Source organism: Rhinolophus sinicus, linkage group LG16, assembly GCF_036562045.2.
Source record: "Rhinolophus sinicus isolate RSC01 linkage group LG16, ASM3656204v1, whole genome shotgun sequence".
In the NCBI taxonomy this organism is placed as follows: domain Eukaryota; kingdom Metazoa; phylum Chordata; class Mammalia; order Chiroptera; family Rhinolophidae; genus Rhinolophus; species Rhinolophus sinicus.
In genome coordinates, this window is record NC_133765.1 from 24,352,041 (window position 1) to 24,640,398 (window position 288,358).

Here is a 288,358-nt window from a genome sequence, read left to right on the forward strand (position 1 = left end):
ATGTGGCAGAAATGACTTTATGCTAATTCCCAGCCTAGGCCTCAAGAGGCAAGCATGCTTCTGTTTGCTCTCTTGGAAAGTGCCACCATGGCCATGTAAACAAGCCTGAGCTAGCCTGCTTGGAGGCTGAGAGACACATGGCCCCGTCTCTCCCACTGCCCTAGCCAACAGCCAGCCAAGTGTCAGAAGCCAAGTTGTCCGGCTGGCCATCAGCTGACCACAGACACATGGAAAGTTCACCGAGACCAGAAGAACCTCCCAGCTAAACCCAGCCCATATTGTTGACCCACAGAATCACAAGCTAAATAAATGTCTGTTTCAAACCATCTGGGGTGGTTTGTTACACAGCATTACTTGTGGTAACAGCTAACGGATACAAAGGGTGAGACGTGATTCACCTGCCTTGAATTTTCTGGGGAAAAACCAGGCAGCTGTCATGAGAATCTGTCCCCATCTGGGTATGGGTCACTGGTGGGGGGGGGGCGGTTGGAAGGACAGTCTTCAGGAAGCAAACATGTCTTTCTTTCAAATTAAAAGAAACTCCCCCAAACACAGAAACAAAACCAATCCAGATTCACACATGTCTCTGTTTATATATATTTTCTCTAGATAGACACAACTCTTTAGTAAACAGTTACGAGAGATGTTGGCAACACTGAGAAAAGGCGCGCACTCCATAGAGAAAACGACTCCCACGCATTTGATTCCAGTACATGAGGACGCACACAGCACACAGAGACCTGAACAAGCATAGGAAGCTGAATAAATATGAGTTATTCCAAACCACAACCAATGATGTTTCTCTGGAACACCACGAGAGAAGGCAGAGAAGAGATCTTGTGCTGTACTCTGTGACTAGTCTGTCAGAAAAATAAAGGAGAATCAGAAGTCGAGGGCTGGGCCTTGCTAACGTAATGTCTTCTGTAGTGAACAGCTGAGGGACAAAACACACCTCCACAGGGGCCTTTCATACCCTTTTTTCCCATCTCGGGAAGCTGGGGGACCACAGTGAGAAGATGAATTCTCTTCGGAACCCAGGGCCACCTGGGCTTTGTCCGTCCTGCCCAAGAGGCCCCACTAGGGGGAAAGTGGGGACTGAGATGCAGCCGGCGGTGCTGTGACCCAGGGAAGGGCCTTCCCGGGCACGCAGGGCAGGGATTTCTCCGGTCCTGGTTTGCTCAGGGCGGAGGACGAACACAGCCCCTCTGCGAATTCATCAGTGTGCTTTACGTGTTTCCTGCCCTCTCCCAAATCCTGCCCGCCATTCTGGGGAAGAGCATTCCTCCCTGACTCATTGTGTCTCCCAATTCTGGTGCAGTCTCAGAACAGAGGAGATGGCAGGACTGCTCTCCTGGGAGGACAGGTGGGCAGGGTGAACTAGCTCATTCAGGATGTTTGTGGATCGGTGACCCTTTGTGTGACGTGGAGGGGACAGTTTCCAGACCTAGCCATGACCTGGGAGCAAGTTCACCAGCAGATACTACCCAAGGAAAACACACACACACATCGACGCTGGCTGAAATCTGTCTTCCTCTTTCTCCTCCTTTGTCCTGAGTGAGCAAGGCCACGTGGGGAAAAGCTGGTGTCCCTGACCAACACACACCTTCCAAGCTCCTGGAGCACAGAGGTGAGGTCTGACCCAGGGAGAGGAAGGGGACGTGGAGTCTGCCCTGCCCGGGGCTCTGGCCCAGACCCAGAAGAGCCTCGGACGATCCCACACCTACAGACACTTCTGGATTCCACCGCCCTGGCAGAAAGACGTCTTTCTTGAAAAAAAAGAAGTCTCTTCTGGGGTCAGGCGGAGGAGGAAAATGAGAGAATACAACAAACAGATTCCCAAACCTCAAGGGGAGATGTGTGCAGGACGCCCGTGTGCCATTTCTAAATGGGGGGCAGCCTCAGAACACAGGCGGCTTAGGTAGAGACAGCGGGTTGGGACATTCATTGGCTCAGCCAGTGGGTCCCAAATGGGGACATTTGGCAATATCTGGGGACATTCTGGGTTGTCACAACTGGGGTAGGGGGGTCTGCTACTGGCATCCAGTAGGTAAAGGCCGGGGATTTTGCTCAACACCCCCCAGTGCACAAGACAGCTCCCGTCAGAAAAGAATGACCCAGCAGCTCAAATGTCAGTCCTGCCGAGGTGCAGGATGCCTGCTCCAAGCCAGCCTCCCAGCCACGTTCTGCAGCACCCCAAACGCCCCTTTCAGAGGATTGAGGTGGCCCCACAGACCTCTCCTACGCCAATTTCCAAAAGCTTCCCTCCCCAAGTCTCATCCAACAAGTCAGTTTGGAGGGATCGGGGAGAGAAGACGACAGAGACCCTTCTGGAGACCTGGAACAAAGATGTTCTCTCCATCCATCAGCTACTCCCGCAAGGGAGGAATCCCAGATGTGGGCAATCTTTGGTCAAACAAGAAAACGTAAGGCTGAATTCAGGGGGCAACCCCTCGACCCCACCTGCCTGGCAGCCAATGTCGGGGCAGTTTCTCTTAGCACAGAAGTCCACGTTCATGAACAGACACAGGACCTCGCTCCCGGGGCAGCCGGGAGGCAAACAGGGCAGGACAGGCAGGTGGCAGCTCCGCTGACGCTGCCTGGGGGAGGCGGCCCTCACTTGTTCTCAATCAGTGTCTGCACCTTGTACACGAGGTCCCGGGCCAGCTTCAGGACCTGCTTGGTGTTGTGTCGCTCGGCCATTTCTGAAAGAGCAGAAGGCAATATCTTGTGAGCTTCCTGCTGTGTCCATCCTCAGGACACACTTCCAGCCCCTGCAGGGGCTTTTGGGGGGTCCTTCTCATAATCATCTGGCATCATCCCCAGAGTGGCTCTGGAAGCAGAGACCTTGGGAGGCCAGTATCTCTGGACCTCGGTTTCCCCATCTGTAAAATGGGGACTGTAACAGTACCTACTGTGGACCTCAGTTTCCTCATCTGTAAAATGGGAACTGTAACAGTACCTGTGAGATCAAATGAGATGATGTTGGTTCAGTGTGTGCTTCAAAATGGTAGGTCTTCCCACCCCCTTCCTACACATACAATGACTGGGAGCTTCTGAAGAAAGCAATGCCGGATATTTAATCAATGCTTAAAAGTATGAAAGGAAGGAGTCAAAAGAAGGAGAGGGGAGGGGAAGGGAGAAATCAAAATAATGATTTTATCAAGAGCTACACAAAATGATCAGATGGTTAAAGCTGAATAATCCTAAACTTAGACATTTATCATTGAGAAATCATTTAGTAGAAGAAAAAAAAATGCAGTAAGACCATGGTTCCCGAACTGGGGGCCAAGGTACCCCAGAGTGCCACTGTGAACTCACAACAATTGTGAGGGAAACACAGGGGAACCCCACATTTCTTGAACACTACAATAAACTGCTCGTGTGAATGAATTCACAAGTGGCACTACATTCCCACCAACAACTTTATAGCTTTGCAAAGCTATGTTTTCAGAAAGCGGTTGCTGTGATAAAAAGCAAGTAACAGGCGAAAATCACTGTGGAACAGGAAATGAAGGTCGTGGTTTCCGACCTGTATAGGAAGCTGTGCAAAGCCCAACAGGCGCACACACCCCCTTAGTACTTGTGTTTCAGAATGAAACAAAAATATTGTTTTCTTTTGACTTATGTGTATTATTTTTTCAAATGGCTGCTAAGTTGTTAGGGTATAAATACTTATTAAGTGGTTTGCACCCAGGTCCTTGCTAAGTGGCACTTTTGGCCTAGGGTGCCACGAACTGAGAAAGTTTGAGAAACCCCTACACAAAGGTGAGATTGCTTTGGGTTCTCAATCACACACTCGAACTGAAGACAGCTTAGATGCCTAACAACAGGGGATGGATGGTTCAGGAAGTGTTGGACAGTCACCTGAGGTAAATTCTGTAGTTTTCAAAAGTGATTATAGGGAAGACAGTTTTTAAAACAATAAGTGGAAGAAAATAAACCACCTAGATACAGCTGGATTCTGTGATGGTTAATAACATAAAAATATACATGACTGTAGAAAAGACTGGATGGAAAAAATATTTTTTTAATGAACCCATTAAAAGCAATGTGGTTTTCTGGATTGGATCCCAAAGCAGAAAAAGGACATGAATTAAAAAACAGGTGAAATCAAATAGTCTGTACTTCAGTTAATAGTAATGTGCCGATGTCAATTTCTTTGTTGTGGCAATATACTAGGATCGGTAACATATCAACAGTAGGAGAAGCTGGGTGAAGAGGGTATCGGGAAGTCAGTACTACCTTTGCATCTTTCCTGTAAATCTACAATTATTCTAAAATAAAAAGCTTATCAAAAAACAAACGAGGGGTTGGCCCGGTGGCTCAGGCGGTTAGAGCTCCATGCTCCTAACTCCAAAGGCTGCCGGTTCGATTCCCACATGGGCCAGTGGGCTCTCAACCACAAGGTTGCCAGTTTGACTCCCGCAAGGGATGGTGGGCTGTGCCCCCTGCAACTAACAACGGCAACTGGACCTGGAGCTGAGCTGCGCCCTCCACAACTAAGACTGAAAGGACAACAACTTGAAGCTGAACGGCACCCTCCACAACTAAGATTGAAAGGATAACAACTTGACTTGGCAAAAAGGCCTGGAAGTACACACTGTTCCCCAATAAAGTCCTATTCCTCTTACCCCCAAAAATCTAAAACAAAAACAAAAACAAGAACAAAAAACAAAACAAAAAAACAAAAAACAATCGAATAAAGTTTCCAGGGTGAGGTAGTAGGTGGCCTTTTTTTCTTCTTTTGCTTTTCCGAAAACCTTCTTTACTTTAGAAAACATTTTAAATAGTAATACTAGTAGGAATAGCTTCCGGCTCTGGGCCCCTCACCTGGGCCAGGTACCATGCGATGGGTTTGTTCATGTCTCATTTAATTCTCCTGACATCTCTGTGCGGTGGTGTAATGGGCACCATTTTGGCAGAGCTGAGATCAGAGTCCATATCTGATTTCCAAGGCCATGCCTTTTTCATGCCACTTCAATTGCCTTCCTGGGCCTGTTTTTCCTATACACGTCAACCCTCGGAAGTAGACACTGTTGCCCCATTTCACAGGTGAGGAAGTGGATATTCAGAGAGAGGGGAAGTGACTTGTCCATGGGCACAGCTGGTTAATTGCAGAGCCAGGGTTTTACCCCCCCCCCACCGCCCCGAGCCTGATTTTGACACCCATGCTCCTTCTGCCAGATCCCTGAGAAAAATGCATCCTCTGCGTTACAAGATGTCAGTTCGTCCCTTTGGAAATAGATGCAAGAAGTGGGCAGAACCCCGCCCCCTGCACCCCCTTCACTGTGTCAATATCAGTAAAGCTCCATCCCTCCTGAGGCCCCAGGAAGGGCCCCCCAGAAGCCCGCACCCCTCAGATGAGCCCCGATCACGTGGGTACCATTAAAGAACTTGATGATGTCTGTGAAATCCATGTTGTTCTCCAGGATGATGTCGCGGTAGACCTCCACCAGAGCCAGGGCGATGAACAGCACATAGTGGGCGGACGACACATGCTTGGCGGCCCAGATGGTCTCCCAGACGGAGAAGACATCATCATAGACAAGTTCTGCCGAGACAGTAACAAGCACACGCGTGGGGAGAGAGTCAGCTGCAGAGCTCACAGTGTCGGCCGCCCTCTGGGGAAATCCCGACAGCTGTGCTCTGCACTTCTGTCCTGGTGCCACGGACAGAGCTCAGGCCAGGGGGCAGGAGACCTGGACTCTGTCATTTGATCATCACAAGCCTCAGTTTCCCCATCTATAGAACAGGGTATGCAAACCAGGTGGGTTGTAAGTGTCTAGCGCTGACATTCTGCAAACGGAGGAACTGAGCATGTGCAGGTTTGATTGACACTGACCTGTCCCTACTCTGCCCCTTGTCACTGTCCCCTCTCTCCCCGCGCACTCCATGTCCTTTAGCACCCATGGGAGGTATCACCCCTTCCCCCTGCACACAGGCAGAGCTGGCTGCTGCGTCTGGGTCTAGTAAAGAGATAGACTAGAGCCCTGGTGAAGAGCAAGGCTTTCGATGGCCACTGAACTCAGGCTGAATCCTGGCTCCATCACTAACGAGCAAGGTGACCCTGGGTTAGTTCCTTCCCTCCACGAGCTTCTTTCCTCATCTCTAAGTGGGGCGATGCCAAGAGTAGTAAAAGACCAACGAGGTGATACATAGAAATGGCTCAGCACCGTACCTGGCACTTAATGAGTACCCCTTTAGGTGTCAGATATCATTATTCTCAGCATCACCCCGAATTTGCACAATAGCAATGTACTGTGTTATACATGATATCTACATCACATGTGCAACATGCTCCATTTACTTCAGAGTTCTCCATCTCTGACAGGCGGCATCACAGAAGGGAGGGAACTGGCCTTAGGAGGCAGACAGACGGGGGCTCGATCCTGGCTTGACTCTTCCTAGCTCTGAATTTAATTCTTCTCAGCCTTAGTTTCCTCATCTGTGAAATGGGGACTGCAACAATACCTACTGCATAATGTCATCGCAAGGTCAGGTAGGTGAACTCAATAAATGGGTGCTGTTCTTTTCCACTGGCTTTGCTCCGTGGTCTCTTTTCCCCTGAGGTTCTGCGACAAAGAGTCTGGGAACGAGGCCCCAGCGTGAAGTCTGTACCTCGTTTGAAATCCAGCAGGAACCAGCGGTAGCAGAAGTAAAAGTGCGTGTAGTCCCCATTCTGATGCATCAGCTCAAAGAGCTCGGAGTCCAGGATCTGTCAGAGGAAGGAAACATGGACATCAGCCTCCTGGGAAAAGGCCAGACCAGAGGGGGCAGCTGAATAAACGATGGCACATCTCCACACCAGACGCCATGCAGCCCTTAACAACCACATGGAGTTAAAAAACGGGCAAAAGATTTGAAGCGGAGATCAGCCTAGCTCACCCTAAGCCAGTCACTTCTCCAAAGACGTGCACGTGGCCAATATTTACATGAGAAATACTCGTTATTATGCAAAGAAATGGTCATGAGTCATTAGGAAGATGCAAATCAAGACTATAACGAGATACCACTTCACATCCACGAGGATGGCTATAAAAATGACAGACAACAAAGTATTGGCAGCAAGGATGTAGAGAAATTGGAACCCTCGTATGTTGCTGGTGGGAATGTAAAATGGTGCAGCTGCAATTCTACTCGTAGATATATCCCCAAGAGAAATGAAGACACGTCCTCATAAAAACTTACACATAAATGTGCATAGCAGCACTATTCATAATAGCCAAAAAATGGAAACAACCCAGATGTTCATCAACCCATGAATGGATAAACAAAATACGGTCTATCCACACAACGGAATATTATTCAGCCATAAAAAGGAATGATGTACTGACACATGCTACAGAGCCTGGATGAACCGTGAAAACATTATACTAAGTGAAAGAAGCCTGACACGAAAGCAACATATTGTATGATTCCATTTATAAGAAATGTCCAGAACAGGCAAATCTATAGAGACAGAAAGTATTATAGATTAGTGGTTGCCAGGTGCTAGGGAAAGGGACTGACGTTACTGGGTACGGGGTTTCTTTTGGGGATGATGAAAATGTTCTAAAATTAGACAGTGATGGTGGTTTCACAACCGTGAACACTGTGAAAACCACTGAAATGTACATTTAAAAAGGGTGAATTTTATGGAATGTGAATGACATCTCAATAAAGCGGCGTGTGTGTGTGTGTATGTGTGTGTGTTGTGTGTGTGCAATATGCCCAAACACTGCTCTGAGGAAAAGGATTAATACAATCAAACATCCATGTTTCCTTCATTGTTGTGGCCACAGTGTGTGGACCAAGTAAATACTCAGTCCAGGGGACATGATTTGCGTTGTTGAGTTCAGGCTGAGCTGAATTGAGTTTTTTAGTTCCATTCAGAGATTGAGTCCAATTGAGTTTTGAGTTGAGTTGAACTGAACGAAGGCAGATGGAGTCACTGAGTTGAGTTACACTAGGGCTGGACTATTAAGCCTACGGGGGTCAGTGGGCTGAGCTGGAATGAGTTGCATGATTGAGCGGGGCTGGATCATACCTGGATGAGGGACCTCATGTTGGCGAAGTGTGTGTCCATGGCGCCTCCATGGGGGAAGTTCTGGTTCATTCTCTTCATGAGCTCTGTGAAGCAGCTGAAAGCGAGGGCCTCTGGGGACAGAGCACAAGAGAAACAGTCAGCTCCGCCATTGCCCAAGGAACCAGGGGTCCCCACGTGATGGGCGGAGGCACTGAGATGGTTCACCAGGCCACAGACAAATGAGACACACGTGGACAGTGGGCCAGTGCATCCCACGCCAAGACATGCTCTTTGATCTTAAATTCATTACCTACTTCCCACCTTCGAGGGGGCGAAACACCCTTTTAGGAAAGGATGGTGACAGCAAACCCTCTGTTTTAAAGATCCTTATTTGCTATAGGAAAAAGTTGACAATGGGTCGTTGGTCCCCAACTTTTTTTTTGAAATTCTACGGGGTTCATGAAATTCTCCAGTCTGGGAACCACTGCATTAAAATGGTAAACATCAACATTAAAAGGGTGTTTACAGGTATTATGCAAAGAAATGGTCAAATAACTTTGTGAAATGCTGCTTAGAGAGTTACTACAAATATTAAGAAAGGAAAGGCTCTGAGAAGTCCTGCAATAAAGTAATCTGTTTCGTATTGTTTAACCCAATGTTTAGAAAATGAAAACTGTACATTTTTTTTCTCTCCACACCTAGCAATGTTGGGGAAAACTCTGAGGTTTCCCAAGGCATAGTAGGATCTCATTTATTTTTTTCAAGACTTTATTTTTAAGAAAAGTTTATCGATTTACAGAAAAATTAAGAGAATAGTTTCCATATACCCCACACCCAGTTTTTCCTGATTATTAATGTATTATATAAATACGGCACATTGGTTTACAGTCCATAGTTTTTAACTACTGAACCCTTTTTCTGTTCCAAGAACCCATCCAAGGTAACGCATTACATAGAGTTGTCATGTCTCCTTAGGTGCCACCTGGCTTTGAGGGTTTCTTAGGCTTTCCTTGTGTTTGATGACCTTGACTGTTTTCGAAGAGTGTTTGTCAGGTATTCTACAGACTGTTCCTCTACTGAAATCTGCCTGATGTTTTTCTTATGATGACACTGGGATTATGGGTCACTGGAGAAAGACCGCACAAGTCACGAGCCATTCTAATCCCATCATGTCAAGTGTATATATTGTCAAATGATTTATGGTTGCTGATGTTGATTTTGGTCACTGGCCCGAGGCAGAGCTTGTCAGATTTTTCCACTGTATAGTTTCTCTCTCACTCCCCTGCCTTCTAGATTGAACTTTTTGGAAGGAAGTCACTATGCACAGCCCATGTCTAAAGAATAGGGAGTTCCGCTCCCCATTTTTTTAACACATATCATACAAGTCACCCTTTTAAATGTACAAGCCAGTGCTTTTAGTGCACTCACAGAAAAGACAGTCTGTATACATCGGCCGTCATTCCCCATCTCCCTCTCCCCCAGGGCACGTCAACTGCTGTCTCTCCAGATCTCCCTATTCTGGATATTTGATGTAAACAAAATCATGCGAGGTGTGATCAAAAACCACGGTGAATGTTTCAATTTAAAAAATGTATTACAGTAAAAGACACATTGCCATTAATCCCCCTCAAAGTACTTCCCCTCACTTCGACCACACTTATCCCTTTGTTCTTGCCACTTTCTGAAGCAGTTCTGGAAGTCCCCTTTTGAGTCTTTAGTTGTGCTGTCATGGCTGCCTCGATGTCCTGAATCGATTCAAAACATTTACCTTTCATCGTCATTTTGGCTTTGGGGAAGAGCCAGAGGTCGCACAGTGCCGGATACGCCGAATAGGTGGATGAGGACACACCACAATGTTTTCATTTGACACAAACTACAGAAGCGATGTGTGACACAGAGCGTTGTCATGACAGAGGATAAAACCATTTGCCCACTTCATGTTAATACGTTGTTCGTGATCCATGATTTACGTCATATTTTTCAAAACACACCTTCTTTCAACCAAAGCTCACACCCGACTGACTGCATGGAACAATTTGACACTTGTCACACACTGTTACTAAGGTTCGATGTGCTGCTTCCCATGTTGAAAATCCCTGCTTTTCTGCTGGATGGCACTTGGCAGCAGCAAACAATACATCAAACTGTATTGTTTGATCACACGTCCTTCATACAATATGTGGTCTTTTGTGTCTGGCTTCTTTCACTTAGCGTAGTGTTTTCAAGGTTCGTTCACATTGTAGCATGTATGAGATCATTCTCTTTCCTGCCAAATAATATTCCATTTTACAGCTATACCACAATTTGTTCCATTCATCTGTTGATGAACATTTGGGTTGTTTCCACTTTTGGGCTATTAAGAATAAGCCTGCTGTGCACATTCTTGTACAAGTATTTGTAGGAACATATGTTTTCATTTTTGTTGGGGATATACTGATGAATGGGATTCCTGGGTCATAGGGTAAGTCTATGTTTAACATTATAAGGAACTGCCAAACTGTTTTCCTAAGTGGCTGCATGAGCTATTTTACAATCCCACTCGCAATGTATGAGGCTTCCGATTTCCGCACATCCTCAGTAACACTTGCTATTTTCCATTGTTTGTATTCCAGCCATCTGAGTGGAACTCATTACAGTTTTGATTTGTATTTCCCTGGTGAGTAAAGATTTTGAGCATCTTATAATGTGCTTATTGTCCACTTGTACATTTTTTATTCTATTGAGAAATGTCTATTCAAATCCTTTGCCCATTTTTAATTGGGTTATTGATCTTTTTATTGTTGAGTTGTAAAAGTTCTTTATGTATTTTGGATACAAGTCCCATACTATATATGTGATTTGAAATATTTCCTTCCATTCTCTGGGTTCTCTTCATTTTTTTGATGGTATCCTTTGAAGCACAGTTTTTAATTTTGATGAAGTCCAACTTATCTATTTTTTTATTTTTTATTTTGTTGCTTTATGTTTTTGGTGTCATACCTAAGAAATCCAAGGTTTCACAAAGATTTACGCCTATGTCTTCTTCTAATAATTTTACGCCTATTATTTCTTCTAATAATTGTATAGTTTTAGCTCTTACTTTTCAGTTTATGATCCATTTTGAGTTAGTATTTTTGTATGTAGTGTGGGACAGGAGTCCAACTTCAATCTTTTGCATGGGATAGGCAGTTGTTTCAGCATCGTATGTTGAAGACTATTCTTTCCTCACTGAGTTGAAATGTCTTGGCACGCTGTCACAAATCAATTGACTGGAAATGTAAAGGCTTACTTCTGGAGTCCCCATTCTATCCCATTGATCTATGTGTCTATCCCATGGAAGTACCACACTGTCTTGATGACTGTAACTAACTCTGTAGTGGTTTTTGAAATTGGAAAGTGTGTGTCCTCTAATCTTTTCTTCTTTTTCAAAATTGATGTCACTAGTCTTGGTCCCTTGAATTCCCGTATGAATTTCAGGGTCAGCTTGTCAACTTTTGCTCTCCCCCCAAAAAAAATAGGAAAAAAAAAGGCAGCTTAGATTTTGATCTATCATGAAATTGCAAGAAATCCAGATCAATTTGGAGAGTACTGCCATCTTCACAACACTAGGTCTTCCAATCCATGAACATGAGATATTTCCATTTATTTAATTTCTTTCAACAATGTTTTGTAGTGTTTGGAGTAACAAATCTTGTACTTCTTAAGTTCAATTTTTTCATAAGTATTTTCTTCTTTTAGATACTATTGCAAATGGAATTGCTTTCCCAATTTCATTTTTGGATTATTCATTGCAATTGTATAGAAATCCAACTGACTTTTGTACATAGATTTGGTATCCTGCAGCTTTGCTGAACTCATTTATTAGTTCTAATATATACTTTTGCTTCCTTAGGATTTTCTATATGCAATATTGCCTCATATGCAAATAGAGATGGTTTTGATTCCTTTCCGGTCTCAGGCCTTTATTTCCTTTTCTTCCCCAATTGTCTGGCCTTGAACCTTTTGTGACAAAAGTGGACGTCCCTGTCTTAGTCCTGACCTTAGGGGGAAAGCATTCAGTCTGCTACCACTGAGTCTGAACTAGCTGTAGGTTTTCCATAGATGCCTTTGAACATGGTGAGGAAGTTTCCTTCTATTTCTAGTTTGAGTGTTTTTACCATGAAAGGGGGTTGAATTTTGTCAAATGCCATTTCTTTGACAATTGAGACGATCACGTGGTTTTTGTCCTTTCATCTATTAATGTGGTGAATTACATTCATTGATCTTCATACATTGAACCAGCCTTGCATTCCTGGGATAAATCCCATTTGGTCGTGGTATATAATCTTTTTTATAAATCTTGCTAGATTCAGTTTATTAGTATTTTGTTAAAGATTTTGCCTTTATAGTCATAAAGGATATTGGTCTATAGTTTTCTTTTTTGTGTGATATCTTTGTCTGCTATTGGTATCAGGGCACCAGTGGGTCCTCGTGTAAGAACTGGCCTCATAGAATGAGTTTGGAAGTGTTCTCTCCTAGTCTATTTTTTGGAAGAGCTTGGGAAGAATTGGTATTTATTCTTCTTTAAGCGTTTGGTAGAATTCACCAGTGAAGGCATCTGGGCCTGGGTTTTTATTTGTTCTTATTCGTGTTTGTATAATCAGTGGCTAGCAAAGGCTTGACTGGGTGTTGGGCACCTGGAAATCAGTGTTGGCTAACGTGGACCAATAGGACTTTTTACTTTACTGGGGCTTTGACGTGTTCACCAGACAGGTATTCTGAGCACCTGTACTGACCCATTCCATGGAGTCACAGAGTGAAATTAAGCCACCTCCTCTGCAGTGGGAAGGACACTGCACCCCCAGCCCTGGGGCGGGGAGAACACACTCACCATCATCCAGAATGACCAGTAATGGAGCCAGAAGGTCACACATGCCTTGGACATAGCCAATCTCAATGTGCTGCCAGATGTAGCTAGGAGACAAACACAGAGGCTCAGTGAGGACACCCGCAAACTGCTTCTCCAACCCACTCTTCCTTTCTCTCCTCCCTGGCCCAGTCTCCCATCCCTCACCTGGACCACTCCTCAACCTCCTGCCTGCATCCCCATCCTCAGTCTCACTCTCTTCAAACATCTTATGCTCAGCCACCAGGATGACCTTCCTGAAGTCCAGCTCAAGGAGGCCACTGCTTGCTCAAAAACCTTCACAGGCTCCCACTGCGTGATAGGACAATATCCGAACTCCTTAACTGGGTATACAAGGCATTCAGAGATTCTCCCAATCCATCTTTACAGTCTCACACATCACTTCCCAGTACTTCTTCCTCTCCAGTCACATGTGTACAAATAAAGCACACTGTTTGATCCTAGCAGTTCCCTCTGCTGGAATTCCCATCTACCTCTTAATAATAACAGCTAATGTTTACTGAACACTTACTGTTCATTCAGTCCACTATATATGTACTGCCTCATTTAAGTTTCAAAATAATCATATGAAAAAAAACTATTATTGTCCCATCTCAGAGATGAGAAAACGGAGGCACAGAGAGATAAGTGCATGCACAAAGTCATACACCTAATAATAAATGACAGAGGCAGGATTTGAACAGAAGTGACCCCCACCCCAGAGTATGTGCTCCTAACTTGTATGTCAAACGGTTTCTTCAGTTTCTCCTAATTTTGCCAAAGTCCATCTTGAATGTTACCACCTCTGTAAAGATTTCCATGATTTTCCCCAAAGCCATAACCAGGTGAAAGTCAGTGTATCCTTCTTTCCCCCCGAGTACATTTTCATTTTAATGTAACATACTGCATTAAAGTTAATTATATGTGTATCTCCTAGACTAAATTTTGAGAGGCAGTGATTGCTTGGGAGACTGTAAGACAGAATATTTAAGAGATGGTGCTTATTAATAAGAATGAGTTAGACTAGAGGTTGGTAAACCTTTTTTGAGAGGTCCAGATAATAATTATTTTTAGCTTTGTAGGCTGTATTTTCTCAGTCTCAACTACTCAACTCCCCAGAAGCAATCACAGAGAATATGCAAACAAATGGGCATGGCTGGATTCTAATAAAACTTTATTTACAAGAACAAGTGATGGGCTGGAATTGGCCCACGGACCACGGTAGTAGTTTGCAAACCCAAGTTAGAGTAGCATGGAAAGAAGTCCAAGATGTGTTACTGAGTGTAAAAAGCAAGTTGTGGAAAAAGAGTTTGTAGTATAATCCCATGTAGGTAAAAAATTATTTAAACTTTATAACATGTATGCTATTATATTATCTATTATCTATTATATCTATAGCTTTGGAGGAACATTCACAAATACCAGGGGTGCCAAAAAAACGTATACCCATGACTTGTATTCATCTTTTGTTATCGGTATATATTGAGTATTACAATTTTAATACAGTTTTTTCCTTTCTTAAATGTGTATACAATTTTTAGCACCCTCTGTAGATTAGAAATAGTTACTTTTTCTGGCTGAGTGGCATGATGACTGGATAAGGAAGGAGTTTCTCTTTAACCTTAAAAATTTCGGATTTCCTTGGCTGAATTAGGTTTTTAATAATCATGGGTCACTTTCATATTTTAAGAAACAAAAGTAGCAATTTTTAATAAAAAGTAATAAGTTGCCCAGATCTTGGCTTAATGAAATAGAGCACAGATTCCAGAGCCCGAGAGACCCACTCAGCCAGTGCCCAGCTGGGGGCCTTGGAGCAATGTGGTAACCCTCTCAGCTTCCATTCCCTTGCCTATAAAATGGGATAACGCTTATCTCATAGGCTTGTTGTGAGGACTAGGTGAGAGGGTGTTATTAAAGGGCTCAGGGTACAGCCTGGCACACAGTAGGTGCTTCTTAATAAATGCCCTCTATTATTAGCATTACTGCGATTGTTATATTATTGTCAGTGTTGGCTGGGAAAAGATCCCAGCTACAGATGCTGTGGTTCCAGCTGCGCTCCCTGCAGCCGACACCTCTGCCATCCCTGCCCAATCCCCTGGTCCCCGTAGGCCCACCCCCTGGTCCCTGCCCCTCCAGCCACCTGCACATGATGTTACGCAGCTTTTCCAGGTTGGTGGGCGTGAAGTACCAGTAGTTGCGGTCACACCTCTGCACGTCCTTCTCGATGCGGTGAAGGTTCACCGTGTACAGGTCCAGCAGCTCCGGCTGCCGGCCCCCAGGGGGCGGAGAAAAGAACAGTTATATCCTGGCTGCTCACGGAGGCATTCTTTCAGAGGTTCCCCCCATCTCCTCCTAACCATCTCCTGTTGCCACCAAAAAGAACATCCTCTACCTGGACCCCCCGGGGGTTTGATTTGGTTTTTGTTGTTTTCTGAGAAAGCCCCTTTCTCTTTATATGATGAAAATTCTTTTCAATCCTGATGAAATGGTTCAATGATACGGCAAGAAAATAAAGAACGCTTAAAAGCCAAAATTAACCAAGAAAGACAAGATAATACCAAAGCTGGCTTCTGCCTTGAGGGACGATACCAAACTGGGAAAAACTTAAGCTTAAATTGAACGATGCTGGGGCCTCCCACCCCCAAGGTTAAGGATACTAAGAGATGTTCCCGCATTAAGGCAGGAGCCCAAAAAGCCGTACCCCTAGTAAGGGAAAACTGGAAAAAAACTACTAACATCCTATGATCTCAAGGACAATTGCCTGTCTTGAACACAGGTGTCAAATTAAGTGTAAAAGATACTTCCCAGATAATTAACAGCCTCAAATCGGGTTTATAACATATACAGGTTGATAACTTAAATTCCCACTACCTGGGTGGTCTGTAAGAGCAGAGAATCTAATTTCAAGTGACCTCAGATTGGTTAGGCCCCTGGGTACTAGGGAGAAACTAAAGAAAACCCTCTCCTGAGGAACCTACCTTCTACCTAGGCCTCAAATAATACAACAGATAAAGTCCCAAGAAATATGAGCTCCTGTTAAAAACAAGTCACAAAACACACAGAGGAAGAAGGCACCATGAGTGACACGCAGCGTAAATACCAGACAGCAGAACCAGTTCCACGAGGACTTCGGGTGTTAGAATACTCAGGAGCCAAGTATAAAGGAAGTTTATTTACTAGTTTTAAAGAGATCAAAGAAGAGATTACTAAGAAGAGAGCAAGAGACTATAAAATAACCACGCAGATCATTTTATAGCAGATTTGAAGAAAAGCCAAGTAAAACTTCATGAAACGTATGAAAAACTCACTAGAGACATGTGACAGAAAATTAGACACCACTAAAGAGAAAATAAACAGACTGAAAAGGGACCTAAAGAAACTATCCAGGATTCAACACAGAGGCACGAAAAGATAACAAGGTGAAAGAGAAGTACTATCCATAGAGGACAGTGTGAGAAAGTCTCACAAACGTTTAATCAGAGCTACCGAAGGAGAGAACAGTTGGGAAGTAGCAACAATTGAATGAATAATACATGAAAAATTTGCAGAACTGACTAAATACACCGATTTGCAGATACATAAAGCCCAACAAACCTCTACCCTGAAAACGGAAAAAGATATCCACACGTAGACACATGACACACAACACCATAAGGAGAATCTTAAAAGCACCTAGAGAGAAAAGCAGATTACCTTTACAGGAATGATAATTAGATGCCTGACTTCTCAACAGCAACAGTGGAATTCAGAAGTCAATAGAAGAATATTTTCAAAGTACTGTGAGAAAATAACTGCAACCTAGAGATGCAAATTCAGTGAAAATATCCTTCAAGAACGAACGCAAAATGAAGCCCTTTCAAGACAGACACAAAATAAGAGAGACCTTGCTAAAGGGAATTCTAAGGAATGTAGTCCACACAGAGAAGACAGTGATCTCAGATCAGAGGCCTGAGGTGTAAGAAGGTATGAAAAACTTAAAAACGTGGAAGCTACTGAAATACATGTTCTGCCTAAACAAGGGAGTAAACTAAAAAAAGATAAAGACACTGGATATAGGAAATATGAGGGAAGCAAAATTAACCTGGAAATGATGACGGAGAAGGATCTAGAACGACAGCTCTCCATCAGGTACGGGGACTGCGAAAGCCAGAGGCTCTTAGAATTCTTCAGTCAAACAAAACAACTACAAAACCGGATCTATCTGAATGTTTTCCAGAAGAGAGTCAGAAAACTGGCAAAGAGTTTGTGTGGGGGGTGAATTAACAACATATAAGAAAAAGAAAGCAGAGACTAGAAAACGAAAACATTTAAGAAAATCACAATTTTCTTGCAGGAGCGAAAACATAAATACAGCTGACTAAATGGTGTATACATTATATTATAATAATGTAAACAACTGAATAGTTATTTAATTAATATAATAAACACACTATTTTAACTGTATTGGATGGATGGGGATGAGACGGTGTCTCATCTGAGAAGAGGATGTGGGGAAGGAAGGGGCCAAATCCTCTTCTTCCATAGTGGGAGTCAACAGATAATGCCTACAACTGAAGAAAAACTAAAAACCGACCAAGAAGTAGCAATACAAGCATTTACAGAGACAGGGTAAATGCCAGGTAACCTGGGCAGAATAAGTCACGACTATTGCTTCTGGGGGGGCGCTAAGTGGGGGCAGGTGGAATAGATAACTCTGGCTTTTGGTATCCAGCCTGTCTGAGAGTGTCACTCTTTCAACTACAGGCATGTATATCTCTGATAGAGATAAATTCTTTAAAGGAAAACTGACACACGGTGCCTGACTCCGAAGACCTCCCTTTCAGTTGATGTCCTCTGGCTTGGACTTTCTGGCCAGCAAGCGAACATGAGTATTTAAAAGATGTCGGACCTGAGTCTTAACCAAGATGCTCACCCTCTTGCTGCTGCTGATGGAGTGTGTGCCAGGCACGGAGAACTGGGCTCACTCTTTCTGCAAACAACTCAGGAAGGAAGGTACCAGATAGACAAGGAAACTGAGGCTCAGAAAAACAAAGTGACGCCCCTGTGCTGGAATGTGAAGCCGAAACGATTTGACTGACTGCAAAGTCCGTGTCCTTTAAGTATACATGTATTATCTCGTCCCCCACCTGGTGTCCACAGTGAACCCTTTGTGTGACGGGGGAAATGCAATGAACCAGAGGTCGTTCTGGATCACTGAGGTTTGTGGGGTACTTCCGCCCTCCCACAGCTGTGGAAAATTGAGTGGAAGAGAATCCTAGAGACTTACAGAGTAGGTGACACCGCTGGAAGACACAGGGGATGTCTCGTTGTTGGCGGAAGTGCTTACAGCCAGGGACGCCAAGGCGGGGAAGAGACTTTCCATCTCAGGCTCCTCCGAGAGGTTATCCTCGCTGTCCGCCTGGCTGTGCTTCTCCACCTCACCGCCCCCCCAGCCCTCCATCACAGAGCCCTCCTTCTCAGGTAGAGCCACGTCCATGCTGCCGGTGATGGACATGAACTCGTCCATGCTCTCGTTGACGAGGAGGTCGCTCTCCAGGCTGTCCTGCACGGCCAGCTCCTCCCGGGGAGCTTCGTCCCGCGAAGTGGTGGCCTCGCTGCTCTGCCCATCATCCACGCTGCTGTCCCCAGGTCGAGGCACCAGGGAAGCGTTCCGATGGGCGTCCATGACACTGTCCTCCGTACTCAGGCTGGGCTCCGAGTGCTCCGAGAGGCCTGAGGAGAAGTTGTGGGAGGAAGGATGGCCGGAGTCCGGGGAGCAGGTGCCATTCACCAGGTTCCCATTGGGGATCTTGGGCTGTTTCTCCTCCAACCTGCCTTCTGTCTCCACCTGCTCCACCTCGTCCACAGACTCGAACACCTGAAGACAAAATGCACAAAGACAGATGGACTAGGGTGGACACGAGGTGCGGCTTCCAGGAATAACCTAGATATTCATTAACAGGGGATTGATTCAAATATGGAACATACAAGCGGTGGAATATTATACTGTCAGTAAAAAGAGTGAGGCAGAACCAGGTGTCATATATGCGCCCATTTGTGAAGAACAAAAAAGTGAACTGCATGCATGGAAATGCATCAAATAATCCAGAAAGAAACGAAGAAGCATTGACTCTGTGGAGGGATTACTAGGGAATTGAAATTGGAGGAAAATACCTATCATCAGAAAAACTTCTGTGCACGTCATTTTTTAAAGTAAAATATTAGTTAACAACATAAGGAACAGGTTGAACAAAGCATATTATATCCATGTAGTTGATGATTATGGGTCCATTTTCTAAAGTAGTTAGATGCACAGTTGACTCTTGAACAATGCAGCAGTTAGGGGCGCCGACTATCAACGCAGTCAAAAATCCAAGCATAACTCTGACTCCTCAAAAACTTAACTACAAGTAGCCTACTGCTAACGGGAAGCCTTACCGATAACATAAACAGTTGCTTAACGTATTTTGTACATTAGATGCATTATATACTGTATTCCTACAATAAAGTAAGCTAGAGAAAATGTTAAGAAAACTGTAAGGAAGGGAAAATAGGTTTACAGTATTGTACGTATTTATTGAAAGAGAGCTATGTGTAAGTGGACCCGCGCATTTCACACCCATGTTGTTCAAAAGTCAACGATACATCAAATACTATGGAAAAAAATCTCCAGAATATGTCTCAAAGATTATTTGTGGTTCTTTGTGTCTTTAGGCTATATCCCATCAAGGACAGACCATATAAAACAGTATAAGCCCATGTCACTGGAAAACTTCTTGTCACCAACTTCATTTACTGTTAGTTTCAAGTGTTTTTGCTTTTTAAATTTCTTTTTAATTGCTTTAAATTTTATAAAACAATTTACCTATCCCCAAAGTAGAAACTAGAAAACTAGCTATATTCAGGGAGATGTACCTTCTTTCCCTGCCCACACCTTCCACAGGTTACCTTTTTGATTAGTTTCTGGTTTATCCTTCCATTGTTTTTGAAAAGAGAAGCAAATACATGCACACATTAATATTTCTGCTTTTTACACAAAAAGTGACATAGTATGCACATTTTTTGCACTTTGCTTTTTTCTTTAATAGTGAATAAGATTGAATTAACATCCCTTCTCACTAAATGAAATGTAAAGTTGTTGAACAATACATATATAATGGCATTTACGTAGAAATTTTAAGACTACCAAACATTGCAGAATATTGTATACATACTGTCTACATATTTCTGTGTGAGTAAAGGCATACAGAAGGGTCTGGAAGATACACAGCAAACTGGTAATAGCAGTGTTATTTCTAGGGAGGACAAGAGGGGATTAAGGACGGTCAAAGCCAAATTTAGCTTTCTCTGCAGTATTTGAATGTTGTTTTACAGGGAGAATACATTCATATATTACTCGTGTAACTAGATACTCAACTTTTATAGCTAGTATAAAAAGCTAAAACAAATAAACCGTAGGTGACCTTAGATGATGGACAGCCAATGCCATTACCCCAGGCTGGGTGGAGGGGGTGGGTGGGGAGGGGGCGGGGCGTCCGGAAGGTCACCTGTGTGCTGCTGCTGGAGTCGCTCTGCAGACGGATGTTCTGGCGGCCGGAACTGCAGCTCTGGGAGGACTGAGAGAAAAAGAGGCAGGAGGGAGCATGGGTGAGGCTGCCTCATTCCGGCTCAGGGACCCTGCACTGAGCTCAGGAGGGGCTGCTGGGCTGGGCGTCAGGAAGTCTATAGTTTTCTCCTTATTCCTGACTCCAGAAAGTCCCCTGTCAGGGCCTCAGCTTCCTGTATGTAAAATGAAAGTGGGGGTCGTCTCTCTCCCCGCTCCCTGGAGCCTCTTCAGAGGCCACACCAGCTGCTGGGCTTCCACCTCCCACCCCTGCAACTGGAAGACCCCCACCTTTAACTGCCATGTATGTAAGACTTCTGGGTAATATTTCAGAGAACTCGGTGTCTAAATGGCCCAATTTTTAACTTCCCTCTCTGTATACATGCTTTTTGCCCATTAACTTCTAGTCTTGCCTGTTCTGAGGCTAGCTTGGCCATGTGACCTGCTTCAGCCAATGGGGTGTTAGCAAAATCGCCAGGGCAGAGGCGTAAAAGGTGGCTGTGTCTATCTCTCTATGACCTGCATTGTCTCTGATAACATATCCAGTTAGCCTGCAGGAGGATGAGAGCCGAGTCACCCCAGGCATGTGAGAGAGTTCAGGGCAGGTCACCAAACCTTTTAGTTGACCAGTTACTGACAGGAGGTACAAGACTGAGCCACCCAGCCCTGCTCAGAACAGAACTGCCCTGCTGGCCACAGACTGACGGGTACAAATAAATGTGTATTGTCGCAAGTCACTGACTCCTGGGGGTTGTTCCCTATGCAGTATTAGTGTGGCAACTGGTGACTGATACGTCACTAGTAAAGAGAATTAACTTGCTTCTCAGCTCCTGCTTTGGGCTGCTACACTGGAGATGCTATGAGGACAGACATGTCTGACTTAGTCACTTCAGCACTCTTGACATTCCAGAATATTCTTGATAAGTACCTGGTACATGGCAGGTACTCAATAAGGATTTGTTGATACATGAAAGCCTAGCACTGTGCTAGGTGCTTTATACACACTATCTTGTTTGGGCTCCACACAAACCTCTCCTATAAATGATTATTCCCATTTTATAGATGAAGAAGCTGAGGCCCAGAAGTAAGGGTGCTTGCCGGTGGCCCCAGAGCTAGAAAATGGTGGGGCTGGAGTTCAAACTCAGGTCTGTCAGACTCCAAAGTCACCTTCTACCCACAAACTAGGGGTGAGACTCTGTCCCAAGGCCCCAGGCACCCACCCCTCACCATTCCTACAACAGCCGGAGGGAGCAGATCCTGGCCCTCCCCGCCCCCACCCTGGCTCCCTGAGGTGAGCCGCCCATCACCTCATTGCTGATGGTGGAGTCCCGGTGTATCATCCGGTGCAGGTGGCTGTCCAGGCTGGCCCCTGACGAGCATTTGGCTAGGGCAGCCGCATGGGACTCCCGTTCCCTTTGCCGCACGATTGCCTCGCAGCCCAGCCATTCGGCCATGGTCTGTGCGTAGCAGGCATGAATCTGCTCGTCCACCTGCCAGGGCAGATACAAGGTCACTCGAAATGCTGGAACTCCCCGGGGAGAGCCAGCCCCACCAGGAAGATGGTGGCTCTGACTTGAGACCCTGAGCCCTGGAAGCACTCACCCAACATTCATGGAGTAACATCCAACAGACATTAACTGACCACCTGCTATGTGCTAGGCACTGGCTAGGCCCTGAGGATACACAGCAGTGAGCAACACTACCTTTTTTTCTCCTTCCTTCCTTTTTTCCTTCCTTCCTTCCTTCCTTCCTTCCTATATTCATTCATTCATTCATTTATTCATATACACATTCGAATATTTGTTGAGCCCCTACTGTGCCAGGCAGTGTACTAAGCCTTGGGAATACTGAAGAGAGAAAACTGTTTTCTTTCCTTCTTTACTACATTCACTCTCTCCTTCCTCATTCATCCATTCACTTACTCAATTTGGTAAGTACCTACTATGTGCTAGGCACCAAGCTAGTCATATGAGATACAAGAGGAGCAAGGTGCTCCCTTCGTCCATTCATCCTCTCACTCGATGTAATTACTAAGGGCTTCCCATGTGCCCAGGATGGGGCGTGGTGGTGATGATACAAAGATGAATAAAACTGACCCTTTCCTTTATTTATAGCCGTGGCCTTATAGAAGTGCCACCGATTTCAAGCTTTTACCTCACGGGATTTCAGCAGAGAGGAGGGGAGCTTATGTTGTTTCTGTTACACAGCCCAGGAAACTGAGGTTCTACATCTGCCAGACCTCTGGGCACAGGTGGGGCAGACGAGCTGATTGAAGGGTATGGAGGGGCAGGAAGAGGAAGAGAGAGGGGAGGGAGCCTTCCCTGTACCGGGGTTGGGAGGGGCAGGGAATCCTTTAGCTCTTCAGGGCTTCCGGAGAGGCTCTGGGTCCACTCTGCCCAAGGGCCTGTCCTGAGTGGCTTCCAACCGCCAACCACCTGAAGACTCATCCACACCCACCTTCCCATTTCCACTGCCATGCCAGGCGAGGCTTCCATGGCCTACACCTGGACGACCCCAGGTAGCAGCCTCCTTCCAGGTGCCCACTTGTCACAGCCTGGCCCCTCCAAGTCACCATCCTAGTTTCCTCTCCAGCCCCACCTCTCACTGCTGCCCCCACAGCCCTTGGCCTCTATGTTCCAGCTGCCCACCCCCACCACGCCCGTCTGCCTTTCCCCACATACACCCCACCTCACACAAGTGTCTCTTCGAGGGATTTGTTCTCGCTGTCCCCTCTTCCTAAAGTCCCTTCCTCACCCTCCTTGCCTGAAAAGCAATTCCTTCAAAGAATTCAGGAAGCTTTCTGCCTGGCATAGGTGCCTCCTGCGTGATCTTACAGCCCCTGGGCTTCCCACCATGTGACTGCACGTGCCCCACTCAGAGGGCAAGGACCTCATCTGACACACCTCTGGGTCCCCAGTCCTGAGCACAGGACCTGACACACTGGATTTCTCGGTTACTGTCTGCCCAGGAATGGGGTGAAGCACACACAGGCCTCAGGCTGGTACCAAGATGATTTAGACAGTTCGCTGGCACAGGCTGCCCTGCTCAGGTGGACCCACAGTGTGAGAAAATTTCCATCTTCCACTATTTCAACTTTTCTGGGTAGGAGGCGGGCCAGTCTGGTGCCACTGTGTCTTTAACGTGTCCCTACCACTTTGTAATAATCTCCCTTTTTAACAAAGAGAGAGCAGGCCTCAGGCCGGCTACCACATCTGGACAGAACTGAATTCTATCATTTTGTCATATTCTGTTTATTTTTGCAGTGTCCTTCTATTTATGGCAAGTCATATTGGTTTTCCATTGATGGTAGGGACATAAAACATCTTTTTAAATAAGTTATGTAAACTTTTAAGCGGGTCAATGTAAAGACAAATATTTAGTTAATAGCCTAGATGGTACGTGGATCAGGAGTGTAATTACCACCGGATTTTGAAAATTTAGTACGAATAAAAGAATGTAAAATATCTCATGGGTAATTTTTATATTGATACATGCTGAAATGGTAACATATTGGATATACTGGATTAAGTAAAATATATTATTAAAATTAATTTTCCTTTGATGAAATGACGCATACGTGCACATACATGAACAAAGAAGCAAATCTTGTAAGGTCTGTAGTTTCGCTAGTGGAATTGTGCTGTTGTTTGCGTCCTGGTTTGCTAATGAACTACAGTTCTACAAGATGCTTCTATTGGGGAAAGCCAGGCAATGGTTACACAAAATCTCTGTGTTATTTTTGTAACTTCTTGTGAACTTATAATTCTTTCAAAATAAAAAGTTTAAAAATATTAATTGCATCTGTTTTTTTTTTCACTTTTAAAAATGTAACTACTATGACATTTAAAATTACATATGTGCTACAGTGTGATATTAGCAGAATATGACTAATTATAGTGTGGTATATATGCTAATGGAACAGAATAGAGAATCCAGAAATAGAAGACCCAACTAATATGTCCAACTGATGTGTAACAAAGGTGCAGAATTGGGACGACACACACACACAATGGAGGAAAGATAGTCTTTTGACAAATGGTGCTGGAGCAATTGGACATCCACAGGTGAAAAATGAACCTTGACCTAAACAACACATGTATACAAAAAAAATGTATACCAAAAAAATTGTATACAAAAAAAGAGAAATAAAGGACTCAAAATGGATCACAGACTTAAATGTAAAAAGGGAAACTATAAAATTTTAAGAAAAAATAAACATAGGAGAAAATCTTAGGATACAGGTAAAAAGTTCTTAGACTTGACACCAAATGTACAATCCAGAGAGGAAAAATTGATAAATCGAACCTCATCAAAAATTTGAAAATTTGTTCTGCAAAAGACCCAGTTCAGAAGACGAAAAGACAAGGTATAGACTAGGAGAAAATACTGGCAAATCACATATCTAACAAAAGAATATCTACAGTATTTAAAGAACTCTCAAACTCAACAGTGAAAAACCAAACAATTCAATTAGAAAACAGACAGAAGACATTAGCTGTCATTTCACCAAAGATACAAAGATGATAAGGAAGCATTTGCAGAGACGCTCAATTTCACTAGCCATTTGAGAAACGCACATTAAACCCACAATGAAATAGCATTTACACACCCTGAGCGGCTAACATAAAAAATCATGACAGCACTAAAGCCTGGTCCAGATACAGGTGTGGCTCACTCGTATATTGTTGGTGGGAATATAAAACGGTACGGCCACTGCAACTTGGAAGTTCCTTGCAAAACTAAGCATTTGTGAGTTTCTTATAAAGCTAACCGCATGACCTAGCAATTGCACTCTTGAACATTTATCCCAGAAAAATGATCATTTGTGCTCACAAGAAAACCTGTACACGGACGTTCATTTCCACTTTATTTATAACAGCCAAAAAACGAAACAACCCACACGTCCATCCGCAGGCAGACAGTTAACACACACTGTGGGGCACCCATACCCTGAAATACTCCTCAGCCATAAAAATAAATCAACAACTTGGACGGATCGCCAGAGAATTATGCTGAGTGAAAAAAGTCAACCCCAAAAGGTGACATACTGTACGATTCCATTTATATACTATTCTCGAAATGACAAAATTATAGGAATGGAAAATAGATCAGGGTTAGGGGCAAGGGTGAGTGCGAGGGAAACTGGTGTGGCTACAAAAGGATAAATTGAGGACCCTTGTAACACTAAACATGTCCAGTATGTTGACTGTGGTGGTGACACAGAAACCTACATGTGTGATAAAATCGTAGAGAACTAAATACACACACACACACACACACACACACACACACACACACTGCATCCACAGCAACACTATGGTTGTGATATTGTACCATAGTTTTACAAGATGTTACCATCGGGGGAAACTGGATAAAGGATACACGACATCTCTCTGCATCTTTTCTTACAACTGCATATAAATCTAGAATTATCTCAAAATAAGAAGTTTGTTTTTAAAAAGGACATCTGTGGCTTGTGCTGTATTTCTGTTGGACAGCCTCAAGCCGCCTGACTCCCCACATCTCCCTGCCCCATCTTGGTCCCACATGGGACCAGGGCTGCCCAGCCCCACAGTATGTGGCTCCTTTTGTTGCCAAGGACCCCATGGCCCATCAGGGGTAACCGACCTCCTTCCTTTCTGCTTCCGTCATCCCGAACTGGTAGTGGCCCAGGAGGAAGGGCCACACAGCCTTGCGGATCTCCGGCTGGATACCCCCATAGTAGATGAGACGCAGCAGCTCCTGCTTCTCGTAACTCTGTGGGAGGGGGAGAGGAAAGGGTTTGGTCAACAGAAAAGCACGAGTGGACTCTGTGACCCAGCAGTACTGCTTCTCGGACCTGCCCTCAAAGATCATGGTGCGAACGAGCAAAGCCATTTGTACCCAGATATCCATTGTGGCATCAAGACAGCAAAACCCTGGGAACCCCCCAGATGCCCACCAGTGGGGGAGCAGTGCACCTCTACATGGAAATACCACACAGAGAGTAAACAGGGCAGGGAGTGCATCCTTGGGAACCTACACAGAAAGATACTCAATGAGTGTTGTTAAGTGGAGACAAAAACAAAACAAAACAAGATGCGGAACATGTCTGGTGAGAACCCATTTTTGTGAAAAGAAAAAAAAGAAAGGCTGGTATATAATGAACTTACATTTCTACTTAATTTTCAGCCAATTTTGTGTACTGTGCTTATTTGGGAATATCATATTGGAGTTATTAATTTTGACTCAGCTCTAAGAAAATTGTTTTAAAGCAAATTAATCTACAATGAACGTTTGCAGCTGGTCCTTCACAGACCCATCCCTTTTGTGCACACTCAGATGACTCTAACAACTGTTTGCTCTATTGTGGAGACTTGTCCTCTTTCTTTTTGAAAACTCATTTTCAGGCAAAGGCTTTGCAGTTACAATTAGCTGGGGGGCCAGAAGGGTGTGTGTGTGTGTGTGTGTGTGTGTGTGTGTGTGTGTGTGTGTGTGTGTGAAAAGTGTGTGTAAAAACTGCGTGGAAAACTCTGAAGGGCACTGGGATGCTGTTTCTTCTCACCTCTTTATTTCACATTCCAAAATTAAAAGCATATTTCACATCTTAATGCTAGTCTTAGATATACCCAACCACAATGGCAAAACCAGCCATTCTTTTGTCCCTGTAGGAATTTTTATTCATATTATGTAGACAGCCTTGTCAAAGCTGTTTAAAAATCAGAGAACTAATATTTATGGCTGAGGCTGTTAACTCTTCACCAAAAACCCATGTCCTCTTCTGGAGCCCATAGCTAGACTCCATTTCCCAGTCTCCCTTGCAGTTAGGTGTGGCCAAGTGCCTGGGTTCTGACCAATGGGATGTGAGAGGAAGTGATGTAAGCTATTTCCATGCCAGGGCTTTGAAGAAGCAGGTGAACTCCCCTTATGCTCTCCATTTCCCCTCTGCTGCCTGGAGGTAGATGACCACTAGTCCCTGGAGGATGGTGGGGCCACAAAACTGAAAGATTCTTCTGGAGGGAGGAGAGATGCCCACCCAGCAGGAATGCCCACCCAGGACTGTTAAGTGAGCATACCTCTGTGCTGTCAGATAGTGGGGAGCGTTTGTTACTGCAGCGTGTACCCTAATACCACAATGAAGCCAACATTGGCGAAATAGGTTGTGAAAGGGTTGCAAAACGTTAGATGAAAAATACTCGTTTTGACTAATTGGTTGTTTTTAACCCATTTCCCCTTAGACTGGTGCCTCCCAAATTGGGGGAGATCACTAGAGGCATTTGGGGAACTTCCAAAAACTATACATTCTTGGCTCCACTTCCAGAGATGCTAAATTCTGTAATGCTGGCGTGGAGCCCAGAAGTCTATAAATCTTTTAAATTCTTCATGAGCTGTGCATTCTCATAGATGGCCGGGATTAAGAACATCACAACCTTTTGAGAAAGTAAGCTTCCATTATCTATTTAAATTTTAAATGCACGTCAGTCAATTTTATTTCTAGGAATCTACCCTCGAAATAAAAGCACTAGTAGAGAAAGGTATGTGCTTTGACATAGCGACTGTAGCATTGCGTGAAATAATTTTTGAAAGGTGAGGGGGAGAGGCCAGTTTTCTAGCATTAGGGGAAGATTTGAGTCAATTATGGCCCACCCATCTGTGAGGTGCTACGATGCTAAGATTCAATGTTTCGCCTAGAGATCTGAAAGATATCCTTGATATAAAAGTTGGTCACTTAAAATGCAAATATGTCACCTCATTTTTTAAAAAATAAGAGTTACAGATATATCTATATAGATGTATTTATTGATGTACAGGCAGAGAAAATGCTTATGAAAGGATCTACACCAAACTGATACTATGCATTAATTCAGGGGACAAGAAGTAGAGGAATGTAGCAGGGAAACAATATTTTAAAAATGTGTATTCTATACACCTGCATTCTTCGTTCTTTGAATTGTCACAGAAACTAGGCATTCCTCCTGTAATTTAAAACAACTATTTTTAGCAAAAATGTAAAACCACCCTTCTGCTTGTGCAGGTTGGGGAACCAGTGTGTTCTTCTCACTGAGTCCCCTGGTGTTCCCAGATGGATGCACAAAATAGCACCTTTCCCCAGTGGGGCGGGGGCAGCCCGACTCAGGTGCTCACCAGCCTGGTCTCCCCAGACCCCGAGTGGAAAGATACCCAGCTAAGTGATCCACTAGATTCATCCGGCAAGGAGGAAACAGGTTATCTCCTCTGAATGGCTGCTCTTGGCAGCACTTAAACTAGTGTTTCTCAAAGTGGATTCCGCCTTCCACCAGCCATGGGAGGTACTTTTCAAACAAAGGTTTCTGTGGCCAAATACATTTGAGGGACTGTTCCATATGATTTCCCACATGCCCCAAATTTCTGAGAGGGACAAACCTATTAGCACAGCCAAGGTTCTGAGTAGTCCTGCAGGATACAGAGAGCTGTTGGATCATATTTCCAAAACTACTTGACTATGAAACTTCAAGCATAAACGTATTCCTTCCAGGGACATTTGTATTCTAATAAGATCTTAGAAAGCAATTCCTGGTGAGATACCTACTGGTATAGTTATAGGCCCTAAAACAGAAGTGGGAGAAAGAGTTTCGGACAGTGGTGGGGGTTTCCTTGGTCCAGCTGCCTCCCTCTAACTTGGCTACTCTCATCAGTCTAAGAAGTTTCAACTGGATTGTAAATTCCCTCTGGCTGGGGACCACAGCACCTTGTGCAGGGCTGAGCATACAAATGGTGCCTGATAAATGCTTAGTGATTGATTCATCTCTTACACCATCCAGGCAAGCATATGTATTTCCCATCTTCCTGGGTCTTCACCCCAATGGGCAGAAATGAGCTATGGGTCTTGGAACTCTCAAGAGGAGGAGGGGGCCTTCAATTTGGGTGCACAGAACCCAACGATGTCACGACATCTTTAAGTCCCCACAAGCCGGTGGGTCCATTCCTCAGATGACAAGACGCCCCCCACCCCGAGTCTCTGGCCCACTACAGGCCACGCCAGGCCAAGCCTTACTGTGCTGTCCTGAAGGTACTGCTCCCAGATCCCAACCGTCAGCCCGTTTCCGGCATCGCAGGGCAAGTCTGGAGACACGATCATGTGATTGACCAGGGCTGACAGGTGGGTCCTCACGGTGGACAGGTGTCTGCAGTAGGCAAGCCCTGCCAGGGAAGGGAGGGAGGGAAAGGGTCATCATCCAGCGTCCAACCCTCCTTGCCTCGTCTCACAGAGTCTGCAAAGTGCTGTCCACAATCTCCGTGAACCCTCGTGACCCAGGAAATTCTCATCACCCCCCTTTTCCAGATAGGGAAGGTTTGGCTCAGAGGGGCGAGCTCACTTGCTGGCTTGACTGTTTAACAGCTCTGTGACCTGGGGAGGTCCTATCACTGTTTTCAGCCTTGGTCAGGGTGACATGAGCTCCAATGCTGGAACCATGGCATTAATTCACAGGCTGGAGGCAGAGAAGGGGCAGGGAGAAAGGGGCTACTGACTGTGGCTTCACTGTCTCTCTGGGTGCCTCCAATCCACGCCAAGGCAGAAAGAGAATGGAAGACTCGTGTTCAAACTGCAGCTGAATAAAGCAGGTCCTGGCGAGTTCTAACTGAGAAGATGCTGAGGCCACGTGGTTTACTTTCAAAGACGGCCCTGCACTCTTCAAAGAATGCCTGCCAACCTGCCGCCCTTGACCTGCTCCACCCTGGGCACCTGGAAGGCACAGTGCAGAGCCCGACACACAGGAGGCACTCAGCAAATGCCAGCCTGTTGGTTTGGACTGTGCCCCTTCCTTCTGTCTCTTCCCCTTCCCATCCTTAATGCCCAGAACGGTCCCTGGACCTCCCAGAGCTTGAGGACTCGCCCCCAGCAACCATGGGAATCATCACGATGCTGATGACATGAGAACACATGGCTAACGTTGATCCAGCCCACATGATGTGCCAGGGAGCGGTGCCTGCAGCTCACACAACTTAACTCATTGAATTCTCACCACAACCCTATGAAGCAGATATGCTCATTATTCCCGTGGGGAAACCAAGGCACACACTGGTCTCATCACTTGCCCAAGTCGTTTTGCTAAGAAGTATGGAGTTGGAATTTGAACCCACGTTGCCTGGCTCTAGAACCTGGGCTCTAAACCATCATCAGGGATGAGCCACATTGTGTGATGACATCATTCAAGACACCACCTCAATACCCACCCCTTCCTCCAGGAAGCAATCCTGTTTGGGTTCCGTAAATACTCACCCAAGCCCTGCTCCATGCCAAGCCCTGCATTACGCACTGGGGATGGGTGGGAACAGAACAGGCAAAGCCCTGATCTTGGGGAGCTCACGCTCTCCCTGCCTCTCCCAACACTCGGAGATAATGCCCTACTATTTTGCAGGCCTATTCACGATGTAGTAATGTTAATACTTTTCTAGAATCCCTGGAAATACACACGTTTTCTATCCCCAATCTAAGCTTGTAAGGCTGAGGAAATAAAACCTGCTATGAATCAACATAGCAGAATGGGAAAAACAGAGCCTTTGCAGTCAGGCAGGCCTGAGTTTGAGTCCCAGCTGTTGCTTATGAGCTGTGTGACCTTGGTCAAGTCACTTCACTTCCCTGTGAGTTAGTTTCCTAATCTGTTAAATGGAAATAATCAGAGTACTTGTATTATAAATTTACTTTTTAAGTTTTTGGGAAGGGATCAGGCCACTTTACTCTTCTGTCCACTGGAGAAAGGAACTGGCATTTATTGAGCAGCTATGACACGCAATGCTAGGTGCTACCGTGTTTCCCCGAAAATAAGACCTAGCCGGACCATCAGCTCTAATGCATCTTTTGGAGCAAAAATTAATATAAGACCTGGTCTTATTTTACTGTAATATAAGGATGGGTCTTTATTATAATATAATGTAATGTAATATAATATAATTAATATAATATAATACTGGGTCTTATATTAATTTTTGCTCCAAAAGACGCATTAGAGCTGACAGTCTGGCTAGGTCTTATTTTCGGGGAAATATAGTAGGGGCCTTTATACATGTTTCTCATCTAATCCAGAAAACAAGCCCTCTAAGGTGGGCACTGGGAATGCAACAGTGATTAAACCAAACCCCTGCCACCAAGGAACCCCACTGTTCACTGCCCTCTCTTAGGACCAAGGGATAAAATTTACCCCCAATCTGTAGATAAGGAAATTGAGGCTCAGAGAGGTTAATGTAACTTCACCCAAAATAGACACGAGGAAAGAGGGAGCACAGGTTCACACTTGAGAGCCAGGCTCCCCCCCCCCCCATAGTGCTGGCATGCACTGGGCACTCAATGAATGCTCCCTGGAGACCACCGTGGCAAATAAGGACAATACGCACATCCGTAGAAGGCTCTGGAAAGGATCTGGTACTTCATGTTGTCACAGAGAAGCTTCAGTGGAGCCCTGCAGGTGGAAAATAGGGAGATACTTAGGACAGATCCACACAGAGCCCAGGTGCCCTGGAGAGGAGCACAACTCGTTATCTCCAGGAGCAGATAAAACCAGCCCGTCAGAGGGACTGTGGGACGTTGTTTCTGCCCATGTGGCTTCACTGCCCCTCCTGCTATCAGCTGGGAGCTCTCCCCGCCGCCCGTCAACTCTCTGTTTCTCTGTTTCTGCCCTGGCTGATTCTACCCAGGTTCAGTGATTGGGTCAGAGATGGTTATGTGATCCAACCTGAGCCAATGACAGTCAGCCCTGGGACTTCTGTTGGAACAAGTACGAAACAGATATTCTTTTCTCTGAGTTCCTAAGCCAGTGGGATATGGGGCAGTGGCTGTTGGGATCCATTTTGGCCACCGCATAGAAGGGCCTGCTAGAGAATGAAACCATCACAGTGGCAAGCAGAGGCAAGAGCTGAAGCAAGAAATCCTGTTGTGAGCATCTGGATCCAGCCATGCCTGACGCCACCATGTGTCTGGACTTCTCAGTTCTGTCAACAGATTTTTTTTTTTTAAGATTTCATTGGGCACGGGGAACAGTGTGTACTTCCAGGACTTTTTTCCAAGTCAAGTTGTTGTCCTTTCAATATTAGTTGTGGAGGGCGCCGTTCAGCTTCCAGTTGTTGTCCTTTCAGTCTTAGTTGTGGAGGTCCAGTTGCTGTTTCTAGTTGCAGGGGGCGCTGCCCACCATCCCTTGTGGGAGCAGAGGAATCGAACTGGCAACCTTGTGGTTGAGAGAATGTGCTCTAACCAACTGAGCCATCCGGGAGGCAGCTCAGCTCAAGGTGATGTGTTCAATCTTAGTTGCAGGGGGCGGAGCCCACCATCCCTTGTGGGACTCGAGGAATTGAACCGGCAACCTTGTGGTTGACAGCCCACTGGCCCATGTAGGAATTGAACTGGCAGCCTTCGGAGTCAGGAGCAGTCTAACCGCCTGAGCCACCGGGCCGGCCCCAACAGATTTTCTTTTTGACTTGAGCCAGTGTGAAGTGGGTTTCTGACACTTTCAGAAAGCGTGCTAACTTATAAAGTGACCCAGCTGAACCAAACGAGCCAAACTGGGATTCAGAGTCTGGCTGACTGAAAAGTAGGTGATGCCTCCGAGATTCTCCTTCCATGGGAGTTCTGGGGGGCTTTTTTGGGGGACTGAAAGAGGAGAGTGGAGTAAGGACCCAGCATTGTTGGAAAAAAACAAGGACTGCTGAAGGGAATGCGGTGCATTCTGGCAAAGAACAGAGTAGAGGAAAAACATCCCAGGGCACACCCAGGAAAATCCGGGGAGACCGGGGAGGAGGCGTGGCTGAAGTCCTCCAGCCGTGCACATGGAGGCATTAAACATTAAAGCCACCCTCTCTGTGCTCTCAGGGTGGTGAGGCTCAGGCTTGCTCCGATTACATGAGAACAGCTTCATGATGACAGCTGGGCCCATTGTACTTGGCTCTGCAAGACAGGGAGCTCCCCGCCACCCAGGTATGCAAGCAAATGCAGTGAGGGGGGTACTACCGTGTTTCCCCGAAAATAACACCGGGTCTTATATTAAGGTTTGCTCCAAAAGACGCATGAGGGCTTATGCTCAGGGGATGTCCTCCTGAAAAGTCATGCTAAGGTGTATTTTCCGGTTAGGTCTTATTTTTGGGGAAACACGGTAGGTTAGAACAGCATTCTTCAATGATCCATGGACCCCACCCCATGCAGCACTTGGAATTTCTCCAACACGTGGATTCCTAGGCCAACCAGGACCTCTCGGAAGCAGTCCAGGAACCAGTATGTGTTGCTGCACGCCCCGCCGCCCCCCCCCCCCAGGTGACTCTGATACACATTCAGATGTGAGACTCTCCGGTTACATCAGTGCTTCTCAGACTGAAAAATACAGGCATGATGTTGGGGTGTTGTTAACTGCAGATGCGGCTTCAGGGGGTCTGGGATGAAGGACCAGAACCTGTTCAGGGGCTGACGCTGCTGGTCCACAGACCACACATTGAAATCCAGGGCTTAGATAACTTCAAAAATGTGATGCCAGCCCCCACGCTCCTATCCCTGGAGACTGGACCACCCATTGGAACAGAGGCCCAGCAAGGAAAAAGGGATTCCATTCTCCCAGGCCAGGCCAGGCAGGGTCAGTGGGAAACAAGAGCATTCATATAAATGGGCTGAGTAGTTCTGAAGAGACTAAAGTGCTACGGGCAAGGAAAGAGATGATCTGGGGATTTAACTGCATACAATAAAATAATCAGTGTCATTTATTGAACATTACCATGTGCCAGGTACCACCTGCTGGCTATCTGAGATCCTTAATTGATTTGTCCTTAACAACAGCTATGTAAAGTAAGCGTGAGTGTCCCCATTTGGTGGAGGAGCAAAGTGAGGCACGTGTGGTTGTCATTAAGTCATATTTCTGATTTCTGCCTTCCAGGAGCACGGGAGGACTGCACTTCCTGGTCCCTTGTGGATGGGACCAATACAGTGTGAGTGGAAATGACAGGTGCCGCATTCGGGCAGGAGCGTTTCATTGCTGGTTCAAGCCTCTCCAGAATTACCTTTCCCCCATCACTGTGACTGGCAATATTCAGGATGGTGGCTGCTTCATCAGCTGGGCTCTTTGATGTAGAAGCAGAGTCCCTAGCTGACCCATGATAGATATACGACATGAGTGATAAATCAACCTTTGCTGTAATAAGCCACTGAAATTTTTAGGCCTGTTTGTTACTGCGACATACCTTGTTTATCCTGACTGATACAGGTACGGAAGCTCCAGCAGCTAGGACTTCGCAAGGCTAGGATTTAACCTACACCTGGATGGTTCCATAGCCTACGTTCACGCCTCTGAAGTCAGTGCAGGGCAAGCAGCAGGGATCTATTAACATTTGGTAAATCCTTCTGTTCCCTCCGTCCACAGCTCAAGACCCTCATACCTCTCATGGTGGCAGCCATTGGCGGAGCCACCGTCAGCCGAGCCACTCTGTGAACAGGATGAGCAGGACGATTTGCGGGGACTGGGTTGCCATAGGGATGGCAGGTGGCTCACAGAGACGTCCATCAGGTCCTGGGGGGCTGCGGAGAGTAGAAGGGGCAGAGGAAGAGCCCTGGGTAAGCCTATGTGATCCCAGAAACCTCACCCCAAAGCAAGCAGCCCACTCCCAGGCCAGCACAGGAATAGAGAAAGACCCTGAATGTCACAGGAGGAAACAGTGACCCCAATCATTGTCTGACCCAGGTCCTTGAGCCCATCTGACACAATGAAAGCCACCACCAAGATTTGGGGCCACCAGCAGATAGGCAGAGCTGAAAGACAGATGAAGAGAGAGGAACAGAACAGAGAGAGAGAGAGAGAGAGAGAGAGAGAGACCAGAGCCAAGAGAACAGGCCCAATCCCAGAGCAGGAGGCCAAGCCTCACCATGTTGTCATTCAGCTGTCCTCACAGGAAGCTGACAGGAAGGAAGGGGAGCCTGCGGGGGGCTTCTGGGGAGGGCTGATGGTCTCGAGTCCCCAGTGATAGACTCTCTGACAGTGAAACAGAGGGAGCCTGACTCGTCAGTCCGAGGAGGCAGTGCAAACGTTGAGGGTGGGGGGAGGACCCAGTGGGGTGTCGTCTTTGTCCCCCCACCCAATGAGGGCACCTGCGCTGTCCATGGTCCTGAGCCATACAGCTGCTCCACCAACCAGGTCTCACACAGGTTGGCAACCCCTCAGAATCACGTGGGGGTCTGTTAAAAAGCCATATAAGCCTGTATCCCATCCCTGACCTACTGAATTAAAACCTCCTGTAGATACAGCCCTTGGGTCTGTATTTCAAAAACAATGATACAGCAGCCACATTTGAGAACCAAGAGGGCACGACTGATCTCCTAACTCCTGGACATTGGTGATTCCTGATCAACTGCTCCCAGGATACAGCACTTATAGTTTCCTTTACTGTTTTCTTTCCCAGCTCCATGAAAACCACAGCCTCTGCAATGCTGCAGAACAAACAGACCAGTGACATGGTTGTATGCATTACAATTTCTATAGTTAATTTCCTGGCCTCTTGGCAATTCTAGACAGGTGCAAAATTCTTCTTTTCTCTAAGACAGGGCTTGGTAAATATTTCCTGTAAAGGGCCAGGTAGAAAAATATTTTTGAGTTTGCAAGCCACCTGGTCACTATTATAACCACTCAATGCTGCTGTCCTGGTGCAAATGTAGCCACAAACAAAATGAAACAAATGAGTGTGTTCTGATAAAACTTTATTTATGGGCACTGAGATGTGAGTTTCGTATCATTTTCACCTGTCACAAAATGTTCTTCTTCTGTTGGTTTTCATTTTTTCAGTTATTTAAAAATGTAAAAACCATTCTCAGCTCCTGGGCTGTCCAGAATGAGGCTGGATTTGGCCTTTGGACCATAGTTCACCAAGCCATGCTCTAGGAAATTAAGGGGGTGCATATTTGCCCCACATGCCAGGTGTCCTCAAGGATGATTGATAATACTTGGCTTCTTCCCTCAGGCTCCAAAGGCAGGGGGAGTTGTGGACCTGGCGACCCTTGTCATTAGAGCTCAGTAGTTGACAGGGTCTGCCCCTACCCAGTGACAGAGTAGAAAGCTGCCTAAAGAATGAGATTTTTAGGGGTCACCGAAAATGGCTTGTTATACTAGTCCTCTCCAGGCAGACTCACCAATGAGCTGGCTAAGAAAAACCCGTAAGCCCCTGAAAAATGTTCTAAAATAGTGGTCCTAGTTCTTAGCCACTCTCATGGAAGCATTGATCAGTGGCAAGCACGCCTCTGCCCCCAGCCCCTCCCACCCTGCAGACATCACCAATGGATCCCTTTGCTACGGAACCCACACCACTCCAACCTGCGTCCTGCAGGGTGGAGACTAGATGGCATAAGGGCATCAATTTGTCTTCTACTTCCATCTCTACTGGGACAAAGGTGCAAATGACAACATGGCAGAGGTGGCCAGCACCCAGCCCCCAGGGGCGGGAGGAGGTGCCCAGACATTACTGGGGGGCTGTTGCTTCAAGCCTGGTGTGGGAAAGGTGGCATCCAATCTGGTTTGTGCCCACCGACTGCCCCTGGCTACCACCAGCACAGACTGGCCCACAGGAACCACCGTCCAGGCAGGGCCCACGGAGACAGGGGAAGTGCTGCACGAGGGACCGGGAACAACTTGAGACACAAAACAAAAAGCAACCATGAAATGGAAGGTCTGAGGGTAGGCAAAACACCGAAGCGCCTGAACCAATTCCTCACGCCTTGAACCTTTCCCCTGCCCTCCTCCCACGTAGTGTGTTTGATCAGAGGAAGAAAGAATGCTGATATATTCATAAAGTGCCCACTATGTGCTGGAGGCCATGCTAGGCAGAGGATAGGAGCCTGGAAGGGATGTATTTCTTTTCCCATTTTGCAGAAGAAAAAACGAGGCTCAGAATGACGACACAACTTAAATCATCCAAGGCCCCACCAGGTAGTGTAGTAACTGGCATAGCTGGTCTTTTTCACTGAAGTCCCGTCTCTTTCCACTAACAACAATTACCACTTACTGAGCATAAGTACCAGCATTATCCCCTTTGACAGACTGGGAAACTGAGGTATGGCATAGTGAAGCAGCATGCCCAAGACTCCCAGCTAGTAAGTGGTGGAGCCAGGATTCCACCCAGGGGATTAGACGCCCAGATCCCATTCTTGCTTTCTCAGCTCTTTTCCCCTTGGCTATCATCTCCCCATACCATCCATGCCCTAGACCAGTGGCTCTCAACTGGGGCAATTTTGGGCCCCCGAGGGACATTTGGTGAAGTCTGGAGACATTGTCGGTTGTCCCACCTTGGGAATGAGCTAGATGCTACTAGCATCTAATGGGTAGAGGCCAGGGACGCTGCTCAACATCCTACAATGTACAAGGCACTCCCCGCCCTCCACACACAAATAATTATTCAGCCCCAATGTCAACAGTGCCAAGGTTGAGAAACCCTGTGCTAGGCCAGCACTGTCCAATGGGAATACAATATAAGCCACATGCATAAGTTAAAATTTCCTAGTAGCCACACTGAAAAGGTAAAAAGAAACAGGTGAAATCAATCTCAACAATACACTCATATGGTCTCTTTAACCCAATATATCCACAATGTTATCATTTTAACATATCATCAGTATAAAAGTAGTGATATTTTACATTCTTTTTCTTGTACCAAGTCTTCAAAACCCCAGGTGTGTCTTCCACACTCACAGCACAACTAGTCCTTAGTCCTCAACTTGGACTAGGTGCTTCGGAAGCACACGTGGCGGGCGCTCACCCGCCACACCGGACATGCAGAGGCAGTCACAGCCACAAAGCCGCCTGAAAATGCCCTTCTCCAACGGTGAAATCTAAATGTTTTAGAACTTGTCTTTGCCTCCTCTGTGCACAAGGGGCAGGTAAAAAACCCAGGGGTGAAGACAGGGGTCAGACGATACTGAAAGGGAGTTTAGAACCATGTGTGGCCACACGTTCCCTCCCACAGGGGGACACTTTTCTCTCTTATCACTGAAGGTAGGCATCTGTCTGCACACTTTTTCTTAAAGGGTCAAATAGTAAATATTTCTGGCTTTCTGGGCCATACGGTCTCTGTCACAATGATTCCACCACACTGTTGTGGCATGAAAGCAGCCACAGATAGCACATAAATGAATGGGTGTGGCCCTATTTCAATAAAACTTTATTTACAAAAAACAGGCAGTGGGCCAAAGTGGCCCATAAGAAGGGGTCTGCCGAGTTCTGATTTAGTTGCTTCTCCAGAAAGGATTTCATGTCTCTAACAGATAAAAAGCATAAGGTTTTTTTGTTTTTTTTTTAAACTCTGTGTGACTCAGGCCCCCGAAAAAAATCAACCAAGAATGGGGTCACCATGTCCACATGGGCTCAACCTGACCTAGAAGATGAAGAGAGTGAAACCAGAATGTCCTCATCTCACCAAACAATCTGCATGGAGTGGTGGGTGAGAAGCACATTCTCTGGAGCCAGACCACCTGGGTTCAATTTCCAGCCATGCCAAGGATTCGCTGTGCAACCCTGGGCCAGTTTCTTAACCTTTCTGTGCCTTAGTTTCCTCCTCTGAAAAACAGAGGATGCTGATGCCAATGGTCCCTGCCTGGGAGGGCTGTGGGGGGCTTGACACACAGTGACACTCAATACAGGATATCTACCACTGCTCACTAAACATTTGTCACTTGTCCCGGTAGGTGTTTCTGATGTATCATCACACTGACTTCTCACAATATGATCCTGGGTGGGGGGTGCTCTTACCCCCATTTTACACAAACGGAAATGAGGGCTGGAGCGAACAAGTCACGTGGCCACATTGCTGTGGCCGAGTTGAACGCTGTGATGTTTTCTTTTCTCTAAACCAGCGGTTCTCAACCTGGAGGCAATTTGCCTCCTGAGGACTCTTGGCAATGCCTGGAGACATTTCTGGGGAGGGGGTGGATTTGCTACTTGGCATCTAGTGGAGGGAGACCAGGGACACTGCTCAACATCCCACAATGCACAGGACAGCCCCTGTCACAAAGAACGGTTCCATGTACCCTCTACATGGTCAGTAGTGCCGAGACCGGAAAGCCCATTCTAAATAACCTAACTTAGCGGGGTTTTCTGCAAATCCAGTCAGGACTCAAGTGCACGTAGTTTATTCAGGAGGTATTCCCAAGAAGCACAGGTAGGGAGAGGTGAAGTGAGATGGGAAGGGGAGGCTGAGAGTGAAGCGTTAGTTACGGCTGTGGGCAATTGGCGTTCCATCTCCTGGGAGACTTCGGAGCAATGCACATTTCAGTCTTCTCGCTGCAGGGTGGGGGAGCTGGGGCACTGATACCCCACCTCTCTCAGTCACTGGCTCAGGGCTGCTCAGGGAGCATTCATTCCCTGACACTTCTAATGTGCCCCACCCATGGGCAGGAGGACCCTGGTGGCTGGAGAAACCCCTCAGGCATAGAGACCCTGAGGCTGGCAGTGGGGCTGCGTGCACAGAGGGGTGTGGGTGGGCATAGCTAGCGTCTGTTCCACTGGCACATGCAGAGAGCCACAAGAGGCTAACATTGATATTCCTCAAATAAGGGACATCCAGCACCCAGCCTGGCTCCCAGCAGGAGCCTCCAAGTAATTTGTTGGAGGAAGAGCCCTTGTGGAGAGAGTTTTCTGGAAGGTGGCCACAGGGCATCTGGTCCTCTCTGATGAATCAGCTGTCTGGTGGGGCGGTGTGAGCTGTGGTGCTGAGGCTGGGATGGCTCCAGACCCTGATCTGGGTGGGAACAGATGTAGTAATGAACAGTTCAGGACACTCTGTGGCTCTTAATGATGCCGGAAATGGCCATGAAGAAACATACGGGTGAAAACACACTAAATGTGGTTTTAAGCCACGTAGGACCTTACTGCCAAGCCTGCCCCACACCCTGGATCCGACTCAGCGATGGATGAGAGATGGAGCCTTAAGTGGCCTGGTATGGTTAGTCCATCCTTTCTGGGAGGACATTTGTTTTCGAAAGAACCTCTTTGCTGCCGAGCTGAGGTCACTTAAGCAAAGAGAGGCTCAGCCATTGTCTGTCAAATGGGATCGATTGATGGGGCCACAGAGAGGGTTAAATAAAATGAGGTTAATAGAAAGAACCTGTAACTTAATACCGATTTAACAGACATCCCTACAGTGCTTAATAAATGCAGCCTCCTTCCATGAACTTTTCAGATATGAATTCACTCAATCCTCCTGGTAACGATGATCTAAGAGCAGCAGCCTCCGTTCGCTAAGCGCGTGTTTCCCGGCAGTCACCAGGCGAATTGCTGGACACCTATTGTCATCGGGCGTGCTAGAGCTTAGTGCTTCGTGTCCTCTCTGCTGTTCTGACTACCATTTATTGAGGACCTACTGTGTGCGAGGCCTTATTCTATGGGCTTTACACTGATCACTTCCACTCGGTCATTGAATCCTTACAACAGTATGTCGAAGGACAATAACAACAACAAAACAGCAGCTAACATCTGTGTGTTCTCTCTGTGCCAAATGCCTTATTTCACGTAATCCTCACAAGAGCCCTATGAAATAGCTGTCATCGACATCCCCATTTTACAGGTGATGAAACTGAGGCACAGAGGGTTGAAATGACTTGCCCAAATTCAACCAGGATTCCAGAGCCCATGTCACTGCCCCTACCCACCCCCCCTGCCACCCCCCGGCCAGCCGCAGCGTTATCAGCTAAGTAGAGAGTGGTTATTTGTTCTCACTTGGGGGGAAACCGAGGCCGCCAAGACACACACTTCCTGATTTCAGGTCTCTCTGCCAGTCGCACAATCTACACCTCTTGTCTTCTTGTTCCAAATGCCTGGGTCGTTTCCAGGGGCCCCGGGACCGGGCAGCTTACCGAATTCAGACTGCAGGCTGGGGTAGACGATGCGGAACACGTAATCTGTGGCCTCGTCGTCTTCCTTGTCTGAAGACGTGGACTCGGAGGAACCCTGAGGGCTTCGCTTGCGCAGTTTGGGAAATACTTTGCCCTGAAAGAACATGTCCCAATGCACGGTGCCTGGGATGCACCCGTCCCCCAACCTGAACAGCCCAAGGGGCTTGATGGGGTGTGCCTGAGCCCGGGAAGCCACACAGGGCCCAGGGGCAGGAGTGATCACTCCCCATTGCTGACCCCCACCCACCATCACTCACCTTTCCCCGCTGAGACCAGAGTGGCGGGTCCAGCTGCCCATGAGGGAGCAACCCGTTCTCCAGGCAGGAGAGGAACTGCAGGAGGTGCCCTCCCTTGGGGAAGTGGAAGGGCGGCCTCTGGATCCCGTCCTGGCTGACCAACACCACCGTCCCGCCACTGTCCACTGTCACCACGACCGGCCACAGAAAACCCAGCAGGAAGTCACTACGAGGCACAGGGACGGGGCCCTCCCGGCCAACCTCCCACCCCCAGGTATGCTGAGCCAGACCCATGGACTTGCTCCAGGGCTCTGGGAAAGGCCTGGGCAGAAGGCCAAGGGCAGGTTTTACCTCCCCCGAGTCCCTTTCATCCCACCTGCCATCATCGTTGACTGGGAACTGTAGGACACAGTCAAGAAGAGTGTGGTTTTGTCTCCCTGCAGCCACCCACCAAAGGAAAACAATGCCCCCAAGCACACGCTACAAATCTACCTGACCTATCTCCGTATGGAGGCTTTCAGACCTACACCTTCTCAGGGCAGAAGCTGACTGTGGCTAGCATGTATTGAGCACATACTGTACATAAGTACAGCATCTTAAAGGCACCATCTTATTGTAGTACTCAAAATTTGAGGCATATATATTATTGCCTATTTTACAAATGATAAAACCGAGGCTCAGAGAGGGTATGTAACTTTTCCAGGGTCACACAGCTGGTAAGTGGCAGGGCCTGGAGCTGAACCCAGGTCTATCTCATCAAACAAGGTTCATGTTTTATACCTGGGTGGGTCACAGATCCCTTGCTGTCCAAAACAGGATGGCCCTCTGCTTTTCGTGGGGAACTCTAGTTATTAACCCCAGAGCTGCACAGCCCTGACTTTGGAGTAATTAAGATGTGGGTTCGAGTCCAGGCTCTGGGGCTTACAGGCTGTGTGTCTCTGTGCCAAGCTGCTTCCTCACTTCTGAGCTTGGGATGACGGAGCCCCTATCGCTGGGTTGTTGTGACGATTAAATAACAGACATGTAAATACTTAGAACCACGCTTGGCACATCATAAGCGTTCAGTAAGTATCAGCGACTAACATCCTGGGTTTGATGCTTTTGATGCTGAGCCCTTAGCAGTCGTCATTTGATTCTCTCAGCAACCCCATGAGTAGGTGCTGTTTTTACAGGTGGGAAAACTGAGACTCAGAGAGATGAAGTCAACTGTCTGAGGCTGCACAGAAAATAATGGGGAGGGGCAGGCAGGGAATCCGGGTGGAACGCCCAGCCCCGCGCTCCCCCTGCAGGCCCTACCTTGCTGGTGGCAATGCAGGTAGACAATCTCCTCCAGGCGGATGGTCATGGCATAGTCCCAGTAGACACTGGAAAGCGAGGGAAGGTTAGGTTTGCAGGATGCCTGCCCACCTCATCGTGGTGAAGAGCCCAGAAGGCCAGAAGACCACACCCATGGGCTCCTCTACCCTTCTCACCAGGACCCACTTGTCCCCAACATCTGTATCAGTCTTCCCAGCCTCTAACTCCCTTTCTTCTGGTCCCAGCACCCCAATTTTCCAAGGAATCCCCCTCACTTACCCCCAGACCACGTGGCTGAGGCTGACCCCACACACCAGTGCACTTCAGGACCAGGAATGGCCACCTGACCCAGGCCTGGCCAATCAGCATATTCCACTGTTTTGGCCACAGTGATTGGTTCAGGGATGGTTCCACGACACAAGCAGAACCAATGAGTTTCAATTATAGGCTTTATGTTAGATTTACTGGGAAAGACATGCTCCTTTCCGCTAGGAGAATAGCGGTAAGAATAACAGAAGTCTGGAGATGTAGGGGGCCATGACAAGAAAAAGGCTGCCTGAGAATGGGGTCAACAGTCAGGGACGCAGAGCCAAGAGATGGCAAGAGTCCAGGTCTTCATCATTTGATTCCCTGGATCTAGTCCTGCCTGAGGCCACTGCCCCAAGATTTTTCAGTTCATGGGAGCAAATGCTTAAGTCAGCCTGAGTCTGGTTTTCTATTACCCGTATCTAAGATCCTTGACTAACTCAGACTCTATCTCCAGGCCACCACGTGTCCTCGGGCAGGAGTTAGAAGAGCCACTCCAGAGCCTTGATTTCACAGGTGCCAGCAGTGTGACTTGAGGCTTCTATGAGCCTCAGGTTTCTCCTCCGTGATGGGAAAGGTGGCAGCAGATGGGGGAGTATTTGCCGTTTGTGGGCTTATGAGATCTTTGTTAAGATTTCTCTCTGGGTGGTGTCTTGGCCAGGGCTCTGCCTGATTCCCACACCCTAAGATTCTTCCAGTTGGTTTCTGGATCCTCCCAAGTCCTTGGATTACCCCTGAGGCCAGAGTCGCAGGGAAGCTGAGCCAAGCAGCCGTAACAACCAGAGGGAGCATCAGACAGGCACAGGGCAACGGGGACAGGGGACACATTTCCCCGTGCCAGTGGGAGGGGAGGGACCTGCGCCCTACCTCTTCTCGTAGTCTAGGTCGCCCACAGACCCGTTCATCAGCTGGTTGGGCGTCCACTTCAAGGTCATGACGTCAGCCGTCTGGTGCAGGGACAGGTACCCCGGGACAGCCTCCATGTCATCCCTCTGCAGAGAGAGGAGGACTCAGGCCTGGTCGTAGTGCCAGAGTCACAGCGGAGGTGGGCCCCGGCCCATGTGACTCAAGGACACATGACCAGAACCAAGAGGTTGGGTCATTCCCTCCAAGGCCATGGCCATTTGAAAGACCCTGAAGCTCCTTCCAGGTAGGCACGCTAAGCAAAGTCATTTACGGCCAACCACCCAGGATGGGTTCTACGGATCCAGCTGTGAAAGCCGCCCACCTCCAGCACTTTCCCACTCAGACTTCCCTTCTGAGGTCCTGGGGCATTGCTGCAAGCGGGGGGTGGGGTGTGGGGAGTGGGAGGGGTTATTTAAAACCAGGAAGGGGCTCTGTCCCTCTCAACACCACCCTTTACAAAACAGAAGGCATTTATATGCCATCTTTTTGGCCAGTATTAAGGCAGAAAGACATGGCAGCTGAAATCTACGTCCCCTTCCCGGACATTAAACAGAAGCCCCTTCCCCAATAGCCCCACCATATTCCCGCCCAGCAGCCTGACTCCCTGCCTTCCCAAATTTGCCTGCAGAGCTTCTCACCTGCTCTGTTTAACCCCAAGTGAGGGGTGGTTGAGGGGAGTGTCTCCAAGCCTCACCCATAGAGTAGGCAGTCCCTCTAGCACCTCAACAACACGTGGAGACAGACAACTAACCTTTACTGAGCATTCAGACTGTAGCAAACACGGCTCAGCACCACACACATGGTCTCAACTGAACCACCCAAGCCTGCAACCCCATGAGGGAGCATGAGTGCAGTCTTTCACCAATTCTAAAACGCCGATTTGTTTTTCAAAGTTGAATGTACCTGAAATGGGGCTGCATCTTACAACCAGCAGCATCTCACCATTGTGACGTAGTTGTCATTGCCTGATCTCGTGCAAACTCGGTCACAGCCGTTCATATTGTCACTTCAATTAAGTTCTGTGTGTGGTGGTTACATCATATGAGGGATACAGGTGCTATTTGAAATGTCTTCAGGAAGATTAGACTGTGCATGATTCAGCTTTGAATGGAAACATTACTGTGCAGGTAGGAAGGCTGGGGACCGAGCAAGGGAGCACTGATGTGATATTCACCACTGCAGGGGTGTCCACAATTCCAGATTTGCTTGCAAATCAACAACCAAGTGCAATGGCTGCAAGAAATGCTGTGCCTCCCATGCTCTGGATCAGAGGTCAGAAACTTTTTCAGTAAATGGCCAGATAGGGAACATTGTTGGCTCTGCAAGGCACACAGGCTCAATTGCAACCACTTAACGCTGCCATTGTGGCGTGAAAGCAGCCAATATGTAAACACACGGGCACAGCTATGTTCCAGGAAAACGTTATTTCTGAATACAGGTGAAGGGCTGCATTTGGCCCATGGGCTAGAGTTTGTCGACCATTTTTCTTGATGTAACAGAAAATTGTATTTGGTGGGAAAATAAAGAGATCAATGACTTGAGTCAAAAAGTGAAACAGAAGATTGCACCCTAAAATGTGAAGAAGTTTTAGGATTATCTCAACTAATATATTGCAATTATATTTTCCCTTGCGTGTACTTATATGAGTAATGTATGATAGGAAAGAAAAACGCTATATCCAAATATGTCTCAAAGAGTTCTTTCAAAAAGCGTAAAATAAAATTTTCAAGTGATAAAGCACTGCATCTAATTTAATTGCATGTTTTATTTCCTGATGGTTATATTAAAAAATGATGCCTATTAAATTCATGGCTTCTTAGTTCTGAGGAAATAGGATCTTGTACCCATTGTGACGCAGACAGTGAGGCTCAGAGGGAGAAGTGACTTGCTCCGTGTCACCCAGTGATTGAAACTGTGACCACAGAGCTGCAATAGCTAATAGCTCTCTCTCTTCTCCCCAGCTGAGCCCAAACACCACGCTTATCCAAATGGTCCTGGGGAGGGGACAGCAAAGGAGATATTCCATGACGGTAGGGGCTTCACATGCCTTGCTCACCACCCATCCTGCGACCTGGTCCAGAGCTGGTGCATAGAGGGTGACGGGCAAGTGGCACAGACTCTGGCACTGGCCGGCCTGAAGTCCAATCACAAACCTGCCCCTTACCCTGCCTGTATGGGCCTCCATGTTATTATCTATGCTAGCAGTCCCTGCCGCAAGTGGTTGTGGTGAGGTTTAAAAGAGCTGATACCATTACAAGCCCTTCACACAGGGCCTGACACATAGGAAGTGCTTACTATATATTGACCATGAAGACATGCATCGCGATATCCTGAGCATCTAGTGCACAGCAGGTTCACTATAAATGTTTGCAGAATGAGTGAGCAACAAGAGCACAGATGAAAAGATGGCTGGGTGGTCAGGTGGACGGACAGATAGACTGGAAAATAAATGGACAAATGGATGGATGGAAACACTGGCATATGGATATATGGATGGATGGATGGATGGATGGATGGATGGATGGATGAATGACTAGAAGGAAATACTGGCACATAGATGAATGAATGGATAGGATATTGGCAGATGAATGAATGGATGGGTGAGCGGGTGGACGGCTGGATGAGGAAAGGAGGAGCCACCTGGGACCAGAGGGAGCGCCTCCTCTGTAAGCTGGATCTAAGCCCCCGTGGCAGATCAGGGCCCACGATGAACTCTCACCGGCTGAACCAGAACGTTGTTCTTGCCGTAGAGCAGGGTGGCCCGGGAGTTCTGGTGCAGGGACTCCACATAGTCACGCGCGGAGAGCGAGGGCCGGTCGTCCATGCTGCCACTCGAATGCCTCTTCTGGATCTGGCAGTGTGAGGGGAGGCAAAGGATGAGGCCCGGAGTGACCTCAAGGCCCCACTCCGTTCCCCGCCCCCACACCACGTCCGAAACACAGCCTAACTCCCCATAGGGCCCCACTGTCCACCCCACTCACACAGAGGGCGGGACGCTTGGTGGGTGAGTCCTGCCGCAGGTGCGAGCTGTGGATACGGTGCCTCTGGACGAGCTCGTCGGCCGAGGGGTCGGTCCAGAAGTGATCTGCCGTCTTCATCTTGGTGTACTCCAGGGCACAGGGCCCCACTGCCGAGCAGATGGGAGCTGGCATTCCATAGCCCCCGAAAGACCGCCCTCCCGTCTATTACCAGCTGGGCCACCCATCTCACCACCCCTCCACTCTAGCCAGCTAGGGTGCCCCAGGGTCCTGCTAAGGAGAAGCCAGCACAAGGGCCTGGAAGCCAGAGACAGGGAACAGGTAAGCTTTGATGGGTGGCTGGGGGGAGGCTGGGGGGGGGGGGTGAGAGGGGCTCTAAGGGGGTGCCCCATGAGCCAAGACCAGAGATTCAGAGGAAGCTCAGAGAACTGGATCACTTACCCAACAAGGACGCAAGAATGGGGCCATCCACAGGGTCCATGAGGAGAGCTTCCTTCTCATAGTATTTACTGGCAAGAGAGGAAAGGACATGCAGGCTTGGATGGTGGTCAGCAGAGGGCGCACAAGCCACTGTGGCCTTGTGGTTAAGGGCAGACTGGATTCAATCTTCCTCCTGTCACCCATTTTACCTGTGAGTCTCAGCTGCCCCGTCTGTAAAATGGGCATAATAATCATATATCTCATAGGGCTGGTGGAAGGACTTTTCAGAGAGACAATGGATGTAAGGCGCTTAGCATGGTGCTCTGCACATAACTGCTTAATACGTGGCTATGATAAAGCCTTAATGAGGTGGAAAGCGGCTGAGGCCTGGCTGGTTCTGTCTGCTTCTACTGCATCTTCCATTTCAGACAGGAAGTCATTTAGAGGCACAGATGATGTCTGCCCTTATTATTGAGGCGATAAAATGCTTCTTAGCTATGGTTGTCCCCACAGGCTATATCCTGTGCAGATAACTAATGTGGACAACGCTGGCCTGGCACACTCAAAACCGCCCCCTGGCTTCTGACTCTTCAAATAACATGTGACGCCATCAACACTGCAGTGTTCGTACTGAGCGTTTTCGGTTTTTGTTTGAGTCGTTGTGTAGCGGTTTCCAATTCTTTGCAAACCTCATCCAGTCTAGAGACTACCAAAATTTCAGAGTGGGAAAGGACCTTGTTCTGACCTCTCGAGGGATCTCAGGCCCAGAGAGGGTGAGTGACTGGCTGGAGGCCACACAGCAGGTGGATGCAGGCATGAGCTACACCCAGCTGGCTCAGCTTTTCCCATCCTATAGCTGGGGGTGAAGGACACAGGATCTGGAGTCAGACAGGCTGAGTGGGAGTCCAGTGCGGCCATTCCCTCCCTCGCTGTGTGCCCCAGGACAGGTGACCACCCTCTCTGAGCTTCACTGCAAAATGGGAAGAATGACAACTCATCTGCCCAGGCTGTTGGGAGGAATACATGTTGACCTGCACGTATAGCAACAGCACAGACTCTGACACCAGGAAGTTCTCAATAAATGATGGCAACACTGTTGTAATTTTAGCCCAAAGAAATCTTCTCTCAACCAGAATATTGGCTGAGGCAGACCTGACATGCCCTGGGTGCGCTCAACATCATGTTTACTCATTTTGGTGTCAGACCTGAAGGTAATACTCCAAGACACTTTCCATTCCACCATTCCATTTCCCTTCCCAAAATCAGCAGTTACATGACCACAAACCTTGGAAATGCTGCCTTGAAAAAGAGCAGGGAGGGTTAGAAGGTACCCGAGGGAGTTTTGTTAGGGTGACGAATTTCCTTCGAACAGTTTTGCATCCTGAGTGTGGTGGTGGTTACATGAAACTATGTATGTGTCAACATTTCATAGAACGACATAGCAAGAAGAATGAGTATGTAAAAACTGGTGAAATCCAAAGCAAGTTTGTAGTTAACAGTATTGAAGCAACTTCTTGCTCTGAGACGTGTGCTCTGGTTATATAGGATGTTATCAATGAGGGGAGGCAAGAGCTCTCTGCACTAATGTCGCAGCTTCTATAGAAATCTAAAATGTAAAACAAAAAGTTTAATGATGCAACAGCAGGTTGGCATTGCTGCTCAAATGATGAATAATTCCTTTCGACTGACTTGTTCCGCAGAATTACACAGGTCATACCCTGAAGGTAATAATGTCAGAGGCCCTGGACCCGTAAAGGGCAGGGGGCAGAGACATGCTACAATGTACAAGAAGGTTAGGAGATGAACTGCAGCCCCAGAAACTGGATTTCTTTCCGTTCCTCTCCCGCCTCAAGGCCTTAGCACCTGCTGTTCCTGCTGCTGAGAACACTCTTCCCCACCCCCTTCACCTGGTTGAATGCCTACACACCCTTCAAATGGAAGCTTCACTGTCACGTCTCCCAGGACACTTTCCCTGACCCACCTGTCTCGGAACGCTCATCGCATATTATCACAATCACTATGTGCCTGTTCTCCCTGCTCCAATGTGAGCTTCATGAGGGGAAGGACTGTGCTCTGTACTTTCACACATATTTTCCTAGTAAACAGGCAAAGAATAAAAGATAATTATAATACCCACTGTGTGTGAAAATGTGGTCAAACAGGCCCTTTCATATATCAAAAGATGGGGAGATTCTCAAATATTTCTCTCTCTCTCTCTCTCTCTCTCTCTCTCTCTCTCTGGCTCGGAAGTAGTGCTGGTCAGGAGAAGTCTCATATTGTAGATTCTGCAGTGTCTCCCCACTGCTCTTGGCGTGACATCCAAGCCCTTTAACATGACAGGTAAGACCAACGTATCCCCAACATCTAGGTTATGGCACATAGTAGATGCTCATTAAATACTTACTGGATGAATGAGTGAATGCATGGATGCATGATTGCCAAGAGGATTCATGCTATAAAACCTTTACATCAGGGAACTCTGAGCTAGGAGAGAAAATGTAGAGTATCACTAAGCACTTCCAAGATGCTGGAACTAACGTGCTAACTCCCCTTCTCATCTCTTCTCCAGAGCGGCAGCAATCCCCATCCCATTTACCAAAAGAGAAATCAGCGACACAGAGGAGCTAAGTGATTGTCCTATGGCCACATGGGAGTAGCCTGTGAGCTTAATTCACGGTACAGGGAAGATTACCGAGACCTCAAAATCCTCATATCGTACTCTAAATGTGAAGACCCTGCATTGCTATTAAACACCTGAGTATTCCCAAGGTTCTAAGCTAGGCTAGTTCTGATTCAAATATTCAGAAGACCTTTATGTAATCACTTTCAAATCAAGTGCACATCGAGGGGGAAAAGATAAAGTGGCTTTGCGCAAGAGGGTGCAATTCCCAAGGCTGCCAGCAGGTGGAGGCAGAGCGTACCCAGGGGTCTGTCTGCTCTTTCCAGCTCACCTGCTGTTTTCCACAAGGTAATGAACAATTTTGTCCAGGACCTTCTCAAACAAAGCGGTGCGGATCCATAGGTGTTTGATGGCGAGTGGGGACAGGTTAGGCAGCTTTGGCAGCTTCCGCACATTCTCCTGGAGGCCCTGGATCTGGTTTCGCCTTCAAGACCAGTAAAGGAGGAGAAAAGATATTCGCAAGAGGAAATCTAACAGGACCAATATGCAAATGGCAAAAATGTTCAACCTCCCTAGGAAATGAAGAAATGACAAACTAAAACAACAAGAAACTATATTGCCCCTGACAAATGGGTAAAGAGTTGAAAAAACTAACAATACCCAGTGAACGTGAAGATGTGGTAAAACAATTTCACACACTGTTGAGGGGCAAGCCAGAATCTCATACTGATACCTCTCTCTCTCTCTCTCTCTGTCTCTGTCTCTCAGATTATACAGACCCTTCAGTGGCTCCGCACTGCCCTTCAGGAGCAAGCTTTCAAACACTACAGGCAGGGACGCTCCACGAGCCTCCTCTTTCTTTCCACCTCTCCATCCATTCCCTTTATCACTCTCCTTTCTGCCCCCATAAGCTGGGCAGACGGCGACATCTGCAGATCCCTGAGGCCACTAGACTCACATCTGAGGACTCTCCATGAACTGCTGCTTCCTGCTTGCCCTCGCCACCCCATTCCCAACTGATCCCTTCTTTCTTTGTAGGTCTCAGCCAGGGCATCCCCTCCTGCAGGAAGCCCTCGCGGACCAGCCAGAGCTGGGAAGAAGCCCCTCTTCTGTGGCCCCCTCAGACTCTGCAGCATAACTTCCTGCTCACTTTTCTGTTTTCCCCTCCATACTGTGACCTTGAGGGCATGGACTAAGCGATTTGATTACTATTTTTTTTAATAAAATAACTTCCTGAGGGCCTACCACACGGCAGGCATGGGCCCTCTTCATGTCTATCTGCAGGGCCCAGCCCAGGGCCTGGCATAGAGCAGGGGCTCAGTACGTATGCTCACGGATGAGTGACTGCGTGAACGAATGAATGGCTTTCCCTTACACATGGCACGGGCATCTCTAATTCCTCATTAGCAAGTCATTGCCAATATCACGGAAGGCCTGTGGAAATCCCTCCCTTTAAGACGTTATCAGCAACACCTGGGAATTTAGCAGATGGACTGGAAGGCACCTGGGACCCAGGTGGCAGAGGAGTCGGCTACCATATGGGGATTAGCAATGCCAAGTCCAAAGCCTTGCCCATGTGCAGTTCTGACCAATAGCCCTGCACAGGCAGGGCCTGCGGGTCAAGGAAAGGGCCGTTTCTCATCCAGGGAAGTGGAGTGATCACCCAAGGCAGAGGAGGCAAACACAGGGCAGGCACTCTCTCCCTTCCCTTGCCTGGTGCAGACATGGCTAATCAATCCACGCACTCTTTCCCAAGAAGCCCAATCATAGCTCCAGATCTTTCCTAACAGGGTCCTCTGTGCAGCCACCAGCAGAACCCTATCTACCATCTCCGACCAGGTTCCAGACCGGGGGTTTGGCTGTGTGGTCAGGACTCTGGGAGCGGCTCTGGTGAGAGGCGCTCATGTACACACACACTCAGGTCGTGAGCCTCCCCGTAACACATACAATTGCCCAAAAAGCCCAGCGAGTGAAGCTGCCTCTCCCCTTCAGTGGTTGCCTCTATGTGAGTTTTAACCAGAGGCCCACGTGGACAGAGACCAGATTGATTCTATTAAACGTTGGTCTTCCTACATTTAGGGCAGGACTTGGCTTATAAGAGGCACTTATTCACGTGACACTGTTTCTTTGGCATTTACCATGTGCTAGGCTCTCTCAGACGCTGGGGACCTAATGGGGAATAACACACATGTAGTCACCTGTCTTTATAGAGATCAGAGTCAAGAAGGGGAGAGATACAACAATCAAGTAAACAGTAAACAAATAAATAAAACTAATGACAGATGGTGATAACAATTGGAAAATAAACAGAGTGACACGGAAGAGAAATGGGGTGAGGGTTGAAATTTACACTCAGCTAGGGAAAGGCCTGCATGATGATGAGGAACCAGCCATGAAGACCAGTGGTGTGAAGCAGGGAAACGGTACAGCACGTGCAAAGGCCCTGCAGTGGGAAAGAGTCGGGCGGGTCTGGGGAGCAGAAAGGAGAGTGGAGAGAGTTCTGGGAGGCAGGGGCTCTTGCAGCGCCCACGGAGGGGCCTGGGCTGTCCTCCAGGGGGCGTGCTCTGCACTCACGCGCTCTCAATCAGCTGCTCCAGGTCCTGCACCTTGCGGCTCAGCTCGTCCGCCGGCGGGAAGCTCTTGCCCACCTTCATGAAGAGAGCCGCGATCTTGTTGCTACGCAGGAAGCCGGCCGCCCGCCGCCGCAGCCCATGCAGGACGCACGCCTCCACAGCCGCTGTGGGGACACACGCGTCAGCTGGCCCTGCCCTGCCCACGCTCCCCGGCACCCAGCCCAGCCGGAGCTTCTGTCACACAGCGGCGCCTTGGAGAGCTGGGCTCCCCGGAATCACAAATCTGTGACAGCGTCACAGGCAAAAGCATGTCTTCCTCTCCCCCTTCCTCCCCCTCAAAAGGAAACAAGAGAGCCTAGTGGTTAATCCACACTCGCCACCCAAGGTCACATTGTCTTTGTTCACATCTCTCCCAGGCCCTACCCTGCTGTGTGACTTGGGCAATTACTTGCCCTCCCTGAGCCTCAGTTTCCTCCGAGTGAAAGGGGGACAGTATGAACACAAACCTCATAAGGTTGCTGTCTGGATGAGGTGGAAAACCTTCATGGGAAGCACTTAGCACACGGCTGGGTACACAGCGAGTGCTTTCTGAATGTTACATGTTCCTCCTGTTAATGGGGGAAGGGAGACTGGACAGAAGGACTTTCCACTTTCACTGGGTTAAAGAATCACATCGTCCTCATCACTATTCTGATTCCAGCAACAGCTGACATGATGGGTCTCGTTCAAGCTCGACCACAGGGAAGAAAGGAAAACCATCTCCATTTTTCAGATGTGGAAACATGAGGCTGGAGAGGTGAAGTAACTTATCCAGGGACCCCCCCCCCCCAGCCATGAAGTGACAAAGCTGGGATTCAAACCCAGGTCTGAGCCCAAGGTTTGCTCACAACACTCATGCCTCCACAAAGGACTCGAAGGGAAGAGGATTCAGTCATCCTTTTCCCATTTCTGTGTTTCCACTGGAGGCCCTGCCCAGCTCTGGGTTGTAGCCTGGGCTCTGCCACTCACTTGCTGTGTGACTTCAGACAATTCACTTTCCCTCTCTGGGCCTCAGTGGTCCCTTCTGGAGACAGGCCCTGTGCAGGCCATTCTGAAGGCCCCTATTTCAGTTCTGGTACTTTGGATAGCTCTCTGTTACGCACCTTCTTACCTCCTGTCTCACACAGAAGCCTGGCAGCTCACTCTGCTGTGCAATAGGCACCTAGTCAGTGTTGATGAGTTTATGGGAAGACCTACTCCTTCTTGAGCACCTGCGGTGTGTCAGCCCTGTGTTAGAGGTTGGCCTCACCTAGTCCTTGTTATCAAACCTGGGGAGTGAGCATTCTAGTTCTTGTCACCTCCCGGAAGAGTCGGCCCGCACGCCCAGGGCCAAGAGCCCAGCCAAGGGTATGTTATGTGCAAGAAGAGACACTGAGAAGTTCTGGTTTAACTGTGTGTCTTGGTGTTTTATTAACAATGGCTTGGTTTGGAAAGAATGTCCACATATTGCCTAATCTGCCCATGGAATTAATTTTTTCTGGCTGAGGATCTCTCAAATACCTTCATTTGTGCTTCCATACCCAGTATTTCCATTGTTTATGTTGAAATAAGTTAATCATTCAGGCTTTGTACACGTTGTTTCATTCTTTCTGAAAATGGCTCACAGGAACCACTGATAAACGGTTAGGAACCTCAGATAAATGAAACCTCAAGAAGGTACTTTAGGCCCCATTTAGTACCATCAAATTTCTCTCATCCAAAAACCTTGATCAGAGTTAGAGAATTACTAAGATTTTTACCACTTCCTCTAAGTCTTTAATTGGTAGGAATGTTAGCAAGTCCTGAACTGGACATGCATATTATTTTATTTGCAAAGGAAACTGTTCAGGAGAAAAAGCTTGGGTACATGCATTTAAATATTCACATATATTTAAATAAACACATTTCACTTTTAAAAAATTAGATCTTGCCAAGGTCACCCATCAAAAAAATGGCAGAGGTGGGATTTGAACCCAGGTCAGCCTGGCTGCCAAGGGGTTGAACTGCCAGCAGCAGGGTCTGAGGTCAGGGCGTGTGCTCAGCATGTTGCAGGCCCACGCATGGTGTCCCCAGCCATCTGGACGGAAGCTGGTGGGCTTCTCCACAGAGCCAAGATCGCGAGAGGGGAATTATAGCACGTCCTTCACGATGAGACATTCCAGTCATGACATAAAAAGCTTTTCGGGGAGAAAGATAGAAACACGCCCACTTATATGTGCACACTGATTATGAGCTGAATCCTGACTTCAGGGCCATGGAAAACACACGTCCCTAACCACTGTGAAAGTGCAGTAAAAACCTGGCAGCGCAGTTATTTCCGGAACTTCGTGAGCAGAGCTGGTTCAAGGCGAGAAGCCTGAGTCACGCTCTGAGCCCGGTCCTGCCTCCTTTGCTGAGCCAGCTGGGCTGCGATCCCTCAGGATGTGTTGATAGATCTTAATTCCCTATTTTTTTTAAGTCCCCATCTATCCTCTCCCTTTATTTGGCAACAGCCGTAGGCAGAGGGAGGAAAGGCTGTGGAACCCATTCCTCAGAGGCAAAACCACTGCCGCCTGGGGGAGGGTCACGGATGGGAGCCAGTCCTTCCAGCGTGAACCACATTCACCTCTCCATGGGGTACAGAGGTCACGCTTAGTTTCTTCTTTAGACTTTTCTATATTTCCAAAGTCTCTAATGAAGTCCCCTTGGAATCTGAAAATAACTTCAGTTACGAAGCAAAAAAAAAATGACGCGAACACCTCCGCACATACGCCCCACTGCCCCGAGGGAGCCCACAGAAAAAGAAGCCAGTCCTCCAGGCCCCGGGGCCACAGACTCACCACAGAAGGAGATGATGTGGCTGCTGTCTTCGTGAACAAATTTCCGCGTGACGGCCTCCTCCATGATCTGCTTCACCTGGAAGGGAAGGCAGCTGGAGAGGGCACCCTAATGCAACTCAGGGGACATTCTAACAACTACTTTCCTTGCACACCCTCCTCACTGCATCTTCTGTAGGTCCAAGGCCTATGCCTGGGACAGCACCACACACATTTTTCAGGCTCTTTGCATGGCCGGCTCTCAGGTGTCACACAGAATGTCATCTTCCCTGACCACATTAGCTAAGGCAGGCCTCTCCCCACCTCCCCCATCCCCGACTACAGCTCCCCTGTTATGAAGTACTTACACTATGCCTGTCCTATGTGCTTGTTTACTGTCTGTCTCCCTCCTCTAGAATATACATTCCCCGAGGGCATGGCCTCGCCTGCCTCGTTCACTGCTGCATCCAGGGAGCCTAGAAGAGTGCCTGGTGCACAGTAGGTGCTCAATAAATACTTTCTAAATGACTGAATGCATGAAAGAATAAGTGAAACAGGTATGTAAAAGAATCAGGAGGGTGTCCTGTGAAAACTCAGCCCTGGAGTCTGGCAGACCTGGGTTCCAAACCCCGAGCGGGCACCTACCAGCTGGATGTGTCATCTTCTTTTGGGAAATGGAGGCCCAGCAAGGCGAAGCCACTTGCCCAAAGAAGTGGAGCTGGCCCAGAGTGGAGACGGAATTCCAGCCCGGATCTGACTTCCAGGCTGTGTGCTTTTCCTACCATACTCGACTACCATACTCAACAAATATTTCTCGAGCATCTCTGATGTGCTAGGCATGGGAGACTCGGCCCTGGAAGGGCCACGGTGACCCTGCTCACGGAGGTGACCCTGTGGTGGCCTGAACACCACCCTGCTCTGCTCGATTCTGGACCTCACTCTGCGGGAGTCACTGTGGGGCTTTAGCAAAGTGTGTCTTCTCTGGGACTCAGTTTCCCCACTTGAGGTTGAGGAGGTCAGAATAGATGATCTCAAGGGCCGGACTCAGCTCTACAACAGTGTGGCTGTGATGTGAGCACACAGTGGGGCTGTGAAGGGAGCACACAGTGGGGCTGTGATGTGAGCACACAGTGGGGCTGTGAAGGGAGCACACAGTGGGGCTGTGAAGGGAGCACACAGTGTGGTTGTGATGCGAGCACACAGTGGGGCTGTGATGTGAGCACACAGTGGGGCTGTGATGTGAGCACACAGTGTGGCTGTGATGTGAGCACACAGTGTGGCTGTGATGTGAGCACACAGTGGGGCTGTGATGTGAGCACACAGTGTGATGTGAAGGGAGCAATGTCCTGCATCCCCACCCCCACCCCAACAGGCCCCCACTCCCTTCTGGGCTGCCCTGTGGGCCATTCAGACACAGCCATGCCAGCACATCAGAGCACCCATCTGAGAGCACCCTCAAGCTGTAAATTCCCCTCTCTCCCTTCTGGTTCCTTCTCCTTCCTGGAGGGGAAGACAAACCTCGGAGCATCCCCTGGCCACATTCTCAGGAAAAACATACGGCCGTGCCCGCCCCAGGGCTGGCACAGCAAGTCAGCACTCTCCCTGTGAACAGCTGCTGACCTCTGAGCTCAGCCAGCTGCAAGCTGGGCTTGGCTAGCAGCAATTCTAAGCCTGAAAACTATCCAGCCATGCCTGTGGAATGAGCCCATTTTACAGATGTAAGAACTGAGGAGCAGGGAGGCAGACTGGCCCACCCACGGCCACACAGCCAGGATGCAGCAGAGCTGGAACTCTAACTTATAACAGTGTTTTCCTTCTTGGCTTCAGCTACCATATCCTGGTCCCTCTAACTACTAGCTGTGTTTCCTCAGGCAAGTCACGTCATCTCTCTGAACCTTAGTCTTCTCACTGGGTCAAGGTTCATAGGAGTAGCATCTGCCTCGCGGGCTGTGGAGGACTGGACAAGGTCATGCGCACCACAGGCTGAGCACAGAGCCTGGCGCACAGTGTGCCTGCAATAAATATTAGCTGCGTGCATGCTTCACCTGCCAAGAACCTCACCTGGGCTCCTTTACCATTATTCTGGTCCCGGGTGAAACATGACCTGTTTTGGGAGATTAAATTGCCCTGCTGGGCTTCCTACAATGGCTGCTTTTACAACCCCGATCAGATTTATAATTTCTTTTTCGTCAACATCTGTCCTTCCTGCCGGGCTGTGGGCCCCATAAAGCTGAGCGTTCTGTGTCTCCCTGCTTTATAGCTCTGGTTTTGGCACATCGTAGGTGCTCAATAAAGTTCTTTTTGAGGAATGAATGGCTTAAAGCAGGGGTGTCCAAACTTTTTTCAACGTTTTTCACCAAGGGCCATATGCGGTAAAATACACAAACAGCCGGGCCACTCACTTGAAGTGAAGTACGTATCGCCTCACCGGGTTTATTTAAGGAAACTAAATGTATTTTTGGAATTTGCTGCGGGCCAACTAACAATGGATCGAAGGCCACAGTTTGAACCCCCCCTGGCTTAAAGGATCACGATCAACTTCGGCTTTGGTAGAATATTTTAATGGAAAGAATGTTTTCTTGTCTCCATAACTGTGGGTAAACAGAACAGCAACATTATTATCCTGATTTGTCAGGGGAGGAAGCAAAGGTACAGAGAGATGGCGTAAACGTGCCCAGGCTCAAACAGCTGGTGAGTGGAGTCAGGGCTTAAATCCAAGTTTGCCTGACTCCAGGGGCTGAGCTCTGTCTATAACAGGCCATTAGTCCACATGGTCTCAAAGCATTTGCCCACCCCTCTCCGCTCCCCAGGGACCTAACCCTCTCTTTCCTTTGCTCCCCTGAGGCAGGATACGGTGATGCTGGCCTATAACCCAGGGTCTGAGAACCTGTCAGAAGGGGGCGGCTAAGCATCCAGACCCAGATATCCTTTGAGAACAGAGGGGTGGAGAGAGTGGGTTCAGGCTGAGTAGTGGACGGTGGTGGACTGTCTGGAAGGTATGATGGGAGGGGGTGGAATCCAGGCAGCTGAGTCGAGAGCACTTTCAGAGAAGCATAATTAAGAGCTAAGACTTTGGGGCCAGACAGGCCTGGTTCAAATCCTGACTCAGCCACTTACTAGCTGTAGGACCTTGGGTGAATTCCTTTACCTACCAACGACTAAAAAATCAGTAAAATATGTTGGTTCTGTCATCAAAATACACCCAGAGTCGAACCATTTCTCATTCCCTCCACTGGCCCCTCTCTGAACCCAGTGAGGTCCAAGGCATAAAGCTGGACCTGGTCCAAGTCCTATCTGTCACCCAGTCTTCTCTCTGGTCCAAGTCACATCTCTCCGGGGTCAACACAGCAACCTGTCACTTGTCTGCCTGCATCCACCTCCTAGAGGCTCATCTTAACACAGCCAGAGGATCTGGTTGAAAGATATGTCAAAAGAGCAACCAGACAGAAGATCAATAAGGAAACCGAGGACTTGGAATACATTATAGACCAATTAGACCCAACAGACATACAGAACCCTCCCCACCAGCAGCAGAATACACTTCTTCTCAAGTGTACACGGGACATTCTTTAGGCTAGAGCATGTGTTAGGACACAAAACAGGTCTTAACAAATTTAAAAGGACTCAAATCATACAAGACCTTTTCTGATCACAATGAAATGAAACTAGGAATCAACAGCATAAGTAGAAATTAAACAACACCCTCTTAAAAAACAACAATGGGTCAAACAAGAAATCACAAGAGAAATTAGCAAACGTCATGAGACAAACGTAAATGAAAACACAACATATCAAAATCTACGGGGATCCAATGAGAGCAGTGCTAAGAAGGAAATTTATAGCTTGAAATGCTTATATTAAAAGGAGAAGATCCCAAATCAACAATCTTTATGCCTTAAGGAACTATAAAAAAAGAACTAAACCCAAAGCTTGGGAGAAGGAAGGAAAAAATAAGCATTAGAGCAGAGATAAACAAAATAAAAAATAAAAAAAACAATAGAAAAAAAATGAACAAAATCAAGAGCTGGTTCTTCTAAAAGATCAACAAAATGGACAAACCTTTAAGCTAGACTAAGAAAAGAGAGAAGACTCAAAAAACTAAAATCAGAGTTGAAAGAGGATACATTACCACCAATGACACAGAAATAAGAAGGATTATAAGAGAATGCTATAAAAATTGCATGCCAATTAATTAAATAGCCTAGTAGATAAAATAGATACATTTCTAAAATACACAATCCAACAAAATCTGAACAGACGAGGAAGTAGCAAGGAGACTGAATCCATAATCTAAAACCTCCCACTAGAGAAAAGCTCAGGACCAGATAGCTTCACTGGTGAATTTTGCCAAACAGGTAAAGAATCACACCAATCCTTCCTAAACTCTTAAAACAAAACAAAACAAAAAAAAAAAAACTGAAGAGGAGGGAATACTTTCAAACTGATTCTATGAGCTCAACATTACCTTGAACCCAAAGCCAGACAAGACACTACACAAAAAACTACAGACGAATATCTACAATGAATATTCATGCAAAAATTCTCAACAAAATATTAGCAAACAATATTTAGCAGCATATTAAAAGGACCATAACCAAGTGGGATTTATTGCTAAAATGCAAGGATGGTTCAACATACAAAAATCAATGTAACCCATTGCACTAACATAGTGAAGATAAAAATATTAATACAATATCATCTCAGTTGATCAGAAAAAGGATTTGACAAAACTCAACATCCTTTCATCATGAAAACATTCACCAAACTAGGAACGAAGATTATATGTGAAAAACCCAGAGGTACCATCATATTCAAAGGTGAAAGACTGAAAGCTTTCCTTTAAATTCAGGACAAGACAAAGATGTCTGCTCTCACCTATTTTATTTAGCATTGGAAGTCCTAGCCAGATAAATTAGGCCAGAAAAAGAAATAAAAGGCATGCAAATTGGAAAGGAAGAAGTAAAATGATCTCTGTTTGCAGATGACATGATCTTATATACACAGAGAGTGCCAAAAAAATGTATACACATGTTAAGAAAGGAAAAAACTATTAAATTGTAATAATATATACCGATAACAAAGATGAATACAAGTCACGTTTGACATCTGCAATGACAAGAGGTGCTCAAAGTGGTTACCATCAGCATCCAGACACTTCTGATTATGGCGAACTACTGCTTGAGCAACGTTGACCATCGCTTAAAATATGTATACACTTTTTTGGCACCCCCGGTAGAAAACCCTAAAGATCACACACACACACACACACACACACACACACGTTAGAACTAATAAGCAAAGTCAGTAAAGTTTCAAGGTACAAAATCAACACATGAAAATCAGCTGTGTTTGTAAACACTAACAGTGAACAGTCTGAAGAGGAAGTGTTTAAAAATTCCATATACAATCGCATAAAAAAGTAAAATACTGAGGAATAAATTAATCAAGGAGGTGAAAGACATGTATACTGAAAACTACAAAACATTGCTGAAAGAAATTTAAAAAGACACAAATTAATGGAAAGGCATCCCACGTGTTCATGCATTGGAAGACTATGGTTAAAATGTCAATACGACCCAAAGCAATCTACAGACTTAGTGTAATTCCTATCAAAATCCCAACAGCGTTTGTTTTCTGTTCGTTTTTTTCAGAAATGAAAAATCTATCCTAAAATTCATATGAAATCTCAAAGACCCTGAATAGGCAAAACAATCTCAAAAAGAAGAACAAAAGCTGGAGTTCTCAACCTTCCTGATTTCAAAACTTATTACAAAACTACAATAATCAAAACAGTGTGACACCGGCATAAAGACAGATATATGACAAATGGAACAGAACAGAGAACCCGGGAATAAACTGTCACATTTGTGATCAAGTTATTTCTAAAGACCATTCAATGAGGAAAGGACAGTGTTTTCTGAAAACAGTATTGGGAAAACTGGATATCCAGATACAAAAGAATGAAGTTGGACCCTTACTTTATACCACATACAGAATCAGCTCAAAATGGATCAAAGACCTAAATGAGTGTTTAAAATGATAAAAATCCTAGAAGAAAATATAGGGGGAAAACTTCATAATGTTGGATTTGACAATGATTTCTTGGAAATGACACCAACAGCAAAGGCGACAAAAGTAAAAATAGATGAATTAATTGGTAGATGAACTAATTGGGCTACATCAAAATAAAAAAGTCCTGTGCATCAAAGGGCACATAAACAGAATGAAAAAGACAACTCACGGAATTGGAGACGATATCTGCAAACCTGATAAGGTTTAATGTCCAGAATACACGAAGAATTCTCACAACTCAACAAGAACAAAAAACAACCTGATTAAAAAATGGGCAAAGGACTTGAATAGACAGGCCAATGGCCAACAAGCAAATGAAGACGTCTAACATCACTAATCATTAGGCGAATGCAAGTCAAAACCACAGTGAGGGACCACCTCCCACCCAGCTATTGTCAGAAAACAAAATAACAAGTGTTGGTGGGAATGGGGAAGAGCCTTTGTGCACGCTTAGTGGGGATGTCGAATGGTGCGGCTGCTATGGAAATAGGATGGCAGCTCCTCAAAAAACAAAACAGAGATTTACCATATAATCTAGCGGTTCCACTCTGGGCATCTACCCAACAGAATGGGAAGCAGAGCGCTGAGAGGTATTTGGACAACCACGTTCACGGCAGCAGTACTCACAACAGCCAGTAGGTGGAGGCAGCACACGTGTCCATAGATGAAGGAAAACATAATACAACAAATGGGGGTCTAGTCGTACCATGGAATGGTATTCGGCCTTAAAAAGGAAAGAAATCATAACCCATGCCACCGCGTGGATGAACCTTGAGCACATCACGCTAAGTGAAAGAGCCAGTCACCAAGAGACAAAGACTTACATGAGGTCCCTAAAGTGGTCAGTCAAATTCAGAGAGACAGAGAGTAGAACGGTGGCTGCCAGGGGCTGGGGGCAGGGGAGAAAGGGGAATTCTATTTCATGGAATTATTTTTTAATGGATATAGAGTTTCAGTTTTGCAAGACGAGAAGAGTTCTGGACATCCGCTCCTGAACAATACGCCTGACGTAACACTACGGAACTTAAAAATGGCTAAGAAGGAAAATTTCACGTTCGGTGTATTTTACCACAATTTTAAAAGGTGGGTATGCCATGTGTTAATGTGGTATATATACATGAATGTTTCCCAGTTAGAAAAGGAAAACAGGTAAGTCAGACCACATCCCTCTTTTGCTCAGAACCCTCCTGTGGCCTCGATCTCACCTGGAGGGGCACAGTCCACGGGGCGCTGCGCGGCCTGGACCTCTGCTGACCTGGCCTCCTCCCTCGCTGTTCCCACCACTCACTCCACAAGTCCACACAGCGCTTCTCCTTACTGGGTACCCAATGCAGTGAGCACAGGCCCACCTCACGGCCTTTGCACTGGCTGCTCCCTTCCCTGGAATGCTCTTTCCCCAGAAATCTCCATGGTTCGTTCCACTCTCCATTCAAATGTCACCTTCCTTCCTCACCCTATTTCAAAGAGCAACCCCCACCCCATGCAACACTCAACACACGCCTTTCTGCTTATTTGTCTCCAGAGGGCTTCACTGTCACCTCTAACACGGGATGCAGTTGGGTTATTTGTTCTTCGCATCTCTGACGTCATGGACCTGTATGCTCTGTGACGTCAGGAATTCCATGTCCATCATTCACTGCCCCAGTCTCAAGACCTAGAAGAGCACGTGGCACGCAGCAGGCACTCAAGGAGTATCTGCTGGATGAATGCATACCTCCTAGGGTGAGGTTTAAATGAGGCGATAGAGGTAAAGCACACGGAATGTGCTCAACGAATAGCATTTTAGTAATGACGATGAAGACACCTCTGCTGCCCTGAGACCAGTCACATCTGGTCCGTGCATCCCTCTTCCCTGCTCACCAGACACATTTATGCACGTAAAATCAGGGTAAAAAGAAACAAGAAAATTCACCTTGCAAGGAGGGGGTCTTGGGAACCCTGATTTATAGCTGGTTGGTCAGAAGTACAGGTGACAAGGTGAGGTTTGCAATTGGCATCTGCAGGGGGCGGGAGCCCTTAACCTGACCTGTGGGATCTGAGATGTCTCCAGGTAGATAGTGTCAGAATTGAGTTAAAATGTAGGACACCAGCTGGGGTCGGAAGTTTGCTTGATGTGTTGTAAACCTACACATCTGGTGTCAGATGTACTGTGTGGCAGTAGTGTGAGAATTAAGGAGAAACGCACAGAAGGAGGATTGCCCCAACTCACTGACCCTGCACAAGAAAGGCTGGCACCACCGGGCTGGTTCACTTCGCAGCTCCCGCAGACAGAACGGCCCCTGAGTCACAGAACAGGGACAGTTCTCGGGGTGAGTGCCAACGTGGCTGACCACCCCACACAGGGCCAGCTCCTTCCAGTGGCCACCCCTGTCTTAAGCAGACTATAGCCCTCCTGCCAACATCTTCCTGTTCCTTGGAGGTGGCTCTGCCACCTGCCCATGACCTTCTCCATGGTGAGCACAGAGACCGCCAGGCCCCATATGATCCATCCATGAAAGGAAGCTGAGCTTCCTCAGGACGCAGGGAAAATCCCCCAGCTTAATTTCTGGCTCTGGTACAAACTAATAGGTACTCTCAGGCTGGCCCCACCCCTCAGGGTCTCAGTTTACCTTCCTGGCCTCAAAGACTTGCCCAGCACTCACTTTCGAGGATGCCCCAGCCTCCGTCCATTCCTTTCCCTTGTCACTCGTCCTGCTCTTCTTTTGGATCCTGCAAACTGTCACCTCCCTCAGTGTTATGGGTTAAATTGTGTCCGTCCCCCCCACCATTTCATAGGTTGAAATTCTAACCCCTAGCACCTCAGAATGAGATTGTACACAGAGATGATTAGGTTAAAATGAGATCATCAGAGTGGGCCCCACTCTGATATGACAGGTGTCCTTATGAGAAGAGGACATGTGAACACAGATAGTTATAGAGGGAAGACTCTGTGAAGACAGGGGGAGAAGATGGTCATCTACAAGCCAAGGAGAGAGGCCTGGAACAGATCCTTGCTTCTGTTGGGTTCTGGAGGGTTGAGGGATGGAAAGAGGGCTTTATGGTTTGAGGGTGGGGAAAGGAGGAATTTGGAGCAAGGGACTACAGGACACAGGGATGGGCGGGACAGGGCAGTGGGGGCCATGAGAAGGCCTCTGACCCCTCCCCCCCGGCTCTCTGGGCCTGTTCTGATGATATGGTAGATGCTGTAATGTGCCACTCAGATCCTATCAGGACTGGAGGCCACCACTGCTGGGAGAGTTGCTGTCCCTTAGGGGACAGGGTCACCTCAGCTGCAGAGAGAGCCTCCTCCAAGGACTCACTCCTTCCTAGTGTGGCCACATCCAGTGACTAATGCATGAGGGGTGTAAAGATCCGGCATCTTTGCCCCAACTCAGGACAGCTCTGAAGGGCCATCCCCTCGGAACTCCCGAGGGTGCTGGCTGACCAGGGAGACCACATCACGGCCCAGCTCCTCCCTCTCCTCACTCCTGCAGGCTTCACGCCGCTCCCCCTGGTGTTGGTCCCAAGCGCACACCTCAATAAAGCACCTGCGTGCTGACCTCCGTCTCAGCGTCAGCCTCCAGTCAAGGACGCCAAGCCATAGCGAAGACATGTTTGGGCCGGAAACAACAGAGAGAAGTTGTAAATGGGGCAAGTGGGGTGCATTCAGCTGGGCAGGAGGCAGGGGTCTCCCTAACTAGCCCTCAGACATTGTGTGCAAGGTGCAGAGAGTGAAACGGATGGAGTCAGACCATCTGCCATGGAGGGGCTTCCAGTCCAAGGAGCCACAAGGCAGGACAAGCTAAGAGGTGCCGGGCAAGTGAGACGGGCAGAGCAGAGCTGCCCCAGGCGCGGTCCAATGGGGAGTGGGTTCAAGTACGATGCTCAGGCCTCACCCCAGACCTACTGAATCAGAAACTTGGGGTGTTCATCAAGGCTTCCAGGTGATCTCAAGCATGCTCAGATTGCAGTAGAGGATTTCAGGGGAAGGAAAAGGAGACGGGAGCATGGGGAGGACATGAAAGAAGTTGCTGTCCTGAAATCCTTAAGGAAAAGATGGAGTGGTCACAGCTCCTGTCCAGGGGCCCTCCCCACACAGCTCGCCCCTTCTTCTAACTTCTCCCTCCCACCTGTCATCCTAGGGGAGGTAACAGTTCCTGGTCCCCCTCCGGCCCCAGTTAGCAGTCACGGGGGGGTGCTGCACGCTTCCTTGTGGTTTCCCAGCTTCCTTTCCCTAGCTTAGTCAATAGCCCCTTTATTAAATCCACCTTAATGTACTCGGTTTGGTGGAACCATCTGTTTCCGATTGGCACCCTGACTGTACTCATACATTGTGTGAAGTCCAAGCTCTGCAGAGCAGGTTGTCTGTTTAGCTGTGGATCCTGAATTTCAGCAAGTGCAGCCCCTCTCTCAATCACATGGCCAGTAAATTGGCCCCTCTGGTCCTGTGTGCCGATCTGTGGTGGAGGTGGGAATGCAGCACCAAGCGAGGACCCCTCCCCACCTCCCTGGCTCCCAGCTGTGGGCTAGAACTTCTCCCTAGAAGTTAATAACAGGCCGACAGCCCAAGGCCAGGAGAGGAAATTAAAAAGGCAATGAAGATGACAGCCTCCCCCAGAAGGTCCCTGAGAGCCCTGCAGAAGGCGGCACTGTCTCCATGCAGGACGAAAGGCTGCTGCCCACTCTTGCAGGGGACCCATCCTGGGGGACAGGCCAGACATTGGGTAAAGGAAGGGAGCCAGGCAGCCGCAGAAGGTCTCCAAAATTCAACTCAACCTCCTTACCCGTCAGCCTCCAGACATGGGTTTGACCTTGGTCCACTTTGGAGGCCAATAGATTTGAGGGACTTCGGGGTGGCCTGGGGACAGGGGCAGAGAGGCAAGGTGGCCTCCTAGCTCCTTGCTACCTGTGTGACTTTCTAAGCTTTGGCCCAGGAATCACGGCCCATGAGGTACCAGAGGTGGGGGCTGTGGCTGGTGCGATTCGGACCCTCATAGACCTGCATTTACATCCCAGCTTGGCCACTCACGTCCTGTGTGAGCTCAGCCAAGTTGTGCCCCTGCTGGTGCCTCAGTTTCCTCTTCTTTAAAGTGGACACTAGCACGCTGCAGGGCTGTGTTGAGGATTAAATGTACTGTTATTGTGAAAGGGCAGGCCCAGGCCGGGCTAGCGCATAGGAGGAGTTTCATGATGCTAAAAGCTAATGCTCTCCTCTTTTTTTTTTTCTTTTGTGAGCATATACTATGTTCCAGGGACTGTTTTTAAGCACAACCTTAATGAGGTAGGTTCCCAAATTATTCCCATTTTACAGATGGGGAAATTGAGGCACAGAGAGATTGGATAACTCATGCAAGGTCATGCAGAGGATGCAGGATTCAGACCCAGGGCCTTTGTTCTAACAAAGACTTTGTCTTCTAGCAGAAGGTGTAGGCCATTTTGAACCAAATGCTTTTGCTATTCTCCAGCTTAGAGTAAGAGAGAATGTTTACTGGGCACATACTGTGCACTAAGTGCTTTGTATAGAATATTTAATCATCACAAGAGCATTCTTATCTCCATTTTACAGATGGATAAACTGAGGCTCAGAGAGTTTATGCAGTTTGCCCGAAGGACTCACAGCCAGGCAGGGGCACAACCTGGACTCGGATCCAGATCTGTCGGTGGCCTAACCTAGAGCTCTGTCTCCAGCCCTGCCCATGTCACTCTGCCAACCACATCCTGTGGGGGCCTTTCGGGCGGGGGGAGGAGCTCAAAGGTCAAACTGGCCAGGAAGCTTTTGTCCTTCTCCAGCATCCATTCCCAGGAGTCCTCCAACAGCTGCTCACCTTCCTCCCATGACGGGGAGCTCACTCCTTTTGGAACCAGCTGATGAGCTCTAGGGACAGGATGACAGGAGGCAGCTGGGAGGGGCCATGAGCCCAGAACATGGAGTCACTGACCTGGGGACAAATCCTTGGCCACTCACTATCCGTATGACGCCAGACTGGTTTCCTCACCTGCCAAAAGGGGTGGATGATAACAGCACCCCTACCTCACAGGAGTAAGGCGAGGCTTCAATGAGATTGTGAAGACACTACCTGGCACCTAGTAGCGATTCTACAAATGGTGGTGACTCTAGAGCTGACAGTGAGCAGCCTGGCCCACAGTGGATGTTCCTGAGCCTTATTACGCGATGGGGGCAAACACAGAGGGGCCCTTCAGCTCCATTCACCAACCCCAGCTTCCCATCCACCTGCAAGTCAGGGCCTCGTGGCCTCTGGGTCTGCCCTGGCCCCGCCCCTCCACATCAGACCTCTGAGCACCTGCCCACCCCACCTCCAGCCCCACCCTGCCACCCTTCAGAAACAGCCCCACCCTCCTGCCATCCCTCCCTCCACCTGCAAATATTTAAATAGCATAAAAACAGGATTAATCTCAGAAGGGAGTCAGGCAGGGAAATCCGGGCCAGTCAGCAAAGCCGGAAGTGGGGCTCCTGGGGCTCCCAGGCCGGCCCTGTCCACTCCCCTCCTCATACCTGCCACCTGCCCACACCCAGATATCCTCGTGCTGTCCACCTTGAACCCTGCCAGGTTCCAAATCAACTTGCTGTTCCTCCCTGCCTCCCCACACTGCTGTGTTCACGCCCTCTAAACCCCAAAAGGGAATACACATGGCCCAGGGTCAGGGCTGTCATAAGGTTTATGGAAAATACAGGCAGAGGGCCTCAAACGGGACCCAGCACACAGCTGGCACCACACAAAGGGAGGCACTAGTGAACTGAGTAAGGAGCGTGAGCTGAGAGCCACCAGCCGCAGGTCAAACTCCAGCTTTGCCATGAGCTGGAGGATTCGGGCCTCGGTTTCCTCATCTGTGAAATGAGGGTGACACCTGCACCAGCTCTCAGGGCTGCTCTGTGAAGATTCCATAAACAAAACACGCACAGAGCCCAGAAAAGGGGCAGGGCTCACTGTCTAAAACAGAGCACGCTGCTTTACGCTTTTCCTTAGAACGGATTTCTCACCGCCTGCCTTTCACTATACATCAGTGTGTATCCATTTTGCGTCTGTCTCTCCCACGCAGCTCTTAAGCCCTGAGGACAGGGCACGTGCAGGGCGCTCAATGTTTGATGCTCACGCTGGTGACAGTCACAACACTCACGCTTACTGAGCTTGTTTCCAGGGAAGCCCCTCGGACACCTGATCTTGTTGGAATGTGTGTAAGGCTGGGCTCCTCAAACATCTTCTAGAAACAGGCAAACAGCAATTATTTCAGGCTTTGGGGTAGGGCTGCCAGATAAAATACTGGATGCCCAGTGAAACCCGAATTTCAGATATATAAGGATTGTTTTTTGTTTTGTTTTTTAGTAAAAGTATATACTAAATATTGCATGAAGCATACTGAAGCAGACTTAATACGAAAAGATTGTTGTTTTCTGAAATTCAAACTTAACCAGGCATTCTGAAGTTTTAAGTTGCTAAATCTGGCAAACTTATTTTCACGCCACGTACCATCTATGTCACATAGTCTCTTTGGTTTTTACAACTCTTTAAGAATGTGAAAACCATTCTTAGCTCTGGCGGTACACAAACAGGCTGGATTTGGCCACAGGGCCCCTGGTTTAAAGCACTCAGCACAGTGTCTGTGGCACATAGTGGGCCTAACTAAACGTCACTAGAGCTGCCACCTGCTGCTCGGAGGCCTGCTGCCTCGGTCCTGACTCAGAACGCCCCCACCCCACGTGCGGTCTCAGATGGCTGGTGCCTGGCAGCGCGCGTGGATGAGTAATGCTGAGCCAGCACTGGCCTATGAGATGGAGGGCCCCAGGCACCCTGACTCTTCATCCCCAAGAAACTCGCAGCACAGTGGAGAGGATGGTTAAATTAGGATGCCTGGAGGGACTCAGGAGGGCTTCAAAAACAACTCTCAGCATGTGAGGAAAGTGGGGAGGAGAGGGGGATGACTCAAAGGCCCCTCTACAACCACTGGGGCAGGCGGGGTGAGCTGAGGACGAGCTGAGAATGAGACGTACACGCCTCAGCAGGCCGGCATCTCCAGCCCAGCCTCAGACCACTGGCCCTCAGACACTGGCCCCCTGAAAGGCATCGCCAAGGGCTCACCCCCTTGCTCACGTGGTACATTCTGCCAGCTGCCCCTCCATGCATGCTCCAGCTGGGTCACTGCAACTCAGGCTCCAGGCTTCTGCTTAGGTGTCACCTCCTCCGGGAGCCTTCCTGGACTCTCCCGTCCTCAAGTGGCACTAAGTGGGCCTCTTCCATGTTCTGCTAACACCTGCATTCCCAGCATGTATCACTTGAACAGAAACTTGCTGATTCACTCGACATTTATCAGCATCTCCTGCATGTCTGGCACCAGGTGGCAGCCAGGTAGCATCCCCATCCTCAGGGAGGTCACAGTCCAGCGAGATGGAAAGACAGTAAGTCAGTCATACAAGTGGATGGTATTTACAAAGTGAGACCAGTTCTCTGCAGCGAAAGAGCTGGGTTCTATGAGAACAAATAACAAAGAAACTGGGGGGGTGGGGAGGTCAAGGAGGGCTTCCTGGAGGAGGTAAAGCTCAAGAGCTCAAGCACAAGTAAGAATGAACTCTCTGGGCCTTGGTGTCTCCAATTCTGAAGCACAGGGTAAAAACTCTCCCCTGCCACTGCCCCCTCAGAGCTGCCTAGGAGCTGAAAGGAAGGAACAGATGGAAGCACAACGTGGCAGGGAAAAGACTACATGGAAATAGCTGGCGGCTTCTTATTTTTGAAATTGTTATGGGCGAGGCATGCAAGAGGTGAGAGCTGGGAGGGGCTGGAACAGGGCTGATGAGGGGTGGGGGAAACAGGAATATTTTTGGAAGCTCCAAAGCACAGACACAGACAGACATGATTGGGTGGGGGCGGATGAGGGAGGATGGGATGGTCCCACCTGCAAGCTGTGAGTGTGTCCACGGGGTGACCCAATCTTCCTGTCCTGCCAAATCCTGTTCCTTCCCCTTCCCGCACCCCAAGCTCCCGCTGCACATGCCATTGCGGCTGTGTGACCCACGTGATTCCCACTGCCTGGCCTTTGGTTGCACAGTCCCCTCCACCTGGCATCCCCACCCATTCCTACCTCCATCTCCAGCTCTGGAAAAAGCACCCAATCCTCCAGGACCTGGTGCCCTTCTCTTCTCTTCACTCCTTCCTGATGTGACTGCTTCCCAAAGTTGATGTGACTCCCCTTCTCCCCGTCCCAAGCTCCCACAGTAATACGCACTGCACGGCTATGAATATTATGTTCTGGGGTCAAACTTCCAGAATTCAACCTCGCTCTTGCACTCATGATCTTGGGCAAATCATGTCCCTTCTCTGAGCCTCAGCATTCCCATCAGTAAAATGGGTTCTATTTTAGTATTTGCCTCACAGGCATAAGATAATACATCAAAAGCATTGAACACAATAGCAGCCACATAGCAAGTGCTCTATGCATTTGTTTTATGTAATGACAACCAGTGTTTACTTATAAAGATTTTTTTTTTAGATTCTTTTTTTTTTAATTGGGGAAGGGGAAAAGGACTTTATTGGGGAACAGTGTGCACTTCCAGGACTTATTCCAAGTTAAGTTGTTGTCCTTTCAATCTTAGTTGTGGAGGGCGCAGCTCAGCTCCATATTTATAAAGTGCTCACTGTGTGCTGGCACCCTGCTCAGGGCCATTACTTCCCCTAATCCTCAAGGTAATTAAGTGAGGTGGATACAGTTACCCTCCTCATTTTACTGATGAGGAAACTGAGTCTCTGTGGGGTTAAATGACCTGCCCAAGAGCACACGGCTTGTAAACAGCAGGGCAGAGATTCAAACCCCTGACTGTAACCTGAGCTGAGCCTGGCACACAGTAGGTTCATTTGTTCATTCACCGAACACCTGCATATTCTTCCCACAAGCCAAGTGGGAACTTTACACACATGAGCCCAGTGATTCACAAGCGTGCATACGGTGTCATCAGCGTGGCAGCTGCTGATCTGGGAGGGGCAAAGATCATCCACCTGTGAAGAGGCGGGGATTTGAATCAAGGTCTCCTGCCCGACTGTCCCAGGTCACAGTGGGGACCCCAGCAGCCAGGTGGCCAATGCACCTGCTCCCTTAGCCCAGTGAGTCCCAGTGTCCTAGTCACAGCCCACTCCTGGAGCCAGGTCCAGCAGCCCCTGCCAGCTCCACCTCTGCCACAGCCATCATCTTTCATTGGCTTTCCGCCACCTCCCCAAGCACACTGACACCTAGCTCCTCTCTGTCACATGTTGATTCCCGAAGCAGAATCATGGTAACAACAAGAAACATCCAACCTGAAAGGCTTATTACCAAGTGAAAGAAACCAGTCTGAAAAGGCTACATACTGTGTAGGTCCAACTACATGACATTCTGGAAAAGGCAAAACTATGGAGACAGCATAAAGACCAGTGGTTGCCAAGGGTTAAGGGGAAGGCAGAGCGCAGAGGGTTTTTTCGGGCAGTAAAACTGTTCTGTATGTGACTACGGTGGTGAGTACATGTCATTACACATTTGTAAAAACCCACAGAATGGACACCACCAAGAGTGAGCCCCGATGAAAACTATGGACTTGGGGTGAGAATGGTGTGTCCATGTGGGTTCATCCGCCGTAGCAAATGTCCCACTCTGGTGTAGGACATTGATAATGGCAGAAGCTATGCGTGTGGGGGGCCAGGGGATAGATGGGAAATCCCTGTACTTTCCACTCCATTTTTACTGGGAAGCTGAAACTGCTCCAACAAAATAAAGTCTATTAGAAAAAGAAGAAAAAAACCAAAGTCCTTTCCTCACTCTGCCACTAATGGAGGAAGTCAGCAAGGATGGAGACCTTCCAGCAAACAGGCCTGAGGGCCTCCTTTGATGTGGGCTGTTCTGTGCCCTGGGCCTGTCCTGACCTGCTGGGGCTTCCAGGCTTCACAGAGAAGGGTTCTGACTCGACCTGGTGCAGGCGGGAACTCAGCAACCCCTGGTAAAAGGCCCGGAGCTTCCTCTCCTGCGCGCTCTCGCAAACGCAGCTCCGGGTGCCTTGGCCAACCTTCCGTCCACACACTTCCATCCTGCCCTGCACAGCCACACACACGTAGTAAAGAAGGCAAAGCTACCGGTGTCCTGCTGCAGGGGCAGCCCTGAGGTGGGAGTGAGAGGGGAGGGGAGGGGTCATGCATGATAAAGCAGTGGCCTGTGGACCTTCGGGGTCAGGCAAATCCCCACTCCAGCTCCTCCCTCTAACCTGAACTAAACGTAACTACTGGGCTGGCAGGAGCGGGAAAGGCCTCTCACTCGGCTGCTGCCAGCCTGGCCCCAGTTAATCGTTTACCGGCTGCTATAAATAGGCACCAGGCATTGTTCCCTAACAGGACGAGGACCGGCTGACCTGCCACGACCTGGAAGGAGGGGTGTTCTGGGGCTGAGAATGGGGTGCCCATAAACGGGCCTTCTGTCGCCACTCTGCACAGGTGCCTCAGACACCCCTTGACAAGGAGGTTCCCCCAGTGCCTGATTCTGGGGCATTCACCTGGGGGCACCTGGGCAAAAGGTCCTTCTGGCCAACCCTCCCCAGCACAGTCACCACTGGAGACGATGGGGCCATGAAGACAACCCCCAGCCACCACCCCTCCCCACCCCATTCCCAGAGGAAACAGCCTGTGTTTCACGTTCCCAGCCCACACCGTGGACACCGGCCAGCTTCCTCCCAGCTGTTCTGCCCACTGCGTGTGGCAGCTCCTCTGGCAACTCGCCCCACTTTCACAGACCCACGGGCCTCACGGATGGGGAAAGCGCACACAGACTCTTGAGCGTGGCTGGATTCCCTGGAAGGCTGCCCAGACTTTTGGGGTCCGGGCAGCTGCAGGAAAGTAAGAAATGGAATTCCCAGATGGTTGCTTAAAACACACACACAGAGTGAAGCAGAAAACAGACTAACCATCTCTACCCATCCTTCAGAAGAAAAGCAGTTGAATATCGTGTCTAAGGGCTGGTTAGAATCCTGGCTCCGCCCTTCCCAGCGGTGTGACCTTGGGCAAGTCACTGCACTTCCCTGTGCTTCCATCTACTCCCCTGCAAAACCGGGTAATAACCAGGACCCACCCATCTCAGGCTTTTTTGTTTGTTTGTTTGTTTTTAAGATTAAATATGATAATAGCTATAAAGCACTTAGCACAACGTCTAGAAAATGATAGAATTTTCTGGACATTCTCTATCCCTGTCTTGTCCGACACAGTACCACTAGCCTCGTGCCTATTGAGCACTTGTAAACATGGCTAGTGCAACTGAGGAACTGTATTTTTCATTTAATTTAGTTTTACTTAATTTAAATGGAAGTAGTCACATGTGACTAGCGGCTCCCATTGGACAGTGCAGGTCTGGAATCTAGTGGGTTCCAAATAAATGCTGGCTGTGATTATTATTAGCGGTTATTGTTGTTAGAGGGCTCGCTGGGTGAGACGTTACAGGCATCATTTCACTTCTGTGAATACCATATTTGGGTATTTGGGTTGTGGACCACTTAGAGGTACTGATGATAATTGAGAATACTCTCCACATAAGAAGTACAAAGTGTTTGTATAATTTCAGGGTTTTGTACACCTCCCCCAGAGAAGAAATCTCTGATCCGGCAGACACCTGGCACACAGTAGGTCCCCAGGAAGCACCTGGGATCACAGGCAAGCACAGGGCACAAAAGTGGGTATTTCCACTGTTAGAGGCTGAGCTCCAAAGGCAGGCACACTCACTCCTTCACGATGGATGTCTGTGGCTTGGCTACCTGGTTTCCATCTCCCTGTCTGGTCCTTTCACCTTGACTCTACTCTGGGTCCCCTCCCTGGCTCTCTTAGGGCTGACTCCACACTTCACCCCTCCAGGCTGGACCAATCAGAGCACTCTGTCCCACAGTGACTGGAGCAAAAGAAGCACGTGACCTAGGCTGGTCCAATGAGACCTAATCCAAAGAATTCTGCTAGAACCATGGGCAAGGAGGAGCTCTCTTTCTGTTGCGATGCCAAGCTGGCAGATTGTACCCTGAGAGCTGCTGGGCAATACTCTACTTCCCCACAGAGAGAGGCAAAGCATAAAGCCAACACAGAGAAAGGCAGCACAGAGAGATGGAGAGAGATGGGGTCCTAATGACATCATTTGAACCCCTGGATATAGCTGTACCTGAAGCTGGAATCACTCCAAACTTCTCAAACAATTGAACCAATAAATCCATTTGTCAGTTTCTCTTTTCCTTTTCATCTTATGTTGATAGATTTACTTATTGTTCTAGCTAGTTTTATGAGCAAATTATCATCCAACTTGAAATGGATGGAGCTTGCTAAAATATCCCATTCTGCTGTTGCTCAGCTGTGTGAACTCAGTCCAGTTTCTTAACCTCTCTGAGCTTCTTTCCTCATCACTAAAAAGGAGTTGCTATCTGTACCTACTCCACAGGAAGACTGCTTTGTGAATTAAATGAGATAAAGTAAATCACTTACAGCAGTGTTTGATAAATGATAGTTGCTATAATTCTAATCTAATTAAACATAATTTACTAAATAATGATTAAAGAAGAATTCATTCAGTGCCCAAGTACCACTAAATCTCTTGAACTCTTAGGCCTTCAGTGACCTGATTTTTAAATGGGGACTCACTACAAAAGGACCTGCTACTGTCCTTTATAAACACCCACGATCTGAGTTTCTTCAAGATTTTGCAAAGAAAAGGCACAAAAATCGATTCATCTGCTATCTTCTGGTACTACCAAAAGAAAGAAAAACACACTGCCTCCCACTGGAGTTCAGCACACTTAGCCGCCTCACCCAGGGGGTCCTAGGGACCACGTGGCAGGGCCAGCAGGCTCAAGAGGGTTTCTGATCTCCTTAGGCTGAGACATCACCACCATGAGGCCAAGGAGCCGCCAGACCCAGAGGGAAGATCCAGCCTCCCACCCAGGAGGCTCATGCAGCCAGTCAGGACTCAGCCCTCTGGACTCCCACTCAAGGGCTTGTCCCTCTGCACCCCATAAATGCCTGTGCCCAGCCTACAGCACTGCTCCTGTGGCCACGGCTTCCCCAGCCCAGGGTTTACCCAGGGACAGCGAGATGCCATGCTGAGAGCACCTACAAGCTCAGAGGGGATCAGATGTCCTTCTGAGACTGACTGGGTGAGCCAAGCACAAGGCCTGGTCTCTCCGTAAATACTGCTAAAGGCCTGCCCGGCAGGGATGGCATAACAGCACTGCTGTGTGGTAGATGATGCCCTCACTGTTAGCTACATGAGGAAACTCAAGCCGGAGAGGGTCACGCACCTACTAAATGGCAAGAGGAATTCAGGACTGTCCAGTTCCTAAGGTTGGCCCTTTCCCCAACTCCACACTCTCAGCATAGCTCGTAAGCACGCGTGGGTCACTGATTTGGGCTCCAGAGTAATGAAAAGCAGTACCACTGATGACCCAAAGCTGTATCTCTGATGAGCTCTGTGACCTCACGCAAGTTACTTGCCATCTCTGTGGCTCATTCTCCTTAGCTATAAGGGAGAGTGTTTATCCACTTCATGGGGGGTTGAGATAATTAAACGAGGTCATCCTATATAAAATGCTCAGTAAATGCTGTCCAAAAAAACAAGACTTTATCCCATTAGAATGGCTTTAGGTAAGCCCTTGTTTTCCTTGAGTGGAGTGAAGGCTCCCAAAAAGTCTTATCAGCTACTGAGTTTTAATAACTCTTAAAAACAGACTTGGCAAATTCAGAGGAGAGGAAACATCAGGGAAATCTGGCTCTTGGAGAATGACGTCATCTGACTGAGATGATTCGAGGTTCTTAGAATCCTGGAGCTGTCCAACCTCGTCCACTTAGAAAGCAGGAGAATGAATGAGACAGGGAGAAGGCACCGCTAGGAGGTCACGGGGACTCAGGGCAGAGATGGGACAAAGACTCAGGTGTCCTCATTTCCCATCCTGGGGTCTGCAGCCCCAGGTGGGCCCACTGGGTGACAAAAAGACCCTTTCCTATCTGCCAACCAGCAACAAATGCTACCACCCTCTCCGGAGCCCCTCGTGAGGTTACTGCAGGGGACACCCAGCCAGACCCAGGAGACATAACTAAGCAGTAAAGCCAGCTACCACCCTCACCACATGGAACCAGGGGGCTGAAGCCCAAGCCATCACTACCTGGGAAGTCACATTGTCAGAAACCTGAAAAAAGCATCTAAATGCAGCGACGGATATGGCTGGATTATTCATGAGGAACATTTCTGCCGTCTTAAGCTTGAAAGCACGACACATAAACTGTCTGAGTCAACCCTGCCAGCATGAGAGCCCCAAAATATCCCGCCCAGAATGTCTGAGTTCATTCTCCAAGCATTTTTGGAACCCCCTACTTGGTCCGGCGGGGGTGTGCGGGCTGTGACTTTCAGCCCAAGAACTGAAAGCTCAGAGAACAAGGCAGACGTTTACTCTCTTACCTAATGACTTTGCACACAGCCCCCCCCCCAATGTGTCACCTACATTTATTGCTCACCCTGCAGCCTGAGCAGTCCACAAAATAGATGAGCTCATGGCCTGCCCCCCACCCCCTTGCTCAAATCCCTCCCACAGATCCCATGTCACTCAGAGTAAATGCTGAAGCTCGCGAGAGACGATCGGCCTTCTCTTCCATTCATGTTCACTTCCCTCCAGCCTCACTGGCCTCCTGGTAGCCACTGTGCCCTGTTCAAGGCCTTTGCAGCTGCTGTTCCCTCTGTCAGGCACACCCTTCCTGCAGACGTTTGCGTGGCTCTCTCCTTTGCATCAGGTCTCTACTCCGATGTTACCCCATCAGAGAGACCATCCCTGACTACCTCCTCTGGAGAGCCCTTCCCAGCACTCTCCACCCCCTTTCCTTTCTTTTCCTCATAGCACGTGTCACTTCTAATACACATTTATTGCTTATCTATCTGTCTCCCAAGTAGACTGCATGCTTCACAACAGCACGTAAGCAGGGATGTTGCTCGGCTCACTGCTCAATCTGTAGTTCCTGGAACAGTGTCTGGCACATGGTAGAGGCTCAATAAGTATTTTGGAAGGAAGGAAAAGAGGAAGGAATGGAAGGAGGGAGAGAGGTCAGGAAAGGAGGAGCAGAGGAGGGAAAGGAAAGGAGGAAGGGATAACAGAAGGAAGGAAGTTTCTTCTAAAAACTGGCAGAAAGGGTCCATGCTGGCCCCGGCTATGAACCGAAAGTTCCTGAAGTACAACTCCAAAGAAGACCCTCCTTGCTCATAAACCATCTATAGCTCCCCACTGTCTGATGGAGCGAACACTGCAGCCTGGCGTCCACGGCCCCGCACGAGCTAGAACTAATGGAATTTTCCTGCCTCATCTCCTTCCCTACACACCCCCAACCCCAAGCCATAGTGCCAGGGACTCTGCTGAAGCTCATGGCTCCCTACCACCGCCCTCTGGGAATCTGGGTCCTGAGGCCACCCTGCAGATCCTGCCAGGGGGGATATGAACCCCGGCTTCTCCATGGCTGCCTCTGTGACCTGAACGGGAGCTGCGTAAGGTCCCTGCGCTTCTGGCTCCTCATCCACCAAGGGAAGGAGGTAACGACTCTCCCTCTTAGGGTTCTCCTGAAGAGTGGAGGAGGAGATGCTTGGGGACACTCGGGACAGCGCCCAGCACAGAGGCTTTTCAACCTTGACAGCAGCGCCATTACAGGCTGGCTACTTCTCTGTAGTGCGGGCCAGCCTGCGCTGCAGGAAGCTGAGTAGCATCCGTGCCCTCTTCCCACTAGATGCCAGCAGCAACTCCAGTTGTGACAACCCAAACTGCCTCCAGACATTGCCAAATGTCCCCTGGGGTAGGGCTGCCAGATTTGGCAATACACACTTCAACTAAAAAATGATTCATTACCTGAAATTCTAATTGTGTGACCTGTACATTATTCGGCAACCCTACCTGGGGGGAAAAAAATTAAGAACCTTCATGAAGAACCCCAGGGTTAACGTGAAAGCACCATGGGGTCCTAGTAGCAATGTCAGTTGTTTCTCTGCCCTTCTGCCAACCTTATTAGCATGTCCCACCCACATCCCCCACGCCGTCACCTGCCATCCAGGGGCTGGGAGGCTCTGCTTCCCAGACAGGCCCAGTTCTGCTCAGTGACTATGGCTCCCCAGGACAGCCCTTTTACCGGCTCTAACATTTAGAGCTAAAACAGCTTCCTGTCAGTCTGCCTGCCTCCTTCCTGGGGTCTGTCCTTCTGCCTGCAAGCACCCCCCCCCCCCGGCCCTCCCCTCCAATTAACAGGCCTCCCAGGCCGAGCCTGGAGGCAGGAAAACAAGGCAGTTAGTCACTTTGCTTCCGTTATCAACTCAGAGTCACGTGGCTGGCTCCTTTAATGGCAGTCGTCATGGCAACGGGAAGCCAGTCCCCGCTCTCTGTGGGAACCAAAACAAAATTAAGAGGTGGAGGCAGGGAGGGCAAAGGAGGGGAGGGTGAAGGGAGCCAGGAAGGAGCCAGGATAGAGCTAGTTGCATTTAACTAGGGGAAACCACGCTGAGGCCACCCGGTTTCCAGCTTTCCCTTGGTGGCACTGGGAACGGAAAAAACAAGATGCCTGCCCTGCAAAAGCTCAGACTAACATGGTGGGTGTTTTCACATGGTTTATCCTGACAGTTGAGTAATTTTCATCCCCATTGTGAATAAACTGAAACGCAGACACTTGTGGAGGCAAAGTCGGGTGCTTGTCCAAGATTGTGGTATTTACAAGCAATCAATGTCAGCGCTCCCCTCTTCTTTCCATATTCCTCACGTCCGCCCCACTCCCTCCCCCTGCTTCTATAATAGGATTGGGCGCTCTGTCCCCACTGTTCTCCTTTCTCTCAGCACTCCAGCCCCTTCTGAGTCCTCCCACTCCTCAAGTTCGCGGTGCTCCATCCAGGCACAAAGGCTTTGCCTATGTGGTTCCCTCCGCCAGGAATGCTTTTCCTCTGTTTCTTCACCAAGAAGGCTTACTCATCCTTCACTTACCTTCTTGAACATCACTTCCTCTGGGAAGCCTACCTGAGCACCTGCATGTGGTTACTTCTCCCTGTGATGTGTTCTTGTGGTGCCAAGTGCCTCTCCTTCAGAGCTCAGTGCTCAGCCTGCAATTCCCTTTTCAATTACACTCAGAATGTCTGTCAGGGTCTGTCCTACAGAACTGGAACGTCATCCCCCACAGGGCAGGGCCTCGCTTGTTCACTGCTGTATCCACAGAGCCCAGCTCAATGTCTGGCACACAGACGCCCCTCTCTAAATAAGTGCACGGGCCCTTGAAGCCCGCTCTGGTGAGCCCAAAGCTCCTTCTTCACCAGCTTTACGGTGCTGGGTCACATTGGCTCCCCACGTCAGCACTGGACAGAGCTTCCAGCCCCACAGCGCCTACTGGCCTTTGTGGCTTCAGTGGCTCCGGCAAAGCTTGCAGACCTGCCTGGCTTATCTACAGAAACTGACTGTTAAGCCACCGCTTCCAGAAAGAAGGATGGAAGGCGCCTCTGGGCAGGGCTGTGACAGGCAGGGCTGGGGCTCCTCTGAACCAAGACGGTGGGGAGAAGGAAGACCTGACCCGATCCCAGATTTTTAGGCAAAGAGATTCCCTTCACCATTCCAGGGAAGGCTGGGTCTCTGATATTGGGGGGAGATACTCCCCAAGAGGTGGGCAGAGGAAGGAAAAGAGAGAGATCTGCTTTGGGGGGCACAGACTTGTCGCCATGCCTGTAGGGGCACCTATGCTGAACAAGGGGACTTGGAGACAGAGACTTGAACTTGTTCCCCTCACTGGTCTACGTCCTTGAAACATCACTAACTCCCTCTGGGCCAGTTTTCTCATCTGTACAATGGAAGTTACACCACCCACACATGCCAAGGTTGTAGCACTGTGTAAATGTGGAAGGAGGGCATGTTTGTGACATATGGGGTCCAGAACCTGGCTCTTATGTAAGTCCCCAGCTCTGTCCCTTCTTGGCTGTGTGCTCCTGAGCAACGCACGCTTTCTCTGAGCCTCAGTTTCCTTATCTGTAAAATGGGGACAACCTCACTCACCTCATCAAGTTACTGTGCACACAGCACAGGGCACAGAGTAGCCCCCCCCCCAGGAAATTGAAGCTCTGATTGCTAAAATAATGTGCCCCAAGAAACGGAGAATTTAGAAAAGCTACCACCTTGCGACTGTGAAGTCCTACCTTCTGATTTACAGATCCAGGGTCAATGGGTGCTTGAGGCCCCTTGTCCAAACTTGCAAGACGCTGCCCTGTCGCCCTCAGGCAGCAAGCAGGATGCCAAGAGGTCCCTCCGAGCAGGAGGTGGGCTCATTCTGAGCCCCCCAACTCTGCTGCTCCCAGGAGAGTGGATGCAAGAAGACCACTGGTCACCAGGGGCAAAGTGTCCCCCAGAGCCTGGCCAATAACCCAAGCTAGACTGATATGATGAGACCTCCAAGGACAATGTTTTCTTCTCTAGATGTGGAAACTTGAAAGGGAAAGGGACTTGTCCAGGGCACCAAGGGAACTGGTGGCAGAGCTGGGACCAGGGCCCTAGTTGGAGCCCTCCCCACATGCCTCACTGACACGGTCTTCTGCCTGCAAGACTCCCTCAATGGAACCAGCCAACCATTTCCTTAAAAATACAACCATTCCAGGTGAAACATCAGGAGAGCACATGGTTTGGTTAAACCATGAACAAAAAGAATGCAGGTTTTTAACCTGGGGGGGGTGTCTATATACACCCTCCACTAAACAGTCACCAGAATGTTGTTGGTCTGTAGATTTTGTTAGAAAGGTCTAAGCAGAGCTTTCTTCAGATCCCCACAGGGGTCTATCTCTGTGAGGGCTGAAGCTTTCTGAGGATTCCATGTATCCTCTATTTCTCTTTATTCAGAAAGGCCAGAACGTGCCATCAGCCCTGGAGCTGATTCTTGAAACAACATGGGACATGCCACACACAGAGGCATACACACAGACACACCCCACACTCCCTGAGGGGCTTCTTGGTGCTCAGCGCAGACACCAGATGCTGGCACCCCAAACACACACAGAGGCCCAGGAATCAGCCCAGCCCCCGAGGTCTGTGGCCATTCCAGGTCTCAGGCTGAGGACTCAAGATAGCAGCTCGGCAGCAACGGGGTCCCAGGTTGAGGAACGTGGGTGACAGCTATATACTGTGGACAAGCTATATACTGTCACAGCCTCCCTCATCAACACACAGACTCATGCATCTCACATCACATGCTCGGATACATGTACACACACACACACACACACACAATCTCACTCATTCACACGTTCCTGCATCACACAGATAAACATCAGACAAACACAGCTACACAGACACACAGATACACGTACACACAATATGTAAAGATACACAGATCTCTCCAGACAGAGGCACAGACATTCTCAGATACACACACTTACAGCCACATGTCCTCACCCACACAGGCATGTCCATGCATCTACACACACACACACACACACACACACACACACACACACAGCCCAGGCATCTAAATGCTTCCCCACGCACCCATCACTAGATTCTTCCCCTCTGCAGGAAATCATAGGTTATTAACTCGAAAGGCTAGACCCGGCTCCCCACTGGACGGGGAGAGAGAAGGGGCAGAGGGGCAGCTGAACCCTGTCTGTTTCTCTCACTCCTGTGCTGAGTGGGGTGGGGTGGACCACAAGGGGCCCGAGGGCCAGAAGAGGAGGGGCGTATGCCCACACATGGAGTACCCCGCTGACCAGGGACTCTCGGGGAGCTCCTAGGGTGGCTCCCAGGAATGAGAATTGGGGTGGGGGTAGGTTTTATTTCCCCAAAGGGAATCTTCCCCCTCTCCTGAAGTCGGGTCCTCCTTTTGCAGCCCCGTCCAGCTCCCCCACCCCAAGCCCTGTCAGCCCCCGAGGTGCCTGTCTCATCTTAGTGAGACCCACCCACCTGCTCAAGCAGATGTGCCCCACACCTGGAGGGCCCTCACGCAGCACCTGCCCATGCACACAGCAGAAAAACATCCAGAGGCCCCCACCCCCAAACTCACCTGCCTCCAGCCCTGCGGGAGGTTAAGTACCAACCCAGGTGAGCCCCACATCCGAGATGGCCGCCGCGCCGCCAGGGGCCACCCCTCCTTTGAGCCTCTCCCCGGGGGGCTGCGGCTGCCCCTCCCGCTGAGGGTCGCGCTCTCTGCCCCGTCCCCCTCCCCCACCCCGCCACCTACCTCCTTCTTGACGGTGCGCAGCAGCCTCTGCCGGGTCTCCGCCTCTGTGGGACAAGACGGGAGGGCCGCCGGTTAGCCGAGAGCTAGAGCCAGGGCCCGGGGCTGCCCTCCCGCCGCCCCCGCGCCCAGCGTCCCCTCACCCCCGGGGCCTGAAGCCATGGCTGGGCGCGCGGCGTTCACAGTCCTGAGCGGTGGCGGTTGCGGGTTGCTCGGCTCCCCGGCTGCGGCCGCGGCGGGGCGGGACCGAGCGCCGAGTGACGTCAGGACCCGCCGCGCGCGCGGCCCCGCCCCTCCGGAAAGCGGGCGCTGGGCCTCTCAGGCCCCGCAGCACCCGGAGCCTAAGATCCTCGCAGCCAGTCACGCACCCTCGTTCCAGCACCTGCAGCGCCCAACCTCCCAATGAACTCCCCACTCTCCTGCCCAACGCCCCAGGCCCCACCCCTTATGGGGGCAGAGGAGGACAGCATCATTTACTCAATGTCTGCTTCGTGCCAGGCTCTCTAGGAAGTGGCGGGAGATGGTGGGGCACACTCTCCCAGCCTCAGTTTTCTCATCTTTAAAACGAGTATAATATGATTACCTCATGGGAAACATATGTTTAAATGAGATACTGAATGTAAAACACTTAACAGGCCCAGGGGAAAAAGGGCAGCACCCATGAAAGGTGACTGCCGCTATTTTTAATTTTTTGATTGTTATTGTTATTGCTGGAAGTCTTACAAGATATACTGGCTCTGGAAGCAGGAGAGGCCAGGCTTTAAGTGGCCACCGTCCCCCTGCACGCCGGTCATTAGGAGGAGACTGGGGTCCTCCCAGGAGCCAGTCCCTAATGGGGGACACCTGTTAGCAGGGTTCTCCAGAGCTGGGCAGGCAATGAATGGCCTCTACAGGACCAAGGCTTGGTCCACGAAGTTTCCGACTGCATCTACCCAGAATGCAACTCAGGTCAACAGATATTTATCCAGCACCTACTATGTGCCAGATTACTGTGCGGGGGATACTTGAAGTGAGCAAGACGGACAAAAAGCCCTGCCCTGTGGAGCTTAGGAGACAGACGGCAAAATAAGTAAATCAAATAGTAAATTGGAAAATTCTGGAGAAAAATAAGGGGTCAGACAGGGAGGGCCAGATGGGTGTGGTTTGCATTTTGAGGTAGGGTGGTTGAGAAAGTACCCACTGAGAAGGTGACATTTGAGCAAAGAGGAAAAGGAGTAGGCTGTGGGGGCTTCTGGAAGAGGAGCATTCCAGGCAAAGGGAACAGAAAGTGCAAAGGCCCTGGGGTGGGAATGTGCCTAGTGAGTGTGACAAGTAGCAAGGAGGACGGTGGGGCTGGAATGACATGAGCACGGAGGACAGTGGTCAGCTAAAGTCCTGTAAAACCATGAAGTCCACTTTCAGGATTTGCCATCCTGCCCCCAAGCTCCCCTTAGTATTCGGTCCTCCTTTCAGGACTGAGGACAGCTCAGAGTGTGCCCTCTTCCTGCCGCAGTGGATCCAGAACCCCTTATTTCCATTTGTCAGTGTCAAGGGTCTTCGGCCATAAGCCACAGAGGCCAACTTTGGCTAACTCAGACAAACGGGAATAAACTGGAAGGCTAATAGGCATTCCCGGCGTCCATGGGAGCCTGGGGAACAGGGAAACGGGGTGAAACCAAAGCAGCTCTGGGAACCTGGAAAGGAAGATTCTTAGGAATAATCACCTGGCAAAGACAGCGTGGTTACGGAGCCACCACTCAGGTGAAAGGGGCACCACCTGTTTCAGGTTCCTATTGCAGGGACAGAGCATCCAATTGGTCTGGCTTGGGACACACCCCTGCTCCTTGCTGGGGGAGGGGCTTCTCAATCACAATCCCACCTCGCCACTAGCTTCATTGAGTGTATGGTGAGTTCCCAGGAGCCCAGAGAATGCAGAACAGTTACTTGGTAGCAAAAATAAGAATAATAATATCTGTATCTTATAACCAAATATTGAGGACCTACTATGTGCCAGCCACTGCACTCAGGGCTTTGGGCTTTGCTCTCACTATCTTATTGACCCCAGGACTTTTTGTCATGGAGAAGGCTTTGTCTAAGCTCCCGCAGCAAGTGAGCAGCGGCCAGAATTCTGCCCTCAGGGCCCAAGAGATTGATCCAGTGGTTCTACGTCTGGACTACCCCCCTAAGGTAACTGGGGTACTTTAGAAAAGGTGATCAAGCCTCACTCTGGGGAGCCATTTTTCAAAACCCACATCTTTCCTTTCCCTGCCAAACACTACGGTCTGCCTGGGAAGTTGACCTGTGCTGGTCCTTCCTTGCAAACCTGGAGCTTTTCTTCCAAGATAAAGGCCTTGATGGTGTTTGGTTTAATAGCAAAAGTAAGGTGGGCATGGATGGTACCAGGGCGTGCTTCTGTTTCTGAACCTGGAGTTTGGCACCCTTTGCTGTAGTTGGATCACTTACCTCTAGGGGCACCATCACCTAAGATCAGCTTGGAAAGAGTGAGACCCTCCCTGAGGGTCTGGCGCTGAGGCCAGAGCAGGGAAACTTTCCTGTGTCCCAGAGCCTTTCCCAGGGCCTGACAATTCCATCATCTGATCCATACTGCCTAGGCTACCCCTCTGACCAATGCAGCAGCAGCCAGAACCGGTACGAAAAGCCTTTCTCCTGCAATGTCCCTTCAGCGCCCTCAACTGAGAAAGCTCGGCATCCTGCTCAGTATGAATGAGAAAAGCTTACAAAGTCCAGCTTATTAAGAAGAAGCAAGCATTAAAGATTGAATTTGGAGATGAGAGGCAGTCCATTGATAACTGACAAAAGCATGACCTCACCATTCACAGCATAATAGGACGGCTATAATTTGTTGAGCCCTTAAATGTCTGGCACTGGGCTATCAATTTCCCACATATTATCTCACTCAATTCACCAAACAGACCCATCGTGTAGGTTCCTCCAATTATTTACATTTTATAGTGGAGGCTGACAGAAGTTAAATAGCTTAACCAAACACATGCAGCTAGAACTTGAGAGAGGCTGGATTCAAACCAAGGCTCTGAACCAACTTTCTATTCAGAGAAATCCTAGTTCACTGTGTGGTGCGTGGCCCGTGCAGCAGATACCTTTCATTGCCGTGATGGTTTATTTTGTGTGTCATTGTGACTGGGCCATAGGATGCCCAGATATGTGGTGATACATTGTTCTGGGTGTGTCTCTCAGGGTGTATCTGGGTGAGATTAACATTTGAGTAAAGCAGAGTCTCCTCCCTGGTGTGGGTGGGCCTCATCTAATCAGTTGATGGCCCGAATAGAACAAAGAAGGCTGAGTAACAGCCTGACTGCATGAGCGCATGTCCAGCTTGAGGGTCCATAGGTGGTCACACCCGCACCCTCTTGATGACCTCTTCCAACAAAGTCTCGCCCTGCTTTCCGTGGTCATTTTTACTAGAAGGGGTGCTGGACAATTGCTTATCTGCCAAAGGGGAAAAATATTTTACTGATTAGATTTAATGATTTTCTGTTCGGCCGGTGGGGATGGGTCACCTCTGCATAAAATGCAGAAATGAAAATTTGGGGAACATCCAGAGACCTCATGCTAGGCCAGGCACCTAAATCATTAAAATTGGCTCTCATGGGGCTCTCATGGGGTGACTTACGGACATCAGACATTGCCCAGGTCCCCAGAGGGAGCCAGAGCAGAGAAAAGTCAACATGGGAGACAGAGGATAGACTGTAGCCACAGGTAAGTTTATAAGTCTCCTCTTTGGCGACACCCAGGTATTGGAGCGTGGAGCTTTTCACAGGATGGATGGAGATGCTGTGTGAGCAGACGAAGTGGAGAGTACTAATGCTGGGTTAATGTGAATGTCACTTCACTGGCTGCCGAGCCCTGGGAACACCTGGGTCGCAGTGAGTAGGATCTGTGGCCCCTGAGGTTGTACAGCCATGGAGCAAGGCATGAAGGTGGGAGGTTCCAGGGAGTATTAAGAGGAAGGTGGACAGTTCCCTTTGATGGATGGTCCTGGTCGGTAGCAGGTGGATGGATGAAAAGACCTCACCACAATAAATTTCCAAGTCTAAAATTGAGGCAAAAATAAATCTCACTTCCTCTTATAAATATTTAGATAGTCACTGCTAATCTCACCTTTGCTTTCCTTGATTTCACTTAAATGAGGCTAGATTTTTCCCCCCTGATTTTTCCCAGGTAAGTTTCATTCATGTATTCATTAGCTCAACAAGTCTTTATTGAGAGCACGCCATGTGATAAGTCACATGACATCATTTTTCTCATGGAGTTAACATTCGAGTTAGGGCGAGACAGACAATAGGCAAGCGATCAAATTAATACAATATGAGATTGTGATCAATGCTACGGAGAATGCAAACTGGTTGTGGTGACAGTGAATGCCCATAGGATGGGGACCCCAAGTAGATGAGACGGAGCCAGTCAGGCGGAGGGAAGGGTGTGTGAGGAGGTGACAGCATGGCTGAGACATGCACGAAGAGGGTGGCAGTCAGGCCAAGAGTTGGAGGAAGATCATTCCAGGCACACGGAAGAGTAGGTGCAAAGCCCTGGGGTGGGAATGAGCATGCCTAGACAAAGAGGAGAGAGGGGGTAGTGGGGACTGGAACACAGTAAGCTGCATGCCTCATCCCGGTCCATTACTCCCTAAAGGAAACTAGAAGAGTCTTGATTTCCCTCTCGCACGCTCATCCCACATTCCATCCATCAGCAAGCCGTTTTTTAATTTATTATGGTAGCATTCATATAACATTCACCATTTTAAAGTGGATGATTCAGGGACATTAATTACAGTCACCGTATGTGAAACCATCACCACTATCTACTTCTAGAACATTTTCTCACCTCAAAAGGAAACCCTATACCCATTAAGTAGTTATTTCCCATTTTGCCCTCCCCCTAGCCCCTGGCAACCACTAATCTGCTTTCTGTCTCTATGAGTTTGCCTATCCTGGACATTCCATGTAAATGAATGATACAATGTGTAGCCTTTGTGTCTTCTTTCACATACCGTGATATACTGTGTCTTCCTTCATATACCGTAATATACTGTGGCTTCTCTCATATGCTGTAATATTTTTGATATTCATCCATGTTGTAGCATGTATCAGTACTTCATTCCTTATTATGGCTGTTTAATATTCCACTGTATGGGTAGGCCACATTCGGTTTATCATTCAACTGATGGACATTTGGATTATTTCTACCTTCTGGCTGTTGTGAATACACTGCTGTGCACATTTGTGTAGAGGTTTTTGTGCGGACATATATTTTTACTTGGGTATATATCTCGGGCTGGAATTGCTGGGTGCCACAGACTGAATGTTTGTCCCCCACCCCACCCCAAATTCATATCTTGACACCTAATCCCCCATGTGATGGTATTTGGAGGTGATGCTTTTGGGAGGTAATTAGGTCATGAGGGTGGGGCCCACATGAATGGGATGAGTGCCTTCAAAGAGACACTCCAGAAAGTTCCCTTGCTCCTCTGCCATGTGTGGACACAGCAAGAAGGCTCGTCTATGAAACAGGAAGTGAGTCTTCACCAGACACAGAACCTACTCTCGCCTTGATCTTGGACTTCCAGCCACCAGAACGGCGAGAAATCCATTTCTGTTGTTCCTAAGCCACCCAGTCTAGGGTACTTAGTTACAGGAGCCCAAACTACGACACCGGTCATACGGTAACTCTCTGTTTACCATTCTGAGGGACCTCAATTCTTTGCCACACTGCTGTGCCATGTTGCATTTCTACCCGCAGTGCATGCGGATTTTAATGTTTCCACATCCTTGCCAAAACTTATTATTTTTTAAACTATAGTTATCCAAGTGGGTGAGAAATGGTCTCTCACTGTGATTTCGATTTGCATTTCCTTAATGAGTAATGATGTTGAACAGCTTTTCATATGCTGGTGAGCCATTTGTACAACTTCTTTGAAGAAGTTCTATTCCAGTCCTTTGCTCATCTTTCAATCGGATAGTCTTTTTGTTGGTGAGTTGTATGAATTCTTTCTGTATTCTAGATACTAGACTCTTGTGACATATATGATTTGCACATATTTTCTCCCATTCTGGGTTGTCTTTTCTGTTTTTTTGATAGTGGCCTATTGAGATAGTGTGCAAAAGTTTAAAATTTGTAGGAAGTCAAATTTATGTATTTTGTTGTTGCTTTGTGCATTTAGTGTCATATGCATACGTAGGTTATGACTATTTGCCCCTATGTTTTCTTCCAAGCGTTGTATGGTTATATCTCTTATATTTAGGTCTCCAATCCATTTTGAGTTAATTTGTGTATATGGTGTGAGGTAAAGGTACAACTTCCTTTGCAGTTGCCCCAGGACCATTTGTTCAAGAGACTCTTGTTCCCCCACTGAATAGTCTTGGAAGCCTCTTGAAAACCAATTGATCACAGACGTATGGGCTTATTTATGGACTCTCAATTGTATTCAGCTATATCCTTATTCCAGTAAGTTATTTTGATCACTGTAGAGAAGTGTCAATCTTCCAATTTTGTTTTTCGAGATTGTTTTGGCTATTTGGTGACTCTTGATATTCTATATGAATTTCTAGATCAGCTTTTCCATTTCTGCAAAAATGGCTGTTGGGATTTTCATAGGGATTGCCTTGAATCTGTAGATAGTTTGGGGGAGTATTGCCAAAGTTTATAAACTGCTTTCCCAGTTATCACTTGATCCTCTCCCACTTTGAGCTTGTGAGGTAAACACTGCAAACATAAGACACATAAGGAAATTGAGGTCAATGAGATGGAGAAACAAGCCCAAGGACTGACTGGTGGGAAGTAGCAGATCCAGGGAGGGCATGAAAGGCAGAAGAAATAAACACATGAAGGTGACAACTAGTATGATACATTTGGGGAACTGCATGTTGTTCAGTAAAGACTAGAATATTGGGGTGTAGTATATTGGGGTGGCTGAGGGAGAAGTGGAGTCCCTAGGGGAGGCAGCACCACATAGGGATAAAGACCGTAGTCTTTGAGCAGACATATAGGAGACTGACTTTCAGCTCAGCTACTTACGAGCTGTGTAACCTTGACGATGACCCTTAACCTTCAGAACTTCAGTTCCTTCATTTATAAAATGGGGGCAATATTGTCAATCTAAGCTTGTTACGAGAATGAAAGGGCTACTGAGTGCTATTCCTGGCTCATAGAAAATGCTCAAGAAATAATAGTCTCCAGTTTCCAGACTTCAAAATCTGATTGGCTTATCCCAGCCAATGAATCGATTCTCTCCTGAGTCAGGTGACTCTACCTGCTCCAATCAGCTGTCACCAGAGGGCTAAAGCTATTTGGTATGAACATTGTTATTGGAGGAACTGAGGAAGGCAAGCAAAATGAAGAATATAGAGCTCTGGATCTGTGCCTGTGGGTGAGGCCTAGAGAAGGTGGGAGAGAAAAGTATTTCTTGATGCTCTGTGAGAGCTGCAGGATGTTCCTGCTAAGGTTGTCCTGGTTCCTGTTCTATAACCATTGCCCTCCGAACAGTATTCCGTACCCTCTAAGGCTCAGTTTTCTCATCTCTAAAATGGGAGAGGTGTGAATTCTACTTGTATACCTACAAGGCATGATAAAAAATATAGTGAATGTTTAAATTAAAAAAATTGTCAGAGTAAAAGACACATTGTCATTAATCCTCCTCAAAATACTCCCCCTCACTTCGAATACACTTATCCCAGCATTCTTGCCACTTTCTGAAGCAGTTCTGGAAGTCCTCTTTAGTGAGTGTCTTTAGTTGCGCTGTCGTGGCTGCCTCGATGTCCTGAATCCATTCAAAATGTTTACTTTTCATGGTCATTTTGACTTTGGGGAAGAGCCAGAAGTCACACGTTCCAGATCCAGTGAATAAGGTAGATGAGAACATACCATGATGTTTTTATTTGACAGAAATTGCCATATACCAGGAGCAATGTGTTACACGGGGCATTATCATGATGGAGGATGAAAGCGTTTACCCCTTTCATGTCAATGTGTTGTTCATGATCCATGATTTAGGGCACACTTTAAAACACACCTTCTCTCCACCATAGCTCACATCCACCTGACCACACCGAACAAGCTGAAACTTTTCACATACTGTTACTAAGGTTCGACGTGCCACTTCCCATATGGAAGATCCCTGCCTTTCCGTGGGATGGCATTTGGCAGCAGCATTCACCTTGTTTTTGATCACACCTCACATCTCTCAGTGCAGCTGTGAGGATAAGAATAAAATAGCATTGCATTTATGGAGACTCTTGGTGTAAACGCCATATAAGTATATAGGATTGTTAATTTACTGAAGAAATGACAGAACTGCTTTATCGAGCTGCCGAAGCAGATCTTAGTCAAGGCTCTTGGGGCAGAAAAGACACTCACTCTGAGTCACTTAAGTTGATGAAAAGATAGGAGAGGAAACTTATAGAGAAAAGGTCCAGGGGTCATGGGCCCTGTGTCCTGGGAATCGCTCACTGTCAAAACCTCTGACCCAGCCCCTCCCCCCCACGGCCCTGCTTGTATAGCCAAATAAGACAGACAAATGGCCAATAAGCCTATGAAAAGATGGTCAACATCTCTGATAATTAGGGGAAATGCAAATCAAAATCACACGAAGGATCCCTCATAACCACTAAGATGGCCACACTGTATGTTATGTACGTACGAGGTATTTTTTCTTTTTTCATCCGTTCATCTATTGATGGACATTTAGGTGGCTTCCGCCTCTTGGGTATTGTGAATAATGCTGCAATGAGCATGGGTGTACAATGAGATATTGGTTTCAATTCTTTTGGATATATGCCCACATAGATATCAATGTATATTAATTATATAAATATAATTGGGATTGCTAGACATATGGTAATTCTATTCTTAATTTCTTGAGGAGTCCCCATACTGCTTCCCGTAACAGCTGCCCCATTTCGCATCCCCACAATAACAGCACATATGCCTTCCCATTTCTCCACAGCCTCACCTGTACTTATGATCTGATCCTCAGGATAGACCCCTTCTCCTGGAAGGTCTCATCGTGACTCAGACCGCAGTCTGTCCACTGATCTCCAGTACCCGAGTGGCCACCTCCAAGGGCTCAGCAAAGGCATCCACCCTGGCATCCCAGGCTCCAGTAGTTCCATTATTTTGGTGGGCAATGGCACGGCCCACAGTCACTGACCCTCAGAAGTCTCACGGGGCCTTTCATGATTGACTTCCCAGCACCACTCGAGGGTATTCTTAGTTGTACATGTATCAAGAGCCCATTGGACCATTTGGTGTGGCCATTACTTACGGCTGAGGAATCTTTGAATAGCCAGACGTTACCTTGTAAGAGGGAACCAAGCTCTTCTTTTCCTACCATCTATACTGTTCCTCATTTAACCCATTGTGAGGACTTATCTAGTTCATCAACTCGTTTTACCACCTACAGGGCCAATAGCAGAGAACTTGGATACAGGGTCCAAACTCCCCCATATGGGAGAACTAAGCAGCTTGCTTCAATTCAGCAGGGAGACAAGGTTCAAAACTTTCATCTCTACGATGGGCAGCTCCTCAGGTTGTCCTGCCCCCCTTCTTAGAGGCAAACACTTGACCTGCTTGCACTCTCCCAAAAATACCTCCACTGTGAGCATGTGCCATTTTATAATTTTATTGCATAGTTCCATCTTCCTTAGAAGGGCCTTTGGAGACCACCCAAGACGTAACAGTTTTTTTATAGCTCCACGTAATCTGAGGTCCTTCATCCCGACAGCATGCATGTCTAAGAGGGTGCCTCTAGCCCTGGATTCGGGCAGTGTTCTAGTCCCAAATCCCCGCGGGCATCGGTAGGTGGCTGCATAGAATTCTGCCAGAAATGCCAGCCTGTGTGCGTTGTAGTTGCAGACACATTTGTAGCATTTGAATCCGGGCTCTCAGAATACGGAAGAATTCTTTACTGTTGACTACAGAGGTGGCTTCAGGAGGTTGTAAGAGCTCCCCTTTTGTATGGGCAAAGGATGGGCTTGCCCAGCCCGCAGCTGTGAGCTAGTGATAACAAATTCTCCCTTTATGAATCCCGTGCTTTTTATTTACACTTTCGGGAACCGGTGCGAACCCCTCTTTCTCACCTTCCTCCTTGGGGTTTTACTGTGGCCTTGCTGCTTTTGAACACAACACTGACGTAAGCCCAAGCTTCACTTTTGGCCTGTCAATATTATCTCCTTCAACATATTATAATATATACTGTATTGCTGTCCACAAAATGCACAAAAGCTTCACCCACCACTCCCAAGCCATTTAAAATTATTTAAGTTAATCTTGATACAGTTCCAAACACGGAAAAGTTATAAGCACAGCACAAGGCAGCCCAGTGTATCCTTCACTGAGATTCTACACCTATTAACATTTGCTGCATTAATTTTATCATCTCTATTTCTCTCCCTCCCTTTCACAAAAGACAATTGCACACATTTAATGTACATACAGCTTGATGAGTTCGGACATATGTGTACACCTGTGATACCATCACTACAACCAAGGTACTAAACGTATCCATCATTTCCAAAGTGTTCTTGTGTTCTGTAGTGTCTTGTTTGTGTTTGTTTTCTTGTTTTTTAAGAACATTTCACATGAAGTCTACTCTCAAACTCACAGAAGCAGCGAATCAGGGGCAGGGTAGGGGAAGGAGGATTTAAATCAGGGAGGTCAATGTGATTTTCTGTAGGGTGGTTAGGGCAGGCCTCCTTTGTAGCCTGGTTCCATTAATTTGCGGAGGTGTGCTAATTATTCTCTTATAATTCTTTCCATCTTCCTTCTCTGTGATTATTTATGCATTCTCTTTTCAGGGAGTCTCTGTGATTTCTCCTTTTTGTCTTAATTTGGCTGCTTGGTGTTTTGGCTATTATATTGGTTTCTTAAAGAACCACTGCTTCATTTTATTTATTAGTTCTATGTATTTTTTCACCTTCAATGTCACCATTCGTTTCCATTGGTTGGCTTGGTTTAGTTTGGTGTGTGATTGTTTTCTCATTGCAGGTGTAAATAAATAAATATCTACATAAATGTGTGCATGTGTTTGTGTACCCAATATATTTATGATCATATCGTAAATAAATATATATATCCAAATTGTATTTGGTTATATACTGCTTTTTTTTACCTGTGTATCCCCATTTTTTCCAGCTTAAATACCATTTTTTCCTTCTACTTCCCACCCTCCTTTCTTTGCCAGAAAGACCAGCAGTTTTTTTCTGCACATCATCCCTTCAGAACTTATTTTAATCAGACCTCTGTGGCATTTGGGATTGTTTAGAAGAATTATAAGGTAGTCAGATTTCCCACTGGATTCATTATTAATTAATCATTCACCCATCTATTTATTCTCTCTTGACATATTAATTGACCAGCTATTTTTTGCCAGCTACTATTGTATCCACCGGAGAAAGAGCAGGGAAAGGACAGGCAAAGCCCCTTCTCTCATGCTACTTGCCTTCTGTCAGTGAAAGACCAACGAGAAACAGACATGGAAGTAACTACTCAGTGCCCAGGAATAAATCTTATCACACGACCTGCAAAACCAGGGAGCAGAAGAATTGTATAACTTTTCTGAAAGGTATTAACGAAGACCTACTGGAAAGAGCCGCAGGGACCATAAAGAGGTTGGTACTCACTGAACGAAGCAGTCTGGGGGTAACTAATGCAGGCTCAGGACACAGTTACTAAAAACCTGCTACCCCAAGGACTGGGCTAGACTCACACAGGACACCGAGTCCACAGGTGATGTCTAAGAGCGTCTCATCCAATCCAACACTCCAGAACTTTCTCCTCTGATCCTCTTCTCTCCTCCCACACCCGCTCTCCTGGGTTGCCCTCCACCAGACAGACCATGATCTTAGACAAACCAGATCACTACCCAGAAGGCCCAGGGCTGGTTTCTACAGCGAAATCTGAGCAGTAACCTTGGAGCCTAAGGCATCTTCCTTGGAATAACTTACAAGCCCAAGGATTTTCCTGGAAAATCCTAGTGAAACTCTGCAACTTGGAGGAGCTAAATCAATGTCTAAATTCAACACAATGCCAAGTTAACAGACAACAGAATTTGTTCTATTCTGGAACTCAGTGCAATGATCCTAAAATTCATTCGAAAGAATAGCCAGGAATTTTTGAGTGCTTAGCAGATTTAGGCTTTTGTAGTCCTTTTGTGGAATATGTTCAAGATACAATAAACAAAACATTGTGTTACTGGTGCACCAGTTTAGAATTAGAGCCGAGTGTAGACCCAGGTTTCTATAAGATGATGGTGGAAGTTCAAAGCAGGGGGTAAGCTTAGGATTACTCAAGAAACAGTATCAGATAACTATCTTTCTCTTAATTAAAATGGGTATTCAGTGTGTGCATCAAGGGTTTAAATGCAAAACAAGGGCATTATAAAAACGTTACAAGAACTGGTGATTTAAAAAAATTTAAGTGGCAAGGCCAAAGAATGACAGAAGCCTGGAAGCCATCGATACGAAGACTGATGCAACGAATATCATTTTTTAAAATGACCCCTCATACTTAAAAGCTTACAAATCACTGTGAATCCACTCGTAGGGATCTGCGTAGGAGACGAGGACAGATAAGCCTCAGTTTGAATTGAAGCAGTCACAGCAGCTACAATTTAGTTATATTAGTAATCGCGGGGATTTGGTTCAAGTGGGAAGTGGGAAGGGCACGAGCTGCTGCTGTTCCGAGTGCATGTCATTTGGCAGGTCACCTGGCAGGTTAATGCAGGGGACAGTGATGGGGGAGATAAGGTGGGGCAGGAGAGCGGGCAGAGCACCCCGGCTCCATCCCACTGAGAATGGGAGGATCTGAGATCCTGTCAGGTGCAGCTCAAGGTTGGTCTCATTTGGGCCGGGATGGAGATGGTGCCGGAAGAGGCTGGGCCGGCAGGCTTGAAATTGGGGTGGGTGGGGGCCCAGCATCCTGCAAGGTTTCCAAGCTGGTCTGACCTCCACCGCCTCCCCGCCCCTACTAGGTGACTGCTGCTGCTAAGCAGAGGGCTGTGTCCCCGGAAAGGCCAACCCTCTCAGAAGGGAGCTTCCCCCCCCACCCCCACCAGCCCTGCAAAGCTGTGGGGCTGGGAGGAGAGAGACCACACACCCATCACACACCCATCAGCCTAATTCCCCAGGTGGAAGGAAGGAAGGTAGGTGAGCTGTGGGAGCGGAGTGAGAGGACCAAGACGGGATAGGTGGGCTGAAGACCCATTCAGGTGGCGGTAGGTAGCTCAGGTGTGTGTCCTGGGGGTAGGGGCAGTGCAGGGGACAGGGACTCCTCGCTGTACTAGAGGGATACATACAGAAGAACCCAGCACACAACCGGCTCATACTAGCAAGCCGTGTGACCCCCCCACCCCCGTGTCTTGTGCATCTGTGGGGGATAAAGAATCACTTTCTTGAATTTCTGTGACTATTTTACCAGGTTCCCTGTCTTTTCCTACAAGACAGCTTAGGAGCAATGTCTTGTCGGTGTGATTGCAGAATTTGTGTAGTTAGTATCCTGATGCTTTATTTGAAGTCCTACTTTAAAAACAACAACAATAACAAACTGCCCAGGCAAGTACACGGAGACGTCTAATCTGTCTGTGAAGGCTTCTCCCCTACAGGGCCATCGCCTCCAGGACAGCAATGAGCGGCAGGGCCAGGACTCGGGCCCGGGCCCGGGGCAGAGCACGCAGTGGGGCATCCCCCAAACCTGCTACACCTGGACCCTCTGTGGCACCTGGAGCCGCTGCGGCAGTAAGCGCTGTAATATTCATTGTTTCCTTTGTGCAAAAGATGCTGCCTCTGCGAAAAGAGAATTGGTTGTTGGGCCAGGGTAGCTCAGGTGTAGAGTTCTCTCCTGAGGACAGAGAATGAATCAACGTCCTAAGAAGTCAGTCTCTGCAGATGCTGGCACGGGGGGGCATTAACTTTCTACCTGGATATCCTGTCTACCACTTCCCTTCCATGTTTGGTTTCACAGATGCAAACACTTTTAAACCCAAGCAGACGGGAAGGCTGCTACATTTCTTCTCCTCATAGGCAGTGACTTCAAAAGGGGCAACTTTGTTCGAGTGCTTGAACAGCCTGAATGATGAGGTTGGTGCAAAAGTAACTGCGGTTTAAAAGGTTAAAAACAATTGCAAAATCCGCGATTGTTTTTGCACCAACCTAATATATACTTTTCAACACGGTTTAAATGTGTCACCCCTGCTGTCTGCACGCATTTCTGTCTTCTCTTATCCCATATCCACTTGGCACATTCCTGAAGCAGAGCCCACTGCCATGTGAGGGGTCTCGCTTTTAGGACCCCCACTGGGCCTCCCACTCACATGGCGCCATCCAGGTACATTCAGTCTCCTCTGCAATTGTTGCGCCCCTCGCCTGTTCTTCGCTTACGCCTCAGCCTTCCTCCTCTGTCCTAATTCTCACATCAACTCCTGTGTCACTGACACAAACCGAACATCAGAGCAGAACATAAAGGTCTTCTCCCACTGCATCTCCATTGCCTGGCTGCGGCCCCTCAGCTGAAACCCTAAAGTGCTAGCTTTGCTTCTACTGTGTTTCCCCAAAATAAGACCCAGCCGGACCATCAGCTCCTATGCGTCTCTTATTCTCTTGTGCGGTTCAGTGGAGCGATGGTGGGAGAGGAGACTCTGGTTGGAGTGGAGAGCCCTCTTTTCTGCGTGAGAAACTCCCTCCGTGTGGCGTTCAGATCACCACAAACCCTGGGTCTTCCTCCTGCTTCACTGACCTCCGCTGCTGGCTTGTCTTTGCTGGGTTCTCCTCCCTGCCCTGTTGTTGTACCCCAGACCTAGTCCTTGGACCTCTTCTCTTTGCTACAAGTACTTACTCCCATGGTCATCTCGTCAGTGTCATGGCTTTAACTGTTATCTGGTACGTGGGCAGGTCCGCATATTTATATCTCTGGCCAGACCCCTCTCCTGCCCTACCCAACACCCCACAGATGTCTCCCATTCCTGATTCGCCCTCCCAGACATGTCATACTTAATTTGAAGAAGCCCCATCCTGCCAGTTGCCCAGGCCAGTCTTTAGATTCATCCTCCACTTCTCTCTTTATGTCACACCCGTGGCAGAAACAAGCAGGAAATACTGTTGTCTCTGACTTGCAAGAGATCCAGCATCTGGCAGTTTCTCGCCACCTCTCTTCCTACCTCTGGCCCAGACCACCAGCACCCCCTGCTGGACACTGCAAGTGGCCTCCTAACTGGACTTGCTTTTGCTCTGGTCTCAACCTTCAGTCTGTTTGTTCTCAACACAGAACCAGAGACATTGGTTCCTGGAGCAACTCCGGCCACGTCCCTGTAAGGGTTCCCATTTCCTCAGAGCCAGAAGCAAATCCCTTCAGATGGCCTCCCTCCCCCACCACTCTGACTTCCCTTCCTGCTCCTCTGACCCCGTCGGCCTTGCTCCAGCTGCACTGGCCACCTTCCTCTTCCTGGGACATTTCTACCTGAGGAACTTGGCACTGTCTTGCCTCCACCTATGGCTTGTGTAAGCTTGTTACACTCACTCACCTCCTTCCAGTCTTTGATTCAATGTCAACTTCTCACTGAGGTTCTGCTTTGTCCCCCATTGATTCAGGCAACCAGTCCCCTTCACACCTCGCCTTCCCAATAACTGCCAATTTTCCTTACTTTGCTATTTTCTTCATTCCCCTAGCAATTACCATATGATTGCTAAATACAGGTTATAGTCTGTCACCTGCACGTGAGCTTTTCAAAGGAAGTTCCTTTGCTTAGTGCCCTGCTAGTGCCCGGCACGTGGCAGCCGTACAATCATTTCTGGATGATGAAGGAACAGAGAGACAGCGTGACTGTTTATTTCTATCTCCAAATACATGCAGACTCAGCAACCTGGTCAAATCCAGCCTGGACTCCAGCAACTGCAAGAAGAAAGCCACGTGGCTGAACCAGGACAGCCCAGAGGAGCAGAAGGAACATCTCAGCCTCCAGGTAAAAAGAGGGAAGAAGAAGGATGTGGTGAGGGGCAGGGATGCTTAAAACAGGAGGGGACCCCACAGCAATAAAATTCTAGACAGATAGCCTGGGTGTTCCCAGGAGGTTTGGCAGGATGGGAAGAATGTACAGCTTGCAACGACTCCCTTTCCTGCAACCCGTATTTTACCCTCCTATATGTTAAGGCTTATGGAAAAAGAAATGGAGATCATTATTCATTCGCCAATTCAATGTAATTGCGTTGCCAATTTAAACACTGCACTTGCATACGATAACTCTAAGTAAACTCAGGAATCCTAGGAACATTCTTTTCTTGGGTTCGGAAATGGCTGCACTTAAAGTTTGAGCAGCTCCTTGGATATCTCCGTGTTCACCTACGGTGTTTTGTCCTTACAAGTGAAAGGTTATCATCACTGGACAGGTGAGAGCACAGGCTCAGATGTTGTCATTTGCCAAGGATTGATGAATGCAACTAACCTCAGATCTGTTTCTCCAATTTGCTTTAAAAAAAAATTTTTTTTCCTATTTATTCTGGTAAGAACAGTTAATGCGAGACCTACCCTCTTCACATACTTTTAAGTGTACAATACAGTGTTGTTACCTATAGAAGCAAGGTTGTACAGCAGATCTCCTGGAAGTTCTTTGGCATAACTGAAACTTTGTATCTGTTGATTAGCAATTCCCCATTGCACCATCCTTCACCTCCTGAAAACCACCACTCTAAGCATGGCTTCTAAGAGTTTGATTATTTTAGATTCCTCATGTAAGTGGGACTATGCAGTATTTGTCCTCCTGTGACTGGCTTATTTCACTCAGCATAACGTCCTCAAGGTTCATTGATGTTGTTGCATATGGCAGGATTTCTTTCTTTTTAAAGGCTGGATAACATTCCACTGTATGGATATGCCGCTTGAAACGTTACCCGTTCATCTGTTGATTGTTAGATCGTTTCCATGGTTTGGCTATTTTTAATAGTGCTGCAATGAACATGGAAGAGCTAGTATCTCTTTGGTATCCTAATAGCCATCCTTTTGGACAGATATCCAGATGTGGGATTGCTGGATCATAAGAGAGTTCTATTGTGAGGAATTTCCATACTGTTTTCCATAGAGGCTGCACCAGGTTGCAATCGCACCAGAGTATATAGGGGGTTTACATTTCTCCACATTGTCATTGACACCAGTCATTTTTTTGTGTTTTTGTTTTTTTAATAATAACCATCCTTACAGATGTGAAGTGCTATCTCATTGTGCTTTGATTTGCATTTGATGCTTTGATTTGCGTTTGATGATAGTGACCTTAAACATCTTTTCATATACCTGCTGGCCATTTTTATGTCTTCTTTGAAGAGATGTCTATTCAGGTCCTTTCCCTTTTTTAAATTGCGTTAGTTTTTTTGCTATTGAGTTGTAGGATTTCCTTATATATTTTGGAAATTAACCCCTTATCAGATACATGGTTTGCAACTATCCTCTCCCATTCTGTAAGTTGCTTTTTCACTCTGATTGTTTCTCTTGCTGGGCAGATTTTTAGTTTGATGAAGCCCCACTTGCCTATTTTTGCTTTTCGTGGCGTGTGCTTTTGGTATCATATCCATGAAATGATCACCAAGACAAATGTTATGGAGCTTTTCCCCTGTGTTTACTTCTAGGAGTTTTATAGTTTGGGGTCTTATACTTAAGTCTTTAATCCATTTTGAGTTGATTTTTGTGTGCAGTGTAAGAGAAGGGTTCAATTTCATTCTTTTGCACGTGGATATTCAATTTTCCCAATACCATTTGTTGACGAGACATCCCTTCTCCATTCCGTATCTTTGGCACACTTACTGAAGATTGGTTGACTCTGGGCTCTCTATTCTACTCCACTGGTGTAGCTCTAAACCAGTATCATACTATTTTAACTACTACAGTTTTGTAATGTATTTTGAAATAAGGAAGTGTGATACCTCCAGCTCCGTTCTTTAGGTTTGCTGTGGGTTTTGTTTGTTGTTGTTGTTTGGTTGGTTTTAGCTATTCGGGGTCCTTTGCACTGTCATTCAGTTATTGACCTTGTAAAAAATTTAAATCTGTATAAATATTAGAATGTAAAAAAATATATAGTATGAGAGCCTTTTCCAGTTGCTGTTATTAATAAGAAAAAGAATAGATCAGTGGTTCTGTATTAAAAGCCAGTTGCATGGAATTGTTCAGTCCGCAATTTCTGACGCCCACTAGAGGGCAGTGTGGTGCCAGACGACAAGCCCGTAAAGCTGTCGAGTCGGCACAAGGTGTCTGCTTTGAAGAATCTTGTACTCGAAACTGGACAAATATTAGAGCGAGGAAATAAAGCCACCACTGATATGGCCCGGCGACTCGTCCCAAAATCTTCTGGATAAGAATCCCTTTTCTGGTGACTCATTGTTAAAATAGTGTTGTTTGCATCCTTTTGACATCTTTTCCACCTGAAACCACCTTCACTGTTTGACTTACCGGTAATAGCTGGGATTTAATATTGTCCTTTCTATTCACATTTCCCTGTTTATTGTTCAAATTCGTGGCTTTCACAGAGAAACTCCAGCTCTCGGCCGGATTACAGGCGGTAACGCTAAAACCCCGGAGCGGTTGCGGGGGAGTTTTTCGAGACCTCGTGGTGAACACTCGGCAGCACTTGGAACATGTTCGAGAGTCCACAGCAGGTACGCTGGCTGCCAACAATGCCGTTTTATGGACTTGTTCATTTTAAACTTTTGATAAGATGCATGTTGGTGTTTAAGAATCTATACAGCTTCCTGCCATCCCTGTAAGTGGACGTACCCTTTCACTTTGTCAATAACATTCACTTTTGCAGAAATAAAGACTTATTTTAGAGTCCTGGATATACTCTCCATTTGTCTTTCCTTTTTATAGCCGCTAAGATAGAATCACCCACATCTTCGGTTGTGCCGAGATTTAAAAAAAAGATTTAAACACTATTACACAATGTGCCTTCCACCCCCTAATGCCCCTTTTAGGAAGCCTTATGCTCCAGAGGTTTTGTTTTTACTTTGACCTCTTTATTGTTGTTAAATATTTTAACCTTATATTTTAACTTTCTAAATGTGTGTTTGCATCAGATTTTACCTAAATTGATGTTAGGCATTCTGGGTGGCAGGTATACAAAAATGTTTGTTACTTGTTAATTTCCCTGTTTGCCCTGACTGTGGCTGTCAACATATTGTAGTGTCCAAATCGGTTGGGGGTCCAATCAGCTCCTCTTTTTTCATCACTGACATGTGGCTCAATGTTTCAGGCTCGCAAGGTAAAATGGTCAAGCTGTTTGCAAACCATTTCCGAGTGGTCTCTCAACCCCAGTGGATTGCATATAAGTACAATGTAGACTACACGCCAGACATAGAGAATGGAAATGTCCGTGAAAGTTTGCTTTTTCAACATGAAGCATTACTTGGAAAGTGTCGTATATTTGACGGCAACTCTCTGTTATTACCTCACAGACTACCTAAACCAGTTAAGTAATGTTGTTTGACATTTTCCTGCCATTGTTCTTTCTCTTACATTTTCACTTTATTTTAGCAAAACTCTTACCATTTCTGTAGAATGGTGTGCAGAGATGTCTTGAAGATCTCTTGCCTGACGGATCTGGAACAAAACCCATATGCCATATTTGATTATCATTGATATTCTCTGATGTTTCTTATTTTAGTGCTTAAAAGGAATTTAATATAAGGGTAAATTAAAATACATACCTTTTTTCATGGCACAATGTGTCTCAAAAATGCTGATAATGAAATTTTGAATAATTTATGTTTTACTTTCTTGTTTCTCCAAAACTCCAGCAAAAACAAACAAACAAAAAAAATAGGACTTACTATTTTTTTCTATACATTTCTATATTAATTAACGAAATACATCATTTACAGGAGCTTGTTTAAGTAAAAAGTAGTTTTAATTTCAATATTTAATTCTGACTCTTCACTTTTCTAAATCACATTTTTCTACCTGTGTGTGTCCTTGTGGGAAAGACTGCTCTTGCCACGGTGGTATGTTGGCTAGCCAAGTGACATGCTGATTTGTGATGTGATGGAGATTCGTGTCCTTGGAGGACCCTCTGATCCTTTTGGTTTTCCTGTATCTCAGAAAACGGAATTAGTCAGCAAGCTCAAAGATGACGCGCTTGTGAAGGTCACCGTCGAGTTCTCCAGCGAGCTCACGCCCACCTCACCAGATCGCCTCCGTTATTATAACATCCTATTTAGAAAGTATGTCGGTGAGATTTAGTAGCTTGAGCTTTGGCTGTGTTTTAGTGGGTGTCAGTGGTGTTGAACACAGCCATTTGCTTCTAGCATTTTGTGTTCTTGACAGTCCCCCCGTATTGAGAGAGGGAAGGATCTTTTAGATGCAATGACACTTGAACCCTACCTAGACATGTGCAGGTGGGTTGCACACGGGGTCAATGGATTGTCCCCAGTACTGTTCTCCCTGCCTACCTCCACTTCCCATGTCTGGCACCTACCTAGGGGAAGTAACGAGACATCCACTACACACATCCATGCACAGTGCTGTCTGGAGCAAATACACTTGTTTTCTATTCTACATGCACTGTGGTGAACAAATACTCAAAATTAATAATTTAGTCTGCACATTTCAGTCTGCAAAAGCTGTTTGGATTCATTTCTGGGAAGGAAGGCTATCCTGATGACCGTTCCATGATATTTTGTTTTATTATATATTATGAAAAGGAGACAAAACCGAGGTTGAAGGAACCTTTAATATCCACTTCACCATGTAATTTAATGTCGTATCAGGAACTTCGTGTTAGTATAACCAAAGTCACTGACAGATTGGTTTGCCCTAAATGTATCCTTATGTATTAGTTACCAAGTGCTTGCTAATAGTCACTGTTCTTTCAATAAAAACCTATTCTTTTCATTTCTAGAATTTTGAAGATCATGAAGTTGAAACAAGTTGGTCGCAACTATTACAATGACTTGGAGGGCGAAGAGATCTTGCAACATAAGTTTGTATAAAGTGGAAGGTTTCACCTTCTGCAGATATAATTACAGAAGCTTTTGATAAAGTTACTCTCATTTGCAATAGTCTGATTTATAAGTGATGCTCTTTTAAATGGTACCTGCTGGTGATGAACAATTAAGTTACAATTTAATGTAAATTTAAAATGAAGTGAAATGATTCCCTCTAAAAATCCCAGCATGATAAGAATAAACCTTAAGATATTCAGTTGTTGTGTAAACCTACTAGAAAACCTAAATAATCATTCAAAACTTGGGTAATTTCTCTCTGAAAATATTTTCAGTCACAGCAATTATATCTCCATGTATATATATTCCTTATTGGTACATATTTATATAAGCTTTCATTTATATGTATTTCATATATATGTGATATTCTCACATAAACAAATTTATAATTCAAGCCTGCAGGTGATAATAAAAATGGTTTAACATACAAGTAAGTGATGTATTACTTATAACTGGCACGTCTAGTAAATCTCTGTTTGAAGGTCTTTCAAAAGACCAGTTATTACTCAAAATGAGACATTAAAGCTGACTCCTACATATCAGTTTTAGACCCTGAGTTCAGGCACTGTGACACTTGGTTTTATGTTTAGAGTTTGGACTTTGACACCCACATCTAACTTACTCTATTTGCAGACTGGAAGTCTGGCCTGGTTATATTACTTCTATTCTTCAGTATGAAAACGATATGACTCTCTGTGCTGACGTGAACCATAAACTGCTCCGAATGGAAACTGCTTATGATGTAATAATGCGTATTCGTGAGGAGGCCAAAAGCAAAAATCTTGACGTCGAAAAACAAGTTGCTAAAGAATTAGTTGGATCGATCGTTTTTACAAAGTAAGTCTGCTTTTTGAAAACCTATCCTGTCACGTTGATGACGTATTTTTTCATGTGAGATGTTCCTATAGTTTTCGAATCACTAAATGGTAAAGTTCAGAAGTAGAAATAGCATGAACATTGGCAATCGTCACTGGACATTTCCTCATCTGGTTATGCAGCATGGGAGAGGGATCTGTGTCAATTGTCGATTGTGCTGTTCTTGCGATTCCTAATACTAATTTAGTCATTCGCTCCGAACCCTCACTTGCCCATAATAGAGTATGGCTTCTTCTGAATTTCTTTCCTTTCTCTCTCTTTGCATCTAGTTTTTTTTAAAAATTTGTGCTTAATTATAAACCATTAGCAAATTTCCATTTAAAGGACGTTTTTACTTTGAATCTCTCTCTACCCAAGAAATTTTAAATTGATAAGAAAATGGATTTAAAGTTACTTAGCCAAAATAATCTTAGAAAGAGCCAAGTCAGAGGACTCACACTTCTCAATTTCAAATCTTACTACAAGCCAGAAATTAAGACACTGTGATATGGAATAAGGATAAATATGTAGATAAATGGAATAGAATTGAGAAGCCAGAAGTTAATTCTCTCGTTTACAGTCAAGATGATTTTCAATAAGGTTGTCAAGACAATTCAACTGAGGAAAGAAGAGTCTTTTCAACAAATATTGCCGGGACAGCTGGGTATATACCTCTCCCTTCCTCGTACAATACAGGAAATTAACTGAAATTTAACTCCAAAAATTACTCAAAAGAGACCTAAACATAAGAGCTAAAAGTATACAATTCTTAAAAGAAAATGTGGGAGGAGATCTTCTTCCCTTTGGATTAGGCAAAACCTTATTAGATAAGACACCAAAAGCACAAGTGATGACAAAAGAAACACAGATAAATTGGACTTCACCAAATTAAAACCTTTTGTTCTTCAAGGTACAGCATCAAAAAAGTGAAAAGACAACTGAAAGAATGGAATATTTGCAAATCACATATCTCATCAATAATTTGAACCTTGATATCTAAAGAACATGAACAAAATAACTAAAAGAGTGCCCATTTTTTAGAGTTGGGTTAAAGATCTAAATAGATATTTCTCCAAAGCAAATATACAAATAGCCAATAAGCACATGAAAAGATGCTCAACATCATTAGCCGTGAGGGAAATGCAAGTCAAAACCACAATGAAGTATGACTTCATACCCACTAGGTTGGCTAAGATAAAAAAAGGCAGATACTAACAAGTGTTTGTAAGGATGTTGAAAAACTGGAACCAACTCTCATAACAGTGTTGGTGTGAATGTAAACATGGCCTCTTTGGAAAACAGGTGGCATTTCCAAAGTATGACATATATATATATATATATATATATATATATATATATATATATATATATATATATATGTTATCATATGACCCAGCAATTCCACTTCTAGTTATATACCGAAGAAAAATGAAAACATATGTTCACCAAAATTGTTAATGTCCATAACATCATTATTTATAACTTAAACTGTAAGCAACCCAACTGTTTATCAGATGTAGTATATCTATACAATGGAATATTATTTGGCAATAAAAAGGAATTAAGTACCAATGTATTGCTACAGCATGGATGAACCTCGAAAACATTATGCTATGAAAGAAGCCAGTCAGGATACATCATATATTGTATGATTCACTTCATGTGAATGTGACAAACAGGCAAATGTCAAACATATAGGGACAGAAAGTAGAGCAGTACTTGCCTAAGGCCTGGGGGAGTTGGGTGGAAATAGTGAGTAATGGCTTAGGTTATGAGTTGTGGTCATTTCTTCTTTGGGTGATGAAAATATTCTACAATTGTGTGGATGGTTACACAACTCTGTGAATACACTAGAAAACACTGGACTATGCACATAAACGGATGAATTCCATGTGAATTCATCTTAATAAAATTGATATATCCTGCAATTACTTGTAGGATTTAAACCCCCTTATTTCTTGCCTGGTTCTATGTAATGAGTAAGTCAGGGATAATACCATGTATATTGTGATTATTCCACAGGTTCAACAACAAAACCTACAGGGTGGATGCTATTAATTGGAAGGAAACTCCCGAAACTGAATTTAAAAAATCAGATGGCACTAAAATCACCTTTGTGGAATACTATAAGAGGGTATGAAATTTTATTTAAATACATTTTAAATTTTAATGTCTTCATGCCTACATTATGTAGTTAAACGTATTTCTCTTGAGAAAATGAATGTGGGAAGACTTCAGATGTGAAAACTTTTTTCATGTTAAAAGTTTCCGTCTTGTAGAACTTGGTTCAAAATGAAGACAAAAAATGACCAATTACCATCTGAAATTATGCCAAATATGTGTGAAGTCTCATAATTCATGGATTCCTTAATCTTTGAGTGTTCACACACACACACACAAAAGGTAAACTTTGCTTAGTAAACTAAGCTACATCGGTTGATGAGGTTGGTTTTCTGGCTTTGGCAAATGAGAGAAAGATAATTAAATGAACTGCAGATATTTGTAGCAAATGGGAAGAACTTATAAATGGATGATTAAAAAAAAACCTAGTATTTTTATATCAGAACCCAAAACATAGCTACTTGTTACCATGTAGCGTACATACCGTGTTTCCCCCCAAAATAAGACCTAGCCAGACAATCAGCTCTAATGCGTCTTCTGGAGCAAAAATTAATATAAGACCCGGTCTTGTTTTCCTATAATATAAGACCGGGTCTTATATTAATTTTTGCTCCAAAAGAGGGGTTAGAGCTGATTGTCTGGCTAGGTCTTATTTTCGGGGAAACACAATAGTCCTCTGACATCCCTTCAAGGGGATGGTTCCATTACGAGATTATCCTCTTTTGTGCTCCATGCTTAGTGCTTGTTCATTCAATCCAGAAAGCATTTAGTGATATAGCCGGTATATGAGGTTTGACAATGAAGTTCATGAACTTGTTGCAACCATGTTGCTAATCTTTTTTTTTTTTTATATCAGAGGGATTATTCATTACGAATTTGTACCAACTGGACAAACAGCTAACCTAGTTTACTATTTGGAAGTGCTGAAAAGGCTGCGTGAAAAAGTTAGACAACCTGAAGTTTTCACCAACAATTCACGGCTCTTGCATCACGACAGTGCACCAGCTCACACGGCACTGTCTGTGAGGGAGCTTTTAGCCAGTAAACAAATAACTGTATTGGAACACCCTCCCTACTCACCTGATCTGGCCCCCAATGACTTCTTTCTTTACCCAAAAATAAAGGAAATATTGAAAGGATGACATTTTGATGACATTCAGGACATCAAGGGTAATACGACAGCTCTGATGGCCATTCCAGGAAAAGGTTCCAAAACTGCTTTGAAGGGTGGACTGGGCACTGGTGTCAGTGCACAGCTTCCCAAGGGGAGTACTTGGAAGGTGACCGTAGAGCTATTCAGCAAGGAGGTGTGCAGCACGTTTTCTAGGATGAGTCTGTGATCTTAATTGTCCTACCGCTTACACTGGTAAGACAATTGAGTTCTCTGCTCTCAAAGAACTTGCATTCTCATGGCAGGCAGAGAGCTGGCATACAAGAAGAAAACTATTTTGATAGCTATGAGGGATGTGCAGATATTTAAAACTGGGGGGTATTATGGAGACTATCCGGTGGTTACCTAGACTGGGTGGTCATGGGAAGCTTCTCTGAGATGCTGATATGTGAATGTCAGGAGGGAGCGAGCTGTGTGCACATCAGGAGAAGAGACAAGGTAGTGCAAAGGCACCATTTTCAGGAAGGGCATGATGGATCCAGATCCCCAACAAGGCTTGTGTGTTCTCTAGAAAAGTAATTGCAGAAGTCAAACGTGACTTGTGTTCATCTTTTGTTATCAGTGTATATTGAGTATTCCAATTTTAATAGAGTTTTCCTTTCTTAAAATGTGTGTACATTTTTTTGGCACCCTCTGTATGTAGCTGATCAAGACAACAAAGTATTTCAAGAGAGAGAGGGAGGACATGCCTCGCTGCCTGTAGAATGTGAAGAAGAGCTTAAACTGGAGGGTATACGTATGTCCAAACTCACCAAATTGTGTACATTAACTCGATGCAGGTTTCTGTACACGAATTGTACTCAATAAAGCTGGGGGTGGGTGGGAAATACACACTGGAAAGAGTGTATTTGTTTTCATAGCATAGAGTTTATTGCCAAGAGCAAATGGTGTAATGGTGGAAATTGAAGTCTAGGTGGAAGGCACTGAAGAAAAAATGGAGCAATACTTGTTACAAAAGAAGAGAAATGGTATAATAAATATGTAGATGGAAGAGGATTTTTTATATTAGGGAATAGTATGTTTTTATGACATCATCCAACAGAGAGGGAGAAATGGACACTACCGAATGTAAGAAATAAGGGATAATAACACAATCCCCGAAGTAGACAAGAGGTTGGCATCCAGAGCTTGAGTAGAGGGACTGGCTTTTCTCTGGAGCAGGTCACACCCTCCAGGTGACAAGCAGAGCGTATGTCTAAGAGAAGAAGGTCAGAGGAGGGCAGAGTGTCAGAGGCTTCCTGTCCTCAGCCTCGTATTTCTCAGTGAAGCATGAAGCAAGACCACTGGCTGAGTTAGTGGGGGGAGGAGAGAAGGGGGGTGTAGAGGAGATTTGAGAAGAGGTGAGAAAGGATGAGATGCTGGGTTTTGAATGGGTAGGGAATGTAAATAGAGTGCCCCTTTTAGATGGAGGCACCAACAGTAACTGAAGAGCCAGTCCGCAGGGTTTGAGTGCTGGTTACATGCACAGAACATAAAGTCTGGTTTTACCAGCGTTAGAGACTTGCCAACTGGTATGACGAAGACATAGAGTAGGGAGGGAATTCATGGCATTTATGAGGAAGTGGTGTGACAGGCTATGGAATGCAAGCTGGGGGAAGGAAGGGAGAGGATGTGATGGAGACACGGCCCTCCCCTCTCCTACATCTACACAGGCTGATTCCACTACCTAAGCTTATACTGGCCTGTGAATTCTACAAATTTCATCTCAAAGGTCATTGACTTTGCCTTTCTGGATATCCCAACAACGTTGGGAATGCTCTTGAAAGTTCTCAAGGTGTTTTAGGAAGGTTTAAGGCAGTTACTGTGTTGAGAAATGTACTCTAAGGGTCCCTCGCCCATCTGCCTATAGAGAGTTAAAAAACGGTAGCATGATGGCCAAGATGACAACTGCTCTCCTCGGCCTTGTGTGTTCATAAGAAATAAAAGAGATGTGACCCCTGGCACAGCTAACTTAAGAGACTCTGAGGGGTATTTTTAAGGCATCCTTTAACTTGGGGAAACGACGTCTGCTGCACACTGCAGGACTTCCACTGGTGATCCAAAAATGCATTCTTGTACCACTGTGTGTGATGTTACTAAGGGTTTGCCAATGTTCTTTCTTGCTTCTGTCGAGCAGTACAACGTCCAGGTCACTGTCTTAAACCAGCCACTTTTGATGAGCAAGGGCAAATGGAAAAAGCGCCAACAGGATACGCCCCACGAACCTATATTCCTGGTTCCTGAGCTCTGCCACCTGACAGGTACTGTGGATTTATGCTGTCTCCGCAGCCGACCACCCCCCTTTAAAGCCCCGGATGTTATGAGGTAGAAGTACGGGCGTGTCACAGCGCTCCCTGTGACCACAGCTGTGTTCTCTCCACTGGTTCTTCCTCTTCTAGATACAACAGTTAAGTCTTCTCTGATAAGAATCTATTCTTGCCTGTTCACCTGTATCTTTTGGATTTTTTTAAAAGGTCTAACAGATACAATGCGGAAAGACTACAGGGTGATGAGAGACTTATGTACTCATATGAGGTTGGAGCCAGAAAAAAGGCAGCTTAAATTGAAAGAATTAATGGACAATATGCAACAGTAAGTTCTCTCTCTCTCTTTCTCTCCCTCTCTCTCCCTCTCTCTCTCCTGAAGTTGAGACCTTTGCAGGTCCCTTGGTATGTATCTCAGATTCTTCGATTAAAAAATGACAGTGAGGAAGAAAATGATATTTTGGGGGACAACCCTGTTGCTTTTGTCATTGCAATGTTAACGGAGACCTGGATGGGGGAAGAATGAACCAGAGAAGAAGGGCCTGCACAAATGTGAGAGCACAGACGAGACTATTGCAGTTTTAAGGAGTTTACCTGCAGCAACTCAATACTGAGGACAAGCAATAAGGGACCTTGGATGAGAGGGAAACTGCCCTGTGTTTTGCACATGGTGCTGCTTTTGCTTATTTTCTTTGGATCACGTGGAACTGTTTTAACTTTCAGAGATAAGAATGTGCAAAAGGAGCTTCAACACTGGAATTTCCAATTTGATACCCAATTTTTGTCCTTCTCAGGAAGAATTTTGAAAGAAGTGAGAATTTTCCAAGGGAAAAGGGCGGTAAGACAGTTTCAAAACTGTCATGTCATAGTTGGATCAAATGAATAGTACCGTGTTTCCCTGAAAATAAGACCTACCCAAAAATAAGCCCCAGTTAAGATCGTCAGCCAGATGGACGCATTTAGTATGCTATGACAATGTTTCAGAAGAAGATGACATGACTGTATTTGAATAAATGTAGATTGTTGTACAGGAAAAAATAAGACATCTCTTGAAAATAAGCCCTAATGGAGCAAAAATTACTATAAGACCCGGTCTTATTTTTGGAGAAACACGGTAAGTAACACAAAGAGAAACTAACTCAGTTGTGTCAGTACCTCGGACTGCTCTCTATTCTTAGGTTACTTGTTCTTTCTATATGAGAGAACAAGCAATAAATGCATGTAAAGTGCTTGGCATATAGTAAACTTAATATTATGTCTTTATTAGTATGGTGGACAAATGATCTTCCAAATAGTCCTTAAGAGTCAGATACCTTAAATCAAAGCAATCCAGAGTAACCCGTGGTAGAATCCCAGTATTACTAACCTATATCTCAAGGAAAAATATCTAATTTGGTCAGGACTGAAGTTCAAAATCATAATATTTCAGTAGGAAAGAGCACAAACTTATAGTGGAAAGGATCTTAGATGATTTTTTTTGGTAATGATGTTTTATACCATGTCTCGGAATTCTCTTCCAGTTTGACTCCAATCCACAATTTGCAGAATGGTCAAGAGAAACAAGAAGTGGACCCTTACTCAATGTGAAGTCGCTGGATAATTGGCTGATCCTCTATACAAAGAGAAATTATGGAGCAGCCTTTTCCTTAATGCAGAGTCTACGGAAAGTCACACCCACCATGGGCATAGCTATGCGAGATGCAAAAATGTAAGGAGGACAGAAATCACTTCCGATGTAAAAGTCAGTTGTCAGCAATCAGAAGGTGGAATAACTGAAAATATTAAATTGTAGGACTCGATTGCTTTATCAAAACTCTGAAAGTCTGTAAACACAATAGTCTAATCTACTCCAGTCAACAAATATTAAAACAGGCTCATGTGAGCCATAGTTTGTGGTTCTTGGGATACAAGTTGAGGAAGATACAACAATTAGCAACTTGATGGGAATGGATGGGGTGATATTAAGAACTAGCTCCCAAACGTGTTTCCAAAAATCAAACTTGCTTTAAAAGCAAACTTTCAACAGAAATGCCTATCTTGGCATTGTATCTTGTCTTGCTTTATATCATGTTGCATTGGCTGGATAAAATGTGTCTTGTGTGTTTCACAGTTCATTACCTTTTGAATATAGATGATATATACTTATTTTCTAGGATTGAAGTAAGTGATACAGTCAAATCCTATGTAACCGTCTTAGAAAAACATGATTCATCAAATACACAGATGGTAAGTGTCTGATATCTACACAATCCTTCCTGATGGTTCTACAGCTGCATTTGTATGTGTTTTGGAATTTGGAATGTTGCCATTGGTTTTACTGAACTAGGAAACAAATACAAATGTATCCCTCGACTGTAGCTGAATCAGACTTCTGGGTTTTAGCTACTACTTAATATCACCATATTATGCTAATTCTTTCAGGCTGGAGGACTTGGAATTATTATTTTTTTTAAGTCTCAAACTGAAAAACACCATACAAATGTAAAGTAATACAGGTTATGGTAATCATCACGTGATGTTCATTTCTCTCCCCAGCTTTAACCTGCAAAGTCTATGATCTTTCTCTTCCAGCACATGCTCTTCCCTTTGCTCAGTATTTTCTTGGGACCTTTCCTTTCCTTTCTCCCATCCACTGTCTTTGACCAACGTATCATTAAGTTGTGTCTGAATGACTAAAAACAACTTCTTTTTCCTTCCTTCGTTGGGTTCTTTCCCCTAACTTATCTCACATTCTTCCTTCTTCCTCCAGGATGATCTTCAAAAAGGTCTTTATTTTTTGATCATGAAACCAGGTCTCTCCTATGGTCTTCTCCCTAAAGCCTAGACTTTTTTCTCCTCTTGGTTTCCACTAAGGAACCTTTGAGGCTACTCTGAAGGAAGGATACATTCTGTGAACCACACTCATTCCCAAATGAAACGTCTTATGTTGGAAATCCTGTTGTACTTACATTTTGTGTCTTGCTTCCTGTTTCGTGATTGAGTCCTGTGTCTCCCTCTTCTCTGCTGGTGTAGTTCAGCTCAATCAGGGGACGCCCTGGGAATCAGCAAAACGTTACATTAGGACCAGAGCTGAAGGGGCCTTGGTAGTTGTTTGATTCCCAGCCTGTTCTCCTAAAAGGAATTGCTCTTGCTCATTTAGCATCTGCCTGAAAGCTAAAGATTGCCTTCTTCATGGTGGGAATTGCTTTTAAAATTTTCTTTTATCTCTTGCGTGGGAACTTGTCCCACTTTTACTCATTTATCCTAGCTTCGCTTTTCGGTGCAATATCATCTTTTGCTCAAGGCAGCCCCTTAAATATTTTCAGGTGTGTCAGATGAAGGGGATTGGGACGGGATATCTACAATCCTTCTTCTGTGCACTTGGAATAACTGATAAAATAGAGACAGGAAATTATGTGCAAAATTGCCTTTTAAGTACAAATGGAAACCTCCATAGACCAGGAATAGAGGGGAATTCCTGCATGTAAGCTGGGGTGAAGCTAGGCGGCTGACAAATTTCAAAGGCTGTGTGGTACTGGACATTAGGCCAAAGACAGGATGAGTAAGATAATCCATTGGATGGGATAAGAAGACATCAAACCACACCGGGGGTGCCATAAAAATGTATACGAGTGGACACTTTGGTCAACGTTGCTCAAGCAGTAGTTCGCCATCATCAGAACTGTCTGGACGCTGATGGGAACCACTTTGAGCACCTCTTGTCATTGCAGGAGTCAAATGTGACTTGTATTCATCTTTCGTTATTAGTATATATTGAGTATGACAATTTTAAGTTTTTTCCTTTCTAAAAATGTGTATATAGGTTTTGGCACCTTCTGTATTTATAGTAAGTCTAAAACAAAACGTTAACTTCATCAACATGTGATAAGGATTGGTGGTAACACTACCAATAATTCATAAGTACTCATATAGCTTGGCAATACATTTTCCTCATGGGGTATGAAGACAACAGCTTCTAGACCACCATTTAAACAAGCCATGAATACTAAAGAATGAAATTCCTATAAACATGCGAGTTGGAGGAGTAAGGCAAAAGTAGAGGAAATAAAAGTATATTCCAGCTATGGGATTATTTTTTTATTTTTACAGGAAGGAAAGCCAATCTAGTATTGTATTAATAATTTAAAGCTAAAAAAATAAAAATGAAATAGAGTGATCTCACACATAATATTAATAACCTGTTCCTGAAAATCAGACATTTGCAGTAAAAATGCCAACTGGGAACATAGTCCCCACTCTTTTAAATAGACTCTTACAGTTTTTCTTTTTAAAATCACAATTACACATTAATCCAATCTGAAACCTCTAATTTTTGTTTTCCTGAATATTTAAAAACTTTCATTTCTTCTAACTGTATATTTTAATGTAATTTCAGACTTACGGGAAGAGTTGCAAAGATAGTACACATCTCTTTATAACTGTCACCCAGATTTTATTAAATTTTACCACATCCATATAATCATTCTCTCTCTCCCTCATCCATCTATATCTATATCTATATCTGTATCTATCATCCATCCATCTGCACATAATCATTCTTTCCCTCTCCTTATATATGTAACATATACAGAGGCAAAAAAAATGTACACACATTAAGAGAAACTGTATCAAAATTGTAATACTCAATATATACCAATAACAAAGATGTAAATAACTCAATATATACCAATAACAATATATACCAATAACAAAGATGAATACAAGTCACGTTTGACTTCTGCAATGACAAGAGGTGCTCAAAGTGGTTCCCATCAGCGTCCAGACACTTCTGATGACGGCGAACTATTGCTTGAGTAACGTTGACCAAAGTGTCCACTTGTACACATTTTTTGTGTACACAGTTTGGCACCCCATAAATGTGTGTCCACATGTGAGTATATATTTATGTGCCATTATTCACAGTAGTTATAGTATGTATGTGTACTATAGCTGAGCCATTTGTCTACATACCTAATCCAAATTCTACCAGTCCTCTCCTTTGTAGCAAAACAAATTATTTGTCTGGTCCATCAGGGGTCACCTGAGGCGTCTGCCTGGCACACTCATTTAGTCTCCTTTCAATCTGGAAAATGTCTTCCGTCTTTGTTTGGGTTTTATGGCCTTGACATTTTGGAATTGCACTGGCCAGTGAGTTTACAGAACAATCATCCTCCCTATGGGTTTGCCCACTTCCTCACGATTTGATTCAGGTCATGCATTCTTGCCGAAGACCAGAGAAGTTCATTCCATGTTATTCTCAATTCATGATATCAGGAAGCACACGATGTTGATTTGACTGGTAATTTTCATTTTGATTATGTGATGAAGGTGAGGTCTGGAAGGTTTCACCATTTTGAAGTTACTATTTCTTCCCATTCTGATGGATACATTGATTGTGGGCTGACACTTTCAGACTGCACATTTCCGGTTTCTCATTGAAATTTCACTCACTACTTTTAGCATCCATTTATGAGTCTTGCCCAAAACACTTACTATGGTGCTCACCAAAATGGCAGGGTTTTTTTTTTTTTTTATGCTTTCAACATTCTTTCTGTATTTATTGGTATTCTATTGTAAGGAAGACCTTTTCATACTTTTCTATTTATTTATTTACTTCTATAAACATGGACTCATGGAATATTATTTCATGGATCGTAAGCTTTTATTCCTATTTGAAGCTCACTTTGTCCCTTTCAGTCACTATCCTGCAAATGCAACTGCTACGCTGAATTCTATCACCATAGCTTGGTGTGGCCTGTTTTTAAACTTGACCTGAAAAGAGTTGTATATTTACATAGTATTTTGTGTGTCTTTTCTTCTACTCAACCTTGCGGTTCATCTTTGTTCAGTGTAGCTGTAGTCTTATTTGTTCTCTTGCTTGATACAAGTTTTTAACTTAATTCGTTCTACTGTTGATGAACCTTTGAGATGTTTCTAGTTTTGCTGTTCCTTACAGTACTGTTATGGATACTTCTGTACATGTCTTTTGTGCACATAGGTGTGTATTTCTGTTGGGGATTTACCTGGGATTGGAATTGCCATGTCATTAGATGCTACTGATCAGTTTTCCAAAATAGTTGTACCAATCAGTGTACACATTCTTGTACTTTCATATCTTAACGCTTAGTGTTACAAATCTAATCAGTTTGTTGTGGAGTGGTAGACACGCAATTTCTAACTCAAGTAAGTCTCCTTTGCTTGGCAGGACCTGGTCCTCAATGTCTGTCCTTCTCCTTCTATGAGGTTGTCAGACTTTTCATAGCCTTCCAACCTCTCAGCCATGTTTATGGGGATAAGCAGATACCACAGGGTGATGTAGCTTCAGTTGCGGGGATCACCTCTCTGGGTCCCCACTTCCCTCTTAACCCTTCACATCTTTATTGCCCTGTTAAACTGGCTGAGCCGCCATCAGGCATGGCCTCTATTTTCATCAGCTTGAACAGCTCTTCTCAGGAAGAGACAGTTTCATGCTACTCCAGAAGCTGACATTTTAGGAGACAATATTAGCTGACCACACTCAGGAAACTCGGAGGTCATTAATAAAAAATTAAAATGCAGAAGATTTTTAACTCATTTAAAAGCTCCACTTATTAACCTACTAATCTCGAGAGAGAGAGAGAGAGAGAGAGAGAGAGAGAGAGAGAGAGAGATGTGTGTGTGTGTGTGTGTGTGTATGCATATTCTGTACCCAAAAGACCAGGTGCTTTTTAAAAGCGTATCTGTAAGTTTGTTTTGTCTTTAATTGGTTACAATGGACAGGGAGAAATCTTAGGCAAATAATGAAGGACCAGTATCCTATTGACCATAGTACATTACAGTTAGAAATCATTAAACCACATACACTCAAGAACCAAAGAATTATTTTTAAGTAACAACTAGACTAGAGGATAATGTCAATGAAAATTTGAAAAAAAAAAAAGCACTGATAACTGAGAAACCATGTAAAAGCAGTATGGATCACAATCTGTGAGAAACAGCAAACTGGAAATGAGAGGGGACCTACAACCTTTGATGGATATATCGGGAATGAAGTCTGAATTTTAATGAACTAAGAACAGAGTAAAGCAAACTAAAGAATAATGAAACAAGCAATAAAATCAAAGCAGAAACTAAATAGGGAGCAACCAACAAATCTGAACATAACCCACAAAGCTGAAAATATTAAAATTTGATATTGTCGAGACTGAAGAAAAAAGCCAGAGGAAGACTTAATCACATTAGGAATAAGTGAAGTTCCTTTAGGGAAGAAAGATTAGCAGACCACCATGAGCTAGAGTGTGCCAGTCAATTTGAAAATTTGAAATAGTTTTCATTTTTCTAAAAACTATTAGCTGGTTAGCATGGTGAAATAGCGGGAAAAACACTTCTCTTAATCTAAGCAGATAATGCATTTGCTAAAATTCCACACCCATTCATGTGAAAAGAAAAACTCAATCTAGAATGAGAAAAGAATTTCCCTAATCTGATAAAGAATGTCTGCTAAAAATGTCCTACAAGCATCGTTATGTTAAAAATAATATATGGGTGATTTTCTTATTATAGTTAGAAATAAGCCCAGCGGTACCCTCTCTTCCCAACTGCTCACTGTCCTACTGAAGGTCCTAACAAATGTTTGGGACCTTCCTCTGCTGCTTGTAAATCAGGCCGTTTCCCTAACTCCCAAGCTTGTATGCTCAGGGGTGCAATGGGGTTCATAAGTATTGATCTCAGTAGGTTGTTGGAAGAATAACTGATGCAAGCAAAATGCTTGGCAAGTGCCCCTCACGTCGTAATCATCCCGTAAGCGGTGACTGTCCTGATTATGGTCTGTTTCACTTTACGTTTTTACCCCAACCCTGTCGACTTCATAATAAACTGGAAATTTAATAACTAGGGTGAAAGGCTTTAGTAAGTTTAAGCAATTGATGCATGTCGCCAAATTTCTTCCTCACACTCACCCTCACAATAGTTTCATGTAATGTGATTCTGGACCCTTCACCCTCATCAATGCAGCTATTTGCTAAATAGAGAGACTCTACTTTGTCAGTATCCCACCTAACTAGCTCCTTCAATGTGGTGTCCGATTCTCACATCACTGTGTTATTGCATCTTGGAGAAGTTCATGTTTGCTTTTTTCCCAAGGTCGTTTGTGTGCTGTCCAGTGACAGGAAAGCAATGTATGATGGCATTAAAAAATACCTGTGTGTCAACTGCCCAATTCCAAGCCAGTGTGTGGTGGCGCAGACCTTAGACAAACCCCAGACGCTCATGACCATTGCTACAAAGATTGCCCAGCAGATGAACTGCAAGATGGGAGGAGCCCTCTGGAAAGTGCAAACAGGAGTACGGTGGATTTCGTGGCCTTCTCTTTATTTGTGTGCAGTGCAATTTGTTAAGAGTCTATTTCACTATTTTTTAAATTGAATTGTGAAATTTACTTGTATTCTGTTCTAACTCATTTTACTGCTTTTATTTTTTTTTTTAACTGAAGCTGCAGAATGCAATGTTCATTGGTATCGATTGTTTCCACGATACTGTGAATCGACAGAAGTCAATTGCAGGATTTGTGGCAAGCATGAACGAAGACTTAACGGAGTGAGTGAGCTTTGGCCGACATTGTTCAGTGGGTAGCAATCTAAGGACCAAATGGGAGAGGTGGGCCTGACTCATGTTTGGTGACTTCTTAGCCACCTGCTCTCCTGAACTTCTGGCAAAGTTAGGCTCCCGAAACATTGTGCATGGAGGGCTCCACATTGTTTCCTATTGCTGCCTAAACATTTACGGCCAATATGACATCTCAGACAACATCCACGTGTCCCTGCACAGTTTTGTGAGTCAGATCATGACTCTCAGGCCTTACAAGACAAAGAGGAAATTGTTGCTGAGCCATTTTCACGAGGAGGCGTGGGCTCCTCTTCCAAGAGCACATAGTAATGGCAGAATCCACTTTCTTGTGGTTGGAGGACAGAGGCCCCTGGTTCCTTGCTGGCTGTCAGCTACAGGCCAGACTCAGCTTCTAGAGTTTCGTCCATGTTCCTTTTTGCATGTCTGCCCTCACCATCTTCCAACCAGCCAGGGTACACGGAGTCTTTGACCTGCTTTGAATCTCTCCAACTTCCTCTCCTGCCATCAGCCAGAGAAAACTCTCTGCTTTTTAAGGGCTTCATGAGATCAGATATGGCCCATCTGGAAAAATCTCATCATAAAGTCAACTGTGACATGTAATATAATCATAGAAGTGACATCTCACTACATCCCCAGGTTCCAGGATTTAGGACAGGTAGAATTCTGCCTACCACACGCTCTGATCCGTGAGACTCTGCATGGTGACTATTAACATATGGGACAGCACTTAGGATATACATGGGTGAAGACAGATCCTGTACCTATAGGCCCCTGTTATCATACATTTATATATAATGTATATGCAAAAGGAGGTGTATTTCTATCACCCATGCTTCTCCTTTTCTCCATGGACCCTTTGATTTTCGGTGCGTAGAGTAGAAACCACAGCACACTTTCAATGGATTTGCACCCAGTTCAGTTTATAGGTCCTTGAACATTATGTGTGACCATCACAAATCACTATATTTAACGATGTTTGTGGCCCATTAGGTATAAGTCCAGAGTATTCCTTAAGGAAGATCTGTGTTCACAGATGACATCATTTTTTTCCACTCATACTTTATTTCAATACAGTAGCATTATTTTGCTCTGCTTTTTTTTTTTGGGGGGGGGGATTAGAAAATAATGTTGCGATAATAGGGAGAAATAAGTTTTCATTCATTCAACAGCTATTTTTGAATGCTTGCTCTGTTCAAATGTCGAGAATACAGCAGTGAAAATGCCTGATCTCGTCCCATGGAGTGTGAATTCTAGTGAATAGGCAGACAGACAGATACATCACTCCATGTGAGGTCTTCATAATACTCTCAAGTAGATAAAAAAGTACTACGGAGATAGAAATGTGGAACAAATACATAACTTTACTTGCTATGTTGGGAAGCGATCATAATAGCTATTAAATTTCCAAAGCACACTGCTCCCTCTAAGCAGGTTGTTATGGATGACCCATCGTTTACGGGATCGGCCTGGAAGCAGGAATCACCAGGATTTTCATTTCGGGGTGTTCCCCAGTAGGTGGGACCGACACGGAGTCAGGCACACAGAACGTGTGCACAATTTGTAGAATGTTAATGAATGCTTCATTCTGTACTACTATTTGTGTGCATTCAAAAATTTTTAATGCTCAGATATCAGAAGAGACCAATATTTTGTTCTCTGCAGGGAAATGAAAGAATGGATCCTTAATTGGATCCTCAGCTACCAAGAGTGATTTTGGGGGGTGGGGGGGGTCATGGATTAATTCAGAATCAAAGTGATGAAATTTTCAGAATCCAGTTTTCCAAACTGATGGCTTATTTCTCCAAACAGGTGGTTTTCTCAGTGTATCTTCCAGGAATCGGGGCAGGAGCTTGTGAATGGGCTGAGGGCCTGCTTGCAAGGTCAGTGTCCTGTGAAGGTTGGAGCTCCTGACTCTCTCCCAGTAGATCTCCACCAGTGGAGAGGCTGTCCCCCAGGCGACATGTAGCAATGACTAGACACACTTTTGGCTATTGCAACAGGAATGGAGGTGCTACTGGCATGTAGTCTAGTGGAGAAGGCCAGAGATGCTGCTAAACATCTTACCACACACGGGACACCAATACCACCCCCACCACCACCACAAAGAATTATCTGGCTCAGAATTTCTCCTGTTATTGTTGAGAAACCATGGACTAGACTGAGGGCTTAAGCAGCAAAACTCCTGAAAGCTACAGTGTTGGAAAATGCACCTAAAAGTTGTCAAAATAAGCAGTGGCCAGTTTGTTCCAAGTTACAGTTTATTTACATGTGTTTCTGATTTCCTTCCAGAGGCCCTGAAGCTCTGGTATGAACGTAATTCAATTCTGCCATATTCTATTATTGTGTATCGAGATGGAGTGGGAGATGGTCAACTTCAAGCTTTGATTGACTATGAAATTCCACAGATTGTGTCCTCCTTAGAAAGTATTTTCAAGTCACAAAAGTAGGTATATGTTTTGTGAAGTGCAGATTTTGTAAGCTCTACATTTTAGCCTTTGAAAACAATCTGTGACTATTATGATGTGTACATGATAAGAGCTTGATACAAACAGCAAGCTTCAGTGGATCGAAGGAGAGAAAAACAGGGCCTCCCATCTTTGACTTGGTGTTCCATACCCAAGTCATTAAAACCAAGTCTTAACAGAGTCTGTCAATGGTGTTAAACAAAAACCTTTGAGACGGAAAGTTGTCCTGAAATTAAAAACAGGGTTTATTGAGCCATACGCGAAATAGCCAGGGTAAGGACCAGGTCCTGGGCCATGCAATCTAAACCACCAGTTGCAGGGCGACATGAGAAGACAAACACGTCTGCTGTGCTCAGGTTGGCAGGGCTCTTTTATACAGTGAATTTGGGGAAGCAAGATGTAAGTTGTTTTGAAAAAATTTACATGGGCCATATATAAGTGGGGGTGGGAAAGGGTGAAACAGAGAAAGCTCTGGGATGGGTGACTAGTACATGGGAAGAAATACTGGTTGCTTCTGGATTGGTTGTAGGCAACGGTCCAGAAAGTTCATCCATAAGCAGAAAGTGGTAACATCTGGTGGTCAGCTATCCTTTAGGTAACTGCAGAAATAATTGCCTGGAAGTTGATTCAAAGTTTCAACATGCAGTCAGGAACATGGGCTGTCTTTGGTTGGTTTCCACCTGTGTCTGCGTTAACTGATTAACTTCCCTTGTCTCTTGCTCCCACCCTCTTTCTTGGTGTAGCTTAGGACACCTCAGAATTTCTTCTCTTGTCAATGGTTTGCACTTATCCAACGCCTTTATCCTGGAGTTTTGTGGGTCCCAGGGCTGGGGATGCATCCCAGCTGCCTCGGTTCGTCTCATCTGTTTATCAGTGAAGCCTGGTGCCCGATCTAGAAAATAGCAGTGATGCTGGCCTTGTGAGGAGGGGACTCTTCCCCTAAGATATGGGTGGGTGGCTATGTCTCAACCACGTGGAGCTAAGACAGTAAAACTGAGGTGTATATGAGTAGAGAGCCGCCCTGCACGTTCTCTTTAATGGTTCCTACGTATGTGGTGTTTCAACACTCTGAATGCTTCAGGGATGACACTGACTAATCATAGTGACACTCATCGTAATTTTTTTTTAAGTTTCAAACTAACTTTCATTGTGGTGAAGAAACGAATAAACACCAGGTTTTTTGTCCAGTCTCAAGGACGACTTCAAAATCCACTTCCAGGAACGGTTGTTGATGTAGTGTTGACCAAGAGGGAATGGTGAGCCACGTTTATTTATTGATTTTAAAGATTCCCTTTCATTCAAATAGGAACAGAATTGGTTAAGGTTTGCGTGCTTCAGAGGAGAAAGGAAGAACGGACCTAAGGAATGTTAAACATGATATGAATAGAGACATTGGATTATAGACACTTTTTGGGGGGGGTTTCATTCTCATGGAATTTAAAAAACATACTGTAAATATACTTATCATTCTAAGATGCTTCAGTTGTTAGGAAGAATGGTAGGACTCCTGGTTAACTTTAGGCTTGTCAATTGTGCAAATCAGAAAATTATGTAAAACCACAGAGGGAAGTAAAACATGCCACTCACACCAATAGGGAAAATGAAGCGAAACTAAAGACAGACAGAAACGTTGATCAGTCTACCTTGTTTCCCTGAAAATAAGAGCCAGTGGACAACCAGCTCTAATGCGTCTTTTGGAGCAAAAATTAATAAGACCCGGTATTATATTATATATCATTATATAATATATTATAATATATTATTGTAATATATTATATACTATAGTATATTATTATATTATACTATACTATATTATATATTATATTATATTACCTTATAGTAAAATAAGACCAGGTCTTATATTAATTTTTGCTCCAAAAGACCCATGAGAGTCCGGCTAGGTCTTATTTTCGGGAAAACACGGTAGTAGAAGAAAGGAGTAAAGAAAAAAGCAAAAGTATGATAAGCATAAAGCATAACAAAAGATGCTACACAAAACTAAACTCAATGTGTATAATAAATTGATTAACCTTTCCAGTTACATCATTTCGGGAATTTGAACATACTCAGGTGATTGTCAGGGAGAGGCGGGAAGTATCCATCCCTGGATCTCTGAATGGAGTTACTTATGGCCATATCCAATGGGCCAATTTTACATTTCTGCCTCTAGGCATCAGTGCGTATGCTTTTTAAGTCCAAATCATGTGGGAGTTATTACTGGTGTCAATGATTTCACTGTCCTCTGTAGATTGGCTTTCTCAAATCACTCTTCAGTGAGTGGCCAGCCTTTTAAGTGTAAAGGAGACTCTGTCTGTAGAGTGGATTTCTGTAAATTGAGGTCACTTCAGATACTAGTTTGCTACGTTCTTTTTCTTCTGAAACAAGCTGATAGCCACCTGTTCTATTTTCCAGGTATGACTTTTTTATTATAAGTCAGTCTGTGAAAGATGGTACCGTCACTCCCACTCATTACAATGTCATCCATGACACGGTTCGCTTGAGCCCAGATACAGTGCAGTGTCTGACTTACAGACTATGCCACATGTATTATAATTTACCGGTAAGTATTTTTTGATACCCATTTTCCTTCCGATCTGTGAAATTGGGCAAAATTGAATCTGTCCTTTTTGAACCTTGAATTCGTATCTATGAAAATGTAGGGAACGTAGATATGAAGTTAAAAAAATGTGTTGTTGTTCTCCTTTAAACTAAAGGGTGTCATCCGCGTGCCTGCTCCATGTCACTATGCCCATAAGCTGGCTTACCTCGTGGGCCAGAGTATTCACCAAGTGCCACATCAGTCTTTGTCAAACCGGCTGTTTTACCTTTGACCTACAGAAGAAAGCCTGATGGGACATGGGGAACCACAATTACGTATTTACTTAGTTTTCCTGCGGAAGCTGTCCATCTGAATGGTTTTCCTCATCATTCTTGACTGAACATGGGCATGATTCAAAGTGATATATGCCACTTTCAATACCACCACTGACTTGACGTGAGACTTCTCTTTTCCAGACAGGAGAACTCACAGTCAGGATTTTGTCTTGCATGTTACCTTTGCAATGTGTTAACAATGATTTTATGAGGAAACATGCCCAAATACTCTGCATTCCTAGAAATGCTATTCTGCTCACTGTAAAAGTTATGCATTAGTCACAGGGAGAATACAACTATGAACAGGTCAATTCCACTTAGAAAATATCTACTTTATCTTTGAAACACTTTCATTTCAAAGGACATAAAAAGAACAACATTAAATGGGGATTTATTTGTGTTTAGTATTTTGTATGTAAAAGAGACTGTGTACATGAAGAATAGTTTCTTTGTACTGGGATGGGAATTTGAATGTATTTTTGGTGGGCTGTAAATAAGCTTTGATGGAGCTTGTGATTTAAAAGTTGGAAATTTAAAAACATTGGGGAAAAAACAAACATTAAAGCATTTTGTCACATTTCCCAAAATTAGGGAAATTAAGAGCTCTATTAGCATTTATCTTTAATTTATTCTCTTGTACATATTCCAAGTGTGATGTTGTGTTAGCTACACCACAGTCAGAAGAGAGTCTTGAATAAGTTGTGTTTCAATGAAGCTGTTATGTTTTTCCTTTTGAAAGCAGACACATTTTTTTTCTCCACTTAAAACTATCTTCAAATAGATTGCAGAAAACGATATGTGAAATTTTCTGTTTTCTTATACTTTTAAATAGAGTACTATTGTTTTTCACTTGAGGAGGGGTAGTGGTGGAAGGGGAGTAGATTAGCTTCAATATACCAGAAAGGGTATGTTTAAAAACAATACAATTGCTTTGATTATAAGTTAATCAAGTTAGGTTTGCAATTTGAACCAGTCTTATAAGAAATAAAATTAAAACAAGTCATTTAAAAATATATTGTAATCCAGGTAACATCCTACCTAGCAGTACTACCAATAATGACAAATATAATACAAGAGATGGCCCATAATTAGAAACAAGTTAAAGCAAAATGTTCTTTTCTGAAGCCAGAATTTGATTTATGATAATACATTTCTAGAGATCTACAAAAATAATTTGGAAGGAACAAATTCGAAGTAGTTATTAAAAAGTTTCTGAATGTTTCCTATAAATGCAATACAAATATTTATAACACTATATAATAACCTCTAGATTTGTCAATTTAAAATTCAATAAAGGTATGCATGTTAAAAATCACTGAATTTGGGTCTTGTTATTTTTAAAATATATGCTGGTCTTAGGCTTCTTAATCTACTGATCAGAAAAAAATTGTTGCTTTTCTAGGATAAATGGAAATACTGTTGTGACTAGGGCACTAGCTGATCTTATTAGCCAACTAGCACTTTATAAATTTGGTGAAGGAAGCTGGGATATTTCTAGGAGAAAGCCATACTGCCCCAAAAGCTTACAGATAAAATTTCTATAATGTATAATGCCCAAGTTTCACATTATTGAGTAGGTATGGGGAGGACTAGTTAACGGTCTTTCGGGATTTGACCTAAGTAGCGATACAATCTATAGTCTAAGAAAAACAAACTTCCTGACCCTTAATGAATAAATAATATATAGCAATACTCCCACTGAATACAGTTCAGAAAGTTGGATGAAATATTAGAAAAGAATATTGAATAACATTGAAGCCATGGCAAGGCACAGAAGAAAAAGCACCATTGCCTGGCAAAAGGAAATGTAGAGAGAGAGATGACCTTTGTATTTGGGACTGACTATGGAGCCACACATTCCAGAAGAGGTGACTGAGTGAGAAGTTGAGGATGTATTCTAACAACTTTGTGGGCTTGTGTTGAGGAAAAGCTGGAATCTAGGATCTGCACAGAGGGTAGCTGTGGGTTTGAGTCCTTGAAGGAGACAGCCTAGCGGAAGCTGAAAGCAGACAGACCTCCCAGGATCCGAGACCCATTTGGATTGTGAATCCCCTCACTGTCATCAGCCAGAGGCCAACGGAGTCTCTGCAGGATAACAACTTCTTTGAGGTCAATCGCTTCCTAAGGTTCATCATATACAATGTAGAGCACTCAATAGATGCAAACCAAGTATAAGAAGAAGACAAAGCTGAGGGAAATGAGACAATAGAACTAGAACCATAGGGGTTCAAATTATATGAGTTATCAACACAAGGTATAAAATAATTGTGCTTCCTATATTCCAAGAGGTAAAATTAAAAAGAAAAAAATCTCAACAGCAAATTGTGGAAAAGAACCAATTGGGAATTCTATAACTGAAACACAGCATCTGAAATAACTCAGGATGTGTATAGCAGCACACTTGACACAGCTTAAGAGAGAATCGATGAAATGGAAGATTGGTTAGAAGAACCTATTCAGCATGAAGCAGTGAGATAAAAAAAAGGGAAATACATAAAGTAGCCTAAGAGACAGTGGTAATCTCTTATATTGATTAGTTTCTAGAAAGTTGTTGGAGACTCTTGTTCCACTGTAACAAAAAGAATGTATGGGATAGGCTAAAAAACCACGTATATTTTTCCCTTGCTTTTAAAATATTTTAATGAGCTATACATGTGGTAATATGCATAAATCTTCTATATACAAGTGAACAAATTTTATATAATTATACCTATTTAGCCACCATACCTGGGGCAGAGAATTATTTCCAACATTTGAGAAGGTTCTTTTGGCCCTTTTCCATTCAATACCTCCTCCTTAAAGTAACCATTATTCTACTTCTATCACCATAGATTATTTTGCCAGTTATTAATGGATTAGTAGGTGACACAATCTTTGTGGCTGGTTTCTTTCACTTGTTTTATTTATGATTTCCATGAAATTCTCTATGATGTTGGTTTGCATGTAGATGGTTATTTTTTCTTGCTATGTAGTAGTCCATTGTACATATAGACCATTATTTATTCATTCTCTAATTGATATATAGGCAATTGTGTTATTTCCAATTTTTCTTTATTAATAAATCTTCTAGCAACATTTTTGTAAATGTCTTTTCCTAAAAAACCATATATTTTTTAAAGCCATCATAGAACAGACAAATTCTCATGATTAAATTCATGTTTTTGTATTTTGGGCAGGAAAAACACAGAAGTGATAGTATGTTTTTCATCATAGAAGGTGGCACATAATGTCAATTTGTCATTCCTAGACAATTAGTAATTCATCTGTCTGGTGGATTTCTATAAGATTCCATTTGTTTAATTGTCATATTTAATCTGACTTGGACCTTGCCCAGAACAAAGAGGTACTATTATAAAAATAATTATAAAAATTATTTTTATATTAATTTCTAAGATAAATGGAAATACTGTTGTAACTAGGGCATAATTATAAAAATAATTATAAAAATAATAATTATAAAATATAATTATAAAATATAATTATATTTTAATTATAATTATAAAATAATAATAATAAAATAATTATAGGCAATTGTTTAATTTCTAGTTTCTTAAAGTGGTGGATGACAGTTGGAGTAAACAATAGACTAATAAGAATTTAAAAGGGAAGCTGGGAAATAAGATCCATAGAAGCTTTGAAAAGCTCTGTCTTACTCCTGGGGATCTACAATAGCGTGCACGAGAGGAAGGCTGTGTGTATACTCAGCTGTCACATGTTCCAGAAAGACCTGACAAGGCCCCAGCTTCTCCCCTCTGGCTGCCCCTGATGTTCTCTCCAAAAGTAGGAAGTGGAGAGGGTGCGAGGCTTTCCAGCTGCCTGAATGAATGGTCAAGACATGATTCAACATGTTCCCAGAACCCCTTGGCAAAGCCCGGTGCCTTCTTGGTTCCAGGTGGTTAATGAAATCTCTACCAACAGTTGACCATCCAGTAACTGAGAGGGGACCACAGGGGTCACACAGAATACAGACTTGAGAGAATTAGTTCAGAAAAGTCACTAACAAGACAAGACCAAAAAGAACAAATCCTGGGAAGGAGTGAGACTCTCATTCTCAGAGTTGCCACATTATATTTTCTATGTCCAGTTTAAAACAGCAAAAAGGTAAGAGATGTGAAAGCAAAAGTAAAGTATGGCCCTGTGCAGACAAGAGTTGACGTAGCCGGACTCAGCCAGCTTTCCTTAGAAAGACACGTCTGCTCGACTGGCCCTTCGCTCAAGCCTGGGAACTCAGAATCAGGAGAATGCCCGCTAGTTCCTGATAAGAGTGGCTTGTGCTGCCTGAACTGGTTTTGCAAACACGGTGGTTCTGCTGAATAGCTCTTTCCTTCTGGAATTCTTGAATTTAGGTATGGGCTAGGCAGAGTGTACCTAAATGACCAGCCGATAAAAACCTCTGGTCACTCACACAGGCTCTAATGAATCTCCCTGGCAGACAATATTCACACATGTTGTCACAAGTTATTGCTGGAGAATTAAATGTACCTGTGTGAGTCTTTGGGAGCAGAATTCTTGAAAAGCCTGTGTCTGGTTTTCTCTGGACCTTCATGCATCTTTTCCCTTTGCTTATTTTGGTTAGTGCGCTTTCACTGCAGTAAATCATAGCAATCAGTATGGCTCTGTACTGAGTTCAGTGAGTCCGTATAGAGAATCACAGAACCTGGGGGGCTCTAGCCACCCCCTCTACACAGGCTGGTACGCAAGCAAAAAAGAACCAATGGATGCTGTACCTGAGAAAATCCCAGACAGTGGACTTACTAGACAAAGACTTTGTACCTATTTTAAATGTGTTCAAAGAATTAAAGGAAATCATATTTAAAGAACTAAACAACACTGTGAGATTTGTGTCTCTCCAAGTAGAGACCAACAAGAAAAAACTATAAACTATAAAAGACAACCAAATAGAATTTCTAAAGCCGACAAGTACAGTAACAACCGAAAATTTCAACAGAGGAGCTTTTACAAAACAACAACAACAAAAAAAAACAGCAGAAATGTATTGGTTCACACTTCTGGAAGCTGGAAGTCTAAAGTCAAGCTGTAGGCTGGGCTATGCTCCCTGTGGAAGATCTGGCACATTAGACTTCCTTGCCACCTTCTAGCTTTTGGTATTTTCTGGGAATCCCTGGTTTTCCTTGGCTTGCAGCTGCCATCACTCCAATCTATGCCTCCATCAGCACAAGGCTTTCTCCTCTCTGTGTCCATGTGTCCAAACAGTCGTAGTACGGCCTACCCTAATTCAGTATGACGTTATCTTAACTTGATTACATCTGCAAAGACCACGTCTCCAAATTGGGTAACTTTCATAGGTAATGAGGATTAGAGCGTGAATGTGTATTTGGGGGGTCACAAACCCACAACAGGACTGAACAGCAGATCTGAGCAGGAGGAACACAGAGTCAGCAAATTTGAAGCTAACTGGTGCCCTGTGGCAGTGCCAGGCCCAAGAAAATGGCTCAAATCCTGACCCAACTCTTGGCTCTATGTTTTAATCCATGACCCGAAATACAATGCCTTTCCCTGAATTGAAGACACCCCCCCCCCACCGGGGACTGGGCGGATGCAAACATGTGTCCATCTCCACTCAGTTGCACCCCCCACACACACTTAGTTCTATCGCTGCCTTGCAGTGAGACTTCCGTGTGGTCAGGTGACCACCCTGAGTGACCAGTAGTCTGTTTAACTCCCAACGGGGAAAACCCTGGACATTCCGAACCAACTGCCCACATAACAGTTGCGCAGTTTGCCTTCGATCAAACAAACCCGGATGATGAGCAGTTAACATCACCTGAGAAAGGGGTCTGCTGGGCTGGTGCTTTGGGGGCTTAAAGCCTGAACTTGACAAGCCCCCAGTGTCTCACTGACGATAGATCTGAGCAGCCTGGACTCTGGCTTGGCTGAGAGGGGACAGTGGCTACACTGGCTCTGAATGTCCCTTTCCTGCCCACGTCCACCCTGACCACAGCCCAGTCTCTGTGTACAAACTACAGCTACTACTCTGGACTCCGCTGACTGGTGTTACTTCAGCAGCACCTTCAATGGGGGGATAGAAGGGGACGACTGTAGGAGACTTGGCATTATTTCTGAAATATTTCATAGAAATCAGAGGAAGCCACTTAGGCCTGAAGGTTCTTTGGGGAAAAAAACAGGTTTTGCATTTCTTGTTTTTAATTGATACTTACTTTACAGATCGCAAAGTGCCCCCGTCGTAAGCGTCCAGCTGTATGGCTTCTTATAAACATAAACACATCTGCTGCCAACACCCGGTAGCACACACGCAATGTCCCCAGCACCTGGGCAGCGTCCTGCACAAGGACAGAAGAAGGACACCTGAGTCACCAGGTTACCAGGATGGAGTCACTTACTCCAGGGGTAGTCCTAGCACAGCGATGGCTCCTAATGAGCTCAACGTTAGTGTGGCAGCCCTGTTGAAAGGTGGTGGATCTGGCCAGAAAGCTGGGGGAACCCAACCAGGCCCTTTGGGATTCGCTATGGAAGTGTGGGGGCAGGCAAGGGCGCCCAGAGAAGCTGCTCAGAAGCATCTGGGTTTTCACACAGTGGAAAACCCTGCTCCGCAAAGTGTAGTGCCCAGAATAATCGATGGCTACCGTTGCTAGGGGTGCTTTTCTATATTTGTGTTTCGTTTTATAGAAAAACATTTTTTTTATAAAATAAAAATTTATATTTTTATAAGGATATTTTCATACAAAGTAGCCACAGAGCTCAGCAATTTACTACAGAGTTCTACTTATTGCTGTTATTTTGCAAAAAGGTCACCATTTGAGTTGTAAATAACAAAAGCACCATGTGGCTCAACCCACAGTTCTCTAGAATAGTGATATTGTCTTAATATCTCTACAAGGAATTAATAGAGAATACAGTAAACCAAACATCAGGAACAACTGTCAGCATGTTTATTCAAAATTTTAAACCATGCTAGGCAACTCAGTAACCTACTCAAAGCCAGAGGAGATGAGAGTGTCATCAAAAACATAAGTAGAAGTCAACTAGCAGCCCCAAAATGCTGGTTGACTTTGGCCAAGACAGTTGAAAACATGAAAGTTCCCCTTACATCTCTATTGCCAGATTACATTAATGAAATCAAAACTAGAAAGCAAGACTGTAAAGACTATGATAATTTAGAAGCTATCACTAGATATTTTGTCATTGTATGTTAGCCCCCAAACTAAAGTTACAATGATAAAGGCCAAATGATCTTGAAGTTTGAGCTTGAGTCATTTTATCTGCATAATCCCAAATTTTCTCCACTGCAAAATAAGACTAACAGAACTGTCTTACTTACCTCACAAGGTTAGTAAGAGGCTCAAGAGAGGTAATATATGTTATAACTGTGTGGGAAGTTCAAGGCACTATATAAATGTGAAGTATTATGACCATAACGTGACCATGAATTTTATACAGGATCTGTGAGAGTGATTCTGTTTTTGTTGGAAAAACACTTTAAAAGCAACTGGAAGCAGATAAATATTAATGTAAAAATGCTCCATGTACAATAAAAGGTCTATCTAAAACTAGCACCACAACTTAAAAAACTAAATGTAAAAAATAAAATCTGAACAATGAAAAGCTCAACTTGTACTAAAGGTGGCGCCTTGAAAGAATAGCAGCAGTGAGGCGGCTCCCGTTCTGGGTCCTGCTGGAAGGTTCCCGACACTGTGGCAGCCCCACCCCCTCCGAGGACCTGGCTGAGGCCAGGTCATGGCCTTCATAGGCGTCAACCAGGACCTACCACACAAACCCAGGTGCTAGAATCCCTGGGGAGGCACAGACACAGATGCAGGAGGGCTCCTGGGGGGCTGGGGGTGAGGGGGTGAAGGGACGCTCCTCAGGACCTACAAGTGACCTTGGGCGCTGACATCCCAGGGGTCAGATCCACAGGAAACTGGAGGCTTTTGCTGCACTAACTAGCCTGAGGGTGTTGTCTGTCAGCTGAGCATCTATAAAAGTCTTATAAGGGCGATTGCACCTGGGCATTTGGCAGGGCAGCTTTAGGTGACTGGTTCCCTGGACAGTAAAACTGATACACAGGAAATGGGGGGAGGGGGTCTCTAGGACTCCAGGATGGAAAGGCCAAGTCCCTCCCCACTTGGCCCTGTGAGGAGCAGGAGGTCTGAGGACAGGTGGGAGAGGGGACCCTGCCCCTCCACCCCTCACTCACTACGACCCCACATGTCACCTACACAGTAAAACAGGACTGAGACATGCCTGTGCTTCGACTTAAAAAACATCCTGCAGTGGGAATAAAGAGATAAGTTTTATGGCTCAATGTATTCCAATGGGAAAGGTTACAGAAGACACTGCTGCTGCAAATGTACGGAAACCGATTACGTTTGTTTCATTTATTTACAAATTTGGAAATTAAAGAAACCTTAGCAATTTGTAATCCTATCCCCTTACCATATCCCAAAAGAGCATGACATTTTCTTCGATATTTTTGGGGCTTGTTTGATTTTTACAAATAGAAGAACAACTTACAGAACCTCAGCCTGAGAAATGGTGCCATGAGGTGAGCCAGGCCCTCGGCAGGGCTCCACAGAGGCTGAAGGGTCCCCACGGGTTGGGCAACACCCAGGTGGCTTAGGATCCTGCAGTGTCCCCAACTTGATGCTGGGACCACAAAGTACCCACAGAGATGCAGAGATGGAGGCTCTCCCAGAGCCACAAAATTACCTTAATGAACATAGTTCTACTGTACCTTCAACTGGGTCATTTAAGAGATGTCCTCTGTTGTTTGGCCAGATGCAGACCCCTCTGGCCCACTGCTTGCATGAGAAGGGGCCACAGGACATCGCTCCTCCCCCTTTTCCTGGGAGGCCTCTAGTAGGGGAGGCCAGGCCACCCTACACTGTCTCCTCACACCCAGTGATGAGGGTCCCACGTTAAACCCCCACTAGGGGATGCTCCCTGTGGGTCTTAAGGGGTCGGTAGGCAGAGTGGGTCCTGCAGGGCGAGGTGGTAAATGCATCCAGGGGACTCTCACGAAGAATACGACGTGAACGCCACAGCCTGAAGTTACCCACGTGGTGGCGTACAGGAACCTACTGTCCTCTCCTCCAGGTTAAGGAGGCTGAGGAGGGACGGGCCCAGCAACTGTAGAAGCTTACATGCCTGAGATTTGTCCTCAGGAAAGACGTGCTCAGGACATCTTTCAGTGGCCTGCACTGATTCTTTACTCTCCCCTCGTCTCCCCTGCACGGCCACAGGCAATAGGGGCCACCAGAGAGCTCTCCTCAGTTTGCTTCCTTTTACTAAAAGACAAAAAATAAATAAGTTAGAAAGCTACAGGGAACAGCGCACTTACGCGTTTTCATCCCAAGCACCACAGGTTCAAAGTTCTCCTACTTCGTCTTTCTCCGGAATTGCTTCGTCTGCTCTTTCTCCTGAAGCACTTCTGAAGGAATCTGGAAAACGGGAGGGAAGAGCAGAATCGGGCCTGTGCAGAGCCACTCACTGCAGGAAAAGCCCCGTGTGGGGAGCCCAGGGCAGAGCCAGACTTCACAGGGCGCTCCAGCAGGGTGGGCCCAGCCCTTGGACTCCCCGCCCAGCGCCCTGCATGGACCACTCAGGTTGGTCAACAGGATTGAATGCTGTAGACGGGGTCAGGCGCCAGGGCGATGCTGAGAGAGTGACAGTGGAGGGCGGGGAGGGGAGTATAGACATTGACGATCCCAGGACCCAGCACCTGGATGAGACCAGATCCCTTAGGAAGAGAATCATAAAAAGAGAAGGAGGACCTGGGGAAGGGTCACACACGGGAGCTTATGGATAGGAAAGAGAGAACATGAAAAAGAGATGAAGGAGGTAATTACTTACAAGTGCTCTTAGGCTCACTCTGTGGGCGGCTTCGTCATCCTGACAGCGGTCTTCGTTGGGACAAAGGCGGCAGCCATGTTGAGGTGGCCACGGGGAAGGAAAGGGGAGAGTTAGAGTCCAAGTGAGAGCCCAGGGTCCTGCTGCTCCTGGGTGATGGAGCCGCACCCAGGACCCGTTCTGTCCTCACGTCTACACTCGTTCCCCAGAGCCTCCTGGTCCTGAGGCCCGGGGCCCTGTCCTGGTCCTGCTCAATCCCAGGAGACAGGTCAGTGGTGCTGTGAGATCCAGTGTGTCTCCTAGAATGTGCCGGCCCTGGAGGGTCAGGGGAGGCAGCTGGGCAGAGGCTTAGGTCACATGAAAGCACATTCAACACATCAGCCTCGGCTGGGGTGTGGAGGCGGAAGCGAGCTCTAGAATAGTGGAGTGAAAGCTGTGATGCAGAGGAATTCTTCTTTAACTCATAGCGCCCTTTCCATGAGGAACAAACATGAGGAGAGAAGCAGAAGGTGCTGTACAAGTCCTGAGCGTAAAGCGGCAGGGACTTGACTTCTCAGAAACGAGAAGACCCTGGTCTCCACTTGGCAGAGCCTATGAGCCAGTTATTGTGTCCACCAGATTAAGGCCATCGTAGGTCAATTACGAGAATGAAACCACAGTCTCTTGCCCACAATTCTCAGGAGTGCTGACCAATCAAATGCCAAGCTCTGAGATTTGGCTGGGGTGAGGGGAAGAAAGGGCTGGTCTTGTAGGAACGATGAGTTTTATAGAGCAAAGCAAGGAAAGATGATGACAAACACCACACTCAGACCCCGGACACAGAGAGCCCCGTGTCCATAACACCACTGAGACAACCCATCAGACTTCCACATGCATTTCCTTTTTCTGTCTGATGTCACATCCCCCTTCCTCAACCTTCAAAGCAGCAGGCGACACACACCTGTTCCCATGAACTCTCTCCCATGAATTGACCTGAGTCTTCATCGTCGCTTTCAGTGTCAGAGAAGCTGTGTGTAGTAGAGTCTTCATCGTCACTTTCAGTGTCAGAGAAGCTCTCTGCCAGCCAGTCTTTAGATACAGAGACATGAGCAGTGATGTTACTAGAAAGAGGGCGCCCCCATTCCTCCTACTTGATGTGAGACTGTGGAGAGTCATACAGCATCACCCTGACCTTTCCTTCAGGTTCTCAGCTCTTCCCTGTGCTCCATGGGGTGCAAGTTTTTGAACAAGATGTTGGTCACAGATGCAAACATTTAAATCAGAGAGAGATGCTGAAGGAATCCCCTTTTAATTCCTCCTTGCCCCCGGCCTCCGACGGCTCTTCCCTCCAAACTTATCAACCTGGAATTGCAGCTCTTATGTTCACATTTGAGTGTGCCTGTGTCACTGAGCAATTGGATGTTTTATGTTAATTCACTGAGTTAATTAATGATCAAGTGAAATGAATTATAAACAGCCACACCTGGCCTCTGGCGGCCACAGTGGAGAGCCCAACTCTCGCTCTAAGGATGTGGAAGATGTGCCCTCCCCTTCACTGCCAGCTCCCCCAGAGCGGTCGATGGGTCTGATCTGATCATTCACTTGTAGGAATGGCAAGGACTCGTGTGCATGTGTCAGGTGCAAGGGAGGCTCTGGGGACACTCAAAGTCAGGGGACACCCTGACTCTGCACTAGAGCCTGGAAAGGCAGTGGCAAAGACCCCCTAAGGGGGAGAATGACTTGCACAATAAAAATTACAAAACATCGCTGAAGGAATTGAAGACACAAACAATGGGAACCACACACTGTGTTCATGGGTTGGAAGACATAAAATTGCTAACATTTCCACACAACCCAAAGTGTTCTGCAGACCCAATGCAACACCCTTGAAAATCCTACTCTCATTGTTATAGAAAAAAATAAGAAAATCTTAAAATACATATGGGACCCAGTAGCCAATACTATATGGAGAACGAAAAATAAACACAGAAGTTCCACTCTTCCTGGTGTGAAAACTCATGACAAAGCTATAGTCATCCAAACAGCATGTGGCTGGCATAAAAGCAGACACATCAATCTGTGGAACAGAAGACAAAGTGGTAAATCACACACATCTATGGCCAAATGATCTTCCAGAAGGGTGTCATGACTAAACAATGGGGAAAGGATAGTCTCTTTAACAATCAACAGAATGAAAAGGCTCCTACAAAATAGGAGAAAATATTTACAACACTCAGTGGTTAAAAAAAAAAAAAAAAAAAAAAGAAGAAGAAGAATCCAACTAAAACTTGGGCAAAGGCTTGAGCAGACATTTCTCCACAATAGACATACGAATGGCCAACAGACCTATGAAAAGGGGTCAACAGAATTAACCATCAGGGAAACGCAAATGAAGAGGATGGTGAGGTATCACTGAACACGTTAGGTTGTGTATTATTTGAAGAAAAAAAAGGATAACAAATGTGGGCAAGGATGGGAGAAATTGGATCCTTTCTACACTTAGTGTAAATGTAAAATGGCACAGCCATTATGGAAAACAGAATTGAGCTTCCTCAAAGTATTACAAACAGAACTCCCCTAAGATGCAGTGGTAGCTCTTTTGGGTCACATGCCAAGGGAATGAATTCGGGATCTCGAGGGGATACCTGCACGCCTTTGACCATTGCTGCATTGCTCACAACAGCCCCGATCTGGAAACAGCCCCAGTGTCCAAGGACAGGTGAAGCGTGAAGAAAAGGTGGTGTATGCATTCAATGGAATGTCATTCACCTTAAAAGGGAAGGAAATCCTGCCATTTGCAGCAAACTGAATAAACCTGGAGGACATTATTCTAAGTGAACAAAAGTCCGTCACAAAAAAAGAAATAGTGTACGATTCCATTAGATGACTATCTAAAATAGTCAACCTCCTAGAAGCAGAGAGTGGATGCGTGGTTGCTGAGAATTGGGTGAGGGGGAGAAAATACGGAGTTACTGTGAATGGGTACAGAGTTGGAGTCATGTGAGCTGAAAAAGTTCTAGATCTGCTGTGTAATAACGTGCACGCAGGTAGCAATACTGTACTGTATTCTTAAAAGGCGCTTAGCAGTTAGATTCTGTTTTTTTTTTTTTTTTTACCACAATAAAAAAATTAGTAAAATAAATTAGAAAGCAAAGAAAGGAAAGAAAAATGCAATAAAGAGAGAGTGTGGACTGCGGTGTTAGGGAGAGGAAGAAACAAAGAAAGGACAGGCTAGAAGAGAGGGAGGGAGGGAAGGAGGGAGGGGAGAGAGGGAGGAAGGGGGGGAAGAGGAAGAGAAATGGGGGGAGAATGGGAGAGGGAGGGAGCAAAGGAGAAAGGGTCTGATTGTTACAAAGGAAGATACAGAAACCGTGGAACAGGAGGAAAGCTCCTCTCTCCAGGTTGAAAAGAAGACGTCTACACAGTGTGCAATCCAGCAACATGGCTGCGTCCTTTCTCACCCCCATTCAAGAAGCAGCCAAATAGCATCTTAAGCCTGGGCAAGGCTGGGCTCAGGGAACGGTGTCCTACTGCTTCTCCTGATCTTGAAACCACCACCTGGTCACCCCTGGCCTGGGTGCCCTTCCTGCGTCTTCCTCTGCTCCTCTAAATTGTTGTCATGACAAAGTCTGGCCCAAGGCTCTCAGAGCTGTTCTCGCACCTGGAATCCACTGGACAGCGCGCTGTCAATTCCTGGAGCCCAGCTGTGGGGAGCCTCGTTTTGACATATCAGCGCACACATCTGGGTTCCCTTCAGCACCACGAGGAGACGGTGATCTAGAGATTAAGGATTTCTAGGACAGACGTGTCTCAAGTAGACAGTCTCTGGGATAAACAAGTGACAGTTTATGTTCGAGCAGTCTTTTTTTTTTTTTTTTGCGTGGAGGGGAAACATTGAAATCTACTAGACAAATTCTACTAAAATACATATTTCACACAAGACTCCTAGTACAAAGGAAACTCAACTCATAAGTTGTCTCATTTTATATGCATAACGACTTAAACTACTGCCTTGACCTGATTTCTGACAAAGCCCTTCAGAAGAAAGCATGACCCTATTTCCAAAGGAAGTTACCGGAGGGACATGAGGGGCAGAGCACTCGTCGCTCTGCTGAACTGCTCTTTCCTCACCTCGCGATGCACAGCGTGCCCTTCGTCCTCCTAGGACGGGAGCCCAGTGCCACCCTGATGCTCAGGCCCTCACCGTGACCTCTTGGTTCTGTTCAATGTGCAGTGTTTCTTGCCCGCCCAGAAAACCATAGGTAGGATGAGTGATGGGAGACAGATATTCCACATGAAAATGACTTTGTGTGTTTTTAGCAAGAGTGTGTGAAGGTAAATGTTAGACCTCTGTGGAGAAAGCCACAGTGAATTTCCCTCAGACCTCCCTGGAGTCTCTCCTGGTTCAAATGACTCCAGAACTGGACGTGACATGGGGCTACACCAGGGCCCATCTGCAAAAGGAAGGAGCCCTGCCCAGCGTTCAGCTAAGTTGGGGGAAGGAGTCATTCGTAGGCCTTTAGTGGAAAAGCCTTGAGACTGAGGGAAGTGGCAGCAGTGACACATCATGACCGTTAAAACGCCACAAGCCATACTAAGAGGCAATGATAATAATTAAAGGAAGTTGTCATTGATGCAGTAACAGAGGTTCTGAAATACAGTTTCCCCCTTTAGAACTCAGTGAGCATTGCCCTGAGCGCTGAGGGATTTGTTCTTCCATGTTCATTGTGGTATAGTTGGCATACAATGGATGCACACATGTAAACTTACATTGTCCCATCTCCAGTGTCCACTGAGACCTCCTGAAATGACAGGAGATACCATGAGGAGCAGATCATGCCGGGTCGTGTTTCCACAGCTCTTTGGTTCACTTCATGACATGAGAAAACCAGATGGGAACTCTGGCAAGTCGAGGGAACCCAAAGCAAGAACAGAGCAAAACTGCTCATTTCAAAAGGCATGAACTTTTGCTGGAGGAAGTATCTCACACGGCCATTTTGGTTTGGCAATTACAAAACTCTTTTCCATGGAGGAAAAACTGCTCACAGGCAGCAGCTCACTCCCGTACAATCTGCAACTGATGTCCTTTGATGCCCTTTCGAATCAGGAATCAGGTGGTAAGAGGCTTACACTCCACACTCTCTCCACCAAGAAAATTGTGTCATCTGTAACGTACAGGCTCACTCTCATTTTCATGTCTTAGTTCTACTGAAAAATAAAGCACCATTCCTATCACAGAGGAAGGAAGGCGAACTTACCTTGAGGGTAGATGGGGCCACATCACTTGTGCTGTAGCTGGGAAGCTCCTCGGTCAGGCCTTCAGGGGGCTTTGTGAAGACAGATAATACCCCACCCCCATTTCTTTCTCATGTGCTCTCTTTCCATCTGAAAGTCTCAGTGGGTCAGTCACTGCTGACACTGCTCATGAATTTCTCAGTGAGCTTTTCTTAATACTGACCTGGGGCCTGAGTGTGTGGATGGCGGTGATTAATAAGTAAGAGGCGAGCTGCTGCCGGCCCCTCCTCCTCGCTGGATGAAGGGCGGCCAAGGAGAGGGCGGGAAAGACGTGAGAAGAAGAGTCTCTGTCCTCCCAGCTAAGGGGAGCCCCATCCATGGAACAGTCAGTCTAACAAAGAGGACACAGTCACGGGCACGCTGCTGTCCAAGGTCACATTCGTATGACGGCTCCGCCTGGTCAGAAGTTTGGCTGAATTGCCCCTCCTCCCTCCCTTCGTCCAAGATCTTTCCTTCCTGCAGAATCCACAAGCTCCTAAGTGTAATCAGCTCCTCTGTAAGATCAGGGAACCTGATGAAAAGCCAACTTTACTGGGGAACCGAACTAAATTCTAGGCAAAGTATGCCATCACATTTCTCCACAATTTTGTTTCAGAAGAAAATGTCAAATACACGAGATTTGAAAGTACAGAAATCCCATTATTTAAAATAACCACTATCGTCCCTGTGATACTTCCCTCCCAGCCCTCCTTCCTACACCACGTGTGTGCCCACTGAGTCAGGGTCTGTCCGTCCTCGCACTGGCCACTGACAGTGAGATAGTTTGTTATGGGGGGTCTGGGGGGAGCACTGACGCTCTCGACCCCACTTGCGCGGGAGATTTGCAACGAGGTGATGGGCACGGGCTCCCCACCAGGTTCACTTTGAGGTGTCCTTGGCCGCTGCCCCTTGGGTACGTGCTCACACGGTTTGAGCATTTCTAAGGCTAGTTGTGATTTCGTCTCCCTGATTCTCGAGGCAGAGGCTGAGGAGTGACCGCAGGCCTGAGAGAGGCTGATCTACACGGTCCTAGTGCGGGCGTCACGCCTCTGAGAATCTGGGAGCTAAGCAGGAGCACGTGGACCCTACATGCGCCTTTCACATCAATGACTCTGCCAAAGTCGCTGTGAAATGCACCTGTCGCTGCCCTGGGCTGTGAGACACAGAGGCCCCCTCTCACGATGGGCAGCGTGTGGGAGCTCAGTGGACATGTCCACAGAGCCCGGGACTCCCTTACTCTGTGACAAGTGAACCCACGGCAGAGGGGTGAACGCAGGTCCATGGTCCAGAGCAGCAGCTTTGGGACCCATGCCTGGATTCCCATGTTGGCTTCTCCACAAGAGGTCCAGAGCTTCTGTCGTTCATATCTGCACAATCGCCACGTGAGGAAACAGAACATGAAACAAACCTCCAGACACAGCTGTGGTGAGGGAACAGAGAGGTAATTCTGTAAAGTATACACCGGTGACAGGACTTGCTTTAGAAAGCAGGCCCAGGTATTCTGTTGTGTAAGCGGGTAGATCGCCTGAAGAATCCCAGGCACTCACACACACTCACATTCACAATCACACCACACACACACACCCTACACACCTCACACACAAGCCTCACCACCTACATGTCGTCGTTACTTCCGGGGACTGTAGAACTGGCCAGAGTTCTTTCCTGGGCGTTCAGTTATGTACACTACACCCCCCCCTCACTCCCAGCAGAAATACGGAATCTGGGGGGCTCTCCAGACCAAAGTGGGAAAGAAAGCACCCCCCCTTCTTCCGAAGCTAGATTTTTTTCCTCGCAAGTGACTCCAGAATACATTCATGTTTCATCTGCTGCTGCATCCTCCTGCCATGAGAGAAAAGGACGCACTGTAAGGATCAGACTGACCTGGACACTGTTTGCTCAGGCCTTCTCTTCTCATGGTGACTTTCGGACACCAGGTGGTTGAGTCGGTGATGCAGGAGAAAAGCTCAGAACACCTGTGCAAAAGCTCAAGCTCTTCAGGGACGGTCTGTTAAGCCCCTTTGCACTGCAAATAGAAAACTCTTTTTAGGAGAAGAGTGTTCTCTTGAGGACAGTGCTGCTAGCGCACAGGCTGTCGCTGAGGCCGGCATTGTTGAATGCCGTCTTGACTGAGGTGTCAGCGGTTAGAGACTTACCGGACATCCCCCAACAAGGAAATCGCGTATGTCATCTCCATGTGCATGGTCAGATTTCCCTCTGAATTCGGGGGGAAAGGAAGACATGCAGCCCATCTCGGGGGACTGTCACTTAGACAAAGAAGGGCCAGCATACCTTGGGGATAGTTGGAGCGTCTCCCTGCACCCCTCATTGAGAAGCTTCTCCTCTGCGATGTCACGGGGCTCCGGGGACACAGAGGAACTGTCAGTCCTGGGGCTGCCGCTCAGGACTCACTCAGGGAGCTCTGCCACCCACTGCAGGGAAAGCCCCGAGTGCGGAGCCCAGGGCAGAAGCAGACGCCACAAGGCCCACCAGCCCTGGTGACTGCCAGCCCCGCTCCCTCAATGGAGAGTGAGGGTGTGTGGATGGGGGGATGTCAGAATGGCAGCTGAGCTGCTGCCAGGCCACCCTCTGTGCTGGATGAAGGACGGGAGGCTGAGGAGCGGGAAAGGAAGAGAAATAGAACCCTTGGCACCCTCGCTGCAGAGACTCTAACCTATTTCAAATAATCTAAAAAAGGGTAAACACTGAAATGCATGCTGTGTTTCCGTGAGTTTCATGCTCCTCCACCCATTTTAACTCATCAAATTTCCCTTCTTCTTGAAACGTTCCAAGACCATTTCAGCGTCCATGCAGTCATGTATGCGGCTACTGTCTTCATCGTCTATAATACTGGATTTTTTGCGTTTTTACCCTGATGAGATACACATAATGCTTTTCCTAATTTGTGACTATACAGGTCAGTAGCATTAATTGCATTCACAACGCTGTGGACCCACCTCTACTAATTATACCCAAAACTTTTTCATCATATCCAACATAATCTCTGTCCCCATTAACAAATCACTCCGCCGTCTCCCTATTTACGTGATGCACACCGGTGTACAGATACCTGTGTGATACTCTAGTGGTGACACGTGACATGATGCTCTTGTCGAATCTCATAGACGTCACAGCACAGGGAGTGAATCATAATGGAAACTATGGCCTTTCATTAGTAAAAATATCCACAATATTTCACTACTAATTGTATCACATGAATATAAGATGGCATCAATAGGAAACTGGAGGGGTGGGAGATGCGAACTTTGTGTATTATCTGGACAACCATTATGGTTATCTACACCTGTTCTCAATCACGTCTATTCATCTTTACAAATCTGCAGACGCTGGAGTAGGGAGGGATCTATTCAGCGAATGTAAAAAATCAGCTGCTGTCTAGAGGCCCCATCTACCCCCAAGGTAACATGGCAATTCTTTGTCTGAGCTGGAACATTAGCTAGAGACGTTGTATTCAACATGTATGACATTTTGACTTGTCAATGCATCTTTCTTTACTTCGATAGTGAGGGCACTAGCCAGTGAGGACATTTGAATTTGCACACATGAAATTAAAGAATATGCCTTCACGTTTTTATCATTTTCTCTTAAAAATGGGACACTGAAATTATTCTTGAATTAACTTCAGGAGCATAATTCCACATCACCTTCCCTGGGTTATTTACGGGATGGAGGCTGCGGTGTGGCGGGATATGCACTCTTCTGGACCACTTCCTTCTGATGGCAGTTGACAGATTGGTGCTAATGGCAGCACTACTTTCCTCATCCTGGCTGCTATGTCCTGCAAAATGCGTGACAATATAGAGGGCCTGTCATCTTCCTGGAAGAAGACCATTGGGAAATTGGGAATAATTTATTCCCAGTTGCAACTATTGGTCCCTTTATTCACCAGGTGACCAGATGACCCTCCAGAAGTAAAGACGGACCTAGGAAGTTCTTAGAGCCCGTTGTGCACCTAAAATGCCCAACAGACAGGTTTTGTGGGCAAACACCTTTATTTAGCTGAGACATTATAGAAACGCAGCAAAGCCCAGTGACTGTGCTGGTATGCTGCCACGCAGCAGCCTACCTGTCTGTCTCCTCGTACCTGCCCCTAAAGCAAGGAGAGTCTGTGAGACGGATCCTTTCAGGGACTTTGCTTCACCTTTGTGCTTGCAACTTAGGTCTCCGTTTGGCCCCAGAAAGATGGCTGGTCAGCCAATGACGGGTACGACTTTCCACGTGGAAAGCAACCTAAGACAGGCGGAGCCGCGTGGGGACCAACAGGAGAATCCACGGGGTTCACAGAGGTGGGCACAGCCCCCCACCTTCCCCCAGCTAAGGAGAGCCTCTGCCTCTGTGGCTGCATTCCTTCCCACAACTTTCAAGGGAAGAGATTCAATGGTGTGCTCTCCATCTATTCATATGCATCAAGGTTGTTTTATCCCGTGGGAAGTACATACATCCTGAGACTTATGGTTCAGCTGCCTGCAGGCAGGGTGATTGGCTTGAATCAGTTTCCTATTATAATGTATGGGGTTCACAGATCTTGAGATCGACAAGCTTTATCTCCTTTACTTTCCCACCTAAGTAATAAAAGCTACTGCGTAGGCCTGATTCAGGGCTCAGTCCTTGAGGCTGCAGTCCCTTGGCCCTGCTTGCACTCTATTCATGGCTACTGTCTTTCTTAACCCTGTGCTGCCCTCCTCACTCCCCACAACCCTTGTGGAGCGGGACGTGACACTGGTGGCCTGGGTTCTGATCCCATGTAGACGCTCTGCACGTACCTGGGAAAGTTATGCAGATCACACTGGGCCTCAGTGCCGTTCCAACATGGAGAAATGTGAAGATGGCCTCCTTATTAGTATGTGATGGGGCTAAGAATGTAAAGCCTTAAAAAAATTGATTGGTGCTTCATATTTGCCCTTAGAAGTGTCCAAGCATTGAGTACCTGCAGAATAAGCTAGACACTTGGTGGCTGAATTCCAAGAGGTACTTGAATAGCTCTAGGGCAGGGGAGGGTGCAAGGTTACTTTTTCATCCTTTACAAGGGTGAAGGATGCTTTACAGCCCATGGAGTAAGATTTCCAGGCGGGAATTCCCGCCGTTCTCAGGAATTGTTTTCACTTATCCCGAGATATAAAATGTTTTCTGTTCGCCACGATGAATCGTTTCCACAAAGGGACGGCCGATACTACCAACCACCTGGGATCAAGGAGCCAGTTTTCCGACCAACTTTTCTCGGGCTTCGGGAACAAAAAAGCGAGAAAATTTCCCGAGAACGGGTGGAAAATCCTGCCTGGAAACCCTAGCATGGAAAGTATCTGTCATGTGAAATATTTGGTAGAAATCAGAGGAAGCCACCTGGGCCTGAAGGTTCTTTGGGGAAAAAACAGGTTTTGCATTTCTTGTTTTTAATTGATACTTACTTTACAGATCGCAAAGTGCCCCAGTTGTAAGCGTCCAGCTGTATGGCTTCTTATAAACATAAACACATCTGCTGCCAACACCCGGTAGCACACATGCAATGTCCCCAGCACCTGGGCAGCGTCCTGCACAAGGACAGAAGAAGCACACCTGCGTCACCAGGTTACCAGGATGTAGTCACTTACTCCAGGGGTGGTCCAAGCACAACGATGGCTCCTAATGAGCTCAACGTTAGTGTGGCAGCCCCGTTGAAAGGTGGTGGATCTGGCCAGAAAGCTGGGGGAACCCAACCAGGCCCTTTGGGATTCGCTATGGAAGTGTGGGGGCAGGCAAGGGTGCCCAGAGAAGCTGCTCAGAAGCATCTGGGTTTTCACACAGTGGAAAACCCTGCTCCGCAAAGTGGAGTGCCCAGAATAATCGATGGCTACCGTTGCTAGGGGTGCTTTTCTATATTTGTGTTTCGTTTCATAGAAAAACATTTTAAAAGCAAGTGGAAGCAGATAAATACTAATGTAAAAATGTTCCAAGTGAAATAAAAGATCTATGTAAAACTAGCACTAAATCTATACAATAAAATATGAACTTGATCTAAATGCAGCACCTTGGGAGAGTGGCAGCAGTGAGGCGGCTCCGTTCTGGGTCCTGCTGAAAGGTTCCCGACACTGTGGCAACCCCACCCCCTCTGAGGACCCGGCTGAGGCCAGGTCATGGCCTTCACAGGCGTCAACCAGGACCTGCCACACAAACCCAGGTGCTAGAATCCTGGGGAGGCACAGACACAGATGCAGGAGGGCTCCTGGGGGGCTGGGGGTGAGGGGGTGCAGGGACGCTCCTCAGGACCTACAAGTGACCTTGGGCGCTGACATCCCAGGGGTCAGATCCACAGGAAACTGGAGGCTTTTGCTGCACTAGCCTGAGGGTGTTGTCTGTCAGCTGAGCATCTATAAGTCTTATAGGGGCGATTGCATCTGGGCATTTGGCAGGGCAGCCTTAGGTGACTGGTTCCCTGGACAGTAAAACTGATACACAGGAAATGGGGGGAGGGGGGCTCTAGGACTCCAGGATGGAAAGGCCAAGTCCCTCCCCCCTGGGCCCTGTGAGGAGCAGGAGGTCTGAGGACAGATGGGAGAGGGGACCCTGCCCCTCCACCCCTCACTCACTACGACCCAACATGTCACCTGCACAGTAAAATAGGACTGAGACCTGCCTGTGCCTTCGACTTAAAAACCATCCTGCAGTGGGAATAAAGAGATAAGTTTTATGGCTCAATGTATTCTAATGGAAAAGGTTGCAGAAGACACTGCAGTTGCAAATGTAAGGAAACCGATTACATTTGTTTTATTTATTTACAAATTTGGAAATTAAAGAAACCTTAGCAATTTGTAATCCTATCCCCTTACCATATCCCAAAAGAGCATGACATTTTCTTCGATATTTTTGGGGCTTGTTTGATTTTTATAAATAGAAGAATAACTTACAGAACCTCAGCCTGAGAAATGGTGCCATGAGGTGAGCCAGGCCCTCGGCAGGGCTCCACAGAGGCTGAGGGGTCCCCAGGGGTTGGGCAACACCCAGGTGGCTTAGGATCCTGCAGTGTCCCCAACTTGATGCTGGGACCACAAAGTACCCACAGAGATGCAGAGATGGAGGCTCTCCCAGAGCCACAAAATTACCTTAATGAACATAGTTCTACTGTACCTTTAACTGGGTCATTTAAGAGATGTCCTCTGTTGTTTGGCCAGATGCAGACCCCTCTGGCCCACTGCTTGCATGAGAAGGGGCCACAGGACATCTTCTCCTCCCCCTTTTCCCGGGAGGCCTCTAGTAGGGGAGGCCAGGCCACCCCACACTGTCTCCTCACACCCAGTGATGAGGGTCCCACGTTAAACCCCCACTAGGGGATGCTCCCTGTGGGTCTTAAGGGGTCAGTAGGCAGAGTGGGTCCTGCAGGGCGAGGTGGTAAATGCATCCAGGGGACTCTCACGAAGAATACGACGTGAACGCCACAGCCTGAAGTTACCCACGTGGTGGCCATACAGGAACCTACTGTCCTCTCCTCCAGGTTAAGGAGGCTGAGGAGGGACGGGCCCAGCAACTGTAGAAGCTTATGTGCCTGAGAATCGTCCTCAGGAAAGACGTGCTCAGGACATCTTTCAGTGGCCTGCACTGATTCTTTACTCTCCCCTCGTCTCCCCTGCATGGCCACAGGCAATAGGGGCCACCAGAGAGCTCTCCTCAGTTTGGTTGCTTTTACTAAAATGTTCTTCCCTCCCTACCCCCAAAATAAATAAGGTAGGAGGCATCCGAGAACATGCGCACTTACCTGTCTTTTCATCCCAAGCATCACAGGTTCAAAGTTCTTCTATTTTGTCTTCCTCCTGAATCGCTTCCTCTGCTGCTTCTCTTGAAGCACATGTGACAAAATTTCTGGAAAACTGGAAGGAAGAGCAGAATCGGGCATGTGCAGAGCCACCTAGTAAGGAAACCCCCGTGTGGGGAGCCCAGGGCAGAGCCAGACTTCAAAGGGCGCTCCAGCAGGGTGGGCCCAGCCCTTGTGACAGCCCTGTTCCCTGCGCAGGCCTCTCAGGTAGCTGAACAGGATTGAATGGTGTAGACGGGGGTCAGGGGACAGGGCAATGCTGAGAGATGATAGTGAACGGCTAGAGGGGGCGCATATTATAGACTTTGATCCTCCTGGGGACTCAAGGGCCTGATGAGACAAGATCCTTCTGGGGGACCATAAAAAGAGAGAAGCAGAGGTTGGGGAAGAGTCACAAAGAGGAGCTAACAGATGAGAGAAAGAATAAAAAAGAAAGAGGAAATACATGCCACGTCGATTGTTGCTCTCTCTGTTGAGTCTCTAAACAAAGCAGTCTTCGAGTCACCAGGACGGCAACGACACTGGCGTGGCCATGGGAAAGGAAAAGGGAGAGTCAGAGTCAGAGGGACAAGTCTGGCCCGCTGCTCCTGGCGGGAGACATAAAGCCTGCCCTTAAGACCCATTCGGTCCTCATCGCTACGCCTCTCCCACGGTCCCCATCGCTTCACCTCTGCACGGAAGAGTGGGGCTCATAATCGCAGCCCGGGGACCAGCCCTCAGATTCTGTCAGTGTGACCTGTTAGGTCAGCTATGGGCATGGTCAAAGCGGCAGGGAGCCAAGTCAGACCCCTCTGCCAAGTCAGACCCCTCCTCGCATGACGGAAACTGAGGCCCCTGGCGTTTCCCAGAAAAGGCAGCAGACCGCTGGTGCAATAAACAGCTCTGGATGCAGCCGCTCGCGCCCGATTTGTGCTGGGGGGCCTGCTCATCTGCCACCTCACTCAGCCAACCCCCACCCCAAAAATCGCATCTATGCCTCCCTCGCTCTGCCCTGGGTGCGACTTCACTGGCCCCCGTCTGCGGACCAGTGAACCTCGTCCGGAAGCGCAGAATAAATCACTCACTTTTCTCCACCCGCCTGACTCTCTTAGCCTCATTGTCTTGCCGCAAGCCTTACATGGCCCAGGAGTAATGGCTACGTCATCTTGTGCCTCTAGAAAGGCAGGTAGTGTAGCCACGCCATCCTGTGCATGACACCGCCTTTTCTCCCTCCTTCCTCTTCTCTCTCCTAATAGACTTCACTTCCTTCTCCTTGTCAGCCTCTATCTACTATGTTGTTCTCCAAGACGGGGATGTTGGAGAGTGATCACGGCTATAATGCCACCGCCCCTAATCAATCAATGGATCAATTAACCAATCCATCAAAACCCCAGGTGCACCTGTCACGAGCCTGGGTTTGTGCTGGGCTCTGCAGGAGAGAGTGACAACCACTCCAGAGAACAAGTGACTGTGCTATGCTGGGGTGACCTTAATTATTTGGGAGACATGCCATCCTCACAACAGCACTGTAAGTTCCCGGGCCCCTTAGAGAGGTTGAACATGAATGGAGAGGTAAATCACTTGTCCAAATCCCCAGATCTGTAAGTGAAGCTATGAGACTCGGCAGCAGGTGTGGCCACAGAAATACACGGCATCTCCAGGCTTGGCCCTGAGTCCTGGAAGGACTGGGGGGGCGGGCCCCTGGGCAGGCCTGACAAGGTCACAGGCTGGGACCCACTGGGGTGTAGGGAGAGGGGGTTCTGACAGAAGCGGTGGTCCCCCCTCCCCACTGCTCAGAGTCCCCGTCCTGGGCCTGTCAATCCCAGGAGACCAGGACAAGGGACTGAGAGAGACAGCAGCATGGGAAGTGGGCCGCGGCCCTTCACATAGGCCTCTAGAATTCCCACTGGCCAGGGAGCGTCTCGGGGGGCAGCTGCACACAGACCTCTCTCCTCTCAGGTGGAGGCAAGTGCAGGTTTTATCACGAGTCCCAGGCTTCGGGATGTGGGTGACGAGTGGAGGCGAGACACGTGCACCAGAAGTCTTCCCACGGGCATCTCCAGAAGGCTCATGAGCACTCGCAGGAAGCTGCCAGGAGATACGCTCTCTGCTGCCAACCCCGGGAGCGCCCTTCCCAGCGGGAGGAAACACGGGACAGAACGGGAAGGTGCTGCTACCAGACCTGAAAGTGCAGGCGAAGAGGTTCTGCTTCCCTCCCACCCCCTGCCTCACACTTGAGAAGAACGTTCTCTCGGGTTCCTGCGCCCGACAGAGAGTGAGGTCCCACGGGGTTCCCTCCGTCACAGCTCCCAACCCAAGAACACTCACACTCAATTCCCTAGACAGGCACACCAGACATAACCAAAGGCCTCGGACTGGTCTTCCGGAATTGATCCTAAATAACAAAGCAAGAAAAGCTCAATACAATCTCAGAGCACTTAACGTCCATAGCCAGAATACCTCTTACTATTATGTCATTAAAATATGGAAAAAGAAAGCGAAACAAGACACCGTATTTCCTTTTTCGTTCTGATCTCATACCCCATGTCTTCAGTCTCCAGGCAGCAGGTATAACCTGACTGTACCGGTAACCGTCTCCTATTGGAGCCGACCTAGAAGGTACTTAGCTACCTAGCGAGTCTTCATCTCACTGCTCCAGGCACATATTCTCACCTCCACCCAATCGTTAGGGACACAAACATGAGATAAAGGCTATTAGAGACAGGGCTCACGCCTCCTCCTACTCCACGTGAGGCCACGCTGGCTCCCACAGCGTCCCCTGCTCTTTCCCCCGGTTCTCAGACCCTCCCTGGGCTCCGTGGACTCACAGACCTTGATCACCTGTGTAACCTTCAAACGAGAGACAGCATCCGCTGGATGACTGGACCTGTCGCCTCAGTGTGATAAACCTGAGACCCCACCATGAGGCTCATGCTTTACGTTAGAGGAGGGCGGAGAACAGAGCTGGTGCCAGGCTCGGAGCAGCTGCCTGAGAGAAGGTTCTGGGAAGATGGAGACGTTCTCTGTTTCTGAATACAGTGGCCACTGGCATCTCACTATAGGGCCCTTGCAAGGAGGCTGGTGCGACTGAGAAATTGGATGTTTTATTTTACCTTATTCTAATTCATTGAGTTAATGATTGAGTTAAATTCATTAAAATCAGGCACATCTGGGTTGTGGCTGCCACGCTGGCCAGCGCAGCCCTAGAACAAAGATGAAGAAGACGTACCCTCCCTCCCCTGCTCACTGATGTAGTTTGTTACCTGATCCGATCATTCACCACCTGTAGGTACATCCTGGGCACATGCATACACGTGAGGCACGACATGGGGTCCTGGGGACACTCAAACGGTAAGGGCAACGCCAGGTCCTAGCGGATCCCAGCAGGGAGCCCCTGTGAGCAGGTAAAGAGCAGGGCCGGCACACCTGTGCCAGACATCAGCAGAGCAGAGGGGTGGAAGGGGGGACACCGTCCTGTGCTCAGGGGCCCACCCTTCTCACCGCTGACCTGGACTAGAGCCTGGGCAGGCCCCCAGCTTAGTGTGGGGCTCGACGGGCTGAGACAAGCTGAGGGGGGAACCTTTCCAACCCTCAACTAGAGCCAGGCCCAGGGGTGTGCACATCGGACATTTACTGGGGCCTCAGAGGGGCTGCCCAGGGCTGAGCACTGGGGTCGGGGGGATGAGGAAGACACAGGTGGCGCCCTTGCAATGGTCCCCACGGCCAGGGTTCCTGTCCCCATGAGGGAGAGAGACCGGGTCTGGCCTGAGAACTGCAAGGCTTTCAGAGAAACTGTCCAACTGCTGACCTCCAGGCCATACGGAGAGCAGCAAGGACTGCGTCCACTCTGAGATCAGCCCTGTGTCTCTGCTGAGCTCGCCCTGCACTGTGGCCCATGCCCTTTCCATCCCCTCTGCAGCTAGAATGTTCTTCAGCTGCCCTGGCCACATGGTGGGAGAGCTCAGTGTAAATGTGTTTGCGGGCCAGACAAGTCTTGGCCCACGGAGTGCAGACAAGGATGGGTCTTCAGGTGATTTTCAGCAGCAGGTGAGAAACAGAAAGTGGCCTCCCCGGGCTGCAGGTGGAACAGGCTTGGGAACGTCCTTGTCTCCGGCCTGATCCTGCCGTTCGTCCCTGTTGACTCACCTTCTGGCCAATCCCAGCTGGAACCCAGAATCAGGCCAGCTCCCCACATTAAATTCAGCGTGTTTTTTTCCTCAGCAAATGAGTGATTGCAAAATACGTAGCATGTTCACTGTACCTGAGCCCTCGTGAGATTACAGAGAAAAATACACTGGGGGGTCAGACCACGATGTGTCCCATTTGCAGTGGTCTTCCGTTTCCTTGGTGACTTAAGGAAACCAGATGGCAAACCCTGGGTCAAGTCAAAGTCCCCAAAAGCAAATGCAGGGGACACCTGTGGAAAGGCATGAGTTTTTCCTGGAGGTTGTGTCTCAAGTCCACTTAGGCTGGCAATGATAAAACTCTTAATCCAAAGAAGAAAATGGCTGCTGAGAAAAGGACCCCTACCGGCCGGTGTATAACGGATGCTGTCATTTGTAAATGCCCTCTTGGGTCAGGTACCAGCCAGTAAGAAACACTCACTCAACACTCCCCCCACCAACAAAATGGTAAATATCATCTATAATGGACATGGGCCGATTTTTATATATGAATTTCATTGAAAAGGAAAGAAACTAAGATAGCAGCATTTATCTCAGACAAAAGAACTGGCCTGACCTTGGCATTAGCTGGACTCTTCCTCTGCCCTTCACGGGGAAGCACGTCCACCATGATCCAGGGACACAGAGGAACTGTCAGTCCTGCCACTCAGGACTCACCCATGGAGCTCTGCCGGATGTGGACGTGGGATAACAGAGTGTGGATGTGTTTGGTGAACAAGTATGGGCGGAGCTGCTATTGGGCCATCCTTGCTGGACCAATGGTGGTGAAGACCAGCAGGAAAGAAACGAGAAACAGAGTCCATTGCTTTGTACTGAAGGGAAACCTAAAGCAACGTAAAGTCGTCTACAGGGGGTACTAAAATGCACACTGCACTAGGTTGGACAATTAAGTTCACGAACTTGTTGTGACAATGTTGCTAACCTTTTTTGATATCAGAGGGATTATTCGTTATGAATTTGTACCAACTGGACAAACAGTGAACCGAGTTTACTATTTGGAAGTGCTGAAAAGGCTGCGTGAAAAAGTTAGACGACCTGAACTTTTCACCAACAATTCATGGCTCTTGCATCACGACAATGCACCAGCTCACCCAGCACTGTCTGTGAGGGAGTTTTTAGTCAGTAAACAAATAACTGTTTTGGAACACCCTCCCTACTCACTTGATCTGGCCCCCAATGACTTCTTTCTTTACCCGAAGATAAAGGAAATGCTGAAAGGAAGACATTAGGATGACATTCAGGACATCAAGGGTAATATGACGACAGCTCTGACGGCTATTCCAGAAAAAGAGTTCCAAAATTGTTTTGGAGGGTAGACTAGGCGCTGGTGTCAGTGCCTAGCTTCCCAAGAGGAGTGCTTCAAAGGTGACCATAGTGATATTCAACAACGAGATATGTAGCACTTTTTCTAGGATGAGTTCGCCAACTTAACGGTCAGTCCTCATAATTCAATGGCACAGACCACTGTGTCTCCTTGCCTGTTTGAAGCTCATTTTGATTGCCACTATCTTCTTGACCTCTTCCAAGACCATTTCAGCCTCTGTGGATCTAATTATGCTGCTACTCCATGTATCACCGATTGTATGGGATTTCACGTTTGAGTCAAAGCAAAAAATCTCTAGAGCATGTATCTGAGAAAGTATAGGTGGGAGAGTGCTGGTGTGGGTAAGAGTGTGGCTGAGAGGTGAGGGGGCTCGTGTGTGTGACTGGTGTCCCCTATGGGAGTGAGAAGGTTTAAGACTGAGAAACATGCCCAGTGCTCAGATCTGAGCGTTCCCAGCGACAGCCTGCATGCATCACAATCAGAAAGCGCTCTTGGCTACAGGCAGGGGGACCGCGGTCTCTGGCGCCATCTGCTGGTCGATAGACCCACAAGCCTGAGAAAGGCCTCACCTTCCACAACCCAACTCTCCAGGCCCTAAATTGACTCAAAACCAAGAAGCTCCGCTGCCCACTTTCTTCAGCAGAAAAGTCCCACGGGTGGGCATGTATCCCCTTTAGCTCCTGGACACAAAGATGCCCAAGGTCAGAAACACATATACCACCTCCCACCAGGGGAGCTGCACAGCCCAGACTGTGGCATGGGGACTACTGGGCTCTCGGGACATATTTGCTATACATGAAATACATAGAGCAGGTATGAATAAGTGAGTCATTCATGAATGAACTCATTCAATTAACATTCACTTAGGGAGGGGTTGCTAGAAACCAGGTGCCCAATATTTTAAGGCCTAATAGGGGCAGCTCTCCTGAAATAATTGCCTAACTTCTGGGGCATGCTGCTGTTTCTAGTAGTTTCCTTACGTAGTTTCCATTTTAAGAAATGAGAATATTGGGGAGAGAATGAAAGTCTGGTTTTTTAAGCTTTGAACTAGATTAAAGCAGAAACGTCACATTTTATTTCTCCCTTTCTCTGCTTCTTTTAAAAGAAATGGAGTGAAGACTCAGAGGCATGAAATAATTAAACACCTAATGAATTCAGTGAAATGTAGGGCCTGGCTTAACTAAGTGGCCACCAAGCTAAGCTGTGGAAGACCCAGATCTAGAAGAGGGAGGGGGCCTGCCTCCCCTCCCCCATCGTTGGTAAGCTAGGACTACTTTCCCTGCAACCCCACCCTGAACTGTCCTTCAGCTGGTCTCCATGCCCTCTGGGGACTCTATCCAAACACCCAGAAGTGGGCTGCTGGAGGCCCCTCCCCCAAGGACTGGAACAGGAAAGGTCTCTGGGAAGGCCAAGTAAGAGGAACAGGGGTTGCAGCTGACTGTTCAGAGACCACACCCCTTCATCTGGTAAGAGCCAGATTTCCTCCCGCGGGAACTACTTTGCCACCACAGCCAGTTCTGGCTGCCAATCAAGGTGGTGCCCTTCCCTGACTAAGCTATGGAACACTCTCCTGGGTGTGTGTGTTTTTTTTTTTTTAATCTTGAACCAACTGACTCCAGATTTCATTCTAAGTGGGGTACGTCTCCTGACTCTTCAATCCTTTGAGGTCCCCCGCAAACCTCCAATCACTGCTCATCTGCAGGAGGTTGCCAGGGTCAGTTTGTGAGACCTGGATCCAGACAACACTGTGATGCTGAAAGGTCGGGGTGAAGTCTGCACAAGTAACAGGAAATCTTTCACCACCTGGGCACTTGGCTTTTACTATATGATCTACATGGAGGCAGCCACCCCCATGGTTGGTTGAGGCTCGGGGGTTACACACCCTCCTATCTGCAATATCCCACCAGTACTGCAGGTCAGCCCTGCTCAATGTGGTGGTGGGGGGGGTGAACACAAGGGGTGACTGACTACCAGGAGGCAGCGGTCATTAGAGGTCATGCAGGAGACTGGCTGTCACATCTCCTCTCGGTGGCCTTCTCTGATATGCCAGGCTGCTTATCGTATGTGCCCTGTATAGCTCAGTGGTCTGTACCTGTCTGTCCCCTTTCCCCGGAGTCCGAGCTCATCTCCTGGGCAAAAGGGTCAAGGAGGAAGTTGGACATCTCTGGGTCCCCATCTCCCAGCACAGCCTTTCCCCAAGGCCTCTGAGGGCTGGCGTGGAGGGAGTCACTGAGGGAATGAGCTCGTAGGCAGGGCCTGACCCCAGGGAATGACTGCAGGAGACTCCGCACAGGAGGGAGAGCCCGTTCGTCACGTGGACCTGGGGGTAGGGCCACGGATGCCACTAAGGATCCCGCAGGGCACACTTCCCCCCCCACAAACATAAGGATTATCCATCCTTAGGTGTCAGCAGTTCTGAGGCTGACACCCTGTCTGTGTAGGGGAAATAATCTGAAAGCCTGGCACACGTATTCCTCCCTGCTCCTGTCCCCAATGCCCACCTTGTAGCCCAGCCACTGCCTGGGCCACCCCTGGCTCTGACAAGGTGAGACCTGACAGTGCCTCACCCCAGGAGTCCCATCAGCCCTCCACTGGGGGCCACAGAATTACGGACACTCACCCACCTATCCTACCATGTTTCCTCGAAAATAAGACCTACCTGGACCATCAGCTTTAATGTGTCTTTCGGAGCAAAAATAATATAAGACCCGGTCTTATTTTACTATAATATAAGACTGGGTCTTATATAATATAATATAGTATAAGACTGGGTCTTATATTAATTTTTGCTCCGAAAGACGATTAGAGCTGATGGTCTGGCTAGGTCTTATTTTCGGGGAAACACGGTATGTGTCCTGACCCAATTCTCTGAAGGTTCCAGCCTCGACTTCCACAGCGAGTCACCCTGTCCTTGGTTATGCTGCTGCCTCCCCAGACCCCTCACCCGGGGACTCAGCATCGGCGTGGGGCCCTATGAGCATTCGGCAGAAGGACATGGTAACCACCACGCCTACCCCATCACTGCTGCTCGAGACTTCAGCCCCTTGTGCTGTATTTCCCCCCAGACTGTGACTTAATCCTGGACTCACCCCCCAGCCATCACCGCCAGTGAGGCACGATGTTCCTCAGCACAGCTTCTGGGGGTGCTCCAGGTTACAGAACGCTCTTCTCCCGGCACCTAGTGGAAATCCTGTGCATTTGCCCATTCACGTGGCGAGCGGGCTTTTCCAATTCCCTACCAGTTAAATGTACTAGATTAATACACAGCCTACGTTGTTGTTACTCCTCCCACTGGAAGAGGAGTAACACACACCTCCCCCCTACACACACACACATTTTCAGCCCACAAATGAGCCTGTTTGACTGACAAAATTTCACAAAAACTCAAAGCCCAGCTCAAGAGTTGCTTCCTGTTATATGAGCTAGAAGAGATAAATTATTATGAAGAGATAAATTATTCCCGCCATCTTTTGTTTTTCCATGTGCAATTTAATGCCCATCTCACAGAACACCAGTCACATTTTTTAGAAATATGTCCTTTTGACTTTTTCTCAATCAGATAACTAGTGAGGGCTGGGCTCTGTCTTTACATTTGAATGATGACCAAGGAACCCAGCAAAGAAGTAAACACCAGATGATGACTTTAAAGAGGAAATACAATCTAATCCAATCACTTAGAATAAGCTTGGCGTCTTACATTATTCCCGTTGCTAAAATGCTGAGTCCTTGGGAGTCATCGAGTCATGTGATAAATCATCATTGGACAGGTCCAAAATTAGGTCTTACATATATAAAGGATACTCACACAATACATGTTACTGAGACAAGTGGAGAGCTAACAAGAGAGAGCTTGTGAGCTGGCAGGATGGGACAGGCAAAGAGTAAACAGGAGTGAGCTTGAGAGCTAACAGGAACGAGCTAAACATTAACCGTTGGCTCTGAATCCCCTGGTTGGCACTCCACCTACAAGCTGACGAGCACCTTACATCCATCATAGATGGGAACAGAACAGTGCCCAGAGGAGGCCAACTGCAACGCAACCCCCTTCAAGCTAACAAACACCCATCATAGATGGGAACAGAACGGTTCCTGGAAGAAGCCCCGTGCAAGCTGACAAGCACCCTACATCCATCATAGATGGGAATGGGACAGTTCCCAGAGAAGGCCAATTGTAACAGCAGCCCTCCTGCAAGCTGATAAGCACCCTATATCCTGCACAGAAAAATACAAAACCCCAGCTAAACAGGAACCCACTGCAGCTGTCTACTTGAGACTCTGCCCTCCCCCAGCAACTCATTGGCTGGTGCTTCTCTCTGACTTCTACCCCTCTGTCTGGGCGCAACCATCTTCTCTAGACACTGCCGCGCGGGTATCCTCACTGCCTGACTTTCAATAAACCTTTTCTTGCTTTCCTACTTTTCTGAGTCTCCTGAATTTTTTCACGTTCTGAGAACGACCAGGGGTATCCAAAAGACAAAAACAATACACATGGCACATTTTTAGGGGGGGAATACAGTAAGATTATGTTCAAGTTATTTGTAATTGGGAAACAAAGCTGTCATTTCATAAATTAAGTACAATTTAATTTAATCACTTAAGTTAGCCTGGTCTCTTCCATGATATTTAGGGATTCAACATTCCTCTAGCTCAAGGGCTGGATCTTATCAGCCTACCCCATGAGAAATCATATATAAAGAGACTAAAATTGGGTCTTTTAAAAATATTAATGCAAAAGAGGGCATTTGTTGTGAGAAAGGGGAAATAGTAAGACTATGTTTACATTATTTGAAATCTCCAATCAAGCTGTTAAGATCCCAACACACAGAAGGGGCCCCAAAGAAAAGATTCAGGGTTGATGCAAAAGAAAGTACAGCTCCTCACTGTTACCAGTTTCCACTTGAGAACAGAAGCACCAGGAGGAAAGGTTCCCTGTTCTTCAACTCTGTGGCTGGCGTCCTGATGCTCTGTCAAGTGTCCCCAACCCATGAGGAGAATAGTGGTCATTTGTCACGACTGCAAGTTGTTCCTATGAATTACCAAATTTCTCAGAACCACAGGTAAACCAGTGGAAGTGAATAAAAACTACTGAAAACCTCTTCATGGTATGCATGCACCTGTTACTTTTGATTTTGATGTATATAAATGAGTTTATAGCTACTTTGTAAAATCACGACAACCATACTGAATAATCTATGTCAGTAGTACAAATGAAGCTTAAAGTATATAATGTATAACAGAAGAACCATCCCCACTAACAAATGATGGAAAAATATTTAAAATACACTTGTGAAATTAGTTTAATCTAATTTAATCTAAAGTTGAATGTAAAGTGATAGCAATGTAATCTCATTTTCATATTAAGTATATACTCTCAGGGAGTCACAATTTTCTGTGAACGCCTGTCTTTCCCCTCACTAAAAAAGCATACATATATTCATTCTCAGGATGAAGGACTTTACTTAAGCTACTGTTAACTGGAGATACATCACCCATCAAAACCTCATTCTCTGCTATATCTAAATCAAACTCTGATTAGGTTAAGGAGGAGTGATGGGGGGTGACCAGGGAGAGAGGAAGGGACCCTGCCACTGAGAGGCCCCTCTGTGTCCGTTTCCCACCAGACCTGAGTTACTGGAGGAAGCCTCGGGAGCATGGAGGCGAATCCCTTCCAGAAGAGGTGAGTCTTCTCGTCTGTATTTTGTTCAGACTTCTCAGATGTCTAGAAGGACGTAGGAGGATGAGAGGAACTCAGTCACTAACCAATCCAACAAATGCTGCGTGAGTGAGTGCTGACTGACAAGCAGTCACGGTGGATCCTTTCACTCCAGGAGTAGCAGGCAAACATTCTGGCTGCAGGAAGCACGTAGCTCTGATTTTCCCAGATTACGTGTTTGCTTGCGTGACTTCAGGACATGCGGAAAGCCCCCTGAGCTGCTTTTAACACCGATGTGGCATATCCAGGCTGGGTCTGTCGGCAGCGCTGGAGAATCCCGATGACCATGGACCCTCCTTCCACCCCAGCTCACAGCACAATAAGGATGTGTGACTTTCTTTCCAGGTAGAACTTCCAACCTCTGAAGACAGGGAAGATGTGCTTTACTATTTGTATTCTCATGGCTTTGTTCTAGGGATGACAACAGTTGGGATAATCGCTCTGTGCACGTAAAGGTTATCACTTGTCGGAACTAGCTGTCATGTGACTTGCAAATTCAGTTTCCATGTGCATTTTCCCCAGGGCAGTGAGAATGGCTGAACTCATATAATGGAGCGGATGTGCCATCTGTCAGGCCTCTTGGAAAACCAAAGTACCTGAAGTGTCCATGCATCATCTGCCTCCTCTGCATCAATTCAGTGTGCAAGGAGCTCGGCGAGAAGGTTTATTGTGCTCCATTTGCTCTGTGGTCTCTTAGAAGAAGGATATCAAGCCCAGAAGGCAGCTGGGGAAGCTGCTTTCCAAGATCAAGGAGCTAGAACCCCTGCTAAAAGCTAGTCTATGGATGAACTCGAGGATGCTGAAGGTCCAAAGTAAGGAATCTGTACAATCTGCCCCCTGCCACCAAGAGACCAGGAAAATCACCTGTGCAACTGGCTCTCCATTCCATATGGGAACTACCTGATTCTGGCACCTAAAATCATTACGCTCCTTCAGCATCCTGGAAACAGGTAGAGTCACCTGGTGATCTTTCACGAGAAATACTCGTGTCTATGTCATGGTTTAGACAAGTGATTCTCAAAAGCTCAGAGCACGCATATATGTTGGGGATCTCGTTACAATGCAGATGCTGAACGGGGAGACTTCAGGACTGCAGACACTGCTGGCTGGGGGACCACCATTAGAGTAGCAAAAACTCAGAGCAACTGAATCTGAATTTCTCTCTGGCGGAGATACCCAGAAATCCAATGTTAAAATTGCCCGTGTAATTCTAATGTGCAGGGAAGGTTGGCACCCTTTACCCTAAACGACTTTACCCCAGGGCTCAGAAGAGTTTGGGATTTAGTGCGTGTGGTGGCAGTTCCTGTGAGTGTTCGTGAGTTGCAGACTCTGGTCTCCTTCTATGTACCACGGGCTTGAAGAGTGGCTCTGGCTAAAGATACTATCAGATTCCATCACCTCGGAGGGAAGGAACATTCACGTGAAGAGATTATGGTGAGCCTGGGCGAAGAATTAACGTCATAAACGACGGTGGGTTTCCATGATGTCCCTGACACTCTCGGCTTCCATTCAATGTCTTCTAACACTGTGATGTCTACTCATCCCCTCACCAAGGTCTGATCCTCTCCATGAAATCGGGAGCATGGCGTCACTCTGTCCCCGTCATCTTTGGCACCATCTTCCTCCTTCCTTGTAAATGTTCCCTCATCTTATTTTACCCACTAAGTGACCATTAACCAGAGGGCAATTACCTGATACAATCTTATTTTAGTCTATGAAATCCCTAGCGATCACATCCATCTTTTGATTTGAAGGAGACTATGTTCTGTAGTGTTTTCTTTTTCACTGTGCTCCAGACACGAGATGTGCTCCGTGCCAGATCATACCTCCCTCCTTTCACCCTGAGTCCATTAAAACGGGGGGGGGGCTTCATGTTTCAACCACATATCCAATGCTTCAATTTATCTTCTTCCCTTATTCCCTATAACTAGTCAATTATGGACGTTAAGTTGAATGACATTGATGTGTTTTTCTCTCTTCTCTTAAAAGTGAGCCCCTCACCAATATTTTGCTTAGGGCCTCCTGTCTCACGTAGTATGGAAAATATTCTTCCATCTAGTGCTGTTTCCCCCTTCTGTCTCCGGACACTTCTTAATGTCCAGAAATGGTATCTGTCACCATATTGTCATCTGCAGATATATCCCATCTCCTGGCAGGACTACAGACAGAATTGATTTGTTTATAAACACTGAAAACAAAAGCCTGGAATCGTGCCCTAGGTAACTACAGTTATCATTTTTTTCATTCATAAATGTGGTAAAAGGAGGGTCACGGCATCCACCTTCAGACACCCTGCACTCTAAATGAAAGAAAGCTTCAACCAAGTAATCACATTATGTAAGTAAAGATACGAATTCCTGCTATGAAGAAGAGTCACATATTGCTACAAAACAATATATGAGTCACAGAAGCTACAAAACATATATATAATCATTTGAATTAGTCAAGGAGGCCAGAGAGTCTCCTTATGAAAAGTTCTGATTTAGCAAAAAAGCAGAATCAAAACATTGAAAGCAAATGAGATATTTGGGACTTTGCAGTACAAGTGAAGGATGGGCCTGCATTCTGTCCACTTGCAGAGGTACTTGCTTTTCTTTTCACAGAGGATATGACCTTGGATGTTGACACAGTCAGTGAGTTCCTCGTCCTTTCCGATGACCTGTAGTGTGTCCAATGTGGGCTTATCAACCAGAAGCTGAAAGAGCGTGCTGAGAATTTCGACTATGCAGGGTGTGTCCTGGGCTCTCCTTCGTTGACCTTTGGCGGCCATTCCTGTGAGGAGACTTGGGAACAAGTGCACAGTGGGACCTGGGAGATGGCCAAGAATCTTTTCACCGATGAGAGGTTCAACTGTCTACAGACCTGGGCTTCTGGACTGTGAGTTTGAGGAAGGAAGACCCTTCTTAGCCAGCACCGTGCTTCCATCTGCACTGTGCATGAATCCCTGGTTATGCTGTCTGGGGATTTGGTGGGTATGTGATGTTGTCTTCTTATGTCCCTTGTGATTTCTTCTTTGAGCCCTTGGTTAAGAATGTTTTTAATTTCCATACATTCGTGAATTTTCCAGTTTTCCTTCTGCTGTTAATTTCCAGTTTCAGTCCACTGGATATACAACACTGGGCCCATTTTTGACTGATGTAGGTAACACCTTGCTCACATCTAGTATATTTTTTCTTTCTCCACAGAAAAGGCAAGAATTTTTTATTCTCTTGGTTTTGTTCTTCCCTGGGGCAATCAAGGCCTTCCCACTGTTTGAAAAGCAAGTGCAGGACAAATCTATCAGTTATTTCTCATCCATCCATAAAGTGATATAGACCACGCGTTTTACCACGTGAGTTCTGTTTAGGCATAGTAAGGGGAAGAATCTGCAAACAGTTACATATGGAACAGAGGCAACTGGAATAAAAGCCCACCCTTGGCCAGTCGTCATCTGTATGTCACCCATGGATTCAATTTCCCTTTCCTGGAAGATTCTGCAAGCACACCGAATGTTGATTCAGAATGACTAACGCTAAGGGATTAGTCATCTTCTAGTACAATTACAGGGCTTTAACAAAAAGAAAAATCTTTGGGCTTCTGGACAAAAAAGTGCGAATGACCTAAAAGGGAAAGAAAATTAGAATTCATCTACCTTTTTGAGAGCAATACTTTGTGTCCGAAAATAATCGAGGCACACGTCTAAGCTGCTCAAGGACAGAAACTGTGAGCCACAAACTTACTCGGGAAAACTAACGTTCGGGTATAAAGACCCTGATGGGCCAAGTCATCACGGGAGACTCCAGGGAATATTACTTCGTTGATCCTTTCCTGAGGGATGAACAACCTTCAGAAGATGAAATGCCTACGAAGACATTAAACTAAGGCCAGATCGTGAGCACTGAATGCGCAGTGACCTAGACAGTTAAGACTAAATGGGGACAGAGGGAGTGACCTGGGTGGTGGTCGCTAGGGGTGTGCACATCAGACATTTACTGGGGCCTCAGAAGGGCTGCCCAGGGCTGAGCACTAGGGTCGGGGAGATGAGGAAGACACAACTGGCGCCCTTGCAATGGTCCCCACGGTCAGGGTTCCTGTCCCCATGAGTGAGAGAGACCGTGTCTGGCCTGAGAACTGCAAGGCTTTCAGAGAAACTGTCCAACTGCTGACCTGTGGGCTATACGGAGAGCAGCAAGGACCGCGTCCACTCTGAGATCAGCCCCGTGTCTCTGCTGAGCTCGCCCTGCACTGGGGCCCAGGCCCTTTCCACCCCCTCTGCAGCTAGAATGTTCTTCAGCTGCCCTGGCCACATGGTGGGAGATCTCTTTCATTTCAATGCGTTTCTGGGCCACACTGTGTAGGTAGGACTGGTTGGTAGACAACTCCCGGAAGGAGGTGAAAAGCAAAAACTGGCCCTTCCTGCCCCAGATGGAACAGGCCTGGGAACCTCCTTGCCTCCGGCCTGACCCTGTATTTCTTCCTTGGTGACACGTCCTGGGCTGGAGAACTGGACACCTGTCTCCCTTTTCTGCCTCTCAACCAATTTATGTGAAGGAAAGTGCCTTTTTTGCCCCACAGGTAGATGGAGAAGAAGATGGAATAGGAAGGACGCTCCAGTGTCCAGAGGGTGCTGACACCGGCCAGGACAGCCACTTCCGGCCACCCCCTATTCAGAAAGAGCCCAAGTATCATCCTAAGTGTGGGCAGTGCTGGCCCAGGTGACAATGCTGTACTGTTCACCTGATCTTGTTACCTTGAGACCCACTCCCCCATGGTCTTGGTGTCCTTTGTGTCCTCCTTCTGTCCCTCTCAATCTTTCCCTCTGAAGGTCCAGCCCAAGGCTCTGTCCTGCCCTTACCCACAGATTCCACTGGGTGACAGTCAATGAGTTCTTAGAGCCTCCCTGATACTTACCTTTAGTCACACACAGCATCTATAACCTAGAGAGTAAGGATTTCTAGGGCAATCTTGTCATGAGGAAACGAGTGACATTTTTCAAAGGAGCAGTCCCATCGTTTTGTTTTGTAGGGAGAAATAGACACCTACAGGACAATCAAATTCAATGAAATACAATCTATTTCACAGAAGAGTCATGATCCAAAAGGCAACTCAAACCACACATTGTCTCATTTTATGCTTATAATGAACTCCCTCGACTTGATTTCCTGCAAAGACCTTCAGAAGAAACCAAAACCCGATTTCATCTGGTAGGTGGGACAGGGACGTGAGTGGCAATGCCCCCGTCACACTGCCAAGCTGCCCTTTCCCCACCTTGCAATGCAGACCTGCCCTTCGTCCTCCTAGGATGGGAGCCCAGTGCCACCCGGATGCTCAGTCCCTGACGACCTCTTGGCTCCCTTCTCACCGTGCAAAGTGTTCCTTGCCCAGCACTCGGGAACCATGGCTGCACAGGTGATCAGAGATGCATGTCCACACGACAATGGCATTTCCTATTCTTGGCAACATTTTCTGAAGCAAAACATCGGACCTTACTCAGTGAAAGTTGGACTGAATTTCCCCCAACTCTGCCTGGAGGCTGCTGCTTTCTCAGATTCCTCCCAAACTGGGAGTGACATGTGGCTGCAGCAGGGGCCACCTGCAACGGAAGGAGGCCTGCCCAGCGCTCAGCTAAGATGGGGGAGGATTCATCCTGAGGCCTCCTGGAATCCAAAGGATTTGGGAATGAGGGAAGGCGCAGGAGTGAAGTACGACTGGGGGAAATAGCCCTTTAATGCTAACGTGTCTGAGGGAGCAGAACTGGGCTCGCTGCCCCCTCAGGCCCCGCAAGGCCCCCACACCAGGAGCGTGCGGAACAAGGATGACATCATGATTGATGCCAGTCTCCTGGGAGAAGATCAGTCTCTCCCAGGCAGCAGAGGTGGGAGAGAAAGTGCCTGGGATCTGGAACCCAAGGGCCTAAACTGCGTCACCTGGTTCCCCACTCGCAGGCTGTGTGACCCCCTCGCACCCCCAGAACTCATCTACCTTCCCCAGCCTTTGTTTTCTCCTATGTGAAATAGACAGTGATGGCTGCTTTTCATTTATCATGCTCAGTCAAATTGCCTTCCTTGAAGGGAATGGAAAGGCCTGGACGACGGTGAGAGTTGTTATAAATGGACATTGTTATTGACGCAATAACAGTGATTCTGAAACACTAGGTTTTGTCTACTTAGAAGAACACTTGTGACAACATGGATGGATCTTGAGAGAGTAATGCTGAGCGAAACAAGTCAGACAGAAAAAGCAGAGAACCATGTGATTTCACTGATATGTGGTATATAAACCAAAAACGACAAAAGAACAAGACAAACAAATGAGAAACAGAAACTCATAGACACAGACAATAGTTTAGTGGTTGCCAGAGGGAAAGGGGGGTGGGGGGTGGGGGGTGGGAGATGAGGGTAAGGGGGATCGAATATATGGTGATGGAAGGAAAACTGACTCTGGGTGATGAACACACAATGGGATTTATAGATGATGTAATACAGAATTGTACACCTGAAATCTATGTAATTTTACTAACAATTGTCACCCCAATAAATTTAATTAAAAAAAAAAAAAAGAACCCTGTGAACATTTTCCTAGTTTGGTGATGGGATTTTTTCCCCAAGTTTACTGAGGCGTACTTGGCATACAATGAACTGCACACATTTAAAATGTACAATTCGATAAATTTTGAAATAAATATAATCGCGTGGAACAATGGTGATAGGATTTTTCATTTAGAGTTGACCCTAGAAATTGTGCTGTTGGAGGGGACACCAGTATAAGAACACACACACTCACACACACTCACACTCACTCACACAACACACACACACACACACACACGCAGAATCACAGCACACAGATTCTCAGAGAACAGCCCACTGTTTGGTGCACAAACCCACACCACTGACAGGGAATGAAACCACTTGTTGAAAAAATGGCTGTGGTTCTTTACCTGGAAAATCCGCTCCTTGCAGCACAGCCCAGGCCTCATTCCCAGAAGCAGGCCAGAATCAGGGTGGCTCTCCAGATGGAAGCCAGCACACAAGCCCTACCTTTCGTATCATCTACATTTTTCGTCAGCAAGTGAGTAATTCCACAGTACGTACCATTTTCACTTACCCCTAGGGCTCCTGGCAGTTACAGCAAAGAAAACACTATGCGGATCCGATTACACGGTTTGTGTTTTGCACAGGTCTTTTGTCTAATGGATGACTTTAAATAAACAGATGGGAAACTATTTAGTCAGAGGCCCCAAAAGACAGTGTAGATGACACTGGTGGGCAAGGCATAGCTTTTCCTGGACCATGTATCTCTCAAGTCCGTACTGGCTGCCAACAGTGAAATTCGTAATCTGACAGGAGAAAATGTCCGCTATATGCTGATGCTGTCACTCAGGTGTAGCCTCCTGAATCAGGGTCACTGGTGAGAGACTTGACACTTCCCCACAAGGAGGCTGTGAATACCATCTCTAAGACACGTGCTCAGATTTTCGTGCACGAATACAACTGAATTTAAAAAGACACTGAGAAAGCAGTGTTTCTAGACACACAAAGAAGGGTGACCTTACTGGGCCTCTTCCTCTGCCAGGACTTGGGGAACACCTCCACCAGGCCCTCACCAGGAGCCGGGGGACACAGAGGAACTGTCAGTCGTGGGTGCTGGCGCTCAGGACTCACTCAGGGAGCCAGCTCCGCCGGATGTGGACACGGGGCAGAAGTGTATGGCGGCAACTGATTGAGGAACAAGGACTGAGTTATGATGGCCCGTCCTCCTTGGTGGACAACAGAGGGCAAAGGGCAGCAGCAGGAAAGACGTGAGAGGCAGAGTCCAGGCTGATGGCACAGCCATGTATTGAGTTATTTGTCACTGTCCCGCGGTATGAAGAGTGACCGCAGGCCTGAGAGAGGCTGATCTACACGGTCCTAGTGTGGGCGTCACGCCTCTTAGAATCTGGGAGCTGAGCAGGAGCACATGGACCCTACATACGCCTTTCACACCAATGACTCTGCCAAAGTCGCTGTGAAATGCACCTGTCGCTGCTCTGGACTGTGCGACACAGAGGCCCCCTCTCACGATGGGCAGCGTGTGGGAGCTCAGTGGACACGTCCACGGAGCCCGGGACTCCCTTGCTCTGTGACGAGTGACCCCGCTGCGGAGGGGTGACTGCAGGTCCGTGGTCCAGAGCAGCAGTCCTGTGCCTGGGTTCCCATGTTGGCTCTTCCACGGAGGAGCTCCTGAGTGTGGGGCATTCATCTCTGCACCTCAATTTCTCTCTCTCAGGAGTGGGGACAGTAAACCCAAACCCAGACACCGTGGTGAGGGCCGAACGCGATAACACAAAGCGTGCGGTGATGATGGGAGATTCTTTGAGACAGGTGACACTGGCAATCGTGATGTGTAAGTGGGATGTACCCACAGGGGAAACAGATCCTTCCTCATTGCCCACTTGTCCACATCACACCGCACAGGCTCACGCCCCCTGCTGCCCCACGCATACAGACCCATAGCACCTAAAGGAAACACAGCCGCAGTGCTTTACCTGGAAAGTCAGTTCTCCACACCACACCCCACTCCTCATTACTAGCAGGGAGGGAGCTGGAACCAGGGTGACTTCACAGACCAACGCCCCATCTTTCTTTTCTTCCAGTTTTCATTAGCAGCTGATTGTACAGCTTGCACCCTTTTCACTGGCTCTGGAGGCCACCTGCAGTTACAGAAAAGAAAATACTATGAGAGTCAGATCACACTATATATCCTGCTTGCACAAGACTTTGGTTTTCTTGGTGAGTCTAGAAAACCAAATGGGAAACAATAGTGACTCAAGGGAATCCCTATGCAAGAATGGAGCAAATATTCTCCTGCTAAAAGGCACCAGCTTTCCCTGGAGGATGTGTGGGTCAAGTACACTTTGGTTTGGCAATTACAAAATTCTTTTTCCAAGGAGGAGAAATTGCCCCTGAGGGAAATGCTCTCTATCACACAGTTGGTAGCTGATGCTGTTATTTTTCAGTGCCCTCTTGGATCAGGTATCGGTTGGTAAGATACTCTCAACTGTCACTCTCCCCACCATGGAAACTATATACCATCAATCATACTTGTATGTCATTAGATTTTCATACACGAACATGAAATAAAGCAACAAAGCAACATATTGACCTCAGACAAAGACAGGTTACCTTACCCTGGCATTAGATGGGGCCTCTTCCTCTACTCTGTCATTAGAAATCTCCTCCAATAAGCTGTCAGGGGGACCCAGAGTAACTTAACTGTCAGTCACTGGTGGTGTGGCTCAGGAATTACTCAGGGACGTTTGGTTGACTTGGGCAAAGTATTAGAATTATGGAGGTGGTTAGTGAACAACCCAACCACGAACCGAGCTGCTGTAGGGCCGTCTGCCTTGCTGGAAGAAAGATGGCAAACGAGAGGAAGAGAGGAGAAATGAGAAACTGAGTCCTTGGCTTTGCAGCTCAAGGCAATCTAAATCAATGTGAAATGTTCAAGCTCTAAAGTACACACCCTGATTCAATGAGGAGGAGGGATGGATCTGGGACAGGAATATAGTTGGTTCCCTGGGGACGGAGATCCCTGAACCCCCAAGTCCTCTGGATCATGCCTTGGACCCCTGAACCAAGCCTCCCTTGCACAAGTTCTCAAATCCTCCTGTGTCAAGGTTTCTGCAGCAGCGCTGACGCGCTGGAAGAAGTGCCTGAGCTCAGAAAAGGGCCCAAATCATGACCCCAAGGCCTTTTCTCTGTACGTTTCAGTCCCTAACGCACACTATGCCATTGCCCCCAAACACGGCCCCTCTGAAGGGCCGGGGAAGTGCACGCCTGTGGCCACCCTGCCCCAGCATCTTCACTCTTTCAGCTATCTCACCCTGAGCCTTCCCCGTAGCCAGGTGACCACGGGGTGACCAGAGGTCTGTGGGCCTCCCACGCCGACTCCGAACATTCTCAACCAATAGCACATGACGACTGTGCCAAGAATTAGCTTCCCTTACCCTGACCGCTGTGGCTGAGCAGTTCATGTAATTAACCAGGAAAGTGGCACCTGCCTGGTGCTTCGGTTCAGTGAATTAAGTCTGTGGCCCTCGATGTCTCCCTCATGATGGATGTGGGCGACCCACTGTGCAGCCTGGACTCGGCCTGGCTGAGAGCGGGCAGTGGCTGCTCAGGCCCTGAGTGTCCCTTCCCCACTCACGACAACCCAGGCTCTACAACCGCCTCGTCCCACCCCAGACCCTGCAGTTGCAGGGGACAGAGTCCCATGTCCTCTTAAAGGGACCCCTCCTTAGGCACAGCCTGTGACCCCACCCCAGGCCCTCCTAATCTATGGCACCCAAGTTCATTCTACCCACTCCAGGGCTGGGTCCCTTCGCACCCCTTTCCCAGGCAGCACCCAGGCATCAAGGGATTCTGTGCATATCAACCCATGGAAATCCCGCCATGAAACCCCCGTTTCCTTCCTCTCTAAAATCTCTGACTCTAGATTGCTAATAACTGGTATCAAACGTTGGCACGAACATTCAGAAGCATTACCCTGTATTTCCTCCTTCCTGTCACGTCTAGGGCTGGGGTGGTATCAGGATTCCCCCGACCCGGGGAAGGCCGTGCGGTGTGTTCCCTCAGCATCTGTTCTCTGGAAATACGTGTGCGAGATGGGAAATATTTCTGTCTTAAATACTTGGTAGAATTCAGAGGAAGAAGCCGTTGTCTCATCTCCCCTGCTGGGGACAACAGCACATGTGGGTCCCTTTTCTGGCTTCTCTGCCAACTTTTGTCCCAGCCTTTAAAACTTGCTATTGCGAAAGTCCTCGTGACCCTGTCACTTTTCCTTCTCCTCCACTAGATGCTGCTCTACACCCACCTAAGACAACCACTGCTCCTGATTCCCAGGTCCCAGCGTGGAGGAGACAGAGGCGATGTGGTCAGTTGGCCTCGTTTTCCAGAAGGTGAAGGGAGACCTGAGTGTTTACCAGGGCTCATTGACATTATGGTGACAATATTAACTCCAACAGTTACAACTGGTCGAGCACTTAGCATGTGCAGGCTCTTTTCCTGGATCAGCTCCTTAAAACCCCACAGGACCCTGTGATGTGAGTTCCCATCCTACACAAGAGGAAACTGCATCTCAGAGAGATGAAGTGACCTTCCCAGAGTCACACAGCACAGACGTGGACAGGCTGTTATTTGATAAAATTTTTGTCTAAGTCCAATGCCAGCAACATAATATTGTCCTGTTGCTCATAGCGGTCGCTAACTATCGAGCTCCTACTATGTGCTGGGCACTGAATGAGGCTTGGAGAATACAGAGAGAAATAAGACACACCCATTCTGTGGGAGGTTTGTCACTTCCCTGGGAGCCTTGAGGGCAGAGCCTGTGTGTCCCCAGCACCTAGCACTGAGCTTGGCACAGGGCACGACCTCAGTTAACGCTGGCTGAATAAATGAATGAATTGCTGCAGGTTACGCAACAAGCACTTAAGATGACGGCAGCTAAAATTTCTTGAAATGTAAACAAAGATTTAGCCATCCTTTTCAGCAAGGAATGCCAGGTCAATTTTCCATATGGAAATCTATAACCTGATCTCAAACTCACATCCAAAACTCAATGCCAGATTTACTGTGGATCTAATTATGCAAGGTGGAACAATAAACTAGTAGAATAAAGCAAAAGAGGATGTTTTCTTGACATTGGGAGGAGGCAAAGATTACGTAAGTAGGATACACTAAGGGCTAACCACGAAGCGAACAAAGTGACTACTCTGAAATGAAGAACTTCTATTCATCAATAGGCACAATTAAGACAAAGAAAAGATAAGCCATAGAGCGGAAAGGCTTTGTGCGTACACATAGCCAACAAAGGACTGTGTCTACAAAAGTGATGATGATGATGATGAAAGGGAAAATGGGCAAAAGAGGTGAACAGACACTTCACAAAACAGGATATGTCCATTGCTAAAACTCAAGTGAAAATGCGGTCAACCTCATTCGTCTTCCATGAAATGCAATTTGACAGCACAATGTGACACTACCACACATTCAGCGGAATGTCCAAAACAAAACTTGGAAATGTCCAGTGCTGCCGAGGCTGGGGAAGAACTGGAACTGCACTCAGTGCTGATGGCTGGGTAAGGCGATACACCACTCTAGAAAGCCACGTTCTTACGTCCTAACACCAGATCCATTCACACCCTGGGACTCCGCAGTGTCCCCTCTGTATAGGCCCCACCTGAATGTGGACTCATGTTCACAAATACACACCGCCTGGCACGTGCGTAGCACTTCTACTCCTAAGAGCCCCGGACGGGAAACAATCCAAACGCCCATCAACGGCGGACTGGATAAAGCGTGGGCTAGTCACACAGTGGGGACTGCACAGCACCAAGCATGAGCAAACTACATCTGCATGCAACATGTGGACGGCTCTCACAAACACAGAGGGAACAAAATCACAGCAAAGAGCACCACTGTTTGCTGGATATAGTGGTGCCCCCTTATCCACAGGGATAAGTTCCAAGACCCTCAGTGGAAGCCTGAAACTGTGGATGGTACCGAGCCCCGTATGTACTATGGCTTTTCCTGTACACAGGTATGTACCAATGATACAGTTTGTGGCTTCCCTTCGGCATATCTGAATTGCCAGCATCACTACCCTTGAGCTTTGGGGCCACGATGAAGTATACGCCAGGCGTGGTGCCCAGCACTTTACATGCCTTCTCTCACCATAACCCTAAGAGGTAGGTACTGTTATCTCTATTTGACATATGAGAAAACCAAGACACAGAGAGGCTAAGGAACAAGCTCAAGGTCACAGGACTTATAAATGACAGAGGCAGAATTTGAACGCAGGCTATCTGGCATTCCGGCTCAAGGATGTAACCATACGGCTTTGCCAAGTACTTCTTTTTTTAAAGCGTATTTTTATTGTAATATAATACTTTAACATGTAGGATTCCTTTAAAAGCATGACATAAATATTAATCAAAATATTTGGCTAATCCAAACATGCTATTCCCAGTTTACAGAAAAATCTATGGCTCACGGGGCATCTTGCTCATAGTCCTACTTCCTTCTCCCAGTCATTACACAGATAATCAAGTTTCATAAATACTACAGGGCCCAATGAAGACTAAAATCTCAGGCTCAGCTCATTGGGGTTGCCTGGTGTATTCTAATGGTAAACAGAGCAAGGTGCAGGTGTACCCCGACTGACGATCTTGAAATTAGGATGACCGACAGTCTCGGTTTGCCCGGGATGGAGGAGTTTCCCCTGGCTTGGGACTTTCAGTGCCAACGTCCTGGGCAAACCAGACAAGTTGATCTTCCTACTTCCAAGGGTACAGGTTGGTCAGACGTCCGGGGAGAGCCCACCGCAAGCCCACCTGACACTGCACGGGAGAACTGATTCTCTTCCATTCCGGATGATTTTCCTCTCGTCAGGACCCTGAATCATTTGACCCTGGGTTCCAATGTTGCTCTTAGTTGATGTGTCTGGTTGGCACCACGCAGTGGACTCCCGTCTCCCCCCGCCCACTGCAGCCCCTCTGGCCTCTTACCCACATTACAGCCAGGGGATTTTTAAAATCATACATGACGTCAAGACCCTCTTCTCCGGTGCCAGGGGCTGAAAACCCTGCAGCGACTCCCCAGGGTTCCATTTCCCAGGCCCTTGGGTGGCACCAGCCAGACGTTCACATTGACAGGACCAACATTTGAACCCAATGTTCAAGGTCCTGGCAAGAGGATCATCTACAATGGCCCAGACTCAGTCCTCACGTGACGTGTGAGGGATAGAGCCTGGGATGCAGGGCAAACCCCCGGGAAACCCGAGAACAGGCTTGGCGTCTGCCGGCTTCTCACCTGAACCTTATGCCACGTTCCCCCCACTCATTCTGTTCCAGCTTCACTGGCTTTCTCGCTGACCTCATGCCCATTGTTCTGCCTCGGGCCGCAGGCCTTCGCTCATGCTCTTTCCTCTGCCTGGAATATTGTCCAGGCCCCATCCTACCAACAGATGCCTGCTCATCCTTTAGGTCTCAGTTCGGGAGTGGTTTCCTTGGGGGAGCCCTCCTTAGCAGCCCCTCCCTCAGAGCACCTGAGTACCTCTCCTTCACACGCATGCGCGTGCATCTGTCTCATTCTCATCTCCTCTGTAAACCGTAAGCTTCTTAAGGGAATGACTACGTCTCTTTCAATTGACATTGTATTTCCAGCAATACCACCAGCCCTAGTATAAAGTAGATGCTTAATAAGTACTTGTTATTGGAATAAACACGAGTAGTAATTGTTCAATACATATTTGAGATTTTTCTTTTTCTTTCTTTTTTTTCGGAATGCGGCAAAACATTACTAGGGCTAGAAAGTCACCAACGTAATTCTGGTTGACTCAGTAGGAGTTCAGCACAAAAGCTTGATCTTCAGGAGACATGGTCCTAGATCTTGGATTTGGGGGGTCTGGAGATTGGCAGGGGTGTGGGTGGGGGAGGGAAAAGGACACATGACAGCGAAAATGTTTAATTTTGATTATTAAGGGCAAACAACACCAACATACACACATCTACTGTCCTATAACTGCATAAAAGAAAGACCATCTAACACCTAACGAAGAAGAAGGATATGAGAATTTAAGCACAGTCCTTCCCAGGCAGGGACCATTGGTGTCCTTACACTGACATACGGAAAACTGCCACTGGTGTATGGATTTGAATCTTACCTCCAACACTTCCTGGCTGTGTGACCTTGGGTAAGCAACTTCGCCTCTCTGCTCCTCACTGCCTCCTTCTCGGAATCCCTGTGAGGATTAACTCAAGTAACCTATGTAAAGCCCTCCGCACACCCTACACTACTGGCGGCTGGTAGATGCATCATCTTTATCAGTCACTAGACAACAGCGCCACCTAGCGGCTCCTTATCCCAGAGTACAGACGAGCTGCTTCTGCGCAGCAATAACGAGGCATCCATCCACAGGCAGTGAGTGAGTGGGAACCTTGTGTAATGGCCAAGGCTGAGACCCAAGCAGGGAGAAAAGCCATAAATATTCATGGGTTCATTTAAAGCTCAGGCCTGTCCATCTTTCTGAGAATAAAGTTTGTTCCTTAGAAGCTACTGTCCAAGCTGTCAGCTCCAGAAGAGGACCGAAAATGAAATCTTTCTCCCTGTCCCCTATCCCCACCCCCACAACCATAGGGGCTGCTTTCTTTGGAGTGGGAGGAGCTGTCTCTTCACTGTGCCTGACAGGACAGTGGGGCCTTGGCACTGGTACCACTGGGTGGGGGCTGGGTGTGGGGTCGCTCTCAGCCAAAGCCCTCTCTGCCTCTTGCTTTCCTGTGAGGTCTGAAGAAGGGACAGCAAACTGAATGTGGAAGCCTTTTGGTGATGGTCACAAAACAGGAACGAATGTAAGTTCTGTGCTCTCACTGATAAGGGTCCTGCACGGTCGGGGCCATTAGCCATCGGAAAACAGCCCTCTGTCCTCAGAGAAGTCCTGCAGGGGAGTCTGTGAGATCTGAAGGCAGACTTCAGCGCTCTCTTTTTATATTTCTTCCCCAGTGTGAGAGACTGACATTGATTTTCCTTTCGTGTCTCTGCTTGCAGACTTCCATTGCGCCTGTGAGCCTGGGAAGGAACCTTAGCAAAGGACAAAGAATGCTGGCTCTGGGAGTAGGTACGTTTGCCTTTGAATCCTGGTTCTGACACTTGCTGACTGTGTGTGACCTTGGACAAGTCACCGTCTCCTTGAACTTGTTTCTGCAGCTGTAAACTGAGTAACAGTATACCCTTCAGGGACTTGAGTGTGCTAACCTATCCCACAATCTCAGATGCCTACATGGGGTAGGCAGGCATTGTGAGTGAGAGAAATGGGCCAAGGCCAGGGCAGCAGGGAGGGGGTGAGGGGGGCACTGGGGTACACCAGAAGCGCAAACCCTATAACAGGGACAGCTGCTGCTCAGCATCATCTGATGCAGGGATTACAGACAACCTCCAAATCCCAGGATCTGGGTGTTTGGGCTCGAGTCTGTGGGGGGGCTTTGGTACCGTTGGGCTCAAATGACCTGAGAAAATAGATTTGGAAGTGCAGCACAAAGAAATGCAGGCCCAGTGTTGCCACTGTTCCCCCCAATGTTCAAGAGAAGCAAGAAATCAGCTCTGCTTTTCAACGCTGGCAATTAAACAACATCTTAAAACAGTGCACCATGGTCCACTCAAAATCCTGTTTCAGCTGTGTGACCTTGGGTAAGTCTCTCCACATTGCTGGGCTTCTGTTTCTTCGTGAATAATGAGGGTAAGAATAAATGCAAATTCTGATCTCAGCAATTTGTATAAATTACTTCATTTAATCTTTCCCTCGTTGAGATAAAGGAGGTGTTACTATTATCCCTCATTTTTTAGATGCGAAAACAGAGGCACAGAGAAGTAACTTGCCCAGAATCCCACACTAATAATTGGCAGAGAGGGCTATTATTAGGCTTTACAATGAAATAATGCATGTAAAGTGGTCAGTGAGTATTAGTTATTGTTGTGTCATTGTCATTATTACTATTATTAACAATACGACAGGTTTGAGGTCAGTTCTCACTCTTAATTCAGTGGCCAAAGTAAGCTGCTATACTGATCTCTCAAAGACCAGAGCCAGCTCTAAATTATGTGGTATTTCCGCAGGTAGCACTTGCACTAATTAGTGGTACTTTTTTACACAGGCATTGGGCCACCCTGCCACTGGATTTCCTGGGACGAGACTTAGATTCAGACCCCTGGTACAGTCAGTCAAGAGTCTCATCTCGGGGTGGCCAAGCAAATCTCTGACCAGGCCAATAATTTACAGTTCAAGTTATTCTGAAATCAATACAGATTTGCTCTTCATCGAGTGGGCTGTAAAGCCTGGGTGACAGGCGGCCCCCAAAAGCGGTTGACAGGGGAGTGGAGAGCTTGCAGGAGCCTGGAGGGGGCCAGGCTATTAGAAGAGACAAGGTAGTAGGTGGAGGCCAACCTCTGTCCAGGAGGCTGTGGTCAGAGCTGGCCAGAGTTCCCATGGGGACTTGCTCAGGACAGAGTCTTGTTGAGAGAGTAGATTTGATTGGCAGTGAGGCGTGTTATAAAAGAACAAGTTTTGGAGTTGGGTAGAATTGGATTTGTATCTCTACTGTGTAACTTTGTACCAATCGTACGACGGGGAATTGGACTCTACTCCTTGACACTAGGTGTTCTCATGTGTAAAATGGTCAATAAACTGAAGCTATTGTTCAGATGTAAATGAAATGAGCCTCCATGTACAAAACACGGGTCTTACCGTAATGCGAAGCTATCAAGTTCAGTAGTTAAGAGGTCGTGTAGTCAGGTGGCTCTGGGTCGAATTCTCCCCTCTCAGCCTCGAGCTGAGTCACCCACGCTGAGCCTTCGTTTCCTTATGCTGGACTAACCATCGAGTCCCCTGCCCACTGCAGTTGTGACCATTAGATAATGCAAATAAAGAAAAATGAGCGCTGTGCACAGAGCGTGAGCTCAGCAAGAAGAGGGCATTCTTTTTGTCCATCTGATTCTTACCCATTCCCAGCTGGGCACACAGGAGGCTCTCAGGGAACATTGGCCCCGGTGCATGATGGGTTAAATGTGTTCTTTAGGAAACAGACAACATCCTCAAACTGGGTGAAATCTGAGGAGACTTTAATTAAAAAGTGAACGACACTAAAAACATATTTAAATGATAAATAGCCATTAAAATGATACATACAGTCACTATTTACAAGTGGGGGTGCGGGACACTGGAAAATCAACTTGGGGGAGTGCTGTGAGACAGGGCAATGCCAGTGCAGAGCCGTTACCACCTCGGAGTAGCCAAGGGGATTGTTTCAGTACTTCTCTTCCGGAGACGTGATCTCGTAGTGCCTCCCAGTAACTTAGGAAGAATGAACATCCTCGCTCCATTAATTAGGGCGCGACCGTGTGACTTGCTTAGGTCAACAGAACAGGAAGCAGAATGTGATGTGAACTGAAGCTAGAAACGCGCTTGCGTGGCTTGGCTCACCCTCTTGTGTGTTGTCATTTGCCATGAGAAGAACATGCTCCAGGAATCTGATGGCCCCAGAAGGAGGCGGCTCATGAGGCAGATCTGAACCCGACCGGCAGCCTGGGCCACGATCGGCTGAGCCCAGCAGAGCCCAAGCTGACCTATAGACCGTGAGCAGAGAACCAAATGTTCGCTCCCATAGCCGCTGAGATGCTGAGGTCGTTCATGACGTGGTAAAACAGACGAATGCCCACCTCTTGGTTGGGAGGGGCCCAGGGAGGTGCAGTTACTGGACTGGGTTGCCTGACAGGAGCTGTGACCTCAGTAGAGGGGAATAGACGGCTCACCTGTACCCTCTTCCCTCCCTTCTGTCTCCTGCTGGTGCCTCCCACTGACTGAATTCAACCAGAAGTGGAGAGCAAGCGACCCACTGATGGAGCCACTACAGATCAGGCCCCTGGCATAGCGCACGGTGGAGAAGGTGGAGAAGGTGGAGAACGGGTGTGGACCGGCAAATGGGAATGACCCAGGACAATTAAGAAGGAAGGAGGGTATGCGGTCCTCTTGAATGGACAAGGTGCTGTGCTAAGGGCTTTGCACCAGGAGCCCCATCAACCTATAGTCCATTGGGCATGTTCTTCCCAACTCTTTCCTTAGTCTCCCTGGTTTTCTCTTGTTCTGCTTGGTGATTGGGAACACTCGGGGGGATCTGAAGCTCCGTGGAATTAGCAGCAGGGCCTCCAGGAACAATCCAACAATTATTTCAGATTGGCCCTCTCCCCAATCCATCAGCCAAACAAGAGGTGTCCCCAAGATGATTATGGTTGAGAGGGAGTTGGGGGACTACTTTTTTGAATCTGTTGCCTCCTAATGTCTTTGTCAGAACTGTGTGTTCCAAGGTGTTGTTCACAAGTTTCCTCTCCCAGTTTCTTGCTATTCAAGAGACCCCGGGTCTCCTCTTCCTTGGGCAGGAGAAGTTGGCACATGTGTGCAGAGCAAGGGTTTTGAAGTCAGATCGAAATGGTTGTAAAGCCCAAGCTGCCCTCTTAGCAGCTGGGTGACTGGAAGCAGATGACTCCACCTGGTTCAGCACCGGGTCCTCGGGCCGCTCTGAGGACTAAATGGGACACGCACTAATGCCCTTCGCACAGGGCTGTGTTCATGCTCAGTAAGCTGTTATGTTACCGCACACTTTCTAAACGACGTCAGGGTAAAGATTGTGACCGGAATGGGGCTGGGGTGGCACAGAAGGCTCTGACACCACAGCACCTGGTTGCCCACTCCTGGTTTGGGGAGGACTATGCACAATTCTGTCAGTGAAATTCCACCAGCTCTTGGAAAAGCAAAATTCCTCTCCTTTCGAGGCAGGTAGGAACTGAGGCACCCTTAGCCTTGCAGGGCTCTGGGCTGCACTGGGCAGGAGATTTCTCCCGGGATCAGGCAGCTGGTCTGCTGCCATGTACCTACTAAGCAGCCATTCAGCGCACTCTATTCTAAAGAAATCGGTATCTGCCAAACCCTGTGATAGCCTGAGATGTATGAATTCTTAAATTTGAATATACTTTTATGGGTATCGATTCATTGATGAATTTAGGCCAGCCTTGATCTTATAGATAAATGATACGTATAATACAAAATGAATGCAGAGGAAAAGTAGAGAATGTCTAGGAAGCTATGACTATCAGATGGGAGAGAAATTATTGTCTGTTGCTCCCTACCTATCTCACACCCACCCCCATTCACCACCAACCCAGCCACACACATCCCTCCACCGAACACCCACTCCGTATCCCACCTAATACCCACCCCATTCTCCATCCATCCATTTCTGCCACCCCACCCCCTTCAAGCCTATCCATCCATCCATCCACCCATCCATCCATGCAGATATCCCCCACTCACCCACCCTATCTATCCATTCAGCAAACATTTATTAATTACCCACTATGCGCCGGCACTTGTATTATCGACCTGGGACACATATAACTAAGATACGGCTCCTTTTCCCGAGAACCTCGCTATGCGCCGTGCAAGAGATATACTCTAAAATAAAAAAGACAAAATAAAACGCAACTAATTTTTAATAAGACCTGGCCTAAAGGAGGCAGCATCTTGTAGTAGTTCCGCACGTCGGCTTTGAAGCCAGAGCAAATTGACGTTGATCTGGGCTCTGTCACTTGCCAGATGGCTGTCCTGTACCAACCACAACACTTCATGAAGCCTCCGCTGCCTCATTTGTTGAGCATCCACTTCAGAGGATCACGGTGAACACTGAACAAGTTCATGTTAAGTAAGTTAACACGCAGCGAGAGGGTCGCATAGCAAAGAGCTGCAGACGTCCTCCCGGAACCGCGAGGAGCCCCAGTGACAAGGAACAACACAATGGGAACCTCAGCCACAACTGCAAGAAGGTGAGTTCTACACACAACCAAGTGGGCCTAGGAGGAGACCCTGAGCTCCCGAAAGAGCCCGCTGACACCCTGAGGTTGCGTTGGGACCCTACAGAGAAGACCCTGCTGAGCTGTGCCTGGACGACGGACCCCCGGAATCTGGGAGGTATTGCGTTGTTTTAAGCTGGTAAGTTTGAGGTACTTGTGATGTGGCCACAGAGTACTACGACATTAAGTAACTTGCCCAAGGCCGCTTAGTCCGCAGGGATAGAGCCCGGGCTCAGAAGGAGCCAACCCCCATGCGGACTGAAAGATAACCAGCCAGAGGGGTGAAAAGGCAAATGATTTTCCGATTAACACTCAACTGACTGGAAAATTCAATTCATCAGAATCTCTCATTCCTGGACCTTACGATTAGTCAGGGATTTTCTGGACTTGAAATCAAGTTTTCCACGGCAATTAGGGCAAGTACCCTGGATGCCCTGATGCAGCTGGAGAAATGCACTGACTACAGGGTTGGGAGAAAAAAGTCTTATTACTTTATGTTACAAAAAGGTCTGATTCAGACAGCCAAGTGTGTTCATTTTGAAAATGTGCTGGGGTTGCTTACTGAGCAGCAGCCGTCTCACTTTATGCCTCTGCTCTATTTCTCCCCATTGGACCCCGTGGGCTAAAAAAATTACATCTCTGGATATATGATGTATTCCTTTTAAAGAGAGAGAAATGACTCTGGTGCTCTACCAATCAAATAGCCGCCACCACTACCAAAATAGCAATAGCAGCTCAGACTCATTTAGGCCTCTGGAGCCTGACACCGAGTCTACCTGAGACCTGTGGCTTCCCCAGGCGGACCCCTAGTAGGCACACTTTATATCATCGTTCTTACATATTTATTCGTCACCTGTTTATCGGGGGTCAGGAAAACGAAGTTTCTATTAATAAAATGACATGCTTCTTTTCAAACTCTGAATGTGGATTACATACTTCACCCAAACACAGTAGAGATGGAGAGACAGTCACCTCTACTCATTCACATCCTGGGGACATCACAGAATCAACGACTTGAAAACACCGGGCAAAATGTTCCCCCCTTGGGCGGCTGGATGGCTCAGTTGGTTGGAGCGCGAGCTCTCAACAACAAGGTTGCCAGTTCAATTCCCGCATGGGATTGTGGGCTGTGCCCCCTGCAACTAAAGACTGAAAACGGTGACCGGATGTGGAGCTGAGCTGCGCCCTCCATAATCTAGGACAACGACTTGGAGCTGATGGTCTCTGGAGAAACACACTGTCCCCCTATATTCCCCAATAAAATTTATTTAAAAAATAACAACAAAAAAGAATTCCTTCTGTTTAAAAACAGAAAAATGTTCCCTCCTCTTCTCTATGCCATTTCCTCACTTCACTTTCAGGTTGCAACTTCTTAGGAGGCGTATTGAAGGGAAGCACATTTGGATCCAGAGCTACTCCCATTTCCAGGAAAGAGCTCTGTGCTACGCAGCAGTACCATGTGAAAATCCTCACCAGACAACAGTTGATGCTGGTGACCAGAGTTTTTCAAACTTGTGTTCTTGTTTGTTGTGTGTTCTGTGTGCTGAGAGTGAATTTTGCCAGCTCTGAAGTGTGTAAAGCTGAGCTAACTGGCCCCACATTCCCAGTCTAGTCCAACGGCACTGTGTCCCCTGCCTGGTTGTCCCTTACCCTTGGCCATCTGAGCACTTGGAACTATGTCATCATTTCCTGCCCATCCCTTTGTAAGGCAGGACTATTATTGGCCCCATTTTCTTTCCTTTTTTGCCCCCTTTCGTCTGCCTTCCCCCCCACTCCGGTTCAAACCATTGTTTCTCAGTCTAGTTGTGTAGGACACAGCTCCCTGGCCCATGCTGGTTTTATGAGCCTTGTGCTCCCCCCAGCTGTGACAGTCGGTCACTGGTCATCTGTCGGCCACTCACAGCGGCTCAGAGCAGCTCTCGCCGGCTGCCGGCCGCTCATGATGGCCGCCGGCCACTCACACTGGCCACCGGCCGCTCATGGCAGCACATGGTAGCCCACAGCAGCCCACGGCAGCACATGGCAGCCAGCCACTCACGCTGGCCGCCGGCCACTCACGCTGGCTGCCGGCCACTCATGGCAGCACTTGGTAGCCCACGGTCGCACTTAGCAGCCTGTAGCAGTTCACGCCAACCTCCGGCTGCTCATGGCAGCCCAGCTCCAGGGAGAGCTGTTGTTCACAATCTTAGCTGTAGAGGGCGCAGCTCACCAGCCCATGTGGGAATCAAGCTGACTACCTCGGCCTTAGGAGCACGGCGCTCTAACCACCTGAGCCACTGAACCAGACCCTGACCCCATTTTCTTGAACAAGAAACTGAGGCTTAGAGAGGCAAACAGTTTTGTCCAAGCTCACACAGAGCTCAGGCTGAAATCCAGTACAGACTACCCCTGGAGCCCGTGCTTTTATTCATTATATTGGCTACTCAACAGTATGCTCCAGCAATTTGTAGGTGCACATTTGTTATCGTTGAGGGGTGATTACATTCCGGGTGAGCCCCCAGTGTAGCCAGCAATGACAATAAAAGTGAGCTGTTTCTTGGGAGAAGTAATGCGGGGAAACGGCATGAGGGGGTGGTGGTGACACTCACCTGAGCCTCTGCCACAGGAGACAGACTTGCTGTGAGTGGAAGAATCTCAGTGATGGATTAATCAAAGTCCCTGCTCTCAATGAGCTTTAATTGTAACATAAAGATAAAAGAAATAAGCAAGTAAACCAACAAATAAAACAGTGTCGAGAAGATAGTAAGTAACATGAAGGAAGCACAGGGTGACGTGGCACAAAACAACAGTGGATCTTTGTAGAGAATCCAGCGAAGCCCTGTCTGAAGACATCACAGCAGAGCTGAGCTCTGAATGGAAAGAGAGGGGCAGCCAGGCCAGGACCTGAAGGAAGAGCCCTCCAGGCACACAGAAGAGCAGGTGCAAAGGCCCTGGGGTGGGAATGAGCAGGGCCCGGGAGAGGAAGAGAAAGGATTCAGTGGAGGCTGAAGCACAGTGCGTGGTGAAACACAGGACAGCCTGGTGTGGCATGAGGTCAGAGATGGGGTCAGCAGAGCATTTTAGGGTAAGAAACTTAGATTTAATCCTACTGGCAGCAGGGAGCCATAAAAAGGAGCCGCAGGATCCAAGTTCTATTTTTCAATGACTGCTGTGGGGAGAACGGAAAAGTGAGTTCTAAGAAGGATAATATGGCGAACAGACAGGAGACCGTGCAGTGGTCCCAGCCCAGGGCATCCTGAGGGATTTCCTGTTTCATCCTACTCCAGCCAGACGAGGATCCTCGCCAGTTCCTTGAATTCACCAAGCTCTTTCTTGCCTCAGAGTTTCTCCATGGCTCCCTCACCTACAATCCTCTTTCAGCCCGTCTCTGACTCTCCAACTCTTTTTGTAGATCCTCATGGCTTTTCATCTGGGAAGCCTTCTTGGACCCCAGGTCCAGGTGAGTGCTCATGGCAACAACCTTTTCCTCTTGGCAGCACCCACTGGGCTTGGAAAGTCCACCTGCCCCTCCCTTCACCTCTGCGAGCCCTATGGAGGCAAGAATTGCATCATTGCAGCCCCGCATAGGAAGCAGGTAGAAGGCTCTCAGCAAATTTTTATCTGATTAAATAATATTTGATTAAATTTAGTGGCCATTTGCGACTTAGGCCGCTGACCCTAAATTATTTTTACACAATTAAGTAGGGTCAGTGTTTCCAACAAGGGGGGTTTTAGAGCAGTAACCATGACTGGCTGCGTGCCTTGTGTGTGCTGGGAACGGTGTGAAGCACGTGAGGTCCACCATCTGCTTTCCTCATACAATAAGCATATAAACTAGGAATGTTCACCCCCATTTTCCAGATAGGAAACTGAGGATAGGAGTGGTCAAGTAACTTGCCCAAGAAAACCTGATGACTATGTGACAACAATTTGAATCCACATCCGCTTGGATGTCAAGCGCATGCTCGTTTGAGTGGTGACGCCTGAAGACAGGCAGCTATTCCTTCAGCGAGTATTTACCAAGCGTCAGCTCTGGAGCTGGAGGAGCATAGGGTGTGTAATTGGCCCAAGTCCCCGCCTTCTGGGAGATCAGCATCTGGTGGCAGAGATGAGACCCGGATGGAAGTGTCTCTGTAACACGTATGATGCAGGGATCCATATGGCTCAGTCTGAGAGAGCTACTGAGATCAAAAGAACATGGCCTAACAACCCAAGGAATAATTTCAAAACGACTCACATTCACTTATTGTAATTCTCAGCACAGTGAAGGGGACTCAGTCCACAGACATATTTCTGAAAGCTCCTCTTCTGTCACAGCCTCACCCAAACCACTCCCCAGTCTTAACTGGTGCACCTCTTTCCCTCCTCCTCCTGCCGTTTGCATTAAGATTTAATATCACTGAAGCTCCAAACAGCAGCTGACAGAACCTGAACCAGCCCCTTTGACAGTCTGTGAAAGCCATGGCCTTTCTCCCAGAGAAATGCGCGCGTGCACGTGTGTGCCTGCACACACACACACACACACACACACACACGCACGCACACACACACACACACAGGTTTCACTGCTTTGCCTACCATTTCAGGGGGCCCACAGACCTCCTGAATCTTACCTACAGTGTGAGTGAGAACCCCAGCCATTGGGAATCTGAAAAGCCTACAGCTCCTTAGCATTTGCCAAAGGCAAAGAGCTGGTACACGAGAAAACTTCAGAAATCGATGTAAAAATAGATGCACCCCAGCCAACCACGCCCCATGCTTGCTGCTTCAGCAGCTTGTCTTTCTGCAGTTTCCAGCCCAAAATGGCTTTCTCTTCCAGGCAGTGGGGAAGTCTGTAATTAGCATGGCAGATGACAATGGCCTTAGCAGCTCTAGCTGTTGGCATGATAGTGCAAAGAGCTGGAGCCAGCTCTCCCCCCACCCCCTTTTTTTTTTACTCTGGGTTCAGCTTGTTGATACCCAGGGTGGTGTTAATTCAACCACATGCCTTGGTTCTGGAGACCAGCAGCTCTCCATCCCTGCGCTGCATTACTGTCAGATGGCCAGAGTTATCAGGGATGTTGGAAAATAATCTGAACTGCTGATGAAATACCAAAGTTAGCCAACCGCTTAAAAAATAAACTTGAGAACATTCAAGTTTCTCTGTGTAACGGCACTGTTGTCAGATGCATTTTCCTGCAGGTGGGGAATCGGGAGGAACGGGCTGTGGGGCTCAGCTGGGGAATTCTGAAGCACCCTGGAACACCCACATGACTCATTCTTATCCTTCGTGGTTCCTGAATTTATTTTTAATGTTTAGAAAGGTCTTTCTAAACCCAAGATTTTTTATGTCACCATTTCCCTCCTAGAACAATGCTTCCCAAACCCGTTAGTTTAATATCACCTTTAAAAATTTTACCCTATCTTTAGTTCTAACTTATTTTAATTGTTCTAATAGTCAGCCCTCTATAGCCATGGCCAAAGCAATACTGTTCATGAAATCAAGGGGCTGATGTGTTTGTTAACTTCCCTTCAAGATATTAAAATAAGTATACAACTTTACAAATAAATATCACTACCCATGTACCATCAAAAGTCATTCCCTACATGCCCCCCACCCCGCCCAGTGGTATGGCGACCACATTTCAAGGAGGACATATTTTTCTAATACATGCCTTCGTAAGTTGAAAAAAATTAACTTTGATTCATTATTCGTTTGTAAATTCCATTTCCTCTTTTGAAATTATCTATTGCATGCTCACCATGCCAGGCATATGCATCTTCATTGTTTCATTTAATCCTTGCAGTAAACCTTTGAGGTTGCTATCACTATTCCCATATTCCAGATAGAGAAAAAGAGGCTCAGAGAGGTCTGGGGGTCTTGCCCACAGTCACACAGCCTGTGCCTTTCCAGCAAGTCAGAACCAGGTACTTGCCTTGGAGGTAGTGGGAAAGTACCAGCCATGATGGGGACACTGGTTGACTCCTCATGTACTTGGGGGCAGGGTTTCTAGGCAGCCCAAGCTCCTCTAAACAGTCAGACGGCAGTGGGGACATTTGTTTGTGAAATATGTCACTGTGTTCCAGCAGCCTAGCATCTTTCCAAAAGTTTCTCAAAATCCAGCAGAATACATATCAGATTTTTTATTGCCCACCACATAATAGGAATATAACTTATTACTGTTGGAGTGCCAGACTTTCAGCAGCCTCCATAAATCTGGTGCTCCAATTGACTCCATATGCATTTAAGCAAAATCCGGCCCACGTAGGGTAGCCGTGGATGTAATTGGAATATGGAGTGGGGCTTCTGGATTAATCACATTCTGAATATTAACTGTGCATTATGCTGATTTCCTTGTGAATACATTCAGAAGCCCCAGCGTGTGTACCTGACTTGGGCTTATACAATCAGAACAGCAAATGTCCTGAATTTGGGGTTGGAAACAGTCCCAACTGCAGCATAAGAGGCCAAGTTTCCTTTTCCCTGAGAAAAAGAGTATTTCAGCCCTCTCCAGGAGGCCTCAAAACACGATGTATGGTTTTCCCACACCAGGGAAGAAGCAGTGTTTGTTTTCAACTGCCTGGCTCAGAATGGATTTTGCTAACAGGCCATTTTTGAGTGAATTCTTGGCGGATTTTTCTGGCCCTGGAACCTCTTTAGGAATAAGCCTCCCTGTGATGGTCTTTATCAGGTAGGCAGTGGGTCAGAAGGTGGTCGAGGGAACAGAACGGGTAACGGTGTGGCCAAGCATTGAGGCTTAGAAGGAAAATCCTCCACGACTCCCAGATATGTCCAGGGCATTGTGGGGTGACTCTGCTACATGAGAACAGAGAACATCCTCCGAGAGTCACACAGTTCATCATTCACAAAGCGAGGCTTGTACCTGCAGAATCTCATCTAGCATTCAGAGCAGCTCTGAGTGGTAGGTATTATAATGCCCATTTCACAAATATAGAAACTGAGACTTGGACTAGTTTTGCCTGGAATATGAATAAATAAGTCACGGGAGAAGAGCCTAGACGAGGACACAAAGTTAACGGGACACCAAAAAAAAATTCAGCAATCAAGACCAATAATATTCTAATGCCATACTTTTTAATTACTGCAAAAAAATCTATGGTGAACGAAATATCAACATTTTAAATAAATACAGGATTTGATGTATTGAACTGTGCTTTGCTGCGCCATATTGGAACCCGAGGCCAAAGGAAGTATCAGTAGTACTGACCCATCTTTATTTATCTTGATGACTGAGTTTTTCCACTTCTCCTTAAATTCTGTGCCTGAGGTGGGTGCCTCACTGTCCTCCCCGTATTTCCAGCCCTGCATGGGCGACAGAATTCTCTCCCTAAATCACACATGTGGCCACGTCCAGCCTCTAATCCAATCTCTCTGGAAGGAAATGGGGACAGGCACCAAGCGTGTGAATGATAGCGCAGGAGTGTGGGAAGAAAGTATCAGACTGCCTATTTATATCTGTTTTCCATTTCTTCCTTTTGCACATTATGTACTTTCTCCACATTTTATAACATCACCATAACGTCCGTATGAGTACAGGACTATGCATGTAATTTAGCAATAAATAGGTCCACGTTGTGGGGGATTAGGATAAAAGCTCATGTCTTGTTGACTCCCTAGAAGGCATAGATAAATTGGAATCCATATCTGAGTTCCAAGCCCCATGGCTGGAATCAAATCATCCAGAGAAGCCAGGGCTGGGCTGGGCAGGGATGCGCCTCAAACAGCTGGAATCTAGACCTCAGAGGGGCCCGGGCTTGTTGGCTTGGGAACCCATTAGAAGGCTTTGGCCCAGTCTCTTCAGGTCACCTCATCGTTCATAGGGAACATAGGAAGGGAATGACTGCACCCCAAGGGAGCCTTTGCAGCTGCTTTTAGGTGGTCTGATAATTCCGACTTCTTCCTACTTCTTCTTATCTCTCAACAGTTAATGGACCATCCAGAAGCCGTGAAATCCACAACCTATCTCATCCTTGGCCAAGAACGGCAGCCAGAGTGGAAAGCCCCCCTGGGACAGGGGGACCAACAGTGTGGTGATCTGCTCTGAAACAACAGGGGTTCTCGTTCCGTGTCTGGCTGGGCCCTCCATGCAAATTACTCTGATCTGAGCTTCTGGGCTGGTACTAAAAGATCTAAACTCAGCTTGCATCTGAAATCGAGGGCAATGAAAAAGGAGGGACTTGTAAGTCAAATACAGCTGGTACCCAAACTCACTTTGACCAAGTACTGAAACTTACTAGCTCTGTGGCCTGGGGTAACTTAAGTAATTTCTCTAAACTGAAGTCAAGGTCTTTACAACATCTAAATCAGTTTCCCAAAGCCGAACTCAGGACACTACTGATAACTGATAACCATAATTGGGCACTTGCTATATGCCCATGACTGCGCTAAATGAGATGTGTCTGTGTGTGTATGTATATACATATAAACATTCGTGTGTATACACACATATTCTAATAATATCAAAAATGCAATTGTTACTTTATATATGAGGAAACTGAGGCTCAGAAAGGCTGAGTTAACTTATCACAGCTAGTAAGTGGTAGCCAGGATTTGAACCAGGACAGCTTATGTCTTGTCTTTATACCATCCCCTTCATTCCCTTATACAAGGTCAGCCAATTATGTTCGCAAAGTCATCCTAGAAAAAGTGCTGCAGACCTCATTGCTGAATATCACTACGGTCACCTTCAAAGTACGCCCCTTGGGAAGTTATGCACTGACGCCAGCACCTGGTCCACCCTTCAAAGCAATTTTGGAACTCTTTCTGGAATGGCCATCAGAGCTGTCGTTGTATTACACTTGATGTCCTGAATGTCATCAAATGTCTTCCTTTCAACATTTCCTTTACCTTCAGGTAAAGAAAGAAGTCATTGGGGGCCAGATCAGGTGAGTAGGGAGGGTGTTCCAATACAGTTATTTGTTTACTGGCTAAAAACTCCCTCACAGACAGTGCCATGTGAGCTGGTGCATTGTTGTGATGCAAGAGCCATGAATTGTTGGCGAAAAGTTGAGATCGTCTAACTTTTTCATGCAGCCTTTTCAACACTTCCAAATAGTAAACTTGGTGAACTATTTGTCCAGTTGGTACAAATTCGTAATGAATAATCCCTCTGATATCAAAAAAGGTTAGCAGCAGCATTGCAGCAAGTTCATGAACTTAATTGCCACACCTCACGTACCCTCCCTTTCTTAAGTTATTCGCATCCCCAAGTGCAAACTCTGAACCCTTATGAGATGGCAAAGGCCTTGTTTGCAGGCATTTGGAAGAAAGCAGAAGTCATCTTTATAAAATTCTGAACGTTCGCCAGTTGGGTGTAGAAACTGCACAATTCCGATGCTTCGAATGTCTTCTTTATCCGGCTTGGTGTCTACCCCGGACTGAAATCCTCTGAAGGTACTGCTGTCTTAATTAACAGTTTGCCTTGTTCACATTGTAAGTTTTTCCCTTGTTGGAGAGCAGGTCATGCCAATGAAAGGCGCAGATGCTGAGCAGGAGGGCAGTACGTGTACGCCCTTCCTTCCAGCCTTCCCGTGCCAGCCCTGGCCCCCACATTTCTGCTGGGAGGTCACCGGGACACAGGGCCCTAGAACGACAGCCTCTACGGGTAATCATGAGGCTGGGAGCATGGGTTTGGAGCCACTGAGACCTGGGTGTGTGTTCTGGCCCTTCTCTGTGCGCCAGTTTCTTACAGCAGAACTTACCTCACGGGTTGGTACAGTATTTAACTCGTGAACTGAGGTGAGGCTTGGATGAAGAGATGTGCGCAGAGGCACTCAGCACAGGGCTTGGCGCTTGGAATGGAAGCTCTTCTCCGCTCTCCGCCCACATCGGCGCTAGTAAATGTTTCTTTATGCCTTTCCGGCCAGCCAACATCCTTATACCGTTCTTCCTCATGGGCGTATTCTCCCTTCGTCAGAGTACCACCTCCCCAAGGAGGAACCCAAAAATTCACTGGTAAGCGTGTGGCCCAATCCTGGGACCCAATCCCGGAGACTTGGAATTTATTATTTTTTTCTTCTTGCAAACTTTTTATTGAAGAATCAATCTACATATAGAAAAATCACACGAAGCGTTAAGTGTACTGCTTGTTAAATATTTACAAACGGAACGTAGTCTTGTATCCTTGCCTAAAACAAGACACAGAACATCACTGGCTCCCCAGAAGATCCCGCTGAGCCCCCTTCCAGTCAATTGTTCCCCAAGTACCCCGACTTCTCAAGCATAGGCTAGTTTTGCTAATTTTTCAACTTTACAGAAATGGACTTATGTAAAGTCATATACATATACATGGAAATGAATGGGACTTCTTTTCATGGAAATACAAATGGAATGAAATATAATGAAATAGAGTTATATAAAGAACACATAAAGTATGTATTTGCTTGCATCTGGCTTCTTTCATTCGACATTTTGTGAGATTCATCCATGTTGTTGCACGTAGTCGGAGTTCCCTGATTCTCATTTTAGTGCAGTATTCCACTTGCAGCTACACCATAGTTAATTTATTCATTCAACTGTTGATGAACATTTCGGTTGTTTCCAGTTTGTAGCGAATATAAGTATCTATGACTATTCCTGTACATGTTTCTTGATGAACATAAGTCTGCATCTTTTTTTTTAAACTTTTATTTATTATAAGTGTGTTTTTCCAGGACCCATCAGCTCCAAGTCAAGTAATTGTTTCAATCTATTTGTGGAGGGCGCAGCTCACAGTGGCCCATGTGGGGATCGAACCAGCAACCTTGTTGTTAAGAGCACCGCGCTCTAACCAACTTAGCTAACCGGCTGCCCCAGTATGCATCTATTTTAGCAGAACTGCTGAGTCAAAGATGATGGACATGGTTGGCTTTAGCAGATACTGGGAAACCATTTTATAAAGTGTTTATACCAATTTACATCGCCACCAATAATACATGTGAATTCCAATTGCTCCAATACTTGGTGTCTGTCTTTTTAATTTTAGCCTATTATGTATGGTTAAGAGACAGATACCACACTGTAGTTTTAACCTGCATTTCCCTTATGTGTAAGGACTTTTTCATGTGTTTATCAGACAGTTGGATACTGTCTTTTGTGAACTTCTTGTTCATGTCTTTTGCACATTTTTCTTTTGTGTTTTCTGTCTTTTTCTTACTAACTTGTAGGAGTTCTTTTTATATTTTGGATACAAGTCCTTTTTGAATTTGCAAATAACCATTCCCACTCTGGTTGATACTGGTTGTCCTTTCATTCCCTTCATGGCATCTTTTCATTACGATACATGGTTTTAGTTGTAGTCCAATTTATCAGTATAAATTTGTGACTTACTTAAGAAATCTTTGCGTATGCCAAGGTCATGAAGACATTTTTCCATGTCTTTACCTAAACATTATATTGTTTTACCATTCACATTTAGCTGCACAATCCACCTGGAATTGATTTGTGTGTATGGTGTGAGGTAGGGTTCAAGATGAATTTTTTTTCATATGGATATCCAGTTGACCCAGCACCAGTATTTGAAAACAAATCCTTTTTTCTCTGCTTGCAGTGAACCTTTGTTATAAGTCAGGTGATTACATACGTGAGTCTATTTCTAGATTCTTTCTTTTGTTCCATTGGTCTATATGTCTAACCTTTAAGAAACTTTCATATGAAAGAGAGATTTGTGAAGAAGGAGGTACCTCTAAGGAATCTAGCTTCGGTAATGATTGTGGGAGAGGCAAGAAGAAATCCATCCAGCTTCTGGGGGCAGATGTGGCAGGGGCTTGGAACCTTTGTAGTACGAATTACACTGTCCGGGGTCTCAGTGGCGTTGGCTGTAGGGTCTCCCCCAGAGCAATCTAGGGGTATAAAATGGGTATTACACTTGGCCATGCAGACTCAAAGCTTAATTCTCTGTTTCTTCCATAAGGCTGGATGCAAAGAGTTTGAATCCTCTGTGCTTGCCTTCCCTTGAAACCAATTTACCCCTGTGTGCTCCTTCCCCAGCAAGCTATGAAATACAAGGTCTCCTTGTAAGACTTTTATACAGTGTTCACTGCAGTTTAATATATGAGACACTGCATCATAGTCTGGAGGTTCAAAATTACCTCAAAGTAATCATTTCCTAGAGGGCTGGTAGTAAACATTCTGTCACACAGCTATAGATTGTCTCTCATCGCCATCAATCAGCCCCCAGGGAGATGTTAGGGGGAATGATACGGGAATGAATTGAGAACTGGTGCAAGTGGCTGCCAGGTCTTTGCAAAGGGAAACAGGCTTGGTGGCCTGTGGCAGGCTGGCTTTGTGGCAGGCAGGCTCTGTCTGCCCCAAAATCCAAGGTTGTGGGTGGGTTTGAGTCCCAGTGGCCTGTTGGCATAACTCAACTCCAGAGTACTGGGATCCTTCAGCACTAATCTTAGCCTTCTGATATCCACCCTACATGCTTTAGACGAAAGCCATCACCTGTGTTTGCAAAATGATAATAGCTTTGCCATTTATAAGCACTCATTCTATCCCAGGGAGTCTGTTACTACTTTTTATGCACAATCTTATTAATCTTCAGAGTGACCACAGGATGGAATTACAATATCGGCCCTATTTCACAGCTGAGGAAGCTGAGGCTGGGAGATGCCGGGAAACTTGCAATATCAGGCAGCTGGTCAGTGGCAGGGCTAGTTTTTGAACCTGGGTGTTCTGCTTCCGGAGGCCAAGTGTTCAATCACTACATACTGCCTCTGTTAAACATCCAGCTCTGCACTGAGCCCGTTAGTTTGTATCCTCACTAAACTTTTATGCATTCTGGTCTTGCCCCCATGGCACAGATGGAGAAATATAAAGCTCTGAGGAGTATAGCCGGCTCATCCCAGTTTAGCAAGTCGATGGCACTGCTGAGGTTCCACGCCAGGGTTCTCTGGCCACACAACTAAAACTTCCTCCTTGGGAAGGCAGGTGGAGTACAGGTAAAGCATCGCTGCCTGCAGAATTGCAGGATATGTGCAAGTTCACCTAGTGGACCAAATGGCTTGGTGAACTCTGGCCCAAGTCCTCAACAGATTGGTTTTGGCAGACTGAAGCTTATATAATTTGGATGACTTTAAAAAACAAAATTATTACTAAAACTTAGGTATGAAAGGACATAGTTATTTAGGAGGTGCATTCAGGTGAGGTTTCCTGAAACACTTCGTGAACTTCATGGTCGATCTACTCTAGTCCCCAGTCTCCTCTGGGATCCCCCCTTAAATGCTAAATCTCCGACAATCGGAAGCCTTTCCCTGCCTCAGTTAGTCTTCGGGAAATATGAGGATGGAAAGAAGCACGGTGTAGCTGATACGGGGATGTTCAGTGTCTCCATGTCATTTCTGGACTTAACCCAGGACGAGAGCTGGGACGGGTAAGGGTCCTGCCGGCCTGTAAGACAGGGCCTTGCAAAGTGTGGCCTCCGAGCCGTGCGTCTGTGAGCTGTGTGTTAACAGTCCAGGACAAGAGCAATCAGACACCCAGAAATGGCATTTAGAAAGTTTTCTAGCAATTCAGCCCCGCGTAGTGGCGGAGGGCGCTTGACTCACTGAACAGGGTATAAACGCATCCAAATGTTGCTGAAACTCAGCGGTGCTGCTGGTGGTGTAAACTGACACAGGTCATGCACAGTAGGACTGCACGTCAGTCCCCAGTGGGCGCAGAACAAACCAGAGCTGGCCCTGCACCACAGACAGTTTGAGATGCACTGGTCTAAGCCTTAGTAGGGACATGGTTGTTCCTGCAAACAGCCTGTCATCAGCATGTCATTTCAAAAACAAGTCAACTCCAAACCAGGACAACACTGACAACAATGATAAAATCCCAAACCGAACCCAATAATAATTTGTTTGAGGTCTGGTGTAGCTTCTTTCTAAACAGATCAAGTACTAATTTTTAATATTTTTTCTTATAGTTTTTTTTTTCTTATAGTCTTTTCGCCTGATGTTAGATTGTGAGCTTTTCACTAAGTGTTAACAGCTCTCTGAAAATTTACTTTCTTCCCCCTGTACTTTTTTTTGGTGGTAAAATATACACAACATTCATTATTTAACCATTCAGAAGTGTACAAAAAGTGCATTAAACAGGTTCATAATGTTATGCAACCACCACCGATTATACCCAAAACTTTTCATTATCCCCAACAAAAACTCTGTATTCCTTAGACAATAACTCCCTCCTGCCCCTTCCCCCCAGCCCCTGGTAACCTCCATTTTTCTTTCTGTCTCCATGATTTGCTTATTTTAGGTACCTAATATAAATGAAATCATACAATATTTGTCCTTCTGTGTCTGGCTTGTTTCACTCAGCATAATGTTTTCAAGGTCCATCCATGTTGCAGCATACATCAAAGCTTCATTCCTTCGCTTTTATGGCTCACTAACATTTCATTGTATCGCATTTCGTTTATCCATTCATTTGTTGCCCACACTTGGGTTGCTTGCCCTTTAGGATACTGTGAATAATGCTGCTATGAACATGGTTGTACAAGTATCTGTTTGTGTCCATGCTTACAATTCTTTTGGATGTATGCCTAGGAGTGAAGTTGCTGGGTCATACGGTAGTGCTATGTTTAACCTTTTGAGAAACTGCCAAATCGTCTTCCAGAGCAACAGCTCCACTTTCCATTCCCATCAGCATTGCACAAAGGTTCCAAATTCTCTACATCTCACCACCTGCTATTTTCTGTTGTTGTTTTTTTATTTTAATTATGGTCATTCTAGTAGGTGTGAAGTGGTTTTGATTAGCATTTTCCTAATGACTAATGATGTGACATCTTTGAAACCTGACATCTTTTTTATGTTTATTGACCATTTACGTATTTTCCTTGGAGAAATGTCTATTCAAGTCCTTTGCACATTTTTGAAATGGGTTTTGTGGTTGTTGAGTTTTAGCAGCTCTTTATATATTCTGGATATTAATCCCTTAGGTATATGATTTGCAAATATTTTCCACCATTATGCAGATTTGCTTTTTCACTTACTTGATAATATCCTTTGATGCACAAAAGTTCTTAAATTTGATGAAATCAAATTTATGATTTTTTTCTTTTGTTGCCTCTGTTTTGGGTATCATATTTATTAAGTTGTTGCCAAAACCAATATCATGAACTTTTCCCTCAAAGTTTTCTTTTGTTGCTTTTGGTTTATATACCACATATCAGTGAAATCACATGGTTCTCTGCTTTTTCTGTCTGACTTATTTCGCTCAGCATTACACTCTCAAGATCCATCCATGTTGTCACAAATGTTCCTATATCATCTTTTCTTACTGCTGAATAGTTTTCTCCTAAGAGTTTTAGTTTTAGCTCTTAAGACTAGGTCTTTGATCCACTTTGAGTTAATTTTTGTATAGAGAGTGTGGTGGAAGTCCAACTGCATTATTTTGTATGTGGCTGTCCAGTTTTCCCAGCACCATTTGTTGAAGAGATTGTCTTTCCCCATTGAATGGTCTTGGCAATCTTGTTGAAAATCGATTGACCATATATGTGAGGATTTATTTTGTGCTCCCTATTCTATCTCATTGGTCTACATGTCTGCTCTATGCTAGCACCATATTGTTTTAACTACTGTAGCTTTTTAGTAAGTTTCAAAGTCAGGAAATGTGCATCTTCCAATTTTGTTCTTTTTTTTTCTTCCAAGATTATTTTGGCTATTTAGGGCGCCCTGCAATTACACATAAATTTGAGGATCAACTTTTCCATAACTCTGAAAAGGGCCATTGGAATTTCAAGAGGGATTGCATTAAAACTATGGATCACTTTGTGCAGAATTGACATCTTAACAATATTAAGTCTTCCTACCCATGAACAGAGGATGCTTTTCCATTTATTTAGGTCTTCTTTAATTTCTTTTAGCTATGCTTTGTAGTTTTCAGCATACAAGTCTTTTCCTTCCTTAGTTAGATTTATTCCTAAATATTTAATTATTTTAGGTGCTTTTCTAAATGGAATTGCTTTCCTAATTTCCTTCTGAGATTGTTCAATGATGATGTATAGAAATACAACTCATTTTTGTGTGTTAATCTTGTATCCTGCAACTTTACTAAATTTGTTCATTAACTCTAGAAGTCACCTTGTGGATTCTCTGGGATTTTCTATATAATAGAATTATATCACCTGTGACTAAAGACAGTTTTTTCCTTTCCAATCTAAATATCTTCCCCCCCCTTTTTTTGTCTAATAGTTCTTGTTAGAACTTCTAGTACATGTTAAATGTCGGCAGTGAAAGTGGGCATCCTACTCTTGTTCCTATGTTAGAGGTAAAGTTTTCAGTCTTTCACCATTGAGTATATAATATGTGGGTTTTTCATAAATGCATATTATCAGATTGAAGAATTTCCCCTCTATTCCTTGGTGTTTTTTTAAGGGGTTTTATCGTGAAAGGATGTTGGATTTTGTTGAATGCTTTTTCTACATCCATTGAAATAATCATGTGGGTTATTTTTCTTTCATTCTATTACCAAGATTTGTCTTATGTCGAACCATCCTTGTACTCCTGGAACAAATCCCATTTGGTCATGGTGAATAATCCTTTTGATATGCTGTTGGATTCAAGTTGTTGATATTTTATTGAGGATTTTTACACCTGTATTCATAGGGAATAATGGTCTGTAATTTTCTTTTCTTGTGATGTCTTTATCTGGTTTTGGTATCGAGGTAATGCTGGCCTCATAGAATTAGTTAAGAAGTGATCTTTCCTTTTCAAATTGTTGGAAGATTTGAGAAGGATCATGCTAAATGTTTGATAGAATTCACTGGTCAAGCCATCCAGTCCAAGACTTTTCTTTGGTGTAAGTGATTTTGTTGTGGTATGGTTAATGTCACTGGTCCCTAGTTTTATGCAGGTTTAGATAAATGTTGTTCCAGTGTTTCTCCAAGTATGGCCCAAGAACAACTGCCTTCATCCAAGTTACCTGGGGAGCTGTGTTAGTTTCTATTTCTGCGTAACAAATCACCACATATTTAGCTTAAAAAACCCACAAATGTATTCTCTTACCATTTCCATGGGGCAGGAGTCTGGACATGCGGTGACTGGGTCCTGTGGTCATAATTTCACAAGGTTGAACTCAAGGTATTGGCCAGAGATGGAGTTTGGGGTTCTCTTTCAAGCTCACTGATAGTTGGCATTATTGAGTTCTTTGCGGATGTAGGACTGCGGCCCTCAGCCCCTAGCGGCTGTCTGCTCTTCTCTGCCACATGGCCCTCTTTGCAACATGGCAGTTTGCTTCTTCAATGCCAACAAGGGTATATATCTGCTATTCTCATCTGACTTCTTCCGTCTCTGACCCTTATGTCCTCTTTTAAAGGGCTTGCCTGATGAAGTCAGGTCCACCCAGGTAATCTCCCTTTTGATTAATTTGAAGCCAGCCAATTAGGAACCTTAATTATAGCTACAAATCCCTTCACTCTTTCCATATAATGGAAACTCATCGAAAGAGTGACATCCATAATATTCACAAGTCTCATCTACACTCAAGGTGAGGGTACAGGGTATGTTTACCAGCTGGTGAGATCTTGAGGGCCTTCTCAGAATTCTGCCTATACAAAGGTGAGTTTAAAAAGTAGACTCATAGTTCCAAACCCCAGATAAATAATTAAGTAAGCCTAGTGGGACCCCAAATACACATTTTTAGCAATTCTCCCAGCTAATTTAAGTCTCTGAGTTACACAGATCTGCTTGAGTCCCTGCTTTGACACTTACTGGATGGAAAGCCTTCAGATAGCTCCTCCCTGTCTTTGGCACTCATTTTCCTCATCTGTAACATGGAGTAGGGAAGCCCTACCTCACAGGATTGTAGAGAGGTTTAAATGTGATAATGCAGATCAGATGCCCTGGACCAGTTACCGCAGATCATCTCAATCAGAATCTCTAGCATGGGGCCTCGGCATCAGCATTACTTAAAAGTTTCCCAAGTGCTTCTGATGCACATTTGCTATGTGGGTCAGATACTGCCTCAACAATACTATGAGAAAAATAACTCCCAAATCTCAAGGACTTGCAATAACAAACATTTATTTTTCTCACTTCTGTGTCTGCAGATGGGTTAAGGTTTAGCCAATTTTAAATGAGTATGACTCTACATTGTGTGTCTCATCTTGGAACCAATAGCTCTTTGGGCATGCCCTTATAATGTTGATGGCAGGAGTGTAAAAGATTGGAAACACGCGATGCCTCTTGAAGCTCAGCTTAGAATTGTATCATTATCACTTCCTCCCACATTTCATTGGCCAAGGCAAGTCACATGGGGCAAGGAAGTAGACTCCACCCACCAGTGACAAGGCAAAGAGCATGGATATATTATTCTACTGAGGGAGGATACATAATTGGAAACAATAATCCATTTTACCATAGCTGATAATCAATGATACAAAGAAAAGCACTTAGCAACATGCCTGGTCAGAGAAGGTGCTCAATAAACATTGTCTATTCTCTTGAGAGCAGATTCCTGCTAAGGCTGTTGTAGGGGAGCAATTCTCCCTCCATGACTAGTTCCAGGGATGAGCTGACTTCCCACCCTGGCACTAAGTCAGTCTCCAGGAAGAAAAGACTGTACCATAACGCACCAAATATTTTTCAGTTCCTAGCAAGAAAGATCCCAACTGGAGGCTGCAAGAACTATTATCAGCTACTTAAATATCCATTTGCCCATGCACCACTCACAAAGTGCTCTATTTATTTGCACACTCTGTAATATAGCAGCAGAGGGAGAATTCATTAAGGCAAATTGTGAGGGTAGCTTTCAAAAAAAATTCATCTCTCTGTTTTATGCAGCACACAGTTCCTTGTTTAATGAGAACTCTGCAAGTCCATTTTCCTTAAGGGTTTAATAAAAGTATAATTTAAAAAATTAAGACAGATGGGGAAAGTACAGAGAGAAGCTATTCCTCCCATTAACTCGCAGAATAGACCTTCTCAATACTGCAAGATGGGTGGGGAGAAGAAAGACTCCAGAAGCAATCAAGAGTTCTTTAAGGTTACATAAAACTCCAGCCTGGGTTTATGTGGCTCAGGGATTCCTGCTGAACAGAGAAATTAGATTTATTTGGTTGAGTAATGGGACTGTTACTAGCTGGCAGTTTAATTAATACTGATATAAGAGCTTTGCTTTTTCTTAGAATTTGAACTATAGAGCACTGAGAAAGAGACATTTACATTTTTAAAACTTTTTGAATCATCTTGGTTGCTTTTGGAGTGGAGAGGAGAATGGGATATCTGAGGGAGACAGAGTCTTCAGGTGTTGCTGGCCAATGTCTAGGTGATTCTCAGCTCCCTACATGTGGCACATCGGGAGCAAACTGTTCACCACAATTTGGTCTCCTTCCACTCTACTGCTGCCACTGGCCTCTTGAAGCAAGGTAAAACCTGAGATATAATTTTTTTAAATCTACTTCAAATTTTTTATTCTCACTTAAAATATAAAATTATGATCAGATGACTATTATTATTATTATTATTATTAAAGAAGCTAAGAATTAGTATTGCTCACATTTTTGAGCGCTTATTTTGTTAATTTTCACTGGGAAGCTGGTGTCATTATCATCATCCCCATTTTACAAACCAGGAAACAAAGCTCAGTCACATAGAACATGCAGAGCTGGGACTTGAAACTTCTGTCCACGTCTTAGACCTTGTGCTACCCTTTGCTATGTGACAAATGAGCCAACTGAGTCTCAGAGAAGTGGGGTAAAATTCCCAAGGCTGATCAGCAAGTGAGTACAGAATGAGGACTAGATTTTTATCTAGCAGCTTTCCCCACTACATCTCTCAAACTTAATATGGGGATTCTGACTCACTTTAAAATTAGTCTACATAACATTAAAAAATATAAATATGGGCTGGCCCGGTGGCTCAGGCGGTTAGAGCGCCATGCTCCTAACTCCGAAGGCTGCCGGTTCGATTCCCACATGGGCCAATGGGCTCTCAACCACAAGGTTGCCAGTTCAATTCCTCGAGTCCCACAAGGGATGGTGGGCTGCAACTAAGATTGAACACGGCACCTTGAGCTGAGCTGCCGCTGAGCTCCCAGATGGCTCAGTTGGTTGGAGCGCATCCTCTCAACCACGAGGTTGCTGGTTTGACTCCCGCAAGGGATGATGGGCTGTGCCCCCTGCAACTAGCAACGGCAACTGGACCTGGAGCTGAGCTGCGCCCTCCACAACTAAGACTGAAAGGACAACAACTTGAGGCTGAACAGCACCCTCCACAACTAAGATTGAAAGGACAACAACTTGATTTGGAAAAAAGCCCTGGAAGTACACACTGTTCCCCAATAAAGTCCTGTTCCCCTTCCCCAATAAAATTAAAAAAAAAAAAAAAAAATATATATATATATCAAAAACAGTAAGGAAACTCACATCGATAGAGGGCTTACTGTGTTGCAGGCCCTCTGCTAAGTGCTGTGTGTTCTTTATTTTATTTAATACTCACAATAAATGCTAGGGGGAAGATAGGTCACTAGCTCCACTTTCAAGATAAGGTATCTGAGAGATAAAATGACTTGCCCAAGGTCACACAGCAGGAAGTGGCCCAAATTGGACTCGGACCCAGGTCTGTCTGAAATTCTCAAGCCTTTGCACTGAGCCCCAAGGCTAAATAGAAATGACTGCTGGTTTTCCTTTACTTCACTTGACCAGTGTCCCAGGCTGCCTCCATCTGTGATAATTAAGAGGTGACTGATGCAATGCAGCCAGTCACACGTGGGAGTTATTTTTAGCAAGTTCCTGTCTAAATCCCTCTCCTAAGGTAGAAGATGTTTTCCTCGATGCATTTTCTAGTTGGTATATTGTTTTATGGTCTCCTTGATGTGCAGTGTGATAAATCAGAAGCCTTTTGGAACTTGTTGCGGTAGACATGCATCCCTCAGTCAGCAGTTTGAAAAACACTCTCTTCTCTGCTTTTCTGGGGCTGCCCATTCATTAGGTGATCCTAGAAAGAACCAGATTCCTTTCTGACCAAGGAAGTGTCTGTGATTTTACCCTCTATGTTCAATTCAAAAGTAGTTGAAAACAATGTTTTGTTTCTTTACCATGTTGCCAAAGACATTTGAATTGATGGATAGAGGTCAAGAAGGAGATAATGTCCCAAGAATGGAGAAGATGACTCCTAAATTCATGTTCCATGTTCAAAGTTGGTAACTAGGTTCAAGTAAGTTAAACTGCTCTCTACCTTGACCAAGGAAAATAAGTTGGCAGGGTTTAATTTTGCAAGGGTACTTGGATTTTCCATTTAGGACCAACAGAAGTGACTCGCATCACACAGACCTTCGCTTTCTACTTCTTCATCCATGTCAGACATCACTAACAGATGTCAGACATCACTAATAGATGTCAGACATCATTAATAGATGATGGCACTGTGATCTGCTCAGGTCCGTTGTGATGTTAAAATCCTTCCCAGTAGAGGGTGTCAGGCAGCCTCTGCCAGTGATCAAAATTGGATTTAGAGGTAAAATCAATTTGCCAAGTGTGTCTGGATGCGTTTTATGTCCTTTTTGAATTTAGGCATCCTGTTTTCCTATCATACAGCCTCAGATACAGGCCACACTGGATTGAGTTAAGATGCTAATCAAGGCATCTGATGGGAAAACAAATTCTTAAATAAGGAGCAATGAAAGCTTCCAGGGGTGATTTGATGAAGGTCACACAGCCAGTAAAATGAGGGAGGGGGTTTAATAGATTAGGAGTCAGACAGACACAGGTTCATGTCCTAGCTATACCACTTCCTCATTTAGTGATGTCAGGCAAGTCACTTCAAATCAATGAGCCTAAATCTCCTCGTTTATAAAATGCTACCGCACTAAGCTGTGGTGAGGCCGAAAATGAGAGACTACATATGCAATGGCTAGGAGACAGCCTGGTGGGCAGAGGAAGTGCCTAATAAATGTTAGCCATTATTTGCCCCCTTTTCTTAAAAATATCTTATGCACAAAGAACTTAACATACATTGTTATGAAATCTGACAACTCAGGGAGGCGCGTGCCACTACTCCCATTTTACAGATCATGAAATGGAGACTCAGAGATAAGATGGTTTTCCCTACGTGATACAGAAAGTAAACAGAAGAGCAATGCCAGATATGGAAGGTACAGTCCTCACTTCCTTAAAGCCTTATTCAGATATCTCTATCTCAGTGAGATGTAACATGACCACCCTTTTAAAATGTCAACCTCTCCCAGTATTCCTGTTCCTCCTTACCCTGCTTTATTCTTCTCTCCAAAGCACTTTTTGCCTTTTAACACACTCTCTTACTATGTAATTTACTTATTTAGTATGCATATATTTTGTTGCCTGTCTCACCCCTACTTCACTATATGCCTTGCAGAACAGGGGATTTTATTTTGTTAACTGCTGTATTCTGAGCACAGTGCCTGACACACAGTAAGAGCTCTAGAAATATTTGCTGAATAAACGCATGAATGCCACCTTGCTCAAAAGCTTCCTTTTTGTACTATATACCATGTCCTAAATGTTTTATCATCAGAGCTATCACTTGTTAAATGCCTATGTGTTCTAGGCATTATGGGGAAATCATAAATATGCTGATGGTAAATTTGACCATAATCTTTCATGGATGGGATGACTGATTATTTAGACTTTGCCATCGAGGAAACTAACTTTCGGCAAGGTTACGTGACTTGGTGCCCATCAGACAGCTATGAAGGGCCGAGTGAGGAGTCATACCGAGGTCAGCTGCACTCTCCTTCCCCAGCCCATGTCAAATTATAAGACCTGGCTTCAAGCTCAGCAGCTCTTCACGATTATCATCCTTGGACCCAAATTTTTGTTTCAGAACCAGACCCTTGCTTAGCTCAAATAACTCACTACACCTCACGAATAGGCTCTTTTGTATACGTATTCCAGGGTTGGAGCCCACCAAAACCTACTGAAATGGAATCCCCAGGGTTAGAAGAAATTGTGGGGAGCCTAGGAATCTAATTTTTAATAAGAACCCAGGTGATTTCTAGAATCAGGCTAATCTGGAAAACAGAATAATGGAATTCATCCATCCATCCATCCATCCATCCATCCATCCATCCATCTTTCCATCCATCCATTTTCTCGTCTTTAAAATGAGGATAATACCAGTACAAAGTGTACATGGTTGTTGTAAGGATTAAACAAGAATATATGTAGCAAGTGCTTAAAACAGTGCTAGCCACGTTGCAAAAGCTCATTGAGACTTCTACTTGGATACCATCTATAGGCCTGGCCCTCTCCTGGTTACCAGGGTTACAGCAGAAACAGACAGACACCTGGCCCTCTGGGTGCTGACCATTTAGTTGCAATGAGCACACATTTTGGCATCAGACAAAACTGGATTAAACTCCTTCCCTTGTCACTCACACTCAGGTGTGAATGTGAACAAACTACTGAACTTCTCTGGATCTATTTGCTCAAATTTGAAGTGCAGATAATAAAATTATTATTAAGTAACAAAAAAAGTTTTATAGCTTTGTTGTGTATATAAAATAGCAGAGGCTGAGGCTCAAAGAAGCAAAACAACAAACCTGAGGTCACATAGCGAGTAAGTCTGTGTCACATAGCGAGTAAGAGCTGGAATTTGAACTCACATCTATTAGATTCTGGGGATATAACATTTACCTGCCATGTATGTGGCTTCCTAGAGAGAGGGGTGCCTATAAAATACACAGAGAATAGATGAAAAGGATTAAAAAACCCAGTGGAGGAAGTGGCCAGTTAGCTTAGTTGGTTAGAGCGTGGTGCTCATAATACCAAGGCGACTGGTTCGATACCCGCATGGGCTACTGTGAGCTGCGCCCTCCTTAAAAACAAAAAACGAAACAAAACAGTAAAGGCTTCACCCAACTGGTGAACACCTGCAAACTGAAGCACATTACTCTGAGGCCCTGTGGAAACTCCCCTGTGACAAAAATATGTCCAGACTTACAGAATTTCCACTGGCTTGCTACAGAGCCAGCCTTACCAAGTTCTCCTGAAACACAAGAATTTGGAGAGGTCCTTGGAGAGATTCGATTTCTCTAATCTCACCAGGCACAAGGAGAGTTTGGGAGACATGAAAGGCAGCAGTGATTTATTTCATGAATAGATAACAGCAAGTCATTTAGAGGGAGCAGTGGCAGGAAGATGAAAAAGCTATTAATACAGTTGGAAGCTCATTGCTTTCGGAGTGGTCAGCAGTAGCTGGAAAGGACAAAAATAATAAAATATTGCAATGGGTGCTCCTGACAACACAAATTATTCAGGAGATATTAAAGTGCATTGTTCACCACCGTAAATATTTTTTTTATGTTTATGACATCTGTTCAAAGGCATCTTGATGGATGAAACCCAATAACATATATAGGCATATGTGTGTGTGTGTGTGTGTGTGTGTGTGTGTGTGTGTACTTGCATTTCTTTTGTTCTAGTATCCTTCGTAAACCACTTCTTTGAGCTGATGTACTCAACAGTGGCCAGGCTGGACCTACATAATATAAAGCCCATGCTTTACTCTGTTCCCTGGGTAACTGTACTATTGATATCTGCTGCACTGCAGATGGGGCTCCAGGAAGCCGAGATCTGATTTGTGGTGGACTGATGGGGGCAAAAGGAATGTTTCAGTTTTGGGAGGGGAGAAACCAGGAGCAGCATGGAAATGAGAAGGACGTGGCAGCATTTCTCAGCATGTGCTGGGAACTGTATGTTCCTACCCAAAGAGGGGTCCATGGGAACAGGACAGGATTGGGGGAATCTTTGCACTTCTGACCCCTGCGGGAGATTCACGATGTATGGGATCCTGTGTAAGGCTATGCGGTTCTTGAAATAAAGTGATCCCCTTCCCATGGCTCATTTCCACTTTTCCCAGTCTCGGACCATAGCATGACATCTGCACAACTCTAATTCCTTAGAGCAAGCTTTCAGAAATACAACTTTCAAATGATAAAACTGAGCAAAGCTGTTAATCATTGTAACTAAGCCATGATATCATAGAGACACATGATTATTAGCTCAATTATTTTGAATGAAATGACTTGTCAACTTATTTAAGTAATTGACCAAATTAGACAATCTACTGGTTCAATTAATGTTTTTTTCTACTTTAATTGGTTTATTGTTGAATTTAGAACTCATGCACACAACCAATTTACTGTAAGAGATGAATTCAGTTTTGAATCCATTACCCAGTCATGTAGATGGATTAAGGACACCAGTTTGGAAGCCACAGCTAACATCATACTCAATGGGGAAAAGCTAAAAGCGTTCTCCTTAAGATCAGGAACAAGACAAAGATGCCCACTGTCATAGTTTTGGAAGTCCTAGCCACAGCAGTCAGACAAGGAAATAAAAAGCATCCAAATTGGAAAGGAAAAAGTAAAATTGTCATTATTTGCAGAATGACATGATATTATACAGAGAACCCTGAAGACTCCACTAAAAAACTATTAGAACTGATAAATGAATTCAGTAAAGTAGCAGGATACAAAATTAGTATTTACAAATTGGTTGCATTTTTATACACCAATAATGAACCCTCAGAAAGAGAAATTAAGAAAACAATCCCATTTACTGTTGCATCAAAAAAAAAAAAATACCTAGGAATACATTGAACCAAGGAGGTAAAAGACCTGTACTTGGAAAACTATACAACACTGAGGAAAGAAATTGAAGAAGACACAAATAAATGGAAGCATACTCCGTGCTCATGGATAGGAAGAATTAGCATCGTTAAAATGTCCATACTACTCAATGCAATCTATAGGTTCAATGCAATCCCTATCAAAGTACTAATGGCATTTTTCACAGAACAAGAATAATCTTAAAATTTATACAGAACCACAAAAGACCCCAAATAGCCACAGCAATCTTGAGGAAGAAGAACCAAGTTGGAAGTATTATACTACCTGATATCAAACTATACTTCAAGGCTATAGTGTTTAAAACACATGGTACTGGCATAAAAACAGACACATCTGACAATTAAGTTCATGAACTTGCTACTGTGTGCTTACATGGGCACCACTGTACAAACAGCTCGGTGAGGTTTCATAACCTTGGTATATCAATGTCTCACAGCTGTGTTCATGTCGATGTGTGGTGGGGTCTTGCTGAGTGGCGTTCATTATTGTTGTTGCGTGTTTTTGTGTGCCGTTACAAGAATACCTGAGCTTGAATTAGAGCAATGAACAAACATTAAATTTCTTGTTAAACTTGGCAACAGTGGAAGTGAAATCAGGGACATGTCAGTCCAAATTTATGGGGATAATGCCATGAAGAAAACGGTAGTGTACAAATGGACTAAACTTTTTCTGAGGGGAGAGAACGCGTCACTGATGAAAAGAGGTCAGGGCAGCCAGTAATGAGCAGAATCGATGAAAACATTGCAAAAATTCATTGACTTGTGGGTCAAAATCGTCGGCTGACTGTGAGAAGCATAGCAGACCAAGTAAACATCCATAGAGAAACAGTTAGGAAACCTTTAACTGAAAATCTTGGCATGAGAAAGGTGTGCAAAAATGGTCCCAAAGGAGCTCTTGCATCACTACAATGCACCAGCCCACATGGCACTGCCTGTGAGGGAGTTTTTAGCCAGTAAACAAATAACTGTATTGGAACACCCTCTCTGCTCACCTGATCTGGCCCCCAATGACTTCTTTCTTTACCTGAAGATAAAGGAAATATTAAAAGGAAGATATTTTGATGACATTCAGGACATCAAAGGTAATACGATAACAGCTCTGATGGCCATTCTAGAAAGAGTTCCAAAATTGCTTTGAAGGGTGGACTAGGTGTTGGCATTGGTGCATAGCTTCCCAAGGGGAGTACTTCGAAGGTGGCCATAGTAATATTCAACAATGAGGTATGTAGCACTTTTTCTAGGATGAATTTGCGAACTTAATTGTCAGACCTTGTAGATCAATAGAAGAGAATACAGAGCCCAGAAATAAACCCACACCTACATGGCCATTTAATCTATAACGAAGGAGGCAAGAATATCCAATGGGGTAAAGACAGTCTATTCAACAAATGGTATGGGGAAAACTGGACAGATACATGCAAAACAATGAAACTGGACCACCTTCTCACATAATAAACTCAAAAAATATTAAAGACTTAAATGTAAGAGCCAAAACCATGAAACTTCTAGAATAAAATATAGGCAGTAAACTCTCTGAACTGCTCTTAGTAATATTTTTTCTGATATATATTCTTGAGCAAGGGAAACAAAAGAAAAAAAATAAACAAATGGGACTACATCAAACTAAAAAGTTTTTATGCAGCAAAGGAAACATCAACAAAACGAAAAGACAGCCTCCTGAATGAGAGAAGATATTCACCAATGACATATCTGATAAGTGGTTAATATCCAAAATTTCTATAGGACTCATACAACTCAACACCAAAATAACAAAGAATCAAATCAAAAAATGAGCGGAGGACCTGAATAGACATTTCTCCAAAAAGGACATACAGATGGACAATAGATATAAAAAGATGCTCAATGTCGCTAATCATCAGAGAAATGCAAATTAAAACTACAATGAGATATTACTTCACACCTGTCAGAATGACCATCATCAATAAATCATGAAACAACAAGTGTCGGCGAGGATGTGGAGAAAAGGGAACCCTACCTAGTGCACTGTTGATGGAATTGTAAATGGATAGAGCCACTATGGAAAACAGTATGGAGGTTCCTCAAAAACTTAAAAATAGAACTATGTTATGACCTAGCCATCTCACTTCTGGGTATTTATTGAAGAAATCCAAAAAAATAATTCAAAAAGATATACTCATATGCACCACTACGTTCACTGCAGCATTATTTATGATAGCCAAGATATGGAAGTAACCTAAGTGCCCATCAATAGACAACTGGATAAAGAAGAGGTGATATACACACACACACACACACACACACACACACACACACACAGTGGAATATTACTCGGCCATAAAAAGGATGAAATCTTACCATTTGCAACAACATGGATGGATCTGGAGGGTATTATGTGAAGTGAAATAAGTCAGACTGAGAAAGACAAATACCATATGATCGCACTTATTTGGGATTCTTAAGCACAAAATAAATGAACAAAACAAAACAGCCTCACAGATACAGAGAACAAACTGATGTTTGCCAGAGGATAGGGGGCTTGCGGGACTGGATGAAAAAGGGGAAGGGATTAAGAAGTACAAATTGGTAGTTATAAAATAGTCATGGGGATGTAAAGTACAGCTTAGAAAATATGGTCAATAATGTTGCAACAATTATGTATAGTACCAGGTGGGTATTAGACTAATTGAGGGGATCACTGCATAAATTACAGAAATGTCTAACCACTATGCTGTACACCTGAAGATAATATAAAATAATATTGAATGTCAACTGTAACGGAAAAAAATAAATAAATAATTTAAAAATAAAAAAAGAACATCAGTTTGGGAGTCAGATGCACCAGGATTAAATCCTGGCACCATCACTTTCTAGAGGTATGACTTCGGGAAAGTTCTGAACCTCTTCATGTATCCTTCAGTTTCCTCACCTATAGAATGGGACTAATCATACTAGGACCGATTTCATTGGCTTGTGGAGAGTAATTGAAGTAATGCAGCTAAAAAGCTTAGCACAACGCTGGCTCACAGTGAGTTTTTAATAAGTGTTGGTTTTCATCATCATCAGAAGGAAGGGATTGAGGTGAACAGGTGAACTGTAAATCTTCCAGTCTCAGGGATGCTTGATGAAAGTTGGACTCTGTGCTATCAACGGAAGGAATGTAATGTATCCATTAGAGATAAATGATGGTCTTGCTGGGGCTCATCCATGACCCCACGATGTCCCTGAGCACACTGTAGTGGGTGGTCGGGTTTGTTTATTACAGAACCTGCAGTTTATTGAGTGCAATTGCTGAAGGATGGGAGCGTGGCATGCAACCCTCCAAGTAGTCTGTCATAGCAAGGTATTCAATCTGGGGGACCTGGGACCCTGAAGCTTCCCCACGCTGATGTGACCAATAGTCACATCAGCTCTCATCCTTAAAACGAAAATGGAGACTGCACCTCCGGCTCCCTTTGCTCTGCACAGAGGCTAGAAGAATGAGTCTGCAGATCTTCAGTGACACAAAATATCACTGGTGACAAAAGTACAGAACTGTGCTACTTCCTGCTTTTACCACCAGAATTACCAGAAGATCATCTGGTTTTCCTCTGTCGCAGAAAGAAAATGTGCCACCCAAGAACACAGTCAAAGCTTTGAAGGCAAGTTTTCACACACCTCTGTGGGACCCACAGATGCACCGGATTTTAAGTCTTAGCGTGAGCAGCAAACGCGAGGCTTGTTTTGCTCTGGATGACACTATCGGATGAGATAATTCTCATCAAATCTGAACCCAAAAAGAGAAACAACAGTTCATCAAGGAAGTGGACATCAAAACGGCCAATAGAACTGGTCAGTGGAGTAGCCAAAGCAGTGGCCAATGCAGACCTGCCTCCAGGGGAGGTGAGACCAGCGACTGACGAAAGGCCTCCAGTTCCCTCTCCGACCCCCCTTCCCTGCCGGCCTGAACGTCTCCAGATCTCCCCAGACCCCAGCGAGTCTTGAAAACCAAGTGGCATTTCCAGGATGAACGTCTAGCAGCCCTGATCAAGCCTTGGAGAGAAGGTTTGTTCTTATTCCTTAGAGAAAAGCATTACCTCCACCTTTGAAATCCTAGAAGACCCCCTACCGGACAGAGGACTTGCACAGAACCCCAGGAGGAAGCTCGCCCGTGGTCTCTACTTCCTCAGCGGGGCCTCCTGGGATGCACCCCGATGTAGCCCGTGGAGAAGGCCCATCAGTGACCTTCCCCGGGGGTCCCAGGCCCCCTGAGGACGCCTCTGGTCCTGAGCATCCCGCCCCACCGGTCCTCAGGAAGAAGGCGGCAATGGCCACATAGACGAGTCTCAAGTCTTGGAGGAGTGGCCCAGAGGCTAGAAGGTGACTTCTCTGACCAACGGCCAGTAAGAGGCACCCCACCCAGGAAACTTGGGGAGAGACTGGCCTCGACCTTCCTCCAGGAGACTGGAAGTGGGCAATGGGTCCGTTCCCTCTCCCCGGGGTCTTACAACCTGGCCCGGGACACTCTGGATGACCCAAACCTCAACCTTTCAGAGATGGCGGGCAGCGGGCAGAGCACCCGCGAGCAGGCCCCGAGCCTGGGGCTCAGCAGCAGAGCACCGGGCCAGCGGCGGCGCGGAAGACTCACCTCTCAACCAGCAGTGCTTCTGACCTTAGTGGCGACACTCCCGTGGTGCAGACTACGGCGGGGACCGTGGTGCGGCGCCAGCAGCGCTCCACCCACCAGCAGTCCGCACAGTGAAGGGTTCAGCCTGGCTCGCTGAACCGCACCGCCGCCTCAGAGGGGCCAGGCCTTGTGCGGGCCTGAGTGAGGGGCGCTCCCGAGACCAGCTGAGGCTCAAGCATGGGCTGAGGGGATTATTGGGAGAGGTCGAGACGTCCTCGGCTAAGGAGTCAGCCTGAGGGTACAGTCCGGACACCTTGCGTTGGACCCTCTCCTGAAGGACAGCCCTTAGCGAGCGGCTCCCTCGGCCTGAGAGCAGCACTGCGCATGCGCACACTCGCGATCCGGAAGCTCGCACGCTCGGGCCGGAAGTCGCCGGAGTCGTCGGTGGTGGAGCTCGACGTAGTAAGGGTTTCAGGCGTTCCTATGCCGGGGGCTGGTCCCCAGGTGTCCAATGACCGATTCGTGGACATGCTGCAGTGCAGCCAGAAGGATCTGAAAGTGGCGGTGGACGAGACACAAAAGGAGAACCTGTTGCTGAAGAGCAGATGTGAGGAACTCCACGTGGAGAACCTGGAGATGGGAAAGATCACGGACGGGTTTGAGGGGATCGTCTGCCAGGATGATGAAGGAGGCTCAGAAACGGAGGGAACTTGCTGTAGCCAGAATCCAGAAGGTTCTGAAAAAATGACCAACTCACTGCAGATCTGAACTCCATGAAAAAATCTTTCTCTGACTTCTTCAATTGATTTGGGAAGCGGAAGGAGGTGATGGAAGGCGACCGCACAATGAAAAATCCCTGAAGAAGTGCATCGAGGAGGACGTAGTAAGGCCAGAGAGACCGTGTGCTGAAGGCCCACGCAGACGAGAAACTCAAGCTGGCGAAGGAGGAGATCGCCCAGGCCCCAGAAGGCTAAGGCCGTGGCCTCCCAGGCGAGCCTGGGGAAGGAGTAGGTGCGCGTCCACTCGCTGGAGAAGACCGTTGAGCAGAAGATGAAAGAAAACGATGAAGTGACCAGAATCTGGGACGCCTCATTTCCGAGATGAAGATCTGATGTGTAAGTTCTTGGCACGTCATGTGTGTCCTCCCTCCTGTCTGACGGATCATCTGACTCTATTAGAAGTTTTCATGTGTTTTCTAAAACTGATTGCTTTACAAAGAAGACTAAATGATGTTTCCCTTCAGTTAAACAAACAAACAAAAAAGACCAGAATGGTAATTGGGATGTTGGATGTTGGCCCTGGATGTCCAAGGCCTTTATGAGACCATTAGCGTAACATGCTGCTCTGCTCCTTGTTCTGAATCCCTTCTTAAGGTCAAGTAAACCTCATGCCTAGTAAGCCTGTCATGGCTTGTGAATTTCAGTGACAATCTGAACTTGAAAGCCACTCCAGTGGTCTTGAAAGTATTATGAGATTTGCTGTTAAAAATATCTGGACTTGGTTTGGCTTTGCCATGTAGTCACTGGGTAACTTTAGGCAAGTTATTTAATTTCCCTGAGCTTCAGGTTCCTCTTCTGTAGAATGGGAACAAAAATACACATCTCATAGACTTGTGATTCATTAAATTAGGTAATACATGCCAAATGCCTAGACCAGTGCCTGGCCCCCAAACTGAATGATGATTATGTAAAATGCCCAGTATCATGCCCTGCCCTGGGTCTAGGAAAGGAGATTTCCCCACAGACTTCTCTCCTGCTTATCAGGGACCATCTGGGTAAGGAATCAAATCCCAGTGAATTTATAAAGTTGTCCCTTGCTTAGAGTTGGACTGTCTCTGGACTCTGTCTAGGGGTGTCTTAATCTACAAATAGAGCATTAGCTACATGAAGGCAGAGAATGTCTAATTTATGTCCAATTCCCTTCCCTATTGTTTGGCAAAGTGCTGTAAATACCTACAGGATTGTATGGTTAAAATATGGGACTTATAATAGAGAATTGAAGAAACTAAACCTGCACAGGTATAATGATGTCATGTAGTGATGGCGGGCTGAGTCTGGACTCCTCTCTGTGCATTGGGGAGCCATGGAAAACTTTTGATGAGTGGAGTGGTATGATCAGCCCCATTCTATATTTATAATAACAATGATATTATTGACAATGATAATGGTGCTGATAATGGGAAAAATTGAGCTCTTTCTTTGTACCAAAACCTGTGTTAAATCCCTTACACCATCATGGCATTTGGTACTCACAATGACCCTTGGAGCTTAGAATATTGGATAATTGGCTGTGTAGTGGATGGATTGAAGGGCAGAATGACTGGAGGCCTTTGAAACTTGATACAGGCCTCAATTAAGGGAGGACAATGAAAATGGAATTGACAAGCCCCCAAGCACATAGCATGTATTTGTCCGTTGTACTGGTCAGCCAAATACCTCCATAGTTCTGTAAACCGTTCAACCAAATCAATTTAATCCCTTATGTCAGAAGAGTCAAACCGTAAAAGATTTCTAGAAAGAACCTTATTAGGTTTAATGGGAATGGTGTGACTTATTTGTAGCTGGGTCGTAATGTCCCCAGAGAGGATATTCTAAGAAGTGTTGATGGCAGGGACTTTGCACACAGTATAATGCATGAAGTAGCTGATTGGGGGCATTTTTTCTCCCAGCTAGGGGCTGTGCCTTCCTGTGAGATTTCCCTTTCTGTTTAGTGAAAACCTCCTCTGGGCCTGTTCTAAGACTTCTAGTTGGCCACTGACGATGTTCTTTCTCTTCTACAATTCCAGTTCTACATGCCACCACCATTCTCTCACTTACTGAAGTCAGAAACTGGTGTCATCCTACCAGCCTTCTCTGCCCAGTCCTATCCGGTCACCAACTTCTTCCATTCATCCTCTTCTCTCCATCCCCACTGTCACCACTGTCCAAGACACCAGTGTGGCTCATTCAAGGACTGCAGTGGTATCCTAAACTTGTCTTCCTGCCCCCAGTTTTGTCTCTCCATCCAATCCTCCATATTGCAGCAAGAAAGCTATTTTGAAGATTCAAATCTGATGTGCCATTCTTTTGCTCCAAAACCCAAACCCCAAGTCCTGGCATTCAATGCTGGTCATAACTGCCCCCTCCCCAGCTCCCTGTTCTCAAACTGCCACTCCTCGTGTACTCCAGTCATGCCACACCTTCATGCCGGTCCGCCAAGCACCAGGCTTTGTCACACTCTTCCGGGGAATCGAGTCCTCAGCCTGACTGCAAAGTCCCTGCAGGTAACCCTGTTTCTCCTGCCTCCCACTCCCTTTTTCATGCCCACATCAGCATGTGGAGCTGGTAAATGAGGGCCGTATTTCCCTGGGAGGTTCCTCTAGGGCTGTATCTGCAGTTCCAGCTGAGATTGATGAACTTTCAAATGATGAGGTTTCTGGGGGCATTTATTGACATATAAATCAAAATCCAATTTATGTGAAGGAAAATCCCAGCTGGTTTGCATGACAGGATTATGAAACAGTTTTTGCCTTATGCACAGCCTCTTACACAATGTAAAATGGCTTTATCTTTCACACAGGAAGCTTGACTTTTTAACTTCTGCTGGCATTTTCCTGGTGTGACCCTGGCACCAGGTTCAGTTTGAACACTTCCCATACGTATGTCATTCTGAGGCTACCAACTTATGTCAGTGGTCTCACTGAGGGGAGGAAGGAAAGTGAAATGTATTGAGTGCCTACTGTGTGCCAGGCCCATCCGTACAGTATCTTATTTTAAACCTCACAACAATCAACAGAGTACTTGACATCATAATGAATGTCTTGCTTTCAACCACATGACTGTCTTTCTGTTCTCTTTTTGAGAGGGTGTATTAGTTATCCGTTGCTATGTAACAAATGACCACACACCTGGCAGCTTACAGCAACTCACATTTATTATCTCACCGTTCCTGTGGGTCAAGAGTCTAGACACAGCTTAACTGGGCCTTCTGCTCAGGGACTTATGGTCTCATCTGAGGCTCAACTGGGGACAGATCTGCTTTCGAGCTCATATGGTTGTTGGCAGTGGCCCTTTACTAGTGGGCTAGACAACTGAGGACCTCAGTTTCTTGTTACCTATTGGCCACATGGCCTTCCTAACACAGCCACTTAGTTCTTCCAAGCCAGGGAATGAGAGCATATTCTAGCAAGACAGATGTTACAGTGTTATGTAACATTATCACAGAAGTGGCATCATTCCATCATCTTTGTCATATTTGTTGGTTAGAAGCCAGACACAGGTCCTGCCCACACTCAAGGGAGGGGTAACCCTATCCCCACAAGGCATGAGGACTAGGGGGTAGGGATCGTACAGGCCACCTCAGAGTGCGTCTGCCCCAGAAGGCTTAAGACAACTCAAGGGCACTTGGCTAATTGTGCAGTTGGAATTTCAGTTCAGCGGCCACACTCATAACGAGCTGTCCCTTCAGCTGATTCCACAGTCTGTGAATTCCAAAGCAAAGTTTTTCCTGGGAGATTTATCCTGACTGATGAAGCCTGGGTCATTTGTTCATCTCTGGAGCTGCTGTGGGTCATCAGCACCCCATTCATTAAAACTGGAGAGGAAGTGAGGCAGTTCCTCAAAGGACAACTGGGGTATCTGTACCCCAAATGGTGAAGGGATCTTGAGTGTCTCCATGCATGCTGGACACAGACCTCCACAGGCTGTTTACTCTCACATGGAGCCCACGTGATCCACTGTGGCCTTGGGGAGAAACTCACATGGCTGCTCAGGGGTAAATGCCATCACAGGTCTCGCTCCTTGTGGTCACCTTTCACAAAAACGGCCTTCCCATCTAGCTTAACAGTATTGCTGCTGTGTTTTTATTCTTCCATCAGCACTCACAGCCTCCAATTTGATGTTTAGAGCGCTTCAAACTCTTGGACTCTGACTGAGATTTGTGTTAATGCCTACATGGCTGTCATGTATTTGTATGGGTTGTGTAGTGCGTAAGGGATCGTTGCTGAGAGGGTGAGTGGATCATATATAAAGCCAGCACACTGAGACCTCGTTTCCAATGGCAGTGAACACACTCAGCAGCCTTTCACCTTTTTTTTAGTAACAACACCCCTGTTGTGTTTTATTTGGTTTAAGGAACCTCTGCCCTTTACTCTTCAGCCTTCACACCACTCATTAAACCAGGAAAAGCTATTTCTGCCTGAGGGGAAGAGACACCTTTTCCCAATTCACATTCAGAGACGCATCTAAGCTTATAGAAGCCTTTTTTAAAAAAGGTTTTTATTAAAACATACCGTGTTTCTCCCAAAATAAGACCTAACCAGAAAATAAGCCCTAGCATGATTTTTAAGGACGACATCCCCTGAACATAAGCCCTAATGCATCTTTTGGAGCAAAACTTAATATAAGACTCGGTCTTATTTTCAGGGAAACACAGTAGCTAACATAACAATATTATATTAGTTTCAGGTGTACACAATAGTTATTCAACGTTTATATACCTAAAGAAGTAACGGGGGCGGGGGGTGGGGGGGTGGGAGATGAGGGTAAGGGGGATCGAATATATGGTGATGGAAGGAGAACTGACTCTGGATGATGAACACACAATGGGATATATAGATGATGTAATACAGAATTGTACACCTGAAATCTATGTAATTTTACTAACAATTGTCACCCCAATAAATTTAATAAAAAAAAAAAAGAAGTGATCACCATAAGTCCAGTTACCATCTGACACTGTACCACGCTATCACAATATTATTGTATTATTGAGTATATTCCCCACACTGTACATTACATCCCCATGACTTTTATACCTGGACATTCAATATAATTTTATATTAATTTTAGGTGCATAGCATAGTGGTTAGACATTTACATAATTTAAGAAATGGTCCCCCTGACTTGTCTAGTATTCACCTGGCACTATACATAGTTATTACCATATTATTGACTATATTCCCTGTGCTTTACTGTACATCCCCATGACTATTTTGTAACTACCAGTTTTTACTTCTTAATTCCTTCACCTTTTATACCCTGCCCTCCAAACCCTTCCCATCTATCATCCCAACAAATCTAGTACCCCTCTGATACTATATATAGTTATTACAATATTATTGACTATGTTCCTTATGCTATTCCCTACATTCCCATAACTACTTTACAACAACCAATTTGTACCTCTTAATCCCTTCCCTTTTTTCACTCTCCCCTAACTCCCTCCCATCTGGCAACCATCAATATGTTCTTTGTATCTATGAGTTTGTTTCTGTTTTGTTTGTTTACTTTGTTCTTTAGATTCCACATATAAGCAAAATAACATTGCATCTGTCTTTCTCTGTCTGACATACGCATGATACCCTCCAGGTCCATCCATGCCACCAGAGATGGCACAAACCCATTCTCCTCCCTGGCCAAGCAATATTCCATTGTATATACGTACCACCTCCTCTTTATCCATTCTTCCATCGACAGCCACTCAAGCTGCCTTCACATCTTGGCCATTGTAAACAGTGCTGCAATGAACATGTGGATGCACACGTCCCCTCGAGGTAGCGGTTTGGGTTTCTTTGGGTAAATACCCTGAAGTGTGATTACTGGGTCCTTCTTCGACTCTTGCTATAGCTTTTGTTTTAAAGTTTATTTTGGTATACTACCCCCAGCTTTTGTTGTTGTTGTTGTTGTTGTTGCCATTTTCATGAAATATCTTTTTCCATCCCTTTATTGTCCTTCTGTGTGTCATTCTTCAATCTGAAGTGATTCTATTGTAGGCAGCATATATAACGGTTTTGTTTTCTTATCCATTCAGCCCTCCTATGTCTTTTGAGTGGAGCATTTAGTCCATTTACATTGAGAGTTATTGTTGATAGATATGTAGCTATTGCCATTTTATTATTCATAATTTTGATCTTCTTTCCCCCATCTTAAAGATGTCCCTCTAACATTCTTCGTAATACTGGTTTGGTGATAATGAACTCCTTTAGCTTTTTCTTGTCTGGAAAGCTCTTTATCTGTCCTTCAATTCTAAATGATAATTTTGCTGGGTAGAATAATCTTGGTTGTAGGTCCTTACTTTTCATCACATTGAATATGTTGTGCCAATCCCTTCTGGCCTTCAAAGTTTCTGTTGAAAAATAAGCTGACAATCTTATGGGAGCTCCCTTATAAGTTACTAGTTGCCTTTCTCTTGCTGCTTGGATTCTGTCTTTGTCTTTAATCTTTGCCATTCTCATTATAATGTGTCTTGGTGTGGGCTTGTTTGGGACTCTCTGTGCTTCCTGGATTTGTATGTCTATTTCCTTTGCCAGGTTAGGAAAGTTTTCGGTCATTATTTCTTCAAATAGATTCTCAATCCCTTGCTTTCTCTCTTCTCCCTCTGATACCCTTGTGAGGTGAATGTTGTTACACTTAATGTTGTCCCAGAGACCTCTTAAACTATCCTCATTTTTTTGGATTCTTTTTTCTTTTTTCTCTTCATATTGGGTGTTTCTGCAACCTTATCTTCCAAATTTGTATGTCCTTTTTTATGCTTCCCATGTCTTTGTTGAAGTTCTCACTAAGTTCCTTGAGCATCCTTATAACCATTGTTCTGAACTCTGTATCTGGTAGGTTGCTTGCCTCCATTTTGTTTAGTCCTGTTTCTGGAGTTTTATCCTGTTCTTTCACTTGGGATGTATTTCTCTGTTTCCTCATTTTGATTGCCTCTGGTGGTTTCTGTGTTTTAGGTAGATCTGCTGTTTCCCCATCTTACCAGGTGGCCTTATGTAATAGGTGCCCTGTGGGGCCCAGGCACAATGTTCCTGGTCACCTGCTCTGGGTGCTCCAGGAGTGTCCCTTGTGTGGGCTGTGTGTGCTCTCCTGTTATAGTTGATCCTTGATTGTTATTGACACATCAGTGGGTGGGTTTGGCCCTCAGGCTGATTGGCTGTGGGTTTTGGCCATGTCCACAGCTTACAGGCTGCTGTGCAGGGGGCTACCCGTCTGAGTGGGATTTGCCCCAGTGGGCTCTGGTGCCTGTTGAGACCACCTTTTAGGTGTGCTCCTTGGGCTAATTGAGTGGTGCTCTGCTGTGGTCTGAAGCCAACCTCCAAGTGTGTTGGTTCTGGGGCCTGTTGTGAGGGGCTCCAGTGCAGGCCCAGGTCAGCCACTGCCTGTGATTGGTTGGGGATGACCTGGTAGGAGCTACAAAATGATCTGCAGTTGTTCACTGCCTGTGCTAAAGTTGGAAGCACTTGGGAGAGGCCACACTCTGAACTGAGGATTGCTGCCACCTGTGAGCTCCCTTAAGATTCAGCCCCTGATAAAGCCTAGTGAGGGACATGAGTTGGGTGAGGGAGGGTCTCAGGGAGTCACTAGAGTGGGAAGAATTGTGGTCACCAGGTTAATGTAGACTCTGGTTTGGTGCCAGTGCTGAGCCTGAAGCTGCTCAGCAAAAGTCTTAGAGCACACTGAGGCCAGCTGCTGCCTGCCTGGGTCCTGCGGACTCTGATAGTTTTTCAAGAAAGAGTGCAATGTGGGCAGGGCTGGCTACTCTCGGAGAAACTACCTCCGGTGTTGGGCGAGTTGGGTGGGGCAGGGTCTCAGTGAGTCAGCTGGGTGGAGTGAGTGGAGCTCTCCAGGCCAATCAGATTCAGATTTGCCATGAAGGGGAGGGCTCGACACAGGAAAGATGGAACCCGCCTGCCAGCTGCACAGGAAGAAGGACCCCCACACAAGAAAAATGGCAACTGTCCCCTCGCTCTCGCTTCGAAGCCACACACTTCAGTCTGCCCCCAGATGTCTCTGACACACCCCGAGTTACTGTCCCTCTGCCGGAGCCCAAGGTGAGTGCCTGCGAGTGAGAGTTTGTGTGCAGGCTGTTTAAGACGACGTCGCCTTAGGTTTCCTGCTGCCTTCTGTTCCACCTGGATGGTTGGGATCCCCACTGTTTTTCACAGCCAGTTGTTGTGGAGACTCTTCTTCCCGGCACCGGTACTCTGGGCTAGAGAGGCTTGTGTGGGGTTAGGGTTTCTCACTCCTCTGGGGTGAGCCTCTGTGGCTGAGATACCCCTCCTGGTTCTCAACCACCACACGGAGGTTTGGGGCCAGCCCATTTCGCGTCTCCACCTCTCCTACCAGTCTCAATGTGGCTTCTTCTTTATATCCCTGGTGATAAAACTCAGCCAGACTTCATGTGGTTCTCCAGGTTGATTGTTCTCTAATTTAGTTGTGATTTTAATGTGTTCATGGAAGGAAGCAGGCATGGTGTTTATCTGCTCCACCATCTTACATCTCCTTTACAGCAGTCTTGATGATTATTTTCAGCATAGAGAATCTTCTGCTGGACTGGGGTCATGACATAATCTGCCCAAGCTGACTTGGAGAGCAAACAACTCACAGTTTTTAAAGCCAACCAACAGCTGCCCAATTATGGTAGAAATTCTGCTTTCAACATGCTGCACCTAAACTCCTAAATCCGTATGTAGAATCATTAGCTAAAGAATGAACAGCTCCGGCTGTCATGTGTTTTTAAATAAACCTTAAAATCGACAGCCAAGGTTGGGCTCAATACTGATTGTCAGTCGTAAAGACTGTGCTAGGGGAGTATTGAAAAGCTACATTAAAAATATGCAATCAACACCAGCTGTGGTCCAATTAAATTCAGCCGATCACAGGTGTTTATACAGATCACACACATCTCACACACACACACACACACACACACACACACACACACTTTACCCAACAACTCACTTCCTTTAAAATGCAGAGTTTGGAAAACACAGCAAGATGAAGCCCATGGACCGGTCACAGCAGAATCACCTGAAATCCTTACTGAACATGTAGATTCTCTGTCTCACCCTAGAGCTACTATGAATCCACACATATTAGGAGAGGGAGCCCAAGAATCTGAATTCTAGCAAGTACCGAAGGTGGTTTTAATGCCTAGTGCCTCTGAAGCCCACTCCTATGCAAGGCTGTACAGTATTCTAGGAGTTCCTGGGTTACCAAGACAAACTGCTCTTGTAAAGTGTCCGTGCTTTTTGACAAGGTCCAGGTGATTCTAATGTGCAGCCATGTAAGATTTGTGATGAATGTGGACGGTGGACTTCAATTTGTTACTGTCGCAAACTGTTCTACCAAATGAACTTCTCCAGGGCAGGTACCATGTGTGACTCATGTCATTTCTCCAGTGTTCAATGAGTGTTGAATGAAAGAATGAATGAATGATTTAAGTGATGAAATGGCAGTCAGTGCTTATTTGTTCAAATAGACCAGGTGGTAGAATAAAGATGGCTGCAAACTCTTCATCGTGCCTCCCATGGAGAGGTGGTGTCTAATTCTCCTCCACTTGAGTCTGGACTGGTCCTGTGACTTGCTTGACCCGTAGAATATGGTGGCAGGGGGATGCTGTGTGGTTTCTGAGGCCAGGTCATGAGAAGCCTGTAGTTTCTGCTCGGGTCTCTTGGAACGTTCACTCTTAGACCAGTACAGCCCAGCTGTGCTCCCAGCACTGATTCTTTGCCAACACTAACTCCAGCCATCCTGGATAGTCCAGCTCATTAAATGAACCCTCCCATGAGTGCAGCCACTCAGGGACCAGCTGACCCCATGTGAAGCAGAAGAACCACACAAGTAATCTACAGGACAGTGAGAGGTAATACATTTGGGGTGGTGATTATGCACCACTAGATAATAGACAGACCACCAGGATGTCAGTACTTGAAAACCTTTAGAGGATGAGACAGGCTCACCAATTTCTTGCAGTCGTTGGTTGAGAGCTGCTTCTGGGGGGAGGTGAGTAGGTGTTTATTCCCTGGCGCTTCCAGTCCTGCAATGAGAGTGGGCTCAATAGAGGGACATTTCACACAAGGAATCAGAGGAGTGGATGGCTGGAAGTCAGCCGGCCAGCCCGCTGCACAGAAATGGTAGGTGGTGAGGGAGTGTGGGGGTGCAGGAAGCACACCAGCTTCTACTGTGCCCTGTCTAAGGAAGCAGCCACTCAGTTCTGGGTCATTGTAGCCATGAAGGAGTATGGCTACAGAGTTATCAAATCTTGTGGCCTCTCAAGAAAAATCAGAAGGCTAGATCTTGACATGAAGTTTCATGGTTTTTGAAAGTTGGCAACGAATTCACCTTTTTAAAAAAAATTCTATGCAGCCAGATCATGCAGGCCAAACAAAAACACATGTGTGGAGCGGATGATGTCTCGACAGGTACAGATGGAATGGAGAGAACACTGAGCCCCCTGTAATGTTTCTCAGAACAGGAAGATGCGGCAAGACTGAAGGAGGTGGGTCATGAACTTGACCTTAAATGACAGGTTTAGATGGAGGTGGCTTTCAGGCAAGAGAAGCCACATGGGTGAAGGCCCAGGCGGTGTCGAAGTTTATAGGATTGCAGGGAAAGTGGCTGGTTTATAGTGGAGGCTAATTAATGAAGGAAAATAACATTAATCTGACATGTAGAAACAAATAGAGAAGGAGTGTGCTAATTGGCCACATTAAATGCATATATAATTTTCACTTCTTCGCTCTTAGGAATCCAGTGGCAGGAAATAGAATGCTTATGTCTTGGCAAGAAACATTCACTGAAGATTATACTCTCAGAAAGAAAAACAACTATGTTTATTGATTGAGGTCCTGTTTGCTCTTCTACTGACTAGGCTAATCATCTAAATGGGGAAAATTTCTCTTGATCTGTACTCATAAGTAAGCAAAATGTGTTAAAATGGTGTATCTCCCATAGCCTACATTTCATAGCAGGGGCTGGGTAAAGACTGCATAGCCTTGTACTCAAGCAAAATGAATTAACTTATTCCACTGGCTGAGTGACCTTGGGCAACTTACTTAACCTCTCTGTGCTTCTGAATTCTCATTGGAAAAGGGGGGATGGTGTTAGAACCTACTTTATCTCGTGGCTGGCTTGAGTGAGATAAGACTTGTAAAACCCTTGGCCTGGTGCGTGATACAAGTCCTTGATCAACACCAACATTTATGGGTCCTTAGCATATGTCGCCTTTGGGAACTGAAGTCTAATGAGAACCAGCAATTCATGAATGTCCTCCATGTTTGTGCCTGATACAGACACTGGTTACTGTTCCTCCTTACTTCTAATCCACTGCCCAGGAGATCATGTAACCTGGAAGTGGAAACTGGTTTTTCCATGTCTCTCTATAAGAGTCCCCTCACACCTTATTCATTCTCAGGAGGGGCTGCTCAAAGTCTCTCTTGTTTTGGCTTCATTCATTCATTCAATCAACCGCTTACTGTAAGTCAGGGTTTGTGCTAGATGCAGAGATGAAAGAACGAGCCCTGGCCTCACAGAGGTCATAGTCTAGTGGCAGGGGCTGAGGGGGGCAGGAAACAGACACTGGCACCTCAGTGAGATCTGGGAAATGGACAGGAAGCTGAAGGACTGCAGAGGAGATGCTTCCATCTTACCCAGCCTGAGGTAGGCTATGACATCTAAGGACGTGAGTCGTAAAAAAGAAGTAAGGAAATAGCTGGGCAATGGGATAGGCAGTGGGGAGACTGTCCCAGCTCTAGAGTGTCCTAGACCTTCTGAACTGCGAATAGTTCAGTATTGCAGGAAAAGCCTGAGTTTGGGTGAAAACGGAGAAAGGCAGAAGTCAGCAGGGGGCACACACAGGCTAAGAAACCCTGTTGAGGAAGGAGTCTGATTCCCAGGGAGGGGGCAGCCACTGGAAGCTAGCAGGGCAGGGGCGGTCATGGTACTTTGGAAAGATCACGCTTGCTGCGCTGGGGAGAACGGGTAGAGGTTATGAGATTGTTAAGAAGCTAGTTTAGAAAGCCGATGGGGTCACTCAAGTCAAAACTAGGGTGGTGGTAAAAAGTGAATCTATTGAGCTATATTTAAGGGGCCTACACAGCAGGACACGGAGACTGAGTGAAGGTGGGGGGGGGATGTCAAAAATGACGCCGTGGTTTTGGTAACTGGACAGACAGCAGTGGAGCCGTGGTGTAGGGCAGGGAGGGTGTGTGCTAGAGATGGTTAACTGTTAGCTGGCGCTTCGTAACCGGGCCCCACACCTTGTTAGAAGAAATTCAAATGGCTCACTCGATCTGGCCTGTCATTCTTCCTGAAGCTTGAACCAGGGTGATGATTATTCCAGGAGGCAAATTGGGTCCATTCTCATGAGGACATCCTCTTGAGGATGCCCAGGTGTCTGCACAATCTTCAAACTCAATACAATGAGATTTATTTATCATCTGGTCTGTGTCACTTGCCGTGCCCATTGGGTTGAATCAAAAAAACATGGTTCCTGCCTTCATGGGACTTTTAGTCTCTCTTTGAGTTCTAGTCCTTTCTCAACTAAATGCTAAATCCTCTTGTCCTCTAGGAGTGCCTGAACAAGAATAAAAATCTATTCAGTTAACTTACTATACAGCAAAATGCATTTAGAGCAGCTTAACATAGAAGCCATTTATTGAGCTTAAAATTCTGCCATTGGCAGTGTAGGCTGGGCTCAGCTGGGTGGTTTTTCCGATCTTAGCTGGACACTTTCTTGCATCTGCATTAGATACAGGTGGGGCACGTAGCTGTACTGATCCTGGCTGAATTCTCACATCTGTGAGGCCTCGGCTGAGATAACTGTTCTGGAATGATTCTGGCCTCTCCTCCCACAGGCTAGCCCAGGCTGTTCACGTGGCAGCCAGGAAGATTTCCCAGAGAGAATTAATGGAGTGTGTACAGTCTCTTGAGGCCCAGGCTTAGAACTGACACAATATCACTTCAGCCGTGTTCAATTGGCCAAAGCTAGTCACGAGGTCCAGCGCGGATTCGGGAGCGGGGAAATAGGCTCCACCCCTTGCTGGGAGCGGCGTCCTGTTGCAAAGGGCAGTGGCACGGTGAGAGGAAGAATTGCAGTAATCTTGGCAATCTACACCACGGACTCAAGCTCTCCTAATCCTTACTGGATGAAAAGAGAGCTCTAATGAGCAGATGATGGCAATAGACCTATTTATATTTCTTACCTTTCTAAGCCAAACAGGATGCTTACTGAGACCTGCCCTTTCCCGTGTGGGAATTTACTCTGTCCCTTTTGGCTGCGGGATTAGTCCGTTTTTTCCATTTTAGTTTTCTGACTGTGGCCACGCTCTCCTTTTCATCCCCCAGGACAGGAGCCTGGGATTCTCTGCACAGATGTCAAAGGAATAAAATGTCAGCAGAGGCCAGTGCTTTCCCCCTCGTCCTCCTGTCTCCTTCGCACACTTGCCTGTGGCGGGGCTGGTCTGCACTATTAATAAACCTTCGCCTCAGCATTTTCTCTTGAGGGAATGGTGTCAGATCGCCTCCATCTATCTGTCTCCCAGCTTCACTCCCGCCAGGTTGGAGAGAAGGTCTCCTGACGTAGAGATAAGAAGTCCCAGACATCAGTGCCATGTAGGGGAGCTTGGGGTTCCACAATCCTTATGAAAGGTCGAATCACTTCTTTTTGCAGTGTTTGGAAAGCAAAGAGCCAATGCGATGTGCTTTGTATGCCAATGGCCTTGACATGCCTGATAAGAAGTCAGTGAAGGAAGAAGATGGCTCAGGAGAAGAGCTGACAGTGGGAGAAGTAAAGCATTTTCAATCACTCATGTTAAAGGCTGTGTTTAATTTGATCTGTGTTAGGGGAATGCAATTATCGCTGCTTTAAAACAAAACAAAACAAAGCAAAACTTGCCTTGTTGCACTGAATTGCAAGCAACAGTAACAATTCCCTCTCAAGAGGCTTAGGAGGTAAAACAGGCCTGGCCCAACCTGCTTTTTTTATTTATTATTCTTTCATCACGTATCTGTTGAGTGGCCACGATGTTCCAGAAGCTGCTCTGGGCAGAGGGAAGACAGGAGACGTGAACAGTACAACCTTCTGCTCTAAGGAACTCACAGTCTCATCAGAGAGCATGACGTGTCAACAGACCACAGCTACAGAGAGTGATGGGTGGTACTCCAGGAGTGCAGGGTGTCGTGGAGGCATCTCCGTGGCAGGATCTAGGGAACATCATCTCCTGACATTCCTCCCTCACGTAGGAGAGGCTCCAGGAAGTTATGGGTCAGGCCTGGCATATGCGTTGCTCTATCTGTACTGCATGCCCCTTAGTGGGGGTTCACTCCTATTTGTGGGTTAACATGGTGCTATGAATCCTACGTTCTCGCCCCATGGGGCCGTCCGTCCTTCTCCACATATTGCGTGCGTTCTTACACCTGTGTGCCCTGCCAAATACCATCTGGAGTCTTGTTCTCACCCTGTAGCACCTAGAAGATGCTTATACATGCTTCAAGACCCAGACCAAATACCCTCTGTTCTGCAAAGGCTTTCTGATCTGCGGAGTAGCACCTGTCCTCTCTCTCCACAATCCTCTAAGGAACTTGTTTCTATGTCAAGCTTGGGCCTTATCTCAAAGGACTATTCTATTGTAATTATCTGGTTTTGGTATGTTTCTGCCTCTTTCACCAGATCATGGGCTTCTTCGCAGCAGGATGTTAGGAATCTGTATTGTCTGCACCTGGCCCACAATAACAATAACAATTTAAGAAATGTTCATTGTGTGGATAAAAGACTACATGTTATGGTTGGGAACACAAATCAGTGGATACCAGCAAGGTAGTGCTTCATTGGTCAAGGGAATATTGGGCTGCCAGGACTGTAGAAAACAGTTCTTTCCGATGGCTGGAGCGAACAGCTCAATTTACAGCTCATAGAGCCCAGGGCTGCCAGAGGGACTGGAAGAAAGAAACGGAAAGAGTCAGGTCCTGCAGGGCAGGGCTGTCCCTAGGGTGGGTGGGTCCTAGGGCGGATGTTTTCTGGGGATCTCCTGTCTGTATAAACAGTGTGAGTGAATCTAAATCGTTGTGTAGGCACCATTCTGTGGCCCCATGGCTTTCAATGCCATTAAAGAAATCACACTGGCTAGTGGGAACCGTCACCTCAGGAAGCCATAGCATCCAGGGCCACCCCACTCATTAGGGCATCTGGTCAACCCTACACATGGGTAAAGGATCCTTGCAGGGGAGGAGCAGAGACTGGAGTCTATATGGGTGTTGGTCTGGTCTTACGGTGCCCCACCTGGATAGCACTGCCAACCCCAGCAGATTCCAAGATTTGGAGAGGGACTTAGAATGTTTCTAGGAAAGCAAGAAGGCATTTCAAAGTGCATATTGTCCTGAGGTGTGGGGCTCAGGCAGGGGCCCTGCAACCAAGACTAAGGGGGGTTTCTCTGTTTCTCTGTCTCTATCTCTGCCACATGCTTCCTGGGCCCCAACTCTGTTCTCTGTTTCATTCTTCTCTCTCTCAGTCTGTCTGCAGACTGGCTTCCCTGAGGAAGAGACCCCTTTTCTCCACTGCAGCTTTGGTTGCCCAGCTTCTACCACTGCCACACACAGCACAGACTGACCAGCCTTCTGGGAGGACGGTCTGATTGGCTTATGTGTTACCAGGTGTACATGCCTGGTCCAATCACCAGAGGCAGAGGGAGGAGCTTGGTACAGAATAACAGCACAGATGTGGCTGTCATTATCAGAGGACGGGGGTGGTGATAGGTGGGGGAAATGCCCTCAAAGTATTTACTATAGTTTATCAGGAAAAGCAAGGCTTCAGCCAGGATATATCAACATCCAAAGCCTGTGTTCTAGAATAGCAGCGGTGCAAATGAACACCACCCTTCTTAGACCCCACCTGAGGGGCTGACCAGGACCACACAATCCTGGTGACAGTAGCGAGGCTTAGAAAGTGAGATCCACACACTGGATTTCAAATATTTTCATTGTATTCCTTGAAAATTGGGAGGAAGGCCCCAGAGAAAGTGGGAGCATTGCGCTTGTAGACAAGCTGACGTGAACAGCAGGCTTCCTTCTGAAGACCCAGGTGCCGAGTGCGTGCCCATGCACATTCATAAAAGCTGGCAAATGGCACTGGGATGCAAGCAGGTTAATTGAGTTATGTGATCCCTTGGGGCTTATTTAGGGCACCTGCTTGCAGACTATCTGGTCAGGACTGGGGACTGCTTGGAACAGAACCTCCAGATGCTGTCATTAGCCCAGACTCCCCTCTCAGCAGTTTCATTCAGTCTCTATGGGCCACCTGATGCTCTGTCAGAATGTGCTAATGCAGGACAGAAGGGACACCAGGGTCAATGGGGGAGAGGCTGAGCGAGATGCTGGAGAACGGATGACCTGAGGGGAGCTGAGAATGGACTTGAATTGTCTGAAGGGCTGTAACGTGCAAGAGGCAGCAGAACTGGGACCAGAGGGGGATGGTTACAAGAGAGCAGATTGAGTCCGTCATAAGAAATGTTTTCAAAAACCAAGATTCCTGTACCAATGGGATCAGATGATATTACAAAGGGGTGCGCTCCCTGACACTTCTAAGTATGGCATCAGAATGGAGCAGGATTGGTCATTGTATTTGTCCTACAACTGTGAAAAAATACCAATTTATTCATTGGCATCGAAGGCAAAGTAGCCATAACGACAAAACAATCCACGCATGCATTGGTATAACCTATCCGATGGTCATGCTTAGTTCCTGTCACCTCTAGGGGTCTGTGGCCCTGCACGCCTGCCTCTAAGGCCTTTTTCTTTCATGCTTCCTTGTGTTGTTGTTGTTTTTTTTTCATTCTCTACCCTCACACCTCCTACAAAATCTGATTAAGATGTCCTGGGCCAATTTGAATGAGGTCACCAGGGTCCCAGTGCGAGGGGAACAAAATGTGCTCAGTGGTTGTTTAGGACCATGGACAGCAACGTGTATGCTTGCGTGTCTCCCAGCATCCGAGTTAGGCTGCATCAAGGTGGTCAGGGGCCGTGCTTAAGCAGAAGTTTTGGAGCCACCCGCCATAACTGATGCGCTTGGATTCCTATACAGCCATTCGCTCCATTCATTCATTTATTCGTTCATTCTGTTATATGGCTCCAGACAGAGAGGGAAAGAGAGGGAAGGATGGAAAACATAGTTATCTAGTGACTGTTGAGTCTCAGAAGGTACACTGGTTTCCTTCACCATTGAAATCCACAAGAATCCCCTTTATCCATTCAATCAGCCTCCTTTCACCGGAGTTAATCTGAGAAGGTGTCAGTTCCTTGCAACCAAATGATTCCTAACAAAGATAGCATCATTGAATTAGGAGCTCTCATCCAAAAAGTGACCAGTCTTGTCTTTCTGCGCGCTTTGGGGCATGGCAGGCTCAAAGATCCAAATGCTGATAGCACGTTTGAAGGACAAAGCTTGGGGCAAGCCCTCATGACGCATGTGTTCTGGCCACAGCTGGAAATGGGCCCACTCTGCCTGTGTGTGCAGAAGCAGCTCCCCTCACTTTGGGGAGGCAGAGCCAAGCAGCACCCATAAATTAGACCCCAGTGGTGCTTGCTTTCCTGAAATACTCGATTGAATGCGTCTTTCTTTGACACACAAAATTCTGCTTGCTCCATCAGCAAATACAACCTGTCTGGTGTGAATGATTCAGTGTTGGGCAGGGGTTCTGACTTCCACTGAGAATACAGCAACTGTCCAAGATTGTTAACTAATCTTACGGAGCAGAACTGAGCTCTGATTCACCTCAGAGTCAGAAAACACATGGGAAAACAGTAAAAAACAAACAGATAGATAGATAGATAAATAAATAACTTCCCCCAACTGATAAGCGAAACCACTCTCGTAACACACACATCAGTGTGTAGCTCTTCTTTCCTCCAAGCTTTAAACCTAGTCTGGGGAGATTTTGGTCCAAAAGAAATTTCTAAGGATGCATTCCAAACAAAGAAGTTTAAGTGGCGAAGTCCAGCCCTGGATGAGTGTCCTGGCTGTCTCTGCCCAGAGGGGATGGGGGATCTGAAAACATGAGGGGGATCTGACCACTCACAGCTCGAAGAAGGGCTTTTTCCCCCCTTCTCTCTGTCCAGTTGTATGATCTTAGGAAAGTCACTTTCCCTTCCTTGGCACATTTGTAAAGCTAGAGCCTAGAGTAGAGATCAGAAATGTTTAACCAAGAACTCTGGATGGTCCATGTGTGGTCAGTGAAGTCTCTGAAATACGATAGTTCCCTCTTATCCACAGCAGATATGTTTCAAGACCCCCAGTGGATGCCTGAAACTGCGGATAGTACCAAACCCTGTACATACTATGTTTTTTTTCCTATGTATATACACCTGTGACGAAGTTTAATTTATAAATTAGGCACACTAAGAGATCAACAATAACAGTAAATAGAACAATTATAACAATATACTGTAATCAAAGTTACGTGAAAGGCTTTGGGGCCATTATTAAGTACAATAAGGGGGACGTGACCACAAGCGCTGTGTTACTGCGACTGTCGGCCTGATAACCCAGACGGCTACTAAGGGACTAACGGGTGGGGGGCATATGCAGCATGGACGCTGGACAAACGGGTGATTCATGCTCTGGGCAGGACCGTGCGACGGCATGAGATTTCATCACACTACTAGAATGGCGTGCAATTTAAAACACATAAATTGTTTATTTCTTAGTTTTCCACTTAATTTTTTTGGACCGCAGTTGATGGCAAGGAGCTGAAGCCTTGGAAGCTGACACCACGGGTCAGGGAGGGCTTGATGCTGTGCGAGGTTCTGTCCCATGTGCATTTGGGAAGCAGAGAGGCTCTTTAGCGTCCATCAGATTCCCAGAAGTGTCCACAATGTCCACAGCTGGAAAACGACTGGAGGAGACAATTGCTACGTCTCAGTGCAGGTGTATGTACATCAGGCCACGGTTCTGATGTCTTCTGAGTCGGGGTGGAGAGTTGTGTTTCTGTGCTTGGACTGCTCGTGACGGAGACTGAGAGGCACTGTGAGTGCTTCCACCTCGTTTCAAGTGTTAGGGCCAAATGAGGGGCTCAGCCCCTGGAGGCAGCAAGTTTGTGTGGCCTTCTATCAGGGGAAGATGTTCATTCATTTATTTGTTCCACAAGTATTTATTGAGTCCTGTTGTGTCCTAGGCCCTCTGCTACCCACTGCCCCGTTGGACCTCACAGTCTAAGAGGAAAAACAGTCACAAGTAACTGATTACAAAGTGTGACCAGGGCTCTGAAGGGTCACTGAGAGTTTGGGTGACAAGTTATAAGAAGTGACCTGTTTTTTCTTCAGTGCCACACCCTATACCTCCAGTGAGTAGGGGACTGCAAAATAGCTCTCTTCTCCCAACCCCGACTGCCACCACCCTAGTGCAAGCCCCATCCCTTGCACCTGAACCCCTGCAGCCCTCTTCTCTTTGCTTCCATTCTTGCCCATCAACTGAAATGGGGAGACCCACAGAGGAGAGAATGGGGTGAGTAGGATCCAGTCACGGGCAACATTGGATAGAAAGGCAAAGAGCACACTTAATTCCTTGTTTCCCCGAAAATAAGACCTAGCTGGACCTTCAGCTCTAATGCGTCTTTGGGAGCAAAAATTAATGTAAAACCCGGTCTTATTTTACTGTAAGACCAGGTATAATATAATATAATATAATATAATATAATATAATATAATATAATATAATATAATATAATATAATATAATATAATATAATATAATATAATATAATATAATATCAGGTCTTATATTAATTTTTGCTCCAAAAGACGCATTAGAGCTGATTGTCCGGCTAGGTCTTACTTTCGGGGAACAGGCTTCCTGCTCTGGAAGACCCCTCAGGCTCTCAGGGAAGAGAGTGGGAGGACAGGTGCCCCAGATACTCAAGGCAGAGTGGAGGAGAAAGCATTTACCTTCAAAGGTGAGAACTTGGAAGGATGGTGCTCCCTTGGACGTGTAACTTACAGCCCTGGGGAAGAACTAACATCGTTCATTTAGCATCACACCTGGTGTTGCGCAAAACAAAACACGACAGAGCCAGCCCACTGACGGCTGGGACTGCTGAAGCTCCACCTACAACAGGATGCAGAACAGTCTAAAGCAAGCAAGCAAATCGAAACCCACAAACCAAATTAGGGGGTGATTACATCCATTTGTGTTGTAGAAGCACTCTTTGATTTACCAGCGGCTGTCATTAAGGACCATCCTTGGAGTGTTTTCAGATCTGTAACTGCCTGCTGGAAGGGCTGCAGATGGAGAGGGAAACCTGGAACAAAAGTTCCAGAATCTCTGGCCAGTTGAAGGTCATTCTAAGAAATGCATGACCTGATTTAAAGCCATACATATGGAAGAATCTACCCGTGCCGTGTAAAGAGAGGCCCCCCTGCAGCCATCAATGCTGGGAGCAGTGTGGGATCTGGATTCTTATCTGAGAAAATGCGCAGGGAAGATTTTGTATGTACATGGCACTTAATAAGTGCTCGATAACCATCAGCCATCATCATCGTTCTCTGCGTGCCAACAGCAATTCTCTAGCACCAGCTGGAAGCCCTACAACCCACTTCTGACACTCACTACCCAGAGTTAGCATGGATCCCATAGGTTAAGGGGCTTAGTCCCACAAGACCACCCCTACTTCAGACACCAACGCCTAGTTCCAGGTATCCCCTAGCCACCCATGCTCTTGCTACAAAATTAGGGGTTCCCACGACTCCCTTCAGGTAACTCACTAGAACAACTCATGGAACTCACTGAACACACTATACTTGTAATTACAGTTTTCTTAGAAAGGATACAAGTCAAGAACAGCTAAATGGAAGAGATGCACAAGGCAGGGTGGGTGGAGGGTGGGGTGGGGAGCTTCCATACGTTGTCCCCTGGAATCAGGGTATGTCACCTTCCTAGCACATTGATGTGTTCACCTACCTGGGAGCTCCCCCAAGCCTCACTGCCTAAGAGTTTCTATCGAGATTTCATTATCTGGACATGATGGATTAAACCATCGATTGAATTTAAGCCACGTGATTGAACTCAATCTCCAGTCACCCTCCCCTCTGCAGAGGTGCAGTGCAGGGCTGAAGGCGCCAACCCTTTCATCACATTGTTGGTTCCTCTGGCAAGCAACCCCCGTCCTGAAGCTACCTAGCCCTCCTCCTGCTTCCCACTATCCTGCCCCCAAAGGGGCTCATTATGAGTAAAACAGATACTCTTATGACTCGGGAAATTCCAAGGGTTTTTGAAGCTCCGTGCCAGGAACCTGCAACAAAGCAGATCTATCCTGTATTACATCATAGTCCCTCTGCCATGCTGTCTCCTGCAATGGAAGGCAGACGGAAAGTCTTAAGAGCTCAAGCTGTCCATTCCTCTGCCTCCAAGTGAGTCTGTATTTTAATCATCCAAAATAGTTGATGATCGTTTTCAGGGGGAAAAAAAAAGACAAAATATTGCAGGCCAGAAGAGTCCCCAGTCAGTCCACTCTGGTCATGCATTTCTAGATTCCCAGGGAGACATAGCAGTAGGGACACTCGCCAAAGACATTGGCCATCTCTCCCCTCTAACTCTTCCCATTTGCTTTGATTAAACCTCTCAAACCGCCCCCCCCTCCATAGCCCGAAAGAGGACTGGCCACCAAAGAGTTAACTCTTTGGAAAGACCCCTGACAGGAGAGAAGGGTCACAAGTTCTACCACATTAAGAGGCACTGCTCTATTGTACCTGGTTTTGACCCTTCCTAAGATACTTCCTGCCCATAAAAGTATGTGTCTGGAAGGGGTTTCAGATGTATTACTTCTGTTGAAGGTGGCTCCCTGTACTTGAATGCACTTCTTTTTCTTTCCCTGTAATTACCTTGACGTTATAGTCAGTGGCACGTATAATCACAGGCACTACAACCCACAGACACCTCTTGACATTCTCAAAGGCCTTACTGGTTAGGGCCTCACACAGCTGACCCTGCCCTTTCTTATCAGACATGTTTTTCCTTAAAGTATCTTCTCATGTTGTCTTTTTTCATTCATTCATTCATTCGTGCATGCATCCAATCATTTATTCATTCATTTCTGCTTTTCCCTGGACTGCTCTCTCCACATTGTCTAACTGGTGACCTCCTCCTCAGCTTTCAAGGTCCAGCTTAAATGTAGCCTCCTCCGAAAAGCCTTCCATGATTGCCTTCAAGTCTCTCTTTCATGTTCTTGTCCATGCTTCCATATACAGCCTGGGTATCGCTCTGTGCATCTGTCACAATCTGCTATGATTATTTAATGAATGCCTGACCAGTTCTACTGGACTAAAAATCCAGTGAGGGTAGGGGCTGTGTCTACTTTCTCTCTGATTCCATAGTACCCATCATCACACTTGGCACCGAGTAGTCACTAAAGAAACATTTATTGAGTGAATATACAGATGAATCCTCACCTGCCACAAGCAGAGCCTGTTTCATCTGTAGAAGATTGTTGATTTCCCATTAAATAGCCATTTCTTTCTTGCTAACAGAACTGTAATTTGGACTAGATACTGGGCACTCATATACCTCATGGCCCCCTTCCCAACTCCAGGATGACGAATGTTGGTTATTTCAATACAGTCATGGTAATTTCACAACCCTGCCAGCCGGTGATTGATTTTGATGGGTGCACGTGTGCAGTCTGGGCCAATGAGGTGTAAGGCAAGTGTGCCTGGTGGGGGGATTCTGGGAGAAGATGTCCTTTCTTTTTCTTTCTTTCTTTTTTTTTTTTAAAGATTTTATTGGGGAAAGGGAGCAGGACTTTATTGGGGAACAGTGCGTACTTCCAGGACTTTTTTTTTCCAAGTCAAGTTGTGTCCTTTCGGTCTTAGTTGTGGAGGGCGCAGCCCAGCTCCAGGTCCAGTTGATGTTGCTAGTTGCAGGGGGCGCAGCCCACCATACCTTGCGGGAGTTGAACCGGCAACCTTGTGGTTGAGAGGACGCATTCCAACCAACTGAGCCATCTGGGAGGCAGCTCAGCTCAAGGTGCCGTGTTCAATCTTAGTTTTAGGGGGCGGAGGCCATCATCCCTTGTGAGAGTTGAGGAATCGAACCGGCATCCTTGTGGTTGAGAGCCCACTGGCCCATGTGGGAATCGAACCAGCAGCTTTTGGAGTTAGGAACATGGAGCTCTAACCGCCTGAGCCACCGGGCCGGCCCCAAGTGCCCCATGTCCTTTCTTGATACAAGTCAATGTACCATGAGAAATGCCTCTTCCTGCCTTTGGATGAAATTCTGAGGAGGCCACGATGTCTCACGCAGGAGCAGCCTGGGGCCGTGATAACTTGGTGTGCCTCTGGGCTAACCAGCCTGCACCCATCATAATACGGGGATTTGTGCTCTGTAGTTGATCTCTCCGTAAAAGGGGGAGGTTTAGGTGTGGGGGGACAGGGGCTGGTGAAGGGATTATTGAGAGCGTCCCAAGACTTGGCAAATCATCCGCTTATTTTACAAAAGCCTTCTGTGGATGGGTTTCCCGTACAGCAATGCACAGATTGCTTTCTTAGATTAATTCGAGTGGGACAGTATTCCCCACCCTAAGTGAGTGCGTTAAAAATAGTATTCATCAGAGATGGTGGGCAGAATTAGCAGTGTCCTCTGTATGTAGTTTAGTATATACTTTCTGATACAAGTGAAGACTACCCTTTCCAGTGCCTTGTCATGTGACTAGTTCCAGCCAATGAAGTGTTAGCTGAAATGGTACGTGTTTCTTTTGATCGAAGGTATTTAAGGGCCAGTGTGCCACCTCCGTGCTCTCTCTTCCCTGCTGCCTCAGCCTGCAGAGCTGTGCATCTCAGATGGCATAGACGTAAGATGGCACCAGGCGTTTAGGGAGGAAGTTTTTGTGCGAAAGTAATGATTTAGGGGTTCTTTGTTACCCTGCCGCTTATTGTGATTAATGCACAGAGTAATGTATTTGGGAAATATAAACAAGCACCAAGAAGGACGGAAAAAAACCCAAAATCTCTTGTAGTCACATCTGCACTATTGGACCTCGGAAGCCATGACGCTCTGTGGGATGCTCCTGGGAGACTCTACCTCTCAACCCAGTCTTGCAGTCAGCTCAGCCATGTCCTAGGCTGCCTCGCATCGACGACTTTTACCTTATGTCAAGCACACAGGTAGCTAGAAGATTCAGAAGGGGCAGATGAGAGGAGAAGCTTGGAGAGCGAAGCCTGGGGAGAACCTTCACGCCGCACAATCCTGGTAGACGGCATCCTCCTGTTGGACTTCAGGAAAGCTGGAAACCTTCGTCTGGCTGGGAGGGGCTGTGTTATTTTCTGCTTCATAGAAGTGTCTCCAAAATTGCCATATCCTTTCCCATTCAAGACAATTTTCATTTTTTACCTGGGCCCGTGGTATCGTTCCATCAACGGCATCGTGTATTCCCACTCAAAGATAATCCTGTCTGTGACTTTTGTTTCCAGTATATTTATTTTTCCTGAGTGAGTTTCTACAGTTAAATATGAAAGCCCAGTATTTATCCTGTATTTATAGAAATGGAATTGTATTGTCCATGCAATTATCAGAAACGCCTGCCTTTTTAGCTACAACGTTTACATCTTTCTGTGCCATGAAACATTCTTCTACAGCCTCCATTTTAATGCCTGCCCAGAACCGCAACATCCGGCTGTATTCTCATTTATTGGACAGATTCCTTGCTGCTGGACATTTAGGATGTTTCCAGTTTTTCAGCACTAAAAAACAATTTCCTTGTAGCTAATCTTGGCTTATATCCTTCATTATTGTTTTAGAATAAATCCCTAAAAGTGGTTTTCTCCAAAGTGTGTGCAAAAAAATTGAGGCTTCTGATCTATATTGGTAACTTGCCTTTTCTAGAAAAACTAGGGAGACTGTAAGTGTCCCCGTCTCACTCCCCTGCTTTACATCCTTAGAATCAGCAGGCAGAACTGAACAGGCAACAATCTAATGCTTATCACAAACTTAATGCAGGTTTTATGTCTTATGATTAATGCTCGGTAGCTGCTATTAACTTTATTTCCTTTATTTTATCAAATATATACTCAAATAACCTCAAAGAGACTTGTAAACAGGTCTCATACATACATTTTCTAGGTTTGAATCCCTTCATTCGTTGCATCTTCTGACTTTCTGGGGGTTGGGGAGTTTTTTATGGGCTTTATAATTTTTACCTGTGAGCTCATCTACAGTGGGAATTTTTTCTTTGGAATTCCCAGGGTCCAAAGATTGGGAACGCTCAATGGCAAGGCCTTGATGTTTAAATTTCTTCCAGTGAATCTTTTACCACCTGTGGTCTGGGGTGGTCAACTTCTTTGCATGCCATGTGCTTAAGCCAGTGGGTAGAGCTTTCTAGTGCCCTTTCCTGAGTAGAAAGCCCTTTGTGATTCCCTGCTTTGGGCTTTACCAGCTCCCACCCTGGGGATGCAACTCTGCTCTCCAGGCATCGGTATTATGACTCTCTAGGTTTCTGCGGTCCTGACCCCACGTGGACCATTGGGCTCCTTGAATTTGCTTGTCGTTTCTGACAGCTGGGTTTCTTTTTTCCTTTATTGTTGGTTTCGATCCAAGCAATATATTTGAAGCTTCTGATGTTCTATTGTATCCAGAATTCCTCTGTGGTCAGAATGTTGAGAGGGCTCTGATGTCAGCTCAGCTCCTATATTGGCTGGAAGCCTCTGAGCTCTTTCAGCACCCTTAGAGCTGATTCAACACTTTGTGATGGTGGCCAGAGGCAGGAGAGCAGTGGAAGCGACAATCACTGCAGTTGTTAAGAAGTCAACACAGGTAGAACACTTGAGACAACATCCATCGCTGCACACATGATTCGTTTGCAAGAATCACAGTCATGTCATTGGGGGAAGAAAAGAAGCATTCTCCATGCTGAAGTCCTCACACTGCGGGCTCAATGCAGTTCTTTTCATCCACAACTCTATCAACAAAACCAACAATGAATATAGCGACCCTGTATGGAATACCAGGCACTGCTATAAGCATGTTGCGTAGATTAACCCATTTAATCATCACAAAACCCCTGTGAGATAGAAATTCTTGTTACCCAGCCACCCCCGCCACTTGACAAATGAAGAGACGGATCCAGAGAGGTTGAACAACAAGGCTGAGGCCACAGAGCGATGAAATGGCAGAGGTGGGGCTTGAACCCAGGGAGTCCAACTCCAGATCTTATAATCCCGACCACTGTGACACAGATCGGATCTTTCCTGGTTTTCTGTATGGCGTCCTCCCAAACTCAGCTCTAAAACCTTCCTCTTGAGATGTCCTTGGTGTTTCGTTTCTTCTTTTTTTTTCATTAAGCTTTTTTTCATCTAATTCGACTGATCTAATACAGTCTATTTCTAGCAGCAAGAGATAAATAGCCACATTATTATCCTCTCCTCCTTCTCCACCTCCCTCCCTCCCTCCCACTTATGAGGTACATTTACCGTACTTAACTCAAAGCGTTTCCCCGTTGTCACACATTAATTCCCCGTCCTGACCAGTGCCACCACCAGCCTCTCTGCAGCATCTGGGGGAACCCCAGCAGGCAACCTTAGCGGGTGTAATTTCCTACTGGGTCCTGGCGACGCTTACCACCCATTCTACAAAAGATTACAGAATCCATGCTTCTCACCCATGTCTGTGCAGTGGAATTCCCTGGGGAGGTTTAAAAAAATAAAGAATCCTTGGTCCCATCCCTGGCAATTCTGGTTGAAATGCTCTGCATGTGGCTTGGGCATTAAGAGTTTGAAAAGCTCTCCTGGTGATTCGAAGGCATGTCCAGGACTGAGAACTACTAAGACACAATGAGTTATCCTCCCAGAATTCTGTCACGACGGCCTTCCAGTTGGATCTGGGCAGACATGTCACTCTTATTACCCTGATAACCTTAGAATTTGAGTGTGTAGAGAATCATCTCACGGGCTTGTGAAGGCCCAGATTTCTGGGTCCCACTCCTGAATTTCTGACTTAGCAGGTCTGGAGTGGAGCCTGAGAATTTGCATTTTGAAGTCCATGCCTCCCTGTTCGTACTTTCCTCACTTGGCCTTCAGGGTCCTGATCAAGGCCTCCCTCTGTCCAGATCTCCCAGGGCCAGGGCGTCCCTTCCCTCCCTCCCTTCCGGGAGGCTCCTCTGTATACCTGTCGTGCTTAGTTACGGTGGGAGGCTTGAGAGCTGGAAAGATACCCAGAGTCCAACAGTTTAAAACTTTACCTTTAAACTGAAAAACGGTTTCTCATTCAAATGAAATCCTGTTACACATGGCAGTGTTTAAAATCCTGTTACAAGTGGCTAGGAGACCCCCAAGGGGCTGCGGCTAGGATACGAGGGATGTCACTCTGTGTACCTCTTTGTTCCCCTGGGGTCTTGAGGCACTTTGGGGAGGCGCCTGGGGCTTGGTGAATGTAATTTGGAAACCGCCCATGGTCCAAGCTGTCACTTTATAGATGAGGAAACTGAGACTCGGGGAGGGTAAGTGACATGCCCATTCATCCATTCCCTATTATGGAGTGCCAACTCTGTGCCAGGCACAGAGCCAGGTCTTAGGAATGGGGAGCAGGCTAGACAAGCCCGGCCCGCGTGAGGTTTCATTGTAGCTGGGGAGACAGTGAGTAAGCAAGCGCACACACAAAGGATCGCAGATCGTGACAGGAGCTAAGAGGGAACCCAGCATACGCTAGAATCACGTGAGTTCAAGCAGGGTCTTTATGAAGTGACCTTCGTTCTGAGTCCTGACGGATGAAGAGAAACCAGCTCTGTGGAGACTTGGGTGGGCTAGGGGCGCTGTTGTTGAACCCCAATGAGAAGTCTGGATTTTATTCTCAGTAGGATGGAAAACCAGGCGAGGGATTTCAGCAGGGAAATGACAAGATCTGATCTTGTCTCCTTAAAGACATGGAGGAGAGTCAATGTTTATATTTTTCATACCGTGTTTCCCCAAAAATAAGACCTAGCTGGACTATCAGCTCTAATGCATCTTTTGGAGCAAAAATTAATATAAGACCCAGTCTTATTTTACTATAATATAAGACAGGTCTTATCTAACATAATGTAATATAAAACCGGGTCTTGTATTAATTTTTGCTCTAAAAGATGCATTAGAGTTGATAGTCCAGCTAGGTCTTGTTTTCGGGGAAACACAGTAGCATCCCATGCAGAGTAAGTACTGAAAATACATGGGCTGATGGCTGGTCACCTGAGGTCGAAACGAGGATTTATAATCTGGCTTCTGTGTGGCTCCCTGTCCTCTAGACCATTGTCTCTCAATCTATTTTGGGTTTAGAATCCCTTCAAGTGTCTGATCAGAGCTATGGGGCTTTCCTTGGAACACATTTCCATGCGCACACGTGCTTGGTGTTTTGCGTAATAAGAATTTCTGAGAGCCCTGGAGGCCATGTCAGGACCTTTCACCCAGACCCCCTGCTCTAGCAGCTGCATCACGATGCCTTTCCTCTGAAGACCCCCTATTTGGCTGGATATCATTGCTATCCTGGATTTAGAGTCAGATTATCTCCATTTTCTTAAGCCCCAGCTTCCCTTCCTGTGAGATGGGTTAATGCATATGTCACAGGAGGACATTAAGAATTAAATGAGATCATGTGGGAAGGCTCCTAGCACATAGGTGCCCAGTAGATATTAATTACTCTCCCTTCCTCCTTGGCAAGAAAGAAAGAAGTTTCTTGTGAGGCCGCATCACACAGTTGTTAAGAACCCGGCTCTTGTGGTAGAGATGAAAATTGCATCCTAGTTCTGTCTTTTACTCAGTTTTCTTATCTACAGAACGGGCATAAATCGATAACATTTAGCAGGGCGCCTGGCCTGGCCAGAATCTTGAGAATTCATTTCTGATCGTTTTGATAATGGTGCCACTATTGATACTGTGCTCTATGTCAACTCTGTGAGGGATCTCAGGGCTTGTGGGGCAGATTGAAAACACGGAGTTGATTCTAAGGAGGTTAGCATTTGGGGAGCTCCGCCAATCTGCGGACAACCCTTCTATAGAGTGCTGCTCCTTTGGAACCACTTTGGGTAAAGACAGGGTGATGCTCATGAAATCCACATCCCTTGGGCAGTTCTGCCAACTTTCTGAACCCAGGCAAAGCAGAGTGGAGAACGAAATTCCTCAGGCAGTAGAGATGGAACTGCTTGCCTCTGGGGATACTTGGTAACATAGAAAAATTGCAACCCTATGAGTGGGCCTAAAGACCAATGAAATGAGGCCAATACATAATGCAAGAGCCCACGTTCTCACCAACTTAATTCTATTTTGTTAAGTAATGGCGGAATAAAAATTCAGGATGGTGGAAGATGAGATTTGCGGCTCTATTTGATCAAACGCCTATCACTGTCGCTTCAAGCCAAGCGGGTTGCTTCATAAACAGATAAATAAATCAGACGTCAATGGGAAATGAAAAGTCACGGCCAAGAGTGAAATGAGACAGAAAATCATTCCCAGCTGTGACGTTCATTTGGGGCGTTACACCCAGGCTGCAGTGGAAGCCCCGAAGGGGTTGATGGAGGATTATTATGGAGTGGGGATTCAACCCCGAAAAGCAAGCTTTTATTAAGGGGGCACCATCTGCCTAAGCCAAGGTCGTCCCAGGGAATTGTGAACGGCTAGCAATTGACTCCCCACCATTAATGCTCCATTTGTGGGATTAACTGGGCTGTGTACAGGGTAATAATTTATGGGGAATCATTAACCTAATGATATTGGTTCTCTATAAACTGCTTACTCTGTCTCAGGGAAAATGGATTTCATAAATCTAGGTGGAAAATTCTGGGTGACTCATGGAAGGCCCCACAGCAGGGTGGGGATAGGTCACCAGACAGTGAAATTCCACATTCTTGGCTTGGCTGAAGGGCTTTAAAAGTCTCTCCTTCATGTTCTGTTATCCACCCACGCAGACAGTCACTCCGATTAAGGGAGGAGGTACCCAGGGTTGCAAAGCATGGGTCAGAACAAGGTGTGTTGATTCTCCTTGCCGTGAGTTTGAGGTCCCGCATGTGACCGGCTCTAAAGACTCTGGGAAAATGGAAAAGGCAGTATTCCCAGTGTGGGGAGTTCCTGGGCCACAGAAATCATATCTCTCCTCACCAAGAAAGAATCAATGTCTTTTTAACAAGTCAGCTTCCACATCTGCTGTGTGCCAGGATGAGAGGTTTACTAATTTGGACAGGGATTTCAGGGAAGCCTCTGAGAAGGTGATGTAAGAGACCGAATGGTGCGTTGGAGCCAGCATGCTAGGGGAAGAGCGTTTAGGCATAGAAAGGCTAGCAAGGTATGTGCAAAGGCACTGAGGTCAGAGCAAGCTCAACTTGTTTGGCGAATGGAGACTTTATTACTGTAATCCTGGGGGCTAGGTGTATTTACCCCCACTTGAGAGATGGGAAAACTGAGACCCAAGGAGATGAGGTCGATAATTCCCATCCAACTTAGAGGATGGTATTTGCAGGAAGTGTCAATGGATGCCAGTGCCTGCGTGTAACCACTAGGCCAGGGGTCAGCAAACTATGGTCAGCAAATCAGGCCTTCACCTATGTTTGTAAATAAAGTTTTATCAGAACACAGCCACTTGTTGACTTTTTGTCTATGGCTGCCTCATGCTACCTGGGCAGAGTTGAGTAGTCCTAACAGAAACCTTATAGTCTGGAAAACCTGAACTAGTTTCTGTTTGAACCCTTATAGATAAAGGTGCACAACCCCGTACTAATCAACGACACCTCGCTTCTCTCCCTTTGCCATTTGTGAGAGCAGATAACAATCATATGTCCCCTGGGAATATGCATCGTCTAGTCCATTGTGTGGATCCCGGAAGAAGGGAGAAAAAAAAGAACTTTGAAAATGTCTTTTATAAGGGAAGAAACAGGATTGTTTGAGGGCAGGAACGTCCTTTTTGAGGGGCCAGAAAGTACTGATACCCAGGGAGAAGCATTTGATTCCTGGCCCCGGGATTATCTCTGTCACAGGTCCTACCGGGACAGCCATTTAGATCACATGACACGTGGGTTGAGAAAGCCGGAGGGTGTCTCCGTCTCCAGCAACCGGGCCCTTGTGTCCCAGCAGTGTGTGGGACACACATGGCATCGTGGCGTTTGCCCGGTATTGTCAGGGGTTGGTTCACATTACCAAACCAGCCCACCTTTTCTACTCCCTGAGCCTGGGTGACAGGAGAGCTGCGATGTTTTTTTCTCCAAATGCATGGATTCCAAACTGGATGGATGGTGTCTGCCACAGTGAAGGCTTGTTGAACAGAGGATTCTCCTTCCTGCCTTCTGCTGGTGTTACAGCCTCGTGTAGAGAAGGGAAAATCATAGAATTCAGGATAAGGCCATCTGGGTTTAAATCCTAACTCTGCCATGCAGTAACCAGCTAATCTGAGCAAGCTACTTAACTCTTCTGAGTCTTAGTTTCTTAATCTGTAATGCAGAGATAATAAGAGCAGCAGACCCCTGGCTTAGTTGGTTACGTCCCCTTAATCTAATTAAGGGATGGTGAGGATCTTCCCTCGGTGCTTTCAGCTGCTGAGTGCTCTGCTATTAATAATAATAGCTCTGTCTTCTTGGGTGTTGTTAAGATTAGGATGAGAAACAGAAAACATGAGTCACTTGGTCGTTTAAATTCTTGTTCTCAGTTTTGAAATTGGGCATAAGGACTGTATTTCCCAGTCTCCCTTGCAGCTGGGCATGGCCATGTGAGTAAGTGATGGCCACTGAAATGCAAAAGGCAGTGGTGTCGAAAGCTTTTGGGAAACACCTTGTTTTTCCTACTTCCTGGAAGGTAGAAGGTGGGCGTGATGACTGGAGCTGAAGCATCCACTTTGAACCATGAGGAGGAAGCCTTGTATTGACATGCTGAGCAAATGGCTGGAAGGAGCCTGGGCCCCTGCACTCCTCAACCATGGTTTTTGGTTCTGTGAGAGAGAGAGAAACTACCATCTTATCTAAGCCACCTTTAAATTTTCAGTTTTCTCCTCAGAGTAGAATTAATTCTGACAGACTCATTGTGTGGCCTAGAGCAAATTTTCTTAATCTCGCTGAGTCTCCGTCACCTCATTAACAAATAGGTTTAAAATTGCCGACCCCTCAGAAATGTTGTGAGGCTTCAAGGACATGACGTAGTGCTTTTCTGCTGCCTCAAAAACGTGATGATGCCATTGAAATACAGACCTTCAGACCCCATGCCGAAGCGCCTGAATCACCAGGTCTGGTGATCAGGCCAAAATGGGGCATTTTGGTCAAGTCTCCAGGTGATGTGCTACCCAGCCAGCTTTGGAAAACGAAGAGCTGAGAGAGTCACCCTTTCTTCCCTACCGTCACAGGCAGAGGACATTTCAAGAGGGGTGGTCTGCACACACCTCAGCAGGGCCTCACCCGCCTGGAGGGGGCCTTATGGTCTCCAGCCCACCCCAGACTACCCCACTGCAGATGCCCCTCCTCAGAGGGGGAATGATTTACTGGGTAACGACGCCGTGTGTGCCATCAGCAGCCACCAGCTGCTCAGTCCCATCTGAACTGCTTGCTCTGAATTGCTGTTTAAAATGCAGCAGCATCCGTGGATTATGGCTTGCTGGTTTACATGCTCGTGATGGATCTTTTAATCTAATTAAGGGGAGGCAGAAGATTTTTTTTCCTGGTGCTTTCAGCTGCAGAGAGCTCTGATTTTGAAGCATAGCGTAGTGGGTGAGAGCACTTGTTTTAGGGGCAGGAAAACCTGCACTCGATTGCTGGCTGTGTGTCCCTGGGCACACCACTTAACCTCTCTGAAGAGTCTGTTTCCATCTCTATGAACCAGGCTTTGAGCCAAGCTCTTTGCACGCACAGAAAAATCCCCCAGCAGCCCCATGAGGCAGGTGTCTTCATTATCCTCATTTACAGATGGGGAAACTGAGGCTCAGAGAACCTAACTAAATAAATCACACAGAGAGTATATGGTGTGAACTTGATAGAGTACATGGTGTGAACTTGATTGAACAAGTATCTGGCTGATGGGCTGTTCAGAAAATGAAATGGTTGAGTGGCTCCAGAGAGTTTGGCACGGCTGTTACCCAGTACATGCACCCCTTACTGTTGTAACAAGTAGCCACTCTCATTATTGTCGTTATGATGTGGTCATCAGTGGAGGTGACATCAGTGGAGGGAGCCAAGGAGCACGGGGCCATCCATGGAAAGCACCGTCCTTTGTCCAGGTGAAGGAATGCAAGAGGCAGAACAAGACCAATGGGTGGATATTCTAGACCCACAGAACTATCTGCCTGGTCCCAATAGGGGCTGATGTCCCAGATGAATGCTATCACACACTGTTTCTTGACCCTAAAAAGGTTTCGGTAAAGCCCCTATGTATTTGGTGACCATCTCAGTTACTTTGCTTGTTTGCATGCCAGCCACCCTGGATCCCGCAGTGGGGGCGCCAGACATTCCTCTCTCTCCTTACTGTAATCTTTCCAGTCAGGAGTCTCAGGAGAAGAGAAATCCATGAACAACAGCCTGGAAACCCACTACTTAGAATTTCCCATTAGTATTTTACTGTACTTGAATTATCACATCTCTCCATCAGTGAGGCATTTCAGAGTAAATTGCAAACATTCACACGAAATACTTTAGCATTTTTACAAAGCTTCAGAATCATCTGTGCCACTGACACTTGCCCTGGCAGCCCAATGAGTATGGTTCAGATGGATGCAGAGCCCCTGAGGTAGAAGTGGATGTGAAGACCTGGGCCCTTGAACCCTAGAACCACCTTCTCATCTGAGCAGATCCCCAAGACCTTGGGGCTCCGAAGAGTAAAGTTTGAAAGTAACTACTGTTCATTTTATGGAAGAGGAAACTGACGCTTGGTTGGGGGTGGGGCCACTTATCCCAAGTAATTCGTAAATTCATTGAGGATTTGTTAAGCCGACTGACTCCAGGATTCTTACACAGTCCCCTTTGATCATTGGGTACATGTAATGGACCTTTCCCCGGGGAAATACACATACAGTAGGGGGGTGAGTTTCCCAGATCCCTGAATCCGTGTGATTCTCCAAGGACACAGTGAACCAATATTGGACCCTTCAGCTACTAGGGGAGAGGCGGGTTCGGTGACCTGGCAGCCTCCCAGATTGTTAGGTCACATTGTACCACCTTGCTGAAGAGAATATGAGATGAGAGAGAGATGGAACAATGGAAGGGAACAAGTGAGGGAGAGAGAACAGAGAGGTGGGAGATAAGAAATGAGAGAGGCAGAACAGAGTGGAGACAGACCTGGAGACAGAGCAAGAGAAGCCCCCTCCCCCAGGAGGCTCCAGGCTGGCAGGAAGGAGCTGGGCTCACTTGCAAAGCAGCTGCCTATTGGCCCTGCCTGCCAGCAGCCTTCTGAACCGCTTGCATGCTGCTAGCTTCCTGCAGATGCCAAAGCAAACAATTTCAGAGGAATGCCTGGAGCCTGAAAGGAGGGAAGAGAATGCCATCTCAAGTAGCAGCTGGGCCATTGATGAGGTCTCCAAAGCATCCTCAATTTCACTACACCCCTCCCCTCCCATCTCTGAATCCGGAGGTCTCCATGGTGAGTGGGCTTCTCAGTGGGAGAGGCACTGGCCTAACACTTGTGGGCTCTGATACAGAACAGCAGAGGCTCTTGGGTAGCCCTGGGTGGACACACAGAGTGAGGGGTCAAGATATAGTGGTCCATGATCTCAGACCGTAAGACCAGACCCCAAACCCAAAAGAGCAAGTAAGAGCAGGGGCAGAGAACAGGTCTCTGGTCTAAACTCTTCTGTCCACTCAATCTGCAGACCACAGAGAGGGTGGGAGATGAGGATAGAATAGCAGAGACAGTGAGAGAACAAGCGAAAAGGAAATAATGAAGGTCAGGGAGGTGGTTAAGAACTTGATCTGTGGAGTCCGTCTCTCTCTCCAACTATCTGTCCATTTATCCATCCATCCATCCATCAGTCCATCCATCCACCCACCCATCCATCCATCCATCCATCGGTCCATCCATCCATCCATCAACTCATCCATCCACCCCTGTCTGTGTGTATATGTGTGTCTGTCTGTCTCTCTCATTTTCTGTACATACATTCACCAAATATTTATGGCACATCTGTCATGTGCCAGGTGTGTGCTAGGCACTGGGGATATGGCAGAGAATATGACTAAACAGGTTCCCTACTCCCGAAGACCTGATATTGTAGAGTGAAGACACTCAATAACCAAGTAAATGATGAAAAAATCAGGAAGTGATAGGACTCTGATAAGAATAAAAACGTGTGTCACCTGGCAGGCCCATAGCTAAGTATGAGAGTGTCAGGAATCCTCTCTGGGAAGTTCCTTGGGAATTAGGGAAAGAATTCTGGAAAAATCCAAAATCAGTTGCCCCACCGTGGCCCCTAGCTTCCAGAGAGACAGAAAGAACTACGCCTCAGGCTGCTGCTTCCCCCTCTGAAGAACTGGATCAGAAGCCATTTCCTGGTTTTGAATGAAAACAAATCATCCTCCTTTGGCACCTACTTCAGGAGAGAGGGCTCCATCCTCTTGCCTCTATTTAGAATCAATTGAAGTCGGTATCGACATTCCTAGACGGAAGTGGCCACAGTCAGATGTGCCAAGCTCCAGGAGAGATGGAGTTTATATTTCAAACAACTGCTGGAAAGGGGAGTTCAGAGGACTCACCCACAGCTGTCTGGGGACGGTCCGAAAAGTGGACTTTTGAAAGAGTTGTGTTTCTGCCGGAAACTTCCCAGCCCTCTTCTAGAGTCCAAACCCCTCTTTCCTGGGGGAACCCATTTTATGCAGCTTGATTGGGCTGACCCCCACTTTGGCCAACCAGAACTATGGACATGTCCTGAACCAAGCCAGGAAACCAGAGCCCTTCCTAGGATTTTTCTGGAGTTCTTGGGAAAGATATTTTTCTTGCTGAGACAGCCGCACAGGACAGAGTGAGTCCAGGGCTGCCAAAGGCTGTATTTCCTGTCACATCATGAGAGCCAAACAGAGAAGAAACATAAAAAGGCAGAGTTCAGTTTGAACTCCTAGACCCAGCTGTATGTGAAACCCAAACTCACTCTGGGATTTTGTATTTCATGAGCCAGTATATTCTACGTTTTGTTTGAGTTAGTTTGGATTGGGTCTCTATCCCTTGCAACCCAAGAGACTCCTGGCTGATACAGGTCCAATATGCAAAGGATTTTAGCATTTTATATGGCACTTCTGGACCATAATCTTAGTCTCCACCTACCTGGCAAGAGTTCCATTCCATTCCATCCCATTTGATTCCATTGACTATTCAATTAGATTCAATTCAATTCATCCAACTTGTTTTGGGCGCCTATTATATACTGGGCATTTTCCTAGGTTCTACAGATTCAGAGGTGAATAAGTGTTCATCTGTACTCTTAACGAGTTGAAAGTGACTTAGAAACAGTCACCGACCAATGTGATAAATGTTCTTATTTCTAAGTGCAGTGGGACCAGAGAGAAAGACTGAAGTCTTCATGATTCTGATTTTTCTTTTCTTTCAACGATCATGGGAGCCAGTGTGGTTTAGTACTCAAGAGCAAGGACTTTGAGACTACACAGATTCATCTGCGGTTTTCTAGCTGGGTGACCCGCCTGAGCCTTACTTTCCTCATCTGCAAAATGGGGCTGATGATAGCCTCTAGGTTTGTTGTGACAAGTGGAGGCGTGGACAGGTCAAGTAAGTGGCACTCAGCAAGTGCCCCATAGATAATCACTACCTCCATCTTCTCCTCTGCCTGCGGGGCGTGGTGAGTGGGTGGGGACTGCAGACAACAGTGAGGGCAGAAATGGAATTCTCTCTACACCCCCTTAGGCACCACCACCCTAGAGCCTTGCACACTTCCTGGCACACACAAGACGCTAAAACAAATGTAATACAAGTGTGTTGAGTGAAAAGTTAAGAATTGTTGGTGGACTGGCAGAGTGGAAAGTAGAGGTCCAAACAGGGGTTGTGTTAACGCCAGAATTTCTCTCTGGGAGGCGCCTAGGGGTGCAGTTTGCCTGAACCGTGGGCTCAGGGCTTGACTTGAAGCTGTGTGGCAAAGCCCTTTACCTAAGATGCAGAAAATGTTCCTTGATATTAACAAATAGAAGCAGGTGATGGAGATTATGGGGAGTGCCTAAAGACACTGGGAAGAGTCACTCTGTCCATCTCCACAGCTCAGAGACCCTCGGGTTATTTGGGACAAGTAACAAGAAGCTGGAAGGAAACTCAGAGGTCAGTAACCCAGTGCAACAGCTTCCTTTTACAGAATGGGAAACCAAGGCACAGAGAAACTGGTCTATGGTGACCCATCGGGTTAATGACAGATCCAGGCAGGGACCCATTTATCCTGTCACTCACCCAAGTGCTCATTCTACCCTATGCCCACTTTCAGAGATTTTCATGATGAGGAAGAGAGGCCAGAGTGGGGTGGGGCCAGAGGTCAACTTGAGTGTGACCTGTGTCCTCTGCCAGGCTTGCCCTTCACACCCCATGAGGCCGAGTCCACTGACTCCACCCCTGCTTTCCCATCATCTTCTCAAGGGCATCCTCTTTGGGCTCACCTCTGGATGGTCTGTGGACCATGGCTTAATTTCCTGCCTCTTCCTCTAACCCTTCTTGTAAGCAGTCCTGCCTTCTCCAATCCAGCCTCTACAACAGGGAACAAAAACTTAAGTTTTCACGGGGGCCAGACCTATAATAAATGAGAGAGCGGGGTGTTAGTAAGGAATAGTGGGGACTGTATAGTCCACGCCTGTCTAAAAGGGGCAGCTGCTACTCAGCTCACACCACTGCTGCCACAGGAGAAAAGCTGGGCTTGGGGTGGCCAGATCTTGCGTTGTGTCAGGAGAAGGCAGAAGTGGAGATTTTTGTATCCAGCTTCCTGTTTAGCAAGACGACACAGCTGCTGGGGGAGTTGGCCCTCAACGTGTAAGTAAGGCACAGTGGTATCGCGGACTCGTTGTTGACCCAGGCCCTGGTGAAGACCAGCCCCCGAGACAGAGTGGGAAAAACGGAGCCAGTCGGGGGCCTTGGCATGAAGTCAGCAGCTGAGAGGAAGGGGCCCCTGCAAAGTTGCTGAGTTTCTGAAACCCCATGCGCCCCGTGCTGTGATTTTTCTTTTCTGCTGCACACAGCTACCTTCTGCTAGGCTCCTGGATGCTGACAGCCCAGGATGTGAAATTTACTTTGAAATGCTAATCAGAGAAAAAGCGATGTTGATGTTGCCTGCGAATTAAGGGCTGGCCTGGTTTAAACCTTGGAGGGCTCCTGCCTGTCTCCAGTCTTGGCGGGAACTGGGAGGACACTGCTTTTATTACATCAGAGAGATGAAACGAACGGCCTAAGTGGACAGGGGAGGCAGAGGGTAGAATCACAGCACGTGGAGACCTGTGAGTTCTTCACAACTCAGTTACAGACGGAGGCGGCAGCAACAGGAGGTCTCAGACATGAGCCCAGGAGCCATCTCCCTTCCAGCCTCGCTGATGGTCGTGAGGGGTGGCGTAATGGCTCAGGCAACAGGGCCTGGCTTTATTGGAACTGAAAGCGGCACGAGGCGACTGATTAGAGTGGTCAGCTGTGATTTACGGGAGGCCTCATTTGCAGATTCTCTCTGCGGGGTCTGAGTTTCACTTGGAGACTGTCCAGAATGAGTAGCTGCCAAGACAGCTGGTGTTCACAGCCTCTGAAGGCCAGGGCCCTGGGAGGCAGGAGAACAGGCTCAGGCTGCCTCTCCATCACTGCCCCATGCAGAACTGCCTGGTCTCTGGATCCCTAATGACAGCTGATGCTTACTGCAGGCTGGCAAGAGGGTGCCCTTGTTGTTTCCATTTTACAGATGAGGAAATTAAGACCTAGAGAGGGTCACGCAGCCAGTGGGTGGCAGAGCTGGGACTCAGACCCATAGAGTTTGACACCAGGGTTTGAGGTGTCAGCCCCTCGACTCTGCAGGCCCTTGATCTCTGCCCAATGCCTGGCACCCAGGAGATTCTGGATATGTTCATTCATTCACTCACTCCCACATTCCCTTATTCACCCACTTGTTCTTAAATGCTGTCTGTTACCTTATTGGATCCCACAAGAACCCCCTGAAAAGCATCATTCTCCTTTTACAGATGGGGACCTCGAGGTTGAGGCCTCTTAACTGGCCTGCTGCCGCTCATGGAATCAGCTGGAGGCACTGGAGGCAGGAGTCACGAGTCAATCTTCTGACCCTGATTCTAGCATTTCTACTACTCTAGAGCTTTGCACTAACATGGAACTTCCTTGAAGGCAGGCAAAGGTTGTCACACTAAGTTTTCATTCCCCAGGGTGCCCAGTGCAAAGCTGAGCACGCGCATTCACTCATTCCTTCAACAGGCGTGAATGAAATGCCTTCTGTGGTTGTGCTGAGAGATGGGGATACAGCTATGAGCTCGGTCGACGTGGTCCTGCCCAAATGACCATAGTATGGGGTGGAGATAGGAGGGGGCTATGGGGCCCCAGAGAAGGGGCTTGTGGGGACAGAGTCCCCACAAGAGAGCAGTTTCCAGGCTCTTGGCCTCATGTGGAAAGGTGCTGGCTCAGTTATTAGACGGCCATCAGCTGTAATCAGATGGCTATCCGCTGTGGCTTGGGTGGCCATCAGCTGTTACCAGTTAGCCATTAGCCACTAATATAACTGCCATGGCTACACTGGCAAAGGGCTTGGTTGGGGGGCAGAGAAGCGAACGGTGGATTGCGGATCGTGTGGCTCCTGCTTCCTGTGTCTCCAAACCAGCTGCCAGCGAGACTATAGTGGCATGACTCCCCTATCTATGGCTCCGTGGGTGTTCCTTTTTGGCCTCACCATGTCCTGCGTTCTTATGTGGGGAGCGGGACCAGAGACCCTGCATGACAGGGCTTTTGCATTAGTGTTTATGCTTCTCACAGCCAGTGCTATGGCTAGTAAGAGAACTAAATCAAGCCAATTGGAAAGCTGGGGTGGAAGGGTGGAGTCTGAAGGCCAGCGAAATCCCTCTCCCCTGGCATATTAGAGTATTTACAGGTACAGCCTTTGGACCCAGACAAGCTTGAGTTAGGATCCCCTTTCCTTGATCTTTAGTCCTGTGTCCTCAGGAAAGCCACCTGACCTCTCTGAGCTGGTTTCCTGCTCCACAGAATGGGCTTCATTATACCTAGCTCCCAGGACTAAACGAGAAAAGGTATATGACACACTGAGGACAGAGCCTGGCTTGTCGGGAGAACTATAGAACCACAGCTATTGTTACTGTCATTGCCACTGTCTGTTTTTCCTCGACAGACTCTGAACGCCGCCAGCCCACATTTCCAGGCTTCGGCCCCTCTCACTTCCTTCTTCCAACTTCCTTCCCTCTGTTGCTGACACTGGTTGGTGCAGCGTTGGGCCCAGGGGCGTCCAGACAAAGAGTAAGCTGAGGGTCTAGATCTTGACAGAATTCTTTTAGATCATGCCTCAATCATTTCTGGGCATAGTACAAAGGATGCCTGAGCTGGTGGGTGTTGCTTAAAGCAATATATGAAATAAATGAAATGTATTTTTTAAAAGCTGCAAAGGAGGTTCAAACCATGAGGAAAAGTGGGTGGTTCAGACTGTAAAACCCAGTGAATTTCTAGATATTTACAGCCCCAATGAACCATGCCTTCCAATATTTACGCCCTTGTGTCGTCCCCTCCAATTAACAATAGCCGGCCCTGGGACTTGCTTTCACCTAAAGCGTGTGAAGAAGTAATGCTGTGCCATCTCCAGGTGTAAGCCGTAAACAAAAGAGAGTTGCTGAATTCTGGTTAGAGACTTGCCTGCCTGAGGGTCTTCCATGGAGCTTGATGGCTCTCGGTTGAGTCAGGACAAGAGTAGCAAGTGTTACACGTTAGACACCTGTTATCACCAAAGAGAGACAGACTTCCTCTTTGACTTCGTCAGAAGGATGAAAGGGAATGATTCTCTCCCTCCTGTTTAAGACCCACAGGGAATGGCTTTCTTTCAGTATTGCTTACTGCCCTGCCCCTCCCTGAACCACCTAGCTGTGGGCACTGCACTTTTGTAAGTGGCTCCCTTGTATGTCACCGACTCCAGGGCCCTGAGAAGGACACAGCCGCCCATCATCTGAGCTCTCCACCTGGAAGCCCATGCCCTGCCTAGGACTTCCAGTCAGGTGAGAGAGAATAGTGTTTGTGGCTCAGAGATCAGATGAGCTGGGATGTCCTATGGTGGCACGTACTGGCGATTGAATGGTCAGTGGTGCTCAGGCCAGCGTCTGTCAAGTAGAGTTGAAGTGCAGTGTTTGCTCTTGTCCCAGAAGGGCTATTTCATTTTGTGCGAATCACCTCGGTTTCCTGTTCATGCACCCCCTGGCTCCTGCAGGCAGGAAGACGATTGAGAGCACTAGAGAGGGGTGTACTCGGGCCACTTCCAAAACAGGGACATCACTCAGCCAGCCACAGCCACTTACAAAGGACATGGGGGTTTTGCTTTGTGTGGTCCCTCCTTCCTCACCCCCAGGTTCTGACCATTTTCTCTTGAAATGACAGGCAGGGTATTAATAATGATGCTGATGATTTCCCTGTCTTCCTGCTGCTTGGGCCAGAGACCTTTTCTGCTCTCAGCAGTTGGAAAGATGTTGACTCCACGTGGAAATCTAATCGTGAGGCATCTAAGGATTGACTTTTCAGTGCCAGGGGTCTGACTTGGGCAAAAGTGTTTCTGTTTCCTGGTGGAATTCCCTGACCTCCCCGCCTCTGGCTATGCTTTGGATTGACTTGTAACTTACTTTCCTGTCAACAAAGTGATTTCATGTAAACATGGACTTCAGTTGGATCAACAAGGAGGGATTGGGCTTGAGCCTCGAGTGCGGCCCCCTCGGGCCCCCAGGGAGAGGACTCACTGTAAAGGAAGAGGTGGCCTGGCATGATGATATTACTCTGATAGCCAAGTCTGAGTTGTTATGGGGCGTGAGGATTCTGAGTGGGAAGAATCCATCCCCAGCCAGGCCAGCTGCCCGGAGACATGTGCCATAGGGAGAAGCAAAGGAGCAGTTTCTCGAAGCTTGATGCCCAGGCAGCCTGCCTGAGACCCCTCCGATATGGTGTGCCACAGGGGCGAGAAAGCCAGTGACACCCTACTCTTCACCCTGGACCAATGGACCACATCAGCACAGGAGAAGTTCAAGCCCTTCCAGTGGGTTCCTGGTGGGGCAGTGGGAGAGATGGTGGTGCCTGTGGAAGGTGGGAAATAGTGTGTGGTCTCTGCTCTGCTCAGTGGAGCCATCTAGGGAAGTGCCACGCCTAGAGGGAAACTTTGGGGCACACGAGTGTCTCACACAGTCACTCTGGATTGCTGAGAGGGGCTGTGTGAAGGCCTGGGGACTTGGATATTTGAACTAAGCTCAGGGGAGAAGAAAAAAGAAAGATAAAGAAAAACTCTTTGAAGAAAGCTTGTGTGCTTCCAGATGGGGGGGGCAGGAAGGGGGAGTTCGCTCAAAGTCATGAGACCACAGGGGTAGCCAGAGAGAAGCACATTCTAGGGCCCGAGAGAGGCCAAGAAGATGACACTTACCTGCAGGGAGTAGCCAGTTCAGGGGGATATTTGTAAGCCAACAAGGTAAGGCCCAGTGAATAGTCAATCTCTCTCCTGGAGGCTGCCCCAGACCACAAGGTAGAGAGAAAGAGACTGGCTTAGGAGGTCATTGGTGAATAGGCTCCAGGTGTGAGAAGCTGTTCGGTCACCTGTCGGGGTGGTGACTGTTACCTGACCCTCAGGTGACCACACCTGGTGAGAGGCCTAGAGAGAGCATTACTTCCCCAGAAATGAGCCTCCTTAGTAAGAAAAGGGGCTTCCCGTTTAGATGTGTGGGTATAGAGGGGCAGCCTTCCGAGGAGGAACTCGGCTTATAGCTGGACATGGCAGACCAAAGTTTATGAGTGAAAAATGAAACCATGCACCCATAATTGGGGTACCCTGACCTAGTCTGTCCCAGGAAATGGTTTCTGCCCTAAAAATGGCCAGATAATCACAAGGTCAGAAGGAGGAACTCCCACAGGGAGGACGTGGAGTGTTAGATCATTGCTCAGCAAACAGGCACTCGCTCGCCCATCTGCAGGGAGGACGGCGTGTCCCGCCCCACGTGACTTGTTTTGGCCAATAGGACGTTAGAGGACTCGATGCAGAGACATGAAATGAGTTTGTGCAGTTAGGTTTGCCCTCTCCTGACCCTGCCTTTGGCATGAGTAGAACATGCTTCCCGAGGTAGATAGACTGCTAGTCCAAGAAGGATGAGGGATGCATAGAGCAGATGTGGATCCAAGCTGGCCTGAGCCAAGCTCGGCGGAGCTCAGCCCAGATCAGCCAAATCCCAACTGACTGACTCACAGACATGTGAGTGAGAAATAAGCGCTTACTTAGGTGGTGGACGGAGAACTTCACTATCTTCAGGCCACAGAGGCTTGGAACCCTCTCAAAACCCATTCCTATTGCTAAGCATGAAGTGTGTCCCCCAATTAGCCACACTGGACACTAGGAGACACCTCTCCACCCCCATCTCTTGTCACTTCCCCTTCTCCAGGGGTCTTGGTTAAGAGTCAGTGCTGTCTGGCTTCAAATCCTCATCCCAACTCTTTCTAGCGTTGTGATTTCAAGCCTCAGTTTCCTCATCTGTAAAATGGACCTTATGATTACCTGTCTCAAAGGGGTGTGGGTTTTTCAGGAGGTCATGCTTGGAAAGTATGAAGTTGAATGTTCAGTAGTAAGTTGAACATTATCAGGCACATAATCAATAAATTTTCAATAAGTAGTAGTTAATAATTACCCTTTTTCGTGGTTGGAGCTCATTACTCCAGACCCATTACTTTCGGATTTTACTCATGGTTCATTCAGACTTGGGGGCTAGGATGTTTCAATTTGTGTCTCCTTACTGGTGAGGCTGGCCTACATTTTCAGCCCCTGTTTCTGACCAGCAGGAGAACACAGTTCTGAAATGCCCTCACGCTTTGATTTCCCACTGGAGAGGCCTCAGCAGATTCAGGCAGGTTGATGTCAAGTGCTAAGCAAGAGGGCATGAATCATGGCTTTCCAGGGAGGTTAAAATCCAGACCCTGGGCAGTTGCCAAAGATCACAGAGAGTGGAGTCAGGTTCTGAGTGTCTTGTAAAGCTGGATTCTCTCCTTATTGTGACAAGTTTGAACCTGGGAGGATGAATATCAAAAGCCTAGCCAGCTAGCCAGGTTGTAAACACGCACATTAGGGGGCTGGAGGCTTACATCAGCCTGGGCCAGAGGAGAAGGTACCTCCACTTTTCCTGCTGGAGGCAAGGGCCCCCCTCACCTGGCCTGCGTGACCTCGGCTCTCCCTAAAGTGAGAAGATCATGGAGGAGCTGTTGGAGGTTATGGAGGTTCTGTCCTCCCAGAGAGAGTAATTGAGAAAGAGAATAATTTTATCTTTATAGTGTAGTTCATTGATTATGAGATGCACGTTTCCCCCCACATTTTAACATCTTTGAAATGAGGATGTCTCTTACCGTCAAATGATGTGAAAGTACTGTCGTAGGATAATAACCGGCACCCTTTTCGCATTTTTAGTGGTTCATGAAATAATGTGTATCTTACAATCAACAGTATCTTGGGTGTGGTGAAATATTGTCCTTTTTGTAACAGCTTATATTTATATAGATCTACTCTGCACTGAATCCTGTGATTAGTGCTTTACACGGGGGAGCTCATCAGAAAGACTTTGTGAAGGGATCCACATTTTGCAGAGGAGAAAACCAAGATCAGAAAGGTGAAGTCACTTGTCTAAGGACACAGAGCAATGGAAAGGCCCTATTCTATTCCTCTATCTACCTATCTACCTCCCCCTCTGTCTCCCTCTCCTCTCTCATCCTCCCTCCATCCTTCCACCTGCTCTCCTTCTCTTTTTCTCTCCTTCCACAAATCCACGCACCCCTCAGGCATTCTTGAGTACCTAGTCCCCAAATCTTTCTCTTAACCTCTAACACTCGTAAGAAATGGACTTCACTCAATCAATATTTATTGAGTGTCTATTATTATCAAGGTTCTAGGGAAATTATTCTGTGTGAATGAGAGATGAATAAATCTATCTCCTGATCTCATGGAGTACATAGTCCCATATTATGTAAAACGTTTGCTTTTTGTAGGTCATTTAAAACCTTATTTTAAATGCACTAGGAAAATCGATTGATCAAAAATGGTGGATCGCGCCACTCCTGTCATGGATGAGTGTTGCTGAGGAGGAGCCGGGGCAGAAATCCTGGTGGCTACAGGAAGGACGAGAAAGTCCAGTTTCAAAAAAAAACTGGTCCAGCTTGTGAGAGCCCGATCTGACCTCTACAGTTCAGATCATATAGATGGAGAAGTCAAAAATATACAAGTGTGACAAAAGCTAAACATCCAAACAAGCCCCAAACCAAGTCTATTAACTTGTCAAGCAAGAGAATGCCAGTCAGCACTTTCTTTGAGCAGATCATGCCCAGAGGGGATAGCATCGGGAGTTTGGAGTATAGAAAGGGATTTTCATGGTGCAGTGCTAATTACGGGTTGGAAGGTAGCCCTGTGGACAGGACGAGTGGGTCCTGGATCCGTAGGTCTGTACACAGATCCGTTGGTCAGGAAAGAGTCTTCATTTACTTCCAGTGAGGGCTAGCGCTCAGGGTTGCTAGGAGCTTGCGGTCCTTTATCAACCGCAGCTGGTTACAACAATTTGCGATGCGACACAATAGTTAGTTTGGGTATGTCCCAGGCAAGTGCTGACGTAAGTGGAAATGGTTCTTTTACAGCACTATCGGAGACCGAATGACTCAGGCTTCAGCAAAGGTACTGGTGCTGGGTCATTTTATTCTGATGCGCTTACCTTGCGTGGAAGCCAAAGGGCCAGGCCTCCCCATTGCTATCCCGTGGGGCTTCTCACAACGGGAGTTCACAATTCTGAGGCTGAATATACAAATGGATAATGATGAGACCGTATATAAAAATAGAACTCTGACCCACAACCTCTGCAGCCACCAGCCCAGGAAGGGAAACCACAACCTCTGGTAGCAATGAGCCTTAAACAGTAAGGACATGATCAATAACTGCCAACTTCCCTCATTTTTGCTCCTACTTCCAACTTAGCTCGGACCCGAGAAAGGAAAATAACTTCCCTAACCAATCACATAGGAGGCCTCCCTTCTGGGTCCCATCTCCTGGTTCACCACGCCCACAGCCTCCAATCAGGGCACATCTGTAGCCTGCCCTTTTTCCCCCCACTACAAAGCTTTCCCCCTCTTCTGCCTGCCTTTGAGTCTCTGCCAAACACAAGTGACGGTGGCTGACTCCTTTGATAGCAAGCTCTAAATAGTCTTTAGTTGTTTTCAGTTGGATGGTCTTCATTCATTTTCACAATTTCTATTGTCAGATTGTAGGCAGGAAAGGAGGACAGTGGAGGTGCATTTTAGCCCAGGGGAGCTCAACCCAGGAGGATAGGTCCGTACCTCTGGTGGAGCAGGATCAGCTGCCCCCCTGATCCTTGGAGGCAGGACAGCGGCCAGGCAAGGGGCAGCCAGTAAAGGCCCACGGGATATGCTTGGAGCCCGAGGGCTCTGAGAGAGGCCACCCGTAGCAGCAGAAATAAGGTGCATCCTTGCTTGCAAGTCCTTCCTAGACATTCAACAACTTCTCGGCAAACTTGCTGGTCTGGTCTTGGCTGTGCCATAGAGAGTTAAAATAAGGGTTTGTTTCCAGATGGGGACAGACCAGTAAAGGTCAAGGTGGAGGTCAGGGTAGGAATTGGAGAAGGCCGGAATGCCGGGAGGCATCAGGGCAGGGCAAAGCTCCAGGTCACCTCTCCTGGGTACGTGGGCTCCACTCTCCTCCCCAGTGTGGAAGGAGGAGCACCCCATGTTCTCTCTAGAGCAGGCGTCACCCTTGGTAGGAGAGGCCGTGTTCCCTCTTCCATGCTAGGCATTAGCTATGGCGTGATCACCCTTGCGAGACCTCAGAAATATTGGGGGGAAGAGAAAGCTCTTGCTAGGATTATTATTCTTGCCAGTGGTTCAAGTTATAATAATAATAGGGGGCGACTTAAATAGCCAACAGGAAGAGATGTTTAAATCAGCTAAGTTGTAGCCATCCAGTGGGCCATTATGCAGTCGTTAAAAATGGTGGAACTGTCTTTTAAAACCAGAAGATGACTCTCACAGTAAGTCAAGTGTAAAAAAATGTAGGTCACCAAAGTTTGCACAATATAATGCTATTTGTGATGAAAAATGACTTCCTGGATAGAAAAAAGACTATGAGATTATTAACCAAAATGTTAAGAGTGGTAATCTCTGTGTGAGGGCCTCATGACTTTGACTTCCTATTTATTTACTTTGTGGTATTTTCTGAAGTTGCCATAATAAATATAAATTATAGATTTACACTGGGAAAAGCGGATGTTATTTTGCATGCTGTTTTAACAACGAAGCTGCTTTGACTCTGGGCATGGGACTCAACGCTCCTTTGTGATGCTTGCCTGTGCTCTTCCCTGGGGTCTTCCGGGCTGGCAAAAATTCCAGAACACAAACACAAACTGCAGCTTAAGGAGATCTGCTCAGGAACAAGCAGAGAGGAGAGCCAAATTCTCCATCTAACCCCTCAGCCAATTGTGTCCTTGGAAGAAGAAAGATGCAAAGCTTTGAGACGGGAAGGTGTGGGGCTCTGCGGAGAGAAAATTGAGCAGAGGCAGTGTGGAGGGCGGGGACTTGCTGGGGGTGGGGAGGGCGTCAGTTTGACCTTCCCAATCATCTCACACCACACCCCAAATAATGATACTATTCTTTAATATGAACAATGGATATTTTCTGTATCTTCTGCAGAGTGTGAATAAAAGTATCTTCAGGAAAATTGCCTATTTTAATTGATAAATCATTTTAAAATTGAAGTAAAAACTGTGTAACTGAAGCCCCCTTACTGAAATCCTGACAAGGTCACTGCAGACTTCAGAGTGAGCGAGCAGCTCTGTTCTCATGAACGAGCAGCAGAGCAGCTGACAGTGGCCAGCCTAGTAAGTTTCAGGAATGTGACCTGCACAGCCTGTGCTGTCACGGCCCCTGTGAGCATCCTGCCTCAGGCCAGGTATGGCTGAGTTTCTTCCCGCCATTCCCAGAGAGCACAAAAGGTGCTGTGAAAGTACATGATGAGGGAAAGCTGCTGCAGAATTAAGTTCTAGTTCCTAGTTTGTTATTTATTTATTCACTCATTCATTCATTCATTTATTCATTCATTCATTTCACTGGGTTTTCATCCCTTCATGAATGATACTTATTGGGTAATTCATCTATTCATCCATCTACCCACCCATTTACCCAGTCATCCATCCATCCATCCACTTATCCATCCATCCATCCATCCATCCATCCATCCATCCATCCATCCACCCACCCACTTATCCATCCATCCATTCATCCATCCATCCATTCCATTTATCCATCCATCCATTTATCCATCCACCTATCCATTTATCCATCCATCCATCCACCTACCTACTCATCCATTTATCCATCCATCCATCCACTTATCCATCCATCCATTTATCTATCCATCCATTTATCTATCCATCCATTCCATTTATCCATCCATCCATTTATCCATCCATCCATCCATCCATCCAGTCACCACTCCACCCATTCACATACTTACGGAGACCTTACTATGTGCCAGGTGTTGTCCCAAATGGTTTACTCCAAGGAGCCCAAAGTATAGAAGGAAAGAAAGACAGTACGTTGCTAATCATCACAGAGCAGGAGACTCGCGGTCATTGCTGTGGAATTGAACCAGGTACAACCCCGAGGCAGGGCAGCTTGGCAACATTAGAACTGCAAATTCCCTTTGACCCAGCAGTTCTACTTCTAGAAAGTCAGCCTACAGATGTACTCATCCATGTACAAAACGACTCATGTACTGGATTCTCATTTCAGCGTTGTAATAGCAAAAGCTTGGAAATCACCCAAATGACCAAAAGTAGGGGACTGTTTAGACAAATGACAGTATATCTGCATAAGGATATCACATGACTCTTTATGTAGTGATATCGAAAGAGCACCAAGATTCATCATTCAGTTAAAGAAGAGTACAGAACAGCATGCATATTATTTTACCATTTGTACTGAAAGAGAAAAAAACACATGTGTATATAAAGTTTGCACACTGTTTAATATACACAGAGGCTCTTCCCAGACAGTTAACATCATGAAGTTACCCTCAACCAATAAGGGTGGGCATTGGTAGATAAGTATCCCAAGTCCCTTGCCTCTTGGTGAAGACAACTGAGAGACTTGGAGTGAGCCTGTTAGCCACAGTGGTAACCTGCTCATTTACACACACGTGGATGCCCTCCCTTCTCTGTCTCACTTCCCCACCCTTTCACCATGCTGCCTGGATAATCTCCCAAATGAACTACATGCACCCAAATGTTTACTTTGAGGTCTGCTTTTGAGGAGACTCAAACTAAGACTGCCATTGCTTGCATACAGATTGAAAGTAAAACCATTGGAAGTCTCTGAGGAGGGGAACTCAGTGACTGAGGGCAGCAGAGGCAAGTGGGGTATTCATCTTAGAACCTTTGATATATTTTGAAATGTGTACTGTAGGAAATATTACCGATTGGAAAATAATTTCCCAGTGCCATCAATGATAAATGATACAGTTGGGGAAACACAAAGGGCTCTGGGATCATAGATGGGACACCTAGAAAAACCCCACTCAGCCTGTGAACACAGTGAACCATGGGCTCTGGAACCTGGCTAGGTAGGTTTGAATGCTGGTTCAAACATTTATTAGTTGTGTGATAGGCCAGTTTTCTTGAACTCTCTGTGCCTAGTTTCCTTGTTTGTACCAATGGAGATGGTAATAATGGTACCTATTTCATAGGGTTGTTGTGAAGGTTAAACATAGGAAGATACGTGTCTTAGTCCATTTGAGCTGCTGTAACAAAAGAGACGGGGTGGCTCGTAAACAGCAGAAATTCATTGCTTACAGTTCTGTAGGCTGGAAGTCCGAGGTCAAGGTGCCAGCACAGTCCGGTGAGGGCCCTCTTCTGGGGTGCAGACTTCTTAATGTGTCCTCACATGGTGGGTGAGGCCAGGGAGCTCTCTGGGGTATTTGGTATAAGAACACCAATCCCAGTCCTGAGAGCTCCACCTTCATCGCCTGATACCCTCCCAAAGGCCCGACCTCCTATCACCACCTTTGGGGATTAGTACTTCAACATATGAGGTTTGGGGAGACAAACATTCAGACCACAGCAATGTGTAACGCGCTAGCATAACTCACTGCAATGCACCGGATGTGTTAGCTGTTGCTGTGCTCAGCTGTGCAATTTGATCTTGCCCAAATCCATATTCTTCCTAGGAAAATTTTTGAGTCAGGTATTGCTCTGCCAGCAGCCTCCCAAATTTCTTCATTCGGTGCATTTGCTACTTCCAGGAGGAGAAAGCAAACGTCTCTTTGGAAACCTCTGGGTGGGTTTACACCATCCTCAGATCTAGGTGACAGTCAGGCAGAGCCTCACAAAGCCATTAAGGACAGTAAAAGCCCCAGGGACCAATCAGAAGACGAGGCGAGTGGAAGAGAAGTATCCATGTGTGGGCTGAAAATGTTACCAGGCAGCAGTTTTGACAAGAAGCTAAGGATGCACGGTGTAGAGAGAAACACAGTTGGCTTTGGTTTACGTCGCCTTACAATTTGTATGTTGGCATTAAAATTAGCATCCTTCTCCTCTCGCTCTCACTTGAAGAGATCTAAACTCTGGTAATTAAGCTCAAAAGAAGCCAGACAGTGTCCACCATGGCACATAAGTACATTTCCACTTCTTGGTTCTGTTAAAGTCGTGCTATTATTTATTTTACGTGGTAATATATTTCTTTGTTCTCTAGTGCCTCCGAGACCCTAGAGCAGAAGAAATGCTTGAATAAAAATTCACATATTGCTTTCTCAAAGCCAGGAGGCTGTATTATTAAGGATTGCAGAATGGTTGAGGTTTGGGATGATTTAATGAATCGACTAATACTTCTTTCCTTGCGACACATATATGATTTGTAAGTGTTGTCTTCTCACTGATTAACTTTGTTTATTTCCTAATTTGATTTAGGATGAACTGTCTTACAGTTATAGAAATAATTGTTTGATTAATGTGTGGGAATTTACATTTTCATTATGCTCCTGAGTAAATTCTATTCCAATTAGTCGCAACGCCCCATGCTGATCTGGGGCACCGGAATTGCAATTTTCACCCATTAAGTAAGAACGGTTATATTGATTGGTGACAATTGGCTGCAGATAGTAAATACTGTACACATTAGCAGAATTTAAATTATATACCAACTGGTTCTTTCCGTTTGCTTCCAGAGTAGCCAAGTTCTAGAGATGGGCGCCCGTGGTTTAGATAGAATGGGGACTCACATACTTGCTGATGCTCTTTGCAATCAATAAATTCATCCCATGAAATTTCAAAAAGAGATGTAGAAATCAGCCCCCTGCTGCAATTTGATATCTGAGCTTGCAAATGAGTATCTCCTTAAATTTCTCCCTGGGCACCTCACCGGCCTCACTCTAATCCCTCCCTGTTTCTCTGTCAAGAACCCTCAGTGGCTCCCCATTGTAGGTTTACATGTGATAGCTGGTGCCCCCAAAGTCTCCGAAATACCATTGCTTCCTATCCATCCACTTATGTTAGGCTGATGTGACCAGAGACCCACTCAGAGTATCTCGGGAACAAGCAGGACTCACTGTAAGGACATGTGTGCAATGGGTAACTCACGGCCTTGCTGCCTGTCTGGGCTTCTCTCTATGTCTGTCTTTCCACCTCCACCTTGGTCTCCCTTGTTTCTCTCTCTTTCTCTCCTCTTTTATGTACATTTATTCAAGTCACCGATCTCACCGCCAACCAGTTTCCCCACCCTCTTTGCTCCCTCTCCCTCACAGCTGCAGCCTGCACATGGTTTTGGTTTGCTGCGCTTCTAGCTCAACCCTTCCCGAGCCCATCACCGTCAGGCCCTAAGCAGCTACCTCAGCCTCTCATTTCCCTCATTTCCGATTCCTGAGGGAAGAATGTGGTCTTGGGACCTGACCGCGTGTCAACCATTTACCTTCCACTCTTGCATTATTTGCAATAGACTTCCACCAGCTGGGCTAAAATTTTCTTCATACATCGAAAAAAAAAGCAATTCCTTGTGAATGTTAGTATTATGTATCATAAAGGGACTTTTTCGTCGGTACCATAAATGGGAACCAGCATTTTCCTTATATACATTAAAATAAAAGCCTAACAATTAAAAAATTTTAAAGTCATATGTGCAAAATTTTTAACATCACATGTGCGCCAACTAAGGCCATTTTCTGTGCTACCCTACGGGAAGCACTGGACTCGCTCATCCTTTTGAAGCTGCCCCACACGTTGTTTGCCACAGCCTTGGGATTGGTTGCCCGAAGGTCATGTGCCCATCGCTGTCCAATCAGCTGTGATCAGGGTGAAGGCAGAGTCACGTGATATCCTCCCCTTCCCTCAGAGAGCTAGTGGGCTGACTGAGTGATAACTGGTCCCCAGGTACTTTTCGCTGCCAGGTTTCAAGCCAAATGCTCTACCCAGCCCGTCCTCACAGCATTGGGAGGGCACTTTAGTAGCCCTGTTTCTCTGTCCTTTAAAGCCTCACAGCGGAATAACCCCTAAGGGTTCAAGGGAAACTCGATTCAGCTCAATTCGAGGCCCTAGAAAGATGCGGTTCCATTTGGAACCATTCACAGTTCCATCAAGAGCTGCATCTCTGCCCCTTAAGCCAACGTCAGCCCCCATAACCTCTGAAATTGGAACTCCTCCTCTGCAAATTCCTCAAAGGTAGAACCGCAGTCAGCCAGGCCCATTAGCCGTCTGCCAGCGAGGCATTTTGCTGAGCCTAGAGGAAAACCATTTGGGGAGTGCTGAGAACGCTGGGAGAACTGCCTGGCGCAGAGAGGAGCCTCTGTTCCTGGTTGCTGATGACCATGTCATTAGATTGCAGCCAACCGGGTGCCACCGAGAGGGGAGGCAGGAGGGCAGCTCTGGCTGCAGAACTCTCTGTGTTCCCTCCGTCTGCAGCTCGGCTGACCTTACTGCAGTTCTGTCCACTGCAGTTAATCCACCCCCACTCAGAGGGTTACACGGAGAGTATTTCCTACCCACCCCTTGTTTCTCCTCCCTCAGCACAGCCCCCAAAATAGAAAAAGTGATGCTTTGTGAAAGGAGGTGAAAATACAAGCCGCCACCTCTGGGTTGTTGGCTCCAGAGGGGAGAACTGTAGCTAAGACATCGGCTGTGGTGTTGCTGGTGCCTGACTCGGTGCCTGAAACAGCACGTGACACACAGTGGGTCCTCAATTATGATTTGCAAATGGGTGGATGAGGCAGAATGGTTGGTGTGGCTGAACTGAGTTGGGCCTTAGGAGTAAACAGGCAAGAAGGGAGAGCAGATTCTGCTTTTGTAGTAAGGATGCAACCAGAATAGAAGGAGTCCAAAATAGAGCAGAGAATCCCACTGAGTATCTTTTATGATAGGATGGAAAATCTCGGCTTCCCCTGAAGGAAACCAGAATCATTTTTAGTTTCAGCTGAATTCTCTCTTGGAGGCTCAGGCAAGAAACATATTGTGTAATGCAGTTTTTCAAAAGAAAGAAACTCCCGCCTTCCCGAGCTTATCTCATCTCTGTCCCCAGACCACACTCCCCAAGGGGGCAGCTGCTCAGCTCTGCCCAGTGTGGCGTACAGGTTGACAAGGAAGGTTGTGAAGTCAGACTCCATGGGCCTGAACCCTGGCTGGGACGTTAGCTGGCTCTATGACCCTGGACCACGTGACTAACCTGTATGCTCCTCAGTTTTCCCAGCTCTAAAATAGGGATTATAATCATAACCACCTTGGCATATTGTGAGGAATAAGTGATGTAATCCATGTAAAACATCCAGCTCAGTGCCTCGCCCACGGAAGGGCTCAATCATTATTGATGGTAAATTCCCACTTGTCCTGGGCCTCCCTGAATTTCTGGATTTGACATACTGTTTTGTACTGCTTTCAGCCTAACAATAACCAGTGTTGTAACTGGACCAGCCATTGTGGTTCTTATTATTGTAAGAAGCCCCTTAGCAATAACCATCAGTAAACTTGGAAAAACAGAAAGGTTTTTTACTTACAGGACCTAGAAATTATACAGCACACCTGTCACCACACAGCGAAGTCGCAGGTAGAGAGAAAGCGAGAGAGAGAGCAAGAGAGTGCACATAGGCCTGGGGTTCTGCTTGTTTGGGGTTCAGGGTGGGGGGTCTAGGTTTCGGGCTTTCTCTTTATTGGTGAATTTAAAATGTGAGAGTGGAACTTTAAAGCACGGGAGGAGAGAAAAAACCAAGTGGCCCAAATGGTCAGTTATTGAAATCAACCAAGATCTTTAAAACAAAGTAGCCTCAGTGGGGGGAGGTGGCCTGACTCTTTAGTCCTGTGGCTGGCCATGTGTTTATTCCAGATAGAGACTGAAGTAGGTGCCTCTTTGACGTGGGTGCCTCAGCAATCAAAGCTTAAGTCGGGCACGTGCATTACAAAAAATAAACAAATAAATAACTGTCAGGACTTACACTATATACAAGTATACTCACTCCTCTAAAGGTGGAGAGGTATTATACTGTAACTTTGCATTGGCTTAAATGGGGGAGGGTTTTGAACATGGGGGGAGGGGTAGGAAAGAATGTTCTGTTCTGGCCTGAGACCCTCTGAGTCTAGGGGGGTAGGAAAGAATGTTCTGTTCTGGCCTGAGACCCTCTGAGTCTAGGGGGGTAGGAAAGAATGTTCTGTTCTGGCCTGAGACCCTCTGAGTCTAGGGGGGTAGGAAAGAATGTTCTGGTCTGGCCTGAGACCCTCTGAGTCTAGGGGGGTAGGAAAGAATGTTCTGGTCTGGCCTGAGACCCTCTGAGTCTAGGCGGGTAGGAAAGAATGTTCTGGTCTGGCCTGAGACCCTCTGAGTCTATGAGTCTAGGGGGGTAGGAAAGAATGTTCTGGTCTGGCCTGAGACCCTCTGAGTCTAGCACTTGTCCAGTGCAGGAGATGTTGGTGAATAGGACCCGTGAATGAAGCTCAGTGTCGGGTAAACACAGAGCTAAATACACCATCCCTGTCCTCACTGAGCACTTGGTCCTCTAGAAGCCGAGATACATGTATGTCACCAGGATAGCGGCCTTGGGTGGTCCCAGCGTGCTGGGCCACCTTGTCATTGAAAGTTAGAGTGTTGTGCAAAGCTGGTAACCCCTCCATCCCATTAAAAGGCATTAGAATCAGGCTTTGGGATAATCTTTAGGTGGAGGGTGAACTTCCAGGAGGAATAAAAATATTCCTTCTCACCTTCAGGGAAGGGCTTTTGTGTTCCAGTCACTGGGCCCTCCCTGGCGTGTCATAGCTTGATAAAGGCATGGGTTCCTTTCCAACACTTTCTGATATACCATTAAGTATTGTGACAAAGATGAATTTTGAGCAGGAGCTTCACGATGGATAAAGCAGGACCCAGGACCAGGGCAGGGTGGCGTAACTGAGGCCTCAGGGCTCATGCTGCATTCCTGAGACGGACACTCCAGGGGGCAGTGGCAGCAGGGGACCCTGCTAGTGAATGTGAGGGCAGCATTTGAGCCCAGCCTGTGGGGACCAGCCTGGTGGCCTGAGGATGGCTCATCCAGCCAGGATGCCATCGTGTCCAGAAAACCAGCCATTCCTGGGCCTCCTGACCGTCCCTCTGACTGTTCTGCCACCAGCTAAGTGTCATCAAGGCCCTCCCTGCTCTTTGTGTCCTGTTCATCTACCTCGTCAAAATGCTGCCCTGAGGATACTCATTAATCCTCAGAAGACCCCGAGACATGTATAGGTACAGTGAGAGGGACTCCCCAATCAGCCATCTGGGGCTTGACTGAGTTCCTCAAAGTGGGAGCAGTGGGCAGGTGACACCCCATTACAGATGCAAATTTACTGAAGAAAATCAAAGAAATGCATGAACTACTATAACCAAAACGTCCAGAAGTAGAGTGTGGACCAGGCGAAGCTGGATCCGGTAGCTCTGCATCATCACCAAGGATCTTATTCTCCCCGTTTCTCCTCTCTCTGCTTTCCGTGTATCCACTTAACCTGAACACCGCCTTCCCTTGTGGTCAAGAGATCTGTCATAGCCTTTCCTGGAGACCTAGGTTTCCTTATTCACACCCAGTGTACTTTTGGAGGCCTCCACGGACATCTTGAGTCTGTCTCTCGCTCATTAGACTGACTTCTGTTACATGTCCATCTTTTAACCAATCCCTATGTCTGGGGGGAGGCAGGGAGATGGGATTCGTTGGTTGGCTCAACCACTCCCTGAAGCTGGGGTGCAGTCAGTCCCAGCTACATCACGGCGTTGCCACTTATTGGGGAGGATCTCCCTAAGGGAAGAAATCAGGAGGCAAGAGGGGGAAGCTGTGTTTGAGAGGGGCCTTGGGTTGGGCTTCCCCAAAAGCCAGTCCTGAGACAAGAATTCCAGTGCAAGTGGTTTACTCAGGAGATGATCCCAGGAAGCAGGGAGGGAGAGTGGGGAAGTGAGACCGGAAACAGGGCAGGAAATACAGAGAGTATAGTTAAGGCAGCGGCAGCAGAAGGCAGCTCGGGCTTAATCCCAGGGGAGACACTGGGCAATGGTGTCAATCGCTCACGTTAGAGTAATCGCACCGAGAGCCAAGAGCTGGGGTGTCTAAGCTCCACGCCCCTCACTTGGTCCGGGGCTGCTCCTGCAAGGTTCTAAATCCCCAGCAGGCAGAGCAGTCTTCTGGAGGTCAGGAAAGCCCTTGGATGGAGAGATGCAGACAGTGGGGATCCCAGATTATTTTAAGCACCCTGGATTGGAAAGGCGTGGTGGGGGATTCTGGGGGGGGGACTGACAGTGTCGACTACGAGAGGCAATCTGGGGGCGTCACGAGAGGTGGATGGCAGAGTCAGATCTGGATTCCAGGACTGTAACTCTAGAGGCCAAATCGAATCTCAAAGTGTCCATCAGCCTCAGTGCATGGGGAAACCACACTCCTTGCTGTGTGGTATAGTCAGAGCGAGTCATGAGGCAGAAGGTAAGGATGTGGTAGGAACAGGAATTGCTGTGGCTTGAGACTCAGTAGCAGCCACAGGTGGAGCTAACTGCAAAGTCCCGTCTGTCCCAGACACCAGACTCCCAGGGCCCGAGAGAAGGGTGTGTGGAGGTGCTGTCTGTGGAAACACAACTGCTGGGGACTCAGCAGAAGACACAACCAGAACAGCCTTCCACGTGGGGCGGGCTCAGAGGCAGCCCCCCAGTTTCTAGGAGGCTCCAGGACAAGGCAGTGGAGGCTTCGTGACCACCACTGGTTTCTTGTATTCCATCAGACATTTAGGGGGGAGAAAAATTGGCTGTTTTCCTGTTTGGTCTAAATTAGATTTTGTTTGTTTTTTCCCTCCCCAGTGTGAAAGTATGTTTGAAAGGAAGGAAAAGGTTTGCAGCCAGTTTCTATTCCACTAAGGAAGAAAGGGCGTGGGATATAGGGACAAGAAAACTAAGAGGGGGCCCTTTATCTGCTGCCAAAAGTGACATGACTTTAGGCCAGTCACTTCACCTCTCAGGAGGGCAATTTCCTTCCTGTTAAAAATGATGGGATTGGAAGGAGTGGCTGATCTCAAGAGCAGCACTGTCCAATAGAAACGTTTCACGAGCCACAAATGTGAGCCATCTCTGTAACCCTGTATTTTCTCACAGCCACATTTAAAAAGAGAGAAAAAGTAACAGATGAAATTAATTTTAGTAATATATTTTATGTAGTCTAGTGTGGCACAAGTATTATACTTTCAGCATGTAATCAACAACATTGGTGTTTTATTTTACATTCTTTTTCTACTGAGTCTCCAAAATCAGGTGTGCGTTTTGCATTTCCAACACATCTCAGTTTGGACTGGCCACATTTCAAGTATCACTAGCCATGTGTGGCCAGTGCCCATTGTATTGGGTGGCACAACTCCATGGGTCCCTCAAACCGTGAATTTAAATCATGGTATTCTAAGATGGACTGTGCCGTTATTGCAGCAAGAAGGATAAAGGTCAAATATAAGAGAGAACTGTGAGTGTGTGTGTGTGTGTGTGTGTGTGTGTGTGTGTGTAAGTGTAGATGCTGGGTGCTGAAGTAGGCTGTGGAATCTTTATGTCACTGGACTCTCACAGAGCTGGGATCAAATCCTGGTTCTGCCACTTACTGGTTGTGAGACCCTGGGCAAGTCACTTAACTAAGTCTGAGTTTCCTTATGTGTCAGATAGTGTTGATGCTACTTTAGGGTAGTAATGCAGATTAAATCAGATAATGTATATAAAGCACTTAGCTCAGTGTCTGGCATATTTTAAGTACTTAATTATGACAGATATTATTATTACTCCATTGAGGCAAAATTAAAACCAAAATCACATGCATGGGAAAAAAATGTTTTTCCCGCTTTTTCTTTTTGTGGGACAAGATATTTCAGTTTCTAGGCTTTAGAATAAGGATGGAAACTTGGTGGTACTAGGCCCTTATCCTCCCCTCACATGTCCTGACAGACATCACTAATCAATCACAGCTTCTCTCCATCAGAGCCCGGATGAAACCTCAGGAGCCATCTCAACACAGGCAGGCAGTCATTATCCATCAGTCTGAACTGGCAAGCAGATGAAACACATGCGCCGTCCCTGCCTTAGATCATTAGCATCATATGATAAAAGGCAGATGTCAGATGCCAGGAGGCACTAAAAATGATGGGGGGTAGGGTGGGGGACAAGAGCATGAAGAGGTTTTAGCACGGGGTTAAAGTGACACTTTAGAGATGAGGCTTTTCTTCTCTGGGTGTTCCTTTTGTCCTGAATTGGGATGACTGAGGCTGCACAAAGCCCCCCTCTGAATCCTGCAGTGGCTGGAGCCTGAATAGCAGCCGTCTCGGAAACACCTTGTAGAGCCGTACCTCTGGGTTGGGGTTGAACCCAGGCTATTTCATCCAGGGAGGCAGGTTCATTTAGAATTCCAAGGACCCGATTTATCTTGTGCCGAGCTGCCAGCTGGTAAAGAATGGCCAGCCATTTCACCCACCGCCATGTTTCCCAATCATCCCTCTCTCGGTCACAAAGGGTCTCACACAGGAGTGCCTCGGGGCCAGCTCATCCATCTCCCACCTATGGAGGGAAACATTTCCCTGCACCAGCCCCAGGGCTTCTCTTGCAAAGATGAGAGGACTGGAGTCTGGCTGACACTGCTTCCCCTAGGAGACGTCTGCAGAACCAGAAGGAGGTTTAAGACAAATGCAAAGAAAACAGGTCCATCCATCTTTTCTTTGTTTCTTTATTCATTCAACAAATATTTGCGGGGGGCCCAGAGCTGTTTCCTAGGACCAGGAGGGAAGGGGTTGCGAAGATGAATCAGCTATGGTTTCTGCTCTCAAAGTTTACAGGACACAGGGGAGGCTATGGCAAGTTGATCAGTAAGTGGAATACTTGATAACAGGATGAAACCTAGGGGAGGGCACATCACATCACCCCCTGCTGGGAATCCTACAAAGGCTTCTTGAAGCCTTTGAATAAAATCTGATCTCCTGACCTTGGCTCTTAAAACCTGATATATTGAGCCCCACCTTACCTGTTCGCCCTCACCGTAACCTACCGCTCCTGTTAACCACTCCACTCCAGCTATCTTAGCTAAAAGGTCCCCGGATCCCTCCACAGTCCCTACCTCAGGGCTTTTGCACAGCCATTCCCTTTGTTGGCTCCATCTTTCCTTTTGAGTCTCAATTCTGTGAGCAGCCCTCTCTGACCCCACTGACAGTTGCCACTTTTCAGCTCTGATCACTGTCCTATATTAATTCTTCACAGAGCACTTCCAGATGCAATTTCTTGTTGATTTGTTTACTGTCTGTCTCTCCTCCAGAATCGAAACTCCGGGAGAGCAGGGACTTTTCTTTTTTGTTTTTGACTATGTCCCCTTCATCTGGAACACTGACATCTAGTATATGGTCAGCAAATATTTGCTTATTTATGCATGAACAAGCTAATACATAGTTAATGGTTTGGGGCACCTACCAGGCATCCTGAAGGACACTTAACAGGAATGATCTCATTGTCCTCATAGTGACATTAGAAAGTAGGTGGTATTATTAACCCCATTTTTACAGTGAGGAAACGCTTCCCTTGCGAGAGGTTGACCCACTTGCCTGAGCTCTCAGCTGGTAAGTGGTGGACTTGGGATTTGAACCTAGGTCTGCGTGACATAGGGACTTTTATTTTAGTGCCTTTCTTTTCAGTTTTTGAGTATATGTGTATATGTATGTGGATATGTACATATTATTACGTACATTATTTTTCAAATAATTTTTATACAAAAGGTATTATATCGTTGGTAACTTGCTTTAAAAGAACTCGCAACCTAACAATGTGTTCTGAACATCTTTCCATGTCATTAGCCATTTATCTACATAGGACTTTTAACACGTCTGTGCAATGTCACTATATGGATCCACCGTGATTTATGACATCAAGCCCCCATCTTTAGGCATCTAGATTGGCTCCAACTTTTCACGGTTCTATAAGTAATGCTGGGGTAAATATTGAACGTGAATTGGCCCACATGTCTGCGTGTCTGAGACGGCAGTCTTCTCAATCCCATTTAGAGTCTGGGGACCATCATAATAATAGTAATAGCTAACATTCATGGAGCATGTTATATGTAGGCAAGTGACGCCAAGCTAGTTTCTCTATCTCCAGACTCAACGTTTTTGTTTGTTTTCAGTGATAGTGCTTCTTTTATTCCCTGTTTAGAACCTGGATTGCTGGCTTTGTCATTCACTGGCTGTGTGACCTTAACAAAGTCACTGCAACTCTCTGAGCCTCAGTTTCATCATCTGTAAAATGGGGCTAATAATACTATCTAACTTACAGACTTATTATAAAGATTAAACGAAATAATTCAGGCAGAGAGCACAATGCTTGGCGCATGGAAAGCACTCAGTAATTATTAGCTACAGTTATTAGTCTGTCCATAGGATTAATCAGGAATTAACATTAGTCTTTTCTTCACCCAGTGGGCTACACTCAACCAGCCTGTTGCGATAGTCTTTGTCAATCACCCTGCAAGTAAGACTTCTCTCTCTTTTGCCCTTCAAATGCAGCTCATCTGAGGAGTGGAGAGAGGGGATGAGAAAGTCCCCGGATTTCCTGCAGCCTCCAGCTGGCTGCAAAAATCCAACAGGAATCCGCTTCTGGAGGGGCTGGCTTCCCATCTGGCTATAATCACCCGCCTGCCACCCAAAGCGCCAGCACCTCACAAATTAGGGAAATCAGAGGCAGCCACTTCAGACAGTGTGCAGGCAGCAGGGTGCTGAGCGGCGGCAGAACCACTTGCCGAAGCTAAAACGAACAAGCTCCTTGGGTTGAAGGTTTTAATTAAAAAATGCTAGAGAATTATTTCCTTAATTCAGATGCTTCTTCTTAGTAATCACTTTCCCCAGCGCTGCCCTGAGACTTTTATCTGCAGCTCATTTAATGGATGGTCTCAGCAGCCTGAGCAGCACAGGACCTGTGGCTGGAGTTTCGGGACGTGGTTGTCACGTGGGGCAGGAGCTCCGCAGGGCTCCATCCGGCGTCCCAGACCGCTTCACGCTGCTTGTTCCCTCTGGGCCGTGACATCCTCTCCTATGGCTTTAGGTCCCAGCCATGTACTGCTGGCCTCTCCAGTGGCTTCATAGACTGATGTGTCCAAAATCTCCAGACCCACATCCCAGAGGCCCACTGGGACCACCGTAGACAACAGTGGGTCTAAAACGATCTCCTCCTCCTCCTCTTCCACTCCCCAGTTCAGTGCATGAAGGACTGCATCTGGATCCCCACGCCAGAATGCCGAGACACCCTAGATTCTTGGGGCACACGCTGTGCCCTAATGCACCTCTCATCCCTACTGTTTCAGGGCACATCAAGTAGACGTCTCTGCTGGCACCTGCAGTTTGTGGCCTGAGGCTTTCTCTTGTCACAAGAGCCCTTCCTGTCACCTCTATGGTGGCTCAGATGTGATAGGGAACTAGTCCCCTCCCCCAAATAGCCTTCCGCTAACCCTGGCAGGAGCTGGTGTATAAACACCCTGGCTCCCTTGCTGCCCAAGGGGGACCCCTCTGTGGTCCTGTCCTGCACCGTCCCCACTGCTCCCCATCAGGGTTAAGCTCCGTCTGCCCTCAGTAGTCGCTGATTAGATCCTTTATTGGCTGTCCTCTCTTCCTCTCTCACCTCCCCCACTCTTCCACCTTGACTCCTAAGTGAGATATCACTTTTAAGTCCTTGTCTCAGGGTCTCCTACTGGGCAATTAAGGATGCTCTGCTCTCCCTTTGAGCCACCATGGCCATCCACCTTCAGCCCCTGTCTCCTTAAATATCTCTCCCATCTGAGCTCTTCTTTTCCTCCCTGCTGCGACCACCTGAGTCCAAGCCACCAGCATCTCTGATCTGGCCCCTGCCCAGCCTCTCAACCCGTCACCCAGCGTCCCGTCATGCCCCTGAAATCCGTCATATGGATGCATTTCAGGTGATCTTTGTAGAACGAAACCTGATCATGCCATGCAGTGGTTAATCCCCATTGCCTCCAGGAAACAGAGCAACTTCTCCAATTTGACTCACGGTGTCTTCCATGGCCTACTCTAACGTCTTTCACATGGTATCCCTTGTGCCTGGAATCCCCAACCTCCTTGGTTACCCCCTTTGTCAGCTTCTCTTCTATTCATGCTGCACCTCAATAATCACCCCTTCCGGGAAGCCTTCCCAGATGTCCTCCCGCCCCAAACGGAATTTGGTGATTGTACCAGTCTGCTCGGCTGCCACAACAGAATACACAGGTTAGGTGGCTTCAGGAACAAATGTTGGTTTTCTCATGATTCTGGAGGCTCCAAATCCAAGATCAAGGTGTCAGCATTTCTGCTTTCCCCTGAGGCCTCCCTCCTTGACTTGCAGGCGGCAGCCTTCTCGCTGTGTCCTCATAAGGTGACACCCCTCACGCTGTGTATCTGTGTCCTAAACTCTTCTTAGAAGGACACCAATCCTATTGGACTAGGGCCCACTCTAGTGACCTCATTTGACTTGAATCACTTCTTTAAAGGCCCTATTTTCACATACAGTCCCATTCTGAGGTACTGGGGTTGGGAATTCAATATACGAATTTTGAGAGAGACTCGATTCAGCCCATAACAGTTGCCTTAGTCTTTGTTCCCACAGCCCCTACCTGCACACCTTCTTCTAACTCAGAAAGGATCACACTCTACTGTCATGTCCTTCTATATACTTCTCTTTCTCCCTAACAAGACTGTACATCTCTGCGGGCAAAACCAGGTGTTTTTCACTGCTGTATCCCCAAGGGGCTCGGGACACTGCCTGGTACACAGTAAGTACTTACAAGTATTTATAAAGCACGTGACTATATTGCCACCTTGGTCATCCTTAAGATGAAGGGAGGGGGAAGAAGGAAAACCCCCACACACACCCCGCCATACACTGACCGGCAGCTGGATATGGTGGGATGTCGCCACATGACCATATCACGATGCCCCGTTTCTCCGTTGGGACGTCACCCATAGGTTTTCTCTTCTTTGGCTGCTCCCCTGCCCTCCTCATTCTGCCACCTCACCAGCCAGACCAGGGCGGTGAATATATCCAGCAGTGCCTGCCAGCTCCACTGCTGTGAGCCTCCAGGCTTCCTCCAGCCATAACTATCTTAGACAGATCAATACGGGTCCCTTCCGGAGCAGCGGCAAGGCAAGAAGCAGTTAATCTTATTCAGGGTGGGTCGCTCTGCTTTAAAGGTTAGGCTGGAGGTGAAGACATCGCCATTGTTTTGTGTCCAGCGTTGGCAAATCAAGTGATATTTTCTTAATGACTGTGTGTGAACATTTCAGAGATGACTTCCTGTTTTTTTTTCATTGATCCTCTTGCCAGCTGCTGTCATCCTTTAATTATAAGTCCCCGCTTCCCTCCCCGTTCCTAGTGTCGCTGACAAATAGATAATAATGATCTGTAAACAAACATGCACATACACCAGGGGAGCAACTCTTGAAAAGAACTCTGCATGGCAGGAGGCAGGCAGACAAGCAAAGCCTTGAAGCCGCTCCGACCCCACGAGAGTCACGGCTCTGCCCTTTCTAGACGAGCGCCATCTGGTCTAGAAGGAAGAACATTCTGCAATGATGAGAATGTTCCCTATCTGTGCTGTCCGCCTGGCAGCCACCAGCCACATGTGGCTATTGGTCACTTGAGATGGGGTTAGTGTAGCTGAGGAACATGAATTTGGGTTGATTTTCATTTTAATTCATTTAAATCTAAATAGCAACACAGCTAACGGCTACTGTCCTAGATAGTGCAATTTTGAAGCCAGCCATGTCACCTCTCTGAGCCTCTACTTTCTCCCCTGTAAAATGGGATCATAATCTCTATTGCGTTGGGTCAACACTAGCTGCTATGACAAACAGGCTCCACGGCACAAGGATGCCACCAAGTCAGAAGTTTATTTCTTGCCCATCGAACAGTCTAAGGCATGCGTCTTCCCAGGAACATTCAGAAATTCAGGATGAAGGGCTCTGCTACCTCCAACAAATAGGCACTCTAGTTATCCCAGCTTAGTCAGCAGGAAGGGGAAGACAGCAGGATTCCAAGGCTAGGGATTTTGTCTTAAGCGACTGAGGCAGAAGTTGTGACATCATTTTCACTCTTTTGGGTTTTGGCAGGAACTCGTATATCTACAAGAGGAGCTGAGAAATGTAGTCCTTATGTAGGCAGCTATGTCCCAGCTCAAACTCTCTTGCTTTGGGATGAGGAAAGAACACATTTTGGAGGACAGATAACTGTATCCATCACACCCACTTGGGAGGGTTGTTGTAAGGGTGAAATGATATGTACGTAACACAGTGCTTGTGTATCAGTCAACTTTTCCTGTGGGGGAAAAAACAACCAAACATTTAGTGTCTTAGAACAATCATTGAACTCACAAATTTGAGCTGGCTTCACTTCAGTGGTTCTCGTCTCAGCTGGTCTCAGCTTCTTCGTGCCACTCCAGTCATTTGCTGAGTTGGGTTGGGTAGGGGGGCAGCTGGCTGATCTAGGATGACCCCTTTTTGTCCCCGCTCTGCTTGGTATCGAACTCGGATCCACTGGCTAGGTAGTGACAGGGTTCCAAGATAGTGAGGGAACATGCACAAGGCATTTGGGGCCTCAAGATGGGAACTGGCACTCTATCTCTTCTCCCGTATCCTGTTGACCAAAATAAGTCACAAGGCCAATCAAGATTCAGGGGCAGGAAAATAGACTTGTCTCTTGACAGGAGGAGATGCAAAGTCACATTGTTAAGGGGTATAGATACAGGGAGGGGAATAATTAGAGCTATTTGCAAACACTTTACCATAATTCTGCACACAATTTATTCGATACATGATATCCAATATTATATTATTAATTCATGAAGGCAAATGTGTTTTCTATATCATCCACTCATTTATTCATTCAAAATTTTGACTATTTATTATGGGTCAGGCTCTACGCTAACGACAGTGGCTGGGTTTGGTGTGTGGGGCATTCAACTGCCTCCAAGAAGTGGAGTTACTTTTTGTATCATTAAAAGGGAACAAATAAACTTCAGAAGAGATGCTGGTTCTCTACCCTTCAGCCCGAGATGGATGCCTGGTGTCTTCTTGTCATGTCCTGGTACCTCTGGTGAAAAGGTACCTTGTTAACCATGACCCCTGTTGTTTTGACTATAGTGTGGTCCTCTCTCTGGGCCTGGATGAATTACCAATGAGGTTTCAAGCTGCCTGTGGCTTTGTCTGCTGGAGGGAGGCACTTCAGGATGAACCTGGATGGATCCAGCACAAACTGACAGAAGCCTTTGGGAAGAGAGAATAAACAACCCACTGCTTCAGAGGGCTAGAAAAAGAATCCTTCTTGCTTCCGTGTAAAACTGACTTGTCCTGCCTGCAAGATGAATCAAAAAAGCATAAGGGGTAATAAATGGAAGTGATGTCCAAAGCACTGGGAAATATCGTGGGCCCCACAGTGAAGTCACATCTGGTGACCGCGAGGTACATCTTACACCCAGTGACATCCATCTCTTCTCTCCCCCCAGGCACCTGTAGCCTTGCTCCCACTATCTTGCTATCAAAACCAGCAAAACCAGCATTCCTTTGCAGTCGAGAACCTTGCTGGGCACATGCTCTCTCATCCTGACAACTCCCAAACAAAAAGAAAATGCACATTCAAGACTGAAATTCCCCAGATAGGGGATCCTGGAAAGATAAGACCTCCTGCCTCCTCCTGCCTTGCCTCTCTCTTGCTTTGGGCATCAAAGGGACATAAAAGAAGCGGACAGGGACAATTTGCATCAGAAAAGAATCACTCCATGAGGGATTTTTCTCCCCAACATTTTATTCTGAAAAGTTTCAAACCTGCAGCAAAGTTGAAAGAGTTTTATCCAAAGCAAAGATTCTACCATTAATATTTTATTTTTCTTGCTTTATCACGTATCTATCCATCAATCCATCCTACTTATTTGTCTGATACATTTCAAAGTAAATTGCAGTCATCGGCTCACTTTGGCAGGGGCTTTTTAAGACCACAAGATGTCAGAATCCCATATCCAGGTCCCCAATCACGCAGGGGCCAGGGGATCGCCACTTTTTAACCACACTTTGCAAATGAGAAAACTGAAACTCAGAGGTGGGTGATAGGACCTGCCTTAGGCCACATAGGAAGCAGATGCTAAAGCGGGGATTTAAACTCACTCAAAGTCTTTATCCCCTGAGCCTGTCCCCCTGAGCTCTGCCATTCTGCTACAAAGGCTTCCTGTGAGGTGTGGTCCTCTGACTCCTCCTGACCCAGAATCCCCTGTGTAGAAGGAGCTCAAGACACCCCAGCTTAGCAACTGTGTCTCTGACGTCCCTTAGTGCTTCTGCTCAGGGCATGGGAATTTGGCCAGACCCATGCGTAGAGCCTTGATTTGGACAAGGCTCTGGCTTTGCTTGAAGTCTGTGAAATGGGCCTACCAGTGGTTTCTGAATCATGGGTTTAATGAGATCATTCATGAAAATGTGTGAGTGCTGAAAAGAGGTAGCTTTTATGGTGGTATATTCATTAATAAGTGTAGTCTTCTGAACCTTAGTCTGTCAACTCAGTCTATAAGCTATCAAAGTGTACCTTAATTGTTTTCTTATAACGAAACTCAGTTTTATTTTGAGCTCCTGTATTACACAAAATTCTTAAGATGAGGATTCACGTAAAAGTGATACAAAAAAGTGGTCCCAGGAAAATCTGATCAAGGAATAGGCAAGTGAGACACCCCTCCCCGCCCCCCAAGGGAAGGGGGCCAAGCAGAGCCCCATGGAGGTAACCTTCACTCGTTCTTGCAGGTCACTGGGGAGAGCAATGGTCACACATCAGAATTTTCTTTACTGGGGGCACAGACACTGAAGAACTTGAGTCTTCCTCTCCCTGCACCCATCAGGCATTACTAACGGGACGTCCTAAGGGATGTGACTACCCGGGCACTTTGGCTCCTCTAGGTAAGCAGGCCACGGGGTCCTGGAAACCTGAGGGCAGCCCTGCCACAGGGAGATACAGGCGCTGGCTATGGAGAATCAAAGCACGTGGGCATGAAAATGATAAAGGGTCCGAGAATGCAGGTGGGGCACAAATAGCATCTGCTATAGACCCCCGTGTGCTTCTGAGCAAAAATCTAATCTAGGTCTAATTGAGTTTCCCTGGGGGCACGCCTCGTGCCAAAGCCTGGCAGTGGGACGGGGGTCCAATCCTTCTGTTCCCGTCTATTCCATCTGGCATCAGCTGCAGGATCCTGACCTGGCTGTTCTTCCTGAATCTGCCCATCCATCCAAGTCATGGCTGAAGGACTCTGCATGTCTGACCAAAAGGTCCTTTCAGGCACCCTGCTTGTCCTGTAGTTCTGCTTTCACACCACTCTAGGTTGAGGAAACTGTCTTCAGAACCCACTCGGCACCTGGATGATTCTTCTGCTCCCATGCCACGCAGTGGCCAGGAATCTCAGGTTTACAGGTTCACATGTCAGACCTGCCCCGTGCTAGGCACTAAGAATTAGGAGGCCTCATCCCCTCCCCTCCCCGGTTACACCCAAGGGAAGAGCTGCTGCAGGTAAGTGCCTGCGGCTCTCAGATGCCCCAGCCTGCTGGGGACCCTCCCTTGCTCCCCAGAATTGACCTAAGAGTCAGGTGGTGAGGAGTCGAGTTGTTTCTTGGGTCCTAACACTGCCTGAGCCCTTTGGTTCTCTTATTCTCTGCTTCCTCAATTCCAGGCGAGCTTTTCCAAGAATAAGATGTCTTGTTCTCACTAAACGTTCTCCCAAATATTTCGTCGGCAACACAAGAGTGCTTCTCAAATCTGAGTGTCATCCGACTCTCCCGGGGAACTTAATAAAACTGCAGCTTTGTGCAGGTCAGACCTCCAGAGATGCCAATTCAGGAGAAGGATGTCAACACTCTCGGGCCAGGAGCCTGACTGCTGTATTATGTCTGCTTCTCTGTGTCAGCTCTTTCTTAGGCCCAGATGCCTGGCCAGCCACTTGCTGCCTGAGGAGGAGGTGGGGGGCGGGGGGCGGGGGAGGGGGAGGATGGGAAGCGATGAGCTGTAAGGAAACGCAGTGTGGAAAACAACTCTAGAACATTATGCTACTGTGCAAGGCGTGATCCTAACGTGTGAAGCCCTTTTTTTTAATTAAAAAATTATGACAAACTCTTTGATTGTTTAGTCTCCAAGTGCCTCCTTACTTGCATTTGCATCTCCTCATTATACAGACGCCCCACTGTGGCTTTTGTCATTTGAGGTAGTTTTTCCATCTTCCCCTCCTGCAGCAGCCTCTCTGCCAAGTCCTTCCCACTGGATTTTTCTTTCTTTATGATAGAGACAGGGTTAGACAAACATCCACTTGGCTGTAGGTTCTTCCTAAATTTCCTACTGAGTGGTTGCCGTGTATAAAATAGACCACTTGCTTTGTGGAAAGGAGGCGGCTGAGCACCCCGGATTAAGAATGTGGATTCTGGGGCTGATGGTGTGTCTCTTGCTTTTTAGCTGTGTGATTTCAGGCCAGTTCATTTCTCTGAGTCTTGGTTTCTTCAATGGGAAAATGAGGGTAATGATATGATCCACCACAGAGGGGCCCTGCGGACTTGAGTCAGTAAATGTGTGGCAAGTGCTCAGTGTAGGAAATGCCTGGCGGCTACAAGTCTCCACAACAGCAGGTGTTTACATTTTGGGGTCTTAACCTGAGGTTTATCCTGGAAGTTTCCCAAGTAATCCCCAGCATTCCATTTGGGGACCCTTCATTCCCATTTGGCTGCAAATGGAGGAAAGAGGGACGGACTGAGTTTGAGAAGCACTGGGGGTTGGAAAATGTCAGCAAAGGACAGCGGACCAGTGAGAGGAAGGGTTCTAAGCTATTCTAGAGAATGTCCACTTTACATGAGACCAAAAGTATCTTCTGAGGTCCCACTGGCTCTGAATTGGCTTTGTTAGAAATAACACGTGGCAAGAGCAGTGCATGAGCCAATGGTGAACAGTAAGTAGGCATAGGTGATGTTTAACGTTACATTTTAGAGAAATCCGGTTTGGGAGAAGAGAGGTGATTTCATACTGTCTTCGCTTGGGCTGCTGTAATAAATATCACAGATAGGGTGGTAAATAAACAGTAGACATTTATTCCTCATAGTCCTAGAGGCTGGGAAGTCCAAGGTCAAGGTGCTGGCAGGTTTGGTGTCTGGTGAGGGCCCACTTTCTGTTTTGTGAATGGCCGCCTTCTCGCTTATGCTCACATGGTGCAAAGAGAGAGGAAGCGGGCTGGCCCCGTGGCTCAAACGGTTAGAGCTCCATGCTCCTAACTCTGAAGGCTGCTGGTTCGATTCCCACATGGGCCAGTGGGCTCTCAAACACAAGGTTGCCAGTTCGATTCCTCGACTCCTGCAAGGGATGGTGGGCAGCGCCCCCTGCAACTAAGATTGAACACAGCACCTTGAACTGAGCTGCCGCTGAGCTCCCGGTTGGCTCAGTTGGTTGGAGCACATCCTCTCAACCACAAGGTTGCCGGTTCGACTCCCGCAATGGATGGTGGGCTGTGCCCCCTGCAACTAGAAATGGCAATTGGACCTGGAGCTGAGCTGCGCCCTCCACAACTAAGACTGAAAGGACAACACCTTGACTTTGAAGAAAGTTCTGGAAGTACACCCTGTTCCTCACTGAAGTCCTGTTCCCCTTCCCCAATTAAAAAGAAAAGAGAAAAAGAGAGGGGAAGCAAGCTCTGTCATGCCTCTTCTATAAGGGTGCCATTCTCACCGTGAGGAGGACCCCACTTGTATGACCTAATTACCTCTCAAAGGCCCCCATCTTCAGATACCACATTGAGGGGTAGAGTTTCAACATATGAATTGGGGTGGGGGGAACACATTCAGTCCAAAACACATCCCTACAACCACCACCCTATGCACTAGGTACCATTTGGACCCCATTTTGAGAGCTGCAGAAGCCCAGCTTTGGCATGGTAATTAACTCGCCCAAGTTCACATGCTATTTGGTGACAGGGCTTGGATTGAAATCCAGGTCTGGCTCCAGATCCTGCACCCTTTGCACCGCTTTATTCAATGCTTTCATTAAAAGGTGAACCCCCTCTTCTCCCTCCAAACAACCTTTAGAGCAGTGAGTCTTCCATTTTTTGAGAATCCAGTGAAACTCATGCATCCTCTTATCTGAGAGCACATAACATTTCCTAACTGCTGAAGCTGTGTCAGTTAGGAATGCCCAATTCAACGTCAGTTCCCTGCAGCTCAGGTGTCTCTCTAGGGGTCTCCCCCTCACCTTATAGTCCCTGGGGTGGGGAAGGCAGGGGATCAGCAGTAAACTAAATATATAGGTAAACATTACAATAGACTCCTTCATCTATTCACAGGGGTTACATTGTCATGACCTTGACCAAACCTTTCCAAGCCTGTTTCCTCATCTGTAAAATAAATTGGTAATAGTACCTGCTTCTAGGGTTTTGTAGAGATTTAATGAGATACGGTATGTGAAGTTCTTAGAGCAAGGCCTAGTATATCCTAAGTTTTCCAATAAGTATTTGCTACCAGATTATTGTTGTTATATTGTTAGTCCAAAAACAGTAACCTTTATTGCCTTCTCCCTTCTGTGATTCATCACATTTTTCTTGAGTAAGTATCTTGCCTCTTCATCAAGGCAGTGAGCTTTGGAGGGCAGCCAGACTGCTTGGGACTAGATCCCGAATGCATCTCTCTCTGTGTGTCCTTGGGAAAGACCTTTCATCTTCCTGAGCCCCAGTTTTCTCTCCTGTAAAATGGGAAAATAATAGCATCTACCCTGCAGTAATGTTTATATATGTGGAACAAGCTAGAGCATCGTAAGGGCTGAATAAATATTAGCTTCTATCACTGTTATAGTTACTGACATCATTATCAATAACGCTATCCCACTGGGAGCTGAGCTCACAGACCGAGCTCCGTAAATGCTGGTTGGTTGACAGGTGAGCCCTTCCAGGTCAGACAGTTGGTTACACTCCAATCAGGGGGTTTCCTGTTACTGAGAAGGAGCACGGACCCTGCTGTAACACATAGAGCAGCATGTCCAACATACTGATGTACAAACAAGAATCCGGGGTGGAAACAGACATTGAAATATGATGCTCCCAGCCCAATAAAATTGTCAGATGGGCTGCTCTGAGCAAGTGCCTGATTAAGCGAATCTAACCGCAAGTCGTAGGTTATTCCTTAGCACCATTGATGAGCTGGGAATCGATCGACTGTCTGGGCTGGAAGCAGAGGCAGTGCAGGGAGGTGAGGGTGTCCAGGCAGGCCTCCACTGGCAGAAACAAATTAATTGTGTCTCCAGGGCTGCCTGGTAAGAAGGCCATAAATCATGGCAGTAATCGATGGTTTGTGGGGTGGACAACCCCGCGATGAGCATGGGGCCTGTAGAGGAGGTGGAAAGACTGGGGTCTCAGCGTGGCCATATTGGAACAGACCAAATGGCCCCAAACACAACTCTGCTCTTTCTAGCTGTGTGACCTTGGGCAAGTCACTTAACCTTGCAGGAACCATTTCCTCATCTACAAATAGGGCTATTAATACCTCCCAGGGTTACTGGAAGGATTAAATGGAATGCAGACAGCCTACCACTGACCTGTCCACTATGGCAGCCACATGTAGCTATTGAACACTCGAAATCCACATTGAGTTGTGCCATAAATGTAAAAGGACACACCACATGTCGAAGACTCAGTATGATACGGGGAATGAAAAATATCTCATGAATGCTTTTCATATTGATTGCATGTTGAAATAACATTTTAGATTATTAGGTTAAATAACATATATTATTAACATTAATTGTTCCTGCTTCTTTTAATTTTTTAATAATGTGGCTACTAGAAAAAAAGAATGGCAAATATCTCAATAACTTTGTATATAGATCACATGTTGAAATGACAATATTTGGGATAGATTGGGTTAAATAACATGTATTGAAATGAATTTCACCTGTTTCTTTTTACTTCTTTTAAAAATGTGGCTACAGGAAAATCTAAAGTCATATATATGACCCTCATCCTATCACTATTGAATGACACTGGTCTAGTCCTTTCTCTCATATGTTATCATGAAATTTGATACTGTTGTGCCGTCCTAGACCAATCACTTCTTCCTCCCTGAGTCTCAGTTTCCTCACCTGTCAGGAAGAGAGGGTAATCCTCGTTAATATTTACAGAGCCTTCACCATGTACCGGGCACTGTTCTAAGCATGGTACATGCATTGGCTCCTTTACTCCTCCAAACAACACTACGAAGTAGGCATTTACCCATTTCACAGCGGGGGAAACTGAGACTCCTATTGGGAAAGCCCTCCCTGAAGTTGTGTAACCAGTAGGAAGCAAGGAACCCGGATTTGAACCTGATCCTACTTACATGAGTTACTACTACTCTATACTCGTCCTTATTCACTGGCTTAATTTAGGGCCTCAATCATGTCAGGACATAGGGGCAAGTGGGAATTTGCACTCAAGCAAAATGCCTCATTCAGCCCAAGTGCCCCGTGAGAGTGTCGTCCAAAACACCCGGGCACTGGAGTCTTCCTATTTCCTGAGGGGGTGGGCTATTCTAATCTGAGAATAGATAAGCCCCCAACTTCCTCCCATTCACACCCTACCTGACATTCTCACAGCTTCCTGAAAATGTTCCGCTAGTTCCCGAAAGTGATACTTCCGTTCAACGAGGCTGCTTTCTTTGCCCTCTTCTCATTGAGGAGGGGTGCCTGCGTTTGTGGCTGTATGTGGAATAACTGCATCACATGATGTGGGGCAGTTTTAGAATTCGTATATATGAGAAGAGTGGGTGCCGAGCAGCTGAGGGATGTCAGAAACACCTCCATGTGTCTCTGCATGCGTGCGCCCCCATGCCCACGAGCCTCTGTCTTTATTCTGGGGACAACAACATCCCCTTTCTTTAGGGAACTGTCCCTCCCACCCTCCATGTCATGCCACGGGCTGCCACACACAGACTCCTTGGGACTAGATCCCAAATGTATCTCTCCCCAGAGCCCCAGCCCAGACCCCCATTTGACCGCTGGGGTAACCGTGTAACCCAAGCTAGTTCCCATTGCTGGGAATTAGAATCTTAAGTGGAGGATATGACAGAGACAACAAGAATTAATGTATTTGTCCTCTGAGGCAGCCCACCCTTCCTGCGGCTGAGTTCTCTGGCTCTGCCCTGGTTACTGGCCTTTCTGCGGCCTGTTGTTTAGCTCATGTTTCAATTCTCTGAGCTTCCAGTAACTTTCCAAGTTACCCTCCCCTTGCTGTTAAGCTAGACTCAATCCGTTTTTGTTTTTTCATTGAAAGATTCCAAAATGGTACAGAACTGGCCACCAACAGAGACGAATGTCTCCTCCTCTGGACCGTCTGCCTTGTAGGAGGATTAGCGGGCAGGAGTTTAAGAAGTCTTAATGCTAAGCCAGCCTGGCTGGAGAAGTTCAGCGCCCTTCTCAAAATGCCTGCCATTTCTCAGGATTCCTGTTTCCATGTTTTGCTTCCATACTGTGTGGCCCCTACCACTCTAGATGTGAAGATCAGCCTCCTGTTTGAGTTCCATGTAAAAAAGAAAAAAAATAGAAATCCGATTGTACGAATCATTTTTGAGGATAGTAGAGTTTTCTTCAGATTTCGGGGGTAAGGGTGGAAGACAGCAGGGTTAATATTGCTTTAATGTGAACAACTTTAAAATGGACCATGTGGGACCATTAGGCATCACAGTTTATAAAATGTCCCCTGACCAACACTTCTGGGGTTGATGGTGGTGATGTGATGATGTAGCATCCCTCTCTCTCTCCCAGCGCGAGCCTCTCCGTCTTGCTGCTTTTTCTCTTTCTTGCCTCTCTTTAAGCTTTTCTAATCTCCCTTTCTTGCCCTCCACCCTGGAAAAAATATTATTCTTCTTGTCACTTCAGACTTTTCTCTAAAACCTTTAGGAGATCTGACATCCAGGCCTCTGAATGTTCCCTTCCGTTTCCCCACCCTGAGATTTCGGCAGCCGCTTGTTAATGTAGTAATACTCTTCCCATTTAATTACGTTGGCTACTTTTAGCCGTGACCAGGAACCCTTGTCTTAGCCTCTCCCACTACTCTCCTCACTGCCTTCCAAGGGCGCCACCCCCGGAACCAGGCATCTGTCTGCAGTGCCAGAGATGTGCTGAGACCCTGAGAATTGGTGATGTTCAGTGTCACCGTGGGGGGAGGGGAATAAAGGAGAACGGCTCCCATTTAAATGAGTGCTTACTCTATGCCAGGCCCTGAACCAAGCACTTGACCTGCATTGCCTCATTCAGTCTTCACGAGGACCTGTGGTAGGAGGTGGGTACCGGAATGTCCCCCTGTTCCCAGATGTGGATACAGGGGTTTGGAGGAGCCAGGTATATCTGGGCCCACGTCCCCAGGACCTCACCTGTTCCCTGTCTGCGGATCCAACAGAGCTCATTCCATCCCCCAGTTGAAGCCCCCACGTCCACCCCCACGAGGGCTGGCCTGCATTCGTTAAATCCACTTTTGGATTACTTTTGCCCTCCAAATGGCTTGGTAACAGCGAGAGCCCTGAGTCCTGCTCTTCATGCTCCAAATTGAATTACATCCATCAGCCCGGCGCCAGCGCTATTGTACCCAGGGCCTTCCCAGCTTTAATTAGAATTATTTTTATTTTCCCTAGGAGAGAGAGGACAGCCTATCTCAGCTGCGATAACCTTGCCAGGGGCCAGAACCTGGAACTGCAGGGCTTGTGGGCCATCAGATGGAACAGTCAGCAGGAGATGGAGTGGAGGGCTGTGATTCTGTGTTTGCATGGGCGCCCCTCTGCCCTCTCCCACCCTGCTGAACGGGTGTGATGCTAAAAATGGTGAAGAGAAGGAGCCCAGAAAAAAAAAGGCTTTGGAAAGGACGCATGCACGCACATGCGTGCATATGCCCACTAACACACACACACACACACACACACACACACACACGCTAAGGAGGGAGGGACAAAGGAGTCAGCTCATCAGCCCATGGACTGAAGTTCAAGTGCAGCAGCCCGAGAAGGACATGTGTGGAGAGGCAAGTGTAACAGTCGACTCAAACGCTGGGAGCAAAGGAGCAGTGTGGTTAGCACAGCGCTGCCCAGTGGAAATACGCACGCCTCATATGTAATTTTAAAATTCCTAATAGACACGTTTAAAAAAAAGGAAAAAGAACCAGTGAGATTAAGTTTAATAATCTCTCCTATTTAACACAGCACTTCCAAATATGATCATGTCCACATGACATGATATGAAAAAATATTTAAGAGATTTTTCAAACGAAGTCTTCAAGATGTGTGTTTTACACTCACAGCCCACCTCAATTCAGACCGGACCCTTTCAGGGCTCACTAGCCACGTGGAGCTGCCCACCTGGAGGGCGGGGCTTAGGCCTGTAATTTGCACTGTGGGAAGCAGCTACCTCACAGGCTGCTATGAGGCAATGGATGCAAACCCCTCGGCAGAGTGCGTGTACATAGTAGGTCTTGGTGTGTTAGCGATCACTGATTGTGCTATAGAATAATGATACCTACTGTATAGGGTGGTGTAATAACACAAGCTAGGGCTTTTGCTGGTTGCTTTACATTCTTCATCCACTTTAAGCCCCATCGCAATACGTATACGTAGAAACTGTTAACATCTATACTTTACAGACACAGAAACTAAAACTCAACTTAGACATTTTCTAGCTATGTAACAGGGCAAGTCACTTATCCTTTTTATATGTTACTCCTCTGCCCCCCTTACTCTAGAAGGCATAATTTACATACAGTAAAACGACAAATCTTACATCTACAGCTCAATTAATTTTACCAAATCCAACAATCTTGTATCTCCTAGATCAATTGATATAAAATCACTCTGGAAGCTTCCTTTGTGCCACTTCTCAGAGGTCAGCACTATGCTCATTTCTGTCACCACAGAGTTAACTCTGCCTGCCCATGAACTTCAGGTGCGTGAAAAGCTGCAATATATACTTCTTTTGTGTCCAGATTATTTCGCTCAGCGGAATTTCTGTGAGATTCATCCATGCCGTTGCATATACCAGTGGTTCATTCCTTTCTACTGCTGAGTAATATTCTGTCATAGGGACATATCATTATTTTTTTAACCATTCTCTTCTTGGTGGACATCTGGGTTGTTCCCAAGTCTTTTTTTCATTTCTTTTAGGTAAATACGTTCAAGTTGAATTGCTTGGGCCTGTGGTAAGGGTGTGTGTCACTTGACTAGTAACCGACACACATTTCCAAAGTGGTTGCAATATTTTGCTTTGGGTCATTAAACCTACATTTTCTCTGCTGTGAACTGGGGATGACGTGAGCGCCTCTTGTTTCTGTGAGGACGAAGTCAGTTACTTGCATGCAGAGTGGCTTCGCTCTGATCGTTGTTATTTGCATTTCCTCTCCTGCGGGAGAGATCTGGGTGGTGAGGGGAAAGACAGGGACCCCTGGGTTCCACCATCAGGGTGTTTGTGGGCCCAGCATGTCAGCACTGAACAGATGGGTCACCTTGGAGGTGTCCTTCCTTGCCAACTCCTCAGCAGGATCTCATTTCCACCCCACCACCCCCTTCTGTGAGGCAATTCAAATAACCACGATTATTTGCATATCCTCCAAGCCAGAGAGGGCAGAAGACAAACGGCCCCCACAAAACACCCTGGCCACCACGTTGGAGCGGGACCTCCAGGTAGGCTCCCATGGCTGACATAAACCCTACTTTCTCCTGGTTTGACTTGGCCAGGAAGGAACACTCTAGATGGAATGCACAGCCCGTTCCCTGAACCCTGGCAGACGCAGCATTCTTTAGGCTGCTATGATTAAGGTTCTGTCACAGCTGCCTCTAGAAACAACTGTTTCCTGGGGATTTGGTTTCAGTTGTCAAAATGGCTCTGGTTTGAAACTGCATATAAAATCCAAGCCCTGAAGCTGGTGATTTTGAAGGTGTGTCTCTGTGGGGTTCTCCTGTTTATAGAACTTCCCATGTATATCTTTTTACACAGATTTCAAAAGGCCCAGTTGTTCATTCAGACAGATATTGGTTCAACTCCAGCTCTGCCTCAAACTATCTAGGTGACCTTTGACAAGTCAGTGCCTTTTTCTGAGCCTCAGTTTCCTCATCTGAATAGCAGACTTATTAATTCTGTGGCCAAGACCACACGTGTCCTCCCTCCCCCAAGTAACCATTTTCCCATTTCCTTACCTGACTGTAGCTGGACTCATGGTCACCGTGAGTAAAATCTTCATTTCCCATCACTCCCTGCTGCTAGAGGGAGTCACATGACTAATTCTGGCCAGGGAGATGTAAGCATGAAAGTCAGGAGGAGAGGCCTGGAACAACTCTAAGCGAGAGGAGTGAGCCTTTCTTTGGCTTTTCCTCTGCCAGTTGTTCAATGGAACGTGCTTGTGACGCTGAAGCCCAAGCAGCTGTGTTGGACCACAAGGAGAAAGCCACCTGCTGACGATGACAGAGCCTCAAGAAAGAAGGAACTAGTCATTGACATGTGTCATTGAACATGAGAGAGAAATGAATGTCTTTCTTCCTTAAGCCGCAGTTATCTTGTCCTTGCAACCCATCCAAATCCTAATTGATACCTTTTTTTTTTTTTTAATTCAGGAAAGCACAGGGAGTTTATTGAAACGAAAGTACACACTTGAGAGGGAAGTGCAGCGTGGCTGAGGGACTGAGTCCACCCAGTAAGTCCTGACCAGGGGTATTTATCTCCCCCAGGGCCGGGAATTGGTGACGTCCCATTGACGTGGCTCATCAGTTTCTGCTGTTGGAAAGATTAATTCCTGTAAAAACGGTAGCATGGGGCCTGGCACACAGTAATCTCTCAGTATGTTATAGATACTTGTATTGTTTTAAAGGCAAGAACAAACAAGATGGCAAATTGTGGTTAAGCAACCTGGTGTGTCATTTCTGATATGACTTAGCAAAAGAAATGATAAATAGAGGTCCCTTACCTGATGTGTGTGTGTCTGTCCCCAGGGTCTACGAGGTCTGAGAATTAAGTTCACGAACTTGTTGCAATGATGTTGGTAACCTTTTTTGATATCAGAGGGATTATTCATGATGAATTTGTACAAACTGGACAAACAGTTCACCAAGTTTACTATTCGGAAGTGCTGAAAAGGCTGCGTGAAAAAGTTAGACGACCTGAACTTTTCGCCAACGATTCATGGCTCTTGTATCACGACAATGTGCCAGCTCACACGGCACTGTCTGTGAGGGAGTTTTTAGCCAGTAAACAAATAATTGTATTGGAACACCCTCCCTACTCACTGATCTGGCCCCCAATGACTTCTTTCTTTACCTGAAGAGAAAGGAA

The 288,358-nt window shown here is 46.5% G+C and overlaps 2 protein-coding genes and 1 pseudogene across 3 annotated transcripts; 2 read left to right on the forward strand and 1 right to left on the reverse strand.

Annotated features, from left to right (window-relative positions):
* Positions 1-573: 573 nt before the first annotated feature.
* SGSM1 (small G protein signaling modulator 1) lies at positions 574-83,076 on the reverse strand. 2 transcript variants are annotated; one of them, XM_074321892.1, is made up of 26 exons: positions 82,854-83,012; positions 82,714-82,757; positions 55,481-55,556; positions 52,645-52,807; positions 50,402-50,554; positions 47,472-47,539; positions 47,034-47,179; positions 46,772-46,903; positions 44,014-44,138; positions 42,841-42,908; positions 41,566-41,729; positions 41,270-41,402; positions 36,890-37,054; positions 34,819-34,957; positions 31,804-31,868; positions 29,465-29,610; positions 26,080-26,208; positions 21,759-21,941; positions 20,396-20,464; positions 18,136-18,726; positions 15,010-15,134; positions 12,855-12,937; positions 8,027-8,136; positions 6,619-6,715; positions 5,384-5,551; positions 574-2,702 (listed from the first exon to the last, which is right to left on the reverse strand). In XM_074321892.1, the coding sequence occupies exons 1-26, from the start codon at positions 82,870-82,872 to the stop codon at positions 2,614-2,616; spliced, it is 3,450 nt and encodes a 1,149-aa protein (XP_074177993.1). In that variant the 5' UTR covers positions 82,873-83,012; the 3' UTR covers positions 574-2,613. The 2 variants fall into 2 exon arrangements, with proteins under 2 accessions (XP_074177993.1, XP_074177994.1); XM_074321893.1 differs by lacking the exon at positions 36,890-37,054 and having other exon boundaries at positions 82,854-83,076.
* Positions 83,077-84,765: 1,689 nt separating this feature from the next.
* On the forward strand, positions 84,766-124,090 carry PIWIL3 (piwi like RNA-mediated gene silencing 3). The gene is made up of 22 exons (XM_074321802.1): positions 84,766-84,876; positions 96,323-96,455; positions 98,135-98,213; positions 98,566-98,701; positions 101,252-101,351; positions 101,945-102,159; positions 102,790-102,911; positions 103,589-103,669; positions 104,325-104,528; positions 106,569-106,680; positions 109,952-110,078; positions 110,292-110,409; positions 110,805-110,919; positions 111,602-111,789; positions 112,235-112,307; positions 118,182-118,382; positions 118,531-118,634; positions 120,474-120,544; positions 120,954-121,107; positions 122,260-122,385; positions 123,542-123,689; positions 123,844-124,090. Exons 1-22 carry the CDS (start codon positions 84,766-84,768, stop codon positions 123,958-123,960), a joined length of 2,835 nt encoding a protein of 944 aa, XP_074177903.1. The 3' UTR covers positions 123,961-124,090.
* An 84,932-nt stretch (positions 124,091-209,022) lies between these two features.
* LOC109461315 (transforming acidic coiled-coil-containing protein 3) lies at positions 209,023-209,742 on the forward strand (annotated as a pseudogene).
* The last annotated feature ends 78,616 nt before the right edge of the window (positions 209,743-288,358 follow it).

Excerpts from the sequence above, each read along its gene's own strand:
- SGSM1 (XM_074321892.1), bottom strand. Across the intron at positions 46,904-47,033 it reads CCAAGCGTCCCGCCCTCTGT|ATCCAGAAGAGGCATTCGAG; the intron begins GTGAGTGGGGTG and ends TCACACTGCCAG. Across the intron at positions 15,135-18,135 it reads CCAGCGGTGTCACCTACTCT|CCGGAGCTGCTGGACCTGTA; the intron begins GTAAGTCTCTAG and ends GGGGGCCGGCAG.
- PIWIL3 (XM_074321802.1), top strand. The coding sequence starts at position 84,766 with ATGGAGAAGGCTTTGTCTAAGCTCCCGCAGCAAGTGAGCAGCGGCCAG. Across the intron at positions 102,160-102,789 it reads CTCACAGACTACCTAAACCA|AAAACGGAATTAGTCAGCAA; the intron begins GTTAAGTAATGT and ends CCTGTATCTCAG. Across the intron at positions 118,635-120,473 it reads ATGAACGAAGACTTAACGGA|GTGGTTTTCTCAGTGTATCT; the intron begins GTGAGTGAGCTT and ends TTCTCCAAACAG.